The following is a 279,617-nucleotide window of genomic DNA, read 5'->3' as shown; positions in this document are numbered from 1 at the left end:
TGCTATTAGGCTCCTGAGGGTTTTTTGCCACCATAGATGAACATGGCTTTTCTCCTACAAATCTTTTGTACCCCAATCCAAAGTCAGAGAAGCAAAGCAAGGATTTCGTTAAATGTTTGTTATTGCTAACAACCTGTAATTAATATACAAATGCAGTCCTAAGCTCATGCAAAATGAATATTATAAATTGCATCATCTTGAAAATTTAAAGGTATTTTACAAAGACACCTGATTTGCAAAAATCTGAATGACCACTAGAAGTTGTCAAAGGATTTAGAGCAGGGGTGTCAAATTCATGGCATCATATTGTCATCACATGATGTATCATGACTCTCCCCGCTTTGCTAAAACGGGTTGGCCTCATGGCCAGCGTGTGATGCATGTAGCCCGCAAGCCGCAAGTTGGACACCCCGGTTTAGAGTTTTGGATATCTCTTGGTGGTAATCTAGTAATCATTTGGGGTTTTTCAGCCTATATATGGCAACTGTAAACCCCTAGTCCTATTAAGAGTTTGATGGATTTCAATCCGGTGTGGAAAAAATACAAAACCCAACAAAACATACTAAGACCTAATGGAATTTGTTTGGTTTTGGCTTAGACTTTATGGACTTTTTCAAAAATCACCTGTTAACATTTACAAAGCCAAAGAACCTATCCCACAAGTGTTTTCCTCAGAGAGTTGGCAGATTCCCCTCAAAGGTTGAGGATACTTTATAGAGTCATTTCCATTCCTGCGCACCTCAAAATGTCTTTTGAAGATCACATTCTTCTTATTACATATATCCAACTGTGTGAAATCACAGCTGCCAGTTCTTTAGCTGGGGTTGGCCTTCATGTTTCTTCCAAGAATTTAGAATATCGTGATGTATCAGCATAGTATTGTGTGGATTCAAGCAGTATGGCCTGTTGTAACTGACAGTTGGAAATGTTGTCAATGCACAGATGTTCTAAGCATCATTCATGATTTTTTGGCATGATTTTTTGATTTTTTGGCCAAGTGGTAACCATGGGGGCCGCCATGGGCAGCTTATGTCCTAAACTTTGATTTTCAGATCTTGTTACTTTGCAATCTTTTCAAATTCTTTGTTTTCTATCCTACTGTAGCCTGGTATTACCAATCAATGATCTGCACTTTCTTCTTTTCAATTATATGTTGAAATAATTTGCAAAATAATATTTATTATATTAAAATGTACACACTCTCCAACAGCCAGTGATTCTGAGGTATGAAGTTTAAAGTTCTGCTCATCCATAATCATTTGTGCTTTCTGCCTCCTGGCCTAATCACCCCCCCCAAAAAACCTAACATTTTTCAGAAAAAGAAGCGATATACACAGTCTCCCTATTCTTAAGCTTCCCAATCTGAAAAGTACAGTGCTAATTTTTGCAAAAGCCAACAACATGAAGAATGCTGATCTTCTAAATTTTGGGATAAGAGATACTAATATCTGCTTATTATTTTCTAACACCTTTGAGCTTTTGCAACCTAAAACACAGTCGCTATTCATAGAAATTAATTCTTTTCTTTTTCAAAAGGATATTTATTGCATAGATTTTAAGAGCAATTCACAAAGGAAATAAAGTTTGTTGCTGCCATTTCACAATCTGGTTTCCAAATAAGGAAGTTAATCTATACAAGTGTTGCCCTCTAGCGTCCTTTATGAAGTATAGTATTTTGGAAGTATTGAACATAGGTGGACTTGATTGACAAGAAACAAGATGCAGAATATGTTCTACTTCCTTTGATGAAATATTTATTTCTGTAATATTGAAGTAAAAAAAAGACCTCTGCGGAAATTATTTAGTATCATATGATTTCTTTGTTAAAAGTGAATGCAAATATGTTGACCAAAACTTTGCTTAAAGGCAAAAAAATATTTTTTTCAAGCATTTGAAGCACTTGAGAGAGGTATAACAAGCACTGTGTTTACATCTCTGTGTATTAGATATGCAAATTGTGAAACATCTGTAAGGATACAAACTACCTTTATTAAACTGATTTTTATAAATGTGTACAGCTAGTCCTTGATTTACAACTATTGTAAATGTGATCATCCAAAGTTACAGCGGCACTGAAAGAAGTGACTTATGACCAAATCTAACAGTTAAGACTGTTGCAGCATCCCCACAGTCATGTGATCAGAATTTGGACACTTGGCAACCTGGGTGTATTCATGATGGTTGCAGCATTCTGGAATCAGGTGATCAGCATTTGTGACCTTCACAACAGCATCCATCAAGGAAAGTCAATGGGGAAAATCAGATTCACTTAATAATTACATGGTTCACTTAATGACTGCAGCGATTCACTTAGCAACTGTGGCATAAAAAGTCATAAAATCAGGCACAACTCACTTAACAATTGCCTTCCTTAGCAATGAAAATTCTGGTCTTAATTGTGGTCATGTCAAGGATTACTTATACAACAACATTCTATCTATGCTGTATCCGTTGAAGAAAAAACTGGATTTTTCTTGATCACGTTCACAGTGCCTTCTTCAGTGCTGCACAAAAGGATTGTGTATTGATTTGCTGCTGTAATTTTTAGGAAGAAGGGCTGCCCTCAAATGGGAACTAATTTGAGAAAGAGACTTCCCTGCCACAAACATCACTAATTGTAGAAAATTCTAAGGGGCATTTAGAGTGTCAAAAAAGTCAAGATGTCAGTGTCACTCATGTGGTTGAAATCCTGCCCTTTTGTATATATGTTGAACCTATTATACGTATAATTAAGGGCAAGACTCTAATCACAAACCCGCTGCCATCTTTTTTCCTGCTGGACCTAAACAAACTCCTGTGACTTGGGAATCAGCCTTTTGAACAGATGGGGTTAGGAGGTAGAATAGATATTCATAACATTTATTCCCATTTGAGATTTGAACCTGAACAAAAGTAAAGCAGGAATTTGGGAAGATCAAGAGCCCTGATGCCATCTCTGGTTCAAATGTGTTGGAAGTTAAAACCCACCCCTCTCCTAGAAAAATGAAATATTTTAGGATATATTAAAAAGGCAGAATATTTCCCCTAAAAAAAGAAGTAGAAACTCAGAGATGCAAAAACTCAGCCTCTCTCCCCTACCTTGGTTAATGGGCCATTAAGGACAAGGCCAGTCTATTCTACATAACAAAGGTCTACCTCCTTCAGGCAGAGCCAATTTAATTGCCCTTCATTGTACTACCCACCAAGTTTCAATCAAACTTAGCACACAGACAACCTACAAAGCTAGCTATGACCTCTGACAGCAACCAATCAGAATACTCTTCCTGTGCCCCAGGAAGTTCAAAGCTCAGAGAGGGCATAAAACCCAGGCACTCTCAGCATCTTTCTCCTTTTCTGCCCAGGAACCCATCCTGTTCATCAATAAACTTTCTTTCCAAGCAACTTCCATGAATCCAGTGTCTTTTTCCCCACTTGGAACTGAACCCAGAAGGATATTTCTTCCAACAACTGTTTCAACAAAGTCTTTTGAGGGGGGACTCCCTACTAACAGTCAGTATAGAAATTCAAACAAATGGGCATGAGATTTCTAAAAACTTCCACTTTGCAATATTAATCTTGCTTGGTTTTTGAGACAATGGTTTCTCCCGTGAAGTGCTTTCAAAAACAGATGAATAAATGGTGATGCCATTCAACTGAATAGTGAAAATGAAGAAAAAGGATAAAGGTTATATATTTGTCAGCAGAGATTGTGTTTTGAAGAGGTGGCAGAACTAGTCATCCTCACAAACCTTTCCTCTCAGACACCTCATCAGTTTCCAATGGCCCTTAAGTAAAGGGAAAAATAGTATTGTGTTACCAATTACAGAAAGAAGAAGCAACAGTCATTTTGGCATTTTGGATGTCTTCAGTATGCAAAATGGTGATATCCCATTTTTAGAAGATAGATAGATAGATAGATAGATAGATAGATAGATAGATAGATAGATAGATAGATAGATAGACAGACAGATGATAGACAGACAGATAATATTCAGTGTTACCACTAATATCACAGAACAAGAAAGAGTTAGGTTTTATGTCAGTGTTTGCCACAAACCATGTTTGGAAAGGATTTAACAGAACATCTGAATTTTTTGATGAGATTCAGACTCAGTATATCAAGGTGGGTAATGGATGTCAGCGTGGCTACAGAGTTTAGTTTGTATATGAATCCTTATCCAGCCTGTAAATATCCAGATAGTCATTAACAGCTGAATTCTTTGCAGTCACCTGGCAGCCCCATTCTGATAGTCCCAGAGGAATGCAATCTGCAAATTTTAATATGGATTTTAATAACTCTCTCCTGTCAAAATATCTCAGGTCTGCCCTTTGTCAAAACCACTCCCAAACATCTGGATTTCATACTCTTGTTCAACAAAGCTGGTTATATAACTTCAAAAGGTAAATAGGCAAGAAACCAAGATTCAAAAGAGTCTCAGGAAAAACCATCAGGCTGCTAATATGCAAACTTGAGCTCCTTTGAACCCCACTACTTCTCTTAATGCCCAAGAGCATTCATTAAAATGGGCCAAGCAACCTGAAAAAGAGAGAAGTGGGAAACACTAGCAGAAAGAGAAAATAATGTTCTCTGGAATAAAACTCTGCGCTGTCACTCAAAAAATGAAGCCAGCACATCTTTCCTGCTTGAAGTGAGGCAGTGTTGAAACCGCACCTGTTCTGAAACAACATTCTTGGTACAATGATGTTCTTAATGGAAAGCTTTCATTCTCATTTGATTGGCAGAAAGCCCATCACACAGAGATACCAAACATTTATCAAATAAATAATTATTTGATTTGTTGCTCTAGGAGTCTAGGGCTTCAATTGTCCTACATTAAAATAGCCTCCTTTTCTTGCAAGATGGAGCCTTGAAAATATATATATCACTGGAGAGTATTTTTAAGTCAGAAAAAGTTACTCTTGGTGGATGAGATCTCAGGGTTGCACTTTTATATGGGACTTAGGGAATACTCATATGCACTGCAAATTCCTGTTGTACTTGTCCATTTTTTATACTTTCTGAAGTGACTAATTTTGCTTCCTTAAGAGTTGTTACTATATTTGGCACTCCATGTAGTTTTAATATCACCATCTGGCACCTTCTTAATGTAGGAAGAAAGCAGCTCCCAGAATTCTCAATAACTATGGGCAATCCTCACAGGGAATACTGGGAGTTTATTTTCCTACCCAGATAGAGGACACCAGGTTATGGAAGGTTTGTTTTTTGAAGTCTTCGGCCACTGTATCCAGAGGAACTGAACCAAAAATAATCACTATTGAAAACAAAATGTTTGCCGCTCAAAAATATAGCAAATATAGTATTTCGTTTCCTCAAAGTTCCTTCCATCAGGACTCATGCGAGATCAACAACAAACAACTTACAAAGAAAAAAAAAGGCAATTGAACAAAAGTCGTTCCAACCTACTACTTAAATTTGAAGAAGGAAGTAAAGATGTTTATTTCTGAAGTGCCAGCAATCCTTTATAGTAAAATTACCCCGGGTCAAAAGGAGGCACTAACTTGCATGAAGGATTCACTCAAATGTTTTTGAACTATAGCTTTCTACGGATGGGTATAGTTTCAGGGTACCCCCATAGACAGCACAACTTGGAAGTGTGGTAGGACTGAATGCACAGAAGCGATGAAGTTTTCATTCATCCTAGAATCCAGTGGTGGGATTCAAATTTTTTTACTACCAGTTCTGAGGGCATGGCTTGGTGGGCGTGGCAGGGCAAGGATACTGTAAAATCTCCAGTCAAAGGTGGTATTTGCTGGTTCTCCGAACTACTCAAAAATTCAGCTACCAGTTCTCCAGAACTGGTCAGAACCTGCTGAATACCACCTCTGCTTGAATCCTAAACTTCTAAGCCAAAATTGTGATATGCTATCAGAAGACCATACAGGAAAAGGAGAAATTGTGCTGGATAGGCAATAGAGAAGCATTGGTACTATGAAATAGCCCATGAGAAGCGATGATTACCTCAGGTGTTCATGAAATGAACTAGGGGGACATATGGTCTTCAAGTTGTTGCTGAACAAGTTCTCAGGATTCCCATCAAGGATAACCAATGGTAATGCAGCTAAATGTGTTTTTGAGCCACATTTAGAAAACTGTAGATACTCCATTAAGTAATCATACATGTAGAAGCATTTTGTTTCTTTGTATGTACAAGTGCAGTGGAGATAGGCAATAAGCAGAAAAAAATCCAAGCTTCAGTACAAAAATTGCTAGTAGATTGGGGTGAGGGTTACCTCTAAATGAGGAAAGCCATTAGTACATATCACGTGTATTTTAATCTATTAAAGTCAGTGTCTGTCTTTTTCTGTCAGGTGATCCAGTGCAATTTATTTAACTATTATGATTGGATTCAAACTTTAATGATACATTGCAAACAAGCAAACTACAGGTAGTCCTTAACTTACAACCATTCATTTAGTAACTGTTCAATGATACAACAGCGTTGGAAAAACTGACTTATGACTGTTTTTTAGGCCATGATCATTTGATCAAAAATTAGACACCTGGTAACTGGCATGTATTTATAATGGCTGCAGTGTCTTTTTAAGATCTTCTGACGAGCACAGTCAACGGGAAAGCCAGATTGACTTAATGACCATGTCACTAACTTAACAACAGCAATGATTCATTTAACAACGATGGCAGGAAAGATCATAAGATGGGGCAAAATTCACTTAATAACTGTCTTGCTTAACAATGGAAATTTTGGGCTCAATTGTGGTTGTAAGTGGAGGACTACCTATATGTAACAGCTTAAAGCAATGTGTGAACCAAGTCATAGGCTTCATTTTACTAATGTAATGTAAACTCATTGGAATTAAAGTTACAGTTCTAATCTATTTCTGACATTGACCAGGTTCCATCTGCATTAAGCCAAATGGTTTATTTTATTTTGGCTTAGTGTAAAAAAAGAATCCAGTCACTGAGATCACCCATGGCTTGTTTACTTTTAACTACAGGGGAAGCTTCCAGTGTCTTCCTTAGATTTGTTGAGTTCTTTAGTAGTAAGACAATGTAACCCTTCAGAACAGGAGACCGTGGAACTTCAAAACGTGTTCCTACAACATAAAGGTCAGTTCTTCATCCAGTTGTTGCTTCTACCTATCCCTGGGCCTTTTCGTAGCTCAGTCATGCCTAATCCAATGAACCCTCTCATTTATACTCTGACAAGTCAAAGACAGCCTTGATTAGAAGGTGGATGGAAGGAGTCCAATGCAGAAGATAACAATTACTAGAGGGAGGGAAGGAATGAAGGAACAAACAAAAGAAAGAAAAAAAAGAAAATATTCAGAATAGTGATGTTTCCAACTACAAAGGTTAATAAAGAATGAGTTGACGGGGGCGGGTGAACAATCACCATCCCATATTAGTCAAAATGAAATGAAATTAACTGGATACTAATAGCAGCTGATTTTGTGTGTGGGGGTTTACATGAGCAGTACGTTGGAGAGAAAGGGTTCCAATTGCCATGGTGTATTTATTAAATACTCCCCCATATACAAACGTACACATTCTTCCTCATCTGCTATATTCTGCATTTCACACATCGATAAATCAAGATTGTCAAGTGCAAAAAGAAAAGAAAAGAAAAGAAAGAAAGGAGCCTAGCTACAGCTCAGGCTTTGGTGAACGGGCTGCTCTGATGTAGTTATCGGAGGCAGTGATATCGCTGTTCATGTTTTGCTCCAGGAACTCTGAGGTCTCTTCTGCAATTTGTCCTGGGATCCGGAAATCAATGGGAGCTGGGTCCCTTTTGGGGCTGGGCTGGGTAAGAGCATTTCTGGTCTCAGCATGGCAACCTGTCCCTTGGAGGAACTGCAAAAAGTTCTCCTCAATGGAGCCTTCTCGGCTAGGTAACCTGAGATCTTCCTCCTCTGGTGGTTGCTTGAAGAAGCAGGTGAGATGCTTGCTGAGCTCTCCTCTGATCTGTCGGTTGAGGCATCCGTAGAAGAACGGGTTGGAGGTGAAGCAAAAATAACCCATCCAAGTGACCACGTTCTCCGTCTGCTGGCCAGGGAAATGGGAGCTCAGCACCGAGTAGAGATGGAAGGAGAAATAGGGCAACCAGCAGAAGAGAAATTGTCCCCCCACTGCTAGGAGGATGATGACAGCCTTCCCACCCCCAAACGTCCTCTGAGGGGTAGTTCGAGGGGCTCCTGAACTAGTCACCATTGTGGACCTACTACTAAGAGATTCTGATCTTTGCCGTGGGGTATCCATCCAAGTGGGGAGTGGACCATGGTGCATGGCAGCTACTCTGGCCACTTTAAACATATTACAGTAGACCACCAGAATAATGGAAACTGGCAGGAGGAAGTAGAAAACAGCAAAGAAAATCACAAAAAACTTGCAGTAGGCACTTCGGCTCCACTGCAAGGAGCAGGTCTGTCCATTGTAGGCTAGGGATCTATTGACATGGTCTTGGGAAAGCCATCCCAGGATGGGGATGATGGACATAACTACTGCCTTGATCCAGACACCAACCAGGACACAGACCACCAGGCTTACAGTCATTTTGACCTCATAGCGCATGGGGTGCACCACGTAGTAGTAGCGCTCTACATTAATAGCTGAGATGGAAAGGATACACATGGTAATGAAGCAAACACTCAGGAAGAGATAGGTATGACATATGGCATCCTCAAAGACTGTGCCATCAAAGAAAGTTGAGCTGGACAGCATGGCTAGAGGCATTAGGGTAATAGCAGCCAAAAGATCCACCAAGCAGAGGTGGAACACAAAGACAAACTTCCTCAGTGCTGGGGTTTTGATAATGACCGTCATGATTGCTACATTGCCCACGATGGCTGTCAGATCTATCAAAAGCATGAAGAAGAGACCCACAGACTCAGAGGCCACATCTCTGGGCTTGGTGTCTAGGCTAGAATTGAGAAGCATCGAACTTTGGGAGGTCTGAAGCAGTCTTCTGATCCTGGCAGGATTCCGTACCCACGGGGTGGGAAGAGAAGGCTCCATGGAGATTAGCACCTCCCTTTACAAGTCCATCACCCATCCTATTCTGGGTCCCCAGAAAGTAATCAGAGAGAATCAAGAGAGATGGTGGTGTGCAAGCAGCCACTAGCCATAGCATTTGCCAACATTCAAGTCCAGCAGGTCTTTGGGGTACTTATACTTTCCAATACCACACAGTTCTGTGAGCCATTATAATCAGGGGCTCTGCTTAATTCACCAAATCTGTTTCATCTTGATTGTATGTCATAGGATATAATAGCATGGCAGTGTAGAAAGTCCGTGAGACCTGGCCTGAAGAACAGTCCCTTCCTTGCTAAGGATATACAGCTTTACTGCATCTTGCAACATGCTGTTTCCGGGGCAAATGTTTGCACCTGAAAGAAATACAGATATATTTACAGATTAAACACTGCGTCAACCAAAACTGTTCCCCTGGCAGAGCTACATTTGCAGCTGACTAAAATGGGAAGTTCTACCTTTAAAGCAGGTTGTCCTTTTCAAGGGAGCCACTTGGATGGTTGCTGTGGAAGTCATACCCTTTGAACTTTCTGGAAAATAATGAATATGTTCTGTTTCAGGGGACCTGGCAATGGGCGCTCCCAAGGAAGGAGAGTGGGGTTCTCAGTTCGGCCCCCAGCCTACTGAAGGTTGACTCCTAAGTGAGAATGTACATCTAGGCGTACATTTATTCTGCATAAAACCAGGGGCTAAATTGAATTGTTTCTGAATATGCGATTTTTATTTTATTTTTATTTTATGCATTCCCATCCCATTTTCTTTCCATGTTAATAATGTGAAGAATGCTGGGGATATCTTGACAGCAGAAAGATGGGATAGAAGAGAGTAGAAATCCCAGTGTGGATGATCACTAGCAACTGAGAGAAGAAGATATTTAAAAGACAGAAGAGATACACAACAAGGCAGAACTCTATTTAGTTCCTTCCTGTTTTACTCTTTTACTCAGCTCTTTGAATGGAATTACCACATGTTATGACTGCAGATGAAAGAGCTAACCTTGTGTGCCCTACTAGAAGATGGGTAACTACTCTGAATAAAGAGCGCATACCTTTTTGAGTACAGCATCAAACATGACTGCAAGACTTGTTGAGATCCATCAAATCTTACTGACCCAAAAACTTCTTCAAAGATAATGAAAGCCTTTTCCTGGGGTTTGGTTAAGGATGCACTATGTTTACTATTAGTATGCAGCCCACACCGCTGTCTAAACAAGTGGGCTGTGGTGGACTCAACAGAAGGATTTTTAAGATGTAGGTTGGGACTGCCCTTATTCAAGAAGCTTTAAATTCCATGTGATAGCTATAGGTTTGTTTTGTCAAAGAAATAAGGCAGGGTATATCCTCGACTTTTTTCCCCCTTTTGCACATAGGGCAAATAGTTCAGATACTGCAAAGCAAGAGTTAGCAGTTGCTCACTCTCATAATGCGGCCATCATCTGGCGATGAATGTTGAGGGTCAGATCTTAATATATTATTGTCTTTCTATAGAAAAGGAATATTTACAAAGTCGGTTTGTCTCCACAGGTTTTGGAACCTCTTGAGTGATGATTCTGTCAAGGCCTTTGTTGTTCTTTATAGCAGTGAAATCAAATATTCTTAAGAGTCCTTGGAGCAAAGTTTACTGGGATACACTGGGAAATAAAATTATCTGAGAGATAGCTAGAAGGTAAATGTTAGCTTGCCATTAAGATCAGATATATATTCATTTATATAATATTGCTTTCTATTGCATCCTCAAGTAGCCATATATAAAGAGATATATATCCTGTAAAACATGTTAAAAGAGACCTCCAAAATCTGATGTGACAGAATTGCAAATGATGATAAGTGCCATTCATCTTCATGCCAATTTTAACCTGGTTTTAATATTGAGGTATAAAATTCATCATTTGGCTTAATCACATGGAACCAATTTGAATATCTGACATGGACAAAATGCTCATATGTATCCTCTTGAGCCCTACCAGTCCTGATTTTTCCAAAAAACCCAAAGAAGGATGACTAAGTGGATCCATAGAGTGGTAAACATATCTTTGTGTGATTGAGTGATAACAGCCGGTTGCCTATCTTCTCCTAAATAAGCCCTTCCCAGGTCCAAGGATGCTGATACACATGTCCAAGGCAAAGAGAGAGTGATGTCTATGCTGCTCTATGTGTTCATAGAAGAGATTGATTATACTGACTCTTAAACTGAGTTTAGGCATGGTTGGGGACAGAATCAGCCTCAATAACCTTGGCAGATGATTTCCTGCAAGAGAAAGACAGAGGGAATGTGACTGATTGATCCTGTTTTGTTTTTCAGTATGTAGTTTTGATCTCATTGATCAGCACTGTGCCTGTGAGCTGGGATTACTGTATTACAGTGGTTCATTTCCTATTTTTAATGTTGATCTCAGAAACCAGCTACTGTATGTGCTGCCACAAGGCTTTATCTTGTCCCAAATAATAGTTAACGTTAGCATATTTTGAGACATTGAACAGTCAATATGTTGTGGATAGCCAATTCTATTTAGTTTCACAAAAGTTATTCAGCTCTTTTTCTCAACTTGAGAAAAAGTTCAAGCAAAGAACTTCATTAGCTTTCATTAAAGGAACCCCACTTTTTTCAAGGTATCCATCTGAGCTTGAAAAACAGGCGGAGCTGCTGTAAGAGTAGCATTAACTTTAATGAGTAGATTCTTTAAAACAACCGTATCCTTTTATTTCAAGTTGAAAAAAGTCAGACTGCTTTAATACATAGCAAGGAAGTGATTCACTTATGCCAGAACCAAAGTACTTCTTCCAAAGTACATAGAGCCCTAATATAAACCATCTGAATAATAGACTGCATATTTTGAATTAGTATTGGGACAAAGTGATTGAAGGGTTGATAATGGCCAACAAACAAAACAGAAACCATCCAGGAAAGTTATCCCTGGAAGTGGAGAATTTTCTTATCCTAAATTGGATATTTAGAAGTAATACCCAATTTAGGACAAGAAAATTCTCCACTTCCCTAGATAGGGAAAGACAGTTTCTGTTGTTCATTTACTGGTCACCTCAAGTGGAAGTTACTGTAACTGTGTTTCATCTAAAAGTCATAGCTGATGCAAAATATAGTGGCCATAGGAAATTATGTTGTAACCTTTAGAGCAGGGGTCTCCAAATTTGGCTACTTGAAAACTTGTGGACTTCAACTCCCAGAATACCCCAGAATTCTGGGAGTTGAAGTCCACAAGTCTTAAAGTTGCCAAGTGTGGAGGCCTCTGCCTTAGAGTGAGAGGGTAAAATACAAAATGTACTTGTAATTGCTGTTAGGAAACTTGGAAGGTGCTTCTTTATAGCCTTTCCTTTTTCTGTGTCTTTCTTTTTACTTTTTAAAATTACCTTCCGTGTTACTTTCCTTTCCTTTTTTATTTCAAAATTTTGTTTCTTTTTAAAATGTCTCTAATAAAAAAAAACTACACATGCACAAAGTATGTTGTGTCCATGTTGCTGAAGGAGGCATGCAGATATTCACCTATTATACCTCTGTGGAAGCAATTGGACTGGCTGCCAATTATTTATTTATTGCAGGACCCAATCTGAGTTGGTCACCAGAACCCAAAGATTTATTCTTTCAAGCTTTCGGGCTCGTGCTGGAACCCATTCTCAGGGAACTCCTCTCTCTCCAGAATATGTGCACTGGGCCTGTCCTACATGTTGTATTTATATAGTGCCTGGTTGTGTGTAGTTCTTCATCAGGGTGTTGGGAGCTAGCGATTAAGTCACTATTTATTTATTAAATTTATTTTTATTTATATCCCACCTTTAATATTGTTAGAAATAACTCAAAGTGGCGAACATATCCAACACATCTTTCTCTTCCTATTTTAACCTCAACCTTGTGAGGTCAGTTGGGCTGAGAGTGACAGGTCCAAGGTTACTCTGCTGGCTTTCATAGCTAAGGAAGGACTTGAACTCACAGTCTCCTGCTTTCCTGCTTTTTGCTTTAACCTTAACCACTAGACCAGGGGTGTCAAACTCAAGGCCCATGGGCTGAATCTGGCCCATGGGATGCTTAGATCTGGCCCCTGGGGCCACCTTGGAAACAGTGAGGGACCAATCCTTGGTGCTTCTGGCAGAGCACTTGGGCCAGCACAGGCGCCCCCGACATGAGTGACATTGAGCAGACCACGCCCATTTTGGCCACACCCACCCCGGCCCCTTGAGGTGAAACACAACCCTGCTGCAGCCTTCAATAAAATTGAGTTTGACACCCCTGCACTAGACCAACCTGGCTCTCAATTAGCTCCCAATCCAGATTCAGTATTTTAATTCTACATATAACATCCTAAGCAATGTTTTTGCATGATAGATCGAAGTGAACCTACTTTAAAGTGATCTCTGCATAATTTCCTTGCTGAAATCCATAAGACACCAGCAGCTATATCACTGAGGAATCGGTCTTTTCGCCCAAACATTCCCTGAGTCAATATTATAGAAGAATTGGTCTGTTCCTTTCCCCCTTTTAATTAATGTGATTTATATTGTTTTAATTTATTGTGCATGATTACATTTTTCTTCGTTTGGAAACCACTTTTGAAGATAATTATGCAGACAGCTAAATACTGTAAAAATACACTAATAATAATGTGATTGAAAATATTTATATCTTGACAATCTGCTTGAGTTCAAATTTCAGTAAGTTAAGCACTATTGCATTAAAATATGCTAGCTATGGTTACACATAACATTAGGATATAAACCTTGGTGCATAAACTGCAATGGCTATATTCACACATGGCCTTAAACCAAACAAAACACCCCCATTATGTTTTAGCAATATATCTAATTCCAGCAAAGGCCCTGGAGATAGGGGTTTCTTTTAAATGACAATGCTTTCAATACCCATTTCCTTAGAATAATTTCCATAAAATTCCCTGTTTGGTTGATTGGCAGTCTCCTGCTCCACTGTGGAATTTTTAGGAAAAGCGTGGGGGGGATTTTAGGAAAAGCGTGGGGGGGAACTTGCCAAGTTCACTTTCAGATGATAGTACAGGTAGGACTTGCTTAATGACCATTCATTCAGTGGCTGTACAAAGTTACGATGGTGCTGAACAAATGGCAGTTATGACCGGTCCTCAAAATTACAGCCATTGTAATATGACCCTCCAGGATCATGTGACCAAAATTCGGTTGCTTGGCAACCCAGCCACATTTATGACCGAGGCCTCAACTCCCACTCCCCACCTATCTCCCCCACCCCTCTTGGACGTTTTGGCTACCCTGGACTCTAGTGCTCTAGTTGCCCTGTTGCCCTGCATTCGGCCACCCCTGCTACCCTTGCCTCCCTCACTCTCCTCAGACAACTTCTACCCTCATCTTCCCACCACTGCTGATGAGGTGCACCCAGACTAGGTAGCTGCTGGCCCTTCACTAGACCTTCATGAGGCCTTTATAACAGCCACCTATCTCCTCACCCACCTCTGCTAAACGCATTGCATGAGGAGATCAGGGCCTGAGTGATTGTATGAAGAAGAGCTCCCGCAATCTAGGAAAGGAAACAAGCTGGACAAAGGTCTTCCTGGTCATTGCTGTCAACTGCTCAACAAGCAGGACCTGTATGTCCAGGAAGAGCCCAAAATTGTGCATCATCCTTGAAAGGGAGATATGTTACCACATCCAAGGTCAAAGGCAAAATATGTCCAGACCTTGGTCTTGGAAGGATTGTGTCATAGACAGTTCCTTCCCATCCAAACCTGCATAGCCTCTGCACCCGATCATCTACAAATGCATCCAAAGCTGTCACAATACTGAAACCTAAATGAAATCCCAGCCTTAAACTTAAGTGAAATTAGTCTAGATAATCCACTTCCTCCAGAAACAAATGAACCACCTTCTTAACATTCCCCACAAAGAAAACTTGAAGAATGGTCAATAGTTACTGAAAACCATAGAATCCAAGGATGATCATTTGAGGAAGGGGTGTGCCACCCACTCTATCTAAGAGGACAACATGGATGCAACCATAGGTTATCTCCTTAGTCTCTTTAACAACCCAGATCCAGTAAACAGATGGCTAAGCTGATAACACAGAGAACAAGTCCACATCCGTAGGAGTCACTGGATCAAACTTATCTCAGATCACACTACCAGATCAAGCTCAAAGCACCTTGGCCTGGCCTGGCCTGGCCCACCCTGCCCAGACTAAGCCCAAGGTAAAACAAATTTGAGCAACTTTAGCCACCAAATAGCCTGAGTAATCCTCACAGAAGCCCAGTTCCAGGGGCCCTGTCCATCCAGTAGGGACTGCACTGCATGATCCAAAACAAGGCTGCTGGACAGCTATCAGCACAGTAATGATGGAGAAAATTTGTTGTCTTACTGCCCTTGTCAGTATAAAGTAGGCAGTAATATTGGCTCTTATATGTGGACAGTTAGATTCACTTCAAGTCTTCCCGCAACAGTATTCTAGGAATCTCTTCTGGCGTTTCATCCGCTGGAGTCCATTGGGAAAGCAAGGTGCACCCCATAATCACGTACCACAGAGGCGAGGAACTATGACTTGTGGGCTTCAATTCCCAGAATTCCATGGCTGGCTCAGGAATTCTGGGTATTGAAGTTCACAAATCACAACAGGGCAATTGTTTCCAATCACAGGGAGAGGCTGCCTAGGACCCACACAAACTAAGACCCCAGCCACCTGCCCAAGCAGTGATTAGGGGCTTAGCCAAGACACGCACCACATCATCAGAAAACCCCAAGCTCTCTCTGGAACCCCATTGGTCCATCAGCCCTTGGGATGAACCAATCAAATTGGCCCTGTGTTCCTGCAGAAAACACTGACACCAGTGAGTCAAAAAGCAACCACCTTGAGACAAAAATCAGTTCTAGCATAGGACCCCTGGCATACACCTGGGGATTAATAACTTGGGACAAGTCCACAGTTGCCCTGTAGGCCACAAATTTCTGAGCTGCCTCAGAATCAACGTCATCAAAGAGCAACAGCCTTGGAGATTCTATTGCCAACCAAGATATTGCTAACTCATTGTCTATTGCCAAATGATCATGTAAGAATTTAGCCTTCAGAATTTAGTAAAATCTTCCTCTTTTTAACTGCATCTATGTAAGTTGGTACGCTGCTATAAGCGGCTGCTAAAAATGCAATAGTTTTATGATGTAAGTGTTGATTTAGAAACTTAAAGTGAATTTCCTTCACCAATTTTCTCTTTCTTTCAGGCTGTTATTGAAGGATGAATTATTTTTTCTCTGTTTTAAGGATTTTCTTAATGTACCTTCGCAATTCTGAGAAGGACAAACCAGTTAAAGGATTTTGCACACAATATTTCAGTTAAATGATCCCCTCACAGATATAATGGAGCCCGGCAGAAAATTGAAAAAAAGAGGAAATCCTCTAATTCTTTGCTCATTATTGCCTTTATGTTTGTAAGAGAAATCTCACATCTTTTTAAAGGGAAAAGGTTTGATTTTGTTTGTTCCAAATTATGGAACTTAGCTATAAGAGCTATATTTTAACTTTGATACATTGTGGGATATGGCAACGGAAGATGACTAGCAGGATCCAAGAAGTATAAACACAAAATAAATTAAGAGAGATGAGAACGTGATGAGATAAAAGCTGCCTTTTCCTCCTATTGATTCAGTATTGGCTAGGAGTGATCCTGCCGGATTTCAGAAAGATTTTTCCCTGCTCTTGTGAATTGGAGGTCCCACTGATGGCTACACTACAAGGCGTGGAAGCTTTTTTGAAATTCAATATACAGAAGAAGATGTCATTCGGGACAAACTAATTATGGGGCACACATACAGCTTACTTACATTTATTGTTCGAAGCCAATTGAACGCCAGGAAATTAGAAGAAATGATTAAGTCACTATGATGAATTTATGGTCAGGCAGATATCCCCAGTGAGAATGATACCAATACATTTTTCTTTAAACATCTGCAATTAGAGGACATAGCGTGGATAGTGTAAGTTAGCTGATTAACCATAGCATAAACCTCCGACATAGACTTGTGAACTCTTATGGGCCTGAGAACTTTGCACAACCTTCTGAAGGTTGCATTCTAAAAAGTGGCTGGGCCAGGAACCTAGAACATGTTTGAGGAGGTACCTAGAGATTTAAAGTATAAAATAAGTAACTTAAATTCAAGTGAGGCTTAAGGTTCTAATTTTGCTTCTTAATTATTGCCTTCTCCAATCCTCCAATCGAAAAATGAGCCAAATTTTCTAGCCTCCTGCTCTGGCGCTCCTGCTCTGTCATGTTAGTTTGCAAGCACAGCAGTGAGACTATGCAACTTAGCATGACTAGCAGGCAAAATAACATCTTTTACAAGAATAGAGAGAGCGTGAGATCATGAGGATTTTCTCTTCTGCTTGATCCTCTCATGCACCTGGGTTTTCTATGGCCCATATCAAACCTGAAGGATCTGCAGAAGGCAATTGAAGGATCTGCAGAAGGCACTTACCCACTTGAGATGCTCAGAAGCAGGCAACTGCTGACCAGTCATCTTGCTTTCAAGAAGGTCCATGCTGCTGTCCTGGAAATATCCCTTTGCACTCCGGTTCAACAAATATGTTTGGAGCACAGCCCTGATGGGGAGTAAAACAAAACAAAACAAAAGCAAAGTATGTCTATGACTTCAGCTTGGCCCTGGATAATATTAGCTTACTCAGACTTATTTGGCTCCACCCCATTTCTTCGGGCCCAGTGACTAAAATCTGATCAGGTCTAGCAGTATCCATGAATGGAGCAGAAATCCATTCTGGCCTCTAGCTGGACTCTCTGAGACTTCCCCAAAGTCACTATTTCAGCACTTACTTAGATGTTTTCTGAATATACCTTCTTCCTTTCTCCATCTCTTTACCCCAAATTCTCAACCAAGCAGCTCTTTCCATAGACTGGGATGGAAGCAGGGACACCCTTTTTATCCCTCTGGCAAGTCTATCACCAACTTCTTCCTGAACTTGCCAGAAAAAGGTGATATCTTTCATTTAGTGTTCCTTCAAAAGAAACGAACACCCACAAAGTATTTATCTCTTCTTCTGTGAACCAGAGAGTTTTCCCTCATTCCCCATACTTCATAATTCCTCGTGAACAAATATATGCTCCTTGATTATTTATTTACTTACAAATCAAAGCTATATTCCCATCCCACTCATAACAAGGCATACAGTTAAAAACAATCCAAACCAGAAGAAGGTGTAACCAAGAATGAAAATACCACATGTATAAATACAAATTCCGCCTAGTGGCACACTTTCCCTAACCTGAGGAAAAAAACCCAAGTCTTCGAAGCCAGTTAAAGAAGGGCAGGATTGAGGCAACTCAATTGTCCAGGTGATGCTATTCCAGAGGACAGATGCCATGACAGAGAAGACATGCCACCCATCTCTTTTAAAGATGGGATCCAGCGCATCCCACTGTTAGACTTTATCGAATGGGTCAGATACTATAGCTTTCCAAATGTTTCCCAACTGCTGAAATTCTTACTGGCAACTCTCGTCTATCTCTATCAACACTAGTACATGTAAGGTAAATACGGTCTTCAAGAAGCCCCCACTCACACATACAAGCTCAAATCCTGCTCACATGGATTTCTTCCACTGTCCTGCCTCTAGCCTTGTGAGACAAAGATTCCCCACCCCAAAAAAGCTGGAGTTTCCATTCTTTCTCCTGTTCCTTTCTATCTGAAATGAATGGACACCTCCCACCCTGGCCGAAATGCCATTATTCCTGTCCTTTGTTCCTGTTCAAGAAACCTTACCCAAGGCTTTTCCTACTGCCGGTGTAGTACTTGGAGACCAGCAGTAAAGAAGCAGGCCTCAGCTTATGCCAGAATGGAGACGAATCAGGATCCTGAATGGAGAAAGGAATAGAAGAGGTTGGTCTTGCTCATCTCTTTGCTCTTCTGCTGGAGAAATCTGCTCCCAGCATCACATGCAGAAAGAATCCTCCCCAAATAGCTTATGCTCTCATTGCTCTCTCTATGGTCCTGTAGTTATCTCTGTCTCAGCATCTTTGGGAGAATGGACTGTCTACTAACCTATACACAATCACCTGGATGATGGGAAAGCAACAGCAATATACTACCCTAAGATGCCTGCAAGTTGCTGCCTGGCCACAACTGACCCTCCTCTCTGCTCCCAGTTCCAGCTCATACCTTCCCTGTGTAGACTTCCAGCATACTGGATATCTCCTGCTTCTCTTCCACTGTAACTGATGCACAGATCCACTGCAGTAAAGGGTGAGAGGCAGCCAAGAGCTTGGGGAGAGTCTCAGCTGCTGGGTCCTAAATGCCTCCTGATTTCCATTTCAGTCCTCTAAACTTCTCCTGTGCGCAGCCTGGTACGCTACAAGTGGTAGGGCAAGAAAAATGTCAGCCCTTAAAATAAAGATGTGTTCAGGATGGCTAAACCAGACTGCTCCAGCCCTAAAACATCAGAAGTGAAATGAAGAGAATATAGACTGAAATAGTTTTGTGAAGTTTACTTCCATTTTACCTTCTTCCAGATTTCAGAATCAAGCTTTGCCTTCTTCTTTGGAAAAAAACAGCATAACAAAAAAGAATAAAAACAAATAGTAGAAACCTGAAAATAGTGTGCTCTATAAACCCCAAGGTTTTCCAGATGTGGGAACTAACTGGAGCTTTTTTTTTTTTTAAAAAAAGAAAGGCTCTGGGTTTTGTTTTTTACTGCTGCCTACCATATTGAGCAGGACTGGTTCTGACTTCCCTTTCTGCTCCACAGAGAGGCTCCAGCCTCCCATATCTCTGTGTGAAAGAAGATTGGTAGTGCCTTCTAGGTTACAGCTGCTATTTCCTGGCAGCAGTTCACACAAGTACAGCTCTGCATCGAGCCAAACCAGGTCAATAGTTAACTGCCTTTAAGTGGCCACATTTCTTCCAGTCACGACTGGGTCATGTTGGCTGAACAAAGCAAGCTTCTGAAAAGCTTTAGAAATCTCTCTCTTCCTCCCTCCCTCTCTCTCTCATTTTGCCTTTGTGTATTTCTATCACAGTGAGATATGGCAACATCTTCAATCATGTACAGGACTCCATGATTTGATCCAGTTCAGCTGGCTTACATAATTCTGTCACTTCTCATGCCTTTTGGAAAAGCTACCCCTTTGCATGGCCTCTCCTATACCACATAACGTCAAGCCATCTTTATAAACCTAAAGTTCTCCCCATGTCTTGGGTTAGGATATTTGGATGGGCCCACCAGGTTGGGGGATTCTGCAGAAAGATGGCTGTTGTTTCTATATAATGCTTTATAACTTTGGGAGGCTGTTCAGAGTTGTTTCGGATAATCTAGAAGGCCAATAAATAAATAAATCATAGAAATTGAAATCCTAGCAATCTGGAGGGCCAATTTGAAGAAATTGGCTTCTTTTCAGGACTGGCCTCAGGCACAGTTGCATCTAAAACTAAAGTTAAATAAAAATGAAATGACAGTTGACTGATTTTATTTCAGATGAAAGCAGAGAAATTGCTCAGATATGATACTAGAAATTACAAGGAATTTTAGGTCATGTTACAGTATCATCAGACTAATTCAATCCAAATATGAATCATTAACTTATTTAAAGAGTAATGTTATTCTAACAATGACTGTTTTTTATCCAGTGCAGGTTAATAACATTGATTGCAGTAATTTGTAATCGTTTGCACTGAGCAGTTGGTTGTCCAGATATACAATTAATCACATATTTTTAGGACAGGTTTGTTTCCTGACTCATACTAAAATCAATGCTCATGAAACTTTCAGTTTTGAAAAGATAAAGCAATGTGGCCTCCTTCCATGACCTGAGCATAGCACAAGACACCAACCACCTCGTAGTACAGAGTCTACTATATCAACTAAGAGGCAAGATAGTGATGGGTCATGAAACAAGTGTAGGGTACAACACATATTATTATACACAAAAAACAACAGTGTACACAGCAAATGAGATAACTATGCTGGGTTTCGTATCACAAATTACTAGTCGAACACTTCCCAAGCGTTTAGGACTGCGTGATGTATCGGCAGATTATGCGAGCAGATCCCAGTAAGGTGGCCTTCTGCAGCTGACCAATGGTGATTTTGTCAGTGCCAATTGTTTTTAAGTGCTTGCCTAGGTCTTTAGGCACGGCACCCAATGTGCCTAGTACCACTGTAACCACCTGCACTGGTTTATGCCAGAGTCTCTGCAATTCGATTCTCAAGTCCTGATATCTGGTGATTTTTTCAAGTTGTTTCTCATTGATCCTGCTGTCACCAGGTATGGCAATGTCAATGATCCACACTTTTTTCTTCTCCACAATCGTGATATCCGGGGTATTGTGTTCCAAAACTTTGTCAGTCTGTATTCAGAAGTCCCACAGTAGTTTTGCATGCTCATTTTTGACCACTTTTTCAGGCTTATGATCCTACCATTTCTTTGCTACAGGCAGATGGTAGTTGTGACACAAGTTCCAGTGGACCATCTGAGCGACTGTGCTGTGACATTGTTTGTAGTCAGTCTGAGCGATTGTCTTACAACAGCTCAGTATGTGATCGATGGTTTCATTCGCTTCGTTGCAGTCTGCATTTGGGGTCATCAGCAGATTTTTTTATTCTGGCTTTGATTACATTCGTTCTGATGGCTTGTTCTTGGGCTGCAAGAATCAGGCCTTCTGTCTCTTTCTTCAGTGTTCCGTTGGTCAGCGATAACCAGGTCTTTTCATTATCAACTTTTCCTTGGATCTTTTCAAGGAACTGTCCATGCAGTGCTTTGTTACACCAGCTGTCAGCCTGAGTTTGCATTGTTGTTTTCCTATATTGATCCTTGGTTTGCTGCACTTTGAGCAGCTTCCATCAAAGCTGGTTCAACACTGTCTTTCACATAATCTGCCAGAGCATGCTTCTCTTCTTCGACTGTCTGCTTCACTGCAAAAGTCCTCTGCTGCCTGCTTTTCTGGGCAAATATAGCCTGTCAATGTCACTACTTGGGTGCAGCGCATAGTGTATGGTCATCAGTTTTCTTGTTTTCCTATCCAGGCTGTCCAGCTCTGCCTATGTCCAGTTTACGATCCCAGCAGTATATCTGATGATGGGTATGGCCCAGGTATTTATAGCCTTGATGGTGTTACTGCCATTCAGTTTGCTTTTTAGAAGTTTTCTGACCCTTTGTGTGTATTCTTGCTGACCACATTTTTCACTTGCCTGTGCTTGATATTGTCCAGCTGCAGTATGACCAGGTATTTGTAGGCTTCAGGTTGGTGGCACTTGATGGTTTGTCCATTGGGCATTTCAATTCCATCACTTTCTACAATCTTCCCTTTCTTCAGTGCCACTGTGGCGCATTTGTCCAGGCGAACTCCATGCTGATGTCAGTGCTGAAAATTCGAACTGTATTGGTCAGTGACTGGATCTCGATTTCTGATTTTCCATATAACTTCAGATCATCCATGTACAGCAGGTGAGAGATTTTCTGTGAATTTTTAGTAGTTGGATAACCCAAGTTAGTTTTCTGTAAAATTGTTGACAGGGGGAACATGGCGATGATGAACAGCAGAGGTGACAAAGAATCACCCTGGAAAATCCCTCTTTTGATGTTGACCAATCCATAGCTTTCACTTCCAATAAACAGTTCTGTTTTCCAATGCTTCGTCACATTTGCAGTGAAAATACCATGTGCATATTCTGATGACATCCAGGCACTTGATGATCCAGCTGTGCGGTAGTGAATCAAATGCTTTCTTGTAGTCAATCCAAGTTGTATGCAGATTTGTTTTTCGGCTTTTGCAGTTCTCTAGAATCATTTTGTCGATCAGTAGCTGATCTTTTGTGCCTCTGCTTCCTCATTTGTTTCCTTTCTGCTCTACTGGCAAGATGTTATTTGCTTCTTGGTAGTCCTGCATCCTGTCAGCTATGATGCTGGTCAGCAGCTTGAACATGGTTGGCAGGTATGTTATTAGCCTGTAATTTGCAGGAGTTGCCCCTTTTGCTGGATCCTTCTGTATCAAGTAGGTTTTCCCAGCTGTTAACCATTCACTGATGTGATGTAGTATTCTTATTCTTAACAGATTAACAGATAATCAGAGTTGGAAGGGTCCTTGTAGGTTATCTAGTCCAACCCCCACCCAAGCGGGAGACCCTACACCATTCCTGACAAATGGCAGTCCAATCTCTTCTTGAAAGTCTCAAGTGATGGCGCTCCCACAACTTCCAAGGGCAAGCCGTTCCATTGGTTGATTGTTCTCACTGTCAGAAAGTTTCTCCTTATTTCCAGGTTAAATCTCTCCTTGTTCAGTTTCCATCCATTATTCCTTGTCTGGCCTTCAGGTCCTTTAGAAAATAGCTTGACCCCTTCCTCCCTGTGGCAGCCCCTCAAATATTGGAAGTCTGCTATCACGTCTCCCCTGGTCCTTCTCTTCACTAGACTAGCCAAGCCCAGTTCCTGCAACCGTTCATTGTATGTTTTAGCCTCCAGTCCCCTAGTCATCCTGGCTGCTCTTCTCTGTACTTTTTCTAGTGTCTCAACATCTTTTTTGTAATGTTATGCTTATTCTTATTATTGGCCTGTCGGGGAGGGCAAATGATCTAATCTGCATTAGTGCCTCACATGACTGACACAAATCACATCCTTCTCATCGTTGCCCACACTTTGACACTCTTTCACAAAGCCCTGAAGCCCTGGTTTTGCCAATGGGATGGAGAACCTACAATGGGATGGAGCCCATCAGGTGGCTTATTTAACTGACTAATTGTTGTTGCCCAGGGGTTGGGGTGATTGCTTTTTATTGTTTTTATGTTGCATTTTTATCTCTGTAAGCCAACCAGAATCATTCAGAGTCAGTTGGGTAACCGTATGAATTTTATTAAAGAAATTAATTGTAATTATGTCTTGTCCTAACAAAAACTCACCCTGCATATGTCGAGAAGGATGTGATGTATAGCTACTAGAGCAGGGGTCTCCAACCTTGGCAACTTTAAGCCTGGCAAACTTCAACTCCCAGAATCCCCCAGCCAGCTTTGCTGAGAGTTGAAGTCTGCCAGGCTTAAAGTTGCCAAGGTTGGAGACCCCTGTACTAGAGGACCTCTGGGTTAGCAGACTTTCACAGAGACACTTAGAAGCAGAAGGCAGAAGGAATAGAACAATCTTTCGGGTCATCAAGACTTAGTTTTTCTACTGCAAGACCTGTACCTTAAAATAACAATGTAAGATGAGAGTAGCTCTGAATGCTTGGAACATAATTGCACTTTTGTATCTTAAAAGCATCACTTGACCCAACATTCAAAGCAAGTGGTGCAATATATAGATAGGTTTCAACCTCAGAAACACTAATTTTAGAATGAAATGTACAGCAGTATGATCTTAGCCTGTTTACCTACAGGTAAGGGCTTAATGGGATAAATGTTTAATAAGCATGTATAGGATTACAATGTAAAGCTTTTAGAGCAGGGCGATGTTTGTCTTTTGTCAGAAACACTTTACTTAGGATCAGCAGACTTTCCCAGACAATACTCACAACACTGTGTGATAAATATAGGTTTGTTTCTGACACAAACCTCACGACTTCTTTGGAGGCTACAATTTGGTTCTTCATATACATAGCAGAGGTACAGCTTGTTGGATTTCCTCAGAAGTGCTTATTCATATGATTAGTATTCCAGATATTGAGGCCTTGATTCTCAAGGCTCTGCAGAAACTCACAGTGAGTCTAGTCTAAAACATGGGAATTGAGTTTAAGTATGGAACACCAGTCTCTTTTTTCCTAAAGGCTTTCTCTCAACATGTCATGCAAGTACAGACACTGTATTGCCTACGAATGGCAACATCAACAAGTCACATCTACAAAATAGGACAGAACTGATCAAACAAAACCCATTCTTCTGCCACACTATCAAGAGATCCATCCTGGGCTGAACTTCCTCTCCATTACAGTGTATTGTTTTCTTATTTCCCAGATCCTGGTTTGCTGGTGGAAAAATAGGTCCCATCTGTTTTGATGTTAACCATTCTGAAGACTGGGAGAAAGACAACGATAGTGGAATATTTCTCGCCTTTTCCTGGTGCTGAGTTGAATTGCTCTCAAGTTGGCAGAAAATGATAGTTTTATTTTTCCCCTGTCCCTATTGTCATTCTCTCCCTCGCACCTTACAGCCACTATTCCCAGTCACTGCAATCAATTTCCTTCTATTAATGCGGGCTACCCTATCTCAGATTGTATCCATCTTCTGGCTGCCTATGCCAGAATACTGGGAGAAACACTGCACTGTCATCAGTAGAGCTAAGAATATCTCAAGCTGGGGATGATGGGCATTACAGAAATGTAGTCAAGGAATCTTTGTGCCATGATTAGCTGTATATGGAGAGAGCAATTGATGCCTGAACTGATATAGATTGACCCCTTCTCCTCCTGACCTCTTGATTCCTTACAACTAAGAAAGAAAGCGAGTGGGGCCAAGGCTTATTACCATTGTTGTCGATGGCCTGCAAGTGTAGCAAATCTCACTTTTTAAGACCCTATAGTTGTTGCAAGTGCGCAGCTTGCTGATCCATCAGCCATGGTTAACAAACTTCCGTAAATGTGTTGACTAATGTCAGAAGAATAATTTGGGGTTCCAACTCAAACTGGGGTTGCATAAGAATAAATAAAAAATGAAATCCAGAGAGTTATGAGGAAAGGAGAAATATGTATTCCCCAAGGCAAGGGGTTTTTTTTTATTTAGGGGCAGCTGCAGAGAAACGGGATACAATGAGGTTGCTTTATAAAGGAGCTTGTCCTAAATGTGGCAGTGCATACATGCTGATTCTAAAGTGACACTTGAGGGGCATCCGTGTGTATGTGTGTAAGGTATACGTCATCTATGATGTTTATTCTTGTGAACATTCAGTTCCACTGGAAGACCAATTTCATTAACTCTATTTGTGTTTACAAATAGAGTTTATCCTCTGGAATATGGATTAGGTCTGGGTAACTTATTTGGGGGGTTGAGAGGAAGTTTGCATAAAACATTTTTACTTGATTAACTTAGTTTCAGCATGACTGTCAATTATCTAGTAGAGATAATGATTCTCAGTCCACTGTGGATTCTGTTAATGTCTTAAGGGAAGATGGAAACCGTATACATAATAAAATATATTTTGATGTAAAATTTCCCATATTAGGATACCATCTCACTTTGTCCCTTAACCTAATGATTTGATTCACCCAATGTATTAAGACATAGTTTTACTTTTAGCTTAGCCATTAGGATAACCCTTTTTAAAAATTTTTGCAGAGATAGAATTGCATCTATTTTGGCCACTCTGTGTCTAATGAATGATGTAGCAGCCATCAATGGAAAATTGCATCTTAAACTACGTTTCTCTTAATTAATTTATAACAAAGCTGTTTCTACTCCACAGAGAAATGTGTTGTGGATTATTTCAGTTAGACAGTTAGAGTTATATAAATAAATAAAAATCTGATGGCCAATTCCTCTATTTATGACAACAGGTGAATCACCTTGTTTTCCTCACTCTATCCTTTTTAAGAGTTTAGAAGACAGAAAACTCAACATAGTCAAATTCTAAAGACTGCTGTTGTTATTGTAGCTGACTTTCAGGCTTAGATGCACAAACCACCTGCACAGAGTAAGGGTTAGCTTTGATCACCTATAGACTTAGATTTCTTCCTCTGCTAGACATAGGAAAACTTTGAACTTCAGGCAATGGTCAGGAGGATTTTTTTTCTTTAGAAGCTTCTTTTGATATGTTATAATGAAATCAAACTTTTCATAGCTTTTGAAAGAGTGCTTCATTTGTAGAGGACCAAGACTTTGTAATATAATCAGAGAAGTTGATTTTTCTATTAAGCAATTTGCAAGTAGTAATGTACTGTGATCTGAACAGTTCTCCTCTTTTGATATGTTATAATGAAATCAAACTTTTCATAGCTTTTGAAAGAGTGCTTCATTTGTAGAGGACCAAGACTTTGTAATATAATCAGAGAAGTTGATTTTTCTATTAAGCAATTTGCAAGTAGTAATGTACTGTGATCTGAACAGTTCTCCAATTTATCTCCTCAAGCACGGAACGTTAATATTTTTAAAGTCTTTTAAAATAAAACTTGATGTTATTTGTCTTTTATATGATTGGTATAACCCTCTAATCATATGCTTCTAGCTATAGGAAGTACCTCAGCAGTATAGAAATTACTAAACAATTTATGACCTGTTGGGTCATCCTTTGAGGGAAAGGAGGTTTGGAGGCTCCCCCCTGCAATTTTCACAAAGAATACTCAGGATAATGATATATTTTTACCCCAGTGCTGGAAGGTGCTCAAATCTCCTAAGAAAAATGTCTATAACATATAGCTGCAGGGATATACAACACCCAGGACTTTGTGTATAAAACTGCTCTGAACATGGTGGATGTTTTTATGTATCTTTTAAATTAGCCAATCTGAGGTACCTTGATTCAAAAATGGTTGTAGTATAATGCAGGGGTGTGTGGGGGTGAATTCTGACTTCCTACCAGCTTCCCCATTGACTTTGTTTGTAGGAAGCTGCCAAAGAGTATTGGAAATCACAATCAAATGACCAACAGGCCCTGCATGAATTTTGTGGAAATTTCAATTCCACAGGATTAATGGGTCCTGAATTTTTTATACTTTCTTTACATTAGTAGTTTTTAGGTACCTTGAATCAAACATTGTACTGGTATAATACACTAATTAATGGGCTAAATAAAAGGTACAAATAGACAGGAAAGTTTTAGTAAATATATTTCGACTTTTTATTCTTTTAGTGAGAGCCAATTTGGGGTTGTGATTTAGGACTAATCTAGAAACCGGGAGACTGTGAATTCTAGTCTTTCTAATGATCACTTGATTTTTTTGCAGCCCTGTTCGGGTTGCATTATTTATCACACTTGTTTTATTTAAAATTTAAAATTATAGTTTGTAATTTATATTTCAAATTAAACTCCCACAAAAAAAAATATTGGATGCATCCCTATCCAACTGAGGCTCATCTTATGGCATCACTCCAACATCTTTAACAATGCTTGGTCATAAATATGTATTTCCCTGGAATGTTAGCTATCTCTGCTGTAACAGGTTAACTAAACAGAAATTATAAACCGTTTTTTAAAAAATTGCATGGGGGCAGTGTTTTTATGTTTTATGAGCATATTTTATCTTTTTTTTTCCTAAAACAGCTCTTTAAGGCAGCTTTCAATCCAAAAATTAAACCAATCTTCCACTTTCAGCAAAAGGCATAAACAGCCAACTTGGTGTAGCAGTTAAAGTACCAGCCTAAAAAACCTGAGGTTCAGTCTTGCCTTAGGCACAAGGTTAGTTGTGTGACCTTGGGCCAGTTACTCTCTCTCAGCCCTAGGAAGCAGGCAATGGCCAACCACTTCTGAAACCTTGCTAAGAAAATTACAAGGGCTTGTCCAAGCAGTCACCAGGAGTCAACACTGACCTCAAGGCACCACAAATAAATAAATAAATGTTTCTGATTTTAAGGGTTAATGCATTAAAAAGAGTGGTGAACGTATTATGGAAATTAAGGGGTAGCTAATGAAGCTGAAATTGTGTCTGACAAAATATGATTCCAATGTATCATATTAATAATGACTGGTCACTCCATACCATATTCATGAAAGTTTCTAATGCTTCAAAGGAAAATTCATGTTAAGCACCTTCCAATTATCCTTTATGGCCAATGTGGTATCTTGCAGTGTGATATTTTCATATTATATTCCCTGTCTCTGGAGATTCGGGATGTATCATCCAGAAGCTGCTGTCTATTCTCCATTTGTACTGCTTTAGGAAATCAGCCCTGTGGCATCCTTTAAAAGGCAATGGAAAGTGACTTGATAGCAGACACTTGGCTTCAACCACCTGTCTAGCAGCAACTGAGATTTAGGTCACCTGTCTAGTAGCTCTGAGCTCCAGATGGCTGTGCAGGCTGCAGCTATTAGCCCATCGTCTGCTGCATTGGCAAGACTAATTATTTCAAAGTACATTGCTCAAAAAAATAAAGGGAACACAAAAATAAGACATCCTAGATCTGAATGAATGAAATATTCTTATTAAATACTTCGTTCATTACATAGTTGAATGTGCTGACAACAAACTCACACAAAAATGATCAATGGAAATCAAACTTAGCAACCCATGGAGGTCTGGATTTGGAGTTACACTCAAAATGAAAGTGGTAAAAAAACACTACAGGCTGATCCAACTTTGATGTAATGTCCTTAAAACAAGTCAAAATGAGGCTCAATAGTGTGTGTGGCCTCCACGTGCCTGTATGACCTCCCTACAATGCCTGGGCATGCTCCTGATGAGGTGGCGGATGGTTTCCTGAGGGATCTCCTCCCACACCTGGACTAAAGCATCCCCCAACTCCTGGACAGTCTGTGCTGCAATGTGGCATTGGTGGATGGAGTGAGACATGATGTCCAAGATGTGCCCAACTGAATTCAGGTCTGAGGAATGGGCAGGCCAGTTGATAGCATCAATGCCTTCATCTTGCAGGAACTGCTGATACACTCCAGCCACATGAGGTCTAGCATTGTCTTGCATTAGGAGGAACCCAGGGCCAACCGCACCAGCATATGGTCTCACAAAGGGTCTGAGGATCTCATCTTGGTACCTAATGGCAGTCAGGCTACCTCTGGTGAGCACATGGAGGGCTGTACGGCCCCCTAAAGAAATGCCACCACACACCATTACTGACCCACTGCCAAACCAGTCATGCTGGGGGATGTTTCAGGCAGCAGAACATTCTCCATGGCGTCTCCAGACCCTGCCATGTCTGTCACATGTGCTCAGTGTGAACCTGCTTTCATCTGTGAAGAGCACAGGGCACCAGTGGTGAATTTGCCAATCTTGGTGTTCTCTGGAAAATGCCAAACGTCCTGCACGGTGTTGAGCTATAAGCCCAAACCTCACCTGTGGACGTCGGGCCCTCATACCACCCTCATGGAGTCTGTTTCTGACAGTTTGAGCAGCCACATGCACATTTGCGGCCCACTGGAGGTCATTTTGCAGGGCTCTGGCAGTGCTCCTCCTGTCCCTCCTTGCACAAAGGCGGAGGTAGCAGTCCTGATGCTGGGTTGTTGCTCTCCTACGGCCTCCTCCACGTCTCCTGATGTCTCCTGGTAGTGCCTCTGTGCTCTGGACACTATGTTGACACACAGCAAACCTTCTTGCCACAGCTCGCATTGATGTGCCATCCTGGATGAACTGCACTACCCTGAGCCACTTGTGTGGGTTGTAGACTCCGTCTCATGCTACGACTAGAGTGAAAGCACCGCCAGCATTCAAAAGTGACCAAACCATCATCCAGAAAGCATAGGAACTGAGAAGTGGTCTGTGGTCACCACCTGCAGAACCACTCCTTTATTGGGGATGTCTTGCTAACTGCCTCTGCTTTCCACCTGTTGTCTATTCCATTTGCACAACAGCATGTGAAATTGATTGTCAATCAGTGTTGCTACCTAAGTGGACAGTTTGATTTCACAGAAGTGTGATTGACTTGGAGTTACATTGTGTTGTTTAAATGTTCCCTTTATTTTTTTGAGCAGTGTATTTCACTCTGGTCTACGTAAGGCTACTGTATTCGTGCTGTTAAAAAAACAATGCTTTTAGTTAGTTTCCTATATTTCTTTGCTACTTTGTTGCCTGGACTTTTACAGATAGCCCTAGACTAATGTCAGGTTTAATATATAGGGACAACTTGCTGGCCAGGTTACCAGCGCATAGTTCCTAAAGAGATTAGACCTTAGCAAGCTAATTCATCAATGTTCATAGAGCACAATTTTCATCAGAAGGAAATATGAAACTAAGAAAGCAAACCAAATAAAACAATCTAATGCAAGAATCGAATTACTGATTGGAACTCTTCATTAAAAATCTCCTCCTGCTTCTATGTTGAACCTTCTTACTTCATCACCCTCTTATATAAGTAGTTTCCCACTCCCACCAGCCGAAACCATCACTCAGTTCCTGCAGAGAAAGGCAAAAAACAAAAATAATTTCATTAAGGCTGTATAACGGTCAGTTCTTTCCACTTCCTTAAAAATACAACCTCTGTTAACCAAAGTATGTAATATAAACTCCACACATAGGCAGCCATAATAAAGTTTCTTAAGCTTTGGTATGTTTCCAGAGGTGGTATTCAGCAGATTCTGACCAGTTCTGGAGAACCGGTAGCGGATATTTTGAGTAGTTCAGAGAACCAGCAAATCCCACCTCTGACTGGAGATTTTACAGTATCCTTCCCCTGCCATGCCCACCAAGCCACGCCCACAGAACCGGTAGTAAAAAAAATTGAATCCCACCACTGTATGTTTCCCAAAGACAGCCATCTATAATTCAACAACTCATGGCTTAATACAGATTATGTAAATCCACAAAATATACTGGAAGCTCCTGAATGTAGTGGTGGAGATTTCTAATACCTTGGTAGACTGAAAATGAGGAGCAAAATATCTGTTAAATGTGAAAGACACCTCCAGGCTGAGGGAGCAAAAATTTAAAAGTGGGAACATTTCTTTCTACTATAGATAGCAATAGCACTTAAACTTATATACTACTTTACAGTGCTTTGTAGCCCTCTTTAAGAAGTTTACTGAGTCAGCATATTGCTCCCAGCAATCAATTTTACTGACCTCAGGAGGATGGAAAGCTAAGTCAACCTTGAGCAGGTCAGAATCAAACTGCTGGCAGTCGGCAGAGTTAGCCCGCAATACTACACTTTAACCACTGCGCCACCACAGATTCACTGGTTTCATCTCTCCCCAGGCTATGAAACAGCTGATACCTCATTTGTTTTCCCTCAACTTATTTTGCAACCGTCCTCAGCATTAGAGAATATCTTTCTCATTGCTTCTAGTATAGGGAAATCTGGTGAACCACAGGATTTAATTGTTTAGATGCCGCAATGGATTCAAGTGGATCAAGATATAGAAGGTTAGGGATAGTTCAACTCAAGAATTAGGTAACAGTCATCTAATTCTCTGGGAATCCACAATGTTGCCAGTAACATTAGTCTTTTATTTCAAATAATATGGCTTCATGGAGCTTCAGGGTGGTTCACTTTATTATTTGCAAAAGCTCCTGCCTTAGCTTTCCTCACCATTTTTTAAAATAAATTTTATTAAACGATTTAAAACAATAAAAATTACAACAAATTAGAACAGCAAAGTAAAAAAGAAAATAACAGAAAAGAATAAAACTGCAGCCAGAAAAGAAAACAATAAAATAGAAAAAGAAAACTATAAAGAAAGATATAGAGACAATAAAGAAGTGGATTCCAATATTCTTTGCAGTGGTTATAAGTACAATTATATTTTGACCTCTTTCTTTCTCTAAAGTTACATCATGACCATCTTCTCTCTAATATCCTAACATGCATAATCATCAAAACCCTAAATCATGTTCATTTTTTTTTATTTTTACACAAAAAATCCATAAAGGGTTTCCAGTCACAATCAAAGTAGATACTGCCTTTTCTTTAATCAAAGAAGTCAGTTTATCTATCTCAGAAAGATCTGTTAGTCTCACCAACTTTTTCCTCCTTTCTGCTGGGATGTGCCAAATCCTCCCAATTTGTGCATATCATAATCTTGTCATAGTAATCATATTCTGAAATAATATTCCATGGCTCTTTTCCAACTGTCAATCCTAAAAGGAAAAGATCTGGCTTCAATATAATATTTTTTTAAAAAAATCCTATGCAAATTTGAATCCACCTTTTTAAAAGGTTTTTTTATATGTTCATCAAACATGATGGAATGTTGTACACATTTCCAACATATATTTGAAGTGCCTTTGCACATTATGGATAATTTCTTTGGCATCCTGTTCCAACAATACATTGTTTTATAAAAATGATCCTTAAAATCATAATGTAATGCATATTTTAATTCTTTTAAGCAAATATTTTCCCATTGATTCATCTGTGTGTTATAACCAAAATTCTTACCCCACTTTATCATAAAGTCTTTGACCTGTTCTACCTCTATTTCAAAATACCTTTCATCAGATTTTTAATAGTCACTATATTTAGACTTGGGGGAGAAAGCTTAGGCGCTTTCGTTTTTCTCTAGTAGGTAGTACTGTGAGCTAAGATATGACGATGATTATCTTCTTATAATTTTGTTGTTATTAGTTGTGAAGTTGTGTCTGATCCATCACAACCCCATGGACAATGTTCCTCTAGGCCAGGGGTGTCCAACCTTGGCAACTTTAAGACTTGTGGACTTCAACTCCCAGAATTCCTCAGCCAGCAAGTCTTAAAGTTGCCAAGGTTGGACACCCCTGCTCTAGGCCTTCCTGACCTCTGCCATCCCCCGAAGTCCACGCCAACTGCTTCAGTGACTTCCTCCAGACACCTCATTCTCTGTTGCCCCCTTCCTCTTTTGCCCTCAGTCGTTCCCAGCGTTAGGTTTTTCTCCACTGAGTCCTTCCTTTTCATCTTATAAATACGTACCATTAAGTAAGGAAATGAATAAGAGGAGGGCAAACACGGTGTGCTTCCATTTGTTTGAAGTGGGGGTAGCTTTGGGAGGTTAATTAAATTATGTTCATTCATCTATCACCATTTGTATGAAAACTGATCTTGAATAAAAATCAAACCCATTAATTTTTCTCGTGTTACCTGTGTCATGGGCAATTCCCATTAATAAGACCGAAAAAAAGATTTAAAAATGTACTTGCATTCTGACAGTTAAATCTTTGATTTTGCATTACTAGCCAATGTACACATGAATAAAGAGTCATGTGTAAAATTTTCTTATTTATGTTGCTTTCAGATGAGAAGCCCCAAAGCTTCTTAAATTACATAAAAATACAAGAATGAAAGTTTATGATGGGACTTTTGCTCCTATCCCCTAGCAATCCTGTCTCAATCACTGCCATGTTCTAAACTATTCTCATGCATTGCCTATATTCTTACAAAACTAGTTTTTACAGCCACACAAAGGCTAATGACTTGGTTTTTTGTTTGAGTTTTAGTGGAAATCCTGTTTCTCTGGAGGATAAATTCTGTGCCCAGAATTTATGATTTTTCTGGTATTTGTTTTAGGCATTTTGGCTGAAATATGCTTTCCCCTCCAAAGTGCTGGCACGAAATGAATCTTTCTCATGCAAAATATGCTTCTGCCACGAAGCTATTAGCCCCCCTCCCTTTAGGCATATATGCTGCTATTTAGGGAAGTGAGCAGCTGTTTATTTTTATCTGTCCCTTCTTTTCTCCTGCATCATCTACTTTCATTGCGGGGCTGACAAAAATAGTAGCAGGAAAGAGATGCTGCCAGTTTCCCACCGCAATAGCCAGTCCCTGAAAGCTGCGTTTTCAGCCTCTCATCCGCCATACCTTTGCACATTGTTAGGCATTTAGCAGCTGCTGGCTCTGTTGAAGTCAGGCTGAGTGCCTTCCAATCTTTTATAGCTCTCAAGAGAGCCTTGGTTAACTGAGGATCTCAGCCTGGAGAAGACAATGCATATTCATGGCGCAGCCACTACTGGTCACGTGTACCTATTGCTAGGTTACAAGGACCCAAAAATAAATCCTTCACTTTAGATTAGACCTCAGATGAACTGTTTCCCACCGCTGTGGAAAAGACCAGAAAGCTAGTTATAGCATGGTTATTAATGAGGAAAAGACAAGACAAGACAGAGCAATAGCAAAGAAAACCTCTGATGGGTAAAGAGAAGGTTCTCCCTGATTCCGGAATCCTCCTTTGGGGCCACATGATATTTCCCTGTGCAGACATTATTCACACGGTTGCTCCCGATTTGCTCTCGTCATCACTGCAGAGGGCAGCAGAGCTCAGCACTGTCACACCATCTTGAAACTAGGACAGATTTGCACCATAAGGTTGACGTACTTGTGTTTAGTACCTTGTTAATTGCCCAGTTGGATAGCATCCTCTGAATCAGACTATTTCTACCATCGAGGACTTTGACATTAGATCCGATCCAAAAAGCATTTGGCAGGTGTTGTAATGCCCGAGAAGTGTTCCAACAAAGGGAACACAGCAGTTAATGCAGGAAACAGGTTGTGCATCTCATGTGGATCCTATGTTAATCTCTGTCTCTGTATCTTCATGTGTAGTCCATAAGAAAAAATTTGTGAAACTAGGTGCTTCCACAAACTATTTCTTTTGTTCAAAATTAGAGGGCATAGTTGTGTGGGAAGCCGCCCACTTCCCAGAAGAATGAAATATTTTAGGAAATATTTAAAAAGCAGAAGATTATATTTCCCTGGATGGTAAAAGAAGAAGCATGTTTTAAGATAGAAAGTGGCTCCCTGGGCCAGTCTATCTACAAGGTATCTTCAGATCCAGGGTGATGGGATTAAGACATGACCCTCCAGGGGATTAACCCCATCTAGCAGCAGAGCTCACCACATAGCATAATCACCTGGGGACATTGCATCATCCAGCAAAATTCAACCAAACTTGGGACTCAGACAACCTACAACTAGTTATGACCCCTACAACAGCCAACAGAATACATGTTCTTGAACAGGAAGTTCAAGTGCAAAGGTCAACTGAAGGTACCCCTCTGTCTCAACTCCATGTGGTCAGCTGCCCAGAACCACCCATGTGCTTCTGCTTCACCATTAAGCCATCTTTCCAATCAGCCTCCATGTTTCCAATGTCTTTTTCCTGGCTTGGAATTGAACCAGATAGATATTTCTTCCAATAGTTGGGCTAGGCCATATTAATGGGCTATTCTCCACAATGCTCATTCTTTTCAAATCACGGTCAAAAATATTTAACCTTTGAAAGGAAAGCCCTGCTAAACCTTACTTGATCATTGATGAAAACAAGATAGCCATTCTTGCTTTCAAAGAAGTTGAGGCCATCTCTCCAAATGTTTGTTCAAGAATTCCAGGGGTGTTTGTAACAACCACAAGATGCCTTTAGGCTGGAAGAATCAGGATATTCACATTCTTCTTCAACTGACTTTCTTCAATACATTGGTTTAAAAAAAAATGGTTAAAAAAATAGCTAGGGATTTGTGAGCCAACCAGTGTCCCATTTTGCTATCTTCTGGAATTGGTATAGATCAATTTAATTCTAGAAGGCAGCCGTGCTTTTTAATTAAGTTCTACCACCACCAACTTTCAAAAAAAACTTCTAGAAAGTGTACCAAAATGATTATTTGGAATATTTCTTTGTTGATAAAGTTAGTTAAAGCCAGGCAATAAATTGAACCCTTAAGATTATTTGAATGGATCAAAAGCTACACACATACACAATTTTTTCCTCTTAAATAAGAAGTATTAAGAGCCAAAAGGTAACCTAATTACAGATTTCCAGATTTTGCCCATTATGGAATCATAGAATCACATACATTTGCAGATTGCTATATCCAAAAGCAGCTTTGTAAATTACCAAGATCCCAAATTAAAAGCTACTGCAAAAGCAATGTATTTCTCAAAACACACAACTCTGAAATGCGTGGTCACAACAGAACATTATTTGATGCCGGAAAGAAGCAATATTACTGTACTGTTGTCTGTGAACAGATGAAATACTTGATCCAGCAGTATAGGAAATATTTATCCAGAATGTTTGTGTTTGCTAAACATATTGATCATTTTCTGGCCTTCTACAGGCTGGTTTTAGAATTGATTCAAAAATAATGTTTTATTTTAAATTTTGTCTATGGATCTAATTCATCTCAACTAGTGGTTCCATTGTAAAAGCTGAGTTATATAGAAATACTGGTACCGTAGTCCTTGACTTAACGACCACAATTGAGCCCAAATTTCTTTTGTTAACTGAGACATTTGTCAAATATGTTTTGCCCTATTTTACAACATTTCTTGTCACAGTTGTTTAGTGAATCACAGCAACTGTTAAATGAATTACTGCAATGGTTAAGTTTGTGAAGTTAACAATACTGTGAATCTGGTTTCCCCATTGATTTTGCTTGTCAGAAGTTCGTAAAAGGTGATCACATGACTCCAACAACAGTCATAAATATGAATCAGTTACCAAGCATTTGAATTTTGATCACATGACCATGGGGATGCTGGAAAGGACATAACTGTGAAAAATGGTCATGTCACTTTTTTCAGTGCCATTATAACTTTGAACGGTCACTAAATGAATTGTTGTAATTCGAGGACTATCTGTACACATGTAGAAAAGTATGTACAGTCACCACACCACACACCCTCCAGAATACTCTGGTTGAGGATGTCTTTGAGACAAAGGTAGCCAATCTAATGGATGACATTCCTTCTACTTCAACCTTTGCACTTGTTTATATGTATTGACAATACATGTTGTTCACTAAGTTTATCCAGGTATCTACTTGAAATGATATGAAAAACTGAATAAAACTGAATCATTCATTGCTATTACTGATGACCAGGTTTTTGAGAGAAACTCAAAATGGAGACAGCTACTTCTGTATAGTTTTATTGTCAAATGTGTATTGCTTTTTTTTTTTTTGCCTGGTAGCCACTTCGTGCAGAGTTGAACTTAGCTATTGAAAATGTGTTTCTACTGCAAACAGAGTCAAACAAAATCTGACAGTTTTTTCATGCAACTAGGAACCAAGCTCAGGAAAGGCTGATACTGGGGAACTAACAAGGAGATAGAAAGTTAGTTTCAAGGGAAGAATGGAGAATCTTTACATCCATTGAAAGAATCTTTCAATGATACTTTCAAAACCTTTTAATAAAACCCATTACCAGGCAGTTTCATTTCAGAGAATGAACACAGGGCTACAAACCTGTAGAAATATTTTTCAGTTTGGCACATAAGCTGAGCTTGAACACAGAGGAATTACCTGGGAGAGCAGGGGACCTCACATGGGCCATGTTTTAAATACACAAAAACAAAGTTATGTGATTTGCATTATGCGTGATCTTGAGACTGGCTGCATGTGGTCATGCTACTAGCAAATGTAATGGTGGAGATAGCAGAGTCACAGCCTCAAGGGACCTGCTGCTTGGTGAATCCAGGACAACTCAGGTGCTCCTAGTCCCTATGGCAACTATGGACCTGTCCCAGGTAATATAGAGCTCAGTGCATATTGGGCACTAGGTCTGTGTTTTGTCTTGGGGCAGTTTCAGTGAAATCTACTATGTGAGGTTATTAGTATCACTTCATTACTATGGAGAGATCATTCTTTGGATGCTCTCTGATTTGCTAATACCTCACCCAAGCAAGAAGATCCATCCTGTTGAATTAGCCTATCCCAGTCAACTTAAGTTTTCCATGAGGATCTGATGATGATTCAGCTGAGGCCTTGCTAGGCGGGTGACTGAGGACCTGGACCAAATTGCTGCTCTTCAGCTCCTATCTGTGCACCAATCCCAGGGTGCACCCTGGTTTTCTGGGAAGTTTTCTCTGAAGTTTACTCTGTGAAATTGATTTTAAAAATAGTAAAAATGATGGCATTTAGGGTTGTGGTTCTGATTCACAGGTTAGAGGAACTAACACTTGTTCTCTATGCCTTAACAACAATTCCCTCACTTTCCAAAATGTTATTTGAGAAAGCTGTTCATACTTTCCATAAAGCTACATTACAGATAAATGAGTTTGAACCCATTTAAAACTGGGAGTTACTCCCAAGAAACTCCAGATACTGCACCTAGGAAGAGAATAGATGGACTCCTAACAAAAGTTCATTTTTTAAGATTGTTCAGGGAAAGCCAACAATAGTTTACTTAGAATTCTTTAAAAGCTGCGTGTAGTACAGCTTTCTCAAATTCTCTTAGAAGGACCTGCGGACAAGTTAAAGACATACACGGTTGTATACAAACTCTATTTTTAAGAAAGTAGAAAAAGAGGTTTGGCATAGCCATTCTCAAAGAAACCATCCTATAACTGAGACAGTTTGTTCCTGAGAAATGCAGCCCCTCACAATTTATCCTGGTATGGGGAAATAAGAGAGAATAATGAAGAAGAAAACCCTGTGGCTACTGTATACATTTGGTCTTTAAAATCCAGCAGCGGCCTCATTTCAGTGTTTTCGTATCATTGGAAATATTCATCATCCAAGACTTTATTGACATCATGGGTACATAAGGTCCAGTACTTTGCCCCAGTCTAAGAAAAGAAGGATCTTCTTAATGATAGAATCATTAAAATGCGAAACCTTTGCCTAGACGAGGCTTCTCCAAGGTGGTATCCTCTAGATCTGTCAAGATTTCAATTCTCCAAAAGTTTGGCTTGCAATTAAAACCACAACCCATTTGAAGGTTATTAAAAGACTATCCAAGGCTGTAGTCTGTCAAAATGCAGGTTGAAGAGAAGAAAACAGAAATTACACAAAAGTTCAGCATAGAAATTTGAACCAGCCAGAGCTATCTTTGGATCACAATGGGCTGATTGGAGGTAAGGACTAGAGCTTTCCCATTGCCAGCCTGCATGTTTAGTTCATGTCATAAGATGTTCACCTCATATCAATGGGAAGATATAAGGAAAGTAATAGAAGGGGATTAGGACATCTGACTAGGAAGATGCTCTCTCCAGGCAGGCTAGGATTTTGAGTTGCATTTATGGCATAGGAGGGATGAACCCTGATGAGTAAAATACACCTAGGACTGGGGCAGCTTGGGCTCAGGGCTACGGTCTTTGTGGGAATTCCCAAAGGTATCTCTCTCACTGGAAGAGTCATTTGCAGCATTCTGTAGCAGCAAATGAATGATGGATCTTTTTATTTGTGGAGGGTCTCCTAGCACTTAACATCTGTTGTTTCCAAGGCAACTACCGAATACATCTCATGGCAATAAGGCCAGTTCTGGCCATTAATAGCACTACTTGGCAACATGCCCCACGCCTCTTATTTGCTGCTTTGATATGCATGCTATCTTTGATCTCTGCTGGGGGAAGGGGGAGGAACAGCAGGGAAAGGGAGACTCATTTTCTAACACAGCAGACGTTTACCCCCCCAACAGAATCTGCAAGCTCAGGCCATTGGAAGCAAGGCAAAAGCAGCTGAAAAATGGGGCTGTTAACTGGCAGGTCCAGTGTAGCAGGAATGATACCACATCCTATTTCTCACTACCACATGCTCTCTTTTGTAAAAGGGAAGACCATGTACTGGGTTTGACTGGAGCATTAGGAGCCCACCATGGAAGCTGGATCTGTTTTTTTCACTGTTTTCATTCTCCCTCCTTTGTCTGTCCATCCATCCATCCATCCATCTCTATCTATCTATCATCATCATCTATCTATCTATCTATCTATCTATCTATCTATCTATCTATCTATCTATCTATCTATCTATCTATCTATCTATCTATCTATCTATCTATCTATCTATCTATCTATCTATCTATCTATCTATCTATCTATCTATCTATCTATCTATCTATCTATCTATCTATCTATCGTCTATCTAACTATCTACCTATCTAAGTCCACTGATTTCCTTCCCTTTCATCTTCTGCCGAGTATATGGCAGCAGCAATGGCAGCAGCAAACTTTTCATTATTTCTAGGCTCCTTCATAACTCCCATCTCCTAGGGGTATCAAACTCGTGGTCCATGGGCCAAAGGTGTCATGTGCTGGCCATGCCCCCCCCAGTTTAGCGAAGGGGGGAAAATTGTGATACGTCACATGATGATGTGTCATTGCGAGTTTGACACCTTTGTCCTAGATCTCATTCTGTTGTAACCTAAGTTTGATCAAGTTTAAAAAACAAAATCAGAACAATGAAAGAAAATCATAAGCAGCACTTTTATATAAAATGTTCCTTCCTTCCTTCCTTCCTTCCTTCCTTCCTTCCTTCCTTCCTTATATAGGTGATACATGCCTACTTTGAGATTCTTCTGTAAGCAGTCAGTTTTATTATCTTATTGTTATGCTCTCTTGGTTTTCACATTATTTCACTGCTACATTATTTTGCAATTACACCAGTAATCTGTAATATCATTCCATTATTTCACTCTTCTTGAAAAAACAACAGAGCAGAAATCACTCCAGAGAGGAGAGAAGTCCTTACTGAAAAACTAGTTAGTCCTGCAGGTCAGTTCAACTAAAACTCACCAGTAGATGGGCATTATAGGAAGGTGAGAGTGATTGAAACTGAAAAATACAGGGGGGAAATGGCCAGTCACCAACTTACCCATTATTTTGTAGTCAATGCAATCACAAGAAGAGAAGCAAGTGAATCTTAATAAGCATTTCAAAATACATACTTCTAAAATTAGAGAGTGAAGAATTACCCATTTTTACCTCCAAGTGTAATTGTGGGAGCTTCCTTTTCTCCCCTCTACTTTGTTAGGGACTTGGAGAGAAGTTGGCATCAGAAACAAAAGTGTCAGCAGAAAATAGAGAAAAATTAGGAAACAAAGTTCCAAGAGAGCAAATGCTGAGAGATAAATTAGTGACTGGAAGAACGTGACTCCAAAAAATACACCTCTTATCACACCTGCTATTGGTTTCATGACTAGGGCAATGAGTAATAAGGCATAGAAAGCTTTCCATACCTTGCAGGTGTCGTGGCTTGGTGTCCAAATGAAAAGGAAAGTACTACTTTGATACCAATGCAGCTAATGAAGTCTTAAAGTTGTCAGATCCATTGGAGAGTTGGGGAGAACAAGATACAGGCAATATTGTGCGGCCAAGGATGGAATGTGGTGTTTGTGGTACAATAGCTGAAGTGCAAATGAGGGCAGAACCATTATTGCCACACTCTAGTTGCACCCTAGGAGATGGAAAGAAGTGAGGTGTGATTTGAATTGAAAGTAGAAAAGATTGTAGCGGCCTGTCCCTTATGTCAGTGACTGTCCTCTCCTGAAGAAGGATGATATATTATGACCTAGGCTGCAAGGGGGGAAAACGCGGGTGGACCATGGGAGAGAAGTGGGGCATAGCTTTCCAAAGACTTGCACCAGGGTTTTTGAGATTCCTTGTCTTGCAATTGATTCACCAAGCCACATGGGGGTAGCATTGCTGTAGTTTCCAAAGCCTGCACCTACAGCCTACCAGTGGAATTTATTTATAGGAAAGCAAATGTTAAGTAAATCGCTCCCATATACTTATCTGCCATTTAGTCCTTCTGGAAAATGATAGGATAAATAAGGTCTGTAACAGTTTCCCCTTAACAACACATTGTTCCTCGTGGCATCTATATATATATCCTTGCAACTGACTGAAATCTAGTTAGATCTTGGCCACTTTAAAAAATACTATATAATTCAAGCACTACTGAGTCAGAGGCAAGTTGATATTAGTATATAACTACCAAAACTGAGCTATGAAACTCATTTGGGAAAGCCCTGGCTGATTTCAATGTAAAGCCATAAGGGGGAGGCTTTGACTTATCAGAAGCTGCCTGCCGAGGAATATAATTCGAATCACGGTAGTACCGGTAGTGAGATGATATGAACAAACATCATCTTTTGCTCCTAAACTTTGCTAATCAGGCTGAAACTGTGTATCACTTGGGATTAAAGCCCACAAAACTCAGCAGGAATTATTTCTGAGAAAGCAGGTGTAGGATGGCATTATTATTGTAGTTCCTCCTTTGAACAGACTTGTATATGTAATTATTTACCCTAGGAATAGCACAAAGTACCCATATATGCAAAGGTATCTGTCACACTTCAGGGTACACAACATTATATAGAAAAGGAATAAAGGCATGAGATAATAAAAGGAAATATAGCTAAATCTAATTTATACTAACATCATTCACTATACCTCTCCATAGCTATTTATTTTTGTAACCCATTCTTGTTTTTATTATATCAGTGCTTTTCTTTTTCGAGACTCATTAAACCACATCTTATCTTTTCTCAATGCATTCATTCTTCCTTCATATAATCCTTTCTTCATTTATTTCTCTATGTGACCAAACTATCTCAACCTACCATGTTCCTTTTATAGACATCACCACACTATCATAGGGGTCTTGTTACTTTCATTTGGGCATGTGTGTTACTGTGCTATTTTTTTTCCTTCCTAGAATTTCCCACAAATGTGCAGGATCTGCTTATTAAATCAACCAGCAGCAGGAATTGAACAACTGTGTTGCCACCTAAACCTGATATTGTGAGCTGAGAGAGTGTGTGACTGGCCCAAAGTCATCCAGCCAGCTTTCATGGCTAAAGACAAGCCTAGAATTAGCAGTCTCCTGGTTTCTGGCATGGTGCTTTAACTACTAGATCAAACCTTTGTAGTGCATTTAGAAAAGAGGTAGATTAATACAAAATTACATGAAACTATACTTCTAATGTCATCTCAAGCATGCCTACATTTCTAAAGGCACACATTAAACTACCTAGAGAGTATAACACATTATCCTGTTCCTTTTCCAGTGCTGAAACACTTGTTATTTTCACACCATTTGTTTCCATCATATAAGTAGCCCCATTTACCAATGGTAATTGGGGCCAGGGTTTCTGTCACTAACTGACGTAGTTGTGGATGCAACATCACATCACCACACCAACTCACAAGGGGACTTCCAGCAGAGAAAATGTTGCCATTGTTAGGTGAATTCCACACAATCCCAATGTCCTGCAATCATGCGGTCTCCATTTGCAATCTCCTGCTAGCTTCCCAATTGACTTTGCTCGGGGGAAGTCGGCAGGGAAAATAGCAAATGATGAACACGTGACCACAGGACACCATGATGTCACAAATGCAAGCTGGTTGCTGAGTGCCCAAATCATGATCACATGACCATAGGGATGCTGCGTCATCTGCAACTACAAGGACCTAAGTACCCCTTGTTCAGTACTGTAGTAACTTTGAACAGTTGCTGAACAAGTGGGTGTTAAAGAAGGAGTATGTGGTTCTTATGCCATTCATCACTAAACAGTCAAAGTCATTTTCATGTGCAAGTTTGACAAACCAATCATATTTACTTTTTATGTTTTCTCTAAATCAGCACAATTACAATATTTTTTTTCCATTCATAAAATTTCTCAGTGACCCACCAAAGAGCAAAAATCTACTCTCCACCCACTCAAGATTTAACTGAACAGCATGTCCCATATTTTGCTCTCAGTCATCTCTAAACCTTTTCAGTCAGAATCCCAATAAATACCTTCCCACGCAAATTTATCAAACTAATCCACTTAATCTACTTATTCATTCTGGCTACTCTTCCTTGAATATAGGGAAACAACAATAGCATTCTTCACTAGATACAGTCTTGATAATGTAGAAGAGAGTAAGGAATATGACCTTGACAGAGATATGCAAAAGACATATCTCCAAAAGACAACAAAACATTTTTAAGTCCAAAATAGCAGATAACATTCAAAAGTGGACCACACAGATGGCTCTCAATTCACTGAACTATAAAAAGGAAGAGAAAGTACTGTACAACACAAACAGATTTTCAAGATAACTGTTATTATAGCCAAGCTCAATTTTAAAAAAAAAGGTTCTGCAGTTTATTTCCTGGTTTGATCCATCTAGTGGAGTTGACATATACACACATTTAAATTGCATAGTTACTCCATAAGAAAACTACAATTTTATTTCAACATTTCACAGGTTACACCATCTGCAGCTATAGCTTTACCATTTGTCAAAATTCTCTTAGCATTTATGACTTCTTTTTCATAATTGGTTTCTGGATATCAGGATTTAGAAGCAGTTTGGTCTAGTGGTTAAGGCATCAAAAGAGAAACCGGGAGAATGTGAGTTCTAGTCCCATCTTATGCATGAAGAACCAGCTGAGTGAATGTGGGCCAGTTATTCTTTTTCAGCCTAGCCCACCTCACAGAGCTGTTGTGGGAAAAACAGAAGGAAGAAGGAATATTAAGTATATTGGTAAACTTGAGTTATTTAAAAAAGGCAATAATAAAGGTGGGATAAAAATCAAATAAATACCGTACATAAATAAATAAATTGCATAGCATTAGTTTCAATTCAACATATCATTGTTACTCCTATACAAATCTAAAAAAATGCTCCTTCTGGCATTTCCTCACTTTAATTTTATTCCCTATTTTTAGTTTTATTCATATTCTTACAGGCTTCTTGCTTAGTCTTTTTCAAACATATGCCAAATATTTTAATATTAATTTTTCTGTACGTTTGGTATCGTCTTTTTCTCATTCTTTTTTTTTACTGTATTTCTTTTCCTATATGTAGAGACTTGTTCAGTTCATCATTCCACCAAACAGTGTTTCTTTTATACTTCCTTACAAATTAGCTTCACACTTTTCTATGGCGGTCTATAATATTATTCTTGTCAAGCCAGAGAAATCAGAAAAATCCAGGCAGTTCAAATAAGTATAAAGATTTATTGCAAGCTTAAGCTCTCTACAAGAATCTGAACTATTAATGGTCAAAGTAAATTGGCGGTAGATAGGAGTCAAAGAAATTCAAGGTGAGCTGGACTTAGATCTCTGATGAGGCAAAAGGATTCCTGACTTATGATATGTTTGACCCTTCCCTCCAGCTCAACCTGGTCATCTCCTACAGTTCTTTTTATTGTGTTCCAAGCACATGCAGCACTCTGTTCTTGCATCTGTTTTCCATTCATTCTGTCAGGAGAGTAATCTATTTTCTACTACTTTTTCATAGGGGACTTGTATCTTCTTCTTTTACAATCACCCTAATTTTATTCTTGTTTCTTTAATTTCCTTTCATTTCTTCCAGCCCATTTTTCCTCAACTTCCACTACCAAAAATGGTCTGTCCCATATTCAGAATTTCTCATTGCCCTTCACTCAGGAGAGCTGATTAGAAATCAAAAACAAAAATCCTATTTATGTTATTACTTACAGTTTAAGACAATAATATGCACGTCCAAGTATGTAAGGAAATATCAAAACATGATAATAGGGAATATTTTAAATAGGTATAGAGAAATATGTAGGTAAGCTTGAAGAAAATAGAAAGCAACCATTTGGAAAACATAAACTTAACCAAGGAAACCAGGAAGATATGAGAAAGAAATTCAAGATTGCCCCATCTCTTGACTCCCTTTGGTATAAGTGGGAGGGACAGAGAAATGCTGTCAGAATTTCAGGGTTCTGTTATTATAACCTACACCGATAAATTAGAGTTTCAGCATTCCTTCTGCTGTCTGTTTTTTCATTTGATCTGCCTTGAAAATCTGCCTTAGCAACATCACAGTATTTAACTTAAACATGTTTTGCTAATATATCTTGATGTTGTTGGCAATTCTTCTGCATACCTGTATCTCACATAAAAAATATTTTTCTATTTTTTTTCAAGTCTTTTTCAGTATTCTAATAGTGAATAACTGGTTTCCCCCTCTATAAAGCTGTAAATAAAGGAGTAAAAAGGCATTGCCATGGCAGCTTCGTATATGAGCAAGGCAGTCAGATGGAATGACCTCAGATGGTTTCACAAGATTAAAAAAGTTTGTCCATGAGGGAGAGAAAAAACAAATACAAAATTAACAGTTGGGTGATAACTCTTCATTAGTTTAGCTGGTGCAGAACAGGAGGGTGGTGGACAGAAAATTCCTCCAAATTGGCTCAGAATTATGACTGAGATCACAGCTCAAGGTCATTTTCAAGGTGGAATGTGCAGACTGGATGCATTATGATAAATTATGAATTCCGACATTTTAATTAGTGACCATGACCCTTTTAACTTTGTACTGATTATACCCTCCCTGATTTCTCATTTGAATATCAGAACCTAAAGTATCCGTATGGCTTACTTATACTGATGAAACATGGATATATGAAAATGGACTAGAATTTAACCTCCTCACTGTATTTTCCATCCTGAAAAAAGATTGGATGAATAGGAGAAGACAAATCTCTCTAAAGACAAGGGCCAAATCTGTTCTTGGTTACAACTGAATTTAAAATGGGAGTAATTCTGTTTGACAGGCTACTTTCTGTAGCTCACAGATAAAATCCAGAATTTAAGCCAATATTGGTAAACTTCCTATTCTTCCAGAATCAGAAGATACATATGAGGTCTGCAGACAGGCTTGGGTTAAGAGATTATCTTTTCTTCTCTCAGGCGTCTTTTGTTTGATGAATTTACAATATCCCATTATGACACTGAGCCCTGAAGAAGCAATCTGGATTTTGCTAAGTATGTCGCCTAGCTGCAGTCTGTTACAAGGGACTGCTTGCCCTAGCAACCTCTTGTTTCTGCTGTGTCCTCTTGACACAGACTTCATCTCTTTCCGGTGGAAGAGCAATATATCCTTATGTCACACTTAGCTGGGCCAGGATTAAAAGTAGCATGCTGTATTCTCTCTTATTCAAATGCTGTCAGGGACCAGCTATAAAAATCTGCTAGGCTTTGTCATCAATTACCTTGAGAGGCAGGTAAATAATTACAGTGATTTGAAACAAAGGCAATAGAACCAGAATGGAATCAGCACACCGGAAGCTTTTACAGTTTTTATGTCAGTCAAGAATGGATCAGCACTAAGACTCAGAAGAAGAGAAAAGTACATAGAAAGAACAAGATAATATTAGTTTTGGTATAGTTTACACTTTAACACGATGTATAAACTAACCATAGTTTGTTTAAGAAACCGCAATTAAAACCCATGAGTTTAGGGTTTGTGGGGGTTTGCTTGTTTTGGTGTGGTTTTGTTGTTGTTGTATCTTGACTCCTAGCAACTAATCCCTGCTGTTTTCTTGGTAACATTTCAAAAGTGGTTTGTCTCTGTTTCTTCCTAGGGCTGAGAGAATCACCCAGCTGATTATCGCTCTAAGACAGGATTAGAACCTACAAACTCCTGGTTTCTAGCCTGGCCCCTTTAATCACTACAGAAAACTGACTCTTGGCCATGTTGTAGGGATAGTCACAGAGGTAGTCCTCAACTTATGACCACAATTGGGACCAGAAAATTCATTCTTAAGGGCTGCAGTGAAGCATCACTTGACCTGCACACAATTTTACAAAGTTTGGACACTAGTGTTAAGCAAATCACAAGAGCAGTTAAACTAGACATCACATGGCCATGATTTGTGATCTTCCCTGCTGGCTTCCTCATTGACTTTGCTTGTTGGAAGCCAGATGAGAAGGTCACAGATGGTGCTCATTTGACTCTAAAGTGCTGCAAGCAACTATTGTAAATGCTAGTTGGTTGCTGAAAACCTGGATCATGGTCACGTGATCACAGGGACACTGCAATGATTGTAAGTGCAGGGACTGGACATTAGTAACTTTTTTCAATGCCATAACTTTAATTGGTTGTTAATTCGAAGATTACCTGTATTGGCTTATCCTGTGAAGATTATAAATTCTTTTCTTTGTTACATGTTGCACATTAAATATCTTTAATGGCATTAGCGGTTATGGGTGGTCTCCTAACTGCACAACCAGTCATAAACCCCATCAGAAGCAGCTTTGTTCCTGAAATGTTTTTGCCCTGTTTTATTTTTCTCTGAAGAAGAGAGCCAGTCACTGTCTTTTCCTCTCTGTTTCTCTCTTGTCTTGATCCCCAATCATGACTGATCCTCAGCACGCCTGCCAGCATCAGCCTGTGCCGTGAGCAGCCTCACTGCATGCCAGGGCTGCAATTTGCTGGAGCAGTTGGTGTTTGATTAACACTCAGCAGAGCCGGAGCGACTGAGCTGGCAGTGCTATGGTGGAAAAGCAGCTTCCCCTCCTGAACCAGATATCTCCCTCCCTTCCTCCTGCCTATCGCTGCTTGAAGCCCTGGAGCCAGCCTATTTCTCAGCTATGGAGCTGGCTAGCAAAGGCCAAAGATTCCCCATTTTCCAGGTGCCAAGGGTATAGACAGTGCTCTATCTATGCACAGCCAAATACCACGAGACAACCAGGGAACAAACATCTATCCCTTCATTTTAATCATTGCAACAAGCAGATATGAATCACATAAAGCCAGCATTACAATTAGAATCACAAGAGGGTTTCAGTATACAGTTCTATGGTTCTAAAATCATAAATGATTTTCCCCATAATTCAAAGTATATCCAACACTTGAGCCAAAAGAAAAAGAGGGAAATAATGAGAAAATCAGAATAAAGGATGTATAATTTAGAAACAAGAATGCCCATTGGAGCCAACCTATGAAGCTCTGCATTGAAATTACTTTGTCATTTCTTTCTCTATCTTCCTCTCTCTTTTCCCCTTTCCCTCTGTCTGTGTGTGTTCGTGTGTGTGTGTGTGTGTAACATGACTTAATTTCAAAAACAAATCAAAGATAACAAAAAAAAGGAAACTCAGGAAGAAAGCAAGATAATAAAGTAAAAAAAATAGACAAAGAATGACTTTTTTTGATACAGATACAGATAAAAGAAATAAAACTCTTATTCTAAAGTTAGGAATAGTCTACATTATCATTATAATGATTTTTAAAATCTACATTAGCCCTAACTCTACTCCATCACAAATAGCCATACCAGCCAAATCTTACATCATCTCCTTCTATTTCTATTTCCAAAAGTCCCCACTCTTTCATCCATACTAAATAACAAACTGTGAAATACAATTTCAAATCTTGTAGTTCTATAATTTAGTATATTATATGAGTGCATCTAACTGTGATTTATTCAATTAATCATGGTTAAGTAAACTTTGATTTAGTATAATGTGTGAGCAAGTTATTAAGTGGATCTGAAAAATGAACTGTAGAATGCTTGTTGAAAAATTGGACTGAATACATATTTTGCTTTATTTTTGGCTGAATACACAAATTGCTTTATTTTGTTTATTTTAAGCATAACTTGTTAAATACGTCATTATGCTTTTCACATTGTGCAAAGCCAGAGTTTTTCAAACTTGCCAGCTTTAAGATGTGTGGACTTCAACTCTCAGAATTCCACTGCCAGAATGCAAGTAGATAAATATGAATAAACATGTGGAAAGGTTACATTGTTTCATGTTTTGCCATCAGCTCTGTGATGCAGAATGATGTCACGCCAGCCACATGATCACAGATATTAAAGTCAGTCACGACTGGTGGGGTACAACCTGCAGAGTACAACCTTTACCTTATCTTTATAGTCTTTCACCGAAAGCTATGCCTTAATCTGGATGGCCAATAGAGATTGCACGCTTCAGGAAAAATCAAAATTGCTCCATAAAATTCTTTGCTCTTATTTCTCCCAGGGTTCTTTCTTTAAAGACAGTGTTGGGCTACTGTCCTATCTAACAGGCTCTGTCTGCATCCTTTCTCTCATCATTTCAACATTTTGTCTGAAGAGGAAATTAAACTATTGGAGAGTATGAATTGTTCACTCTATACCTTCCAGGAAGGAATGATGAAATATGAAGTCATAGTCATCTTTCTTTTTTTATTTTTTTTAAAACAAAGTTTTTATTTTTTATAACCAACATACAAACAAACCATAAAAACATAAAACCCTCTTTCAATTATATACATACAGTGTGTCAGTTGGTTACAATCTTTTGTGCTATCCTTTTTTTTTTACCATTGCTCACAAGTTACATAAATTCTCACCTTATCAATCTAGCTTGTGCTTATGTAATATCAATTATAAAACATTCATTTGACTAAACTATTTTTCCAACTTTTTATACGAGATATTCTAATTTTCATTATGATTTAATCTTATACATTCATCCAATGGTTATATATTTTATACTGTATTCTATATCAATCTATTAACTTTTATTGTACGGCTTACTAATCTATTTCTATACCATGTCTTTTTATCTAACCATTGATAAAATAAATCCCATATCATATAAAATTGTTTATCCTCTTGTTCTCTAATTTCAAATGTCAATTTACTCATTTCAGCACAGTCCATGATTTTCTTAATAATTTCCTCCTGCATAGATATTTTTTCATTTTTCCAATTCTTAGCAAATACAATTCTAGCCACTGTTAAAACATTTACAATCAAATATTTCAATTCTTTACAATATATTTCCGGTATAATTCCCAATAAAAATATCTCAGGTTTAAAGTCTATGTGTTGTTTTGTCATTTTTTCCAACCATGTGTGGATTATAGTCCAACATCTTTTTGCATCCGAGCATGTCCGCCACATATGGTAATATGAACCAGGTATCTGATTATATTTCCAACATTTATCTGATTTATTCTTGAACATCCTCGCAATTCTCATCAGGAGTAAGTGCCACCTGTAAAACATCTTATACAAATTTTCTTTATATGCAGTTGACATTGTCATTTTATAATTTTGAGACCACAATTTTTGCCATTTATCTAAGTCAATCCCATATCCAAAATTTTTCCCCCACGCAATCATTGTTTCCTTTACTTGTTCTTCCTCTAATTTAAACTCTAGCAAATGTCCATATAGTTTTTTGATTACTTTTTCATCAGTACCTATCAAAATTTTATCTAAATCAGTCAACCTATCATAGATACCTTCTATTTTAACATCTTTATCAAATCTAGATTGTATTTGCAAATATGAAAACCAATTTTTTACACCTTGTTCTTCCAACACTTGCATAGATTTAATATTCATTCAATATCTCACCATATCTAACTGTTTGTTCCTTTTTATATATTATTGGATAGGAAAAAGCTTTAATAGTAGATAACCATAACGGAATTTTTAAATAATATTGCTTTTTTATCTTCTTCCAGTTTAGAAACAATGCTTCTTGAATATAATGTATTCTAAAATACCCCTGTGTTTTCGTTCCCTTATACCAGAGGAAGGCATGCCACCCTAACAGCAAGTCATGTCCTTCTAAATTCAAAAGTCTAGTATTCCTTAGTGTTATCCACTCCTTTACCCACATCAGACTCGTCGCTTGGTAGTATAATTCCCAACCGGGCAAAGCAAATCCTCCTCTTATTCTTGCATCTTGTAGCAATTTAAGTTTTATTCTCACTTTCTTCCCCTGCCAAATGTATTTTAGCACTATTTTGTGTCATGGCCATCTTTCTGAAGTAGCATGAAGACTATTGTTACAAACCAGAAATTATCTATCGTCTATTCTCAATAGAAGGCTGAAAGTGCCATTGCTTTGGGCAGAATCTGCATATATTTTCTGAAAATCTTCTTAAGGTAAAATCAACGACAAACACATCCTCCATTGACTAATTTTTATCTTATTCTGGATTCTAGCCAAGTCATGTATCTATGGAGATTCTCGGTCATCCAGCTCATGGAGAGGACCTCTGGTTTGAAAGAGAGGTAAAAGAGGCCATCTATGTTAAAATTGAACAGCCATCGCTTAACAGAGGGGGAGGAATACAACAACATCTATCTTCAGTCTACAACACAGTTCTTTCAACAGTTCCAAGAAGGCTCCATACCCATCTCCACTACTCAGGGGACCATGATGACACAGATAAACCTCCAGGTGGCCTCAACAACTCTCTAAAAGAATCCAAATAACCAGCTGTCTGCAAGCAGTATAAATTCTTCCATTCCGTACCATCCAGTCAGAGCTGAAGAAGCCTCTTGGGTGAGAAGCAAAAGATCTTCAGAGAAAAAACAGAAAGTCCAGTTGAAAAAGCACCTTTGGGATAGCCAAGTTATGCATCCTTCTGACCATGTAGCCACTAGAGGTCAGTAATGCATCTCAATCACAGAATCTGATTATTTTTCTGTTTACTTCAGACATGATCCTTAATTTTGAAATCAAAGTTTGAGTTTTGATGAAATGCAGCTGATGAATTAGCTAGAAATAGCTATAGTTTGAATTAAGAAGTCACCAAGGTAAACGATACTGGAAATCAACTAGACGGGACTGCAGGAACTGTCGTGGTTTATCTTCCACGTCTACTGGATTTGTTGGTTTATGAATCAGTGCCTGTATGAAACCAGCCACCCTAGTAACCTATCTCCCTATATTGGCATATTCATAAAAGTTTTAGGATATTTATGTTTCATATCTGTTACAGTTTATCTGGAGCTGGTCCAGCCTTTACTAAACTGCAAAAGAAAAATGGTAAGCAGAGCTTCCAAAAATTTGGATTTTTTAAAACATTTCATTGGATTGGGGTTTAAAGCACTCGTTTCAATTGCTAAAACTCCCGACTACTTTTGGAATGCAACCCTCAATATTCCATATAAATCTGATATTGATGAGGAAACCAGAGAAATTGCACATTCATAACATGAGCCGGTTTGCCTGTTCTTTTCTTATGAAGCATCCCCAGGGAATAACTCGCACTGCCAAAAGGGGCACCCAGAATATAGAAACATTAAGTTCTATTTTTCCTTTCTTACCATCTCTAAGTAATTCTGTTATATTCTGTTCCTTCCACAAAAAAGATACAACAATAAAACGATAAGAGAGAAGAGAGAATGCTGTTGCTATACTACTATACAGTGGAAGTCCCTATTTGCTGCCTGAGGAGTTCTCTTGCTAGAACTCTTTTTTTCCATTATGTTCTACTGGACAATGTTGCACAGCCACCGACAGAACTGATGCATAATCCGGGGCTTCTCCTGGATTCATCATACCTCCTACTGAAACAGCAGGTGGAAGCCATGGCCAGGACAGCCATTGGTTAACTTGCGAAGGTCCTCTAGTTGTGCCCTTTCCTGGATGAGGAGCCAATGAAGACAGTGACATTTGCCTTTGTTATCTCTGTTAATTACTATAATTTGCTTTGCATGGAGTTTGCCCTTGAAAATGAGTCAGAAGCTGCAGCTGGTACTGAATGTAGCTACTGCCTGTTGACCAACATTTAATGGAATAACGCATATTTTGCCAGTTCTACATTGGTTGTCAATAGGTTCGAAATCTAAATCAAGCACCATAATGCCTTATGTAGTTTAGGCTGTTGCAAAGAGACTGTTTCTTTTGAACCAAGACTACCTGCCCCACAAGTTCTAACAGAGGTTGTTTTGGGTATCCATCCTGAAAGGATCAAGAGCAGGGGTTCCCCAAACTTGGCAACTTTAAGTAAGACTTGTGGACTTCAACTCCCAGAATTCTCCAACCAGCTATTCCGGGAGTTAAAGTCCACAAGTCTTAAAATTGCCAAGTTTGGGGACCTCTGATCAAGAAGATTGGAATTCAGAATATAATCTTCTTAACCATAGTCCCCTCTCTCTGGAACAGTATGCATCAAGTCAACCCTGCTCTTTTGACATTTCAGAAACTGGAGAAGACAGGGGAGGGTTTTAATCAGATGGGGTTTTTAAAATATTTTTATCTTATGTATTTTAATATATATTTTTAACTTTTTAAAAACCACCTAGAGTTCCTCAGTCGAAAGTATAGACCTATCAACCATATATATATATAAAAAAGGGATTCATTTCTATTTAAAAGCATGTTCTCATAAGCATGCTCTCTAAGCATCGGCAGTATGGAGAGAGTGATTAAATATACTGGCAGCTCTCTATGTCACCAAGAGATCTTGAGCTCCACAGAATGAATTGTGATGCAGGCTTTCTTCTTTATCTTTTTGGGTGACTGTTTCTGCTGACTCTGGAAGCTTGCAGTTTCAGCTATTTAATCAACAATGTAGTATTTCAAACTGCTTATAAACAGTTGGCAAATTTACTCCAGATACTGAGTGACACCCACAGCAATATTGATGGGAAGAGAAGAGTGACAACAATTTGGTTCATTGATGTATTTAGCCTTTCAATAACTTTAATCTTAATATTTAAAAGACTCCAAAGAAGATGCAGAATTATGTGTGGCAGAGTGATTTTTCTGACCACATCACAAATCAAAGGGAGGAGAGGCATGTAGAGGCATTTTTGGGAGCTGATGTGTAAGAACTTGTGCAGAATTCTGTGCACATCACAAAATCTACACTGCAGTTCAGTCCATATTTTTACAGTTTATATCAGTGACACAGCACAAGAGATAATCTAAGAAAAATGCTCAGCTTGTATGTGAGCAACTTACAAAAATACATTTTATGAAGTTAGAAAATCCTTATTAGATCCTTGTATGACTTAATCCCTGCAGGCCAGGAACCATGTGGAGTGATGATACAGCATCACAGATGAAATGCACTCTGCTGTTTCTGTTCTTTCAAGCTGAAGCCACAATCTGTTATCAAAGTCTTGGTTTCAAGAACCCAAAAACTTATAAAAGTAACTACTAGCTTAGCACTGCTGATTTTTCCTCAAGATACTCTTTTCTCCAGGGATTACACTAACTGGCCTTCATACCAGCTTTGAAATTCAGATGCCTAGCAGCAAATATCGCTGTATGTGGCTGCATGGAGGATTGTGCCTGGTTGCTGATGGTGCTAATTGCTAAAGGTCATATTGGGAATACTCTCCTTTGACAGTGGACCAAGGAAATTAAGGTTAAAGGTGGGGGGATGGAATTTATATACTCTTGTTATAAAGTGGTTTCAAAGGCTTCCAGAATGGGAATGTTTCCAGTCTAAGTTCAATTAGCAGGGTAATAAGAGGAAGTGAAAGTGTTACAACCTAACAGCAAAGACCAAACTTGCAGATATTTACACTGAATACACAATCAGATCTTTCCTGGAATCTAATTTGCTTTCGCAACAAATTTCTTCATGGTTGAGATAATGGAGAGGAAAAGGGGTATAAAGATTTACGGTATGTAGAAAAATATTTTATTCCGGTTGTGGTATTCTGTAAAATATTTTAGATTTTCTATAAAGAGATAAGATAGATTTAAAGAGTCTATGAGTTATAAACTAAGCAAATAAAAAAGCTTTTGATTAGCACAAATGTTTTTATTGTATTGTTTAAATGTCTGGGGTTTTTTATTGTGTTAGTGGTGCATTGCATTTTGTGATCATTAGAGAAATGGTATACGATTGTTAAGAATAACAGAGAAGGGAAGAGGAAGAAGAAGGGAAGAGAAAAAGAAGCAAATTTAAATGCCAATATTTTTAAAGTTTTTGCTAAAGTTATAACTGATTATATGTAGTTCTAGGAGACACAGAACCTAAACTTCAATATATTTCAACTCATTGAGTATGGACTTTGCTGTTTTTTTCACAAATGAATATAAGTGGGATGAAATATATACTGCGTGTATATGGCATGTAACCCAAGTCTCATTCAAATAGGTGGGAGTGAAAATGGACCTTGTGTAAGTGGGAAACCTCAAGACATTTAGGTTCAGCCTGTCTTTTCTTTGGATGCTTCTGAAAATTAGAGTGAGCATAGAACTCACTCAGTTACTACCATAGAGAAAAACGTAGAGCCATTTGGATAGTCATAGTAGTCACCCCATAGTGTAATCCGATGGTAGCTGGATATATTTTTTCAGAATTCAGACAAATCGTTGGCAAACCAGAATATCCAGGGAGTAAACATGCAAACTACAATGGGAAAGATACACCTTTCAAGTTAAGGAAAGATGGTTGGAAGATGACTCTTCTTCCCAACTTATCAACTCTAAAATGCACGGACTTCAACTCCCAGAATTCCCCAGCCAGCCCTGAAATCCACAGACCGTGGAATTGCTAAGATTGAGAAAGACTGCTTTATGCGGTTTCTGGCTACAAGCAGGAAGAACGAAGAATAATAGGCCGGGGTATTTTTTCTTCCCCCTTGTTTTCAATTGAATGACTGCATTATATCCTTGAGAAAGCAGTCAAATATTTATGCGAGAGAAGACACTTTAAGCCTAAGGTAATGTTTCCCAACCTGGGCAATTTCAAATTTAAAATGTGTGTGGTTTTTGTTTTGTTTTTTGTTTTTTAAATTAAATTGAAATGCCAGAATGTGCCTGCTCCTTGTTTCTCCAAAACATGTATTGATGGGGTCCGGCTCAAATCTACTGAGCTTTGTACTGAATTCAGTGGAACAAAGAACACCCGCAATATGAGACACCAACAGCAGGCGAGGACAACCATGCCTGTCCACCCAGATCAACTGCTGCCAAAGCTCTGATAAATACCTCAGAGCTGCCTCTGCCTCTCGCTGCTCGTGCAAGCACACGCTGGAAATGAAAATGAACTGAACGAGCTTCCACGCGGGGAGTGGGGGGGGCGTGTTGGTGGTCCAGGGCGGTTAAACCAGCCTGGGCAGGGCGCTCCCCCTCACGCCAAATTTCACCTCCTGCCGCTCCTCCCTCGCCCCCTAGTCCGTTAGTCTCCGTCAGTCGTGAGGGAGGGAGAGAAACCGCACAGAAGAGAAAGCGGCTCTTCGCCCTTCCGCACGCGCCCCCCCCCCTCGCCGCCGCCGCTGCAGCCGCCTCCTCGGCCGCTCCGCGCAGCTGCCGGGAAATCCGTGTCAGAGGAGACGATGCTGTCCTTCCCACAGCGGGGAGGCACCCGGGGAGCTGTGAGGAAAGCTGTCAAAGAGAGCGCCGAGAAGCAGCTGTGGGGGGAGGGAAAGGGAAGCACGGCAGCCAGGCTCGGCGGAGGGGAGGACGCTCATTTTCTACAGCTGCCGAGTCTCCCAACCAGCAATTACGCCCCGTCACTCCGTTCTCAGAAATAAAATTTTTTTTAAAAAAAATGGTGCAAAGAACCAGGCTAAATGGGGCGGGGTGGGGCGTGGGGTGGGGGAACTTTTGGGGTGGGGGAGCTGTCAAGATAGCCAAAAGTGGGGGGGGGGGGGACGACGTGAGCTGAGAATTCCTGGTGTCGCCTTTCAAAGAGGCACCAGCGGGAAAGATCACAAGTACTGTGGGGAAGGACTGAGGCAAAAGCATCAGGAGAGTATCATAGAATAACAAGAGTTGGCAGGGACCTTGGAGGTCATCTAGTCCAACCGCAAAAGTGGGCGCTTCCTCCCTGGTGGGACCAAAACACCGGAACATTTTGGGGGGGGGAGATTTTAAGGACAAAATGGGTGGCGTGTCTTGTACCCACTTAAGCCAGTTATTTAAATCTCACATCCACATATTTTATTTGGCCGGTGAAAAAGCACCCCCACTCACCCCCAAAGACCTGACTGCAGGGTGATTGCAATCCATCCCCACTTCTGTCCGTCTTTTAGGGCCGTTGTTTCCACGGGCACAAGCTGGACTGAGCAGTCACTTCGTCGGATCGAACCATCCGCCTGCTGCATTCCCTTCTAAAGCAGTCTTTCTCAAACTCAACAACCTTAAGATGGAGGGACTCAACACCCAGAATTCCCCAGCCAGCGTGAGACAGTCCACCCATCTTGAATTTGCTGGGTCTGAGAAATATTGTTCTAAAGCAGCGGTCTCCAAACACGACAACCTTAAGACTTGTGGACTTCAACTCCCAGAATTCCTCAGCCAGCATAGCTGGAATTCTGGGAGTTGAAGTCCACAAGTCTTAAAGATGCCAGGTTTGGGGACCCAAGTTCTAAAGTAAGTTCAGGGGTGAGGTCTTCTTTGCTGCTCTTGGCCACTTGAGGCAATCTCTGGAACGCCCTCTGACCACTGAATTTCAGAACCATTAATTTTTTAATGGCAGGGGAGTCATGGCTCTCCTGCCATGCCCAAAACCATCCTTCCCACTTCTGTTCCCCCCAAAAGAAGAGCAGGTAGTATTGCTGGTAGCTATATATATTAGTATTCTGCTGAAATGTTGCTACAACTTTAAAAGTACAACTACAATGACGTGGGAAAATACCCGAACAAAGCTGAATGCCATACATGTAAGTACACGCGAAAACTTAAGAATATATATATATATATATATGTTTTCTGAGGTTCTCGCGGGTATTTGTATGTGGATCTTTGGTTGTTCGGGTTTTCTCCCGCGTAAGATTCGAAGTATCTAGGCAACGTTTCGATGAAGATTCATCATCTTCAGGCTTCTGTCTCCGGCTCTGTGCTTCTCAGAGTAATGTGAGATTGCAGCTGCTTCCTCCTTTTAACTGCCAGTGGGGGTGGGACTTGATTGGGTGGGGGCTTGGCTGTGTTCTGATTGGGTGGGGGTGTGTCCAAGACCCCGCATACAAACCCCTAAAGACAGACCCCACCACCTACCTAGAAAAAACTACCAAATCCAAAATAAAAGCCTCCCCCATCAGTGAAGAAATCCAGCAACGAATCATACCCAGAGAAAAATCATCCAGATGCCCCAAGCTTTATGGTCTCCCCAAAATACACAAAGAAGGAACCCCACTCAGACCAATAGTCAGCTCCATAGGCTTACCTCTACAAAACCTGGCCAAATTTCTCGCCAAACAACTACAACCTTATGCAGAATCCATCAACTCACACGTAAGAAACTCATTCCAATTCATCGAGATCATAAAGAAACAAAACTTACAACCTAGTGACCTACTAGTAAGCTTCGATGTCATATCCCTCTTCACCCAAGTGCCAATAAAAGAAGCCTTGACAGCCATCCAAAACAAATACAACCCCCCCAAGCACATCCTAGATCTAACCAACCACTGCCTATCCAATACATACTTCACCTACAATGGACAAAAATACAAACAAATAGAAGGAGCACCCATGGGATCACCCCTCTCACCTGTCATCACAAACCTCTACATGGAACACTTTGAAACACAAGCTCTAGAAAAATACGACCACAAACCCAAACTCTGGCTCAGATACGTAGATGACACCTTCATAATCTGGCCACATGGGAAAGAAAAACTGAACAACTTCCTCACACACCTCAACAGCCTACACCCCAAAATACAATTCACCATGGAAACAGAAGCCAACAACCAACTTCCCTTCCTAGATGTCTTGGTATACAAAAGATCCAATGGCTCCTAGGACACACCATCTACCAGAAGAAAACACATACTAACCGCTATCTACATGCACTCTCACACCACCACCCAGCACAGATCAATTCCATAGCCAAGACACTCATCTCCAGAACAAAATGCTTAGCCGATGAACAACACCAAAAAACCGAACTACACACTCTCACCAACGTACTTGCAGCCAATGGATTCCAAAGAAAGAAGATTACCCACCTAATCCAAAAAGAAACCCCAACCAAAATCCAAGACAGAGAACAAGAAAACGGCAAAGCCCTCCTCCCATATATAAAAGGCACTACAGACAAAATTAGCAAGATCCTCCAAAAACACAACATCAAAACAGCATTCTGCACAAACAGAAAAATATCCACCATCCTAAGAAACCCCAAAGACAAAATCGAATTAGAAAACCAAGGAGTATATGAAATCCCCTGCACTGCCTGCCCTACCACATACATTGGACAAACTAACAGAAGAATAAGTGCACGCATTGAAGAACATAAGAACTCAATCAAAAAGAAGAAACGACCTCTTCCCTGGTCCAACACCTCAAAGCCACAGGACATGAAATTGATTTTAAAAATACCAGAACTATCGCCAAAACCGAACACTTCAACAGCAGAATAATCAGAGAAGCCATAGAGATAGAAAAACGCCCACACAGCATGAACAAACGAGATGACACCTCCCGCCTTCCAGCCATTTGGAAACCCGCCCTCATGAACAGACGAGTACCTAACATGAAGAAGGACACCAGACCCACACCCATGAGAGCCACACAAGATGCCACCACCACACTTCCATGTAGAAAACAGACTCCCACCCACTCAGAAGATGAGACACGACCATGGACCAGAAGCTGCACGGCAGCTGCATCACTACCCACTTCAAACCCCTCCGAGCCATACATGAAGCAAACCGACACCCACTATGAAGATGCAGAAGGACCACGAACTCGAAGCCAAACAGCAAGATCACAACTCACCAGCTCAAATCCCCAGCAACTAAGACTAACCTGAGCACAACCAAGCCCCCACCTGAACAGAACACGCCTCCAACCAATCAGAACACGGCTAACCCCCAACCAATCAGAACACACCCCACCCAATCAGAACACAGCCAAGCCCCCACCCAATCAAGTCCCACCCCACTGGCAGTTAAAAGGAGGAAGCAGCTGCAATCTCACATTACTCTGAGAAGCACAGAGCCGGAGACAGAAGCCTGAAGATGATGAATGAGACTTCATCGAAACGTTGCCTAGATACTTCGAATCTTACGCGGGAGAAAACCCGAACAACCAAAGATCCATATATATATATATATATATTTGTTTTCTGAGGTTCTCGCGGGTATTTGTATGTGGATCTTTGGTTGTTCGGGTTTTCTCCCGCGTAAGATTCGAAGTATCTAGGCAACGTTTCGATGAAGTCTCATTCATCATCTTCAGGCTTCTGTCTCCGGCTCTGTGCTTCTCAGAGTAATGTGAGATTGCAGCTGCTTCCTCCTTTTAACTGCCAGTGGGGTGGGACTTGATTGGGTGGGGGCTTGGCTGTGTTCTGATTGGGTGGGGGTGTGTTCTCATTGGTAGGGGGTTTGGCTGTGTTCTGATTGGTTGGGGGGTTGGCCGTGTTCTGATTGGTTGGAGGCATGTTCTGTTCAGGTGGGGGCTTGGTTGTGCTCAGGTTAGTCTTAGTTGCTGGGGGATTTGAGTTGGTGAGCTGTGGTCTTGCTGTTTGGCTTCGAGTTCGTGGTCGTGCTGCATCTTCATAGTGGGTGTCGGTTTGCTTCATGTATGGCTCAGAGGGGTTTGAAGTGGGTAGTGATGCAGCTGCCGTGCAGATTCTGGTCCATGGTCGTGTCTCATCTTCTGAGTGGGTGTGAGTCTGTTTTCTACATGGAAGTGTGGTGGTTGCATCTTGTGTGGCTCTCATGGGTGTGGGTCTGGTGTCCTTCTTCATGTTAGGTACTCGTCTGTTCATGAGGGCGGGTTTCCAAATGGCTGGAAGGCGGGAGGTGTCATCTCGTTTGTTCATGCTGTGTGGGCGTTTTTCTATCTCTATGGCTTCTCTGATTATTCTGCTGTTGAAGTGTTCGGTTTTGGCGATAGTTCTGGTATTTTTAAAAACCATCAACTCACACGTAAGAAACTCATTCCAGTTCATCGAGATCATAAAGAAACAAAACTTACAACCTAGCGACCTACTAGTAAGCTTCGATGTCATATCCCTCTTCACCCAAGTGCCAATAAAAGAAGCCTTGACAGCCATCCAAAACAAATACAACCCCCCCAAGCACATCCTAGATCTAACCAACCACTGCCTATCCAATACATACTTCACCTACAATGGACAAAAATACAAACAAATAGAAGGAGCACCCATGGGATCACCCCTCTCACCTGTCATCGCAAACCTCTACATGGAACACTTTGAAACACAAGCTCTAGAAAAATACGACCACAAACCCAAACTCTGGCTCAGATACGTAGATGACACCTTCATAATCTGGCCACACGGGAAAGAAAAACTGAACAACTTCCTCACATACCTCAACAGCCTACACCCCAAAATACAATTCACCATGGAAACAGAAGCCAACAATCAACTTCCCTTCCTAGATGTCTTGGTATACAAAAGATCCAATGGCTCCCTAGGACACACCATCTACCAGAAGAAAACACATACTAACCGCTATCTACATGCACTCTCACACACCACCCAGCGCAGATCAATTCCGTAGCCAAGACACTCATCTCCAGAACAAAATGCTTAGCCGATGAACAACACCAAAAACCGAACTACACACTCTCACCAACGTACTTACAGCCAATGGATTCCAAAGAAAGAAGATTACCCACCTAATCCAAAAAGAAACCCCAACCAAAATCCAAGACAGAGAACAAGAAAACGGCAAAGCCCTCCTCCCATATATAAAAGGCACTACAGACAAAATTAGCAAGATCCTCCAAAAACACAACATCAAAACAGCATTCTGCACAAACAGAAAAATATCCACCATCCTAAGAAACCCCAAAGACAAAATCGAATTAGAAAACCAAGGAGTATATGAAATCCCCTGCACTGCCTGCCCTACCACATACATTGGACAAACTAACAGAAGAATAAGTGCACGCATTGAAGAACATAAGAACTCAATCAAAAAAGAAGAAACGACCTCTTCCCTGGTCCAACACCTCAAAGCCACAGGACATGAAATTGATTTTAAAATACCAGAACTATCGCCAAAACCGAACACTTCAACAGCAGAATAATCAGAGAAGCCATAGAGATAGAAAAACGCCCACACAGCATGAACAAACGAGATGACACCTCCCGCCTTCCAGCCATTTGGAAACCCGCCCTCATGAACAGACGAGTACCTAACATGAAGAAGGACACCAGACCCACACCCATGAGAGCCACACAAGATGCAACCACCACACTTCCATGTAGAAAACAGACTCACACCCACTCAGAAGATGAGACACGACCATGGACCAGAATCTGCACTGCAGCTGCATCACTACCCACGTCAAACCCCTCTGAGCCATACATGAAGCAAACCGACACCCACTATGAAGATGCAGCACGAACCACGAACTCGAAGCCAAACAGCAAGACCACAGCTCACCAACTCAAATCCCCAGCAACTAAGACTAACCTGAGCACAACCAAGCCCCCACCTGAACAGAACATGCCTCCAACCAATCAGAACACGGCCAACCCCCAACCAATCAGAACACAGCCAAACCCCTACCAATGAGAACACACCCCCACCCAATCAGAACACAGCCAAGCCCCCACCCAATCAAGTCCCACCCCCACTGGCAGTTAAAAGGAGGAAGCAGCTGCAATCTCACATTACTCTGAGAAGCACAGAGCCGGAGACAGAAGCCTGAAGATGATGAATGAGACTTCATCGAAACGTTGCCTAGATACTTCGAATCTTACGCGGGAGAAAACCCGAACAACCAAAGATATATATATATATATATATATATATATATATATATATATATATATATATATATATATATATATATATGTTTTCTGAGGTTCTCATGGGTATTAGTATGTGGATCTTTGGTTATTTGGGTTTTGTCTACGCGGGAGAAAACCTGAATAACCAAAGATCCATATATATATATATATATATATATATATATATATATATATATATATATATATATATATATATAGTATTCACCATATATACATACATATATATATATATATATACATACATACATATATATATGGTATTCAGCTTTGTATATTATATATATTATACATATATAATGTAAACATGCCCTATTTTTATATGTGATTTAGCAATGTAAGACAACTATTTGGGTTAGGAGGATTATACCATGTTCAATGTTTTTAATGTTTCTTTTTGTTTGTGTTTGTGTTTGTCTAATAAAAAAATTTAAAAAAACAAGCATTGTCTTTGGTAAGGGGCAGAGGGATTGCACACCACAAGGAAAATAGTTTTACAGGAAATAAGAGAAATTATGAATGATGTATAGGTTAGATAATATGCAGTGGGAGGAAGACCAATTCCAGTTTGAATGCAAAAAAAAAATCATAGGTTTGTCAAGTATTTGAAGATGGATAACAGAGTTCTGTCAGATTAGTTACAATTACAGGAGTTGAAGTTCTAGAGAGAGGACACCAGGTTTGAGAGGACTGGACCAAGATCTTGTGTCCATGCCATCATTTTTCAAACTTTGTGGGTTTTACCTTTACTGATTAATTTTAAGAAAGCTCAAAAAGACCATTCACATATACTTTTTTGTTTGCATCTGAAATGCTTGCTTTGTTTAGTCTCATTGAGAGAATCATAGCATTTAGACTAACTATGCTAGATGTTGTAGTGCCATTTAATTCTGGCTGATTCAATCTTTACAGGCATGAACTGAAGCAGCATTTGCAAACTACAGATGTATTAGAGTACAACTTCTGTTGTCCCCAGTCAGCATGATGAGTGTGGTTTTATAAGAAAAAGAAAACAATTTAAATCTGCTATCAGTGAAACAAAGTACTTCATTAACTTTTAAATGATTAATGTAACTAATTAATTAAACTTTGTAGCCCTCATTATTGTGTAGGTTCTTCCTTTCTCATAAATTGGTTCAACTTGGTATTTTTATCACTGCATGTTGAGCTACGGTGGTGCAGTGGTTAGAATGCAGTATTGCAGGCTAATTCTGGAGATTGCCAGCAGTTGGTTTCTGACTGGCTCAAGGTTGACTCTGCCTTCCATCCTTCCGAGGTTGGCAAAATGTGGGCCCAGATTGTTGGGGGTAATATGCTGACTGTAAACCACTTAGAGAGGTCTGTAAAGCACTGTGAAGTGGTATATAAGTCTAAGCACTATTGCTATTTTCTATCTAATGCAGTAACTGAATTTCTATATACAAAAAGTCATTCTTGACCTTATCTTTGTTATGGTCAGCAATAGAGAAACAACTCTCTTTATGTCTAGTTGGGGGTAAGAAAAGGGCCATTATGCCCCCTTTTTTTCCCAGTAATTTATGGCCCAGATGTTATTTCTCTGCTCCTATTTTGTAGTCTCCTTCAAGTCAAGCTTTTGAACACATCAGACAGATAGTAACAATAATGAAGTGGTTTTTTTTCTGGGATGTTCTTTGAATTCCATAATCAATTTTTCTGGGTTTTCCTAATCCATGGTGTCAGGGGATGGGGACAACCTGGATGCACAGCACAGTGACACACAAGCACTTTTTATAAATGCACGGTGATGTTGTTCAAATGCGTGGAAGGGACAGAACTTGCATTTTGATATGGCAACTCATATTTCTTTGCTCTGGTCAGAGTGTTGGATTGTATCAATGCCTCTGTTCCCATCTAAGTACTAACCAGGTCCAATTCTAATTTTTCCACATAGATCAGGTACCCTACTCTCAAGGCACCAGTAAAAAACTCCACTAAGAGCAGTAAACAGGATCTCCTCAAGCCATGCAGAAGAATATAATTGGAGAGAAACTATAAGTCACTCTGTTTATTACAATTGTTTGTTTGTCCTTGGCCTAGAGTACCACCCTGAAATATTATTATCACTTCATGTGGCAGTTGTTTTCCACTACGAAATTATCATCCAGTCAATATGTTAACAATTGTTTCTGAAAAAGTGGGGAAAATGGATTTTTTTTAGTTAATTGGCCATTGATGCTTAGGTCATTATTTTCAAATATTCTAAATATTAATTTCTTATAAATAAACTGTGAATAGAGGTTAGATAATGGAGTTGTTTCAAATGAGATACTGCATTTAAGCCACTGAAGATAGATAATCTCTGTTTAGGAAGAAAATTGATTCGTTAAAGCTGGAGAAAGCTCCTGCGTATCTCTTGGACAACAAAGGTAACTAACTAACAAGCAAGTACTGGAACACATAACACCAGTCATGTCACTGGAAGGAAAAATCACAAAACTGTGTCTCACTTATTGTATTTTGACCATATCATGTGAAGGAATTTACTGAAGAAAGCAATTATATTTGAAAGAGTTAGTGGTAAAAGGAAACAGGCCATCAAAAAACATGGTGGCTGGACACCATCACAGTTGACACCAGCCAGAGCTGAGCCAAAACTCAAAGAAGTAGTGCAAGATCAGAAAATCTGGAGCGACCTTGTCCATAGAATCATCAAGAGTCCAATATGACTGAATTCATCATAATCATTCTCTGTTCTCAGGTACATCATTATAGATCTCTAACCATGCATCCAAGATAGACACTTGGCCAACAGGATATACAACCCACCAACCCACAGCAAGATAAAAATTTTGAATAGAACAAATGAGGGCTAAAAGAATGTGAAAATATTCAAAAGATAGTATTGGGAAATATTTCAGAACTGGTTGCAAGCACAGAAGGCTGCGATGATTGGAATGTGTTGCTGAATGCAACAAAGCTAAATTCTTGACTCTCTTCCCTTTATTTTACATTGATGAAAGGTTTATATATCCCATGATGCCATGGCCTATAGCAGGGGTGGGCAACTATGGCCCTTTTATGAATTATGGACTTCAACTCCCAGAATTCCTGAGCAAGCCATGCTAGCTCAGGAATTTTGGGAGTTGAAGTCCACAAGTCATAAAGGGGCCATAGTTGCCCACCTCTGGCCTATAGTATCAGAATTGTACACTCTTGGAACGCTCACTAGTGACAAGGAGATCACAGGAAAGAAGTCAGCCTAAAACCAATTCGCTGAAGAAAAAAATAGCAACTTACTCCAGCGATCTCTCAAGAAAAACAAAGGGATGATTCACAACCAGGAAAACATCAGCATGACACTGGAAATTGAGCCCCCAAATCAGAAGACATTCCACAAATTATTTAGGAAAATCAAAAGGCAAGTATAGTCACCACTGGTACTAACAACGTGGCTAAATTAAACCTAAAAAGATACCCATCTGCTGGTGTGACCAGAATTCAGTGCTTTATACCACTGTTATATGGAATGTCAAAATCATGAAGCAAGGGAGGTTCTTGGAGCAGAAATGGGAAGATTCAGTTCTTTGGAAACAGCACACTGAAATGGATTGGAATGGGTCATTTCACATTACACATTTCTGGCAGCCATTCCTTAACATCTGGAATAATATATTTTCCCCTGTTTCTCAATATGATTGCTTTCAGTTATACCTGATTCCAATGAAACAGTCAAATTCCAAAGGTGTGGTATGTAGCTCAACATCACATTAACATATTTAATGTTTACATATTTTCCCCATAAATCTAGTTACATATTTCAGCCAACTTTTCCAAAAAGATTTCAAATGATCACACAATCATAACATAAGGGTCAGTGAATGACAAATCCTCAATTTTTTAACATCTCCAACACAGAAAATCTGATGTCCATCCTTTCAGGTCCATTCTGAGGAATCCAGTACACCCTGATTTTTTTTTTTTGATAAACCAAGTTCGATCTCAGGTCTATAGGTACCATTTTTATATTTAAGAACATGAATCCATTGATGGGCATTATTAAAAATTCCAATTCTTTAGCCCATATTTTGAATTGATCTTATTACACTTCCTGTCTATTGCATTTCTATGTTGCCTCACTTCCAACTTTGGGCAACCTACACATAAATGTATTTAAAACAGGAAAAAAGAATACAATGAGAGACAAAAATGAAAGATTAAAAGATGGCATGGATGACAAAACCCAGATATCTCAAAAGACAAAATGCACACAATCGAAAGGCAGCTTAATCATGCTCATCAAGACCTGGGTGAACAGCCCGGTCTTCAAGCCCCCTTCAAAACACAAGCAAGAAGGGGGCCCTCTGGATCTTGGAAGAGCCTCATTCCAGAGGGCAAGCATTGCCACAGAGAAGGCGTGCTTCTGGGGTCCCATGATATTGTTTGATTGAAGGAATCCAAAACATACCAACCATCCTGGGTCAAATTGGTCAGACAGATGATATGAGTGATTGCCAGGCCCTCAAGTAACCAGGCCCTATTCTGTGGTCAGTTCTATCAATAATGACCAGCACTCTGAATCACACATGGGCCTACTGAGAAGGCCCATCACTGTCTGTGCTGCTGCATTATGGAACAGTTGAAACTTCAAAGTGAGTTTCGAGGAAAGCCCCATATAGAGTGCATTATAGAGATATCCTTAGATAACCAGGGTACGGCCTCTCAATCTAGGGTCTCCCAAATTACAGTCAGGGAAGATAAATACTTGTTTTATGAGTTGTTGTTTTTTAATTATCACATCAAGCTGCCATAGCAGCAGCAAGTGAAAGAACCCAAACATCTAGTTATCAATCCTGACAGCTTTGCCCCATTATTGGAGCATAAGCATTTAGAACATTATGAAATCCGGAGATTCCCTACGTAGTAATCACTTTTGTGAAAGCAGTTTCAGGAATGCTTAGAAGCACTCAAGGCTCTTGTCTAGTATTTTCCCACTTTGTCAGCTTAGACAGCAGCAATTAATATTACTTTCTTTGAAGAGCATTTGATAGAAGGCCTCGATTGCTCTCTCACATCTTGTCTTATTAGGTTGCCCTCATTTCCTTGATCCCTATCTGACTTTCAGCATCTTCACTTCCTTGCTAAAAGAATAAAGCTGCGTAGTGAACGAACGCTCCTTGCAGAACAAAAAAAATGTGCCCTTTTTATCAACACTGTTTTTTACCCAGCAGGATTCTGGAGCAACTGACAGGCAACCAAATAAGGATGCAATACTGCCATGGCAACCGACTTCATAGAAGAGTGGTGTCACAAAATTGTTGCTTAAGATGGGATTAAAAGCCATTTATAAAAAAAAAAAAAGTGGCTGAGGCACTGACTGTTTTATTAAAGGGATAGTAAACTATTAAGTTATTTAGGTTTTAATTTATATTTATCTACAAATAACTTCAAAGAAAAGGAAGACTAGATCTATTTCAAGCTACTATATTTTGCTCTCATCGGCTAGCCATACCCTTCTGGGATTCAAACCCCAGCAAGTTACTTGCATATTAGGTACTGTAGATGTATTAACCTCTAAGCCAGGGGCTCTCCTTGCTTTGTTGGCTATACCAGGAGAGAGGTTAATATCTCCCCTGCTATAACCAACAAAGCAAAGAGACCCTGTGGAATGGATTAGAGATTAATACATCTACCTAATGTTCAAGTAGCCTGGGTTTGAATCCCAGAAGGGTATGGCTAGCTAATGGGAGCTAAATAACTTGAAATAGATCTATACTAGTCTCCCTTTATTTCTTTGTTGGTAAATATAAATTCAACACAAAAATAATTTGTCGCGAAAGCGACTACCTGCGAAGGCTCCTGGATTGGGGGTGAAAGCAGAAACAGTATGCTCCGCCCCATAATTGGATAGACCAGGTTGCCTTGATAGACCAGTTTCACCAGAAAAAAAACAAAACACCTATTAAGTGATTTGTTTAAAAAGCATTTTGCTTTATATGCTGCACAGGGAGCTTATCAAGTTCTATTTCCCCAAAACAGGCGGATGATGATGAGGTCATCCCAGCCCTGGCATAGCTACTGGATCTATTACTTGAAAACAAGGCAGATAAACACATCTCATGCAAACTGCTTTGCTGCAAGAGGTTCCAATGTTCTTCTAGTGGGATCATATGGAGGAACAACCATAAAAAACAAGCCTCTTGAGACAGAAATACTGAGGTAGGAATAAGATGGAATAGACTAATTTGAGCCTACAATAAAATGTTCTATGAAGAACTTTCTCTGATATGGCATCCTAATATACTTTAGGTGATAACAAGTTCAAGCCCATCTTTATTACAACTAAAGGGTTATCATATTAACAAATGAGATTAATACACTTCTGTTAATTAAAGTATGCAGCAATTTATTTTATAAGAAGTCAACATGTTCTAGCAGTTGTTAAGAATTTAGACAGATTGAGCCCAACACATCTGGAAAGTACAAAGTTGAAGGCAACTGCTCTTACCCATTCTAGGCAGTCAGGATTGGAGTTAAAAAGCAGTGGGGTGAGTGGCATTGTTTGCTATAATTTTCCCCTTCCATAATTTATTTTATTTATGCAAACCTTAAAAATTTGTCAAGCGTGCAGATACCTCCCTCATGTTTCTCAGTACTCTGATTTTGTCTACATAATCACAATACTCAGCAATTAAATCTAGTATTAGTATGGATTTTAAAATTAATATTGCAATTATGTCCAGCAACTGAAAACATGCACAGATATATATATATATCTTGTGGGAAAATGTGGGAAAATGTGGGAAAATTGCAGTCTAACCTGCTCAGTGGTAGGATTCAAATTTGTTTACTACCGGTTCTCTGGGTATGGCTTGGTGGACGTGGCTTGGTGGGTGTGGCAGGATACTGCAAAATCTCCATTCCCACCTCACTCCAGGGGAAGGATACTGTAAAATCCCCATTCTCTCCCCAACCCATTAACCTGCTTTCCAGCTCCTTTCTCCTGTGCAGGGCAACAAAAAATGATCCAGCCAATCAGTTGGGACTTGGGAGGCACTGAATAGATTGGGAGCAGGGCCAGTCAGAGGTGGGATTTGTCGGTTCTCCAAACTACTCAAAATTTCTGCCATCGGTTCTCCAGAACTGGCCAGAACCTGCTGAATACCACCTCTGAACCTGCTGTTTCAAGAATGGAGTGGGGATGGTGAACAGCTTATACAACTAATAGAATTAAATACAGTTCAAATGGCATGTAAGTCTTAAAAATAAATCAGTAATGCTTCAGTATGTTTTATGTTTTTGCTGTTTCCTTGACTCCGAAAGCTGCAGCCAGGGTGGCTCTGATTTTCTTAACCTCAGGACAACTGTAGGATGTGTCTACTGGGCAAGTAAGATTATAAGGAGTATATTGCTCAGCATAAGAAGGAGAAATGGAAAACAGAAGAAAGATGTGAGAGACAAAAAGAAAATCTAATCAGAGATATCAAGAAGCGGACAGACAACAAGTAACAAGAGATGAATACAGGTGGTCCTTGACTTACAATAGTTAGTTTAGTGACTGTTCAAAGTAACAATGGCACTGAAAAATGTGACTGATGACCATTTTTCAGAAATACGACCTTTGCAGATTCCCCATGATCATGTGACCAAAAGATTGCCCCAAACCAAATCAAAATCTGGGTAACTCCTCATGCTTTTGGTCGTTCTTACCCATTGCTTGCTCCAAACTATTTTAGCTCTGCCTACTGCCAGTGTCGCACACCTCCACGTGATGATCTCCAAAGGAAGTAGCCCTTCAAACAAAAACATCCACCTAATACCCAGTCAATCTAATTTAATTGATAGCCGGAAAACAACAGCTTTTTTTAAAAAAGAAAAAGTCATCAGAAGGATAAGGGATATACAGAACGTGCTCTGTGAGAGATGCTTTCAACACATCTGTAGAAACTAATAACAGAGTATGTTTGCCTTTCTTTAGGCATCTTTTTCTTTTATTTCTTGAATGTTTCATGCAGCCATATATTTCCAAAATGTGATATGTGGTTATATAATCCTTTGGCTCCACACATTCCAGACACTACATAATTAAACATCTGTAGAGCCAAAGAGGAAGCAACTTGTTAGAATGCTATGCATGTGGAAATGTTTTCTAAAGGACAGGCAAGATACACGTGGTTTCCACCTGTCTATTTACCCCACCATGCCTGTAAAAAGATGCCTCTTCTGTCTAAGGATGCAGGGTATGAAGAGACCGACTAGGAGGCAAGTATAGCAGCAGCAATCAAAACCACATCTTTACTCTTGTCCTTGAGACTTTAGCACAGCCTTCTGCAAAAACTGGTTCCTCTAGAGCAGGGGTCTCCAACCTTGGCAACTTTAAGGCTTATGGAGTTGAAGTCCACAAGCCTTAAAGTTGCCAAGGTTGGAGACCCCTGCTCTAGAGAGTTGATTTACAATTCTCATAATCTGCCTCCTGGAGTGGACTTGTTAACTGAATCTTATAGAAACTGTGGTCCAACATAGCTGGAGAGAACCAGGTTACAGAAATTGCTTTAGCATGTCAAAACGACAGTGCACCAATCTTTAGAGCACTCCACACAGTATCCGTAGCAGCTCCGTAGCAGATCTTCTTTCTCCAGCTGAGTGGTGATCAGGGAGATAATTATCTCACCCCTGTTTATTTTGTGCTCTAATCAGGAGCCTGCTGATAATATAAACAGGATGAACAACACACCCAGTTAGAATCCCAAGAGATTTCTTTGGTACCCAAACAATTTAGAAAGTAAAAAAAAGATCTAAGGAGCTGGAACTGAAGCCCAAAACTGGAGAAGATGAGGGACAACTCAGGCTTTGAAGATCATATGACATACCAGTCCCAAGCTTCCCAAATGACACCCCCATACACTGCATTCATCCTCAGAGATGAATTTAGTCAACATAGATGAATGGCTTCTTTCATCTCAGTTTGTTCTGCTTCACTGGAAGCAAATTGTCTCATTCAGGCAAGTTTAAGGAAGGGTGGGGGGGGGGTGACACACTGAATTGTAGAAAGGGTGACCTTGAGAGAAGAGGAGAGGCAGGAGAATGAGAAAGGATGGCAGATTTCAGATAAAAAGAAAAGGGAAATCGAAATAAGCACGCTCAGAAAATTAGAGAGCAGAATGAAAGGAAAAGAAATCAGACAAAATGCACTGGGGTGGAGGGGAGACAATCCAGTGGAGGAGAGACAGGGAACGATGAAGAAGAAAAGAGGAAATTCTTTGAAAAGATGAATGCAACAGTAAGGAGAAGAAATACAAAAGGAGTAGGAAACAAATCTGGGGCAAGAACCGAAGACCAAATAATAGAAAGAGGAAAGTATTTGCAGGAGAGAAAAGATGATGAGACTTCAGAGACTAGATCAAAACTTCTCCACACAGGAAGTATTTAAACAGAAGCATTTCTCAAACCCAAAAATCATTATCATCTCCCTACATTCCATGCATACCAGAGGTGGTATTCAGCAGGTTCTGACCAGTTCTGGAGAACCGGTAGTATAAATTCTGAGTAGTTCGGAGAACCGGTAAATACCACCTCTGACTGGGCCCACCCCCATCTATTCTCTGAGTCCCAGCTGATTGGCTGGTTCTTCTTTCGTTGCCCTGCACAGGAGAACAGAGCTGGAAAGCAGGTTAATGGGATGGGGAGGGAATGGGAATTTTGCAGTAACCTTCCCCCAGGAGTGGGGTGGGAATGGAGATTTTACAGTATCCTTCCCCTGCCATGCCCACCAAGCCACGTCATGCCCACAGAACCAGTAGTAAAAAATGTTGAACCCCACCACTGATGCATACCCACAAATATGACTTTGTTGGATTCACCTCTGGGGAAAAAAACATAATTTGGGGCTTATTGAGGACAATGGGAGGTTTCATGTGCCCCTTGCCTTAATAGGACATTCTGCCTAACGACTTTGACTAAATCCATTTGAAACACTGTTTACATTTTGCAAATTACATTTTGCTGAGATTCTTGTGAATTTTCTCAAACTTGAGACCTCCATAAGGACTTGCAGGTCCCAAGTCTTTGACAGGATTCCACAGAAGAAAAGAAAAAATATATTCAAATTTGGCATTCACTTTTATTTATGCTGGCTGGGAAAATCTAATCCACCCAACTTAAAGTTATCAAGGTTGAGAAATCAATTTAGAATAGCTATCCACTTGAAAAAGAGGAACTCTGAGTGGCTAATGTGACATTAAAAACAGTAGACAACACTGGCAGCAACAACCACAGTCAAGACATTTTTTTCAACCGACATCTCCTCAAGCTTCAAGGGGAACAGGGATCTTGATTTGAGATACTGGGAATTTTATCACTGTGTAACTAAACAAGACATCAACATGCACTGGAAACATTTTTTCCTGTCACGTCCTCATGATATGATCTTCAACTTACCTTCCATTCATGAGAGAAATCCCTTTTTAATACGTAAGTTTCCAGCCCCGCTCCTTATTTTAACACAATGCACGGACAACCTGAAGGCTGTAACATTTATTTGGCTTTTGCCTTCCATTATTTTGCTGGGAATTCAGGATACTGGAAAAGGCTTGCAACAGACGCAAGAGAGACAAGAAAGGGATTGACAATGGAGACAATATGTATTTCAGGCTTGGCATAGATTTCCACCAATTCAAAAATTAGTGAAGAGCCCACCAGTGTGGAAAGGAAAGAGATGTAAGACTCAGCCCATCAGCAAATATTCTTAGCTTTTCAGCTAAAGGTTTATTTCAAAATAATTCATTTCAATTTTCACCACTTCTTATTTGTCAAACATATCTGCTTTTACATGTGTTGGATTCTAACTCCCATTCTCACCAGTAGGTTGGCTGTTCTAGCTCAGAGTATCTGGAAGACATCAAGCTGGAGAAAGCTAGCCTAATATTATCCTCCTTCTAATGTCATATTTACAGCTAAAAATAGGGGAAAGAGTCAAGGATAAAAGTTACATATAAGGGAAGTAGAAAAAGAGAGAGAAGAACAAAGCGGTGAAAGAAAAACTGCTACTGGTACTTAGCAGCAAAAGCACTTAAGGAAATCAATCCATCAGCAGATTGGCAGCTAATGAAAAAATTCACATGAATCCAAATGAGCAGCTTTGCTCTTTATTCTCCTCAAATTGCTGCCTTTTCTTTTTCTCCCAGGATCTTAGTTTGCATGGGCCATTCATAATTGCATGTTAATTTCATATACTTTTGGTCAGAGAAAAAGTACCTCTGCTGGGAAAGCTCATAGCCAGCCAACATGATTTAGTTATGCCCACTGCTCACTCTCTTGGTCAATACGACATTCCTGGGACTATTATAGCATTAAAAAGTAATGTTAAACATTGTTCTTCTGATTGCAAGAAAACGTCTAAAAAATCTCATCCCCCATCACTTTATAAACAAAAAATGGCCTTGGTTTGATACCCAGTTTATGCATTCAATTAAGCAATCTGAGTTTCCCTGGTGCTGTGCATTTCAAAATGAAAATTATGTGTTTGGATATTCCCCACAGTTAAAAAAAAAAATCTGTGCACAAAGATGGCTGGTACTTCAGGGGAAAAGCTAATTAGAATCCTCTTAACATGCTATTTTAGCAGGGGCAATGTGTTTAACATGCAGGCATAAGTTTATAATTATTGTGGGAAAGTATTTGAAGTTCCTAACTATGTTTTCTTGAAATAAATACAGGTAGTCCTCAACTTATAATCACAATTGAGCCCAAAATTTCTATTATTGAGAAATTTGTTAAGTGACTTTTGCTTCATTTTACGACTTTTCTTGTCACAGTTGTTAAATCAATCACTGCAGTTGTTAAGTTAGTCACACAGTTGTTAGGTGAATCTGGCTCCCACACTCACTTTGTTTGTCAGAAGGTCGCAAAAGGTGATCACATGACCTTGTGACACAGCAACGGTCATAAATACGAACCAGTTGCCAAACCTCTGAACATTGATCACATGATCCTGGGGAAGCTGCAAAGGTCGTAACTGTAAAAAACAGCCAAAAAAATCACATTTTTCAGTGCCACTGTAACTTTGAACAGTCACTAAACAAATTGTAAGTTGAGGGCTACCTGTAGATGGCACCTGTTTTGGGAGCCAGCCCAAGCTGCCTCAGGATTTCTAAATTCATATTTCAGATTAACATAATGCTGTATACCTTACGAGTCAAAAAGAGGGCTGTGAAAATATTTACAGGCCCCTCACATCCTGGACATAAACTGTTTCAATTCCTACCCTCAAAATGATGCTATAGAGCACTGCACACTAGAACAACTAGACACAGGGAAAGTTTTTTCCCGAATGCCATCGCTCTGCTAAACAAATAATTCCCTCAACACTGTCCAACTATTTACAAAGACTGCACTACTATTACTATTACTATTCTCACCACTCCTTATCACCCATCCCCTCCCACTTGTGACTGTATGACTGTAACTTTGTCGCTTGTATCCTTACGATTTATATTGACTGTTTCCTAGTATATTTGATTGCTTATTGTACCCTGTAACTATTATTAAGTGTTGTACCTGATGATTCCTGACTCTTGATGATTCTATTCTATTCTATTCTATTCTATTCTATTCTATTCTATTCTATTCTATTCTATTCTATTCTATTCTATTCTATTCCATTCCACTCCACTCCATTCCATTCTATTCTTTGTTACTTATTCTGGGAACATCACCTTTTCTCCTCTATCACCTCTAGGCCATGCTTTTGCTAGGACTCTTCTTTGGACATTTCCCAAAGGATTATATTTATCTGTTGTTCTACAGTGCCCCATTAAGATCATGGTTCAATTTTCTGCCTGTAACATTATCTTCTTGTTATTTAATAGTACCTCATTAATTTTTAATCTGTGGCTTTCAGAGTGTCTTAGAAAAACATCAACAGCTAAAAAGAAAATGAGATAAAACTTATCATAGCAGACCTACAGCTTCATTCAATACAGGCAGAATATTGTCTTCTTGGCCAAATTAAATAATCCATCAACAGCACCTTCGTCTTATGCGGATGGAGTTTTAGTTTTTTATTCCTTGTCCATCCCAGTCTTTAGTTTAGCATGTTAGCATCTCATCTGTATTAGAAGAAAAGAATAGATCTGTCAGCAAAATGGTTAACACCTCATTGCAAATGTGCTCCATCAGTACACTAAAGATAACAATATTTTGGGAGTGACAACTACATTCAATCTTGAAATTAGGTACTTGTGAACATATTCACAAGTATATGGAAGCAGCATACAAAAAATAAATTTAAATGCATTTAAATTAACAATACATTAAATGACTCTTCAGTTAAACTGGTTTAATACAAGGAATATATTTAATCCCTTTGCATTTAATAAATTATCCTTTCTGTCACATTACATTTTATAACACATTGGTAACTTTCAACAGCGACACCATATAAACCTCCAGTTGTCTATTTCCAATGTATATGTTAAATATGTGGGCAAAAGAATGTCCTGAAGAATGCCACAGACAGTGCAAATGTAATAGGCATTTAGGGGAATCAGCACACAATTGAATATAAATAAAACAATTTCACCAATAATTTCTATTATGGATTGTTAGGCATATGCCAGAATAATTTCTCTAAATTCAAAGAAACTGTTTCTTTCTTTCATAGGATAGTATCTGATCAAGACTGTTTTGGGGAATGCTGAACATCACAGCAGAAATTCATGTCAAATGACGGTAGGATTTATTGTGCAGAATTCATTTCTTCCATTTGCTCAAATGATTAAGAATACAGAGTTTCTGAGAATCATTTTGGGCTTTCCAATTATAATTCTCAAAGGATAGCAAGCTTGCATAGGGCAGGACTTACCCGTCATTCTTAATGGGACTCAGCTTTCAACCCTCCATTGCAATGTAGCCTCTTCAACCATCCTTCCACTGAGTATTTCACTTAACATTATTTCATAGTCTCCATCAGGAGTTGAGGTCAATTTAAGGATATCTTTATGTTTCATGCACAGCAGTGTCAGTAAATAGCACTTACAAACACACACAGAGTTATCCATCCAGTAGGTTAATCTAGCACTTGCTCAGCAGAGCTTCCCCCTCTGCCCATCTGCCATGCATTTAACTGTACAGGCGATTTTGATTTTTCAGACATTTGACTGTGAACATCTGCAAGGAAAGCAGAGATTAAAGGATTTTGTAGAGAGAACAGTCTTTGCCTCCTTGCTATATAATACTTTGGAGATCACTGGGTGATTAAAATAATCACCATCTAGCATGAACCCAGAATACTAAAATAACAATTTAATATCTATATTTTCAGAACCCAAAAGACAACAGTTCTTAAGCTTGTATATTGTTCAATTTCCCCAGAGAGAACCTTAGATCAAACTGAGCTTAGACATTTTGAGAAAGGATCACAAAGAAGTCTGATTCATTCTCCTGTTTAAAAAAAAATTTCTACAGACGCTAAAGCAATACTTAATTTTACAACGCTCATTGAGGAAATTGTAAATCCTCAGCAGAATGTCCCAGGAGGAATTGTTATATTTATTATGCATTAGTCAGGATCATGACATCAAACACTGTAGTAAAAATGGCAATGAGATGAGCTTTCTAAAAGGCTTGGAAGTTAAAATCTGGAACTAGGAAAACCTAAGAAATGCTTTTACTTTTACAGTCTAGGGTTGTGATGGCGAATCTATGGCACGTGTGCCACAGGTGGCACGCAGAGCCATTTGTGCCAGCATACAAGCTGCAGGCAAACTGCCTCACAGCTGATTTTTGGCTTGTTTGAGGCCTTTTTCAGACCCCCAGAGGCTTGATTAAGGCTTCTGCAGGCTTTTCAGGTTGAAGACTAGGCCTGTTTCATCCCTTCCTGTTTTTCCAGAAATACTGGAAGTGACTAAACGGGCCTAGTTTTCGGCCTGAAAAGCCTGCAGAAGCCTTCTGGGAGGCTAAAAATCAGCTGTGAAGCAGAGTGCAGGTAAGGGGCTGGCTGGGTGGGTGGGTGAGGATTGCGCGAGCATGCCTGGGGGACTTGGGGGGGTACACATTGCCTTCTGGGTGCTGGCATGCAAGCGTGAGCATGCAAGCACACGCACAATTTTTGGCACAGGAGCCCAAAAAGGTTAGCCACCACTGGTCTATGGGATTCTCTCAGCCATGCTGATGCCTCTTCCTTATTTCTCACTGGAACTCAGCTAGAATTTTAATGGTATGCTTTAGCTGGATATTTTGTAGGAAGATGATGAAACTTCAAGCAAGCTTCATAGCAGGTAAATCTCTATCACAATTATATTTCTGACAAATAAAAAAATAGATACACAAAAGAGATCTTGACAAAAGAAAGGGCTGGTCACGGTCAGAGCAAATGATAAATTAAGTATGAGAAACACTGGGCAGAATACGAAGCTGCCTTCCATCCAATGAACCTGAGGTCCCTTCCAACTGTACTCAAGCAAAATCAAATTGCATTCTGTAGCCCTATACAATGACAGGATGCTTGCAATGTTTTTTGTAAACTGAACTGACTAAATTTCAAGTTCAACTTCAGAATGGATCATTTTCTATCGGAAGAAATTTCTCTCTCTTTCTGCTTCTCTGCTTCCTGAAAATCAAAGTGCTATTGCCCCACACCCCTATACAGTGGCCATTTTTGTTTTTGTTGCTTTTTTCCTTTGACACAAAAAAAACATAATGACGCAATATCAATGGTGCAAGAGCAAGGGGCTAGCTAGAGCACCAAATTTGATATTCTCCTGTTGGCCAGCTGGAAGGACAGCCAGTCTGTTCAGGAAAATAATTCAGCAATATAGTATGGACTCTTGCAGGATAATAGTGTAATACTGTGTATGATTTGCAGGTTTTGGAGAGATGAAAATTCGAACTGTGTGGCATTGTCTCAAGAATCAATAAAATGGAATTTATGCCCTAGGAAGTATGAAGCCCAACCTCATTAACTTTGCTTAGTGAAGTCTTGAATAAACACTTATGTTATGATTTAACCATAACAAGATGACTCTGCATATGAACTAGAACTTGGTAAAATAGGATAAGGACTTGCAACCTATCTCTATAAATGATTAGATTAGTGTCCTTTAGAATGAGCTATACCTATATCTAAATCCTTGATTCTCCACTATATACCAAAAATGGATGATAGTTTTCCATTGAATAATAAAATAAACACATTAATTAACAGGCTGAATCCAATAAATTACAAGGTAGTGAAAACATTTGAATAACTCTGGGGACTGCATCCAAGGGCAGCCTATGGCCCTGGGACTTAATTTGTGCATTTCTGGTATGGATGGCTAGTGATAGCAAGCAGGTTGTTTGCTAATAGTGTTATTCACAAGACTGGAAAGCATAAGCAAAAAAAAAAAAAATCTGCATCCTGTTCCAAGGATCTGACTGTAGGAAATATTGATACAACAAGTATGGAGTGGAGAACCTCAGGGAGCAAGTAATGGCTATGAGCCATCATAGATAAACTTTGAATGGGGTTGGAGGTAACCCTTTATCTCATCAATGTAAACTTACAAGTGATTTAAAAATGGAAGATCCAGTTTTAGCATCATTTGTGAAATACTGTTTATCCTCAATCCTTCTCTGTCTCTAATCTGCATAAAAATCTTTTTTTCCCAACATAGTGAAGCCAAAAAGCTGTTTGGCTGAGTAACCTGTACTAAAACGGTCTTTTTTATAACCCATCTCCCCTGTGTTGACTGAGAATTGTGGAAATCAAAATCCGAATATAACCAACTGTACAGTTGGTTAGATAATAAAAGCAAAGGTTAACAATGTAACTACTATGTATATATATGAGTACTTGCATTGCTGTAGCATTGTAAAGAGTTTATATATGTTACAAACTGTTGAAAAATGTTCAGTAAAAATATTGCAAAAAAAAATATGCAAATATATCTGAAGGGAACCAAGTTGATGAATATTGACCTAGAACTAGTTGATCAATAGTCTTGTTTGACAGAGTTTTATTCCTCCCTGAAAAGCAAACTGCTTTTGAACCCTGCCTCACTCCTGAAAGGCAACAGACTTGTGATTATGAGGAGAACCTTTCAGGATCTTCAGCTTGAATATGAACTGGTGAAAGTGTATATGGTCCAGCTTTCCTCAATCCCCTCCAGAAGACCTGGGATTACAATTCCCAAAATTCAGAATTATCAGCTGGGTCAAATAAGATATGTAGGAATGGAAACAGCAGAACCTCAATTACTTCAAAATAAAGTGGCTGAAAATCCGATTGGATGCGTAGGTGGAAGCATATTATCTTTATGTCACATCAGCTATATAATTTGCTTTTCAGTTGAATTACATCTCATTTTAGGATGCTAAGTTTGGCATTTGTGAGTTTAAAGCAGTATAGCATTAGAACACGGGAGTCCTATTTCCCTACTTGAACTTGCCAGAACAACTCTAAAGCAGGATTCCCACTAGTGACTTATAACATTTTCTAGTGTCGTCTAACCAGCATTGTGCTGATGGGTAAAAAGTCTCTCATTACTGTTCTACTTTCCGGGATGGCTGGGTGATGATAAAAGACACTGAGAGAAAAGATTAGTAGGGTAGCCACCTGAGCCTCTGCACAATACTTTGCTATTGGAGATACAATAGATATGAAGCATCCTCCATGAATGGATGTGCTTGCTGAGGCAGATAGCATGATTTCATCATTAGTGATTTATAACAACTATCATTAACCGTCACTGTGGCAATATAAAGCACAGTATCATTATAGTTGGTGGCACAGTGGTTAGAATGCAGTACTGCAGGCTATTTCTGCTGATTGCCGTCTGATTGCAGTTTGGCAGTTCAAGTCTCACCAGGCTCAAGGTTGCCTCAGCCTTCCATCTTTCTGAGGGCGGTAGAATCAGGACCCAGATTGTTGGGGGCAATATGCTGACTCTGTACACCGCTTAGAGAGAGCTGTAAAGCACTATGAAGCGGTATATATGTCTAAGTGCTACTGTTATTGCTATAGTATCATTATCTTGGCAGAGGTTTAACAGAAGACTTTGACTGCTTTCAGTTTGGATTATTTTGGATAGGAAAACAACAAATGATAACATCTATTTGTTATTCGCCATTTCCCCAAGACATTGGCTTTATCTCATACCCAAGCCCATGACTCAGTTTATGCCATCCTTAGTCATACCAAATTTTTTCCTCAAGTCAACAGCATCCAAGGGCAGTTGCAAGATGCATACGGTGCACTGTGCTACCCTTTACTCTTGGACCAGAGCACTGTTTCCTGGGCATTTTAGCCTGGTGTGCACAAGCCCCCTTCCTCTGGATTCTGGGCTGCTTTTCTGGCCACCATTCTGCTGTTGTCTGCCTAACATGCCAGTTGCAGTAGTGCCTTGTTGGTGAGAGAAATCCAAAGTGCAGTGAGAGACGCCAGAAGTCTGATCTTTTATCCTTTGCTTAGTTTTGAGCACAGGTTTTGATAGAATGAGTTTTTGGAAAAGGGATATGGGAAGGATCCCCCTAGAAATTATAGAGAGAAGCCAGGGGATCCATGGAGTATGGCCGTGGCGGTGCAGTTGAAGCTCTGCCTGAGTGTTTTTGTGTGGGTCATATGTCATAATTTCACACTATTGTGGCCACCTCTTGACTTTTTTGACTATGGCCCTTGGACACCCCAGTATGAGTGTATGAAGTGCTGCAACCTGGCATGTTCTTTTCCAAGACATTTTTCCCAGCTGTTGATACACAAAAGAGAACCGATTGCTTCCCTTATTGTGCTCCAAAAGTCAGCACCATCCAAGTGAGTCAAAACTGAAGCAATATTGGCAAAAAAGGAGTCAGGCAAGATCAGATTTCATGCTGGTAGAGTTTTAGGTCTTTTTAACATGAACAGAGAACACTTCAGCAATGAGGAAACATCTTAGCTACAGGCATGGGGAGAATTTAAAAAGTTTGGTTGATTCTACTGTTTTGTTTTAATAGACTACCGCTCTTTTAAAAAAATATTTAGATAGAAAGATAAGTAAATATCCACAGGATAGATACACTGTACTGTACCAGGTGAAACAACCATAATTCCCATCTTAGAAGCCGTGCAACTATTCATCATTCTAGCCATGGTCTATCCCCTGCAGGATGAAGGCCTGCCTGTTTCCAACCAATGTGGTCCTGAGCTTTCTTTTGTTCACCATATTTGCTAATGTCCTCCATCCCTCTTGTTTTAGGTCTCTTTCATGGAGGCTTTTTATCAAGTGGGATCCATTCTGATTGCCTTTGATCCACCTGCCATTGGTTCTATGTGCTATGTGACCAGCCCATTTCCATTTCAATTCTTTTACTCTCTTGATATCATATCCTTTCGTTGGTCCCCTAATCCATTTGCAGGTATTTCTATCTTGCCTTGTCATGCTGAGCATGTCTCTTTCCGTGGCTCTTTGCGCCACTTTTGTATCGATTGTGAGGTTAGTGTCCACGTTTCACTGCCGTATGTTAGAGCAGGTAGCACACCCTGATCAAAAACTTTTCTCTTCAGGAATAGGGGGGAGGTCACTCTTGAAAATTACACTTAGCTTGCTGAATGCCTGCCAACCACTTTTTAACAATTTCCTTTATTGGGTCACCTTCTGTTGGCCAAGGTATACATCGGAGTCTACTATGTCATTAAGTCTATGTATTTATGCATTAGTCCCCTTTCAACTCTCGCCTCAGGGCAAGACTTTCAACGGCTTCATACATTCTAAAGTGGAACAAAAGTTAGAATTAACGTTACTAGAGGTCAAACAAACGTCTCTGGAAACCGATCCCGAGCATCTTTGGAACGGCGCCACCTGTCCGACCTTTCAGACCCATCCTTTCGTTTTTCTCGATTCCCTCCGCCATCCCCCCACCTCCCAAGTTTCCCACTCGGAGCTTTCCCCGAGTAAGAGCGCGCTGGCGAAGACGTTACTTGAAGGAACCGCTGCGGAGCGTTCAAGGACTTTCTGTTTCCGCTCCCCAGCGACGCAGCGAGATCTGCCGGTCGCAGGGAGTCCGGGCAAGGACTAGTTAAAAGACTCGCCTGCCCTTCATTGGCTCAGGGGCGCCCATCGAACCCTACGAAACCCGAACGTTCTCGGAGGCAGCGACTGTTGACTGGTCGGGCCGCTCGCCCGTCCCGCCTTTAAGCCCCCGCCTCACCAATATCATTTGTTTTTATCAAAACAACAACAAGAGACAATTGGCGCGAACGCAGCCTGGCTTTTTTTCCCCCCACCGAAGGAGGCTCTTTCCGGCAGAGCGAGCCTGCCGAAGACCGCCCGCGGCCCCTCTCTCCTTTTGGCCCTGACCAGAACAGCCTTCAGATCGGAGGTCGGGACTTGGCGCCACTTGCCGGCTACAAGCAGGGAGGAGAAGGGAGGCTCCAACAACACAGCCAAGGCGCCAAGGTTTCGGCACCCTTTCCCACTCTCGTTCGACCGAGGAGCCTCCCTTTAGGACCGGAGTCCCTGGGCTGCAGTGCGGAGTAGCGTCCAGGTTGCCAAAGCCCCGGCGGTGCGACTACTTGCGTGAGCATGTGAGTGTGTGTTGGGGCTCCCTCTCTGAGGACTGCTTGGCCAGCCACCTCCACCTCCTCCTCCTCCTCCTCCCCTGACAGGCTGTGGGTGGGTGTGAGCGTGAGCGTGCTAAGAGCTAGTGTGTGCAAGACCATCGCACTCCCAGGACGCGCGCACATGCGCGCGCAGCCCGCCTGCCCGCCTTTCCTGCTTCCAGTCAACCAGCCTGGATTAACCTTTCCGGCTCCCGCCGTGTCTTTGCTCTGCTGACCGACCGCTCCGCAACCACCGGAAGCCTGCCCGCTCGGCACTAGCGAGCCTCTGTTCCCCACCAGCCGTCCTTCGAGAGCCCCGTCAGCCCCTCTGCTCGCGCGGGACAAGCTCCCGGTCCCAAGCCCGCCGGAGAGAAGTGGCTGCGGCTCCGGACTCCTCCTTCAGAACAGGAACCGCTGCCTTCTTCGGCTTCCTCGGCAGCCCGGCCCGCTTCTTCCTTTCTGCGAGGGCAGGAGGCCGCATGAGAAGCCAGCGCTGCGGGAACCGACCCGCCGGGATGGGCTGAGCGGCGGAGGGAGAGGAGCCTCGTTCGCCGGTGAGTGAATGAGCGGTTGGCGCTGCCGCTTGGGGGACTGACTGTTGGTGCAATGCAACACCGCGTGGCAGGCTGCAGGGCTTGGCCGACCACGGGCTGAGGAGGGGAGGAGCGGACGTCAAAGCGTGAGAGCCGGCCTTGACTTGTCCATGAGAGGCACCTTTTCCCCAGCGGGGCTGGAGGAAGCGGGCGACGAGGGCTTGGTCTTCTTCGCCGTCCTCCGGGTCGCACTTGGCAGCAGGTGGATCCTGCCGCCCCTGCTCGGGGGATGAGCACAGCGGGTCCTCTTCCCGCTCGGCCTCGTTCCCGCCCTTTGCTTTGCCTCCTGGCAAAGCCCGGACTTGGCCAGCGCCGGGTGGAGCCGGTCCCAGTGCCCTCACTGCTACCTCCATGGTTCCTGCCCCTCCATCTTCTCTTCTCCAGAAACGGGACCCTGACTCTTCCTCGCTGAGTCTTACCATGTGGTTTCAGGATGCTCTAGTGACCCGTCAGTGTCTTCTTCTGAGCTTTAAAGCATCTTGCCTGCTGGTGCTATTGAGTTTGGGCACTGGCCGGCAAGGAGGGATGGCGCTGAATTGCCCCAAGAACTGTGTCTGTGCCAGCAACATCATCAGCTGCTCCAAAGCGGACCTGAAAGTCTTCCCTCATCACCTTCCTCATTACGCCACCGTCCTGGACTTTAGCCACAACCAGCTGACTCACCTGCGCGCAGAGTGGGCTCCTTTCCAGCTCTCTCACCTCCATTCCTTGTTCCTCAGCCACAATGGCCTTCACTTCATCTCCACTGAGGCCTTCAGCAACGTCCCCCACCTGAAATACTTGGACCTCTCCTCCAACGCCATTGATTCACTGGGAGAGAACATCTTCAGCAAACTGACTGAGCTGGAGGTGCTCCTCCTGTTCAGCAACAAGATCTCCAAGATTGACCACTCAGCTTTTGATGACATGGCCAACCTCCAGAAACTGTACCTTAGCCATAATGAGATCACCCGCTTCCCCCTAGAGCTGGTAAAAAGGGGAGATGCCAAGCTTCCCGAACTGGCACTGCTGGACCTTTCTTCCAACAAGATCAAGAACCTGCATGTGAAAGAGGTCAGTGGGCTCCCAGCCTGGATGAAGAACGGCCTCTATGTTCACAGCAACCCCCTCAGCTGCCAATGTGAGCTTTTCAACCTCTTCACCCACTGGCAGAAGCGGCAACTCAGCTCAGCTGTGGACTTTAAGGAAGAGCTCCAGTGCTTTGATCAGGCCAAGAATAAAAACATCACAATTTCCAGCCTGTCTGATCCAGAGGGCATGAACTGCAGTGCCTTCAAGGAGCAAGCCCTAGAGTTCCACCGTGGGGACAAGGTAACCATCAATTGTGATACCAGGCAGCGAGGAGTGACAGTTAAGGAATGGGTGACACCCCGATATGAGCATGTTCAACAGGAGGACGATAATAACACTATTACTCTGCTGCCAAACGGAAGCCTTCTGATAAGTAATATCAGCACAGAAGATATGGGTCTGTATACCTGTTATGCAGTAAGCCAGGTGTTCAATGAGACCCTCTATGTACAAGTCACAGTCCATAACTATACCCTTCATGGAGCCCCAGACATGCTCAACACAGCCTATACCACACTAGTGGGCTGTATTCTGAGTGTCATTCTGGTGCTCATCTACCTTTATCTGACTCCATGCCGTTGCTGGTGCCGCAGCAATGAGAAGCAGGCTAACCAACAAGAGGACAGTATCAACTCTTCAGTGCTCAGCACCACTCCGAATCACAATGCTGAAGTGACTGGGGACAAGGAAGGATTAAACCGGAACACCGTGCCAAGCAGAGCCCAAGGCCAGAATGGCAAATGCAAACCCACCAATTCCCCCAAACATCCACCCAAAGGAGTCCAGAAGGTAGAGAGAAAATTGTCAGATCCAGATTCAGTCAGCTCCGTCTTCTCTGACACTCCCATTGTGGGACCCTCACCAAATGAAGGCGGGAGAGGAAGCAGTAGGGACAAAGCAGCGACTGAATTAGTTGGACTGCTGTGATCATTCAGGCTATGAAAGGAAAGGAACAGATCCACATCTTGATCATCAAGTCAGGCACTATTCTATAATCTGCCACAGTCTGTAAGAGCATTCCTGTTTGGTTCCCTTCTTGTTGTGTCCAGTGTTGAACACCTGATGTCTCAACTTGCTCCCCAGCAGTTTCTGAGCCTTCTGTTTTTTTTTGTTTTTTTTTGTTTTGGAATGTGATCTTTCGGTTCCCTTGCGCTGGAAGTTTGCAAGCATCCCACTGAGAAAACAGAGACAAAACATGAATAGTAAAGAGTACTAGCTAGGTTTTCTGCATCCTGCTATTGCATTTGTATTTCCCCCTTCTTAGGGGATTTTGCTCCCAAATATCCATGCAAGTATGAAATTCAGTTCAAGGTCTGTTCATCTATTGCAGCCAGAATATTGTGTGTCATTTTATAATAGGGCCGTAAGCCTTCAGAAGTATCTGCTCCTTCCTCAGAGGGATAAAATGAGCTTAGAAATCATATTTTAGCTATCTCTCATACAAATTAAATTAAATTATATTGTCCCCTATAGCTCCAGCTATAATGGTAGTCCCAAGTAGCCAAAAGAAATAACTTTTAAAATTCCTAAGTAGGTTTTTTTTTCTTAACTATTGCTAAAATATTTTTTTAAAGCAGCAAATGAACATTTACACTATATCAGATTTCTCAGGACACAACTCAAAATATTTTCTAGCAAGCAAAATATTTTCTGTTTCTGTTTTACGTTTTGTGCCAGTGGAAAAAGATGATAAAAATGGATATATAGCAGTGAAAGTGGATATGATGCTCTCTCTTCCTTTCTCCCATCAAGAGATTAGTGAAAAAGGAGTTAAATCCAAAGATTTTAGACATCAGAGCATCAAATTGCAAGAAAGAACCAACAGCCTTGGGAACTGGTGAGCTAGAAATCTGCACCCCTGTCTTGCTTCCTCTAAATGCAGCAACAACAAGAACACAGCATGGCTGGATGCAGATCTACTGCCTTCCCCTTTCAGCTCTGGCAGTTTAATGGTCAGATTCCACTTCCAGATTATGGTCAAATTTTAGCACATCTCCACTTTCTTTCAGGACTTCAGCAAGACAGGAGCCTATGGCAAGCTCTATAGCTCCAGAACTATTTGATGCCTCATCATCTTCAACCCAGTTCTTCTCATCTTTATTTAAGAGGCCAAGCATGTTCCAGGTGTTTGGGGGAAAGGAGGGATTTTATGAGCCATTCTGTTTTAGCAGGAGCCATGCAAGTACACAGCTTTGTAATATGTAGATAGGATCAACTTCTTATACGGACTTTGAACATCCTCCTAAAACAAACAGCATTGCGCCTGACGCTTATCTAAGTTGTTTTATTATTTTTTAAAATTTCTTCCTATGTTTAAATTGGCTTTTCCTCCCAAGGAGTGGTATATAGAAACAACAAAGAAAGAAGATTGTTTTCACAATATTGTAATGCTTCAGTCCACATTCTCTTTATGGGGTGAAATCATCCAAGTTAGGGATGAATCTTGCTCTTAATACCATTTCTCAGGTTCCCCCTCCAAAAAACCCACCCCTGAATGTTGCCTATCCTGGCCTGTTCAGAGTGCCCCCTTTACTAGAGGTGGACTTGGGAAGTATATGGGACCCTAAGAAGAAATTCATTAAAGGAACATTCCTTAACATACAGCAAAGCTTTTCATTTGCTCTGGATTCATATTCCATTGCTAGTTACAAATTATTGTTGCTTCTGGATAGAGAAGGACAGAAAAATAGAATAGGCATATATGATACAATAAGCCATAGAGTGTTTTGCACAAAGCTGTGAATGGCTCCTGTTACCACTCTTAAAAGATCAAACAGCCATAGCAAGTGTGATCATATCACTAAGGCTCTGCCATTAATTTATATGACTAATATGACTAATCTAGGGCTGTTGGAGCTCAAAGTGATCCTTGAACCACAGAAGCTAATCCCCTCACTTTATCTAGTTAGAAATATCTCTTAAGTTACACTTAGCTCCTGGTGATTTCATGGATATGTCCATTATTTTTGGCAACAGTATGAAAATAGTTCCCATTGCTTTTGCCACAGTGTTTTGTTTTAAACTTCCCATCTACCTTAAAGCTCTAGGAGTTCCTAGTAAACTCCCATCCAAGCACTGATTAGATCCAGTTGTGTTTTCAAGATATATCAATGTTCGCTAAGTGCTGACATCTGCTATAAACTTTCACCAATTAGTTCTGGGACTGTCCAATGTGTCTTTCTCAGTATATTAGGAGAAATGAAACCTCAAAATAAATAGGCCATCAGAAAAACGTTTCTACAAACTCACAAAAGGATTGAGTTAGGAAAGGATGATTTAAAAAAAAATGAAGCAAGTAAATGAAAAGAATTGCATGGGCAATAGTAAGCACTCAGAGAGTTTAGCAATAATGAACTAGAAACAACCAATTTTTGTAAATCTGTTCATGTGATATCTTGGCAATCTTTTTGTTCAGGACTTCCCCTCCTCTGGACCTTGCAGAAAGCTAATTTCCTAGAAGATTGTTGTTAGTCACAAAGTTGTGTCTGACACATTGCAACCCCATGGACAACGTTCCTCCAGGCCTTTCTGTCCTCTACTGTCCCCCGTAGTCCATTTAAGCTCATACCGACTGCTTCAATGAATCCATCCAGCCACCTTGTTCTCTGCTGTCCCCTTCTTCTTTTGCCCTCAATCATTCCCAGCATTAGGCTCTTCTCCAGTGAGTCCTTCCTTCTCATTAGGTGGTCAAAATAAATTACTTAAAAGCAAGATAAGAACAGATTCAAGACTAGTGCTTTGGAAGGAAGGAAGAAGAACCTTGCATTAGGATGATATGTGCTACTTTTTTTTCATGTTATGACTTAATTTATTGTAATACATCTCATTCAGAAGGAATTTAAGTATCTAATTGTCCTATATATGGAGAAAGTTTTATAGCCTGAGTGCCATAGATATAAGTTAAGATAACATTAAAATACATAAATATATAATACAGGAGCAGCACAGCTTAATCTCGGTGTAATAACTCTTGCACAAATATTTGCACTGGATGCATCTGTATCAATTCTATCATATTCAAAATGTGTTATCCTATTTGATGGAAGCTTGTAGCTACCTGTCTGAAATTAGGCCCATTTGGTTATTAAGTATTCTCTACTTTGCCTGCCCTCTGGGATTTTTTTTTAAATCGCAAGACAAAAAAATTCCATGCCCTGGTATCTAAGCTCCATAAACTAGAAATACCAGGGACTGAACTAGTATGAGCTTTATGTTCCTAAATAGCAGTTCAGCCTCCAATTTTGGTTGAATATTACTGAATGAAGGCAGAATGAAAGGTTGGACTAAATTGAGAATATAAAGCATGAATTTGCATGTGTGGGTGTCCACATTTTTAATCCCGGCTCTAGCTTTCAATATTTGCTAGAAAATCTTAGTACTTAGGCAGGACTGTCATTTCTAACTTTTTTAGGAAAATATACATCAACCGATAGGGTTTTCTTGCATGAAAATTTTGATTTAGGAAAATTAAAATAGCCACATACACCCTTACTATTGTTGGAATACGCCCTCTTCATGTCTTCCTGGTAAGCTCAATCCACCAAAGAGATCACAAAAACTACTTTAAGAAACAAAACTTTCCTTTACTACTTAAGATGTGCATGATGCTCCCGGGGTGAATTTTATCCTGCATAGAGAAATTCGTCAGGCTGTGAGGCAGAAAATTTTAGGCACCAACATATGTAATGTGGACATATTTAAATAAAATGACCGGTAGAACAGCATGTGATCTTAAGAAATGGAGATTGTTACTGCTCTCTCTTAGAGCCTCTTGGTTCAAGCAACACTTGTTATCGCTAGCAGTAAATAAGCAAAAGGAAGTAGGTCATTTTTCCACCTCATAACCTGCGTTATGATATCAATATACGGAAAAACAATAATTCCGCCTATCTCCCATGTGATTAATCTTGTTCTGATGTTCATTCCTATACTGTTAACTCTAACCTGGAGGTAATATTTAGTAATCCCTACCTAGTATTTGTAATCGTAATGTATCAAGGATACTGACTCCAAATAAAATTAGTTCTACATTATTTAAATTTTCTCACACTAACCAGAAAATGATTTAGAACCAAAGAGTGGAAACAACTTTCCTCTTATGTCCAGCTCCTATTTTCCCTGCTTGGTTAAGACAGTGAACATAGCTGATTCAGAAGAGAAAGCTAACCCACAGATGGATAAAGCACCACGCTGATAATTACTACGTAGCTTTTTACAGTACTCTGCCTGTATGGGTAGGAAAAGAAATCATCTACAAGATTTTCCTGTGTAAACAATTGGGCTAAAGGAAGGATCCACCCACATTTCAAGTAACGTCAGAACTTTTTGTCTCATCAACTCTCCTGCTTTGTACCTGTTGTCTGTGTGCAGTCTAAATGCAATTTGCCTCTATATTACAGTGGCAGAAAAAGAACACTCCCCTTCAGCACTTTGTTTGGTACTCAGAGTACCATGTATACTGTATTTATTGGAATTACAGATCTGTTATGGCTGAGGGCATCAGGGGTTACTTTTTAATAGCAGTAAATGTTTGGTGCTAACTGCAAAGATCCATTTCTTTCTAGGCTGAACTTTCTAGTGTGCTGAAGAAGAGAGTAGCTAGATTTGTACATCATGCTAAGCCAGTAATGTAGTTGCTCTTGTTTTGGTTTAGCATACTGTATAAATCCAGCCGCTGCTTTATAAACCATAGGTTTTGGCTCAGAAAGTCAACCACTATGGTTTATTTAGTAAGTGATGGTTAAACAAACCAAGATGTGTAGCATGTGAACTTACGTTAGCACATTATCTCCAAATCCATAATCTGTCATATGCTCCTACAAGCAAGCAAAAAATAAACAGTCTTTACCTACTTAGTTTGACCTTCTTGCTTGCTCAACAGTAGTTACTGTCTTTAAGAGTCTGCTAAACCACAGCAATGTTAAGCCATTCCGGATTTATGTTATTTATACCTGCACTTTGAAAACCTTTGTTTTATTTGCTACTTGTTCTTTCATTTGTGCCATCAGAAAACAATATTCCATAAAAATTGAAGAATGAACTTCAAAGATAAATGTCTTTCTGAGGTCAATTGTACATACAACCTGCTCTGAATTGTTGATGAGGTCAAAGCAGGGATATCAAGTCAATTGCTCTAACAGGCTGCACAGAACTACTTAATTTTCATTTTAAAAGAAAATCAGTGGATGAACTTTCCGTTTTTGGCACTCAAGTCAAGACTTGTGCATCACAAACATTGAAGAGAGTTGCAAGCATGACTTAGCAAAATGAAGCACGTGTCTGGGGCTCAGAATTTGGAAGCAGACCATTCCAAATGCAAATCTCTTAAAAAGTGCATAGCCTAAAACAAATTTAAGGCAGGGGTTCCCAACCTTGGCAAATTTAAGACACGTGGACTTCAACTTCCAGAATTTCCTAGCCAGCCACGCTCACTGGAGCATTCTGGGAGTTGAAGTCCACACACATCTTTAAAGTTGCTAATTTTGGGAAACCCTGATTTAAGAGAAAATTTGTTCCAGTGTCTGAGAAATGGGTATTGCCTCTACTGAACAATAGAATGAGATCAGTCGTGGGATTAAAAAAAAAAAATTACTACCAGTTCTGTGGCTATGGCTAGGTGGGCATGCCAGGGAAAGGAAACAAAAATCTTCAGTCAGAGTTGCTTATAGTCCAGCATGGTCCTATCCCCTATTTTGTGACTGGCAGGTCAAGCAACAGTGTTCTAAGTTTGCTCGAATGCCTACTTATGTCAGGCAACAATAAAAATCCCGTAAAGAAGCTGGATTGGATTTCTCTGTTGGGTGGTTTACCTTCTAATATAACATTAAGTGACAATAAATCTTATATTGCTAGTAGGCACACCGGGATCTTCTGCTTTTTCATGCCCAACATAATTAGTTACAAATTGATTATGTTCACTATTGTGTCAAAAGCCTAACTTTGTAAGGGATGTAATGCTTGGTCACATATTTTCAGAGACATTTCACTAGACACCAGTTCATTATGTAGCTTGAAATTGCAATGTATAATGCTTGGTGTTTTTTTTAAACATCCTATTAAAAAGATTGCAGGTTTAGTTTGGCTAATTTCCTAAGTTGATGGTAAAATTATATAAAGCAGTCAAAATTCACCATCTATTAGAACTGCAATGAAGATTACTACAGTAGATATATACTTTGATGCAATGGATTTACATCTCATGCAACAATAACAGGTGGATTACAATACTTAGTCTGCATTTAGAATGTTGTATCAATCTGCTTATGTTCCACATGTGGAGCAAACCTATATATGTGACAGGACATATATTCACTCAATGTGTATGCTAATGGTTCAGTTCACAACTTCTCTAGATAGGAATTTCTGAACTTAGAATGACTTCTGCTTCAGGTTTGTGAGAACTATTACCAGTAGACCAGAAATGTAATTGGTAAGGCAACTCTATTACATGAACACTCCCCACATAAAGAAGCATATGTACAACCAGTGCTGATTACATGATTGGTATTGTGTTGTGCCATCTCATTTTTCTGGTAAAGATTCTATCATGCGTAGCTGTAATATGACTAGCAACCACTAGATGTCAAGAGAGAGATATAGCAAAACTCTTTGCTGCCATCTTATGGTGTTCTGGAATTGTCAGGGCCAGAGATGAAATAATCTATACATCATTTAGAGTTGTTAAAACCAACAGACATGTTTTCAATAGCAGTTTACTTCTCTCATCCTCCCTCCAGTGTTCCCCTTTAGAGCATTCATTGAATTTTCTTTTTGTCTTAGGTAGCCATTCACTGTACCAATCTGTACACAAACATGGGAAGGTAATAGGCTTAAAGAAACAATGGTATGGGCTAAATAGAACATGGCAATTTGGGCTGGGATGTACATAAAATTGTAATGCAAAACAATCTGTTTCGTAGAGAACATATGATCCCGTAAGAGCAAAAATGCTCATGCAATGAACTGAACCTTCCGAGACCAAAAGCACTGTTTACCCAAGAGATAGCTTTATTCATTCATGAAAGAAGATGTTACAGAAGAATCGTTATACCCGTTTGTCCTTTGCACTGATAAGGAAGGAACAAAGGCTAAGGAAGTCTAGTTAGCCAAAGCATTCTCTTGGCCATGAAGCGAACAGCAGCAATAGATATCAGCAGACAACATCCCACCGTAGAATAATCTGCTCATGTGCTGCATTCAGATCATAGGCTAAGGAATTAGCACATGGGGAGGAGAAGGTAAAACGTGCTAGTAGAACATGCACTATTTAAAAAAAAAAAACTAGGCTAGGAATTTCCTTGAGAGTTTCCTCTGAATCTTAGTGCTTCCCAACTAACACACTCCCTTCACTAAATTGTTCCTAATGATCTGGGTAATTGCTATATTCCTTGGGGCCATTTTTACTTCTGCACCATGGAGCCATTGCTTATTGATTGCTTGGTATATCAGTGATGAAATCTGTCTTTATGACTTTGCCTGCCAGCCAGCCTTCCAATAGATCAGTGGGTATTGCTGAAGTTTTCAGGATTTTAGAACTAGCATGCACTTTGACCCAAATTTACATGTAGGAACTAATTGTTGTGTGAATACAGTCACAGTAAACATCTTCAACAAATCTAGTGTTTAACAGAAGGTTTCAGGAACTTTTTTTACTAGCTTGTGTGGAAAGGGAACTTCACGAAGACAGTAGTGTCACACAAAAAAACAGGAAAAGCCCAAGGGCAACATCAGGCCAGCCAGAAAACAAACTTACATAGGAAAAGGAATCAAATAAAAAGTATTAAAGAATCCCTATAGACAAAAGCCTAAGTAATTAAGAAAGCTAGACAAATAGAAAAAAGGAAACAAAAGATAATTCAGAAAACCATTACAAACACAGGACATACCAAATAAGCAAAACAAACAGACAAAAGACACGAAATATAAATTACAAAAGGGACAGACAGGAGATTGCCACAGAACAAATATGAAAAACTATCTTAAAGCTAAAAGAGATTACAGAAAAACAATAATACAATCTGGCCACCCACACCCCTCAGAATTTGCTCCCGGAGGGAATAAAGACAAACTCAAACAGGATTTGAAACATTAAGCACAAATACAAACATTCACACAAAATCAACTTACAAAGGGAGAAAAGGGTATAAAAAAACAGGGACTTACCATAGGAGGCTAGCTAGCCCAGGAACGCAGACTTCTCACTGTTCCCCGCCTTCCTGAAAAATAAAAAGATCCAGCTTTCAAGCAGTTGTCCGTATCCTTGCGCTCTCCCAGTGGGAAAATCGAATCCTTGAAAGAAAGGCATTTTGACACCTTTCAACACTTGTAACATTTTTTTATTTCAGCATTTGGTTTAGGAGGTGACTGATGATTATATGCCACTTCAAATCTGCTCTTAGCAACCAAGCAGGTAGATGTTTCTCCAGGATGGCCTGTTTTCTCCAACCTGGTCTTTCAGTGGTGCACCAATTGCTGCTGTACTTGAGTCCATCCTTGCTGCCGGTAATCCTTTTCTTCTCTTCCACCTTTCTCTGCATTGTGGACTTTTCAGGAGAGCAAACTCTTTGCACAATATATCCATACTATGAACTTTTGAGATTACTGATTTATAGTTCAAGAATTTTGGGTTGATTGTTCTAGAATTTACTGGTTTTCTTTGCTATCTGGTGATTCTCAGTCGTCTTCTCCAATACCACAGTTCAAAAACATTAATACCCACTATATCCTGCTTCTTCAAAGTCCAACTTTGGCTTCTGTATAGCATCACAAGGAAAACCATTGCCCAAGTGGTTCTAGTCCAGTGGCTCCCAAAGTGGGCGGTACCGCCCCCTGGGGGATGGTGGGATGCCTTAGGGGGGGCGCTAAGAGGCAAGGGGGCTGGCAGGGAGGCGCTAAGAGGTGGCAGGGGGGCGCTAAGAGGCAGCAGGGGGGCGTTCAAGGCGCTGGCCCTGCAGGTTCACCCATTGACTAGCACTGCTCCAGAGCCGGCGCCACCAATGCAGAAGCGGTGGCATGTTACGTGCCGTCACGGCTGCGTTCGATGCGCTGCCCCCCTGCCACCTCTTACCGCCCTTCTGCTGGCCCCCTTGGGGATACTAAGAGGCGGCAGGGGGGCATTTGAGGCGCCGGTCCTGCAGGTTCACCCATTGACTGTAGTAATACTCCAGAACTGGTGCCTTGAATGCGGCAGCACGTTGGGAAAAGCCGCTGCCACCGCTTTCCCAACGTGCTGCTGCTATCACATTCTGTCTGTCTGTCCGTCCATCCATCCATCCATCCATCCATCCAAAAGGTCTGTTTGCCTGCCTGCCTTCCTGCCTATCTACCTGCCTGCCTGCCTGCCTCTCTCTCTCTCTCTCTCTCTTTCTATCCATCCATCAATCCATCCGTCCATCCATGTTCGAAGCGCCAGTCCCGCAGGCACATCGGGAAAGTAGAGCAAAGCCAGTCTGAGAGGAAGGGAGGGAAGGAGGGAGGGAGGGAGGGAAGGAGGGAGGGAGAGAGAGAGAGACCTGATGCATCAGATTGGATGAGGCCTAGTTTTGACTGAGGCCCTTTTCCACATTGAAACCTCTTTGGCTTCTATAAAAGGTTTTGTGGATGAAACATGGTCAAGACGATCAGGAAGTTCTCACATTTTGTTGAGGCTTTAAAAAGGATCCATTGGACTAGATCTCCACCCTAAAAATTACTCTTCCCCAATGTATTACAGTGCCAATTCTGAAGAAGGCAAAACCAAAATGTACTGGTAAATTACAAGAACACACACAAACACACACACTCCCTTCTAACCCTGCTGGAGCAGGTGATTGGACTAGAATAGATATCTCATTATCTTTCTCCTCCCTCCCTCCCTCCTTCTTTATTTCTTTTTCTTTCTGTCCCTTTCTTCCATCCCCCCTCTTTCTTTGTCCCTTTTTCTTTCTTTCCCTTTTCTCTTTATTTTCTTCCTCTCTTTCTTTTCTCTCTCTCTTTCCCTCTCTCAGGCTCATCCCTTTGGATCAGGGGTCACCAAACTTTTGGACCTCAGGGACCATCAAACTCATAATTTTAAATCCTGGAGACCACTAATATGAATTTTGACTGATGGTGGCTTTCTGGTGTTGGTGGGAGAGAGAGAGAGAGAGCAATCTGATCCAACTTCTCTCTCTCCCTCTCTCTCACACACACAGGCAGGGGTGGGATTTAGACCCCACTCTAAAGCTGTCAAAACTCCAAAAACTGGTCAAGTAGCTCTGGGGAGGCCAGTCATAAAATAGAACACTTGCTAAACAACCGGTCATTAAGTGAGGACCACTTGTATTTGGTTTGCCAGTCACCTGGCCACGCCCACCCAGTCATATGACCAGCAAACCACACCCTCAAATTAGGCCACACCCACAGAAATTTGAATCCCACCCCTGGGTGGGGGGCACCGAGGATGAGTTTGTAGCACCAAGGGGGCAGTGGACCGAAAAAGTTTGGGAACCACTGTTCTAGCCTTTATAGGTAGAGACACATTGTGGCATCTGAATGTCCTTTCCAAAGCCTTCAGTGCTGCTCTACCAACCACTACTCTAGGGCAAATTTCTTGATTGTGGGTTTCTTTACTTCCTAGAGTAATCCCCGAATGTAGAATTGATTTTTAAAAAGCCCTGATTAAAGTATTTTTTTTTAAAGTATTGCAAGATGGCCAGTAATGTGATTCCATCAAATTCCATTAAATTCTCAACAGTTTTGAAACACTTAGTATGCAGCATCATAGTACGTACTTGCCTTATTCAGATTGATTCCCCACCCCCACCCCAAAATCCCTGGAAGACAAGAATGCCTCTATATTTGGGGGAAAGGCAGCAGCCCTTTCTGCCCTCTTATTAATCAAATGTTGAAAATTAGTAAGCTTCCAGCCAGCAAAAGCATCCAAAGGTCAGACCAACCCTCTTACTGAGTCCACTGTGGAAATCCTCTCAGCACAGATGCAGGCATTAAAAGAGCTTTAAGAACCATCTTTTAAATGAATGAAATAACACATTTCAATTAATACATAGACCTTTTACCTCAACAATAAAACAAGACCTTGCCTTTGGAGCGTACCCATCAGGATCATGTTGCTTCTAAAAACCTAGAGAAAATGGCTAACAGTAGGTTTATAATCTTGTAATTCGGAGAGATCCAGCTCAGTTGTCACAAAGCTATTACATTAGCAATAATCCTTTCCATTAGTGATAATTATTTAAATCCCATCAGTGGCTTTTGATTACTATGGACAGTCTTAACACCTCCAAGGTCAGACTAATCCCTGAAATACTAAAATGTGGGAAAAAAATATTTCTTCTGCAAAACAGAAGAGATCTGCATCTGTACATTTTTTTAGTTTTAACCTTGGTTGTTATTCCTCCAGAATACAAATATAGGTTGTCCAGAATACAAGTATATAGGTTGGGTTCACACTAGTGCTGGGTTAACAAAACATAATTCTTTGATCATATGGCATATTATGCCCAAATAAATTAACTGTATCATGGCTTAACTGCAATGTTCCCACAACTAAGAATTCTAAGCTACCCACCATATTTTAGCCCATATTGTATGAACCCAGCCTATGTGCTACATATACCCTATTTCTCCATACGGTTTCAGGGAGGGTTAGATTTCTTTGAAAGGAGCCCATTGGAGCATTATTGGCAGTTTATACTATTTGCATTTATTTAACGGATAACAGATAATCAGAGTTGGAAGGGACCTTGTATTTGCAGGTGTCTAGGCTGAATGTAGAAGGAGAAACAACTTTAATCATTGGACAGATCACCAATATCCAATGCCTCCAGAAGGACATTGGCTTTCCATACCCAAGGAATGTGTCAACCTGAGATGGTTGCAGCATATCTATGTTCCCATGGTACCATGACATTTCCTTCCATTCTGGAAAGCCAGATCAAGTATCTCTGCAAACTGAATGAAACAAATCCCAGTTGGCAGGAACTCTTGTTTCACCCTAGTTTCTGTTTCTGGGATCTCCCTGCTTCCAGGAAATCAAAGTGTGTGACATTTTAGCTTCTTCCCTCCATCCTTTCTATCCATGATAGCTTATGCAATAAAAATTAATAATATAAGTATCACAGATATCTGCTGTTTTTACTGCAAAAGACTAATATAGATAATCCATGAGAAATAAAATAATTTGTTTCATCATGATGTTGCCTGATAAGGAGTTCTGGAGAATTCAAAAGCTTACCTGTTCTTTTTGTGCATTTCTTGTGATCCTAATAAAAGAATTGCCCAAACATGATGTTGAATTTAGTTAACATCTCACTCAGAATCACAAAAACTACACATCACAAGTTGTGTCTGGTAACATTGCAGAAATAAACTGGGATGATATATACCATAATAAAATAAGGAAAATGAATTTATCTCTTCTAGTCGGGTCAAAATGGGTTAATTCACATGTGGTGGATATGTTGCTTTTAGTACAGCTTCAGAGCTTGACACTAATTCTGTCTCCCCTTGGGTGGCACTAGTGCTCCAAAATCCCCACCTTGGCAATGTGGCTGTTGATGAGTTGGCCAAAAACGCTGAACAAGAAGTTCCTATAGGGTCTGTCAACCACAACCACAACAACAACAACAAAGCCTTAACTCCACTGAATCCTTTCAAATGAAACACATCCAGATGCAGATGATTAAAAAAACAAGTTCAAATAGAACTGCTTAGCATTTTCATCACATTTGTTCCCAAAGGAGCAGTAAGAAACAGCTACTTTGAAAGATTGCAAGTGGGGAATCTAGAGAAATGCCACTTTAACAAGCAAAAGCAAGTGAAGACTTTGCAAGCATTTATCTGAAATTTGTAATTATACATTACATTCCTCTCCCTCCCTCTCCTTCCCTCCCTCCCCCTCCCTCTCTCCATCCCTCCCTCTCTCTCCCTCGCCCCCTGCCTTGAGGAAGGTTTGCTTTAAAAATATCATCATCATCATCATCATCATCATCATCATCATCATCATCTTCATGCCAGAAAACAATTTAATAATGCATAGAATCCCACTTCTATCATTTCAGTAATGCTTTTGGGGAAAAGCAACTTTTTGCCTTTAATTTTTATTGTCAAGTATCCAAGCAAAGTACTGCAGTGGACAAGACCTAATTAATCTTTTCTCCTTGAAGAACATATAGAGACACTAATGATGTACATATTATGACATATGATTCATTTCCATGCATATTCTGCCTACCCCATGCTTAAGATAGCTTGCATTAATATTGTAAATAGTAAAATATAAGACAACAGAAGCTTTTTGCTATTCCTCATAAAGTGCCTTTGAGAAGAGGCTGACTTACTTAGGAAAATACTCTCTATCAGTAGACAAAGCATTCTGACTTTTAAAAGATAACTCTGGACATTTGCTTCCAAAGACCAGAAATTTATGTTGCATACACAAGTTTATTCATTTGACATATCAAGCATAAATGTTTGGCACATGAGTGTGCATAGGTCAACATTTTACTCCTATTTTAGGTAGACTATAAACTCTAGATCTAAAATGGTGTTTTTGGGGAATTCAATAAAATGGTAACCCTCCAAACATAAATGCAGAGCAGGACAGTTACGTGCACAATCAAACTTCTGTTAATGCACGGTGTAAATTAGGGCATGCACACACTCAAAACCACCCGGCTTAGTTCCTCTCACAGTTTCAGAGAGAACCATTGTTTCCATTGTTGGAAGAATTATCCTTCTGGGTTCAGTTCCAAGTGGGGAAAAAGACACTGGAAACACGGAGGCTGTTGGAAGGTTTAATGGTGGACAGGACTACATGGCCTGGAGCTCCAGAGTGAAAAGGAAGAGATAAATAAAAGAAAGAGGCTGAGGTGCTGAGAGTGCCTGGGCTTTATACCCTCTGTTGGGATTTGAATTGAAGCTTATTTCTAATTGGTTGTCCAACTCCCATGGGGTCATACAGGGGCAACTCTGTGGCTGTCCTGAGTTCCAGGCTTAGTTGAGCCTTGCGGGATGATACACTCAAAGGGCTTTGGGCAATTGCTATAGTTTTATCTGGAGATCTTTGTTATGTAAAGTATTCTGGCCCAGGCCTTAATGGCCCACCCATTAACAAAGGTGGGGATGAGTTTCTGCTTCTGAGTTTCTACTCTTTTTAGGGGAAATATTCTGCCTTTTTGATATTTTCTAGGCTATTTCAATTTTCTAGGAGAGGGGTGGGTGCTAACTTCCTACACCATGGTGAAATACATGGCATTCAGCAGAAGCCTAGTACAATTTAAGTTCAGAAACTATGGCATTTTTTTAAATAAGACATGTTCACCTTGACTTTTAAATGCAGCTAAAATATCTCATTCATCCAAGGCATTAGAGGGGACATGATAGCAGTATTCCAGTATTTGAGGGTCTGCCACAAAGAAGAAGGGGTCGAATTATTTTCCAAGGCACCAGAAGACAAGAAACAATGGATGGAAACTAATCAAGAACAGAAGCAACCTGGAATTAAGGAGAAACTTCCTAACAGCTAGAACAATTACCCACTGGAACAGCTTGTCTTCAAAAGTTGTAGGGGCTTCATCAGTGGAGGTTTTTAAGATAAAGCTTGGCAGCCACCTATCTGAAATGGTAGAGGGTCTCCTGCTTGAGCAGGGGGCTGGACTAGAAGACCTCCAAGGTCCCTTCCAGTTCTATTCTAATTAATTGATTGCATTCCCATTTAAAACGTGCTTTATTTCCTATATTTTGTATTACTCTGTACAGGTAGCTTATTCCTACGAAGGAGCGATTGGCCTGAGGTCAAAGTAATCCTAGGCATGAGCTGGACCTGAACACACAGGTATTCCAAAAGTCTACGATTGGTTCTCTGAAATGTAATCCTGCGTTTGGTCCCTCTCAAAGGTATGAGCCAAACATTGGAAGGCAGCACCAGGGGCGGAGGGGCGGTGGGTGGGGGGAAGCCACCACTTGAAGCTTTACACAAGATAGAATAATGTAACACTGCAGACAGAAGAACGATCTGATTGGGACAGAAGGCAAGCCGAAAGGTCCCATCAGGAGACAGGGTGGCTGTTGGCTTTGCAGCTGGCTTTGAAAGAAGGGCAAAGCGACACACAGAGAGCGAGTGCTGCTTTGCTCTCTGCCCCTCCTCCCACTTCTTTCCGTCTGTGAAGGAATGAAAGCAAAACAGGACTTCTTTGCCGTGGAGAAAACAAAAAAACAAATTCATTCAAGTACAATTCAGGAGTCTCCCAGGCTGATGAAAGGCAGCCAGCTCAGACAAGCGGGAGTGAAAGATCAGAACCGGGGAGGCCTCCCGGTCTCACAGCTTTAATACAAAGCTAAACGGCTGAAAGGAAGCTAATGGGCAAGCCCCGCTCATTGATGGGAAAGGCCCCTTTTTTTACTGCCATTGTCTAGCCATCTGTCACTGCATCCACTCCGGATAACTTGCCAGCCGGCTCGGTTGAATTCCCAGCTGACATCTCGCTATGCGAGGCAGCTGCAAGGCAGTCTTGATTCCATGGATACTGAGAGAGGGGGGAAATAGCAGCTTGTTCATTGTTTGGGAAGAGGAGAGGAGGTGAGGATGCAGAGGAAGAGACCTTTCTGAATGCTTGAGAAAGACGGTTGTATAATAAACCTTGAGGCTGCAGCCTTATGCATACAAATCTAAGAATAAGAGCTACTGAATTCAACTGGATTGGCAGCCTTTGAGCATCTAGCACAGGGGTCCCCAAACTTGCCAACTTAAAAGTTGCCAAGTTTGGGGACCTCTGATCCAAAAGCTCCAACCCTTTAGTAATTGGTACCCAACTTCTAATTGTGTGAAAAACCAAAGGGCTTCTGTTATTTAGAATAAATAACTTCAGAAAGAAATATAAACAGGTCAAAGAACCGAGTCCATAGAGCATCTTCACACCAGACTATTTGGTAGCTCTGCAGTGGGTTCTCTCTATAAGGCCATTCTCGTAGAGGAATAGATTGTAGTTCCACACAATCACCAGCCTTGCCTCCTTGCTGGGCTTTCACACTACTGAATCAATATCTTCTTGCATGTTCTCTGGCCTTTCAATGGACCAGGAAGATTGTGGAAGCCATCAAACTGGCTGGTGGAGGTGCAGGAAAACTGATGCTCTAACTAACCAGTGTCCAGCTCCTGTTTCTCCTTGCAGCTTTTTCTTTTGCAATGAAGAAAACAGTGACCCAAACTGAAAGACCTTCAAAGCCATCTTCTGAAGTGGGAGGAAGAAAGTAGAGGTAGAGACATGAGATCAGCCCAGAGTTTCCACCAATGAAAAGCCACCCATTCTTTTCTGCACAGAAAACTCTTTAAAATAATGTTCTTTGGAGAGTCAGAACTTAATGGTACCATGTACCTGTTTCTCAAAGCCTATATTGAAAGGCTAGAGATGGGAAGGGACCTGGAAAAGTGATTTCCTTTGCAATAATGTCTGTCTTCCGGCAGGCCTAACAGCATCTGGAAAAAAGTGTGTTTTAATTGCACTTAAGGGACAAAGAAAGGCGAATAGGACTCACCTTCCATTAACCTTATTAACCACTAAAAAAAAAAGTCTGAAGTATGTTTTGATAATCTCTGCATTTTGTCTGTGGTTGGTAAAACTTTAGTGGATTGTTAGATAATGGATCCAGTCATTACGATGACCTAATCTTTATTAGAGAAGCATGGATTTGACTTAATGATACTAAATGGATTTTGGGATCAACACTTTATGTAGCATTTGCCCCCCCATAAGATCTCCTCTGGGTCATCTGTATCAATGCAAGATCTTTAACTAACAAACAAAATGCTATGCGGTGGATAGAATTATTATTCTCTAGGGTGGTGGGTTTTTTTTTTCTGGTGATGACTTAAAACAGTGAATGACAGGAAATTCAGAGTAACCTTTTAAATGAATACATAGTAAGAGAAAAGTGCATGGAATTTCCTTTCCAGTTTTCAACTGATTCATTTGACCTTGCTTTATGATATACTCTTAATATCCCCTTAATTACTTGTTTAGTAGCCAAATTCTGTGTTACCACAATGAAAATAAGGCATAATTAATCTCAGGAATAACCCTTGCTGTTTTAGTGACCACTTCAGATTTAATATACAAGTTCTTTAATTGTTTTACCTAATTTTAGATGATGTGCATTTTTTTCTCCACAGATTTTTTTTTTAGATAGGATAGTTTAGACTTAACCTTGCACAGTTTATTAACATATAACATTAGTAGCTTGCATACACTTTTATTATAGCGCCTCCTTGTTAACTCTCATCCACTTGATGTGACTTCCCTGTGTATACTTTGTAAATTTTGCTGGTCATTGATTGAATAAACATTTCTGGTACTTACTGATAAGTCAGCTATCAAGACTTCTTAATTGGCAAAGAGTCACTGTATCTGTTTCAAGTATGTATATGTATATTGTTCTGTATTAGCATTCTTGTAGACTCGCATTCCGATTGGTCCACCCGAACCGCAACCTGATTGGCTTACTGAACTCTTGTGATTGGAGTGCTAAGAATCTACCGCGATTGACCGAGCTGATCGCGGGAGATTCAAAGCGCTGCCATTGGCCGCCGAGCCGCCGGCCGGCTGTATAAAGCCAAGCGGCTCGCAAGCCTTTGCTGTCCTTGTTCTCAAGCTATAATAAAGAGCTGAATGTTCACTATCGCGTCTCACCTCTTTTGTGACCCGATCCACCAATCTAACATATATAACTTAAATCAGGTACAGTAATTCCTTGCCCACCAAGAAATCATATGATATCCCCTGCAAATGGCATTTGAAAAGGTCAAATGAAGTCAGAAAGTGGTGGCTATTTGGATGGATGACCCCTAAAAAAAAATCTCAGGATTGTAGGTTACCTTGGAAAAACATCCTGGAAGAATAAAAGAGCAAACCATATGCATGTTGTTTCCAAAAAACTAACAAGGATATGTCCACGTAGAGCCCAGGAATTGTGCTGTGCTCAGGAGGAATTTGTGCCTTATCACCCGAAGAAAAAAACCCCCCACCACCCTAGAGAATAATAATTCTATCCACCGCATAGTAATAAAATAATTATCTGCCAGGGTCCTTATTTCTCATATTAGCATACTTCACTACTTGCTTAGCTGCTTTGGGCAATTTTTGCAACTAGATTTTACTCTGCATAAATTATGATTTAAAATGTGTTTGATTCACTATTCACCAAATTACACTGCTATCAGAGAGTTCTGCCTAACAGCTTTGACAGCTCAAACTTTTCCTTGTGTAAGCAAAATTAAAGATACAACAATCAATTTCTGATGTCTTAATGTTTGTAGAAGCAGACAGGTTGATGGAAATTTTTAACAAGCCCTAGCATTCTGGAATCTAAATTACCTTTCATAATATTATAGGGATTGGAAATTTGGAATTTATAAACATTATCCTTTGCAGCTGGAATCTCTCTAGGAATTTTTAAGGAGCCCTACCAGAAAAGGCTTTTCTCTCTGTTATCTTTTTTGTTCTTTGGTATGTAGAGGATATATGGATTCATTATGAGCCTTCAAGTCATTTTTGATTCCAGCAACTACTTAGATTTTCTTCAGGATGATTTGTCCCAAAGCTGGCTTTTCAGGTCTTCCAATGGTACATTCGTTGCAACTCTGAGTCTATTCACTTTGTTGCTGGTTGTCCTGCTCTTCCCTTTCCTCTCACTATTTCCAGCATTAGAGCATTTCCCAGAGGTATGCATGAGTGGATGAAAATTGTATTCATGGTTTCTAGGTTTAATTGATGTATAGCTCCATTATGTTGCATGATTTAGAAAAGAGTAACGTTAAATTAATTTCCCCTTTTGGCCCCCAAGTAAACAGAAATGGAAGACAGAACCGACACAGAATGGAGTTGCTCCAACAGCAGCATCAAGTTTTTATCTTAACCCTACTGAGTATGTAGAGGTTAGGGTGAAATAATTGGAACAAGCCTTAATCTTCCCCAACTGGGTAGAGTTGCCTTGAGCCCAGTTGAGCCACTATTTAAAACATATAATCCAGGGGTATCCAACTCGCAGCCCACGGGCCAAATGCGTCACATGTGAGGGGGAAAAGGGAGAAGTGAAGCAAAAGAGGAAAAAATCCTGATACAACACGTGCCGCCGCTGTGACGACGTGAGTTTGACACCCCTGATATAATCAAAGGCTGGTAGGGGTGGTGCGTGTGTATCTGATATTTATTTGTTATTGTTAACATCAGTCATTATCCCCAGCCAATCACCTTAAACTGACTTGCTGGGATAACAAGCCTAAATGGAACCAACTGCGGTTCATCTTGTTCTCTGCTGAGGCATTCATGAGACTATTATAATGAACATGCTGATAGTGAGCACCACGGAGGCAAGTTCATTAGTCAAAATAAAACTCATTTACTTGGAATACAAACAATAACAGAGATTAGAAATGGCTGTCGTGAATTTATCATCAGCTGCTTTTTCCAAACTTCAACCCTTTTAGATGTGTTGCAACAAGTCTTCCACTCCTCTTGCAATAAGAATTGCATCCCAAGGTATCTGAAGAGTGCTAGGTCCAGGAAGTTTGTTGTAAATTATAAATTAAACAGAATACATTGTTTGTCATATCAACACATATGATATACTCAAGACAAAAGAAGATTTAAGTTAAGCAGCATCTCACTGTAACTGCATCAGGATATAGTGCAAACAGAATAGCTACTTTCTGTACCCTAAATTATTTTTACCTGGTCCTCCCCAGTAATAAAGAATATTACTGCCTTTAGAGGAAGACTTGCAAATGGCTCCCCCTTGTGGATCATTAATCCAAAGGTAAAACACTAGTTGGTACTTCTGATCTCTTGAACTGAGAAATTAAAAAAACTAAAAGACTCCATTTAGTGACATGAGTATCCCTTATGCAAACATTTGTATCACAGAATCAGTGTTGCATTTTTGGTTAACAATTTTGTGAAGTGGAGAAACTGCCATGTACTTTGGATCACTTGGGTACAGAACAGCCTGTCATTGGTGGGAGAAAATGCTGTCTCCCTCAAAGCTGCTTCTGTAAAACTGATTGTAGAACATTTCACATGCAGGCAGCTTTTACTAGCAATTTTAAAAGCATGAGCCTGCCATGCTGGGAACCAGAGCATAACTTAATACGAAGGGCAACACTCACAGAGTCTCTCAGTCAAAAAAGCAGGAGGACCAACTTGATGTTTTCTAGACAGTTTGATTTTGTTCTCCATAATTGCCAGTTAAATGTCATTATGAGAGCTGAATCCCATCACAGCTGGAAGGAAATAGATCACAGAGTGTGGATTTGGGCATTGCCAGAACTCTCACATTTTGTAAACTGGTCATTCATAATTGAAAAACTAATGATACAAGTGGTTTTTCTATTCATCTTGTTCCACAGTTATTTGTTCAACATCAAATAATCAGTATAGGTTTTAGTGATATTTGTTTCTATATTAGAATAACACATCTTAGTTTCAAAGTAAACAGTTCACAGGAGAATGTTTGTGAGACAAATGGGCATCAACTTAGTATATTTTACCCTAGCATGTCAAATAAACATCACTTAATGAGTCATGGTGGCACAGTGTTAGAGTGCAGTACTGCATGCTGCTTCTGCTGACTGCCAGCTGCCTGCAATTTGGCAGTTCAAATCTCACCAGGCTCAATGTTGACTCAGCCTTCCATCCTTCCAAGGTGGGTAAAATGAGGACCCAGATTGTTGGGGGCAATAAGCTGACCCTGTAAACTGCTTAGAGAGGGCGGTGAAGCACAATAAAATGGTATACAAGTGCTATTGCTAAGTGCTATTAAATCATTCAAACTCAAACAATAATTTTTTTGTTTATATTTAAAGTTCTGACAGGCTGCTACCGGATAGAGCTTTCGTTTTGTTTTTATATTACAGTATAACTGCTTTTCTAGTGCTTATTTCAGAATTGCAAAAATAGCATACTTTTTTTTTGTAATATGTTTTAAGAAACTAATGCATCTAGTCACATTAATGGCAGCTTTACCGACCTACTAACCTCAAACTGTCTTTACTTCCAATTCTCCTTTACTCATTTATAACATTAGCATTCTTGTGTTCTGTAACAATGAAGTAAGTGATCATTTGCAAGGAAGTAATCGATAATGCATTTCATGAGGTCAGCTCAGGCAGAACAACATGTAAAGAAACTGAATCATTGCTTTCTAGGGGAAAAGCCTTAGCTATTAAAGGTTCATAACTGCTTCATCAAGCTGATGCCTCTACTCAAAATCAGCATTGTTATATGATTTTTTAAATAGGAAAATATGCAGGTAGAGATTATATAAGTAAATAAAATCAAATGACAAAATCATAAAATTGTAAGGGACCATCTAGTACCAAATGCAAAACTTAATCCATATTAGAATTCAGATTAAGGTGCTGTCTCGTCTCTACTGGAACCATTGAATAAACAGGAAGCTACCTCTGCTCCAAGAAGTAGGTTCCATTGTCAAAGCGTTCCTTCTGCAAGGAAGCTTTCCCTATCATTCAATGGTCTTCGATTGTTTTCCTATAACTTAAACCCATTATGTCGCAGCCATCACTCTGTGGTTTTGGTCTTTTTGTCTATGGTGTCTCTTTAGGAACCTGAAGAACTTTGGCTACATCATAAAAGTGGGAAACAAACAAACAAACAAATAGGCGGGTAAAAATGCCAAATCCAATTGAAACATCTGGATGACTGTGCAACTGACCACTACAAAAGAAAGTAGGGATAGCACCAATAGTAATGGACCCCTTGGATGTAGTCCCAAAGAATCTAGAGCACCACTTGAACACAATCAGCACTGACAAAATCACCACCAGTCAACTGCAAAAAGCAGTTTCATTTGGAACAGCTTACATCCTGCGACAATACTTTTTATACCATCAAACAAACTCTTCCTAGCTCAGGTCAGAAATAGCTCAATAGATGGATATATCATGTATCATATATAACAGAGGTATCATCTGTTATGGATATGTGTACTCCCACACACCATTCATTAATAGCATTAATCAACAGTTTTGTAGCAATAATTTTATGGGAAAGGTGAACATAGGCGGGTGGGAAGTGCAGATAAACAGATCAATAGATCTGATACTGTAAATGCAAAACTGTTATAGGGGAATTGCAATTCTGATCCCGGTCTTTTGAAGTACCACCCAGTATTAATAAGAAAAAAAATGAAACTGGTGATAAAAGGGAACTTCTTCACCAAACAAAATTATGAAGTTAATGTCAGTGCATTATTAGCAATTCTAAAGATGATAATTTATGAATTTATTGCAACAACAAAAAAATTGCTGCCAGATCCTAGCTGGGTAAAGAGGGGTGCGTATTAAAAGGCTCATGTGAAAACAGCCAAAAATGGAGAAAGAATGAAAGGAAAGGAAAAGGAGGAAAGAAAGAAAGAAAGAAAGAAAGAAAGAAAGAAAGAAAGAAAGAAAGAAAGAAAGAAAGAAAGAAAGAAAGAAAGAAAGAAAGAGAGGGGGAGGGAGGGAAGGAGGGAGGGAGGGAGGGAGGGAGGAAGAAAGAAAGAATTCTATAAAATAAAATCTTTTTATGAAATGGTGATACAATTACAGGTTCAGAAAAACTTGAATTTTAGCCTTTGGTAAGATTGAACGCATCTAAAACTAGAAAACATTTTAATTTTTACATGAAGCTTTTGCTGTTGGAGTATGTTGTAGAGAAGGGATCCAGGCACTGTCTTCCTGCTGAGGTCTTATATTTTCCTAATGTTATTTTTGTCATTTTTCCAATCACTAAAAATTCATCTAGAAGGAAATTATGGAGTGTTTATTTAATCTATTTATATAGGCACCCAATCACATGCAACCCAGAAGGGTATCAGAATAACTCTAGAGTATTTGGTGATAAATAGCATTGGGGACTCTCCGCTTTCCAGACCAATGGGCTTGACATGCTCAGAAGCAAGATTTATTGTGCATGGGTTTGGCACTGTCAAATTCTAAGCCTCCTTCCTAAGAGAAAACCACTCAATTACACTTGTTCATACACATGCACTCCCACCCACATACCAGCTGTATGCCCAGCAAATAAACAGGACAACAGAGTTGGTGCTATATAGGTTTACATTGTCAGTATATGAAGACTTAGCTTCAGAGATGTTTCCTTAAGGTTAATCAGAAAATTAAACAAGTGAATATGTGAAATAAGAAAAGCGAAGATTCAGAATATTAATACACCTCAATATAGACGTATGAAATACTGTGCTCTACTCCAGGAGAATAAGCACCTAGAAAGTAAGTTCTCCCTAGTCCAGTTCATTTGTATTTTTCACTTATTTTAAAATAATCTTTGACTGGCAATCCAATTGAACCCAACATTTCTACTGCTAAGCAAGGCAGTTATTAAGTGAATTTGCCCCACTTTACATTTTTTTCTTGTCTTGGTTGTTAAGTGAATCACTGCAGTTGTTAAGTTAGTAACAAGGTTAAGTGAATCTGACTTTCTCATTGACTTCGCTCGTCAGAAGGTCAGAAAAGCGGGTAATATGACCATGGCACTATCATAAATATGAGCCAGCTGCTAATCATTTGAATTTTGATGGCCATGGGGTGCTTCAATGGTTGCAAGTGTGAAAAACAGTCATAAGTCATGTCAGGTGCCACTGTAACTTTGAATGGTCATTGAACAAACTGTTGTAAGTCAAGGACTACCTGTACTATAACCTTTCCATCTACTTTCCATTTTCCATTCCAGAGTCCTGCCAGGCCAATGGTATAGCAAATCAGAAAGGTGCTGCTGCAATTTCAGCAAGCTAACTCAGAACATCAAACCGTGTTGCCAGATACAAGGAAGGCCAATAGAATAAACTTCCTCCAATTGGTGCCTTCCAAATATTCCTATCATACTATAATTCTATAATATACTATAATTCTGAGTGCTACAGTCCCAGCATATCTGCTGTAGAAGACAAGCAGTTTGGGAAGGCTGCAGTAGAGATATATACATATGCTAAACATGCAATAAGAACAAAACATAACATTAGGTGATTTCCTCAGTCACATGGAATGTCAAAGCAAAAATATCTGAATTATATTCAACAAAATTTTACTTGCTGTCAAAATATTGCTATATTACATGAAAAATATGAGAACACAAAAACATCTGTAAGACGTTGAATTTTCTTCAGATCTTCTGTTTCTGATTCATCACTCTAGAGTAAACTGATTTTAAAAATTTGCATGACAATCACAACTGCAAGTAGTGTGTGTGTGGGGTATACAAGATGCAAGGCCACAGTTGCAAAATTTACTCCTTAAGACTTACCTATAAGCTTTGTAGGCACCTGTTTAACAGAGACATGTTCAGAGAAACATGGCACTCTATTGGGATCACACTTTACAGTCTAACAGGTGGAAAGGTGATAACTTATCTTAGCCTGATACTGTAATCATATGACAAGGAAACGAAGGTAGAGAATGGAAAACATTTGGCAATATAAAACAATGGAAAAAATACAGGAGCCATAATACTGAGGCAGCAGCTGTCCCAGGACAGTTGTGTATCTAGTTCAGGGATGCACTAATCACACTTGTGAATGACATGTGGCAGAGCTGGGGTGGGGAGCACAAGAATGGTTTTTCTTGGTCTCTTAGCAGTTTTTGATACCACAGGCCTTATAGTACTTTCTGTCAGGATTCCGGCAGTGATCCCCCCATTTAAATCATGAGTCTCGAGCCAAACTTCCAAAACTTAAAAAGGATTTATTGGGAGTTAACATGTCCAGCACTGCCTGGGTGTAGCCGACTCTGAGACACACCCTTGACTCTGGTTTCCCCCCACCCCCTGGGTGTATCATAATTCATATTCTCCAGTGAGACAGATCCATAGCCAAGAGTCCTCAATCATGCTCTCCAGTTAGAATTTTGCGTGGCAGAAACTTCAGTCACCTAGTTACTATCTTTGAAAACATTTATGGAATGCACTTTTGCTTTGCAAGATGCCACACTGCTCCCCTGTCCCTTTCTGTTGGCAACTCTATAAATACCATAGAAATATTTTATGAATTGACACTATCCTTCTGGACAATGGGGAGTAGGAGAGGGAGACATGGCATTCGGGTGCAATAATTCCCCTTTCTCTATGGTTGGTTTCAGTTGATATTGGTAAGAAGTGTAGGGAGTCATGGAGATTACCTTGGAAAAGCCTCCAGGTGCCATTAGGACAGCAAAAGAGCAGAAAATTGTTTTTATTCACTGTGAACAGGAAAGTATTAGAAACAAACTCAGACTGGATCTCTCCTGACTCTGTAGGGTATAAGAGGGAAAACCATCAGACATGCAAGATTCTGTTATTCTAATCTGTATCAATAAAGTATAATTCCACTATTCCAGTGAAATCAGTCTTGTGATCTATATACTTCACACAGCGACCAAGAAGAGACAGGTCAATGAACTGATGGTGAGGAATCACAATGCTCGATGCTCTGACCCTTCACATTTTACACCTCATGAGGCTACTGAATCAGGGTATCCATCCATTTGGAGTCAGGTATCATCATCCGTATGCTAATGATACTTACCTATCTGATCCTCAATGTTGAAGTCATGTTTCAGGGCCTAGACGCTGTGAAGATCTAGATGTGGAAGAACAAGCTCAGGTGAGCTTCTGCTACCTGTACTGCCCTGTTTGGGTCTAATACGCAAGCTAGACATCTCCTGGACTCACATTCCTGTTTGAAGAGCAAATGTTAGCTTGGCCAAGAGGCCTTTTGCATAGATTCACCTTGTATGGCAATTGCACATTTTCTTGAACTGAGAGACCTTTCTAATGGTCACTAACGCCTCAGTCACATTTTGGTTGAACAATTGCAATGCTGTCTACCCAGGGAAACCTTGAAAACCATTCAAAAGTTATAGTTTTTACAGAGGAAGCAGTGATTGGTCAGCGATCTCTTGTGTCATCCAGCTTCTAAGAGCTTCATTGACTACTAGTTGGCAATTCAATGTGCTATTTTTTATCTTTAAAACCCTACATGGCCTAGCATTTTGTTATTTAAGGAAGCATCTGTCCTTTGTTTCTGCCTGTCCTGTAAGGCAGAGGCCCCCAACCTTTTGGGCACCAGGGACCAGTTTTGTGGAGTTTCTTCTGCGGACCAGAGGGGGAGTGTGGTTTTTTGTGCTGCCTACATCCTGCAAATGGGCCTTGGGGACCCCTGCTATAAGGCTTGGGTCTCTTCCTGGTTCTGTGAATTAAGTAATGTCATCAAGCCCAGGAGATGGGCCTTTTCGGTTGTAGCACATACCTCTGAAATACTATTTCCAAGATTTACATGGAAAGGGCCATGGGTTAGGTAATGGTCTGTTTTTATCTCTAGAGATAGGAGAGAGAATTTGCTGTTCTCCAGAGGGTGCAATTTTTTGGGTTGTTTTTTTTCCTTCCTGTTTTAAATTTTAAGCCGTATAGTTGTTGGACTGAGCACCTTAGAAATGTAAAATATATGTGCTGTCCCAGCCAGTCTATGGGAATTGGATCGTTACTTAGGAATTATGAGCTGTCCCCTTAAGGGAATGCATCACGGTAAATGTAGTCTAAAGGTATCCTGGAAAATGTAGTTCATGTCACGTGGCCACATCTGTAATCCTGATTGATCACTTAATTGACCCTCGATGGGTTGGGGGACTTTTCGTCACTTTGGCCTGAACTCCCTAACTCATGGGAGCTGCTTTCTATTGCTATGAGATGGGTTAGGAGATAACCATCTTTTACTACAAGGCAGATATGCAAAGGATTAGTTATTAAAGAAAAACTTCGTCACAAATGTGTGTTATGAGGATACCTGATGAACCATAAATGTTCTTTGTTATGGACATCTTGTTATCTCTCTGCATCTGTACAGTTTATAAATCCACCTCTGTATAGGATACAGAAAAATATAAATATACCAAAAGCATTTCCAGCTTGAGGGTGAATACTGAGTAAATTGCATATTGCAGGCCTCTTTGCTTCTGAGGCAGTGCTGTGCTGGAACACCCCCCGCACGCACACACACACACACACACACACACATGAAATCATTGCCCTGCAGTTGCTTATTATTAATATTGTAATCGCCAAATGGGTCTAAAAGGCCACTTTGTGTTTGTCAGAGGAGAAAGTGGTACAAGCACACTTTTATAACTGAATAGGCAGAAGGTTGTGAGCCACTTCAGTGTCTCTTTCTCTTTTGTTTTTAAATGAACCAGATATGGTCATGCGTGTGTTTTTTTTTAAAGTATGGGTTTGTGGGGCTACATAGTTGAAAATCGGGCTAAAATGTATCTTCTCAATCTTCTAACAGAAGAAACTTGATATTTTTTGCTCAAATATTTTTTTATGTGGAAGGATATAGCCTGTAGGACTGAGAGTAATAAATACGGCTGTAAGCTCCAGTACTTCTTTACTACTGTTCAAGAAGGAAGAAAATTGGCAACTGTGGCCACCCTGTGCTTCTCAACAGAACAGCATTGTGGATTCAAGCATGAGGACCAGTTAAACATCCACGTTGACTTTGATGTTTGACAGCTGACAGCTAGAAAGCTAGACAGAAAATAGCAAAACTGACTATTTTAATTAAAGAGAAGAACCTATCTAGATTTGTTTCTGATTGGCAACTGCTTCTGGACCTTTTTGCTCAATTTTTTTTTTAAAAAAACATTGATTTTAGATTTTGATCATTAGAATGACTTTGTTATAGAAATGGTTTGAGATGTTTAGAAATGCAAACCAAAACGTTAAGGTTATTTTTTTTTTGTATTCTCCTACACTTAACAATGCCTGAATTCACTTTTTTTTTTCCTCTTTCTCTTTGCACCTTTCTTCTTTCTTCATTTTCCTTTCTAACTTTTGTTTCTTTTTGTATTTCTATCTTGCAATAAACTTTAATAAAATGTTTTAAAAAAAGAAAGTATGTTAACATTTCCAGTATAATAGGATACATGCATCGCTGTGTGTTAGGAAAATAATCCCTTGTCTGGGTGCCCTGAAAACCTGCTGAATTCTAACTCGTAATTTCCTTCTAGCATGTCTACACCCAACCAACCTATCGAACAAAAGCAGCAGGATGCATAGAATAATCAAATAGGAATGTAATAAAGATCATGATAAAAAGAGAACACATAAATAATCTTGATAGTGTTTGAAATGTTTATAGTGTTGAAATGTTGATTCCTGAGCGTGCTACCGAGATCACACCTCAAACATACTGTCTCTTCTTTGACAAACAAGTTCTAGAAATCTGGTTCATAATAATGAGGGCTGGACAGAAGATCAATCCCAGGCATAAGTACCAAGCCATGCCTTTGATTTGGGCCTGAAACCAGTCAGAACAAATGCCCAGTACTACAGTAGAAGTGGCCAGCAAGTAAACTATCAGTCCGTACACAGTGTGGCATCTCCAGAGCTGAGCCGCTAATGAAATCCTTAGCAGTTGTGGAAAGAGCAGGCCCAATCCACACAGGACTTGCCCACAGGTGGCCAATATAGTCACAAGACCCAGGATGCTGTGCCAGGAGATGAAATGTGGGAGTTCGCTCCGGTTCTTGCTGGAGATAATGAAGACCAAGCCCAAGGTGGCAGCCACGAGGGCCAACATTTGCGCAATCCAGTGCAGCTGCACTTTTGCTTTGTGGGAGCAGAAGACAAGAGAGGCCTCTGGAGAGAAGATCAGGAGGGCTTCCGTCAGGCAGAGGCAGAACTGAGAACATAGGAACCCATTAATAACAAGGCTACTCCTAAAGTAACAACTGAGGTTAAAAATATACGTTTATTTTGCCTCTTTAAGTTTTTTTTTTTTTTAATACCCTACACCCGTGATGGCAAACCTATTGCACGCATGCCAGAAGTGCTGTCTATGGTCATGCGAGCCATCGCCCCAGCTCGGCTCCACCACTTATGCACGCCAGCTGGTCTTTGGATTTCTGCCACGAATGCATGGGGGGCAGGATGCATATGGAGGGGGCGCATGCACGGGGGACATACTGCATTCATGGGGGACGTACACACATGCGCAAGGGATGCACATGCATTGCATTTTGGGGATGCGCATGTGCTTTGGGCACTCGGTGCCGTCACTGCCCTACACCTTCATTCCATTTGCAATCTTTGGGAAAGTAATAATTGTCCCCCAAGGTTCAGCTCCTAGTACATTCCTCACACACAGATAATGGGCATGGCAGGTTCAGCCCAACCTTTCCTGGTGCAGGTTTTCAATATGCAGTAAATGATAAGGTGATATATATATATATAATAGAAAAGCACTTAAAAATCAGTTGACTGATCTGAAGTGTCACGAGAGAAAAAAATACTATTCACATGAAGATAAAGAGGTGAGTTTACTTCAAGTCAGGTTCTACTCCTGGTGATTTCATAGACATGTCTATTCAGTTCTCTGGGCACTTCTATCAAATGGTTTGCTTTTTGTTTAGATTTTTTAATCTTGCTTTTATTGATTTTATAAATAATTCAGAGTGGCAAACATACTAATATTCCTCCCTCTTCTTATTTTCCTTACAACCATAACTCTGTGGGGTGAGTTAAGATGAGAGATTGTGACCGGCCCAAAGTCACCCAGAGTAGAACCGGTGTCGAGCCTGCTACTATCAGACCAAACATTTTTCCTGATTTCTTAATGAAAAATTCCTAACCTAATGTACAATGCTGGGATTTCCTGGTCATCTCCTATGCAAGCACTTAATCAGGTCTGTCCTTGCTTATTGTGAGACAAGCACTGGCCACTGACTGTTTAGTCTGGGGATGGTACTCAGCAAACTCACTTAATGAGCATCTGCAAAAGCTGGAGAGAATGGAATAAAGGCTGATCTTTAAGTATTCCTTCTGTGCTGTTCTACGCTGTCATTGCCACTTTGGCAGCCCGCCTAGCATGCAAGCAGAAAGAAGAGAAAGCAGAAATATCACCCTTCCCTTTTTCTCCCCCGCCCCAAATCACGCCCCCCTCATGATCTGCAGTTTACACCAGCAGAGGGCTTCAAATTTTTTAACAACCGGTTCTGTGGGTGTGGCTTAGTTGGTGGGTGTGGCTTGGTGGTCATGTGACTGGGTGGACATGGCTTGGTGGTCATGTTACTGGCTGGGTGTGGCCAACTCAATATCACTCACATTGAGGCATGCATCTCCTCGCCTGGCCTTTCATGACTGTGGAGATGCTGCAACAGTCATAAGTATGAAAAATGGTCATAAGTCACTTTTTTCAGTGCCATTGTAACTTAGAATGGTCACTCCACACAAGCAAAGTACCAGCAAAGGAGGGGGAAAAAACTCCAGAGAAGTTCCTGAGACAGGAGGTCTAGTCCTGCCAAGAACGTAATAAGGGTTAACAGAGAGGCAGTTTCTGTAAGCAACACCAGAATGTTTCCTTCCTGCCTTCCTTACAGGATTAGGCCAGTAATTTCTTCTAACAACCGGTTCTCTGAACTGCTTAAAATATTAACAACCGGTTCTAGAGAATAGGTGCAAACTGGTAGAATCCCATCCCTCGTTTATATCTTAATCAGACATGCATGTACAGGTAGTCCTCAACTTACAACAGTTTGTTTAGTGACCATTAGAACATACAACAGCACTGAAAAAAGTGACTTTTTTCATGTTTTTCACACTTAAGACCACTGCAGCAAAATGAGTAGATTAACATTGGCAATTGGAGAAGAAGAAGAAGAAATGGAGTATTATATGATTTGGGATTTATTTTATAAATGGTTGGAAAATGAAGTAAGAAATTAAATGATATTGTTATAACGATAGATAATGCTGAATAGGCTATAATGTGAATGTAAACTTGGTAAGAAATGTATACAAATATTAATATGTGCACAAGATATATGTTCCCAGTCGACACACTGTATAACTGAAAGTTGGTTTTATTTTTTGTTTTTGTTATAAAAATAAAACTCTTATTTAAAAAAAAAAGACCAGCATCCCCATGGTCACATGATCACAATTTGGTTGCTGGGCAACTGACTCATATTAATGATGGTTGCAGTGTCTTGGGGACATGTAATCACCTCAGTGGTGGGATTCACATTTTTTTTACTACAGGTTCTGTGGGCGTGGCTTGGTGGGCATGGCAAGGGGAGGAATACTGCAAAATCTCCAGTCAGAAGTGGTATTTGCCAGTTCTCTGAACTTATCAAAATTTCCACTACTGGTTCTTAAGAACTGGTCAGAACCTGATGAATACCACCTCTGGATCACCTTTTGAGACCCTCCACCTAGCAATGTCAATGAGGAAGCCAGATTCACTTAACAACCATGTTGCCAACTTAACAGCTGCAGTGATTCACTTTAACAAAGGTGGCCAGAAAGGTCATAAAAAGGGGCAAAACTCAGTGAACGGATGTCTCACTGAGCAACAGAAACGTTGGGCTCAATTGTGGTCGTAAGTAAAGGACTACCTGTATTTTGGGCTTCAAAGGTGACCTTTGGGCTTGAAAAATGTGCTGGGCAAAAGCCTGGCAGAGCCAGGAGCACTACTGGATTTAATTTTAACGACTTAGAATTAACACAAATATTCCCCAAATGGTTAACTGGGAAGGGGGGGGGGTGTAATCTAGGGGGAAGACATGCATAATTTAAAATGTTGAATTTTAAAGAGAAAGGATTTGAAGTGATAGAAAGAAACTGCAAGGCTTTCTTTAAAAAAAAACAATCCTTCTGCTTCAGCAGCTGAATGCACAATTTTTATAGGACCGAAAACGTTTTAAGATTCTTCAGGCAAACCACACCCATTATGACTATACTGTTCTTGTTGGATGGCTCAAGTATTATTCAACAGGTGCCTAGAATACAGTACTTGCCTGAATGAAAGCACACATATATAGAGAGGTGTACGTGTTGAACGACTACTGACATCTGCAAAAGAAGGACAAAAGGACTTTCTGCCTCTCTCTCTTTAAAAGGCAACCTGTAAATGCAGCCTTAGCATTTATGCTCATTTTGTCACAAATAAAGCCCAGGAAAAATGAACAATCCTGGGATATATCGAATAAGAAGAGAACAACTTACTGCAATTGACATGAACACCGGATGCCAGGAAAATAAACCTAGAAGAGAAAAAAAGGAAGTCCATTCAGCTTTGGCAAAGCAATCTAAAAATAAACCTGACTTCATCAGCCAATTTGACGCCAGGAGACCGTAACAGAGGAAGTCTGATCTTATGCGTTTCTATGTTGCTGTTTCTGATGGTTTTATACTTTATACTTTGTTTTTTTATGATTTATTGATGTTTCCTTATCTCAATCATGTGCCAAGTGGGAGAGATATAAAATCAAATATATAAATACATGCATTGTAAAGTTGTGACTGCAATCAAACAAGTGAGGGACATCTTTGTATCTTAATTATGGAAGGTTCTGGATATCAGCCTGTGCACATACAGCCAACAGTTGCCAGTGCTAAAATGATGCAAGGAAAATATGCTAAGGTTTAGTTACAATTCTCAGCCTGACTTCTCTGGCTTTCTCAAAACGCTCTATATGTAAACTACCCGTATAGGCTTCCTAATTTCAGGAAGGGTGGCTTGTTCCAATTGTAACATTTACAACATTGTCTTTCAGTGTTTCAAACATTTTAGCAAGGACAGAGAGGATGGTAGTCTACATTGCAGGATCTAAGACGGCTTGGGAAGAATAAAAGAATCCAAGCATAATGCAGCATTTCCACTCTCTAACAAGATAATCCATTCCCTTCTAAATAGTCCTTTTTTTAAGCCTTTTAGCAAACCCTGTCTTAAACATTTTCAAGATTTGCTCCACAAATATTTTATATATTTATTTTTAATAAAGGAAACAGAATTTGGAGCACTAGAGAGCTGAAAAATGAAACCATAATTCACATAGCATGGAGTTGTTAGCTCTCAAATCTTTATGTTTTTTCTTTCATACAAATCTCTTTACATGCAGCAGCCTTTTAATAAATACACCTCATATTCAACATCTCTACACAGAGTATTTGACACTGTTCCTCCGAAATAAGAGGGAAAAAAAGATGATTCCTTTATCTAGAAAAGAAGTGACTGTTTTTAGGTTTTAACTTTATTGCATTTCATGTTTTCCCACAATTTCTTCAAGCTCTCTAAATTTATTAAGTCTTCACCCAGACCTCTTTCCTACTGCTAGGTTAAGTCTTATTCGCCCATTCTTTAGGCAACAGAAAACCAGCAAAAAATGTTCCACCCTCATTGCCAATCCCTGTTCCTGCCTCTATTGTGTCTCCCAAATGGGCTCCCCTGATTTTGCATGCACAGTGCACAGTATGCAAAGCAATTACTTCAATCTTCCAGCTTTGCTATCCTCCCTCTTTTGCACGTCAATAGGCTGATGGCAAAAACATCTGCCAATCAAGCCACTGCATCAGTAATAGGACATATTGAGCACTAGGATTATGTATGTCAACTCTATATTGCTTCCTGACCATCCCATCCCACCCCACCCCCACTTACATCCAATTTTGTCTTAGTCGGAAGAGCTATCTAATTTAGGCAACAATCGGCTCCGATAATAATTTACAAATCCAACCCTTATTTTGTGCATGCTGTTGTAGAAGTGGCACAGCTGGTACATTTTCCAAATATACATACCTGCAAGAACTATTGGCTATCACAATTCCCAGGTCACGTATTTTGCTAAAGCAGTAAGCAGTAAGCAGCTTTAAGGTGCAGGGCCATTTTAATATGTCTACCATGTTATGTACTATTTTTGTACTTGGGGGAGAAAGTACTGGATGTACTAAGGGCCCGGACAATCCCCCTTTCCTGAATTTCCACCATTGACTCTGATTATGCAATCAGCCAATTGTTCTAAAACTTTACTTTTATTTTATTTATTTGACCAAGTGTGGTTAAGACACACAAGGAATTTGTGTCCGGTACAGAAGTACTCGGTGAACTTGCAACACAACAGAATATAATAATAGTAAAAGGTTCAACCAATAAAAGGGGGAAGTAAAAAATAATAAAAGGGATAAATAATAATTTTGCAGCCACACCCTAAGGGTTAATATACATACACATCAGACAAAAAAAACTTAGTACACTAAATACACATCAGATGTGTGAATCCAAGCAGGTGCTATCCAGTTGCCTGTCATCATCCTTTTGCTGTTGGGCCAACCAGGCCAAAAGTGTTACACATTGTTGTCTATGACTAAGAAATATGAAGGAATGTAGACAAAACACAGCATAAGAAAAGAGCATATAAGACTTTGCACCCTCTCTTCATCGTTTATAAGCCTTGTTATAACTTGAGGCATAGCAAGCAGAACTGTAGAAAGTAACCTTGTTATCCCAATCAACCTGGGGCATTCATAGCCAGGGAGGGAGGGCGAAGGGGGAGGATCAAGATAGCAACTGTGACTGTGTGATCAAGGTCCTGCTCCTCTTTTACGTGTGAGACAGCCTCCCTGTGCTTGGGTGCTATGGGAGGGGTCCACCCTTCAAGGTAGACCAGACTGAAAAAACCAAGCTATGAATCTTAATACCTCTTTTATAAAGGTTATGCTAACAGAAGCTAATGTGGCTCCCTCTCCTTCTCTTTATCTGCAAAAGAAACTAGGGAAGGTCATTTGAGATGCTTTCTCAAATTGCATTTCTGCTTCAGATTCAAGTTTGTTTTGTCTGACTGGTGTCTTGGCCGTCTCTCTCCCTCCAGGTCTTCCAGTTTACTCTTCCAAGCCCATTACATTTATGCATATTTCTACTGGTCTTCCTGAAGCCCTCTAGAAATATGGTTGCCCCGGCTTCTGAAGCTGTGTTGCATAGGTTTCATGTGCCTTCCGTGGCACACCTGCCATAGGAAGCTTCAGCCTTGAAGACTACTGAACATGTTTGATACTCTAGAGCCAAAACTCAGAGCAGGAAGCTCTTGACACCTATTCAGCAGGCTTCACCTGAAGAAGGAAAGCAGGCAGCCTCCAAATTTTCTTCCCCTTCTTTTTATTCCCATCATACACAGGCGGGCAACTGAAGCATGAGAGAATTTGGGGCAGAGTTGAATAGCACTGATTTCTTCCTATCAGTGAATGACTTTAAGAATCAGTGGTCTAGGCTGATAGGACATGTATTCCTTCATTCGGCTCTAGTGGCCAACTGTAGTAGGGTAGGCCCCAAACCTTGCTTCCAAATGATTCACTGATCCTCCAATTGGTCTGGCAAACATCAATAACCATGGCTTTTGGCAAAGAACAAGGAAAGGGGGTAGGCTGCCTTCACAATAGCCAGGGACAAGTTAATGTTAGGCATTCAATGTTCTTTAATATACGCTTAGTTATTCTTCATGCCAAGGAAAGCAGAGTATGGGAATAAGCGAATAAAAATGTGCAGACCTCCAAGTCCCTTCTCCTTGTCAAGATGGTTTCAGTCATCTTCATCCATCATTTAGGCATGTGCACACAGTCACACTCTCAAGTCAGTATAATACTGACTCTTGGCTAATGCTTGGACAAATCCCTCCAGGTTTCTTGGCAAGATTTCAAAAGGGCTTAGCCAGTGCCTGCTTCCTAGCTGGCTTTGTGCCTAGAACTCCCAGTCTCCAGGTTTCTAGCCTGCTGCCTTAATCACTACACCAAACTCGCTTTTAGTCTTTTTAAGTCAACCTACCTCTCATCATCTAGGATCCACTATCTTGGGTCAGATCACAAAAGATAGTATCTCACAGCAGCTACAAGGTTGGGGCATCTTTCTTTTAGTAGGGCTAAGTATTTCAGGGAATTTAAGAGATTTTCTGGTGTTACCTTTTCCAAAATGCCCCTTTCGTAACAACAGAATAAACGGTATTTTCAATTTGTGCAGGGAATTACCGGGGGGTGGGAAGGAACTACAGCTCTGTTCCAAATCCTCTATCAATTGAAAAAGCAGTACTTTTCAAACAAAACACAGAATTGCAGGGCAAATATAATGGCTAGGTTCAAGACTAGAGGCATTTCACTGAACACCTGTCCTGTTTTCCCAACTTCCAATGAATACATCCCAGAGATACTGGACACATTTAATTTTAATGGGCTTTCTTGAAGATTCTTCAAGTTTCATGTTTTGGGGCAACCCTTCTAAGTTGACTAAAATTTCTAGGTTATACAACAGGGCTCAGCAATTTTTGATACCAGTGTCTGGAGAAGCAGACGATTGCAAGAGGTGGAACAATTAAGTGAAGGAATCTGTCTGGTTATTTCACACATCTGGTTCGGTCCTGGATTGTCTTTCTTTTTTTGTAGTGGGGAGAGAGAAGCCTGTGTGAACCTTGAACTATACATAATGCAGTACATTTAGACTTAATAATAATAAAGTACAAATGTACAGTTCAAAACTCAGGCCACTGTGTTTCCACTCTTAAAATGGTAGGGTTGTGCCATATCCAGTTTTGGTAGATAAATTGTAGACATTAAGTTGCAACAACCATTGGAGATGGCCATGAATCTGTCAGCTGGGGTGGGGTGGGGTGAGATTTTGGACTATGTAGCATTGTCATATGGATCTCTCCATAACAACAACAACAGCAAATAATCTATAATGGTCACTTTAACAAAAATCAGATTTAGAACTGAATCAGTCTAGAAGGAAGATACAGCAATTCAGAAGCATAGGGGAGAAATCTCCATATTGAAAATACTGTATCATTTGCTCCTCAAGAAATACAATGTACTAACTCAACTGTTTACCAAATCTCCAGAGCAAGTTTTAATTCTTTTGTGTGGGTATATTGAAATACAGGGAGGAATATTCCATGAGAAACTTAGAAATTAAACTTAATAGAAATTCATAGACTCCACGATAGAGCTATGTACAGAGGCATGGAAACAACTGAGCTTTGCCACAAAATTCAGTATCTGAAGTAATCAAATGAATTGATATTTTTCATTCAACAAAATGAGAATCGCAAAATCCTATGGTAGTCTTCTGGGCTTTCCCATGCCTTTTCCTTTACTGGGCTGCTGACTTTAATGGCATTTCACAAAAAGAAACACTGCTGTACTACTTCTATATTGTCTCTTCCCGCTTCCACGGTCCCCAAATCTTAAACTGACTCTGAAATACGCTGAGCATACCAGCCCTGTTGATTTCAGCAGAAATACATTAAGGAGGTTAAAACCTAATGGAAATCTGTCCCACTTAAAAGTGCTCAGCTCTGGTTGAATCATGCCTACCGATATTATTATAAATATAAGAAAGCTTTCATACACAAGTGGTTCTACACATAAAAGAAACAGAAACAATCCAGCAACCACAGAACTGTAATGTCTGTTGTATAAAATCCACTGATGCTGTTGGATTCCAAAATGAGACATATCCGTTATATACTCGAGAGCTGTCAAGTTTTAAAATAAAACTTTTTTTTCCAGCAGTTATTTCAACAGATAAACACCATTCTAAACTGAAAGAACTTAAGAATACCTCATAAAAAGCCATTGTAATTTCTAGGGATCTGCAGATAATGAAACAGATTTAAGATGCATATTATACAAAATTATGGGCACAGCCTGTGCCTGGCACACTTGAAAACAAATATAAAAACCGTTTCTTGGTTATCTAATTTTAGACAGAAACAAAATAGAATTGATAGATACGTGCTTAAACCAAAGTCATTTATTAGGTTCCAAAATTCAATTTTATAATGGCATGAACACACTCTCAACAGAAATCAAGTGCTGCTCATTTCCTCCTGCATAAAACCTATCCTAGTTTGCTCTTGAAACTAAAAATAGCCATTAAAAAAAAAGATGCCACTATGTTGTTGTGATGGATCTGGATAACTAGTAACTTATATGCATGTCCACATTTATTTTCTTAGCATTAGTATATAGTTTATGATTGCCACCTTTACGAATTGTTGTCCCTTTACAGTCTTAACTATGGCTCTAACTTATTACCCTAGTTGTCATCTAATCCTGTTTTTCAAAATCAGGCAAAGTTGATGAAGTGGTACCACCTATAATAAGCAGAACAAGCATTATATGGCCTTATAGGTCAGTTTGCACATACCGTAGTTTCTGCATATAACATTTATTTAGGCTCTATACTTGATTTCTTATTAGCCCATGTGTGCTGGTTAGACAGTATATACTTAATTTAGGAATGAGAGCTGCCCCCTTAAGGGAATGCTTCATGGGAAATGTAGTTAATACCTCATGGGAGATGTAGTTCATGTCACATGGTCACATCTGTAATCCTGATTGGTCACTGACTTGATCTCTGGTGAGGCTGGGTGAGTTTTTTGGGTTTTCTTACCTGGACCCAGCATCGAATGGGAGATTTCATTTGCTATAATGCTATGGGATGAAATAACCATCTTTTCACACTATTGAGGCAACTATTGAGGCAAAGATTGGACATTAGATGAATCTCAACATAACTGTGAGTTATACTTTGAGGATGCCTAATAAAATCCAATAAGTTAACTTTGCATGGAAGCCTTTGTAGGGCTGAACTGCTTGTCCCAGAAACTTTGGGGACGTGAAAGTACTGCCTGGGACATGAAACCATGTATCTAGCATGCCATGAAAGACACATGGCACATCGCATGGGCAAATCAGTGTAGCTTGCACTTTCCCTAGAGCTTTTCACCTAAGAAGATATGACATTTGAAGTAGTCCAATTTGTCATTAGCTAACTTTGATATACATATTGTGATGACCCGGAGTGTAAAACAAATGTAACAAAATCCAAAATGTAAATAAATGTCCTTTAATGCCTCCAATTTGGCCCCTGTTCAACAATTCTCAGTTGGAGATAAAACTTATTCAAAAATAGTCTTGAAAAGAAAGCAATACAGTCTGAACTTAATGAGCAGATAGAGGTGAAATAAAAAAAAAAAACCAAAACAATGAAGGAAATTCCACAACTGACCAGGATAAGTAATTACCAACTTCAAGGAGATAACAAGGCACAGTCTGTTGGAAGGACGCCAACCAAGGTAATTTCAGCCCAAAATAAAATACACTTTACTTCTGGCAATGCTGTGTTGTGACGTCTTTCTTATATAGTATTCTCCCCAGCTGCAACTAATGAGGGGGATCATGGCCACTTCCTCTCTCATAAGCCAAGTTGTTTCCTTCTGTGTTCCTCCCTGTGTGTCCTAGGATAAAGAGGGGATGGGCCTGGTTCTTCCTCAGACTGTCCAGCCGGCCTCTGCCCTTCCCCTCCTCCACAACCTCCGGAGCCACACCTCCACTCCCTGTTGGCTGTTCCTCCTCTCCCTCAGGGGAATCCAACTCTACCAAGGGCATGACACATATCTATTGTCATATTACATGCTGCAAACACAGGTTTAAAAGTTCTTTAAATCACATACATAGCCAAAAATGTATGGTTCCAATCTGGAGAAAGTTAAGGTTTGGTTCAAATGAAGTAATTTTGCAATAAAACCTTTAGTTTTAAATACAATTAAATTGCCAGAAATGAGAATTGCAGTCACACAAGACACTAAATTACAAATCAGTAACTTGTATAGTATCATAAAACTATTAACATGTTTGTTCTTTACCATTCTTGCTTTGGATGAACTTTTTAAATGATTCCCAGCTCTCACTCTCTTGGAATAGTAAGTAATCTAAATGGTCAACCATCCATTAAATTCAACCTGATTCTATCTTGCCTTTCAACTCTCATAACTCCCAAACATAATCTAGCTGTCACCAAAGCACCATATGATTCCATTACTATGAGACAAGTAGGCAATCAAAATCATTTAATGTAAGACAATTGTCCTGTAATATTTATTTTCCATGTTAATACTTAACATTACCTACCACTCACAGGAATAATCTCACATCTCCATTTCCCTAGTTCAGAGTCCAAGAGCATCAGTATTAACCTATACCCCAAAAATGCTGTACGGTACCATAATTCTAGGTAGTTAACATGGGGAAAAATTAAAGTTTATTTAACCAGTATTTCCTCTAAATAATGTAGACTAAGGAACTGTACATTAATCAGATATCTTTTTTACCTCTCTGCAGATGCCCAAGATTGTTTTATTACCATTTCTCTTATCTTTATATTAAAATAGCAACATCCTACAAATGTTTAAAAAGGCTTCCTTCTCCATCTCCATATACAATGGGGCAAGAGAAGTCATATTTCATAAGCTAAGCTGTAGAGAATTCTCTCTGCTCATCAGCTATTCTGATACACTGCAGTTTAATACAGTCTACACTTTCTCACCAAAGCAAATATAGATGAACCCAAAAGGCAGCACCCGGAGAAGAAAAAGAAGAAAAAACCACGAACATGCAATGATGTTCACAAAAAAGCTTCTTGCTTCCGTGATGGTGTAGACTCAAGACAGATTTTTACAGGTTTTTTTCCATTGTTAAAAGCTTCCTGATTTATCCACCACCCTTTGTAACTCTCTCGCTTACCGTGTGCAATTCTTCCCCCACTGTTTTGGTAATGTTTTTTTATATATATCTATATTTATATAAAATTTATATATAAATTTTCCTGATTTTGGCTTGTCCCGCCAATGTGACCCTATCTGCCAGCCTGACATTTACTGCTTAACTCTTAAGCTCATATGTGAATATATAAAAGTTAAAGATAAGCCGCGATTATTAGGCGGGCTCTCCCGCTGCCCTATTGTTAAGGTTCCGAACCAATTGCCTCAGGAGCGACCCAAGTATGGAGAGGCTACCCCAGGACAACCCAGGGGCGCCAGAAAAGAAGAGCCTTTTTGTGGGGGGAAAAGGGACGACCTGCTGCTTTCAAGGAAAGAGTCCAAAGCGAGATCAGCCGGTACTGGGAGTAACCGGAAGCAGGGGTGTCACTCACTAGTGCCAGGCCTGGAAAGCAGCAGCAGAAACACGGTCATCCCCCAAGCCGCCAGGTGGGCCAGGGCCCCGCAGCCGCGCCGCAGCCAAACGCGGCAGCGGGCGGGGGCGTCCGACATGACGAAATCTTCCACTCCCCACGCCCCAGGCCTTCTCCTCCGGCGTTTATATTCGAAGGGAAGGGAAGGGAAGGGCTGGGTGTGGTTTGCACTTTGCAGCCGGCTGCTACGCACAAGCACCTGTTGGGCGGGACGTCGCCCGGGAGAAAAGGCTAGGTGGCGGCTTCCCTGGCGAGGCCAGGTGAGAGATGCTGCTGGGCAGCTTTCGTTGCATTCCGCTTCCAGTCTCTTCTTACGGGACGACCCACAAAGCGTCTTGCCGCCTTTTTAAGGATACGCGTGGTTTGTTTGGAAATGACCAGGCCCGAGTAATCTTGCGGCCCTAATGTGTGGAGAAATGATCCAGAACGAGGGAGGAAACTGGAACGCAATGCCCGCTACCGCCTCACCCAGACTAATTCTCAGGACTCACTTGCCCAGGGGTCTCCAACTTTGGCAACTTTAAGACCTGTGGACTTTGCTGGGAGTCGAAGTCCACAAAGTCTTAAAGTTGCCAAGGTTGGAGACCCTTGTAGTTGCCCCCAGTTAAGCCAACTTACTGAGATCGGTAAGTTACAAGTGTCATGTTGGGCTAAAATAGGATGAGTTGGTTTGAGTTGCACCTGGTGTTTAAAATACATTGAAGAGGGCAAGTGTCAATCAGATGACTGGTAAACTTATCAACTTCAGGTAGTTCTCGATTTACCACATTTCATTTGGTGACTGTTGGAAATTACAATAGCACTGACTTTATATGACCTTTTTCACATTTATGACTATTGCAGCATTCCTGTGTCACAGGAACTGACTCATTTGCCATGGTTGCAGTGCCCTGGGGTCATGTGATCACTTTGTGCAACCTTCTGACAAGCAAGGTCAATGGGGAAACCAGATTTACTTAACAACCAATTTGCTAATTTAACAACTGCATTGATTCACTTAACGGTGGCAAGAAAGGTTGTAAAATGGGACATTGCTCACTTAATAAATGTCTCACTTAGCCACCGAAATTTTCATTTCAATTGCAGTTGTAAGTCAAGGACCACCTGTATAGCGCAATAACATTCCATGAATCCAGCCTACCATGACTTGGAGTTAAGGTGAGCATCATTCTCTCTTTAATATCATCCATTCTAACATCTCCTCTCTTCACCTTTTAAGGAAGATGTTGCAGATTCCAAGAATTGGGATTTTTCTGGAGTTTCTTACATGATACTTCTAAATGTCAGTTTCATAATTTTCCAGGGTATGAGGTCAACCTCCAGATGTATATCTATATATTTTCTTCTCTTCCCTCAACTTCATGATATGGATAAAGGTACATGGAAAGCATCCATCTGTATTCTTCCTGCTGTTTTGAAAACACTGGGTCACTTCTCTGTGTCTGAGAAGCAGTGAAGCAGCAGGGTGTACTGAAAAGATCAGTTCTGCCATTACAAATGACCAAGTGAGGCTTATCTAACTTTTTACCCTGAAATTCAGTGAAACAAGACAGAACTCACGTTATTGGTTAAATGGCCATTTGTATATACTACTGCATAATAATTATGTATACTCAGCGTTTCTGGGTTCTATTCCTTCAAGTCACACTGCTAACACTGTCAGGTACCTTCCACAACTTCTGAAAACTGAGGTAATTTCTTGCTCCTGAAATTTAGCATCTCTATTCATCCATCTTTCTCTACGAATGCCAGTTGCCTCATCTCTTAATCAGAGATCTTTGCTGATATTTAAGCTGTCTTCAGTATCTAGAACTTTAAGCAGTAAACAAGTGCTCCTTTAACCCTGGGCTTCTCAGGCGCAAACCCCAATTAATTAATTAAAGTTTGATAAGATATTCGTTCCTCAAATTCTTAACATGTTTTCTGCAGCTCAAGAATTGGACATAGAGTGAAAAATCTCTTGTTGCTGGGTTAAGCCATTGTCACTGTAATGTTTTGATCCAGCTCTCTTGTTGCTAAGCTACAGGTATGCATAAAAAAGAAGTATTGGTTTTCCTTTAGCAAATAATGTACATTACTCTAGAGCAGTGGCCCCCAACCTTTTAGGGCATCAGGGACAGGTTCCGTTGGAAAGAGATTTTTCTGTGGACCGGAGAGAGCATGTGCTGCCTGCATCCCACAGGTGGGTCTTTGCTTATTTGTGCAGCCTGGTTTCTGTCATACCGTGGAACGGGAGTTGGAGACCCTTAGAGTCTAGACATCCAGAGCCACTGAATCCTCTATATTTTTCAAACCAGCCTCCTTCCAGATGTGCTGAACCACAACTTCTATGGTGCTGGTTAAATTTATTGCTAAGGTTCGATAAGGGGACCTAGCTGGGGAAACCTGGAGTACAAAGTGAGTTGATAGCAGAATTGCCATAGAAAAACACTAAAACAAGCATTTGGTTTTAATTTGCACAAAAACAATTCTTGTGTGTTTATGTACTTGGTGGAGAATAAACAATTTCCATGGCTATTGCCTGAAACGCGCATACTCATCCCTGTCCTCCAGCTCTGGTTTTTGTTTTTAATCTTCAAGATTTGGTCCAATAACCGTTTTTAACATTAGAGAAGGAGCAAAGGCAAACCTGCCTTCTTCTCATCTAAAATTTCCAAACCAAGAACAGAGATGAAAATGGTTCTTTCAGTCATTCTATCTATTCTTTTCTTGCACTGATACAGCAGTCATGTATATCAGGGGTGTCAAACTCGGGATGACACATTGTCATCACGTGAAGTATCACAACTTTTTCCCCTTTTGCTAAACTGGGGGTGGGGGTGGCCAGCACATGATGCATCCGGCCCACAGGCTGCAAGTTTGATACCCCTGGTGTATATGCTATACTAGAAACATGGTTTTTGTTCTGCTTTAAAAGCAAAGAGTACTTAGAAGCAAAGAGAGAGGGAAGCTGTGTCAAGGTACAATTAGAAACAGAGACAGAAAAGGATGATCAAAGTACAGCAAGAAAATGGGCATTTGCCAATGCAATTATTATTTGCCAAGTTGTATTAAGTTGTACTTGACATACGCAGGAAGATGGCCAAATATTAATATCTCCTGTAATCCTAATTATTGTATGATATCCCTGCTTCTGTACCGCTCCGGTCATTATATAGTTGGGAAGGGGATTCTGCATTTTGGTCAGTGTCCTTTGATTCAGTTTTTGTCTTTCTTTCCCTTCTCCTTTCAGTTATTTATTTATTTATTTATCTATCTAGGCAAAACCACCACAACACCAAAAAAGAACAATCACAGTCTTCAGGTATTTTAGAACATTTTTTTCTTTAAAAAAATACTATAAAGTTATAAAAAGCAAAGAGACTTCGGATTGGATCCATGGACAGAGTTCTCAGACTGCTGGCTTCTGCAGAACACAGGCACTTGCTGTTAATGTGCTTTTGACTGTCAAGAGAAGAAAGAAGAGAGCGTCAATGCAAAATATGGCAGTTCATCTCATCCCAACCACAGAAAATGTATCTGTTGTGGCTAGTGTGTAGCCAGCGCTGCTTTGAAATGACTAAAGGACATGCAGCTATACTTATTAATAACCTTTCATAAAGCTTAAATGGATTTGGTATATGTTATCATAGCACCATGTAGACAAGGATATTTAGCTGAAAAAAGTTTGATCAGGTTTCAAATAAACACGGTCCCCATTCTACTCTCCGCAGCAAGTGCATAAATTGGACTATAGTATAGTAAGGAATTGCTCCCTTGCGGTCCATAATTATAGGTTCATAGTAATTCAGAGTGACACAAAAACCTCACATTGTACTCCAGCAAGCAGTCAGTTATTTCCACATAGTTCCTCCATGTGACTGCAAAAACATTTGAAAGATTTTTCCAGTCCACTTTGCTTAAACAAGGGGACTTAAACTGAATGGGAGGAACATGTTGAACATATAAGAAATTCTGAGAGTAGAGAGATGTGGTCAACTGAAATATAGTAAGGAGTGAGCCTGCAGAGATGGGCAGATGTTCTTCTGATTTATATACACTGAACCTCCAAGTCACTAGTGGCTGGAATCCCACTCAGAGAACATCAGGAGCTATCACAGCAACGGCAGCTTAATTTTTCAGGAACAAAATTTTAAAATGAAATCTCTACTGGATTTAGTTTATATTTCCATGGCAAATGAAATAAACTAACTCAAAGCAGAAAGAAACTTCCTGAGTTGGCAACGGGGAACTGTTTTAGCACAACACACTATAACTACAGTTGGTGGCACAATATATTTAGTAAATATATAATTCAGCATTTGGGAACTTTGGCTGGCGGTACCAGATTATATGATCCTCAAATCGGCAATAAGGAATATGCAGATCATTCTTATTTTAAACTGAAAACCAGCATTTCCTCAAATCAGTTATCTGAAGGTAAGCTTAATCTAAGTACCATTTCAAAATTCCTATATCTGTTTAGCCTTTCATAAAAAGTTTTAGAAGCAGATTTTTCGTTCTTAGTGGGAGAACCAAGCATAATTTTGCTCACACTTTGCCATTAAACCACCAATATTAGCTGAACTCAGATATCTTGAATGCTCAGCTGTCTTTCTCCCAAAAGAAAACTTACAGCTCTTTGAGTTGCAGAAAACAGAGGTGTGCCTGGCACAAACAGAAACATACAAAAGGGCTACTGATCATTAGCTGGGGTTTCATTCCCCATTCCACTCAGCTCATTTTAAGATAAGTTTAACAATTTGCAAAATTGCACTAACATCTATCAGTGTGTCCAGATGCTTGATTTCAACAAGTTGTTACGAGATATGAATTATACTGGAGTCAGAAATGTAATCTTTAAATTAAAGGTTCATTTCTAATATATTGTGTGGTCTCTTTTCTTCAATTATGTTTCCAGGAAAATGTATAATTCGATATCCTTGTACAAAACCTGACTATTCCAATATATTTGACTAAATATATTTATGTCCCTTCCAAGAGCTCTTAGCTGGCATTTTGCTGGCACCCATTCCTCAGGATGACAGCAACTAAACAGAAGAATATTCTACTTGTGAATTGCTCCTTGTGCAGCTTTTATGGTCAAGCAATCCTGTTAGGAAACAGAACTGGATCTTTAGCACATGTTGAAGTCTGCATATAACTGAAGAGCAGAATAAGAAAAGTGGGAGTGCTTGTTTCACATATCACAGCCCAGGTTTATTTTAACCATGGTTATTGAACACACAATGCCAAGCCATAAACTGTTTTATAAATAACTAAGAATGAACCAGAACTAAAGCACACTAAAACTTGGTATGATTTGGGATTTCAGCCATTATATCTCTGTGTTCTGTTCTTCAAACTTGTGCAGAAGTAAAACACAGTTTCATGTGGCTTGAAAGCTAATATTCCAGGTATTTGCCACAGCAGCCTTCCTCTGTATTTACTATTTAAAATAAATAGCCCTCCTGAGAATTTGATAAGAAATAGATTTTACCCGCAATCAAATTAGTTTCCATTATCATTTGACCTTTCAGTAATTGTAAACTGACTTATTCTAACAACGTTGCTGAATTTTTTAAAATTTTTAAAAAAGCACTATTCAAAATATTTGCTATTGAGTGGTACAGAAATTTAAAAAATACTTCAACAATAACAAAAATGAAATTGCTTAAAAACCCTATTCTTACCACGAGAAAATAAAAATACACACTTATCTGCCCCGTGTCCTTATTTTTCAAAAATATTGATCATTTCATGGTTCACCTGGTTAATTTACTAAATAAAAGGTACAACACTAATAAAAAATACAGACTTGAAATGGTGAGCATTCATTGGTGTTCAGTTTTGGTGCATTATTTTTTCAAATATGTAACGAAGGAATCATTCTACCAAGAAGATAGGCGGCTCATAAATTTAATAAATAAATATATATAAACATACCTAAGAAAATACCATATTCTAATACTTTAAATAGCACTACAGCAGAAATGTAATGGTATGTGGTGCTATCCACTTCAATATTGATTTTATTTGTTTTGGAGTGTTATACCTGTTAACCTGTTTATGAAGAAGTCAGCCATTGTAATAGCAGAATACAGACTTTGCAAACAAATCTGATGAAGGCAAAAGAACGCCAGTACAGCTCTTCCAAGGTGGAAGAAAATTCAGCCGTACACTTACAATGTCCAAGACAGGAGCTTACCTTCATTGTGTTCTGCTTTTCCTCAAAGGAGACAACTGGCTTCTTCCTTCTGATTGAGCCACCCAAATCAGATGAGGAACAAGAAGGCATGGATGAGGACAAATGCTTAGTCTTCACTGGCCTACAGTAGGTGGCTGAATTCTTGCGCCTCTTGGCTTCTTCATCTGAGATGCAATTGGTCAGCAGTGTTTTTGGACCATTCAATGTGGAGCTTTGGTTCTCCAGTGATGAGGCTTTGACAGGCATGTGGCTAGGTGCCCTGCAATCCAGATGGTTGACCCTCTTGACCCTGGCCCCTGAAGAGACTGTCCCATTCAGGGAAAGGTTAGAGGAAGCCACCACAGATGGCTTGGCCTTGGCAGATGGATGGGACACCTGGCAACCAATTGCTTTGTTCTTGCCCAGATCAAGGAAACAAGTTTGTTTATAAGGTGGGCTAGCAGAGACACTGGGAGATTGTTTGCGCTTCCGAGCTAAGGCTTCTGGCTCCACGTTACCAGCCATCTCCTTGGCTTTGGAGGACTTGCTGGCCTTGTTTGAAGGCAACTTGCTGAATGATGGTGATGGGGTATTGGCTGGGAGTGGAGAGGTGATGGATTGGCTTCCACCCATGCAGTCTGACTGGCTACAGGCAGCTGCAGCATGGGGTGAACCAGCTGCATAGTTCACACTATGGTGGTTACGGCTGTCCCTGGATGCCATGGTCACTGAAGTTGCCCAGGATACAGAGGTCCTGCTTGGGGTGCTGTGGGGAAGGCTGCAAACCAGGGAGGAATTGTAATTTGGGGATGTATTGGATGTAGAGAAGCCCAAAAGCATTGGAGACGATGTAGAAACTGGATGATCAGCAGCTGGAGGAATCCTTCTGGGTGGGTCAAAGCAAGAAAACAAGAGTTAAGAAACAAAGCTTGTTTCACAGACCAGCTTTCAATTACTCTGCCTAGCTATTAATACTGAATCATAGAATCTTAGGGTTGGAACCTTGGTGGTCTTCTAGGCCAATCCCCCCGCTTAGGGAAGGGGTCTTTATTCTATCCTGAACGAACAAAACATCTTTATTATTTCTTTGTTGCCTTTTTCTTTCTATTTTTTTTTCTTTTTTTCATTATGCTTTGTTTTTTCCCATACAGTATTTCCAAATTATACAGGATCTCTGTTCTCCTTCAGATTCAAAACTTTCTCTTTCTTTCTTTTTGCCTCTATTTGCTGTCAAATTCAAAGGTCTTTACAAGGAGGATGCCTGGAAAAATGTGTATCTTCTCCATCGTCTTGCAACCTCTTCCCCTGCTTGGCTTACTCGTTGTTCAGATAAGTTTTCTCCCTGTGAAGGATATACCATCAAACTTGGTAATCCAGTGCCATCTACTGGAGAATTCCCCCCGCAAAAAAAAAACCAACCAGCAGAAACTTAACAAATATTTCTACAGGCACTGACTTAGAGGGACTGATGACGAAGCAGAGGGAAAAAAGCTAAAAAACATGTGACCACCTCCTATCAAACATGTGTATGATGTGTAAAGGTGAGCCTACCTATTGGAACACAAGAAATATTGAACTGATCCCTGTTTGTTTCCAAGGATCCAGATATCCTTTTATATTCTCAGATGCCATTTCTGTCAAAGAGATACAAAACTGTACAATACAACAATTCCAATCTTGCTTGGGATGAATATGAAAAACTCTCTTCAAACATGACAACTCTCTCAAGTTTTCACAAATTTGACAGAGTGTGAAACTGTCATTCTGCATGAATGATGAATGGCTTGTGGAACAACATTCTATATGAAAATGCACCAAGCTTCTGTTGTTGCTTGGGCTTTTTTTGATAGCACTAGGTAAAGATAATTTCTCAGCTTTTGAACAATTGTTTTGGCTGCCTTTTAATCTTTGCAGCATTTTACCATTGCTATTTTTTCTTTGTTACAGATTGTTAAGTGGTTTTGTTCTGGGTTTTTTTTAACCAGCCTGTTTCATTGTAACTGTTATATGTCTTTAAGCCATAACTAGGTAGAAAAAATAGTAATTTTAAAAAGAAAATTTCAGGAATAAGGAGGGTCTGTGCTGTTTTTACATTTTCCCCATTTTTTCTTCTTCTTCTTGGGCATTACAGTCTCTAAATATTTCTAGTGTTTGATAGATGCTGCTAAATCTTGTTTAAGAATCCAAATTTATTAATTCAATTTTATGTCAGTCCTCAGAGTCTGTTAGGTGAGATACAAACTATGTAAATAAATAAATAAATCGGGATTTATTTTAAGAAATATGCAAGATGATATCATGACTTAAGACTGACTTCTTATATATGAAAGGCATCGTAATTCTCTTCCACTGCATGCCATGCCCAAATTCATGTATATGACTGTGCAAAGGCAGAAGCACATTCCAATTATTTCTCCAATTTGTTTGGCATTGTCCTAAGGTAACTTACTTCCACATGTGCGAGCTAAGATGTCTCTCCAGCATGGAACTGAGTGCAGAGCAGAACCGATCCAACCGTCGACTGAACACATAACAACCTGGGCTCATCAATCTGCTTCCAAAAGTGCAGAACTGTTGTGGTGGGGGAGGATTAACGGAAGGATCGAAGTGTTAGAAACTCACAATCGTGCAAAGAACACCCTCTCAAATTCTACAGTGACAAATAGTAGACTCACTTTATATCAAGAAAGTTATTCATTCTATCCTCTATTTCTTCAGCTAATGAGAAAGGGAGACTAAGTCACCTCTATTGTCTTAATTCCTATGAACAATTAATTTTGTGTGGATTCAACCCACATTTCATTAGTACAGGTAGACTTACGACCACAACTGAGCTCAAAATTTCTGTTGCTAAGTGAGACATGTGTTGTGTGAATTTTACCCCATTTTACAACTCTTTCTTGCCTCTGTTGTTAAATGAATTTCTGCAATTGATAAATTAGTCACCCGGTTGTTAAGTGAATCTGGCTTCCCCATTGACTTTGCTCGTCAGAATGTCGCAAAAGGGGATCACACGACCTTGGGACACAGCCATGGTCATAAGTATGAACCAGTTGTCAAGCATTTGAACTTTGATCACATGATCATGGGGATGCTGGAAAGGTCGTAACTCTGAAAAACGGCCAAAAGTCACTTTTTTCAGTGCCGTTGTATGTTTGAACAGTCACTAAACCAACTGTTGTAAGTTGAGGACTAGTTGAGGACTATCTGTAGAGCAGAGAAGCTTTGCATTTGTTAACCCCAATATTCAAGATCTGGCTGACTGAATTAAAGGAACTGTTAATCTCAAAGCCAAGAGGACTTCCTTTTCTTTGAAGAGTTACTTCTTGCCCTTCAAAACACTAGCCTAGGTAGACTAAGGGCTTGACATATTGATTTAATTTACACATCATGCTAAGCATTATTGAACAAGCATAATGTCTGGATTTAGAGATCACCTTAAGCCCATGATGGCGAACCTATGGCACATGTTCCACAAGTGGCACGCAGAGCCATTTGTGGTGGCATGCCAGCTACAGGCAAACTTACCTCACTGCGCATGCACGCACCTCACAGCTAAATTATTTTGGATTGGTTTGAGGCCTTTTTTGGCCTCCCAGAGGCTTGGAAAAAGCCTTTGCAAGGCTTCTCAGCCTGAATTATAGGCCCGTTTTGTCACTTCCTGTAATACCGAATTTGGCCTGAAAAGCCTTGGAGAGGCTTTTTCCAAGCCTCTGGGAGGCCGAAAAAGGCCTCAAACCAGCCAAAAAATCAGCTGTGAGGCGCAGTGCAGGTAAGGGGGTGGTGGTGGTGAATTGTGCTTGCATGTGCAGGAGGCGTGGGGAGGGGGCGCGCATTGCATTCTGGGTGCTGGCACACAAGTGCATGCGCACTGGTGCATGCGCAATTTTTGGCACAGGAGCCCAAAAAGGTTAGCCACCACTGCCTTAAGCCAAAAAACAAACACATCACATTATGACTTAAGAGTGACATGTGAACCCAGGCATCGGAAGACCATCCCACAGCTTCACAAGCACTCCATTCTCCTAGGGCTCCACTTTTAACATCTGCCAAGTACTTCCCATCAAAGCCCCACAGCAACAAAGGAAAGAGCAGGACGGGTCTCGCTCGGTCCCTTACTGCCTGGGGATGGGGTCGTCGTGTTGCATAACGGCAGTCTAACTTGTGGGAATCATCTGCGGCCTCCTCCTCACTCTCCTCGCTTGTCACCCGCCCCGTGCTCTTCGATGCCGGGAAACGGTAGAGACGGTTGTCAATTTCGCTAGAAGATACAGGCACGTCATCAGGGTCACTCTCGGAGGAAACCCCAGACCTGAAAGCAGCAGAAAGAAGATAAGAGCTGTGCTTCCTGAGAACTGAATTTCCAGAAAGAATGGCGGATACCACCATATCTGCTCCCTCATCTCAACTGTGTGTTACCTGGAAAGTGCACAGTGGGAATATGGTTGCTTCGTGTGACAAGAAGAAGTAGAAACATTGGTCAGAACCAAAGAAGTCTGTGACATGGAAGAGAAGTCCTGCAACAGCCGTTCAGTAGCTATGTCTTTCCTCACCGGACTTTTATCTTTGGGACACTCGCCCTTCTTGGTGCTGGCCTTCAGTTCAGCCACTAACACATCAAAGTCCTTTGTTCGGCCTTGCACCTCTCGACGCTGATGTACAGAATGGATCTGGAACACAGGCAAGATCAGATAAGTTAGATTTATCAGCTGGCAGGTAGAAAAGCAACTTCAGAGAGAGGACATGATGACAGGCTATGGTCAAATAAGGAACACCCCACATAAAACCCCATGAATGGTACAATCTTATGAAAAGAGTGTGTGGCGTTTCTCTAATGCAGGGGTCTCCAACCTTGGCCACTTTAAGACTTGTGGACTTCAGCAAAGCTGGCTGAGGAATTCTGGGAGTTGAAGTCCACAAGTCTTAAAGTGGCCAAGGTTGGAGACCCCTGCTTCTAGTGAACATTTTAACAAGTCTCTGAGAGACTGGCACTGAAGCAGAAGTTATGGTTAGAAAAGCATTATTGATATGGGAGTAGACAGTCTTTTCTTGGGGTGAGGACCACATCTGATCTGTTACTTGGCTCCCAGCAGATCATACTCCAGGGATTGGTTGAAACTGGAATCAAAACCAAGCCGAAGCCAAATTTAATGTGATTCAATTTAAACATGAACTGCCCCGTACGTTTAATAATTTTCCATTCTGTCACATTAGACGTGACAGTTCAGTAGCATATTTTGGAAGTGTTCTTAGCTTGTTTGGAGGTTCTAGCAGGGGAGCGCAGCTATCGTATACCCTTGACCGAAGATCGGTACACTCCTTCTATCTGGGATGTGGTGGTCATGCAAGGAAACCCAGAAGTATTGGCAAAAAATTAGGCACTGGCTAGAGGAAATAACCATGGAACAAATTGAGTACAAACCAGAGTCCTTCCTTCTAGGAATTTTTGATAAACAAATATCCAAAAAGTCAAAGTATATTACAATCCACATCTTAACCGCGGCCAGACTGGCATTTGCCCAGTGCTGGAAACTACCCTCTATCCCCACTGATCTTACGGTTATTCAGAAAATCTTACAATGCGCCGAAATGGACAAACTAACACAAGCATTAAAAAATAAAGAATCTTCAACCTATTATAGCAATTGGAATCCTTTGTACATTTGGCTTAATCAAAGATAGATCACCTCTAAGAAAATTAAGGCCGAGGCCTCCGAGGCAGAGATAAAGAAAAGCACTGCCGATGATAGTCTGGAAGAAGAAAAGACCTTACAGACAGTCACAAAATATGGTTTTATTATAAATGTTTTCTCTACTTCTGTTATCCCCACTTTCCCCCACCCCCACCCTTCCCTTCCCTTTCCCTCTTTCCTCTCTCAAGCTTTCCTCTCTTTCCCTCTTGGCCCATGCCAAGACTTGTTTGTCTTTCTGTTGTATATACTTTGTAGCTGTGTTGTCGTTGATTTTTTAAAAAGTAAAACTAATAAAGTTTATTAAAAAGGAAGTGTTCTTAACCTGAATCCAAGACTTGCTGGGAATGCATGTGACTTCTGACAGATACTAAATTAAACAAGATTTGTTAAAGGTTTTGCTGGGGGAAAAAATCCTCTGGTTTATTGTTACAAAGCAGAGAAAAATTGATAACACACAGTTGCATATACTGTAATATTATTCACAAGGAGACTTCACCAAAGTTATGTTAAGGAGATATATTAATTGTACCTGTTACGTGTTTGTTTTATGTTATGTTATTTTGTGTTGTGTTTTGCTTTTCTTTGCTATGTTATGTTACGTTGTGTTGTGTTAGGAATAAGCAACAGTAAGACAAAGAAATTATGAACTAAGAAAAATATAACTAAACATATACATAACAAAATCGGATAAAAGGAGAACATTTGTAGCTTGGGGTTGACATGAGGGATCCTTGGTGCTCTCTGAGCTTGCTTGTTTTCTTGCAGACATTTCATTACCCATACTAGGTAACTTAATCAGTGCTAATAAGGAGTGCAGTTTCCTGTTAGTTTATATTCTAGTAGCTTGTCCTGTCAGTGTTAGTGGGGGTGAACTTAAGAGATTCTTTGGTAGTATTTTGCTTGGGGTATTGTTTAATTGATTGTTGGTCTGATGTTAACCTTGGAGTTAATCAATGCTGGTGGAGAGGAGCTTCGGTCTTTTTGTTCCTTTTGGTGTTGGGACTGGGTGATAGAATCTTTTACACAGTCCAGAGGAGAATCGGTAGCAGAAATTTTGAGTAGTTCAGAGAACTGGCAAATACCTCTGACTGGCCCTGCCCCAATCTATTCTCTGCCTCCTGAGTCCCAGCTGATTGGCTGGGTCTTCTTTTGTTGCGCTGCACAGGAGAATGGAGCTGGAAAGCAGGTTAGTGGGATGGGGAGGGAATGGGATTTTGCAGTTACCTTCCCCTGCCATGCCCACCAAGCCACATCCACAGAACCAGTAGTAAAAAAAATTGAATCCCACCACTGACATAGTCTATAGATGTTGTTAATGTTTATATGTCTATTGATGGAGGATTTGTCAGAGTGCCAGGAATTCCCTGGCATTTTTGGGCTTGGCTTGGTCTAGGATGGTCATGTTATCAACCAAAGAAGCTCTAAAACCACCTCCACCAACACTGACAGGACAAGCCACTGGAATATAAACTGAAGCAAACTGCACTCCTTACTAGAACTGATGCCGTTACCTAGTATGGGTAATGAAACATGTGCAAGAAAAGAAGCAAGATCAGAGAGCACCCAGAGAGCACCTCATACACATATATAGTTTATACTAATAACACATCTCCCTGTCTTTCTATCATTGCAAACATCTTTCCTTCCGCCATATCCATATACCATCTATACACAGTTTTGATCTATTAACATTCTCACTATTTTTTTTTTGAGGCTCTTTTCCAGCCAGAACTTTCTTAGTTTTCCCCCTTTGTCTGAATCTATTTGCTCTTCCTTCATGTATTATTTGCAATTCAATCTTCCTTCTATCTAAGTGAACAAGCCACCACAGTGCCTATGTTTTGGACTGGTTACTAACTTTCATATTTATTTCAAACTCAGCATGCATTCATTTTCAACTCTGTTGTGTTCTCGTTTCATCCTATGCCCTTCTTAAACACCCTTTCTTATATCTTTCTCCTGACATATCTAACACTCATTTTCATATAACCGATCAAGTAGAAGCATGTTTTTATTCCCAGCCATCTTCACTTCTTTCAACAAGCATGCATTCCTCACGCAGAATACACAGCACCCACCATATTTCTATCGTTATTTAGACATCTTAAAATTTCTCAATCCATTTCCCCATCTTTAATAAACATCCTACCAAGGTCACAAATCCATCTACCTCCTCTAGTTCCCCCCCCATTTATGTATACCTTAAAATCATTCACTCCATTTCCTTGTCAAACATAATTGCCACATTCACACTGCTCCCTGCATCATACACTCTAACATTCACTGCAAATTATTCTGTTCTCAGTTAACACAGCATCATCTGCATACAAAAACGCATGTATATTCATGCGCCCAAACTAACACTCCTCTAATGTCATTGCAAGCATTCCTTATAAATTTATCCCTAAATGCATTAAGCAACCCAGAGAAGTCCTGTATCCTTATCTTACCTCCAGTTATTGTTGAATCGTTCTCCGAGCATAATATTTATTTTGACACATGTTTTGCTTCCATCATATACCTTTCTTATCACCATCATAAACAATCTTCTACTCCATATTTTCACAAAAAATATTGAACGAATATCCACATTCATTCAAGCTGATTCACTTTATCATATATTTTCTCTAAATCAGTCATTGCAGTCCGAATACCACAACTACTGCACACAGTCAAAGCATGTCTGCATCAACACTGCATGCACATACAGAGTGGAAGGGCTTTGATCCCATGGTTGAAACCATCATTTTGATATTTTTTTTTAATTTCCCATATGAACATCCCCTGCTGGCACTCCAATGAGATTTCCCAAGGAAGACACAATAGCACCTATACAAAGACACATCTCAATGTGCAAACGAAGAAATTGTTTGCATGGAGATACAAGACCACTTGCTAAAGATCCCCAGGCCAGACTGCCATTAAAAACGAAGGAGGACGGGCTCTAGAAAAGAAATAACCTAACCTTTCAATAAGCATGAGAGTGGCAGTCATAAAGGCAATTCACTGCCCTGCACTTCTCATCTCTCCAGTCACTGCAGAAAGCAGGCTTACACTGCACAGTGTCTTACCTTGCAGGTCAGTAACCGAGTGCAAACTTTCTTGGTTTCAGGATTCACCACACCACACTGGCGGTTTAAGTCACATTCTTTCCCTGGGGTAACAAATACAGAATTAGATGCCAAAGAGTCGCATTTCTGCAGGTCCAATGACATGTCACCCCGTCCCAATGACCCAATTCCGTTTGATTTATTAAGGCAGCCCCCTTATTGAAAACGTACTACTGGTAGTCCTCAACTTACAACCACAATTGAGCCCAACATGTCTGTTGCTTAGTGAGAAAGGTGTTAACTGAGTTTTGTCCCATTTTGCCACAGTTGTTAAATGAATCCCTGCGGCTCTTAAGTTAGTAACAGGCTTCTTAAGTGAATTTGGCTTCCTCCATTGACTTTGCTTGGGGCAAAAGGTTGCAAAAGCTGATCCCACGACCCTGGAACACGCAACCGTCATGCACGTGAGTCAGTGGCCAAGGGTCTGAATTGTGATCACGTGACATGGGGATGCTGCAATAGTTGTAAGTGTGAAAAGCAGTCATCAGTCACTTTTTCAGTGCCACTGTAATTGTGAATTGTAACTAAATGAACTGTTGTAAGTCAAGGACTGCCTGTATTTTAAAAAAAACCAACCACCATTATTCACTTTTTGCTGTCAGAGCTGCATCAAATACAATTCTTTATGCAAATGAATGGCATGTCTCATTTTGGATGTGTATATTTATTTACTTGCTGATCTTAGTTTAATTTTATGGACCAGCCTACATGGAATCATATCTTTGGGGTAGACATTGAGGTGACATCCTATTTGTCTTGGCCCAGAATTGTGATCATGTGGCATTAACTGAAAAGAGAGATCCTTTGGGAGTTGGGGAACTTCTTCTAGCTGCTAAGGAGCTTAGATTGCATATCCTCCAGGTAATCCTGTAATCCCAGTGCTTAAAAATGAGATGATACATGCAGGATTTCCCTCCCTTCCCATCCACTCAGGTACCTTTGGGACAAATGCTTAACCTCATGGAATTAAACTGGACAAACTGGTTTTGCACAGTAGGTACACTGGTTTTGCAAAAATTCCAAAGTGGTTATGACACACACCTTTTCTTTTGACAAAGGATGAAGTGAGCAAGATGATAAATGTACATGGAAAGAGGCATCTAAGCTGGCATCTTAGAAGCCCGGTTCTCTTCCTTCATGATTACTAAGGAAGCAACCCTAGAACTCTCTTTCAACTTCGCCCTAGGACCTAGGTAGCAACCCCTTCTTCCTTACAGATGAAATGAGGAATGGATTTATGGGAAATGTTTTGCTTAGGAAATACAGCTACCAAACCAAGTTTCATTTTTACAATACCACTCATTAAAAAGACCCTATGATGTCATCATTCCTGAAGGTTTAACTGTTTATTACATTGCCTCTAGCCAAAAGATTGCACAATGAGAAAGGCAAGACTCACGAGATATTTTCTTCAGAGATTTTACAACACCCGATTCTTTCTCACTCAGACTAGAAGCATTCTCCAGTTTCCTGTTCAAGGTGTCAACCGTTATTACAGAGGTGCTGCCAGCTTTGGCTGATGCCAGCTCTTTCGTTGACGCCAATAAGGAAGGTTTGCCAAGAACCTCTTTTGAGTTACCCGAAGTCTGTTTGGGAATGGCAGTGTCAGAAAGCAGAGTGGGAGCCTTGATTCCATCTCCATCGGACTTTGGAAAGCTGGAGATCTTCTCTAGGTTCACTACAGGCACAAACAAGCTGGAGGACAAAAGAGCACACGTTTTGGTGTTGATGTCACATCCAATCTCCCGAATTATATTTCATCTAAATTCCCAAAGAAAGTAACCTGGAGGCCTTGTAAAAGACCCTCGTGATGGTTGGAGTTCCATATCAGCAAACTCTTGCAGCAGCTTCATTCACCAAGTAACCTTCCTCATGTATTAGCATTGTATTTATGGATTTTAAAAAGAGGCATGTAATCACTGCATGAGAAGGCATGCAGGAGAAAGTAGAAGAGATAAAGATAGGAAAATAGGCCTCCACAGATGGTAAAGCAAGAGTCTGTAAATGTTGGGAGTACCAACATTGATAACTTCACACATAATCCCAGCACCTAGCAACACAGTCTTCTAATTTACTCTCAGCCATCAAAAGACCAAGCCAAGAAAACAATTTTAGAACATTTGCCGTCATACTTCATCTTTTAGTAAATACACTGTTTTAAATACACTAAATAAACATTTGCTATCACAGCTCACCTGTTAGTAAATATGCTCCATTTCAGCAAATACACTCTGAAACCAAAATGGGGTTATCTTAACCCAAAGGAGCAATCATATTTTCTCACCGGACTTAAAAAAAATAAAATCCAAACACTGTTATCTGGCTAATGGAATTCAACCTTAATCATTAAATAAATGAACAAGCTTCCATCTATACTGCAGAAAACGGATTATTGTTTTGACCATACATTTTTAACTGCTGCATACTAGCTTTTTTCATGTTATATTTCCATTAGCATTTGTAATTAAATAAATAAAATCAATTACTTAATAGAAAGAAATCACAGAAGTATCAAAATGGCACAAAGGGAATACATAATATTCCTTTTTTGAATCATTAATATATGGGTTTATTTATTGCTCCGATTGCTTCTGGAATTGCAATCCACTATAAAAGAAGAAAGTTAAAAAGTTAAATGTAGCAAATGGGACCATAAATGTGAATCAAACTAAGAGTGTGCAAAACCTTTTTATTTGATCATTTCAATCTCAGAACATCCTAATCAGGTGTGAAACAGTTGTTTCAAGTGCAAAATAAGTTTTTTTGAGCACTTCAGAAGAGTTTCACACTCAAAGCAGTGTTCTAAGCATCAAGAGTTCACAATCACTAGAACAGAAATCTTCAAAGAAAAAAAAATCTTCTCTTATGTTTGCATGAAATATAAACCTTAGAGAACAAGAATATACATGAACCATAGAAGTGCTTGCAGATTCCCTGTGTCACCTCAGGAAATATTGTAAGTTCATTCATTCATTTTCTATAGCTGTAGGGCTCAATTTTTATAACTATCCTGAAGGAGATGGTTTCTCTCTTTCTTACCACACTTCAACCAACCAACCAACCCATAGCTAGGATTGTTTTCTCCAAAGTATGCCTGATCTGAGATTGTCTCAGAGAGAATGGTGGGATTTATCACTCACAAAGAACCCTAGACCCTCTTACCAGAGGTTGTCCTTTGGCATCTTGTCCGTCTTCTCTGGTACATGCTGGGTTTGATTAAAAAAGCTCTGGGATTTTTCCCTCCATGATTTGGTGGATCCATGATTGCCACCAACAATGGGTCGCCCATTGACTGCATGGCACTTCTGCAAATTGGATGAAGGTTGCACCCGACCACAGAGTTTGCTGAGAGGTCCATGGCGTCTCTCTATGTGGGAATAACAATGCTGTTAGCCAGAAAGCTTAGCTAACCAGTGAAGGAGCCTGCAAGGTAGCATTCAGATTGCAAATTGCAGGTCCGCCTTGGGTAAGTAGTGGGATAGGTACAACAGTAAGCCAGGGCCTTTTAAAAGCATATTTTCCATAATTAGCCCCTGTTCTTCTACTACAAATATGTTATGATTCCCAATCTCTTTCATCAGCCATTAAAAAAATATTGTTCTCCTCCTAAAGCTACTTGGGAATAAAAACAATGCAAACAGCGTAAAAAAATTATACTAGGTACTTTAGCCTGATCACTTACCTCCCAGTCTAAACTAAATCCGTGGATCCAAACAGGTCAACTAAGTCAGAGAGTTTTATGCAATTTTGTATTTCATTCCAGTCAAAAATCATTCAATAGTTTTCACTGCAAAATTCTGGATCTTTCCTTATCTCATCTACTCACCACCACACCTGCAAACTTGATTTTAAAAGTATATACAATACTGCCCGAGGAAAGACCTGTTGTTATTAAATTTGAACCTTCACCCAGAACCTTAGAACTAAAGTACATGACAGCATCTAGAACTAAGTCCCCAAATTCAGAAGCACATTTGTACAGCTCTCCAGTTTACCAAATCACATTTAAAGTCTCTTCCTTTTCCTCAGCATAACTCTTTGCTACTACTACCAGTCACTTCTAATCTTGATTTCTGATTATTACATTTTTAAATCCACACAGTTTTCCTGGCATTTTTTTTTTCCAGAAGAGAGTTACCATTGCTTCTTTCTCCAATGATAACCCCAAGGTTACCCAGCTAGCTTCATCCTAAGGCAGGAGGACTAGAATTCACGGTCTCCCGGTTTTTAGTCTGGTGCTTTTAACCACTGTACCAGGTTGGCTCTTTTTGCTGGCAACCCTCAAAGTGCATCTTTTCAAATTTGTCCCGTATAGTTTTGACAGAGCTGTGACACAGAAAAGAGGTTATTCTCTCTCTTGCCTGTTTGTTAGGGAACTGTACTCAGTAACTGTACATAGCCCACCACCAAGATACAACCATGGGTCTCAGAAGCCAAACATCATACTGTTTTCTTTGTGTGGCTGCCACTAGCAACATATACAGGATTATTCTATCCCTCTAGGCACAATTCATAAAGCCTAGGGGCATGTTGGTGAACCTACGCCACGCGTGCTGGAAGTGGCATGCAGAGCCATTTCCCCCGGCACAAGAGAGGTCACCCGGAAAAACCCCACTGTGCATGTGCCGCCCGACAGCTGATTGTCAGGTATCTGGTGTGCATGCACAGGGGGTGGAGGGGGGTGCGTGGGAGATGTGTGCGCATGCGCAGGGATGTGCTGTGCATGAGGGGGGTCGCGCATGCATGAGCAGGTGTGCGGGGGGCAGCACACATTGCCTTCTGGGCATGCGCAAGCGAGCACATGCACAATTATTGGCAGGGGGCTGAAAAAGGTTAGCCACCACTGGTCTAGGGTATAAATACATAACAGAAATAAAAATGGTATCTTTCTTCCATCATATAATTTGAAGTGATGTATGTGGTTGTGCACTGAAACACTGAGCAGACCCAACCTATCTTGCTTCAGCAAGGATTCTGCATCATGTGACTTCTGCTCACATTCTGGATACTTCTGTCATTCCATTCACCCATTTGCCTCTTATTTGCCAACAGGCTAAATTACAACTTGCCAAATGGCTTCAAATTTAGACCCTTCGCTTGGCTTGCTCCAACTCAGAACAGATTTTGGTAGTGAGCAAAGAGATTTTGATAATCCTCATGAAATAACTACTTCCTCTCATCTCCCTCCAGGCAACAGTCCAGCTCTGGATAAAGGTAGAAATTTGAGATGAAGGTAAATAATTAACAGATGTTTGCTAAATGCAATTTCTTACATTTAATTTCCTTAGCTGAATTTTGAGATCACAAAAGGAAAAACAGCTAAAAAAAATGGCCAAACATAATTTTATCTCTAAAAGTTAGAATTTGGTAGGAGGCAGCTATACCAGCTGGGAAGGAGAAGAGCTATATAATGCCACTTGCAAAGCATTGGACAGAAAAGGGTCAGCCAGATGTACAACTCAAGCAAGGCAATATTCTAGCAAATAGTGTCTTCTGCCATTAAAAGGATGGTTCTGTTAGATGCACATAATTATTCATATATCTCTCATACATATATTGCAGAAGTTATGCAGACATGCAGCTTTGGCCATTTACTAGCTGCCTCCCAATCTTGGGGTGTAAGTAGCAAAATGTCATCTTGGGAATGACCCTATCATGATCAGAACGTGTCCTTTGTTTCTTGACTACTACCTTACCAGCAGTCTCCTTGATCATTGAGAAGCAATCCTAGGGAAGAGGAGCTTCCCTAATTTGTAGAAAGGGAACAAAAAAAGAGGGCCTTTTTGGCACCACCACCATCACCTCAGCCCCCAGGTAGCACTACTCCCAAGCAATTCCTGAGAGACTATAAACATTCGATTGGCATGTTGGCTGCCTAGCTTACCGCAGTGCTTCTGAAAGGCTTGAGGTTTGACCACTTGGCCACAGTGGTTACACACCACCAGGTAGAACTCATCATGAGCCGGGCAATGACCAAAGATAGACATGTCTGAAAGGACAAGAGATGCAAGCGATGAGAGCACACTCAGGGAAAAGCACACTCATGTCACCCTGTCAATTTTGCAGCCTGAGAAACACTTGAGCAAACCTATGAGCAAAATGATAAGCCCAGCCTATCTTGAAAGCACAGATTAAGTCAGGAGAACCTGGGACTCTCTGTGTGCAGCTGAGCTACAACTATTAACACCCCACAGCACTGAGTTCACCGGGGAAGCTGTAAGAAGTGGCAATTCAGCAACACCTGGAAAACCACAGAATCTCTCTCTCTCTCTCTCTCTCTCTCTCTCTCTCTCTCTCTCTCTCTCTCTTGACTTAAAAGAATAGAGAATGAGATACACAGCTGAGAAGAAGTTGTATTTTTGTCACAATTATTTCATACACTACTAGCATTTCCTGGATTCTTTGTATGAGTGCAAGATGGAACAGCCAGTGCTTGCAAGGTACATTGTTCAGTTACAATCAGTGGTTGTTTATATCAAGTCAGGCCATTGGTCCAGCTAGCCAAATGCTCTTTACTGTAACTGGCTAATCATCTCACAACAGCAGGAGTTGGAAGAGCTGAATAGCAAGCCTATACTCTGTTATTTAGCAAAAGAAGCACCTAGTTCTTACTGGAAAGGCTACATCAGGGCTGTCAAACTTGCAGCCCGCAGGCTGGATGCGTCACGCACTGGCCATGCCCACACCCAGTTTAGCAAAGGGTAAAAAAGTCAAGATACGTCACATGATGATGTCGTGACCATGCGAGTTTGACACCCCTGGGCTACATAATCAGGAGCTTAAAGTGATATTCCCTAACTCATCACCCCTCAGTTTTGACTACAATTCTTATGATATCCTGATAATACCAGCCAATGATAATGGGACTTAAAAGCAAATGTATGTGGAGGGCATTGGGTTGAAAAAAGACAGGTCTAATGCTGGACTAAACTAGGCATTCCAGTCTGCATGCAATTATTTTGTATGTCATTCGGTTGATATTTTTGCAAGTGGCTATTCTATTTAGAAAACTGCCACTGAGTGAGGTGGCCTCCAGAGCTAGTCTGGAGATTGCCTCTCCCTGCTAATGTGGCTGCACATGTTAAAACAAAAACAAAAAAGGTGACAAAACAAATGGCTATCATCCGGCAAAGGGGGTTCTCACATGCTGTCCTAGGCTCTGTAACGTTGGCAGCAAGCAGCCCCACCTCCTAGCACAGCTGGGGTAGCAGAAATGGAAAACAAAGAGTCACAGACAGGCTAGAAAGCAGTGAAAAGACCTAGGGCAGCAGGGCAGGAAAGAGAGGAAAGCTGCCAAAGAGGGAGGGAGGGACAAGGCCCAACTAATTGCAGACTATCCAAGGGCTTGGCTGGTTCAAAGTGATTGCAAAAGTCAGACAAAAGCACAGCAGAGCTTCATCTGAACATTCTGGCTTGGGTGTCCAGTGTAATTCACATTTCCAAAGGTCTGCTAGAGAAACAGCAGGGGCTGCAGGAAGAGTTTGGGGTATGAACAATCTGATCTGGAAAAATGATTTCAGTTCCTGATGTCATTGCTTATGTCAATGTTCTTACTTCCTAGCAGGACTTCAATCTGCATCTGTAGCCTTCTCTACTCTAATAAAGAACAGGACTTCTTTAGAAACACATGTGTACACAGACACACAAAATAGAGGAAGCTGTCTGATCCCTTGGCAGAGTACAGGCAGTTGGTGACTCAGGGCATATTTTTTTTCTAACTATTGATATTAACAGAGACTGGACTTGAATGAGTTGGACTTGATTTTATCTATTCTAGCATGGGTTCTAGCATAGTTTTTATTTAATAGCATTTATTTGGAATGCTCTGGTTAAAATATTGATGGACAAGGTATGATTAGTATTTGAGGTCAGAAAAGAACAGTCTGAGAACATATTGGGTCCCTCCCTGCAGCCTTGACTCATTTGCATGAGTCATCTGGAATCTCTATAAAAGTCTATTTAACTTCGTTTTAAGAAATGCTCGAGATCATATAATATGAATATGAGGGAAACTATGGACAGATAATCTTTAGGCAAAAATGGTGGGAAGTCAGTGGCTTTTGCTTGGGGCTCATGCAACTTCATCTTATTAGAAATCATAGAGAGGAAACTATCACAAAAGAGACTTTGAAACTTAAAAAAAAAAAAAAACCCTGGCCATAGAAACTGAATAGTTTCTGTTATCTCAAATCTCTGGAAAGGTCATATTAACTGTTTGGTCAATGGAAGGTCTGCAGAGGCAAGATGGGAAGATTCAAGACAAAAATCTACAAACCGATATCAAGGAAGATGTATCTTCAATACTACAGTATATTGATTCCCTAATAAATTGTAGGAATTATTCCTCCTTTTTATCCTAAGTTATGCCATAATTAGGAAAAATCCATCATTTTTTAAATGGGCAAAACATCAACCCTCTCTGAAATACAAGAATATAATCATGGAATAGGACACTTTTACCACTGCTGCCATCCATGATGTGTCAAAGCATTTGCCCAGGATTGATTCTATGCATTCCAACTCTTCCCTTCCCCACAAATCTTGTGTCATGGAGAAATTAGAGTTGGTTGTCATAATGCAGCAAACCCTATTGTGGCTGTCACTCAAAGTTATGGACATGTTACTGCTCCATGGGCAAGCAAAACCACAGCCTTCTCTTTGAAGAATTGAGACGTCTGTATAGGCTAAGTTAAGGATCACCTGCTGTGTGAAAATGCAGTAATTACCATTCCAGACACTGGAGTATACAATACTTATAGCAATATTCATCCATTTCTTTTTACAGATGCAGAAGATTTGATTTTGACCTTTGTAGAGCAAAGGTTTCTACAAATGCATGTTTCACCAGAGAGTTTGATGTCTTCTTACCTTCTTTAATGAGGGTCATTGCATCAATCTTCTTTCTCCCATTCCTACTGTTTTCTTCCAGATCCGACACTAGACAAATTTTAAAAACAATTGTTTCCATCAGGCCAAAATTAAAGCTACTTAAGATACATTATCTATCAATGCTAAGAAAATGGCATCCAGACACATTAAAATGGATACTTTCTACCCCTTAAAGTTCAACTCAGAGCATGCTCAATTAGAATTAGTTCATACTATATAGCAAAGCTTACTAGAGTATGTATGGTTATGCAGGTAGGTTGAATAGGCTTACAACATATTTCAAGACAAATAAGTAGCAAAAGGAACTTCCATCTCATTTACACATCACACCTTCTCAAACTTGCTATGTAGCACTCTGCTACATTACATTATGTCCTAGTATTGTACTGAAGAGATCTATCTGCAAGCAGATAAACACTATGCCTCTATTACATTTGCGGTTCAATAGATTTTTTTTTAATTAATCCTCTCCCCTTCAAAAGTACATGAAATTGATTTCTTGATGAAAATTATTACATTTGTATGCCACCTTGCCTCCAATTGAGCTTGAGCAGAGGACTGTGCAAAGGTTGTCTTATTTTTTTTTAACCTTCGTTAACAACCCTATGCAAAAGGTAAGGCTGGTTTGCCCAAGGTCACCCTGAGCTTTACCAAAGAGAAGGAGTTAATTTAACAACAGCAATAATCTTAGCAGTTCTTAAAGTTGCCAAGACAATAAGGGTTCCTAAGAATCACCTCTGCTAATACAGCAGATGTTCTTCAGCTTCTGCGAGCTTATAGTAGTGGACTTGCTGAATCTCAGACTTCACTGCCTGCTGTTTCAGCAGAATTGCTCTGCCAATCTGTATAAATCAAGAGGTGTGTGGAAGACAGTGACAGCTCCATCCATGGAGGCTTTGAAACTATAACAAGGTGGTCATAGGATAAGAACATGATTTGATCAACTCCTGTGGTAAGACTTCATTTGGAAATCCTTTTCTTTTTCATTTAGCTTTCAAATAGCCATCATCCACCAGTATTCAACAAGCACCTATATAAAATAAATATGACTATGAAAGAGATATGCTTGTATCACATGAAACAATAATAGGTGTATCTGATCTATGCACTTTTTAGGATCAGGAGCGTTATTCTCCTAGCAGTCAAACCTAGCTTCAAAAAATAGATGTCTTAAGATGGGCTTCAACATGGAATCCCCAAATTTCAAGGTAAATAAATGCTGCTGGATTTTAGCTCATGGAATCAAAATTTTGCTGATGCTAAATTACAGTGGTATCATGTTGTAAATCAGAATATTATGGTTTTATTAGAGTGGAAACATTTTTCTTCCACCACTGTGCATGTAGTTGACCTAATAATGTGGTGTCATATCCAATTTCCACATGTATATGAGAAATGAAATAAACGAATTTAGAATTAATATTTCTTCTACTACTTTCCATCTGGGAACTTCTTTGCACTTATAGAGACATTCATGAAATGCCCACAGGTGTCCAGCAACGCAGGTCAAAATCAAAGGTGTGACTTCAAATTAGTAATGTGAATGTGTCACAGAGATGGTCATTAAGACCCGACTCCTGATTTTAACCAAGATCTAATACTCTGTATCTAATAGATTTTACTCCACCTGATGCATTCACAAGACAAGATGTACCTGTTAAAATGCATCAATTGCTTCAGCATCAAAACAGAAGAAAATTTTATATATATATATGTATGTATGTATGTATGTATGTATGTATGTATGTATATGTATATATATATATATATATATATATATATATATATATATATATATATATATAAATAAATAATATCATAGGATTGGGGCCAAAGATGGATGCTAAATAACTATTAGCACTTTGATGGATAGCTGTGAGCAAGGGAAATTTATAACTTGCTTCTAAATCCCTGAAAATATAGGAGCCATTATACCAACTCTCTGCTGGATCTGGAAGTAGATCAGGAATTATACGAGGGCACTAATTCTTATCAAGATAATGGAGGGGGAAGGGAGAAGGCTCAAATGTAAAAAAGCATCACCAGGGACAGCTCCACAAGATTCTCACCGCCCCTTCTGGAGTCTGCTGTCAGGTTGCACTTGAGAAAGTCAAAGAGACTCAAGGCAATGCTCCCAAATGATTCCAAGGACAAAAATCACCAGAGGCCAAGACATCCCACCCACCATGTTAATATACTTTCAACCTGCCCCTCTGACAAGGGAGGGCGAGCAGAGCAAAGGACACAACAGAATGAGGGAGGAGGAGCATAGAGACACTGAATCAGGACGTCAGGGATCTGGTTGGTGAGAGAGGAAAGGCAAAGGGAAGGAAATTGTAGTGGATGATAATTTAGTGGCCAAGTCAACAGAGCAAAAGAAGCTTGCTAGTGTAGAAGATAGAAGGAAGGTGCAAGGAATGCGAAACAGATGGATGGGCGGGGACAGTTTCAGTGGCCAAGGCAAAGATCTGAATAAAATGGAATAACTTGGGAGAGGAGGAAATCCAGAGAAGCAGCACTGCTGGAGGTAAAGCCAACACAGATTTCCGAAAACACTTTAAAAGAACTGGTTGAGAAGCGGCCGTACGGGGATTTAAAGAATAAAATCAATGCAAAATATTAGCTGGCTGAATTTAAGGAGCAAATTTGAACATTTCGTGAAACAGCAAACAGCAAGTCTAGAATGACCCAAGTGAGAATTCAAGAACAGCAAGGTATTTTGTGGCTTGTAAGCGCCACAGGAGCATATCAGAGCATGGGAGGCTATTTTGGAGAAAGTAGAAAAAGTGGTTGCAAAAGAATCAAGAAGAAAGAATTCTCAAACGAACCGGGAAAAATTAAAGCAGGGCTCAAAGATCCTAGTGGGAATTTACATAGTTTCATACATAACTGGGGACTCAAAAAACCAGTAAAGATCAAAAGTCGGGGGGAATCCTGCGAATAGAGCATAACTAACTACAGTAGCCCCATGTCAGGCGGGATCAAAGCAAAGGACAGAGCCACCTAACCTAACACTGTGGTATGTGTGGAAACTACGGGGAACAAAGATTCTGATCGGCCCCAAGATGATCACAGCATATCCTCCAATTACATCAGGCTCGACAGTGGGATCCATGCTAGGAATTCTGGAGATTTCGGGAAACCTGGTTTTGCAAAAAGAAGCATTTATCAAGCAAGAACTTCCACGGCGCTAGGACCCGGCGGCTCCTTTGTTTAGGGCGGGCGAAGGGAGGGAGGGAGGAAGAGAGAGAGGGAGGGAGGGAGGAAGCTCGGCGGCGGCGGCGGCGGCGGCAGAAGCAGAAACGGCGACTGAGAAGTGTCCCTCTGCTTCCCCCCTACGCCGCTCCTCGCTGCCTAAAGGTTAATTAGCGGGATAGGCGCGCTCACCTGTCTCGGTAGTAGGCGGCCCAACTCTCTCCACCCAAGCACTCCAGCTCTGCCCGGCGAAGTCATCGAGATTCGGCAGCCGCCGATCCACAGCAGCCATTGCTACTGCTGCTACTACCGCCGCGCGTCCACGCACCGCCATCACCGCACGAGAACGCGCAGCCCTCCCCGCCGGCGGCGACATCTTGCGCATGTGCGCCTTGCTCCTTGCACCACGGGAAATGTAGTTCCCGAGCTCATGGCGCTTTTCCTCTGCGCATGCCAAGAAAAGCGATAAAAAAACGAGAGGGACATGTTCATTTATTCTTTCCACAGTTGTCGGTCCACCTCCGCCCACCCACTACCCCCCGGCCTACAATTGAAACGATTCCCATCTTTGGGGAAGAAAAGATCCTAAGTTTATGACTTTTCTATCCGTGAAGTAGGAATCTTAAGAAATAAGCACATGACTAGACTCGATGTAAGGTCTATGACAGCTAGGATCTCGAGATAGTAACCTCATCTCCAGGGTGGAAAGAAACACGTTTCGCCCATTTGTCTGTCCCGACCGGTACAATTGCTACAAACCAGGTAGCAATATAAAGGAATGAATATAAAGAAAATATATAAAGAAATATAAAGAAAATTACTCTCCTCTTTCCCCACGTTTTGTATGGTCATTTTTTTTTCTTACCAATGCAATCTTCTTTTAAAGCAAGGTCAGAATATGATACATTATTTTCCTCCTGCAACATGACAACCTATTGGCCATTTTTATTGTTCTGTGTGACACCTTTTCTAGCACAAATAAATCCTTTTTGAGATGGAGTGACTTTCCCGCATTTCAAGATAGGATATAATAGACAGATCCTGTACCGTACTGTCAAGAATCTGTTCTCTAATCATGCCAACTATAGACGTGATCTTGTTTTGTCCTTGCATTCAGCATTCTACCACAACCCCAATATTTCATTCAGATGAAGTTACTATAATGCCAACTTTATCAATATATTACAAATATACTATTCAGAATTATTCTGAATTCTGAATCTCTTTTCCCATCTTATTACCCATTTCCCCAGACTGGAGAAAATGTTCAGAAATGTTTTAAGGTTCAGTTGGGTATGCCTTTTTTATTCTAAATTATCCACCAAGATTTTTGCTGTTCATCTCTGTTCTGGAACCTTTAGGAACAAATTAAATAATACAGGTAGTCCTCGACTTACAACAGTTCATATAGTGACTGTTTGAAGATACAACACTGAAAAAAGTGACTTCTGACTGTTTTTCACACTTATAACTGTTGCAGCATCTCCATGAGCATGTGATCAAAATTCAGACTTTGGCAACAGATTCATATTTATGACGGATGCAGTGTCCTGGGGTCATGTGATCCTCTTTTGCGATCTTCTGACAAGAAAGTCAATTGGGAAGCCAGATTCACTTAACAACCATGTTACTAGCTTACCAACTGCAGGGATTCACTTAACAACTATGGCAAGAAAGGTCATAAAATGGGGCAAAATTCTTTTAACAACATTTAACAACAGAAACTTTGGGCTCAATTTTGTTCATAAGTTGAGGACTATCTGTAGTGATCTTCTGATGAGAACCAGCTGGATGTGGTGGTTAAAACACTGGCTAGAAACTAAGAACCTGAGTTCTAGTCCTGTCCTAGGCACAAATCCAGCTGGATGGCTTTGAGCCAGTCATTCTTTCTCAGCCCTAGGAATCCGGCAATGGTAAGCTACTTCCAAAATCTTGCCAAGAAAATTGCTGAGATTTTTCCAGGCAGCCCCCAGGAATTAACCTGATTTGAAGTCATCAAAAAAAGGGGAAAAAAAGTTTGACAGAAGGGTAGATAAAATTGTTATATGTAAAAAAAGAAGAGACATTCCATAAAAACATAACATTTTATATGCTAAACTAGCTAAATTCATGTAACAAAATATATTCATAATATTTGCTATACTATACAGTAATATTAACAGTTAAATGCAGTACAGATTTCTAAACAGTCCTATAAATGAAAGTCTTGGCAGTAGAGTAGTTATTCAAATATAGAAGCACTTAAGATTTATGCAACCAATTAATATAAAACAAAATAAATACGTGAAAACCTCCTACCCAAAAGAGAGCTGCTTCAGTACATGAAGACAGCTTGAGGAATAAATTGAATTTTGAAGATAACAATAGAATCATTACTTGACCCTCTCTCCCTTTTTGATAATTACATTAAGAATGTTACATTCAATGAGATCTAGAACATATTCTTGAATATAGCTTTCCAAAGTGGTAATTCTATGCCCATACAATAAGGATAATGAATAATATAATGGGATGTTGAACAAGCAATCATAAACTAAGCTGCAAGAAAGGTTTGTTCATATAAGAAGTCTGTGTATTTCTTTATGCTTGGAGAGTGAAGGAATCTACAGGATGTATGCACTGTAATATCACAAACATGCAATGTTTCCATTGCAGCAAGTCACTCACTGCACCCGGAAAGCTAAATTAAAATAGGACAGCCAATTATGTTGTGAGAACTTGAGAGAGGAGGGGAGGACAGAAAAGCAGTGAAGATGACCTTAGATCAAGACCCTCATTATCACTTCCAACCCTAATACGTCTGCTCTGAAGTAAGTAAGAGTTGGGCATTTAAATGGAACTTATTTTAGTCTCAGTTACGTGGGATTGCAGCCTGAGCGTCTGCCAAGTAAGGCTTGCAAGTGCTAAAATCACCGTTCTTCTTCCTCCTGTGTGTGTGGAAGCGTCTGCTCTGCAGAGAAACAGCCCAACTGGTCTATTCTTGAGAGCGCTAGAGCTCAGCTGGTCTGCATCTTCTGTCATGGTGACAGAAGGCTCCCTTGGGCTTGAGAAGAATTGCAAGCTAGGAAGCCCTTGAATCCCTAGAAGCTTTTTCTGTTGCTATACAAATGCCCTCCCTCCATTTGTGGATCAATATCCTGTGTGCCAGCCAACATCCTCCTGTCCAGCCTGTACAGTAAATTCATCCATCACTTTGCTCTTTTCCTAATGAATATTTTCTCCCTTTAAGAGCTGTTGCTAAAGCCTCCAAACAGCAGTATTTCTCCTTCAGGATGTCACTCTGCTTCTGGTGAGCTTTAATAACGCTTTATTTCTACCTTTGCTCCAAAGAAATCTCCCCTTTTTTGAAACCCACCTTGCACAACCTTTAATGCAATTGTTGGAGACATATTAACACCAACACATTTCTGATACATTTCTCCTAGGCTATTTTGTACTGTTATGAAACTACAGCCTGAAATAACAACGTTGCTTTATGAAGAAAGCTTTCTGGCTTCCTTGAGAAAGGATCCATTCTGGAGCTTCACCATCTTGTCTAATTAAAAAAAAATAGTTTTATATTTTGTGTTATTCTGTTAAATTAGAATTCTATTCTGTTAACAGAATCTGTTAAAAATACTGGGATTGCTACAAACATTCATTTCATTTACCTCAGCAGTGATGACTGCACTAAAGCTTCAGGTAGTCCTGGGTATGTCATCCTGCGATCAAGCGGTCCACAATCTTTCTGGTACCAGGGACCCATTTTGGAAGAAAAATTGTCCTCCATGGATTGGGGTGTGGGAATTTTGCGTGCAACCTAGATCTCACGGACGTGCAGGTGAAGCTTTGCTGGCTCACCTATTGCTTGTGAGGCTTGGTTCCTAACAGTTCATGTTAGGATCCTAACAGGCCATGGACCAGTACCAGTACCAGTACAGAGTAAACGGTACCAGGTATAGGTCCAGAGGTTGGGAATCCCTGCCTTAAGAGATACTTTCCAAGTGTTAGTCAAATATTGGAAACAACCAACTCAGTGGTGGGATTCAAATTTTTTTACTAGCAGTTCTGTAGGCGTGGCTTGGTGGGCATGGCTTGGCTTGGTGGGTATGGCAGGGGAAGGTTACTGCAAAATCCCATTCCCTCCTCACCCACTAACCTACTTTCCATCTCTGTTCTCCTGTGCAGGGCAACAAAAGAAGACCCAGCCAATCAGGTGGGACTCAAGAGGCAGAGAATAGATGGGGCCGGGGCCAGTCAGAGGTATTTGCCGGTTCTCTGAACTACTCCAAATTTCCGCTACCAGTTCTGGTCAGAACCTGCTGAATACCACCTGTGAACCAACTGTTAAAAGCCAGATTTATAAACAAATCTACATTAGCATCTGTAAACTGGTATAGAACTTCTGTTATTAACGATGAACTGAAAATTTGGAAAGGTAAACCTTTGGAGTTTGTTAATCCGGGAAGAAAAATATCATTCAGGAATTTGATAGCAGTTTATAAAATGATAAATAAATAAAGTATGTGAGTATAAGTCATTACTCACCCCCCTTAATAGTAAAATTAAGGGTTAGTGAAATTGGGAACTCATTTTGGACTGTAGAAAGTACATTTTTCAGACAGGACATAGCAAATTTCTAAGATTTTTTTTCCTAGAAAAGGTGCAATGACTAGATTTAAAGGATGATTAAGTAAAAGAATGAAATGTATTGACTAGTATTATATTGAACAGTAACACCATCTGTTACTGGGAATGAACAGTCATTTTATGCACTGTTCATAAGGTTCACTGAAGCCTCTGGACAACCACTTTTGGAAAGGAGCAATTGGAGCAATTAGATTTCTAGCATTATCTAGCACCACCCTTTTGTTTCGATAGGATGGGATGGGATAGGGGAGGGGAAAGGAGGGAAAGGGAGGGGAGGAGACTTTATTGGGCCAAGTGTGATTATATACAGAAGGAATTTGTCTCTGGTGCAGAAGCTCTCAGTGTACAATGCAATGCAACAGAGTAATATTGTCCCAGAGGTGCAACTGGACTTTCTGGTTTGTTTGTTTTTAAAGACACTTTGTTTCTCATTGAAAAAGCTTCTTCAACTCTGAAAGTTTTGCTTCTTGGATGAGAAGCAAAATGGTTTCAAAGAAAAACCAGAAAGTCCAGTTGCCTCTTGAAAAAAACACCTTTGGGACCACCGAAAAGCACTTTTGGGACCACCTGGATGACTGAAAATTTCCATAGACAATAATAATAATAATAATAATAATAATACCAATAAGAGGGGGTAATAGAAGATGAGAAGGATAATAACATCGCTATACAAAATGAGTGAATATACTTAGAAATAAGACAATACTGTGAGAATTAGGTGTTCAGCAGAAGGGAAAGAACTGTCCCTGTGTCTAGTTGTTTTAGCATGCAGTTCCCTATAGCAGCATCCTGAGGAGAGAAGTTGAAACAGTTTATGTCATGGTGTGAGGTGCCTAGATATTTTCTGTTTTTATGTACAGGTGAAACTCGAAAAATTAGAATATCGTGCAAAAGTTCATTTATTTTATTAGTAATGCAACTTAAAAGGTGAAACTAATAGATGAAATAGACTCATTACATGCAAAGCAAGATAGTTCAAGCCGTGATTTGTCATAATTGTGATGATTATGGCTTACAGCTCATGAAAACCCCAAATCCACAATCTCAGAAAATTAGAATATTACATGCAATCAATAAAACAAGGATTATACATAGAACAATATCGGACCTCTGAAAAGTATAAGCATGCATATGTACTCAGTATTTGGTTTGGGCCCCTTTTGCAGCAATTACTGCCTCAATGCGGCGTGGCATGGAAGCGATCAGCCTGTGGCACTGCTGAGGTGTTATGGAAGACCAGGATGCTTCAATAGCGGCCTTCAGCTGTTCTGCATTGTTCGGTCTCATGTCTCTCATCTTTCTCTTGGCAATGCCCCATAGATTCTCTATGGGGTTCAGGTCAGGCGAGTTTGCTGGCCAATCAAGCACAGTAATCCCATGGTCATTGAACCAGGTTTTGGTGCTTTTGGTAGTGTGGACAGGTGCCAAGTCTTGCTGGAAAATGAAGTCAGCATCCCCATAAAGCTCATCTGCGGAAGGAAGCATGAAGTGCTCCAAAATCTCCTGGTAGACAGCTGCATTGACCCTGGACTTAATGAAGCACAGTGGACCAACACCAGCAGATGACATGGCTCCCCAAATCAACACAAACTGTGGAAACATCGCACTGGACTTTAAGCATCTTGCAGTGTGTGCCTCTCCATTCTTCCTCCAGACTCTGGGTCCTCGGTTTCCAAATGAGATGCAAAAGTTGCTCTCATCAGAAAAGAGGACTTTGGGCCACTGAGCAACAGACCAGTTCTCTTTTTCTGTAGCCCAGGTAAGATGCTTCTGATGTTGTTTGTTGTTCAGTGGCTTGACAAGAGGAATATGACATTTGAAGCCCATGTCCAGGATCTGTCTGTGTGTGGTGGCTCTTGATGCACTAACTCCAGCCTCAGTCCACTCCTTGTGAAAGTCCCCAACACTTTTGAATGGCCTTTTCCTGACAATCCTCTCCTGCCGGCAGCCATCCTTGCTGCTTGTGCACCTTTTTCTTCCACGCTTTTCTCTTCCATATAACTTTCTATTCATGTGCTTTGATACAGCACTTTGGGAACATCCAAATTTCTTTTGCAATTACCTTTTGAGGCTTTCCCTCCTTATGGAGGGTGTCAGTGATGGTTTTCTGCACAACTGTCAAGTTAGCAGTCTTTCCCATGATTGTGAATCCTACTGAACCAGACAGAGAGACCATTTAAAGGCTCAGGAACCCATTGCAGGTGTTATGGCTTAATTAGCTGATTAGAGTGGGACACTTTGAGCCTTTTCACAATATTCTAATTTTCTGAGATTGTGGATTTGGGGTTTTCATGAGCTGTAAGCCATAATCATCTCAATTAGGACACATCACGGCTTGAACTATCTTGTTTTGCATGTAATGAGTCTATCTCATATATTAGGTTCACCTTTTAAGTTGCATTACTGAAATAAATGAACTTTTGCACGATATTCTAATTTTTCGAGTTTCACCTATAATGCCTAATGACCTCAGCAGGCTCCCCAGAACTTTGGAGGGTAGCTGAGAGAGTTCCTGATTAGAATATTCACATTTACCCTCTGAAATACATTCTCTTTGGAGAACGCTTTGGAAACCTCCTAGTGCCAGACTTTAACTGGAGTTAACTGCAGTGTCACCCAGTATGACTTTGACTTTATTTCAGTAGGTGGCAGTAGTTTGCAAACATCCAGGACTCAAAAGTCAAGCAGGGTTGGACCCTATTGCTGTCTGAATGTGGAACACCAGGGATGAGAGCGCTGTAGACTAAATAGGAAAATATCCTGGAAGATTATGGCAAATTATTTTGTACTGTTCCCCCCAAAATGACACGGACAAGTTCATGTAATCACAGGAATCAGGTGTGACCTGAGGTATTTTTCTTCTTTTTAATTTCTCACTTCTTACAGATTTTACCCATTTGTTATAAGGTTAAATTCAAATCAATAGGTTTGATCTTTAAAGGCCAACTCGAATGGCCTTAGAAAAAAAAGATCAAACTTGGCTGAGTATTGTTGCTATTTGGATGATAAATCACCCAGGAAATCCTAGGGCTATGAACTATATTGGAAAGTTTTTATAAAAATCCAGGAAAAAAAGCAATGCTCAACTACTTGCACATTGTGGGTAATAAACTACATGGATAGGAGGAGTTGAGTTTAAACTGGGATCCAAGCTCTTTTACAATCAACTTTCCCACTTGCCATATACATATAAACTGACCCAGGAACTAGGATTGACTTCTTGGAGCTTTCTGATCTACTGCTGTTAAATGATGGATAGCTTTTCTGGAGTAGCATCCCTGGAAGTGTGTTTGCCTGCTTCCTTGCTGCTTTTGCAATGATTTTAGTGAACAATTCTGGATGATGTATTCAAAGATTTAACACTGCTGCTTTTGGCCTGCTTCTATATATATATATTATTATTTCATTTTGTTAGTTGTCATGACTCTACATTTCTTTAATAAATATTAGAAATAACACAACCTAATTAAAATAACATAAATCCAGTTAATTATGTTAAAAATTCAGGACAACTAGCGAGTTTTCTAGTTGGACAATAGGCATATATTTCTGGATAATTAAGACAGTAAACCGGTCATGAAGAAAAGTATAGAGTTCAAATATTTTTTTCAAAATCTCTCTTGTATCTGCCTTTGTAAAACAATAGTTTTGCACATCTATTCTACAAAAATACAGCTTTCCTACCTTTTTGCAACATTAAAGAAGTGTCATAAATTACAACCAAAACTACATTCAGAATAAATTGTTTAGGGTTAATTAGGAAAAACATGACAGTTCTAATTCCTGGTTTCTGATGGCCGAGGATCTAGCATTTAGCTGTTTTTCAGGGTAGAAGTCAGGGGAGCTCCCTGCATTGGAGGGCCCTCTTGTGTCTAGGTGCTTGAAATACACAGAACAAGGAATGTTATGGGAAATCAGTGCATTGTAATTTGCCTCTCCTCTTCCCCCTCCTGCTTACTGTGACTGAATGTGACTCAGCTAAGATACTGAATCCTTTGCTCCCCAACCCAGTACTCTCCAGATATGAAGATACACTCCCAATATTTTAAATACCATGTGAAGGTAAAGCATATGGTCTGCCAAAATGAAAAAAATTTGAGAAACCTAAATGTTCTCAGTATTTTGCGCATATCTTTGTAAAGTTCGCTTTATACTATACCTTAACAAGAAAATTCTAGCAACCTAAAACTTGGTGGAAAAAATAGCCCCATTGTACAAACTCTATAATGTGCTTTGAGTTATTATTAATATAGATTACATGGTCGTATTGTATCTGATATGTTCTGTGTATTTCTAAATTTTTCTTTTACTAAAGAGAGCACTTCTTAATTTTATCAACATAGTTATTTTTCATTAGTATGCAATGATAAAAAGCAAAAACCCAAATGCATTGGGCAATTCTTATTGATAACTGGACCAAGTTGATTTGAAAGACAAGAGTTGCTATTGTGGAGAACTTGGAATGACAGTGGATTTTTTCCCCATTAATTTGGTAGGCTTTATAGCATGCCGTTACAGCATGCATAGAGATCTTCACTTCATAATGATTAGCTGATTCAGTTAGCTGACCAGTTGTTTTTTGTGTGAGTTATTCTGAAGCAATATAGTTTACCAAACTGAATATGGACATTTGATCAGGGAGACCAAACTTAAGATCCAGTTCAATTATGAATGCAACTGAGTGGACTGTGACGTCAATGCAGTCTTAGTCTTGGCTCTTAAATGGGACTAGAACTGACTTAATACGGTAAGTATCAGAACACCTGTCTCATCACAATGCCAGCAGTGGCTTTTGTGTCCTCAGTTAATCCAACAGTTGTTTCCCCTGACATCTTGACTTCACCAAATCAGAATCAGTCTGGGTGGGGAAGTTTTTCAGGCTTCCATGAAAATAGCAGGAAGTAGATAACGCATCATATGGTAGCCAGTCTGACCATATGCATGACATGCTTTGTTACAAATAATGGAAAGTGGCATCTTCAACAGCATCTATGCATATTTCAATTTAAAATAAATAAAAGTTGTTTAAAAAAATGCAAAATAGAACTTTTCTTCACTTACCTGAATATGTTTGGGGTTATTAATCTCCAACTCTCCACATTCCTATCCCCCCTTTTCCATACTGTTTTCAACAAGGTAAAAAGGGATTTATGTCTATGTTTTAAAAAAATCAATACACTTTTTTGCTTTCCAATATTTTATGTTATTTTATTTTGTTACAAATCATTGAGGTATCTTGCAGAATGAAAGTTCAAATCCCCCAACACTCATGAAATTCCATGGATGGCCTTCTCTTTCTCTCTATTTCCTCACAAAACATTTAACATCAGAATGGAATCGCCTCCCACATATATCTCAATACTGTTCCTTTTTCAATGCCTTATATATGCTTTAGATTAGATTAATACAGTGAGTAGTGGTAAAGAAGAGAGCAAGAAAAGGCTTCATTATAAACTAGAGACAAAAGGACAGACTGCAATCAACTGCTAGCCTATTCAATCAGTGGTTTATTATTATTATACCTGCCACAGGTCAGTCAGATATTTAGACTAGATTTGTCATTTTTATCCATCTATGTTGGAATAAATAGTTCTGTTTTTCAAATAAAACAAACATCCATGTTTTAAATTCCTCAAATGTTCTGGACATGGTGAAATATGCTTAATTTGGAGAGAAAAATACAACAAAAATTTGATGGCACTCTTCTAATATTTTAAAGATTATCATTTAGAAGGCAGCAATTTTTTGACTCGGTTGCCATAAAAAGGGTATATTTTTAGTTGCACATTAGAAATACATTGTTCTATTTAAAATAGGTAAAAATGAAACAAATTATTTAGAAGATTGATGGTCAGAGACTGAGCAACCTAAAAAGTATTCTTGAATATTTTGGCATTATGCCAAAATTTCGACTATATGCTTTACAGGTATTTGTCTATTTATGGTGCATGCATGCATTCTACATAGAATAATTACTATTCAGTTAGGCATCTCAACCAATCACACTAAATGCACACAGCGAATTCAGATCACATTGGGAATCTTTTTCATCCTTTCTACTTTGTAACCACAACATAACAAAGAAAATATATAACATAAGCAATAGTCTGGCTACAAAATCACTTGCAAATTTTTGACAAAACCATTTTTTGTTGTTTGTCCATCATATATTATATGTTCAAAAGTTAGAAGACACCATGTACTGACAAGTTTGTGTATGTGAATATATGTAAAACTTGTCATACGCTACACCAAATACAAAAGTTCTAAAACAGTCAATCTCTGGAAAATAGACAGTTCAGTAACATTGTCATTAAGGCAATTATACTTAGGAACTAGATAGGACATTGATCAAAGCAAAACTATAAGTGTACATAAAGGCTATAGTCCTTCAAAGTGAACTCTCCAAATATTTTATTAGAACAATACTAACAATCACTAGGAGAGTAAAAATATGCAATATCCTGTCACTAGAAGAGTAAAATGCCTGAAAAAGTAAGCAGAATTGGTAAGAATAGATGCCCAGAATTCAGTAATGACCTATTGGTTGCTCCACTTTCAATAGAAATGTTTATTTTCCCAGGACAGAGAAGATAGACAACATGAGCATCTTAGTTACACATCATTAATCACCATTTGCTACACTGAATTTATAAGAAATGCTATGCTTCAGTTTTCAAAAACCCAAAGGCAGCAAAAGCAGTGGCCCTCCATTCTTTCTAGCATATGTCATGCCCAAGATACAGCCTCAGGACAGTGAGTCAGTCATCTAGGATGGCTTTGGATTCAGTGTTTATCTGCACCTGCTGCCTGGTCAGCTGTTATACAGCTCTCTTCTATGTTGGCTATAGAAGAAATGGCAAATGTAACACAACTGTATTTATTTCAAATACAGAAGCAAGCATATTTTAAGTCAGGAAGTGGCTTGCAGAATTTGCATGACCAATGGCATGCAACTATCGTATACTTTTTAAAGAATGTTTACTGCCAAGGGGACAGCATGCACCAGATACTTGTTTCTGTTTACAGCAACAATTTACAAAATATTATTCAATATTTGCACAAATGTCAGATCTTCAATTGGTAGCAAACAATAACACTTAGTACTGTGACATTAATTTTTATTAATTGAGGATCTTGGACAAATCTTTGCAAAGGTAGCAAGTAATCTGTAAGATTCAGAAGAATGAATCAAAGATATAAACAAGATGAAAGACACACATATCTAACTACACTTGTAGGTTCAGTGTTTCAGAAAAAAAATAGAACTCCTTGAAATGAATGATTATCTAAAAACACACTATTAGCTAAAAGCTAGGTATGGACTAATTTGTTGCACACATGATGGACTACCAGAGAAAGCTATTCTAATCTAGTCAAACAGTTTTCTTTTTGGTTTATAGTAACCTTTTTCTTCTTCTTCAAAAAAAAAAAAGGACACTGCAGGACCAGTAGGAGACTACATAGTTTCAATGCCAAAATGCCACAGGATTTCCTAAAAACTATCACTGTGGTAAAGAAGTACCAGTAATAAAAATTCAGGAAGAAAAGGAAGTTTACAAAAAATACAAAGGACACCTGCTTAATATGAAGGTCCCATACCTAACAAAGCACCAGTATTAGTAATATTAAGATTTCTTCTCCCTTTGCTGATAAAAGAAGATGTGGAAATAAGAGAAAGTCCAAGACCAAACAAGGTCTGATGTAATAGATTGAATTCAACAGAGAAAATAACCATCCTTCCATTCTCTGGCACCCCTCACCTTCCTAAAAGCTATCCACTCCCCCCATTTAAGTTTAGGTCTATTTGAAACAGAGATTTAAGGATTGAGGGGTGGAAATAGCTTGAGAATAGCTGATATTCTCAAGAGCAAGTTGTTTCTAATTAAAAAGATGGAGGAAAGGAAAAGCTAGATTTATTATACTACACTTAATTTCTGGCAGTCTTGTCCTCTACCTAAGAGACACCCAGAGTTGCTAAAAGCTTCCTTAAGAATTCCCATAGCAACCTGGGTGATTAGGGTGGCTCATGTCACCATCAAATGATGTTGCTAATTGCAGCCAAATGGGAGTTAAATTCGAGATACATGAACAAGTATACATTAGCAACTGATAATCAATTCAAAAAATGAAGAATTAACTATTTCCATTACAGAGGATTTAAAGGCCATTGCTAAGTTACTAGACACAAAGATTCTGAACAATATCGTAAGTTATATAAAACAATCCAATCTGTGCATGTTTCTCAGCCAACTTTTGGGCTGTCTTAAATTCAGGTGAATTGGTCTGCATATTCAAAGAAGTTCATATTGTGAAATATTTTAAAATAAAAATTTCAAGGAGATTTTGAAACAGATATCAAATTCTAGAATGCTAGAAGTATTCCACTAAAGCTACTTCTGGATGGTCAACATTTGTGTGCAATCTAGGGTTAGCAAAACCAGCTCACATTGGCAAGGATTACACTTTGTGGCTCAAAATGATCAATGAGGACTTTCTCTTATTTCAATTTGGTTTTTTTTTTTAAAAAAAACCTTTTCCATATTAGCCATGCAAGGCTGATAAAGACACCTGTGTGCAAACAGTATCTTAAGTTGCAATCAATTGTACTTATTTGAAGCAAAAATATGTTTAGAATATGTATACTCTGTAATACAAAATGAGAAATGTAACACCCTGCTTCCTGCCTTTAAATGTATTAAAGGTAAAAAAAACTTTTTTTTATTTTATTTTGCTGCTCAGCCAAGTGGCATGTTACTATTTCTACATCTATTATAGCTACAAAGTAGACTATTTTCTGTCTAAGGCACTTAGATGTCCCAAGTTTTGTGGTTTTAATTATTTGGTTTTCTCTAGGTTCTTATTCAACTCTACTGGCTTTATTTTTAAAAAATGATAAAAGTCATTGGTAAAGACATATTGCCATACATCCTGAGATAGGTGACTAATGTGAAAATGTACAGTAGCATATGCTTATAAAATATCCAAATAAAGAAGAGCTTTGTTGTAACTATGGACAGTCTGTGTATCTACAACCACAAGAAGACCAATGATTGCAGCTGGAGAAAGGCCTCCCATTTCAGTCACAAAGGGAAGCCAATATGACTGCTAAACCGTAGCAAAAATGGCAGAGAAGACATATTTCCTGCATGGGACGAGCAAAGGGACTGCATGTTCTTGATTTGGGGAAGGTGAGGAGAAGGCGGCTTCAGTGGGGGGGTGGGGTTTCCTTATTGCTTATCAACAGCCCCTTGTTCAGCAGAACTTTCCTTGTTGCTGGTCTGTGCATGCCAAGGGGTTTCTTTAAAAACAAACCAGCAATTTCCAGCCCAGAGTATAAAGTTGACAAAACCAAACAGCTGAGGAAGAAAATGAGAGGTGTATAGTTAATACAAAGCAGTTATTGGTGAAGGCTGAGCACTTATATAAAGTCAGTTGAGTACTTTTTAATGCCCCCTTGTTCAGATTTTCACAATAATTAAAGAACAGAAAAACAACCATCTTCCACTGTTTTACACATGTTCATGCACAGTAGAAATACTTTCTCATACTTATTTTTGTGAGATCCAAAGTCACAGACGAACATAATTTTGAAATCGGTCTGTCCGTTATGAAATTATGCTGCCTTGACTGGATATTCTATTTGTCTGTTCTTTATCCACTGAACAATCAAATCAGTAATACTGTAACCTAAGCAGAAAATAATGAAATGAGAGGAAGGGCTAATATTCCTTATATGTGAATTTCAATAATAATGATTGTATTCAGTAGAACATAAACCCCACCCAGTTTGGAGTCAGGGTATCTTTCAGTGGTGGGATTCAATTTTTTTTTACTACCAGTTCTGTGGCCGTGGCTTGGTGGGCATGGCAGTGGAAGGATACTGTAAAATCTCCAGTCAGAGGTGGTATTTGCTGGTTCTCTGAACTACTCAAAATATCCACTACAGGTTCTCCAGAACTGGTCAGAACCTGCTGAATACCACCTCTGGTATCTTTCTATGTGAATCTTACAATAAGCAGATAAAGTCCTCTCTTTTCCTCCTACTTTGGGGTGTGTGTGTGTAGTAGTGTATTTTAAATCCTTCCCAAGGAATATATATATATTCAGAAATGTACCTCTTCCAAGTAACATTTTTGCTGTTGTTTTTATTAGGCATGTTTGTATTGATGGCTAACGTTCTACAAATAATTTATATTGCCTGACTTTTATTTTAAACCCACTGCTGTTTTTCAATATTTCCTTTTAAATGTTAAACAATCATGTTTTAAACTGTAATATTTTAGATATACTTCTTGTATTTGTATACTTATGCTGTTCTTCGTTCTTCTTTAATCACCATGATTTGCCTTTCTCTTGATTACCAGCTGCTTGTTGAGCAAACTTAAACGGAAGTTTCTGTTTGCAAAAATGATGTGTTTGCTCAGCCTCTTTCATGACATAATTTCAGAGTTACTGCAGAAGACTTAAAAGACTAGCCCTGTTGGTTTTCGGAATGGCTTTGATTTAGTAAAAGAAATGGAATGGTACTATAGTACAGCTGTACTCTACATGCTCGCCCTCCCAATCATTATATTACTTCCAAGCAACTCTTACCACAGAGATGTTGGCCAAACCCATAGAAGGAGTGGCCCCAGCATTGCACACTGCATTTTTGAATTGACATACTGACATGGCTGCAATAAGGCTGGAAGGCCGTGTAGCTCCTTTCACATCTGATAGACCTTTGCCCCAAGCTGAAAATGCCACCAGCCAAAAGAAGGTAAATGAGACAGACACACAGAAGTCCTGAATGAAGGGGGAAAGAGAGAGAGAAAGAGTCACGGTTAATATACTCCATGACAGTAGCTCTATTCTGCTACATCCTTTCATCCAAAATACTCATGGCCAAATGGGGCAGACCATTTATTTTAATCAGGCATGCTTGTTATTTCACACTGTTTGTCAGCTAATAATCACTCCACTGCATAGTAAGGTATACATGCTGCACCTAGTCATATTATAGTTTGTTTGCTTCTGCCTCAACCATTACTGGTTTATAAACCAACTGTGACTTATTCAACAAATCACGGATAAGCAAATCCAAACTAACCACATCACATGAATCAGATGATAATACTGTTGCATAGATTGATTCTTCTTGTGCTAGTACTCCAAGGTCAACAAAAATGCAAAACAAAGAAGATAGGACTTCCAAATTGGATGCAAGTAGTCCTCCCTTAACAACCACAATGGGGACTGAAATCTCAAACATTTAGTGAAGTTGTTGTTTAAGCAAGTCATCCCATGATCTAAAGACCTGGTTTTTCTCTGGGGACTGAATGAACGAGTTCCACACTGGAAGGGACTGCTGGATTGATGGCAGGCTCCACATCCCCCTCCACCTTGCTCTCTGTTTTCCCATTCACCTTTCTGGTTATCAGATTAATGTTTTATTCTTGTTGTTTTCCTTTGTCATTGTTTATTTCAGGGGTCTCCAATCTTGGCAACTTTAAGCCTGTTGACTTAACTCCCAGAATTCTTGGAGTTGAAGTCACCAGGCTTAAAGTTGCCAAGGTTGGAGACCCCTGGTTTATTTCATTGTTCTATTATTTCACTTTTATTCTGTCTGCACCCATTCCTTTTCTCCCTTTTTATTATTGTAAGCCACCTTGAGTAGCCCCATGGCAAGACAGGCAGCAAATAATTTAACAAATAAATAAAACAACTGCTTCATTCAACCATTTTGGCACACTCAGTTGTGGCAATTAAGCAATCTTATGGTTGTTAAGTGGATAAAGTCCTAGTTAAGGAGCCTAGGGTACCTTGGGACTGGGAAAGACTCTAGGAGATCCATTGTAGGCTCTGCGCAAATGTATCTTCACTTGAAATTTCAGCCTCTGAGCAGAAAGATATTCATATGCAACCTGCACCAAGCCTCCTAGGCCCTTTTCCCTACCTTCCTGAGGCACCTATACCCCTTGCCTTACCGTGCTTCCTCTCCAGTCAGTAGCTGAAAATCCTGCTTGGATTTTGGCTCCCCTCTTGTCTTTGGGGTTGGGTGAAAGAGCTCCCTGCTAAAGGATTTCAGCTCCACGCAAGCAGGCATGAAGGATTTCAGCTCCATGCAAGCAGGCTCTTTCAACAAACCCCAGAAGGGAGAGGGAGTTTTAGCAGGTGGTAGCAGCTTGAAACTTTTCCTGCTATCTTCCCCATTGAAGATTGCAAATGTTGAATACATTATTGAGTAGCACTTGGCAACTGTGAACGTAAATGTCAGTGGTGGTATTCAAATTTTCTTACTACGTGTTCTGTGGGCGTGGCTTGGTGGGTGTGGCAGGGGAAGGATACTGTAAAATCTCCACTCAGAGGTGGTATTTGCTGGATCTCCAAACTACTCAAAATTTCCGCTACCGGTTCTCCAGAACCAGTGAGAACCTGCTGAATACCACCTCTGGTAAATGTGAACAGGTTGCCAATCAACCAGATTGCAATTATGTGACCATGTATATGTGTGTGTGTGTGATGTTTTGCAATGAGGCCAATGTTCATTCGAACCCTGGTTAAACAAGGACTACCTGTAAACATACATAGTGGAGCACTGTACCCTTTTTCTCAGGTTTCATATTCAGAAATGATCATTTTTTTAATGGAGCTTGCTCTAAATTAGGCTTGTCCAACCCGCGGCCCACGGGCCGCATGCGGCCCAGGTCGCCTCGTAATGCGGCCCAGTGCCCACCCCAACCTTCGTGCCAGAGCCAGCGAGGAGGAGGAGGAGAGGCAGACGCGAGGCGGGGCGAGGCGAGCAAGCAGCAAGAGAAAAGGCGGGTGTCGTCAGAGCGCCACCTCCTGCTGTTGCCGCCGCCGGCACCGCCGCCGCTTCTTCCCCCGCCACCGCTTCTTCCCCGCCACCGCTGCTGCTTCTGCCCCCGCGCCGCTTCTGCCCCGCCGCTGCTTCTGCCCCGCCACTTCTTCCCCGCCACCGCCGCCGCTTCTGCCCCGCTTCCACTTCTTCCCCCGCCACCGCTGCCGCTTCTGCCCCGCTGCGCTTCTTCCCCGCCACCGCTGCTGCTTCTGCCCCGCTGCCACTGCCCCGGGGGAAGAAGCGGCGGAGGAAGAAGCGGCGGCAGAAGCAGTGGCGGGGAAGAAGCGGCGGCGGGCAGAAGCGGCGGGGGAAGAAGCGGCGGCGGGAAGAAGCAGCGGCGGCAGTGGGGGCAGAAGCGGCGGGAGGGGCAGCGGGGGGCAGGGCGGTGGTGGGGCAGAAGCAGCAGCGGTAGCGGGGAAGGCTTCTGCCCCGCCGCGCTGCTGTCGCTGCTTCTGCCTTCCAGTCCTGCCTCATCCAGCCAGGCCATTTGCAGGAGGAGAGGTAGGCGTGAGGCGGGTGAGCTTTCTCCCCGCAAAATTTGGCCGGAATATAAACTGTGATAAAAAAAACTGTGATAAAAAAAACTGTGATAAAAAAACGTGATAAAAAATAATTTTTAATAAATAATTAATAATAAATAATAAAAACATCTCACTAACTTCATTTCCAAATAAATTTAATATGTTAACTATGTTTTCTATGGTTTTTTGGGATGATCAGGTACCGTTACTGTTATTTTATTTTATGTGTGGCCCAAACCAAATTTTCATCTTCTAATGTGGCCCAGGGAAGGTGAAAGGTTGGACACCCCTGCTCTAAATGAACTGTGTTTGTATAGAATTGGTTCTGTGATGTAGGACTTGAAATCTAAAGAACTTGAAAACCAAACTTGAGATCTTACCGCAAAAGGTAGCTTCTTATTTTCCTTATAGAGGGAGTGAAATCGTAGATATACTGCAAGAGCTGCCATAGTATATAGAAAAGTAAAAACCCCCAAGGTCACGAAGAATTCAGCTGGTGCAGAAAAGTCTCCCATGAGATGCAGCATTCTTTTAGAAGTTGATCCTTCGATACAATCTGGCATATCAAATGGGATTTTATACAACCTGGTCAAATTGAAAGCGAAAGCAAGTGAAATAGCTTAAATGTAATTTGAGTACTTAGTACAGAAGAATTAGGCTACAGGGTATCTCTAACATCTAGAAAACTGTATGGAGGAAATACCATATATATTTGCCTCATTCCCATCTTCGTTAAAATGTATTTTGCAGGTTTTAAACAGTTTTCTTCGAGACAAAAATGAAAAGTGCCAAGCAGCAATTTTTTAAAAACAGTTGTCTGAAACAAACACCTGAACAGCACAGTTTGGCTCAAGATTTTATGAGACTGCCTCGTGACCTATCCAGTCCTGTTTAGTGTACATCCATTTATGTCTTTATGATAAATCTTGATAAATTTTCTTGCCAATAACAAACACTAATAAAATACTTTGGCAGATTCTCTCAGACCCTATACCAATTTTAATAAATGTGAATTTAAAAAGTAGCTAAACCTTCTTTGGAAAAGCTTATCAGAATTAACGGGTTAAAGAGATGATACTTTAAAATTTTCAATTTATATGCGGAGAAACCCTTTTGGATTAAGCAATGTTATGAAAACATATGTGTAAAAATATTTTTATAAAGGTATGAGTTAGGAAAAAATACAGCTAAATCTAGTTTCTCAGTGCACCTTTATAACTTTCTGTACTTGCAAGCTCTCCTTGCTTACAACACAGCCATGTATCACATCACAGACCGCCTTATTCTATTTCCATATTATTTTTAGTGTGACTCATATTGAACATGCATCTTGGAAAAAATGTAAAGGAAAAGAATTTATTTGAGATTTCCCTGTTGCAAACCATAATTTATGGGTTTATTGTAATGCTAGTTTAACAATTGACAGTGCATATACAGAATTTCCTGCAATGAAAATACAACTATGAGAGAAGAGGTTTATATCCTTGGCAACCATGCCTAACATAATTCTGAATTCAAGAGACAGAAAGGCCTCGAAGGATGGGGAGGGAGGAATCTATTCCACCTAAAATGTTTTTCAACCCATATACAATTCATTAAGATACTATATTTTGTTTTGAACTGTCACTGCCAGTCCCACAACAACCCTTCCAATTTGTTCCCCTTCTTGTCAAAGGCATTTTAAAATACTTCACAGACATGCCTCTATTTATAGCTATCAGATGTTGTCAGGGAGGGAAAGATGCACACAGATATAACCATGTTAGATCTTTCATGCATTGATTTTATTCCAACTTAGATCTTGTTTCTGCTTATCCAAAAGCCTTATGGTGGCATCTCCACGTAATGGAGAAAGTTTTTGTTGTGCTGATTTGTGCTCCACAAAAATATAACCTTCTATCTGATCTGGCATACCAAAAAGAAATTTAGGATATTATGTATAATCCAATGCTGCCTCTTGTTTTTAGTAATCGCACTGATCACCAAGGCCACCAAATCTTAGATCACTAAGATTTAGATAAAGAACTGCTGATATATTTTTTTTTGTATATATTTGAGTTTTCACAAAGAGGAAAAAGAATACAAATAAAACATCTTTTTTGAAAGTAGCGTAATCCCGGGTTAGATTTCTTCGTACAGACACATATTCAGGTTCATGCTCATTTTTATGTTCTATTCCATATCTTATTACTATTTTACATTTTCTGCATAGCTTCTCCCCTCTTTTAATTTTCTCAATTTTATTTTAATTATCTCATCTCAATTCAAATCATTGTATTTATATTTTTTGTCTGTCCTATTTCAATTATCTATTACCTTTTCTCATTAAACAAAATTTCCCCTGTAGTTACTGATTGGAGTATGACGCCTTTATATCTTTTCCCTAAAGTTGTAACATTCAATATAATACATAACTTCCATTCGGATTCTGCTTGGTACATTCTTAAAATACACACTGTATTCTTAAAAAAAGAAAAAAATTATAAATGTATATAATTAAAACACTCCATTCCAATTCAATTCTATCAATATTAATATTCATTAAAGTCTTAACATCTTTAACATTAGTTTTCAATTAAATATCATACTTCTATGGGAACAATTATAAACTTTCCATAGTTAATTCCCCCCCTTTACTTATATTTTATAAAACATTAACTAATTAAAATGTTCCCGTTCCTTCCTAATTCAATTTTCTCATTTATTTTATTTCACTTATTTTATTCACAAACATTTCACTAAATTACACTATTTTATCCCTCATTTTAATCATATGTTGTTTCCAATTTTCTAAAGTTATTTCTATTACTAACATAACAATACAATCTTATGTACCTTTACAGAATCCTTTTTTCAGTTAGACTTTCACCCATTATCCCTAAATAGGTCCTGTTTCTCTATATCTTGCTCCAGTCCTTTGTAACTTCTTTTCCTTTCCTTCTTCCCTCTCTTCTTCTCTGTCCCCCTTTTACCCCCTTGTCTCTCTACCTCTGTTTCTCTCTTCTGTATTCCCCTTTTCTGTTGCTTTCCAGTATTATACTTATTTTTCGAATTATTTTTCTTTTCTTTGGTTGTTTTTTTAAGTCTTAAATTTTCCATTCTCTTTTCCCCACTTTCCTTTTTCTTCCCCACATAAAATTGCTTGTTCATTAAAGATGGCTTCTTCTTTGTCCCAGTCTTCTTGTTTTGCAGTCTTTTCTTATTGTTTCTCATAGTTCCAAATCTCCATTTCTAAGAATTGAAAAATGAAGCCAAAAGAACCCTTCCCTTCTTGTGTATCTTCTTTGTACTTTTTAAGTTCCATTTTTAATTCATCCAGAAGTGGTGCCATTGTATAAATTTTTAAACAACTGCCCGATTGATTTTAGTCATTCAAATATAATAACCAAGAATCCAATGATCACGAAATAATCCAAATACACGCAAGCTGTTTCTTTTTTGCTCTTTTTTTTTTCACTTTCTCTTCCTGGGGTTACTATTTAGTTGCAAAGTTTCAGTTAAAATGTATCTTTTAGAAGTCTTGTTGAAGTTTTACTGTAGATTCTTTTTAATTCCAGGCAGTCTCCTCCCTCTTCCAGATCCTGCCCTTATTCTTTTTTTCTCCCTTCCTGCTTATGAAAAAGAAAATTTTTAATGTCCAGAAATCTTTATTATCCCTTTGGCATTTTGTTTTATTTTCAGCTTAATTGCCAATTGATGTCAACGTGGATTTTTCCGATTTCTTATTTAAGTCTCTTAGTTGTCAGTATAGGGAAGGAGAGAGAAGAAAAAAAAAGCCAAACCTTTCCCTTTTCATTTTCCTTCACTGCTTCTGACTCTTCTTTGGGAGCGATGTTATTTTTTGTAAGTTTAAATTCCAGGGTACATTAGTTGTTGCTTTTACAATTTAACCCGGTCAGCCAAAACTTTCACTTCTTATCTTCCTCCTGCACATTCTTTTCCGGTTGAGTTCTCCTTTGTGGTGGCCATTTCTGACCATCGCTACAAATGCCTTTGAGAAAGGGAGTAATGGCCAGCTGATGAGGAGAGATGCGGCTCTCCTCAACCCTGCTGGCGGTCTCTCCCCTCTTCACCACCTCTATGGGGTGGCTTAGCCCCGAAACCAGCTGGCTCGGGGCGCTCCAGCGGTGAGCCCAGACAGAAACCGCACACGATCGCGGATTTCTGTCTGTCGCCGAAGCCCTTCAAACCAGAACCAGAACTGCTGATTTTTTTTTTACTGGTTTATATGACTCTCAATAAATGACAGCTGTATCAGATCAGCTGCTGCTTTTAAGTTTGTAGCAAAAATATTCCTTTTCCTCTCAAAGCAAAATCAGAGTTTTCAGAATGCTTTATTGTATTTCTGGCTACACAGCAGTTTCCTACACAGCAGTTTCCTACACAGCTAGTAACCTGCTATAGCAACACTCATCTGGAAGTGAGAGGAAAGAAGAAAGGGAAACAACAATTCAGCAATGTTGTACCATAATCATTATTTTAATTTAATTCAGATGATACAATTTTGCTACACTATGATCCGCCAATGTTAATTCACAGAGTACAGCCATGTGCATAAAGTGCATAAATTCAATTGACAACTGCTAAACTCCTCAATGAAAATTGCCCTCGGGAAGTGGTGCTCTCAAAGTTTTAGATGATATTATTTTTATCCAACTCTCCCCCTCATATCATTTGAAATACAATTTAATATAATTGAAACCACAGCGGGGGTGTGGCGGAAAGGAATCAAACTACTCATATCAACATGCTGAAATACAAATGCAAGGCAGCTGGGACCTCCACCTGCCAATCTTGGAGATAATGCCAATCTGGAAGCAAGGTACCCAGCTGGAAACAGAATTCTCACCTCATTTGGTTGTCTCTAACCAAGATATTTCAGACATGAGCCCTTTTTAAATAGATGCAGTGATATAAGCTGGTGGTAATGCTTGTCTTAATAGTTCTGTACTGAGAATAAACTCCTACTGGAGATTCTGATGTCTTGGGAGAAAAGAGGCTTCGTTTCCAGCTGTCAGAATGGAACAGATATATCCCCAAACAAAATAATGGATGGTATACTTCTAGATATAATGGCCCAGAAAATAATACATTTGGGTTAACCTCTTCACCTACAAAGTTTTCTGAAAATCACAGTAGCTCCTCTTCCTGCAGGTCAATGCATTTTCTAATTCACTGTTAAGTGTTATGTAACAAGAATTTTCTCACGTGGGAATATTCCAATATATGGCATGTAGCTTATTTATACTATATAAGTCATTGAATCTTTTTTTCAAATATCAAAGATCCAATAGCACTGTGTCCGCACAGTGGGTCAGAAGTGGTTTCTCTTGTGGCATGCATACACTAGTTTCTTGGATGAATTATATTTTCCTGCACGAACAGTCTTAAAATCTCTGAACAACTGGAAAAAAGAAAAGGGATTCAGAGTCTTATAAAATCTGCTCTGTGCAATCAAGGCATTGAGTAGTAATACTCTATGCTGCATGATGAATCACTTTGAAAACTAAAAGAATTCTCAAAGTGATCTGAGCAATTGGAGGCATTAAAAAAACAAACCCAAAAGGAACAAAAAAATTTTTTTAGCACATCCAAGCTAACATACTTAAGTGAGATTTCTGAATGTCATATTATGCAAAGCAGTGTCTGGATGTTGCTGTAATAATGCTACAATTCTTCCACTGCTTAATGCAATTTATTTTAAATCAGTAGTTAAGAGATTTAAAGCAACTCTAGAGGAATAGTTTGAAAAATAGCCTGTGATATTGAGCGATTCTAGTTAAAAAATTACTTGTCACTGAAAAAGATTTAAGGACATCTTCATAAGAAGAACTCTAAGAAATATAAAGTAACCATTTCCCCTTTACTAAAGGCTATTACCAACAGTGTTGAGTTTCACATTATACCTTCCATATCTGCACTCTGTCAGCTTTTCATTTACCTGAAAGGATATCCAAACTGCACAGTAATAGCAGTTGTCTCCTTGGGAGGCTTGGTGCATTTCACAGTAGCCCCTGTTTCTGCACTGAAAGAACCACAGGCTCCAAAGGCAAAAATGGCAAAGAGCTGAAGAGAAAGGGGAGAGGAGTTTAGAATTAAATCTGTAAACAAGCAATAGGAAAAAGGCAACATATTGAGCTTTACCAACCCCTGTGAACAATCCCAAGACCGTACAGATTGCATACTACCAAGGTTTATAATGGCCCAGTGTTTTTAATAAAACCACATCAATCATCAATGCACATCAACCACTGAAGAAACAATTTGCAAGCAATACACACGCCTGATCAATTTTTAAAAAACTGCATATTTTCTTGGATAGATTTAAAAAATCTTGAAAGAAAGAAAAGAAATAGCTTGTGGGAAGCCAACACTGCAGAAAAAAATAACTAGGTTTATACTCAATTTCTATAAGAAAAAAAGCATCAAATTTAAAAAAAGAACAATGTATGTCTTGCTTTTTTGCAGGATAGTAAGCAGTATTAGAATCCTTAGATATAACCAATAGCTTTTAAAAAAGCATCTGTCAGAAAAGTAACTGAAATAATTCCATCAACTTCAATAGAAAGCTAAATGGTTTGACTAAAGTCTGCCCATAAATATGGGACAAACAACAATTATGCCACATATATCAAAAATATTTTGTTTCAATATAAATTGCCTGAAGCTACATAAAATCAATCCCCGCCCAAAAAGTGAAATCCACAGTGTAAGAATGCACTTGAAGCTGATAGATTTATTCATTTTAAACACACCATTCCATTCAGAGATATGCATTACGTTTGTAATAGGCAAAACTCAGCAAAAGCTGTAGAAAGTCAAGACTAATAGGCATACTGTATAAAAGCAGATGCTAGTGTTGGAAGAGACCAAAATTAAATTTTAGTCTGCTCTTGCTACGTATAAACTTCGCTTATGATCACATCAGCACTGCCAAGCTTATCTCCCTTTGCATAGGTTAGAGAATACAAGAGGATACAGCTAATGAAAATGGTCAGTTTAGATTTGGGCCATATATAACAATGCACTAGATATCAAGAAAAGCTAAATCAAGAGGATTCTTCAAGCACTGTGGTAGGTCAGATAAAAATGAATGAGGGGGAAAAAAAGGATTTGCCAGTTGAACAAAAAACTGTTACATTTACCATTAGCCTCAACTCGCTTACACATATGCATATATAGCAATATGGGCCATGCAAGACCTGGTAAGACATCCTGGCTGGGTTCAACTTTGAACAACAAAGCAACAACAAAAGAGCCTAAATCAGACACTGGTCCCTGGTTTGAAAGACCCCCTTGGCTGAGCCTGAGACTAACATCCAGCCAAAACAGGACCAACCAAAATCCAACTATTCAGCTATTATAATGAAGGCTGCACTGTACTCCCTATGGGTTTCCATAAGCTCAGCTAGGAAAACCGATGAAAGCTAGCAGATGTGCTGCTTAAATACCACTATGACTGAAGAACTTCAGAATTAGTTGTGTCTATGTAAGTGCAGAGAAATGTGAGTGATACAAGAAAGAGGGTAAAAGAAAGGAGTAAAAGAAAGGTTTTGTCATGATGTGTAGCATTTAGATGGAACTAAAAGTAACAGTTGCAACAAAATTATAATATAAACAGCTCAGAAAAAGGCGACTGTATCTGTCAGACTCTCATTTTCCCCCCTATCCTAATAAAGCAGGTACAGGTAGTCCTTGATTTACAACCACAATTGAGCCCAAAATTTCTGTTGCTAAATGAGACATTTGTTAAGTGGGTTTTGCCCCACTTTATGACCTTTCTTGCCACAGTTGTTAAGTGAATCACTGCAGTTGTTAAGTTAGTAACCCAGTTAGTAAGTGAATCTGGCTTCCCCACTGGTTTTGCTTGGAGGAGATTGCAAAATGTGATCACATGACCCCCCCAGGACACTTTAACCATCATAAATACAAATCAATTGCCAAGTGTCTGGATGTTGACCACATGACGATGGGGATGCAGCATCAATGGTCATGAGTGTGACAAATGGTCATAAGTCACTTTTCCGTTGTAACTTTGAATGGTCACTAAATGAACTGTTGTAAGTGAAGGACCACCTGTGTCTTGATTTAATAAACTTTATCCAGACATGTTTACTGGCAGCCAATACTGACTTTCCTTTCATGAGCTCCAGTACTCCATGAAATCTGTCATTACTATTTGCAATTCCAGGTTTTGCATAACAGCTGATGACAGCACTAGGGTTCTCAACCCTACTTTTGCATCAGGGGAAGAATCAGGCTCAAACTCTGAGCAGGACTGACTTATCCCAAAGCAACTGTTTAAGTGCTGACTTCTATGAATTTAGAGCCAACTCTATATTTTCTATCTGTATAGAAAAAAAAAGAACTAGCATGGTTCTCAAGTATTTTGCTAGATGTGAAACATATAATTGAAAAAAAGCTTCTACATATATAGCAGGGTTAGTCAACCTTTTTATACCTACCGCCCACTTTTGTATCTCTGTTAGTAGTAAAGTTTTCTCTAATCGCCCACCGGTTCCACAGTAATGGTGATTTATAAAGTAGGGGACAAAACCCCTACCGCCCACCATGAAAGCTGGAATGCCCACTAGTGGGCGGTAGGGACCAGGTTGACTACCACGGATATATAGAAAATTCTGTATTCAGAAAATACTATCCGTACCACTGCAGGCTGTGTGTGTAGCCACATGTCATGAAAAATATCTCTGTGTACTCAAGGCAAGAAAACATGAAAAATCTGGTTTGGGCTCTTCAGTAGTTAACACTTCCCAAGCTAAGACATTATCATTGAATGAAATGGATAGATCTGGCAGGACAAAAGAATCCTTTCAAGATACAGTGACTATGACTTTTACTAAGGAGCTTTGTCATTAGAACTTTCTTGCTTTTTTAACCATGCTAATTTTAGCCTACATTCTAAAAGGGAAGCTTCTTGACATGATTGATATAATGTCTTATCACAATGCTAAAATTGTAAAGAGAAGTGAAAATGCTTAAGACCTTGTCAGGCAATTACACAGCATAATAAAAAAATATGAAGGGTCAATTGCAGACTGTGAAAGAACCCTATGCACATATTTAAAACAATAAAAGATGACACAAACTACTACTTATATTGCATAACCTAATGTCTTGAAGTATAATGGAAGGCTACTTGTGCCATTCGTCATAAGACTTTAGAGCAACATTATTCTCATGATCCAGTGCTTTAAGCAGTCACTCAATGCACAAAATTGCCACAACCAGAATCTTCATATAGCAATTCATATTGCTGTCCTCAAGCCATGCATCATGCAAAGACAAGTCCTTGCCATTTACCAGGGGACCCACTTGCATTATCTTTAAAGTACGTGAGATGTGTTTTCATAGAAGTTTAAACTCATCCAAATCTGCTGCACACTTAGACAGAATGCTGTTAGTTCAGGTTTTTCCCCCCTTATCACTCAGTTCCTCCCTGGTTCTTTTCAGAGTCTGAACCTGTATTGGACACCCTTTGTGTTGGAATCATTAACTACATGATTTTGACAAAATGTATTCTTCATGTTTAAGTAATACCACTATTGTCTAAAGATAGAAAAAAAATGGTGGTACAGCATGTTATTCAATAACAGTGCTATATACGGATGTTTATAACATAAAACAGAATTTTGTAAAAAAAAAAAAAAAGGAAGTGGGTTTTCTTTTTTTTTCTTTTTAAGAAACAGAAAGTCGATTTGGGTCCTTTAAGGCTTATTCTGTTTCTCTCTCTCCCATCCCCTAACTTTTGCATTAAAATGGGTAGAAATCTGAAAATGTCCCTAGGGATCAAATTGAAATTGAAATGCTCCTCTCCCTTGGAAAGAGACACACAAAAATACAGCGTTGGAGTGGAGCCTCCTGGCACTGGGTCTGTGCTGTGGACTAAATAAACCTAGAGCTTCTAATCTCCTCTTGGGAAGGCTGAGAAGAGAGAGAATTTGTGAGCTCAGGGACAAGTTAAGGCGTGGTATGTGCAGAATCAGAGCTCCAAAAAGGTTAAACCCGCCTGAGTGAAATGTGAGCGCAGCTCGCCACTGTTCCCATACATACCCCAAGTCCACAAATCCAGACTCCTTTGCACATAGATGGACTGCCCGAGGAGGCACTCCCCTCCACCTCCACCGGCTCCTGCACACAACCCAGGTCCAATTTCCCAGCCTCGTGTGGCCCCTTTCCTTGATGAAACTTCACCAAGGCAACAGTTTTAGCGCATTGTCATCCTTCCCTTCCAGGTTGGGGACCAGGTTGGGGTGGGGGGGGGGGTGGGGGGAGAAGGCAAAAGCAGAAAAGTTGCACACCGAAAAGAGCAAACTTACCCACTCCAGCACCTTAATGAATCCCAGGGGCTCCTCCAGGCGACCCCACCGTAGCCCCCCAAACAGCTGGGCCTGGCAAGGAAAGCAAAAAAAAAAAAAAAAAGAGGCAAGGGGGTGGGAGAGAAACATGGGCAGGGATTTCAGGTCAGCCAGGAGGGAAAGCCAAGGGTGGGGAGGGCGGGGAGGGGGGAGAGGGAGAATTAGGAAAGGGCGTCAGAAAGTTGAGGGACAGTCAGAGACAGAAAGAAAGGCCAAGAGGCGGGAGAAAAGGGCCAGCGAAAGGAGCCCTACCACCAGGTTGGAGGACTCCTTGTCCGCCGCCGCGCTCTGGGCTCTGGATTCCGACATGCTCCGTGGAGAGCTGGTCGCCGCCGGGTCGAGCTCGGCTTCCTTGCCTCTCTGGCGCGTGGGCGGGGGAGTTATCCGGGCGAGGGGAGCCCCGGCTGGAGTTGGCGGCGCGAGCGGCTGCTCCCTCCTCCGCGGACCTGCGGCGAAAAAAAAAGCCCCGTCGGAACTCCTGTCAAAGTCGGCAAAAGAAGAGGGAGGCGCCCCGAGGCGACGGCGGGCGGGCGGGCGGGCTCGCCTCTTGCGCGCGCTTCGGCTCCTAGGCTGAAGCCGCTGAGGGGCGGGGCTCCCCTTGCCGCCGGCTCCGCCTCCCTCCGAAGGGGCGGACGGCCCAGGCGCCCGGCGTCTTTTTTTGCTCTCCGGAGGAAGGCAGGACGCGCCTCGCTCGCTCGCTCGCTCGGCTGCGGCGGCTAAGGATGTAAGTAAGGGGTCTGCGAAGGGAACGTCGGTCCGAAGCATTTTAGTGCTGTGGGGGGAGGGAGCGCAGAGCTTGGCCAATGCAGTAAGGTGGGGGAGGGGTGGGGGTGGGGGAGGGAAGGGCCTTGTTTTCTTTCCTTTCATGCGAGTAAATGGATATTAAGTTTGAAGGGATGCGGGCACATTTACGACGCTGTTTGCAAAATCAAAGTAATCCTTGCGAGCACAGCTTGGTGGATGGGAAGATGCCTTTCTTCCCTTTCATATTAAAAAGGGCTGTTTGTGTTGCCTGACAGGGGTTGAGGGACGCGTATTTAATTTTATTATATTCTTGTGTCCCACCCCAAAAACGGGGAGATCTAATTGTAAACGATTGAGCTTGCATGAATGTCATTGTCTTGCTAAGGTCTCTAGTAGCACAAATGTACAATTCTATTTTTTTTCCACGCATAGGAAAACAATTATTTCCCATTCTTAAATTCTTCCTGTAAAACTTAGGCATGTCATTTACATAAGAATCATTGACATTGCTTCCAGTAGCTTATTACTTAATGTCTAAATACTTATTTTTTTTCCTATTTCAATCCTTTAATCAATTGGTGTATGCTCTCCACAATGAAGAGACATATTGTCCTGTGAATTATTTCCATTGGAAATTCTGCTAGTACCTGAAGGGTTTATTGTAGTCTGCTAAGTTTTATTGACTCTCTTTCCTATTTTAGTATCTTATATTGTACCTTCCTCTCAAATTTGGCATGATGAACAGTATAAAAACGTTTTAAATAAATTTGGACTGCTTTCACACTTAATAATTCATAAAAGTTTCATTCTTATAGATTTCTATCACTTCATCACATAAAGTCACTGAGAGTACAATCCAATGCTAAATACTTGAAAAGCTTCTGTTGGGTGCAACAGGCCTTATTCCCAGGTGCAGTATTTTACACTGGATTGCACTTTTCCAATTTCTATTTTAGAAAGAGAAGCATGAGCAATACAGGAAGTCCTAGTTTGGCGACTGCCTTGTTTAGTGACTGTTCACAGTTATGATGGTGATGAAAAAGTAGCTTTATGACCAATCCTCGCATTTACAACTTTTGCAGTTTAAGTTAGGTAAGATCATAAGAACATTTTCATTTAGTGACTGCTTTGCTTAATGACCAAGTTGTCAGTCACAATTGTAATAGCTAAACGAGAACTACTTGAATGCTGAAACTGTGAGACATGTTTTGGAGAGAAGATGCTTTGTGAAAAGTGCTCCCTTTGATTGCAAAGCATCTCATGGTTCCCACCAATGGAATTTCATTTTGAGAACAGTAAAGGCATGTGAGAGGCCAGAGCCTGGTGCCCCATATCCTATCTTTGTTATGATATACAGCAGGGGTTCAAACTCATGTCGTTATGGCGGCATCGTGTGATGTATCCGCACTTTTTTTCCTTTCACTAAACCGGGCGTGATTGTGGCCAGCACATGATGCTTCCAGCCCTGATATAAAGTACAGCTAAATGAATCGGGAGATGTGAACAAAGAAGAAACCATTAGACCTTTACAGGACATGATTTAGCTTGCAGTAGAGCTCTCTAACTGAGCACCTCTTCAGAACATTACAGATTCATTCTGACTGTGCAAAACAATTTATTGCAAACATCTGCAAAGGAATTACGTTTGATGTTTAGATAGAGATAGTGATGTCTTAGTATTTGATAAAACTTACTTTACATTCAGCTGAGGCAATATTATTAATGTGGAAGTTATACTTTTTTAACCCCAAAATCCTGTTGAAGTTAATAGCAATATCATGTTTTCCCCCTGCATCCAGAGCTGATGCATAGTGCTTTAGAAGAATACAGGATATAGGATCAGCATGCTTCTTCCCTTTGTTATCCCCACTCCCATCCTATCCACAGTTCCTTCACTTTGTAACCCTTTTACTGACAGTGGAATGTTTTTCTAGCATATCAGAGACATTCTGTGGGCTCCATAATAATTTATGTTTTGCCTGATAGTGGGGTTTCTACCCATTCTATATAGTTTTTCAGCTGGCTCTTGAGCATTAGACTGCACTTCAGACCTTTTGGCAATTAACTTCATAATGTCATGAAATCCAACACTTAACAAAGATTTAAAAACTGTTCCCCAAAACAAAGCAATTTCTTAAAGGTCACTAGTGGCTCCAAATTATAATCTTCTGTCAAGGAGAAGGTTTCCATTAGCTTTTGTTAAAGTTAGTCCACAGGAAATTAATATTCAAAAGATAATCCTGTCTCAATAAGCAAGATAAATTTGGAGCTCATAAAATACTGGACCTTTTTTATTTATTTTATTTTATTTTATTTGTCAATTGTTTACAAGATAATAAGTATAAGTGTATACATACCTTGTCCATTAAGGCTTTAAACATTAAAACTAGAAACGTGAATTATGTCTGGAAGCTTATTTTTAGCTCATAACATTTACTCATGTTCTATGCGAAGAGTCTCCTATGCCAATTAAAAGTCACTTGCTGTGTTTTAATCCATTTCCTAACATTTTAGATACTGTGTCATATGCAGGTCTGATATACAATGATATATTTATGTAATTATTAAGTCCGGAAAAAATATTTCCTTAAAAAAAAGTTTTAGTATTTTCTTTAATTTTGTGCTTAATGTAATGTACGAGCAAAGCTAATGTAGAGTTCTTGGTAGTCTCAGACCATGGTTGTTTGCTTGCAGGTGTTTCATTACCCAACTGCTTGCACTGATGATGTTATCTAGTTGGGTAATGAAACATCTGCAAATGAGCAACCAAGCTCAGAGCACCAAGAGCCCCACAATTCAGTCCCGAACGAAACATGTTTTCTTTTATTAAACTCAATAAAACTATTAAAGCCAATATTATTTGAGGTCTACTAAATTGTGATTGGTTATTATTTTTATTTTTCCAGATATCTTGAAACTAACTAGTAGTATACTTTTTTGGCTCTGTTTTCTTCTCATATGCTGTTTTAAATTATTTATTTTACAGTACTGATGCTACTGGTAGTATTTTAGTTTGGTCTTCAAAAGTTATTGTTAGCTATTCTGGGAATGTACTCCAAAAGTGAAATACAAATGCTCTAATCACAATACATAAAATAGCATGTGGGCCCTATGTTCTGTCTTTTAATCGCTGGCTGAATATAAAGAAAGTCAGATTAAACTCTACAAAGACTTCCATACAAAGTTTCTTTATTAGTTCACAAGGCATCCACAAATATAACTCACGGTTATGTCAAGATTCATCTAATGTCCAATTCTTTGCACAGCTGACTTCATAGTGTAAAATTATAGTGATCTTCATCCCATAACGATGGAACAAGGGGTGAGACACCAGCACGGTGCTGGGGTCCAAGCAAGAGTAAAGGAAACTCCCCCAACCCAACCAAGGGTCAATTCAATGACCAATCAGGATTACAGATGTGACCACATAACATGAACTACATTACCCATGATGCATTAACTACATTTACCATGAGGCATTCTCTTAAGGGGACAGCTCCAAATTCTAACTTAACTATCTCAATTCCCAATTACCTATATACTGTCTGGACAGCACACCCTACAAACATATGTTATGTTCACACATATTAATCACAGCTGTTAAACTACAACATAAATAGTATGAGATTAAAATATTAATATGGATAGGAATTAGCTCCACCCATTTTCACATCTGGAAGGACACACCTGCATGCTTTCTCTAGTTATCCATGTATTCAGCACAACCCATATGGTTTCAAATTCAGTTTCATAAATCACACATATGATATGGTCCTCATTTCTAGAAGTGAGCATTCAGCTGGGGGATTCAGGGACATACAAATCTATTCCTTATGTAGTTCCTTAGCCAAGAAAGGTATCAGTATTTCTAGATAGTTCTCCTTTGCTTGATTTTTTTCTTTAGCTTTTAATAGCCATACAGATGTTCCAAAGGTACTTTTTCAGGAAGCAACTGCACTTTCTTGTTTTTTCTTTTGAAGACATTTCACTTCTCATCCAAGAAACTTCTTCAGCTCTGATAGGATAGTGGAGAATGGAAGGATTTTCCTATCAGAACTGAAGAAGCTTCTTGGATGAGAAGCGAAACATCTTCAAAATTAAAAACAAGAAAGTCCAGTTGCCTCCTGAAAAAGGACATTTGGGACAACCATGTCCTGGATGATTGAGGATCTCTATAGACTTTTAGCCATACAGATTGATAAGAGATTCTGAAGTACTGCTATTTTTTATCACAGGTGATAGAACAATGGTATTAATGTGATACAATTTTCTAGGTAAAATAATTTAAATGAAAATATATTAGATAATTATATAGGTTTTCAATGTGCATTTGATCTGCTGTTTGGCTGATGCAAAGTCATTTGTCTATTAAGAACAGCATCTTTTTCCACAAGTCCCATGAGTATTAAGTTTATGTTTATTTTATCTAAAAACTAATTTTTGATAAGAAATTGATATTGACAAATATTTAAGGAGAATAAAATTGCATTTTAATACAATACAAAACTTAAATTATGTCTAGATATACAAGTCTAAATTCCAAGCAGTTAATATTTACATTCCCATAATGTCCTTACAAATTTTCTTACAGTTAGTTTTGAATCCATTCATTAAAAAAAATGTATTTAACCCTAAAACATTTGCCTAAGAAGAAAACAATGTCTAGAATGCTTTCTAAAAGTGCATATTTTAGCAATATTACAATATTCATCCTTGTAGAGCTTGGTAGATTTTGCAAACTATACCACAATACAGCAATTAAAAAAAAATACAGGCAGATAAAATTACTAGTTCTGTTTTGACATTTATTAGAATACTCACCAGGGCTGTTTCCAAAACATGTTATTTCTTCCATATTGGTAGCTCATGTCATCCTTTAAAACAGGCTTGTCCAACCCGCGGCCCACGGGCCGCATGTGGCCCAGGTTGCCTGGTAATGCGGCCCAGTGCTCACCCCAACCTTCATGCCAGAGCCAGCAAGAAGGAGGAGAGGCAGGCGTGAGGCGGGGCGAGGCGAGCGCCATGCCAAGCAGCAACAGAAAAGGCGGGCACCGTCAGAGCGCCACCTCCTGCTCTTGCCGCCGCCGCTGCTGCTTCTGCTTCTGCCCCCGCTGCTTCTGCCTTCCAGTCCTGCCGCATCCAGCCGGGCCATTTGCAGGAGGAGAGATAGGCGCGAGTTGGGCGAGCTTTCTTCCCCCCACTCTCCGCAAAATTTGGCCAGAAAATAAACCGTGATAAACGGTGATAAAAAAACCGTGATAAAAAATTAATAATTTTTAATAAATTAATAATAAATAATAAAAATAATTTGGCCGTATTTTGGCTTGAGTTTGGCCACAGAGCCAAACTGTGATCTGGCAACCCTGTGCCCCATCCATTATATTAGCTCTGCCATCTTATATTAGCTCCGCCATCTTGCGGCCTGTGCCACTTTCTGGTAGTCAGGAGACTAAGGCTGGGTTCACACAACGGATTTTGACACAGAATTGGCTGTGGAATTCTGCATCAAAATCCAATTGCATTTAATATGTTAACTATGTTTTCTATGGTTTTTTGGATGATCAGGTATCGTTACTGTTATTTTATTTTATGTGCGGCCCAAACCAACTTTTCATCTTCTAATGTGGCCCAGGGAAGGTGAAAGGTTGGACACCCCTGCTTTAAAAGAATAGAAGTTTCAAAGCAGAATTTGTTTGCCAAGTTTATCTTGATCACTTTCAGAGATTCCTTGTAGCAACAATTATGGATTGTCCTCAATGTTTTTAAGAATCCCACTTTTCAAAGTTGTGCTAATAAAAAAATAAGGTGTTCAGTCTATGATTATTTCATATTACTGTTTAGAATATATTTTATCCAAGCTTTATTCATTAATTAATAAGAATTAATAAATATTCATTTATAAAATTATAGAAAGTTGTGATATTTAAGTTAAATGATATTAGAAATAGAAAAGGCAGTTTGAACGTTTGCAAGGATGAGGCTGAATTTAGTCATTGCCATAACTTGCTTTAGCTAAGAGTGGAAACAGGAAGTTACTATTCATTTCCCAGGGAACCTTTGAACATAAGATGTGAACTACCACTAATAAACAAAGCAGGTTTCTCAGCGTATGTTGACGTACATGAAAATGTATCTTATGTAGCAACACTTTTTGTTTCTGTTAAAATTATTTTACTCTTTAAATTAGATGCTTTGAAAAATTACATAAAATAATTCTCTAAAGTAGGATTTATAGTAATCCTGATAGCAAGGTAACACCTTATAAACACCACACCACAGTGACTCAGGGGGCAGTTTTGTGACTCTCCACACGTATTCTCAGGTTTGTCTCAGTGCAGATATTAATTCTCTATAGCAATTGTTGGAAGAAATATCCATCTGGTTCAGTTCCAAACCAGGAGAAAGACACTGGAAACATGGAGGCTTGGAAAGATGATTTAATGATGAAGCAGAACCACATGGGCTCTGGGTAGCTGACCATATGGAGTTGAGAGTGAGGGTTTTTAAATACCTTCTCTTAGGCTTTGAATTTGAGCTTCCTGTTCCTGTGCAAGAACATGCATTCTGTTGACTGTTGTTAGACTCCCATGGAGCCATGTACAAATCCTAGGAGTTTGTCTGAGCTAAGTTTGGTTGAAGTTTGGGCTGATGCAATGAAGAGTCTTGTCGGGCAATTCCTATTGTGGCTGAGGGCTAACCCTACCTTTGTTCAGACCTAGATGCAGGGAGTAATGGATTACCAAATCTGCATTTCTAAAAGGTGGCCTCAGCTTAGTATCTGCTTGGGGGCACGAAGCTGGGGGTCTGAGTTCCTGTCTCCCTTAAGATTTTTATTTCTCTCTTAAGGGAAATACTTTATCCTGCCTTTTAAAAACATTTCTCAAAATATTTCAATTTTCTAGGAGAGGGATGGGTGCTAACTTTCTACACGGGCGTGTCCAGCCATATGTAGGCTCCGGACAGCTAGTAATGCAGCCTCACAAGATCATAAACATTTAATACTATGTGATTTAGATACATTAACTACATTATATATTTTATTTGTGGCTCAAGACAATTCCTCTTCACACAATGCAGCATAGACAAGCCAAAAGCTTGGACACCCACCATGCTCTATAGCTTTTCCTGAATATTCATGTGCAGATTTAACTGTACACATACTTATCCTGACTCAATGGGTCTTGTTTAGCAATAGATGGGTGTAGGTTAGTATTTCAGACATTAATAAAAAAAAATTAACAACTTTCCATTAAATATGGAGCTGGTTTTGATATACCTAGTATCAAACCACCAGCAGTTCCATGTTTATCAAAGGAGAATTATTTTGATTAGTTAATACTTAGATAAAAATAGCGACACAGTTAACATCTCCATCATTCTTTTAACAGAAGACAGAATTTTATGAGCACATTAACAATTTTTACACACTATAATACAATGAAGAATGCAAATGATTAAGTGGTAATAATCATACTTGAAATGGTAATTTGAAGCTATTCCAAGGTCACTCCTCCTGGCCATATATCCTGGTTTGACCAGGATTGTTCTGGTTTTGTGCTTTATTGCAGGCATTAAAAAATTACTTCCTGGCAAATAAGACTGCACAGCTTGTCAGTGGGCATGACAGATTTATCCCATCTGTCATAGCTTGCTTCCCCTTTGCCTGTGCAATTTAGCAGCAGGCTCAGTCAAAGGGTGAGGGAGTTTAAATACATGTGTCCCCCTTTTTAGAGAAGCATAGGATTAGTGGTCTACCCAAACAGGCCCCCTCTTTATCTGCACACAGTGAGGTAAGCTTTGAAAAAGTACTAAGATCCACACTCCCTGGCTGCTGATCATGACCTTTATCCTGGTTCGTCTGCTTGAAAATATGGTAAGCCTGTTATCAAAATCGGCCTTATTCGCTTTATTCTCAGACTTTCCTTGTGGGCATTCCTTCAAACTTACATTTACTTTACTTCAGGCATTATGAAGGCTTACCTAGCTTCTTGTGGGGACCTGCAGGTTCTCCCTCATCCAGAAGGATCATCTGTCCTCACCAAAAGGCCAAAGCCACCCTGTATCCAAGGGGTCTTCTTGAGTTAGGACCAACACTTTTGTGAAGTAGGCCCAACCCAAGCTTCGAGTCTTTCAGACACAATTCTGCACTCTACACTGAGTGCCAAATAGGACTTTCCCAAAGAAAATTCCTCCCCCTAAGGAAGTCTTCTTGCCCCATATTGTTTGGTAATACTGTTCTGATTATTTCAGCTTTGGAGGAATGCCAGATGTATTCGTTGTGATGAATATTAAACTATGGGTGTGCATAAGAGGGGAACAAGGCAGGGCAAACCAGTGATGGGATTCAAAAAAATTTACTACCAGTTCTGTGGCTTTTACTACCGGCTTGGTGGGCGTGGCAGGGGAAGGATACTGTAAAATCTCCAGTCAGAGGTGGTATTTGCCGGTTCTCCGAACTGAAAATTTCCACTACCGGTTCTCTAGAACTGGTCAGAACTTGCTGAATACCACCTCTGGGGCAAACGACATCAAACATACCCTACCAATGTCTATGGCATGACTATGGTTTCTACCAAATACCATATCTGTGAATGGGGACATCATTTTCATCAACCAGTTGGACAGAAGGGTTTTTACCACTAAATGGTAGCAAAGAAAGCCTCCACTTATTTGCTACCATCAGATTTTTATGATCTATTCTAGATCCATTTTGCACTACTTATTATCTTATTGGAAAATTCATTAACTGCTCTTGACCCTAAGCAATGGAAATAGCCAAAATAATAAGAGTTATATATTTCATTTCTTTAAAATTTTACTCTACCATATAATAAATGTACTGTACTCTGTGCAGTTAATGCTTTTAAACAGTAACTGGAAGTTGAGAACAGGCCAAGTTTGTTTATGCCAGTTTATTTCAACTGTAGAGGTTGCTGTAGAGACAAGACAAATAACTTTCAGATTGTATGTTGATTACAGCACTTACCTACTCAGCTCTCATGATTAAAATACATTCTAGCTAGCAGAATAGTGACATACTGGTAAAGTCAGAGTGCTGTGTCCTGTTTTGATGGGTAAAGAACATTGATAGGATAATAAGTAGGGTGACTCAAAGATTGTTATTATAGTCTTTGATTTCAATCTATGGAAGTTAAATAATAACTTACTTTTTTCCTTGGTCTCACATGTTTATTAGTTTATCAAAATATAAAATAAAAAGAGAAATTCAAGAAAGTAAGGAGAGGAGAAATATGGTGTAGAGAGAAAGGAAAGAAAAAGGCACCAACTTCCAACTCTCTAGCACAGTAGAAGATAACAACAACTTCTTACTTTTACACAACAGTATATACCAGCCATTTCTATAAAAACAAGCCTATCTAATTAGCAAAAATAAAATCAAAGTTTCATTTTTTTCTTTGCAAACACAAAATCCGGAAGTAATTTCCAAATAGAAACAAAATAAATATATTCTCTTCTTTAGATAAAATAATAAATTTGACTATCTCTGCTTCTCCTTGCTGTGGGGAATAATGTATGCTTCTGTTTATTCATTAATCTTTATCATAATTTATATGAAGAAGTTAAATAAGAATTTACAAACCTAGGTAAGCAGAAATGATTTCTTACCGGCTGCTTGTTTCTTCTTTTCTTGTTATGCTATGCTAATTATGTTTTCTTTTTTATATTGCACATATTAAAATATTCTGGAAATGCTGTTTTAAACAAAAAATAAAATAATCTATAGAATTGATTTTGAAAGCCATTCAAGTTCTCTCTTCTCCTTCATCTGTTGTTTATTTTCTAAACCATGTATGAAATATCATTAAATAATTCAAAAACATGAAATAAATTGAAATTTTGCTTTCTTGGTGTAGATTCTTAAATACAGCAGATTCACAGATGTTAATAAGAAAATTGTGATTTGAATATTCAAGTGTACACTATTATAACATTTATTTTTCTAATGAAAAAGAAATGTGAAACTGTTGCACAAAAGATGTTTTTATTTTAAAAGGCTTAGTTAAGAATTTATGCTTTGTCATTGTACAGTGCTCCTGTTCACATAAGCATCTGAGGCACAAGGACAATTGCTTGCCTCATTGCATTGTTCTTTATCTAGTGACTTCTATACATTTGACTAGAGCTTGCAATATCTGCCAGCTAGGATGGCTGATCTGTATGCTAGATGGAAATCATGTGAATTATAGCCCAATTTTTGTGCAGATCAACAGATAGTGATGATTAAAAGATGCTTGCTTGGATGTTGAATATGTTAAAAATCAAAGCCAAAATCCTGTCTTTTATTCCTTGCTGGTATATTTCTTTGGGGGGTTATTTGTAACCCAAGGAAAGAGCAACTTTGAAAAGCAAGGAAATATGATTTGAGATTGCATCTGCCTATGTTAAACCATTCTGGATATTTAAAGCCAAAATTTATCTATTATAATTTGTTGGACAATTATTATATATCTCAAAATAAAATGATACTGCTTAGATTTTACATATTTTCTAGGGCATTCTTATTTTATTTCGAGAAAAAAATAAGGAAGGACATATAGCATATGCCCTACTCCATTTTTTCTCTGGGACTTTCTGAAAAACATTGTTTGGCTTTTTCTTAATGCATAAAATTAAATGTTTGGTAGATGCAATCAGCAGCATAAGATTTTATTATAGATTTCTATGTGATGTAATCTGAAACTCACTTGTGAATCGCCTTCTTTTAAATCACCATTTAAGCCTTGGGCTTTACACCTCCAACATATTTCCTTATGTGTTAGAACAGAGTCCCCTAGACCTACTCTACTTATGGCTGGCTCAGCATTCCTCCTATATTTAGGGAACTAGAGCCATGAAATTAATGCCTGCATAAAAATAGTTCGTTTTACGTTTTGCAAAATGGCCTCAATGTAGTAGGAAGATAACCAGGAGTGGGCTGATACTAGTTCGCACTGGTTCACCTGAACTGGTTAATTTTATGGCCAGTTCGGCAAAACGGCAAATCCCACCCTTGGCTGGCCCCGCCCACCCCACTCCACTGCTGCCAGGAGTCACCACGTGGCCCATTTTGGATTGCAGGTAAGTGAAGGGCCTGTGTGGAGGCTCAGGAAGGGCGAAAAACAGCCTCCCGGAGGCTCAAGGAAAGCCTCTGGAGGCCGGGGAAGGCATAAATGTTTTCACTCCCAGGATGGTGCAGGAGGCTGACTAGGCCATGCCCACCATGGCCACGCCCACCCAGCAGCCGGGCAGAGAACCAGTTGTTAAATTATTTGAAGCCCACCCCTGAAGATAACCTATGGAAAACATTGATCAAATAGTTCAATGTGCATCTTGCAGGGATGATACAGATGACACAAACGTGTTTGTACTACAAGAAAGATCTGAGAGCGTTATGAACCTGAAGTGTTGTTTGGATTTCAAAATAGTAGAAATGAGACTAATAGAAAATATACTATCCTCTGCCCAGCCCAATTCTAAAATGTTCAAGAAAGAGGTCTATGATTATGGCTATGTACTTCCTTGATAATAAGTCATGCTGAATGTAAGTTTTGATAGTCAACAAATATCCATACTAGTAGGCTACAAAGCAGTTGCTTCCAAATTGTAGCTTGATGGCAGGAATTCCTTTCAGTCCAATGACAGGGGATGCTCCCATGTGAGAGTTTTACTGTACACTCACATTGCATCACACACAGAGTTGAATAAAAGAACTTGATCATGTTATTTTCCATTTATGAACTGCTTTGTTTTTCCCATCATTTCTTCTGCTTCTCCCCCTCCATTAAAGAAGGAAAGACACAACAGTTTCACATTCTTTTCAAAAGGCAATGCTAGGAATAGTTCTCTGGAAAAATCCTCAAACAGGTGCAGTTCCTATTTGTATAGTATTGGTGAGATCCTGGGAACACACCTATGCACATCAGATTTGAACAATTTGCTAAACCAAAACAGTTTTGGGGCGGCTGTTGTTTTGAGCTCCAAGCTTGGCAATTTGGTTGCAAACGTTTTGTCACCATTCGAGGAGACATTGTCAGTGCATTTTGAATTGAATTGAAACCCAATTCAAAACACACTGATGTCTCCTCGAAAGGGGATGAAACCTAACTACCAATCCTAGGTACACATTTCAGTTATTTTTTTTACTTCATAACTAACCTAAATTCTTTCATGTGTGCCTTGTCAACTAACCATTACTACCTGAATATGTGAATCTACACTCTAATCCTTGGCCTTTTATGACCAACTGGACCAATCATTCTCTTTCTGCCACCCTATCTTATATAATTGTTATAGGGAAATACAAGAATATGTCACTCTGGGCTTCTAACTGAATAGCAGTATATAAATCTAATTAATAAACATTCACAAAAATATATTCTGCAAAAAGCTGTTCCTAGACAACTGAATCAAAGTACCTACAATTTCAAATGACACCTCTCCAGTTTAAGCCTTGGACATCTTCAGCTTGTCTTTTTAAGCAAGCAGTAGAGAATATTTTACCTAGTTATTTTCTGACCCATCCAATGCACTTCTGTGAAATGTAGGGCCCTTTTAAGTGAGGCTTCAATATTATCCACAATACCCTAACATCAGGGGTCAGTAGTTTTCTGCTGCCGAGGTCTATTTTGTATTCGTATTCTTGGCAGCTAAGCACAGCTGTCAGCCAAGCCATGATGTAATACCATTACAGAAGGCACAGGGTGGAGGTTTTAGTCAATTTCCTGCCATCTGGAGAGATTTGTGGGACTGATACTTTCACTGATGTATTAAGCTTATAAAAACACCTTTTTCTCTCCCTGCTTCCTGCTGATTTTTGATACTTTTCCAACAAATTTGAGTGTTGCAAATGGTCTCCAAGGACTGCAAAAGAGAAAGAGAAAGCATGCATGGTCAACAAGCAGGGTGGCTTTTTTCTGCCTACCTATGTAAGGATTATACAATGTTCAGCCCAAAGATTTTATTTGGCTCCTACATCCTTTCTCAGCTATCACCAGTTTTTAGTAATCAAGGTAAAGTACATATCTTGGGTTTTATGAATGCGGGAAAGATTAAAAAAAAACCTTTTAAGTGAGATTTAAGAAAAATACTTTTGCTATAAAAATGTCTAATTTCAATTTTGCCCCCCCAGCTTCATCTACCCTGCCCACAAATCCTTCACAACACATCCCATAATTCCACTTCTCCCACCTCATAGCTATTAATCTAAAAAAAGAAAAAACTGCATTAAAGGTCTACACAAATGTCCAAAACCTTCAACTAGAATTTTGTTGAGACCAGGAGTGTCAAACCCGAATCCGGGCCATGGGGTGCTTAAATCTGGCCCACGGGGCTGCCCTGGAAACAGTGAAGGACTACCCCATTGTGCCTCTGCCAGTGAAAATGGAGCTCGGGAGCCTGTTTTCTCTGGCAGAGGACTCGGACCACCACAGGCGCCCCCAACACGAGTGATGTTGAGCTGGCTACGCCCACCCTGGCCACGCCCACCCCAGTCCCCTGAGGTCAAACACAAACTCATTGAAATCAAGTTTGACACCCCTGGTTTAGACAGTAGAGCATAGGAGTGATTACCGGGGACTACTTTGCTACATTCTTCAACACCAGTCTCTTCCCCTTTTCCTTTCTTTTTAAAACAGCAGAAGGTATTTTAAAGAGGAAGTTAACAATTTTATCACTTTTAAGAAAATAAGAGGACTGTTTGGTGCATTGGATTTTGGAAGGTAAGTAGTGACATTCAGGAAAGGGCTTATCTGATAGAAAACAAGAGGTTCCCCACAGCATATTCACTTTTTTGACAGACACAAGTGGCCAGGATTATGCAGTTGAAATATATGGAAATATGAAAAATTTGATCAGTGATAATTTGGGGTGACAACTGGTTATTTTACTATTGCTTTTTTCATTGGGATTTCACCTTTGAGACTTTTGGAGGTATCTTTTCCACAGGTAGTCTTTATTAGTAACTGCCTTGTTTAGCAACTGTTTGCAATCACATTGTTCTGTAAAGCAAAAAGAAAGGTGAAATAAGATCAAAAGAGCAGACATGGTTTCACTTAACAACTGCTTCATTTGGTGTCCAAGTTGCCAATCCCAACCGTGGTCATGAAGGATTACATGTAGTTCTTTGTGCTTTACGGCACCCTCGGTTCCTTCTTCGGTCAATTGCTTTGACACACCAGAACACCAACTATTGCTTGTCTCTTTATTAGCTCGATTTAAGCCATTGTTTCACTATCATTTTATAAATCACAATGGTGCCTTCACGTAACATGAACTGAAACCACACAAATTATATTTTTGTTTCGAACGGATGAAACACGGCATTGCCCTTTAACCACAATGTATAAACTGCTTCAATCCTGGGGCATTTGGCTCATCAATACTTTGAATGTATTAAATTTTTTCCCCCACCTATAAATGATGCTTCAGAGTCCTCATGAAAAGCGGATCGTTGCCTTTTGCCCCAAGATCTCACTTGAACATTGAATCTCAAAACAAGGTGAATTGGTAACAACGTGATCGCTACCGCTTATGGACAATTTTAGGTAAAGATCGCCGCACGTTTTTAGTTCAATATACGTTTGCCGCTAATGTTTAACTGTTAAATTATTTATTTACCAAAATAATGGAGTACTGTGTCATAACACAAAGAGACACGAAGATGGGAAAAGCGCTACAATCGACTCCCGTAGAAACACAACGACCACACCGCGTCCCCCTGTAACCTTTAAGTTTGTTCTCAAATCTTTGGAAGGGCGGGATCGATATGCCCCGTGGGACCATGGCAACCGTTAGCCAATCCCGGCTTAGGACGAACCTTCCCAGGGCCAATTGCGCGATGGCATTGTAAGCTCCCGCTTCGGAGCTCTATTGGGCTGCTAAGCACGCGAAGCGTACGCCGTGGAGATTCACGCATGCGCGGTGTGGAGCGGTGGCTGAAACCGGGTGCTTGTGCTGACAGGGCCATAGCCTTCTCCGGACTAAAGTCGAGGCTCGAACGCGCGCATCTCTTCCTCCCTGGTGCCGCTGCGGCTGCTGTTGCCAGCATGTTCCTCACCCGCTCCGAGTACGACAGGTAAGTGCAGCCGGGACGAGCGGAAGCGCGGCCTGCCTTGGCCGGGGCTGAGTCACTGCAGCGGCCTGGCTTTCGGGAAGGAGTTGAAACGACCTCCCTCCTCCAGCTTGCTGGCCTCTCCTCCAAGGTCTCTTTAAGAGTGGCGGGGGCTTTTTGCTTCTTTTTTCGGAAAGGAGGCGCTTCGGCCGGACCTCCGTGCTTGGGAACGGAGAGCAGTTTTCTCTTGGGGTGGGGGAGAAGGAAAGGTCTGTCTTACACTTTGGAGCATAACCGCTCCTCGCATTAGAAACCGAAGCTTCCCAGGAGACGGTGTCCCGCAAAAAGCTTTTCGCCGGCGGCAAAAGCAGCTTTACGTAAATCGAACTGCAAAATTGAAGCACTCTGGCGGTGGAAAGAGACTGGATGTGTATCTGAAACAATACTTGAAGAAAAGTTTGCATTTGTTCCAAATGCTTTATTCCACTTGGTTCGATCTTTGTGCTTTTTTTTTTTTTTAAAAAAAATAGATTTTCGATTTGCCTTAACTATGCCTGCTCATTAGTGGGTGAGAAAAAAAATAGAAGGGATTGTGACATTTTGAAGTTTATTGGTCACAAATCAGGCCATCCCGATCCCTTGGAATACCTTTGCTACTGGTAATTCATCGAAGTATTTCTTATCCGCAGCAGACTGGGCCTAATTCGTCTTCTGTAACTACTGTGTATTTGGAGTGGTGTGTACTCTACTAGGCCAGTACATTTCCTTAGTCATAATGATGAGCCTCAAACTTTTGCTTTCGGTTATGCTAATCAGTGATTGGACCAGCTCGCTGAAATCAAGTACTGTAATGCTTCTTTGCTGAATAAAAAAAGCATATCTTAGAACAATCTACTATGTGCAAATGTATTTTTAGAATGTTACTTGTACAAACCAATACATGGATAGCCAAATAAACTTTGTCAAGTATTTTTGGTAATACCCTGTGATATTTATCAAGAAGAGAAAGTTTAATTTGGTGGTGACTTTCATAAATCATTTCGTACATTTAGTTTTTGCTCACATTTTGCAATATCATAAATTCTCAACACCTACTGTCACGGGTTTGTTTCAAGGGATCTGTTGAATTAACAAACCTGTTAAAATTGAAATTTCTGAGAAGTTTGGAGTTTAAAACTAAACCGCTAAATAGAATGCTGTCTATTTGGGAAACATGAAATTTTTCCCTATATTGGCAGAAATGTTTTTGCTAGAAAATTTAAGATGTTTAAGATATGAAGACTGAATATTTGCTATTATAGATAATACTGTATCTTTTATGAATTTGTCCAGTTTCTGAAAACACCCTTGTTAGTTATTTGCAACAAGTTGAGTTCAGCTAGAAAAATACTTTGTCTTTCTGTCTTTATTTGAAATCAAACTTTATTGCATAAGTCTGATTGAAAATCTAAATTCTAGTAAATGTCCAATGTAACTCTTGATTCTTTCCTTTGCAGAGGTGTGAACACTTTTTCACCAGAAGGAAGATTATTCCAAGTGGAATATGCTATTGAAGCTATCAAGGTACATTTGAAACTATTGTGCAAAAAGTACCTTGAGCTATTTCATAGAACTGGATGGACTGGAATGGGGGAATCTCAGAACACTGAATGAAGATTGAGAGTTCAGTTTGAAAATAGTGTTTAAGCAATGCTTATCCAATTCTTCTGCACTTTCTTTGAAGTAATGCTGAGATAGCTTTTGCACAGTCACAATAATTGGTTGAGACTGGCAATGTGGTGCATGTTATATTTTTTCACTTACCCAGTTGCATCCAATGGAATTTCTGTAAAATGTTAATGTAAATAACTGGGATAACGTAATGGGTCTTGCTGAAAAATGCTCAGGAATCAGTTGTGTAACATTTGGTACACAATATTTTGAATTCAGCTTTATAAGAATAAAGTCTTTATAATAAGTCTATAATAAGTCTGAACATGGTGTGGTTGTTGAAAGAAACAGAAAATCCATTTCCCAATTCAATTATGTAGCATGATTTTAGTAAGCAATTTAGTATGCAGCAACTGGAACATCAAGTTATGTTGCATTGAGAACCACAACTGTTGTAGTGATTACAATGCGGACTAGAATTAGTGTGATACAGGTTCATGTTGCTACTAAACCATGGAGGTTCACTGTGTGGCTTTGGCCCAAACAGTTTTACCACGTTGCATTATACCAGGGGTGTCAAACTCAAGGCCCGTGGGTCAGATCTTGACTGTGGGGCCCTTAAATCCGGTCCGCGGAGCTGGCCTGGAAATATCAAGGGACCGGAGTGCGCTGCCTCTCGTGGCTAAAACGGGCCGCATGCAGGGGTTCTGTGCCTCGTTTTCGCCGTCCACGTGGCCTTTTTTCGGCTGGCAGAGTGCTACAGGAGGCCATGGAGGGTGAAAATGAGGTGCAGGGAGGCTATGTGCAGAACCCCCACACACCCCATTTTGGCCAGCAGGGTGCTGCAGGAGGCATCCATTACACCCTTCCCCGGGCCCTATTGTTGAAGTCGAGAACATTCACAACGGAATACCTGAATACCTGTGGTTATTTTTGGCATGGTGACAGCGCTATTATTTTGCATTGAATATAATTAAATTCATCTTTCCTTATTCTGAACCTTCACAGTGGCACATGAATAATTAGTAGACTTAATCTATAAGCATTCCATTAGACTTTCCCAAAAGCTTCTCCTATTTTAATAGAACAAATGTAGCAGATTGAAGAGTGAGGATGTTTTGGAACCACTTGAAAAATACTGATGGATTAGCAGGAAAGTTATCATGTCCTGATATACATTTTTGCCAGGAAGCTTGGGTTGGAATAGAACCTGGCCATGCACAATGTTTTCAGTTGGCTAGTCTGTCAACCAGAATTGTAGATCCCTATATATCTGTAAAAAGAGAGGAAAAAAGCAATTATTCTGCTGTTTATGTGCAACTCAGTATACTAAGCATTGAGTCATCAGTGTCTACAACTTTCATTAACAAAGATATGTAGGTAATTCCTTGTTAGAGCTGTATGTCTCTCTGAATAATTGATGGCAAACATGGTTGACATATAGACTATTCATAGCTAGTATGAATATCTTATTTGTCGTTTCAGAGTCATAATATCTAAACTAATGCATGCTATTTATTAATATTTTAAAATATGTTTATTTTTAAAAAGTTTGTATCTGCTGTAGGGCCTTTTTCAGAGCCAAGCCAGATCCTTTTTGTTTGAAAGATAATTGAGTAACATCAAAAAATAATAGTTGCAAATTTCTACAAGCAAATTACCCTGCTATGAGAAGAGGCATGATATATTTTGTACAACATGATCTTGGGGATTTCTTGAATGAGATGGAGCTGATCTAATCATATAAGGGCTTGACATTACTTATTGTACGTGTTAAAAAAGAATTGATATACCCGATCACAGAATGGGACAACTCAGTGCGGCCATTTCAGTGCAGCCGGCTCACCATTGCCAAGTTGTCTTTGCCAACTCTGCCACTACATTGTTGCAGGACAACTCCACACGGGCCAACTCGCCGCGAGGACAATTTGCTGCACTTGGGTGTTTGGGTGAGTGAGCAGGTGTGCAGAGTGGCAGCAGCGGCCGGGGGCATCCCATTTTCACACACCCTGCCACTGCTGGCATTGTTGCTGCCAAGCTTCAAGTTGAAGAGGCCCAAGATGTTGGCAGCAGTGGGTGGGACAGGTGGGGAAAATGGGGCATCCCATTTTCTCATCTGCCATCACTTCAGCAAGCTCCTAGAACTCGGTATGGCAGAGGTGGGGTGTGTGAAAATGGAACGCACCCAGGTGCTGCCCGCCCAGCACACCACCAAACGCCCTGAACACCACCACTGCTGAACAGGCTGAACTCTGAACAGCCCAGAGATCAGTATGGTAGAAGAGGTGGTAGTGTGCGTGAAAATGGGATGTCCCAGTTGCTGACACTGCTTTGCCCTCTCCCCACTTGCCTTTTCTCCTGGCTGACCCTCCAGTGGGAAGCCACCGCTCTACCTACCTGTCTACTCGCTCACCTGGCTCTTCCTCCAGCCACCGTGGCAAATTGTCCCTGCAGCAAGTTGGCTGTGTGAAGTTCTTCTGCAGTGACTTGGTAATAAGTTGGCAGAGATGACTTGGTGAGTTGGCCATTCTGAGTTATCCTAGACCCCCCAGATCAATTGGTGTAGTTAGTGCAGTTTGTCAAATGTTACATATTGACTTAAGATGAGAGACTAGTAACAGTGAATGAATCATAAAAAGTTCTTCTCCCTCATCCTCATTCCATGATAATCAATGATGGTCCAATTATTAGGACCCCTGCAGTTTAAGGACAAAACGTTGACTATTGATTTAAATGTTTCCTTTCCAAAACTGCCCTTCTTATTTTATATAAATATAATGTTGGGAGAAATGAGAGGGTTTTGCCATTATTTGCCACAACGTATCTTTATTGCACAATACGTCCTTATAGAAACAGACTTAAGAACTTCTTACGAACTTACGGTCAAGATTCAAAATATAGCAAGTTCACACATGACATATCTGTTTAAATGAAAATATGTTTTAAATTTTCCCTTTCATGTTTGCATTCTGGGTTTTGGTTGCACCCAGCATACATCCTATTGTTTAATACTCTTCTGAAATTCTGCATCTGACTATCATAGACTGTATGTGCTGAGTATTTCTTAGATTGTATGTATAAAGCAAATTAACAGTTCTTTAAAAAGGTTTAAAATGGTTTATTATTATTTCTGTTAGCTTGGTTCCACAGCAATTGGAATCCAGACATCAGAAGGAGTTTGTCTGGCTGTGGAGAAGAGGATTACTTCCCCACTTATGGAGCCAAGCAGTATTGAGAAAATTGTAGAAATTGATTCTCATATAGGTAAGAATAAAAGCTAATTCTTAAGAAAATTCTGCAGTGTAATTGCAATATGGATATGATTAAAATCCTTTATTTGGTGATCTTCTAATTCCTATAATATGAGCTTATATGTAGACTTCCTTTGGTGTGAAATTAACATTTATTAGTAATGATCATTGGGTTTCTGAGTTCAAAATCAGCACGATATAGAATCAGACGTAGAAATCAGAAGCAACTTGCTACTATATGACCACTCTAATAAAAGTTTGTCTCCAAATATAGAAATTGGAGAGCTGGGAATTGCAATGTGTGCTCTTGATCTCCAGCCAATTCCTCTGTTGGAAGCTCATTGATTGACCTCTAATGTTAATCTGTCCTCTGTACATGAAGCCATTTTTTAATATAATCACATACAAACCTCTGATGAGAACTGGAGCTAGAGTTCATTTATATCTACCTTTCTCTGTGTTTAATATTAATGTTAACTATTTTAATATAGCCATGAACAATGGTATTGTCTAATAAAGTTAATTAATAAATAAGTATAACTGACAAACATTGTAAGGTTATCTGTACCTATGTTACTTGACCTGCTTTCTTCCACGTGCAAGTGCATGAACTTGGTTTATGGCACACTTGAATTTCAACTTCTACAATTTTTTAAGAGTATCAATATGCATGTGGATGGATGATTAAAACACATTGTTTATTTGAATGTTCATGAGTCAATCTTTGGGTCTCACAGGAATCAGTGTTGAAGCTGGTACTTTTTAATATGTATCTCCCCTTTTTCAGGTTGTGCGATGAGTGGCTTGATAGCTGATGCAAAGACATTAATTGACAAAGCAAGAGTTGAGACACAGGTAAAACTCAAATACTGTTCTTTGTGCACCTTGCTTTTTTCCTCCCACATTTTTTAAATTAGTTATTAGTTATTCACTCAGACTTAAAACAAACATGGCAGCAGAACTGCAGAAAAGAATTACAAATTAAATTTTATGTGAAAACAATATACAAAATTCAAGATAGATGTCAGTATTCCAGCAAGCGCCCTAATTAAATCACGATTCTCGAGCCAAACTTCAAAAATCTTCAAAGGATTTATTAGAGGCGACATACTGGCACTGCCCTGTATGAAGCCAACTCTGGCATACCTAATTTACAGTCACCTGTGACCCTGTCTTCTCCCCCCCCCCCCCACCCCCCGAGTGTCTCATAAACCAATTTCTCCAATGGAGCATGATCATGTGCTGGGTGTCATCATTCATGTTCTCCAATTAAATATATTCACCGGGCAAAAGTTCTGCTATTTTAGTTACAATCTTTTAAAGATAAGAGTTGGAATGTACTTTCACTTTCAAACTGCTGTACTGCTCTTCCAGATTTCCTCCCCCACCCCTTTTTTTATTTTATTTTATGGCAACTACTAAAACAGGCATAGGAATGTTTTATGAGTTGACGTTGGATATGAAAAGGTGAAAATAAGATTCCATGACTGTACATCCCTCTTTTTTGTCACTAATTATTTACAATTACATGAATATTAGAAGAAACTCTGATGTCAGAACATGCTCTACTATCACGGCTTTAGGATGGCTTTCTGAGTTTGACAACATTTTAATAGCCTTATTTCTCTTTTAAAATTCTCTATCCAATAAAAAAAAATCATAGGGAATAGGTACATTTTAGGGCATAAGTAAAACTGTTTTCCAAATAATTAGTCTTTAACTTCATAATTGTCAGGACTCTGCTTGCTATGGATGTGTTGTTAAATTGAAAATGTGTTTCAGTGAATGATTTCCATAATCTTTGCAAGTTAATATTCTTGATTCTTGGTTCAAGGAACTCCCTCAAATCACACTTAACAGAACATAAATCATTTTTCTATGAGTGGTTTCTGCACAGATGGCAAAATATTTAAGCTACTCAACTATGGAATATTGATTTTGTGATTGTGAAATTAGCTTCCTTTCATGTAATAAATTACAGTCTGCATAGGAACTGCTCATGGTAGAATGCTTCCCATGTGGTTGGAAGCATTTAAAAGAACTTTAACTAAGCTTGAATAGAAAATATGGACAGTGTTATTCATAGCACTTATCTATTCTAAAAGGAATAACAAATTAGCATGAATCATTAAAATCTTGCCCTTTATTGTGCGTTCTTCAGACCACATTGCAGCTGGTTTGCATGGTAGGTAATCTTTTGTGCATTTCTTCTTATGGTTGTAATTTTGGCTTAAGTTTATTGGGATGCAAATTGTATATATGTTGAAGAAGGAATGTAACTTTTATGAAAAGAGATATAGATTTCTCTTTTTACCATCTCAGAATCACTGGTTTACATACAATGAAATCATGACTGTGGAAAGTGTGACACAAGCTGTGTCCAACTTAGCGTTACAGTTTGGAGAAGAAGACGCTGATCCAGGTGCAATGGTATGTATGTCAATTATTTGTTAAATGTCCATCATTGACAATTGTATTCTTCAGTTACTAGGTCATTAAATTCCTGATCCTTCTATGATTTCATTCTAGTCAAGGCCATTTGGTGTGGCATTACTCTTTGGAGGAGTCGATGAAAAAGGACCTCAACTGTAAGTTGGGTTTTGTTTCTTCACTCTCGTTGTTTATGTGTTTAAATCCAGACTATCTATCACCGCTGAATTAGAAGATAGAATACCATAGAGTTTTACATAATCAACTGACAGAACAATCAACCAATGGAACACCTTGCTTTCAGAAGTTGTAGGTGTTTCATCACTAGAAACCTTCAAGAAGAGACTGTCAGAAATGGTATAGGGCTGTGCTGGCAAACCTATGCCACGTGTGCCAGAAGTGGCATGCAGAGCCATCTCTGGGCGTGCCAGCCATCGCCTGTTGCTCTTTCAGGTTCCGGTGCGCACATGTGCACTGGCTAGCTGGTTGCGCGCCTGGGAGCACCGGAAACCGGAAGAGTAGCTCCCTAGAGTGCATGCACACGCTGGCTTGTTGGTCTTCACATGCGCATGCGCATTAGAAACTGGAAGACCAGATGGCCAGTGCACATGCAGGGATGGGAAGTTAAGCTTCCGGTTTCTGGTGCTCCCAAACGCATGCATCGGGGAGCTGCCCTTTTGGTTTCCAGCACATACGTGCGCTCCCATTTTGGCACTCGGGGCCGAAAAGATTAGCCACCTCTGGTATAGGGTCTCCTGCTTGAGCAGGAGGTTGCATTAGATGACCTACAAGGTACCTTCCAACTCTGTTATTCTATTCTAAACTAGAAATCAAGGAGAATGTCAGTAGATGGAAGACTGGATTGGGTGTATGGATTGTATGAATTAACATACAATCTTTTAGAAACTACTAAACTCTTACGCTAGTATCTATCTCCACTATTAAAGATACACTGCTCAAAAAAATAAAGGGGACACAAAAATAAGATATCCTAGGTCTGAATGAATGAAATATTCTTATTAAATACTTTGTTCATTACATAGTTGAAAGTGCTGACAACAAAATCACACAAAAATTATCAATGGAAATCAAATTTAGCAACCCCTGGAGATCTGGATTTGGAGTTATGCTCAAAATTAAAGTGAAAAAAACACTACAGGCTGATCCAACTTTGATGTAATGTCCTTAAAACAAGTCAAAATGAGGCTCAGTAGTGCGTGTGGCCTCCACGTGCCTGTATGACCTCCCTACAACACCTGGGCATGCTCCTGATGAGGTGGCAGATGGTCTCCTGAGGGATCTCCTCCCACACCTGGACTAAAGCATCCCCCAACTCGTGGACAGTCTGTGGTGCAACGTGGCATTGGTGGATGGAGCAAGACATGATGTCCCAGATGTGCTCAATTGGATTCAGGTCTGAGGAACGGGCGGGCCAGTCCATAGCATCAATGCCTTCATCTTGCAGGAACTGCTAACACACTCCAGCCACATGAGGTCTAGCATTGTCGTGTATTAGGAGGAACCCAGGGCCAACCGCACCAGCATATGGTCTCACAAGGGGTCTGAGGATCTCATCTCAGTACCTAATGGCAGTCAGGCTACCTCTGGCAAGCACATGGAGGGCTGTGCGGCCCCCTAAAGAAATGCCACACCATTACTGACCCACTGCCAAACCGGTCATGCTGGAGGATGTTTCAGGCAGCAGAACGTTCTCCATGGCTTCTCCAGACCCTGTCATGTCTGTCACATGTGCTCAGTGTGAACGTGCTTTCATCAGTGAAGAGCACAGGGCGCCAGTGGCGAATTTGCCAATCTTGGTGTTCTCTGGCAAATGCCAAACATCCTGCACGGTGTTGAGCTGTAAGCCCAAACCTCACCTGTGGACGTCGGGCCCTCATACCACCCTCATGGAGTCTGTTTCTGACCGTTTGAGCAACCACATGCACATTTGTGGCCCGCTGGAGGTCCTTTTGCAGGGCTCTGTCAGTGCTCCTCCTGTCCTTGCACAAAGATGGAGGTAGCGGTCCTGATGCTGGGTTGTTGCCCTCCTACGGCCTCCTCCACGTCTCCTGATGTACTGGCCTGCCTCCTGGTAGCACCTCCATGCTCTGGACACTACGCTGACAGACACAGCAAACCTTCTTGCCACAACTCGCATTGATGTGCCATCCTGGATGAGCTGCACTACCTGAGCCACTTGTGTGGGCTGTAGACTCCGTTTCATGCTACGACTAGAGTGAAAGCACCACCAGCATTCAAAAGTGACCAAACCATCATCCAGAAAGCATAGAAACTGAGAAGTGGTCTGTGGTCACCACCTGCAGAACCATTCCTTTATTGGGGATGTCTTGCTAACTGCCTATGCTTTCCACCTGTTGTCTATTCTATTTGCACAACAGCATGTGAAATTGATTGTCAATCAGTGTTGCTGCCTAAGTGGACAGTTTGATTTCACAGAAGTGTGATTGACTTGGAGTTACATAGTGTTGTTTAAGTGTTCCCTTTATTTTTTTGAGCAGTGTACAAAGATTCTGGCCAAAAAGCAAAGCTGTTTTGAGGTCTATACATTTTCACAGTGAAAGCTATATTAATAATTATAATCCAAAGATTTTTCAATGTTTGCAAGGACACATAGGTGTAAAAATATGATAAATTTGATTTTCACATGAGGACACAAACACCTTGTATCTATCATTAAGGTTGAAAAACAAGAAATTCAATGGTTCTTCTAGTAGATACATGCTCAAAAGCAGTTTGAATGGCACTTTATACAGAATATGACTTCGGTATGAGTATAAAATCTCTGATAATGCAAAATTCAATGAAAATAAAGAGGAGTAAGTTTCCATTATTTTTATTGGGTGTTTTCAGAAGAACTGGCAGACTCCAAGGTAATCTAATATCTGTGATCTTCTGAGGCATTCCTTAGATAGTGTTTAAGACAGTCTAGTCCTTGTAACTAGAAACACTTCAGAGTTCCAAGCACATTTTAAAGGGGAAAGTTGTCCTAAATTTTATAGTGGAAGCAGCTCAGTTATGAGTGCAAGAAAGGCTTGAAAATGAGGAAGGGAATTGCCATTTCCAAAATGAGGTAGGAAAAAATAATCCTAAATTGCAAAACAACATTAAACTTATGTCTGCAGATTTTTTTAAATAATTGTAATCATTAACCAGCAAATCTCACGTATACAAACAAAATACGTTTGATGGACAGCATACTCTAGATGGTGTACATTGCATTTTAATAAACTCAGATTTTCTTTCATCTTTAGGCTGTCTTTTTTTCCTCTCTTCAATTTCCTTTTCAGTAATTGAATACATTCATGATAAGAGGAAGTGATAGAGTTGACACGAACTATTTAACAACAAAATGTTCTTTATTAAAATAATCATATGAGAAATGGTACTTATCACCATTAAGATATATTTTAAAGAACATGAACTGTTCTAGTTTGTAGAATAGTTTATCAGTTGCTGAAATTTATTAAATGGCTGCAACAAAATAAGGTAATTTATTTCAATTCTGAACCATCTCCAAATATTTTTTTTTTTACCATCGTATTTCTATAATGAGGACTGTTATGACCGTAGAGATTTTGGTTCACACAATTATATTACTGCCTTATTCTCTTAATTTAATGTGCTTGTGGACCAATGATTGAGCTGCTAGATAAATATTCAGCAACCTGATTTTCAATAGATAACTGATAAAATCATAGTTTTTAGAATTATGGGTGTATAAGTAATTGCAAGAACTGAAATCCTAAAGAAAGATTCAAAAATCTGAAAACTGCGAAAAATAGCAAGGAGATTAAATTCATAGGACTCTTCCAGAAGAAGGAAAGGGCAGTGATACTTATTTTCACTATATGCTTGGTTAAAGGGGGTGGGGGGGGATTTGCTATATAAAAGTGTAAAACTAATTTCTGCAGCGTAATCTTAGCCATTTTAATAAATGAAAGAGCAAATCTTGACTTCAATCTTTTTTTTAAGAAAACAAGTAGAAATTGATTTGATTTGATTGAGTGTGAGAGAAAGAGGGACAGACTAGAATTTAATACAGGTGATTTTTTTGTGGCTATTAAAAGAACAAAAACCATCCTAAAGTTTATTTGAATCCAAAGTGTCCTTTTTTATTGAAGGCGTTTCTTCTCATCTGGCTGTGTATATGATGCTTTCTTGGCAGGTTCTCCTTTAAAAGAAAGCCAAGCCAGGCAAATCCTATTCACCATGCAATGTTTTCTGGCTCTAAGCCATGTAGTAAAACTGTGGCTATCCCTACTACTTCCCCAAATTTGTTGGATGTAATCATTTGATTAAATATGCACATATGTACTTACACACAATCTTTTCCCTAGTCAAATATAACTCAGAATAAAACTGCAGACTTTATAAGTGATCTGCATGGCACTTGATGGTTTGTTCATTTTCATATCTTTTTTATTTATGCATGTAGATTTCATATGGATCCTTCTGGGACTTTTGTACAGTGTGATGCAAGAGCAATTGGATCAGCTTCAGAAGGTGCACAAAGCTCACTGCAGGAGATTTATCATAAGGTGAAAGTCCATTTTATTTGGCCTTACTCTTTATTGTAGCTTTTTGACGAAAGCAGGGAGATAAAGAAAATAAGTGTGACTTTTATTGTAGCAGTATCCACAAAATCCTGTTGTTTGATTTCTTTTAAAATAGCTGTAAGTTTAATTGTTCTAGACTCACCTGGATTATCTTCTCATCAATGTATTTTGAGCAATTTAAAAAGTGTCATTACCTATGGCATTTTGAATATTTTCAACTTATTTATAGGCTCCAGCTGGTTTTGGATCTGAGAAGTTCACAGGAGTAGAACCTTTTATAGAAATACCATGAAAAGAAATGTTGAGATGTTTTAAATTAAATCTGCTTTCTTGACTAATAAGTCAAATTAATAATTTAATTTCATGCCTAAACAAGAGCTTATATTGTCCTTAAATAAATATATGTTAATTATAATATGTCAATGACTGAAACCTGCAGTTCTCAGCCCTAAGAATATTTTCACAAAGATGAACTGCATCCAATTGTAGCAACAGATTTCTATGATTACTTTTCCATTGAATAATTTAGATTTATGTACATTCAGTTTAGACTAGCATGTGGAGTAAGAACACTGTCCAGTCAGTTTTATGCATGTCATTCTATATAATGGCTTACTTTAGCATTTGTTTAATTTAAGAAAATTATCCAGTTAATGTGATAATTACAGCCACTTGGTGCCTATCTTACCAACCTTAAGTTTCATGATTTCTCTTTACAGTCAATGACACTGAAAGAGGCAATTAAGTCGTCCCTTATAATTCTAAAACAAGTTATGGAAGAAAAGCTGAATGCAACTAACATTGAGGTATATTAATCCATTTATTAAAGGTTTTCCATCAATGTCTATGTTATGTGAATTTCAGCACAGATACCTTAGATTTGCTATGGATTGTATATTACTGGTATGTCCCAATTATTTTGGGGTAAAATTATAGGAGTTAAGTTGCACATTTGGCTCTGATGTTTCAGGGTTGATATTCCCGAGATTAGAGTGTTGAGATCTTTGTAATGAAATAGTGATCCATATACTTCTTAACATCTGCATAGCAATGGGAAAGATTCTTTACTGCCATAGTAGCAAATATTAATGTAATGTGAATAGATTGAGCCCTTAAAATCTTAAAAACTAACACTAGTGGACTCAAGTTCCATCTAACTCAATGTTCTACTAACTAGACAATTAGATAGGAATGTGGACAGCTACCTAACTTAAAAACATAAAACGTTCTGTTCTCCTACAGCTGGAATTCACAGATGTATTGCTTTGATATCAGAAATGCCATATAATTGTTTTTGATGATTTAAGGTTGAGGTTATCCAAATATAGCCAGGGTGAGAAACTCAGGAGCTAGAATATATCGAAGGCTTGGAACAGAATCTAGTGACTTTATGTGATCTTTTAAAAAAGCACATCAGATCTAATTCAAACTTGGATAGTAGGTCAGTAGGAAGTGCCAGGGCTGATGGTTAAATTGGGAAGTCAATCTTCCCAAAGAATATATTGGAAAATCACTTTAATAAAGCTGCCAAGTAGTTTTATTGCAGTGCTTTTTAGGAAATTGAATGTATGTATTGTTGAATGCAGCCACTGAGGGTAGCCTTAAGACTAACAGAAATTGTTAAGTGAATTGTATAAAGGTATCAGGAACTCACTAAAGCAGAGGAAGTTAAGAACTAAAATGTTGGATTTACGTTGCATAGCATAAGGTTTACATAATGGTCTCTCTCCAAAACAGGAATGTGTGTTTTAATATAACACAACAGATGGAATATTTGGGCTATAGGGGATTCCTACTGGTGGATTCTTGCTAGGCACCCAAATCTTCTCAGTAGTATACCTTCTACCACCTCCACTCCCCCATTATCTGTATATTGGCTTGTTTCTTGCCATGACGATCTTTAAACATTAGATTACCAATGCATTCTCATCAACCTGCTGCTCAGTCCGTGGTCTGCTAGTTCTTTCTCTTCCCTCAGTCACTAATGCTGACATTGATGCATGCATTTTCAAAAGATAAATAAAACATACACACACACACTGCACTGACACCCCTCCACATACACTCCCAATCTACCCAGCATATTTTCTTTCCTCCCTCTTGCCTTTTCTCAGTCAGTACACTATTATAGCGTCAAGGCCTGTTCCATACCAAGATGGCCTCAGCAGTAAAGAACAATCTCCCAGTGCAATTTATTTCACTAGCCTGGTGCTTCCCAATCTTCCCAGTGCCTTCCCTCCCTCGTCTTATATCAGCTGATGATGATTGCATTGCCAAGGATACCCTTTAGCTCCCACTGTTACTTACCATTCAGTTCTTCCCAAAGGAACTGTATTTTGGTTACTTTCCACAACAAATGGGCCCTGTGCTTATTCCATATATATCATATGGAACCGTATATCTGAAACATGGATATTTTGGTTTATGCACAGACTGTCACAAATCAGCTTGTTTGGGGCAGCAAGAGCTTGTGCAGCGAATATACTGCTGCATAGCCCTACCTTCTGCGTTTTATGGAGCAAAACGAAACATGTATGGACCAGACTCAAGTTTTGATGGAGCAGTGTGGATAAAAATACTTGTTTAACCTAAAGGAGCTAAACTTAAGCAAAGGTGGTAGAGCTTTTGTAATTTCTTCTTTTCTCCAAAGAACTAGAGCATGCTAGAAATGACTTTGTTCTTAGAAATGTATTAGGACGGAAAGATCTACAAGCCAAAAGTGTTCAGACAGTCAAACAGTAGTATCTGTTTCATGGGCAGTAATCAATCTTCTGTATGTCAAGGGCTGCTACTTTCTAATGTGAATAAGTATTTATAGCTTGCCTTTGCTGTCCTTGCAGCTTGCAACAGTGCAACCAGGGAAGAAGTTCCACATGTACACAAAAGAAGAACTTGAAGATGTCATCAAAGATATTTGATGAGAGGAGGAACTCTCTCAGCTGCCTCATTCCCTGACCACAGCAAACTGAATTTTCAGTTGTTTTCCAGTGCCCGTAACTTTATTTCAGCAGCACGTATGCCTGCTCTTAAAGGCGCAAAGATTTTTTTACAGTTTCTGTACATAAAGATCTTCAACAAGAGGAAACTAGAATAAATCATTTTGTTATTCTTACGTCACTAATTCTTTGATAAAGTTCTGCGGTGGGAGGTGTGCTTAAAATTAGTAGTGTTAGGGTAGATGCATCTTCAAATGTTTTCTTCCTCATACACCAAATTTGGCTTTTTCAGGGATGCATACAAGAGGATGGGAATGCAGGTAGTCCTTGACTGACAACAGTTCATTTAGTGATCATTCAACTTTGAATGTAACCTGAAAAAAAAGTGACTTATGACCGTTTTTCACGGCTACAGCCTTTGTAACATCCCCATGGTCATGTGATCAAAATTCAGAAGATTGGCAATTGGTTCATACATAAAGACCATTGCTGTGTCCCAAGGTCACTTGATCCCCTTTTGCGACCTTCTGACAAAGTCAATGGGAAAGCCAGATATACTTAATAATGGGGTTACTAACTTATTAACTGCAGTGATTCACTTAACAACTGTGGCAAGAAAGGTCGTAAATGAGACAAAACTCAAATGTCTCACAAAAGAAATTTTGGGCTCAATTGTCATATGTCAAGGACTACTTGTAATTGCCTCTCTCTTCCACACACAAATATATTTTCAGCACTTTCTTATTCGGTACAGATAGTCCTCGACTTACAAGTTTATTTAGTGACCATTTGAAATTACAATGGCACAGAAAAAAAGTGACATAATGACAGTTTTTCACACTTACAACCATTGCAGCATCCCCATGGTCACGGAATCAACATTCAGACGCTTGGCCACTGACTCATATTTATGATGGTTGCAAGGTCATGTGATCGATCACCTTTTTTATCCTGACAAGCAGTCAGTGGAGAAAGCCAGATTCATTTAATAACTCTGTTACTAACTTAACAATTGCAGTGACTCACTCAACAATTGTGGCAAGAAAGGTTGTAAAATGGGGCAAAACTCGCTTAACAAAATGTCTCACTTAGCAATAGAAATTTTAGGCTCAATTGTGATAAGTCAAGGACTAACCGTATTTGATGTTTTAATAGGAGAAATCTTAAAGCCCCACCTGGTTGCAGGCTTTACTCTGTTTTTAAGTACAAAATGCACTTTGATCCTAGTCACAGGGTCCACATTGCTGGACTGAATAGAAATACAGTCATTGGGATTAAGGAGGCAGTTTGAGTTGAGCAATAAATCATTAAAAAAGAGAAAAAGGATCCCTCGGGACAATATTTCAGGCCTTTATGGTCTCCTTTTCAAACTGAAAGAATCCCTCAAAATTCAGCACAGCTTAAACCACTGTATGTACAGTTATAATTACTGTACATTACTTCCCTTAGTTATCCAACTGCTGGTATCTGGTGCCTTTCTAATATTACCAGTAGGCTAAACTTTCTTCCTTTTCTGGATGGCATGAGAGTAACCAAACTCCCAGACATGTGGCCTTCAAAAGTCATTCCTGGAGCTCCCATTTTTAGCCTTTTAAATTACCTAGCTCCCTCATGTGGAACATGAGATAAATCAGGCAGTATATTTAAGCAGATGAATCAGTTCTAATTACCTCCTTCACATGTAATGATTTGTAAATCAGTTATTTACAACAAAATAAACTCCCAAATAAAATATAGAGGAAAAATATGTTAAAAAAGAAAAAAAGATTGAATTTCTTAACAATTTTTCTCTCTGTATATATATTTAGGGGCGGATGTGTGGTATGGGGTGCGATGAGGGTTAGAAATAATGTATAGACTTTAGATGGGGTTTCGAAGTGATTGGCTTCCAGAAGTAACTTGGGGCAGCAGGGGAAGAAAGCTCCATTTGCATCTCTCCAGGCAAATGGACAGAAGGTACAATGGATTTATTGAATTTTATATTGCCACCTATTCACCCATGGCAAATTTGCACTGTTTCCAACCAAGCAGGTAGCAAGCAACAGAATCTGGCAGCATTGCAGATCAGTTGTGGTTGACTCAGCTGCTTGGCAGGGCAAGATTAAATCAAGGAGCACACCCATTACAGAAGTAGTGGATACAGAGGAACAGCTCTGTTCTCATCCTGGAATGGAGTAGAAACCAATCCACTCCGCGTAAAGAGATGGCAGTGGCTATGATAACCAGGCAGCGGGAGCCCTTGGTGTAATGAAGAACCTGGATATCCAATGGGTGACAACAATGAGAGTGGAAATAAGTTGGTATTCTTACAAGAGGATCTTACAAGAACCCTCTGGCTGCATCCTGACTGGCTACGTGTTGCGTTGGCCATTTTGATGCCCCCTCCCCCAATTTTTCCCCCTCAAACTGGATTGAAATTAGCCTTGTAGTTGGTAGACCAGAGCAGATTTCAAAAGATTTACTGGGGGTGGGGGAATTACATTGTGGATGTTGGTGCTATGAGAGGAGAGATCTGGACTGGTTAGGGGTTGGGGGAAGAGCTTGGTTTGGAGACTAGGCAAATGGTGGCTGGGTTTGTTCACCCTTAAGCCAGAGACACAGGAAGGAGAATATTGACTACTACTCTTGCCAGTATATGCTTTCTTCTTCCTGCTTGAAAATTGAGGTGGGGGAGGTGTGTGAGATTAGAGTGGATCGGAGGAGTAATCGGAGGAGTGAATGATGAGCATCAGATGTCTTGTCCAGGGTTTAGTCATTGAATGTTAAATAAAAGTGTCAGTATCTGGGCAGAGTTTATTTGCTGTATGTATTGATGGATGAGTCCCTTTGGCTTTGAATGAGGTCAAAGCGAGGGTGTGTGGGTGGAGGGAATAGAACGAGGATTGACATTTTTGAACTTCGTGTAGGAGAAGACTCTTGAGAATACAATGAACAAAAATCCCCAAATTTTCACTTGAGGAACCAATGACCAGGTTTAAAGTATTCTACTTCATACACATTGTACAAAGGTTTAGTTCTTTTGAGAAGGCTCTAACCTTGGAAAGGATGGAAGGAAAGAGAAGAAGGGGTTGACGGGGTAGATGAACTCATAGCTCACTTAAAGAGTTGACATCCATTTAATGGCACTTTATGTGCAGGAATTATTTCTCTTATTTCAGTTGTATTTACCTGGGAGGCACTTGCTATTAGTCACCCAAAGATCATATGGCTCTTATTTTGACTCCTTATGTTATACCTGCCTTTTTTTTTTTTAAATGAGCCTCCCTTAATGGTCATTTTTTATGTTCTGAGATTATTTAGAGAAGAAACATGATTACAACTATAGACTATTCACGCTCCTTCAGGGAAACTTCATTTTTCATATGTTTGGTGAACAAGATCTCTGAACTTATATCCTCACTTTGTATGCAAGGTATAAGGCCAAGAAAGGTAAGAATGGAACATAGGTGCATGCTACGAACTGCGCAAATCAAGGGGAAAGTAAGATATTGTGGGTTTCATGTATCATGTCCGTTGCTAGAACTCAGATTTGATTTTTAGGATAATGATCTAGATTCAGAAGATGAAAAGGTGATTCAGAGCATACCGAGACACATAGTATATAATGGCAACTCTTTAAAGCCCAGTAAAATTCAAGGTTAACTTAAGGAAGTGTTGACAGGTCTGGTGTATGTGCCCACATTGTACAGTACAAACCTTTTATTTTGCTGTGAAATACAAGAATGAAATAATAAACATTCTTGCCATATGTTGCCAATACAAACTGAAAAAGGTGTTTTTTAAAAAGGTGTGAACTCCTGAAGTGGAAACAGCTACTGAATGTTTACAATTGTATAGATCTGGAAACCTTATGTACCAAACAGAAGGAACAATTAATATTCTGTTCTCTGATGTGGAAAGTATCCCATGTGGAATGTGTCAAGGTTATATAACATTCTGGATGGACATGAAAGATGCTTTTATTGAAAGCCGAGTTGTCTTCACTGGCTGAGAATTACAGAGTGCTTCAAGGTGTCCAGTGAACATGCTAGTAAATGACAGCTGGTTACCCAGTTCTGTAATCTATATTTCTTCACTGAATTTAAGGTGACTGCTACTTTGGTAGTGAATGAGGATTTTAAGAGGAGATATATAATTATATATTAAGCATATTAATATTGATTTATATAAATATTTATTAATCATGTTCTGATGACATTGGACAAATTTTCTTTAGTGTTGATGAAAGGAACCAAAGGATTAGCCCATATTTGATAGTATGCACTGAATACTCAAAAAATATTTTAATTCTGCCAGATTTTCCTAAATATTTCTGTTTGACTTGGCTGTGATGGCAGGATGAGTGCTTGTGGCCAGCGGCCCTGAGAAGTTAACTTTTTGACTTGAAGGCATAGCCCAGGCAAATAACTTTTTTAAGGCAAAATATTTGAAGACTTCTGAAACTCTTCTGGCCAAATGATGGGTATAAAAGTTAACTTCGAACAAAATTATCCAATAGGGTTTTCACCTTATACTAAATACATCTTCCAGTATGAGGAGGGGAGGAAAATATATGAATCAGGTAAGCACATGAATAGCAACTCCAGTTCCCCAGATTGAGAACTTGGATTAACCAGTCCATAGTCAAATGAAAAGGGGATATTCTGTTGCTTGCAATTGCTCAGGCCTTAGTCACTTCCTGATTGGATTACAGGTAGTCCTCAACTTAACAATTATTTAGTGACTATTCAAAGTTGCAACAGCACTAGAAAAAGTGACTTATGATTGTTTTTTTTTCCACAATTATGACCATTACAGCATCCCCATGGTCATGTGATCAAAATTCAGATGCTTTACAATAGTTTTGATGATTGCATTTATGTCTTGGGATCACCTTTTGCAAACCTTCTGACGAGCAAGATCAACTGGAAAGCTAGATTCATTTAACAACGGAGTTATTAACAACTGCAGTGATTAACAATTGCAGGTAAGGTCATAAAATATGTAAGATAGCTTAACAGGATATGATGTCTCCAAATAGTTTTTGCTTTGCCCAATCACTCAGGTTACTCATATTCATTGATTTATATGACCCTGCTAGATCCTCCTAACTGGAATGTATCTGTTATTAAAATCATGAAGGAATCCTTGTGATTTTAGGGCTAAAGTCCTAAATGGATTTTCTATAGTGTGTGGAGGGGAATGGGTCAAACTTGATCTTACTGAGGGTCGCATCAGAGTTGTGTTTGACCTTGGGCGGGGGATGTGTAGCTGGGGTGGGCATGGCCAACTCGTCACTCATGTCAGGAGTGCCTGTAGTGGCTACCAAGCTCCATTTTCAGCTGCCACAGCCTTCTGCAACCCTCTGCCAGTGAAAACGGAGCTCTCCCAAAAGCATGCGGCTCTCCCGAGCTCCGTTTTCACTGGCAGAAGCATTGCAGGCCAGTCCTTCACCATTTCCATAGCAGCCCTGCGGGTCAGATCTAAGTACCTCATGGGCCAGATCCAGCCCCGGGCCTTGAGTTTGACACCCCTGGTCAGTGGTGGAATTCAATTTTTTTTTATTACTGGTTCTGTGGGCATGGCTTGGTGGGCGTGGCAGAGGAAGGATACTATAAAATCTCCAGTCAGAGGTGGTATTTGCCGATTCTCAGAACTACTCAAAATTTCCACTACTGGTTCTCCAGAACTGGTCAGAACCTGCTGAATACCACCTTTGCCCCTGATCTATAGTAACCGGTTGCAGCTGTAGCAACTGAGCTTTGCTATTTGAGAGACTGGGGTTCTGCAATCATGAGCTCTCCCACAACTCTGAAGATTTGAACTAGCTGGGCCTCTTAGCATAAGGGTAAGAAACCTGTAGTATTCAAATCCCTGTTTTGTGGTGATTAGCATCCCCCTTCATTGCTCACTCCTACGATAACAGTTAAAGACCTCTTGAAAGTGAAGTTATCAAGGTTGAGAAAAAGATTTTATAAGCCAAGGGGTAAAAAGAAGAGGGATTTGTAGTGGAGATACCTCTGTTGCAAGGGAGATGTCCATTGGACGATGTAGATAGGCTTTTTCTAAGATATATGCTGTGAATGTGTTTGGGTAGAGAATAGCTTGCGAGTTATTGATGTGAAGTGGTGTTTTTCAACCCTGACATCTTAAAGTTGCCAAGGTTGAGAAACACTGCTTTAAAATATTAAGTCTGCTTTGGATAATTTATCTGTGTTCTAGGTCAGCAAATGATTAGATTAGTATTTTCCTTCTCTGTCTGGGATGGACTACATTACCTGAACTGAGTGTTACAAGTTACAACCACAGAGCAGTTACTGATGTTTCCAAAACAAAACAAAAAATTGAAATATATTTTTTCTATTAATTGATGCATGCCACCTCCTAGATTATTGTCCCACTTTCTCCTTAAATAAGGGTCAACAGGAAAGGAAAGGAAGACGCTATTCTTTTTTATGAAGTTATCCATCAAATGGTCAATATCAAAAGTTAGTTAAGTTTCACCGGCCTACCTTTTAAACTAATTTTAATTCAATATGTTGACTTCTTAAAAATCTGACTTCTTAAAAACAGTCCAGAAAAAGTAGAAGTTGCAGCATGAAATACAAATACAAGACTTTAGGCAGGATAAGATATTCCCCAAAGACTTCAAAATCTGGTTTGTTTAATTTTTTTCCCCCCAGCCATTTTAAAGCTTAAGGGCTGCATCAATGGCTGTTTGCTACCATCTGGTGGCATGTTGGTAAAATAGTTATTATAGTTATGCTGTATGCCCTCATCTAGAAATACTCAAACCTTCTAGGTACTGTGTTTGGTGTCCATTCAATAGGTCTGGGAATTACTTAAGGCCAGCTATCCATACAGTGAACATAGATATACCTGAAGCACAGACCACACGAAGGAGATCTTATCCAAGCAAAAAAAAAAAAGATAATTAAAATACATCTGCGCAAGTTTGGTCTAGTGACTAAGGCATCAGGCTGGAACCTAGAAGACTGAGTTCTAATCCTGCGTCAGGCATGAAGTCCACTGGGTGACCTTGGGCCAGTCACTTTCAGAGCTCTAGGAAGGAGGCAATGACAAACTACTTCTATAATCTTGCCATGAAAACTGCAGTGACTAGTCTGGACATCACCAAGGCTAAAACACTGATTGCAAGGCATTGCATGATTGCATTGAAAAAATAAAAAAAGCAAAATTATCTTTTAGTCTCTTATTCCTTAATACATTTAGACCAATAATCTGGGTACAGTAATTGCAGAACCAAGGAGGTTCTGATGATCAATTGGAACATGGTTGAAACTGTTTTAGGTATACAATTATGCTTTAGTGCTCTTAAACTTTGAATAAAAGTGGGCAACTTTTTGCCAGTCAAACATTATGTTACAAGGAGGATAAGATCTAATGCCATCCAAGTGATAACAGATGGAGTTTTAGAGAGCTGGAGGGTGGGGGGATACTCTTTAATTATGCATAGAAGAAACTAGGATGCTTCTACATTCTTTTAATGTAAAATTGGTAGGCTATTGAATGCCACTACTTAATATAATGAAAAATCCATGAAGGATATATTATTACTAACCTTTGGGAGCATGTTCCAAAACCTGGTGCTCTGGGATTACTTCCAGAAGTCAGTAGTTATAATAAATAGAAAAGTTGCCTGAGCTTTCTTGGAATTCTGGGAGTTGAAGTTCATATCCACCGAAAAACATCCTATTGGAGAATATTAATATAAAGCATAAGTTAAATAAGGAACCTGGGCAAAAAGGGACCTACGCTCCATTCTACAATGGGACTGTGTGTTTGGAAAATGCAGTAAAGGATGGGACTGGTTTTTCGAGAAAACAAAAAGTTTCCTTTTTTGCAAATAGTCCGTCCCCCGCTGCCACCCCTTTCTTGTTTTGCACAAAAAGAATCCTCCAGGCACTTAAGACAAAGGCTTTTTTATATTTTGCTTTAAGCACAGTTGTTAGTACCAGCTACAGTGTGACAGTCTCATGATTTCTCTAAAGGCCTTGTTTCGTACTTTAATTTATGAAGTAACTTTTGTTGATGGAAGTCACCCAAAATGTAAGATCTTTAGTAAGTAAGGTCTTAGTCCAGGAGATAGGAGAAATTAAATAAATATCTCCGTTATCTTAGCTTTAGGACTCAATAATCTTCTTTACTTCAAATACATTTTGTGCGAGGCTATGGTACTTCTTACGTTCTTCTGCCTGTTCACCATTTCAGGAACATTGGACTTTGTGATACTTCTTGTGGATCAAATTATGTATCCCATCAAATGCTTCGTGGTTCAATGAAATTGTTCTTTCTTTTTCTAACCCAATTACTAATTACTTAGCTGTTTCATTTATTACTCAGTAATAGGTATATTACTTCCTCTATCTGCTGGATCCATATTGTGCTAATATGTTCTAATAGAACAGAGATGTTTTTAAAAAAAGGATATGGGGCTTCTTTTTCACAGTTTATTTACTGAGCTGAATATTGGTCATCAAAGTAGATGATGAAATAATAGGATTTTACATTGCACTGCATTGTTCATTGAACTTTGTTCATTGAACAATTTGCTGGCTTAGCACATAAACATAAATTATGGTTTATGAGCTTCAGATTGTAATTTAATCAATAAAAAAGGTTTATAAACTTAGCATAACATAAAACATGCTAAGGCCAAAATAAATGAATGAACCTCGGCCATTATTTGTCAACTTTTCAATATTTTATTTCCTATAGAAATTTAAAGAGTGTTTAACTATATAAAAACAAATTAATGTCTCTTATTTTATTTATTTATTTATTATTTATTATTATTTTATTTATTTATTTTATTGGACATGCACATTTCATAATTCAAAAATTTTTTTCCCCTTGATTTCTGTTTTATACAAATAATTTCAATTTCAATCTGGCAGATGATCACTGCTTTAGTCAATGTTCATCTGGAACATGGCATGGAAAAATTAGAGTTTTGTTTACAAATTAATAGACAATATTACTGCATATATCATGAAAGGCATGAGCCAGGTTTGTTATATCAAATCGTCCTGGTTAATTAATTTCATCTTAAATCAAATATACAATTTGCAGTTGCAATACAAGAATCCAAGTTAATGTGCCTAGTGCAGCATTCTGTAATTTAGTGACCACCAGATATGTTGGAGTTTCATACTGCAACTTTCAAAATGCCCCCCCAACATAGTCAAATAATAATCCCAACACTTCTACAGAATGCCAACTGGGGAAAAATGCTTAAGGTTTATCGACTGCTACAAATTTGAATATTTGTAGGCTGTTTGCAAAGTTGATTTTTTAGGTATCTGTTGGCTTGCAATTCATTTGGCTTAATGTCCCAAGTGGAGCTCTACAGTAGATGGGAGTTATGAAAGTTGAAGTCCAAACTATTTAGAGGACACTAAGTTGCAGACATTTGCAACAAAGAACTGAACTCAGAGAGCAGCAAAGACCTCACAGGTCAAACCTGAGTCACAATATTAGTATTCTATTAGTAACACTAAGTTGTGTTTTTCTTTATTATTCTTGTTTATTAAAATACTATTTTTCGTGCTGTTAACCCTGTTGCTTTCTCTTCTGCATGATTCCTACTGTATACAAGATTGCTACAACTTGTGGTTCTTGTTGCATGACATTGTCTTTTTTTTCCCATGCTTTCCTGCCAAGTTTCATGTTGCAATTTCTCTATATGCTAGCTTAGTTTCCTGTTCACCTTTTCATGTACACGCACCTTACAGCATTGTTCCAAATACAAATAATCATACTCATAAATTCACTACTTACACACTAAACTGGCTATGTAATCATGGTCCTCTGTTATCTTTAAACAAATTGGCCACTTATGATTTTTGAACTGTCCTCATTTCAATTTTTGTCTCTGTTTGATTTTCTATCTTGCTAATTCACTAGGATCCTCAAGTTTGGTGTAAAAAATACAATAACATTTGGGCTGCACCTACGTTTTGCACATGAAGTATTCATTTGGGATGTAATATTCCCTTTTCCTTAAGAATGTTAATAAAGAATGATAAGCTCAGTACTCTTCAATATCTTCATAAACTATTAAATGATAGCTTAGGGAAACTCATTTGCAGATGACATCAAGCTGGCAGGAATAGCCAATACTCCAGATCAGTGGTACCTAATCTTTCTGGCACCAGGGACCAGTTTCATGGACATCAATTTTTTTCACAGACTTTTTTTTGGGGGTGGGGAGGAAGGTTTTGCATGCAACCTAGATCCCACGCAGGCAAGATGAAGCTTCATTTGCTTGCCTGTTGCTTGCATTGTCTGTTATGCGGCCCAGGGTTCTGGGATCCCTGCTCCAGATGATAGGCTCAAGATACAGAAGGATCTTGACAGATTTGAATACTGGGCCCTATTTAATAAAATGAAATTCAATGGTGAGAAAAGTAAGGTTATACATTTAGACAAGATAAAACAAATGAATAGGTATAGCTTGAGCATAGGGGTTGGACTAGAAGACCTCCAAAGTCCCTTCCAACTCCATTATTCTGTTATTAAGTTTCTTACTTGTCTTTTGTCAGTCTGAAGATTTATAATCTCTTCTGGTTTATAGCTTTGAGAATAGATTTTTATTTTGAATGAAACCTTAAATTTACCTATAGTATGAATGAGGTGAGAGCATGCATATTATTCCTTTTGTGCACTTCACTGTTCATTTTATGCAATTCTTTGGATTTCATCTATTGCTTTTTTTAAAAGAAAATACAGATTTACACAAGCCCACAATCTGTCACCTTACTAAATTTCTTAACTAGGTTTAGATCGTAAGAACGTGTATGTCAGAATTTAGCAATCCTATTGTGCTACAGGGCAGATACTGGCTTTTGTAGATCATTATGTAAGATGCAATTTAGCATTAATCATTAGAATAGGAAAATATTACTACATTAGGATGGTATTATCACACCTTTTTTTAGTATGAATTGGATCTTTTCAAATGACTGCTTATATTTTAATACCGTTCATTTTTATATGGTGTAGCACTTAGGGTTTTCTGTATGTCCTTCTTTGGATGAAAAAATATCAGTTTTTTAGGAAAAATATAAATACCAACTTGTTACTAATATCATAATTTCTGATCTACAGGGCATGCTTTTAAGGCAATGGGGTGTGCAGATCAGCCAATTAATTAATCACTCATTGATTTAGCATACTAATGATTCTCAATATTTTTCTTGCATGAAGAAAAAATAGTATTTATCCAGATCCTCATAGAAAATCTGTTTGCTTTTGTTGGGAATATAATAGTAACACTTAAAAAGACTGAATAAAGATTATCTGTTAAATTATCAGCAGGATCATGGATGATGGCAAGCTGCTTGTTGCATCTGATAGTCCTTAAAAACACAGGAAGTAATGTTTCAGACTGTAATTTCATATTCAAAATTAATGAAGACCTTTTGAGTAATTCATGCGAGATCAAGCAAAGAAGGAAATGAGACAGGAAGAGAAGAAAGGTGGCAACATTTGAAACTACATGTAAATTGTTTGTTGAGACAAATTACAGAGGTCTTTGCATTAATCTGTGACAATTGCTGCACATTCTAGATCACCCTTACCTTCTCTCTTGGTAAAAAAAAAAAAACCCAAAATTAATCAATTTGTCGACCTGAACTGAATGGGGACGTGTAGCAATCAAACTGAATGTAAAGTACTCCAAACAGCTTTATATAAAACTGGTATATACTGTGTTGATGTAAACTAGATTTTTTTAAGTTTCTGTTTCAATTATTTTTTTATATTACTATTCATTTTTTGTTATTTCCATAACCATTCCTTATTCCCAAAGTGCATGATACTCATTACGTGTACGTAATGAGTTGGTCCAAGGTGAGTTGAATATAACTCCTGGTGAATTCATAGACATGCCCACATACAAAAGTGGTTTATCACTGCCTTCTTCAGGGGTTCCACCCAACCACCCTGATTATTTGCATAGTTAAAGCAAATGTTTCTCAACCTCAGCAATTTTAAACTGCATGGATTTCAATACTCGGAATGCTAGCTGGAGAATGGGATAGGATCTCCTCCTTTTGAGCTGGAGGTTGGACTAGGATCCAAGGTCCCTTCCAACTCCATCATTCTGTTATTCTTATCCTGAATTATGGAAGTGGAAGTCCACAAACTTAAAGTTGCTGAGGTTGAGAAACACTCATTTAGAGCTTCCTGGAGGTGTCCCATCCACTACTTATCAGTACTACCCTGATTAATTTCTGCATGCACCATAGCTACCTCTTAATACAGGCCTTACAACCACAACTGAGCCCAAAATTTTTGTTGTTAAGTGACACACTTGTTAAGAGATTTTACCACCTTCCTTGCCACAGTTGTTAAGTGAATCACTGCAGTTAAGTGTTAAGTGAATCTGGCTTCCCTATTGATTTTGTCAGAGTCACAAAAGGTGATCACACGATCCCAGTACACTGCAACAGTCATAAATATCAGTCGATTGCCAAGGTCTGAATTCTGATCACATGACCCTGGGGATGCTGCAATGGTGTTAAATGTGAAGAATGGTCATAAGTCGCCTTTTCAGTGCTGTTGTAGCTTCGAGTTACACGAACTGTTGTAAGTCGAGGATTACCTGTAATCTTGTCATATGTTACATGATTCTCTAAAAATCTGCAGAAACAGCCGAGGAGCATTGGGCTGGACTAGAAGACCTCCAAGGTCCCTTCCAGGTCTAGTCTGATTCTGATTCCTATCGTGGACAGCTTTAAATCTCTCCTCCGCCAATGAGAAGAAAATGTTTGATAGGAAGGCGAAAGGATCCCGTCCTACCATTCGACCCGACGGCACAACAGTGAATGAAAGGCGGCTGCCCTTAAAAAAGTGGGGGACAGAAACAAAACTTGTCGGCTTCGCCTCCTAGCAACAGGAGTTAAAGCCTTCTCGTGAAGCCTTAAATTGCACGGAAAACCTGAAAGAAGAAAAGCTTTGCAGGAAATCAACCAATGAGCAAAGCGCTCTTCGAAGTGGGGTGATATTGACCGGCCGGATCATTTAAAGGGAGGAGGCTGGCAATAGGAATAGCCAATGGCCGCTGGTTGGTGGAATGAAGCGTCCACTGTGTCCAGATTGGCAGTTCAGCGAGCCGCTTAAAAAACAGAGGTGGGAGAGCTGCGCGAATGGGGGAAAAAAAAAGCTTCAGGAGAGGTTGGGCGACGGTTGAAAGTCGAGCAGATTGACGTGCGTGGCAGCCAATGGCTTTCGCGTACCTGTTTTGGCTCAGCCCAATGAGGCGTTCGTGGCTCTGGCGGCAGGTGAGCCAGTTCCCCGAAGGCGGACTGGAGTTTGGTGGTTGGGACCGCGGGTAGAGATGTTGCCGTCCTTGGTGCGCGCAGGGGTGTTTCTGCTGCTGCTCCTCCTGGCGGCTCCGCTGCACGGCCGAGAGATCCGGTTCGGGGCGAAGGCTCTGCGGGTCAGGCGGGGGTTACGCCGCGGAGCTGAGCCGGAGACTGGATGCGGCCCGCAAGACGAAGGGTTCGGCAAGGAGGTGCTTGGCAACAACACTCACAAGGTGAGGGCAGGAAGTGACCTTCCTGGCCGGGCTTGGGCCACGGAGGGGTACCGCTAGCGCCGCTGCCTCCGCCAAGGCTCCTGATGCAGAGCGGTGGGGCTCTGACTTTGGAAAACCGAACTTCCCGCTGGAGCAGGCAGCGTCCGGCGCAATCTCTCTGCAACACGCGAGGGTCGCTTTGGTGCCTTTGAAGTGTGTCCTCTGAACATGGGCAGAGAGCTTTATTTTTTTTTTATTTTTTTTATTTTTTTTATTTTTTTGAGAACCAACACAACAGCTGGACAAGCTTCCTTGCTTTTCGCCCTGTTTGTCTTGGACTGGGGGAACAGATCAAGTAGCCATGACGCCTGAGCAGATCGTTTGTTTGTTTCTTTTTTTGTCATTAGACAACACGGCACCTAGTGTGTGTTTGGGTGATGCATAGGTGGTAAGACAACCACACCTTTAGATGACGAGGACCCGGAAGGTTAGTTAGAGGGAGTAATAAAGTGCTTATCTCCTTTCCCCTCCTCCTCCTGCGCTAAAGGCTAGGCTGATCTTCACAGTTGTATTGGAGAAATAGGGTTGAGAAAGACGCACCGTTTCCCTTGGTAGAATAGCAGCGCCCCCCCAACCCACGACCCATTTGGAGCTTTTGAAAAATAAGGAACGATTTAGTCGGTTATGCAAACATGGATGACATTCATAAAATGCAAAGGTTGCCTTTTAGAGGGTACTAAATTCTTAGCTACTCTGGGTGTTAAAAGTAATGCTAGCTGAGTTGAGATTAGCATTTGATGGGGCATGCTACAATAAGCAGGGCCAGAAATTACTAGCTTGATTAAAATAAAAAGTCAGTTTCTATGGAGGGAAGAGTCATCAGTTATGTGATTAGGTTATTGTATTCAGGTCCTTAATCCTAGCATACACCACTGATGCTATCTGGAAATGTGAAGGTTTAATGCATTTGGTGAGCACCCCCTCTTAAGGAAGAAAAAAAAAGTTTATCAAGATAATATGACAGTTGGACATGGGAATGGCCGTTGACAGAAAGTTAACTGTTGGAAGCCATTCAGGAACAGGATAACCAAATAGGCTTTGGTTATCCTGTTCCTGAATGCAAAAGGTATAAGATTATTCTATTTTTTAATGCATGTCAAGCAGCTCTGCTAGGCATTTGAAATGGAATGAAATAGTCATGTATCAAATACTGAACACTCAAATGTCCCAACATTGGTCTCAAGGGAAATCCGAAAACCTCAAGGGAAGTTTTCTAGTTATGTTTAAGTTGATAACTCACTCAGACCTTTTCCTCATTTTTTTTGCCCTATCCTGTTAAATATCTTCAGTTTTCATTATTTTTATTTAGTATCATTTTGTTACATGTTTCCTCTTTTTAAAAACAATTTTCTAGATGCATTCTCATTTTTTAAAAACTTACAGTAAATATTTGCTTCCTATTTTTTTCTACTTTTGTTTGGTAGGTCTATTTTTCTTCCTTTCAGACAGATTGCTAATTCAATTCATCATTTATTCCCAGTATTTTGTGACTTCGATACTTCTGATATGTATAATGTGGTCTAACTTGATTACTTTCTTGGTGTATTTTAATGTCAGATAACTTGAATCCATGCATTCACATGTCTGCGTTGCTTCTCCATTCCTGTTTCCTTGTTTGTGTTTGCTTAGGTTAAAACAGAAAATCCCAAAATACGCCTACATTTTATTTCTGATTTATGGAAGGCACTTAGTGATAATAACCTTATATTATTTTCAAGTGTACATAATGTCCAAAAATAGTTATAAAAAAAAGAAAGAAAACCGGTTTGCATGCTAAACTTTTTCTCCACCTGTCAGTATTCTGCAAAAGCTCTTTCCTGTGGTAGTAGTTTTAATTTCTGTTGTGTTATTTTTGGAATTACATGGTCGCTTGCTTTTAAAATAGAATTCTAAAATGGAAAGAATAGTGAAAATCCTCTGAATTGAGAGTTTCATAAATATATATCTACCTATCTTGAACGAATTACTGTTCCCATTCCTGATTACTGTTACATTTATTCTTTGCTGTCCATATGGTTGATGCTGGTTTTCATTATTACTGTTATATATGAAAAAAATAGAGCAGTTGTTGTTCTGCCAGCGATTACTACAAGTTCTCAGCTGGTATTTTGTTAAATTCAAGTCTTTATCAGTTTTGTGAACATGTAAGACTGAAAGCTCTGTTAAACGCAGATTGGCTCAGTTGAATCTGGTTCTAAAGGGTAATGTTCTTCTGACATATTGTATAGTGTTCTTTCTCAGCAGAGGTTGTGCTGCTTTTGTATTTTGTGAATTATTACCATTAAATATATGATACAAAGTATTGATATTGATTTATTGACTATAATTTGTCTCAATGTGCTTTATCATAACTGCTTTAGAGCCAATATAGTACTTCACCGGATTTTGAAAGGGATGTACATAAACACTTTTATAGGGAAAATAATTATTATAAGAAGCAGAAATGTGTTTTTTTCTGAAAATTTTCTTATGCAAATGAGTATGATTCTAATCAACATATTCATCGCAGTATCTATAGTTAATGGCATTATACATATTGTATAGTGTTCTTTCTCAGCAGAGATTGTGCTGCTTTTGTATTTTGTGTATTGTACTTTGGAGTTTTTTTCTGGTAAATCAGAATATTGCATGTGTGTGTCAGTCTAAAAATCCTAATAGATAACTGGATCATCTGAGCCCCTCTTAGTGAACCAGAGTGGATGGGATTTCCCACACATTGTACATGTCTGTTTCATTATTTTCTGTTCCCATTCTCTAACTGACTTAGTTCTGAATATATCTTTACGTTGAACTGTCATTTTCTCCATGATCTGCAGCTGTGTTTAATATGTATGATGATCACATCAAATGGAAAGTTTATCATAGTTTGCTATGGGAAACCTTTATATTTTCTTCTTGTTGAAGTTTGTCCATTTTCATTAAGCTAGTTTACAGCATGTATTTCTAGCTTAGTTTCTCCATTGAAATACTAAGAGGAAAAGTTGAGATCTTAAGCTCAAACTCTCTTTAGTTAGGATAAGTATCAACTGTGTTAGGTAACAGTGAGTATGCATTTGTATATGTACTTCTAATAACAGTATACATGGCTGAGTTAAACAATATATAGCAGCAGAAAGAATTCTAATGAATTAATGAAATATTCTGAAAATATTAAGAAAATGCTATATTTAGTAAACCTAAAATCTTATCTGTCTTAATCTTCTGCAATGTTTAAATTTAAAAATTTTAAATTAAATTTTGTGGTTTATGTACTGCAAAACTTTCAATTTTCGAATACTTATTTATCCATCTGCAGCTAAATACTTATCTGAAAAAAATATTTACAATTCAGAAAAATCATATAATTATGTCCATGGGATATAAAAAAAAAAGTATTTTGGGATATGTGAAAAAAGAGTACCCAGTATCAGAGAATCTGTGTCCTTATGTCTAATTCGATGACATTTTGCTTTTTCACTTTTCCTCCACCTCTTGTCCATGAATTGTATTTTTTAAATTTGTGTTTTGTAACAAATCAATGTTGTTTATATATCTATTGAGAGTATTATACTGTATATCAATTTGTATCTTTGTGTATTCGTTTTCCAGAATCATTAAGGGAAGGTTGCCTCCCTACCCCCTTCCCCCAAGGTCTGGCTTTTTCTAGTTATTTTTTAGAGAGTACGAAGTAGGAAATCAGGTGAAATATTCATTCTACACTCTTGCTGGCCAAGGCGGAGATCTGGCATTAATAGAAAGGGAAAACCTGACCAACTGGTAAGACAATGGGCCTGCAATTAGAATGTTTTCTTTAGGCTATTTGTGGCATAGGTTTTACAGGATAGGAATTATGTTACAGTCAATTTACCAACTTGTTTGAAGTTTCTTTTCCCATCTTTCCTGGTTTAGGAGAGTTTAGGGGCTTTTTTCAAAATATCTTAACAATCCATTAAGATGTGTGTCTCTGGTACTATAGATATTTTTCCTAATATGTAGATAATTTAAAGCACAGTTTGGCTGATCTTAGAAAAGCTTAGCTGGATCAGACCTGGTCAATATTAAACAAGAGTCTATTAAGAAATCTTAGAGTTACAAGCCTAATCTGAGAAGTTAAAAAACATTTTGAAAGAAAACAGCTACAAACCACATCCATATTATTGCCAGGAAAGCTTTGTTGAGTAGTCACCAGTAGTAGAGATTGCTTTGAAGTAGTCTCTATCAGATCTGCCTGTATTAGATTGCAATTCCCATTGTCTCTTACCATTACCCATACTGATGGGAAATCTGAATTTAATATTTGGAGACCTGCATCTGCCCTCTTTCATTTATTCCTGTTTTTCTGATTGCCCTAAAATTTCATTGTTATTAAAGTATCCTCTATCAGTAGAGCTTTGGAAGTTGGAAATCATGTCTTGTTATGTGATGTATCTCAGATACTTAGCTTATAGTTATGATAAGCTTCTAAAAGCCATTTATTTATATTTGCTGGGATGGAATGGAATTGAGATCTTGGTTTAATTCCATTTGCCACTGAACTGTGAAATACTTGGATACTTTGCTCGCCAGTCCTTTGCCTTCAGCTTACACAAGGACATTTTTCATCTGTTTCAATGCAAAGCTTAAATGATAAAAGAGCCTCACAAGAGCTTGATGTCTCAGCACGTGAAAGAATGTGGAATTGTTTGCTTGTAGTGTCTGTTCAGTTGCTGTCATCTGTAATAGAATAGACAGTGCCTGTTAGAGGCTAGAAAACTAACAATGGCTTTCACAATGTTCTTTTTGCACATTTAAAAAGTAATAGTTAAAATTATATCTGAACCTCATGCTGCTGTCTCACACCCATTGTATCAGCGAATTAGGACTCTTCTTCCAGATATAAACAGATATTTAAAAGTGCAGCCAAATAAAAAGATAAAGAAAAAAATAAAAAATAGAAAAATATTACAAACTGTGTAAAATTAAATAATATTTTTATTAACTATAGTACTATATTTAAAGGTGATCTTATATCAGTGTACTACTTTAAAACTATTGTTATCAATAATTAGGAAAGGCAACCAATATGATAATAATAATCACAACAAACAATAGCAATTTTGGTGGAATCTGATAGCGTCTGTAGTTATTATAACAAGTAAGCAAAACCTTTTTTAAAGTTTATGCTAAAGAAAACTCGAACTTCAGATGTAGTTTAAGTCCATGTCCAGTATAGTCAATAAATGGTTTCTATTTTCTGAGTTAAGTTTAAATTCAGTATCAGATTTATTTGATCTAGCAAATGTTTTCAAATGTTATAGTGATCTCTACCCTATTTATCTTTAATTTATCTTTATATTTTTTATTGAAAAAAAAACCTTAGGAAATGGGCATAGTGTTATAAAGTGCCAGAATCCAGTATCATTGTCATAAGAATTTTTCTGGATCTTCTCAGTCTCCAAGACAATAAATAAAAAATAAAAACAGGATAAAGAATCAAATGTCATTGTTTTATTTAAACAATAAGTAATTTATTATTTAGCTAACTTGGAAACTAGTAAGAAGTAAGTAAATGTGGTATGCAATGTGTGTTTTTTTAAATATCTTTTTAAAAATGTGTATTTTCTGATTGTTGTAGCTTCTAGAACTTTCTCAGGAGAGGCCACTCTTTGTTCCTCATTAATCATCCTCTAAAAGTTGAGGATTCTTTTTAGCGGTGCCTTCTTTACTATTTTATTATTTTAAATATTCTTTATTACTGCTATTATGTTTTATGTTTTTGTTGTGGTTTGTTGTAAAATGTCAGAGGGCAGTTAGGAATCATTTCCGCAACCAATGATCTATATCATTACGTGTGGTGATACTATTTGCAATAAATATACTATTGAGAAGAATGAATTACAATGTTAATATGGTACTGGTAGCTATATGTAGGAGTTCTTTAGATGTGTAGGCAACCCTGAAAAAACAAATCAAAGCTGTTTTGTGTATCCATCTCAATCCGTACTTTTAGGTCATCATGATATCACTTTTAGTAAGGAGGGCAGTGTATGATTTATGGCTCAGTAAACTGGTGAGACAAGTTTTTCATGGTTTGAATAAGTTTCTAAGAGTGCTAAAACTTTCCCTGCCCCTTTTCTAGGACAAGAAAGATTTGAATGGTTAGATACTGTATTTTTATTTACTTTGCTATGGACGACAGTAAGAACTACATATTTGAGAAAGTACCCATTACACTGAAAAGGGCTGAAGGGATGAAGTTCAATTTCAAAGCCTCCCCCCATTTTGATAGGGGAGGAAGTTTCAGGATTTAATACAAAATAAGCATGTAAGCCTTACAACAGTGGTGGGATTCAAAAAAATTTACTACCGGTTCTGTGGGCGTGGCTTGCTGGGCGTGGCAGGGGAAGGATACTGTAAAATCTCCAGTCAGAGATGTTATTCGCTGGTTCTCCAAACTACTCAAAATTTTTGCTACTGGTTCTCCAGAACTGGTGAGAAACTGCTGAATACTACCTCTGCCTTACAACCTTTCCTCTCTGCAAAATACACTTTGCATTGCACTACCGTATTTTGGTAGCATAGTGTCATCGGTTCTTGAGGCTTCAGAAATACTCCTATAATAAGTGATGCTGAAGAGGTTGTTTCCTTATTTTTCTCTTGGGTTATTTCTTGAGTGCCACAGTGTTGGAATTACATTAATAATTTCTCCTCTGATATGTGTTCCTTGCTGTTTCCATTCTGGCCCCAATGGGAAGCTAATTTTGGAAGAATTCTGGTAAGTCAACAATAGTGAGCCTTACTTATAGCGAAGTCAGTATTTATTGCACCGAGTTGTGTAAAGGCAGAACATATTTTTCTTGTAGTCAGAGCACCCATGATTTCTCTTGTTTTGGCAATAGACAGATTAGATACCTAGTTGGTTTTCTTAGACCAGGAGGCGACTAACTCTCACAATTATTTTCACTCTTCCTGAAGTGAGATTGCAGAAAGCATAATTAATGCTGATATGCCCAAATCTCACCTATGTGGTTAAATAGGTGATTATGACTTTGCCATAAGTGCATTCCTTTCACTTTGTGCTATCCCTCCTACATAATTGTGGATGTTAAAGAGCATCAGAACTTATAAATTACAGTTCTCCAGATGACAAATATGCTCTGGCAGTGCCATCTGAATGGTAATTGAACTGCCTTAAGTCAAGACCTGGGCAAATGCTGTGATCCTGCTATTTACTGTAGCCTTCCAGAAAGATTGTGACACTGATGTGCTAATGACACTAATTTGTGAACTTTATAGTAATTCTGGCAAAATAAAGTGCTAAGCTATGCTTTTCGCTCTCTTGGAATGCTAAATGAGTTATTAATAGTGAGGAATCTCAAGTAAACAATTTTTATTTTGAATGTCTGTTTTATTTAAGATCTAAATTTCCCCAGCTGTTCCCCAGCTAACATATCATTACTGCTGCATTTTAGCTTGGCAGCCTCTCATGTAACCCTTCATATATTATTGCTAAGGTAGCAGTGATGCAGGTGCAGTGTTTTCATAGCTATAAGGTGCAGATGTAGATGATATATGCAGTTTGGTGCTAGTATTTGTGCTGCTGTGTCCCATATTGCATTTAATTTTATTTTAATGTTAAGTCGATTATTTTAAAGAATTATTGTTTGATTAGTTTTGGGCATTTTGAAGAAATGAGAAGCAGGGGCATTAAACTATGACTTCTATATAGTAGTAGAGAATCTTTCAGAGTTGTATAAAGGATTGCTATCCTTGCAACTGTATAATGGTAACATGATTAAAAGGCAATTTAATTCCAATCAAATATGTACCCCTTAAATCAGCTTTGGCTAGATATTATTTGGCCTGCTATGCTTTGAATATGTATGCAACTACTATAACAATGCATGTATAGCCAAATAATACAAGCGCAGTACCAGATTTAGGGACACAAGAAGATCTCATGGTACATGTTGTGCTTAGGAGCAGTGAAGAAATTAGTTCAAGAAGACTTAAGCATAAAGAGTAAACATTAATGTTCCAGAGATATTTATAGAAAGAAAGAAAAATTGGCTAATACATCTGTTAACTTGAGCAGTGAACTGACAGTATAATCAAATGATTAATACTAATGATAGAATAAAACAAAATGGTGCTGGAAAATTCAGTTTGTTGAACAAGATGCAGAAAAATGTCTAGAATAATGATAGGGCATTGATTGAAGACCTAACTGTACAGCAGATGACTAGTCAGCTTCTGCTTGAATACTTCTGGAGGAGAATCTACCCACTTCCCAAACTAGTGGTTTCTGTTGTTGAACAACTCTTATCATTATGGTATTCAATTGAACTCTATTTTCTTGCAATGTAAACTGACTATCTTATGTTCTAGAGCAACGTTGTTCAAGTCTATCTTGTTTTCTGCACGAGGATCCTTTACATCAGGGGTCTCAAACACAATTTACCTGGGGGCCGCTGGAGGCAGAGGCTGGGCCGCATAATATTATACTTTATATTATACTTTATATTTATATTATACACTAATATTATACTTTCATATCACGGTGGGGGCCACAGGATATCGTCCTGTGGGCCGCAATTGGCCCGTGGGCCATGAGAATGAGACCTCTGCTTTACGTGTTTCAGAGACTTCCCCACTTATATTTTTGCCAGGCTAAACAAATCCAACACTTCCAACTGTTCCTCCTGGGTTTTTCCTTTTTTATTTTTCAAAATGCACAAAACAAAATATTGACAAAACACTTACAAATATTTAAAGAAATACTTCATTTTCATTGCATGAATATTTGTCAATGTCTTTCCTAAGCTGCAGTGCCAAGAACTTGGTGATGTATTCTAGATGTAATCTGAACAATGCAAAATAGAGAGGAGGAAAGTGGGGGTAGTTTTGTTGATCTTAACCCGTTCCTTCTGGGGAATGCAGTTTAGGATTATTATTATTTTGAGTTTTTCTGCGTAGGCATCGTATTCTTGGCTCATGCTCAGCTTGTGCTTCATCAAGCTATCTCAATAATCTTCTCATGTACTGCTACCCAGTGTGGTATCCCTCATTCTGTGGACATACTTTTAAGTTTTCCTACCCAAATTATTATGTCTGTTCTACTGAAATTAATTTGTCTAGCAGCTTATGCCTATTGTTGCTGCTTGAATCACCTGAATCATGATATTGTTCTACAAGATGTTTGCTATCCTTCCTTATCTTTGTGTTGTCAAGAAATCTGATAAACTCAACTTTAACCCTTCTCTAATTTGGAAATATATTGAATAGCACAGGCCTGAGGAGACCTCTGCAGTACATAGCTCAACACCTCTTTCAACTTTGATGAAGAGCTGTTCACATAAACTTGTTTGATATGATTATTTAGCTATTTTATAGCTGAAGCCATCTGGTTTTTATTCTTTATTTGTGTTCCTTTTAACTCTTCCTAGTCCTTGTGCATTTATAATGGAAACTGCCCTCCTTTTTTTTCTTCCAGAAAAATGGTATGTACTTCCACCATCTTAGATTTGAGAACTCATTCATCTAACTTAAAGCACTTTATGGATATTAAAAGGTGTTTTAAAAGTTATCCTGCAGCACCTTCAATAAAATACCACAAAAACCAGCAAAACTAAATCCACAAACATCATCAATTCTAGCATGGCAGAAATGTTAAAGCCTATAATCTCAGAGTGCAAGTCTGTAACATATATCTAGTTTTAATAAATGAATATAAACATAGAATACTCTTGCATTGCAAACTAACAAGGCAGGGGGATTTCCCGAATAGATTCAGTTAAAATCAGTATTTTAATTGGATTGCAAAATGCATCAGCAAACTGCAGATGTTGCAATATGGGAACCAAATATCTGAAGAAATTTGAAGAACTAGGCACTTGAGATTCAACACGATTAGGAGTTTTCCAATTTTATCTTAAAAGTATTTGTCATGTAATTCTCTCATTCTGTAATCCATAACTTTTGGTATGCAGTTACTTGCAATATATTGCATATTCTAATGTACATTTAATTAAATTAACAGTAAACGCTTAACTAGGTTAATGCACAAAACTTGCATTAAATTCTGATTTTGACCAGAAACTAAATAGATGAATTCTTACCTTCTTCCTGAGCTACAAGTTCTCATTCTGTATGCAACAGATGCTAAAATGACTTATACTGAAATGGGTATTTTGCATATTTGTAGAGTCCATTGGAGTTGGGCAACTAATAAAATTGCTTTGTAAAAATTAATGGTGAAGAGAAAACATAACTTATGTTGTATATCCTGAACACATCTAATGCTACAGACTCAAAAAAATATAATCTTTGTATCTTGTAACAGTGCCTGTGACATGTATATTGCAATTTCTTAAAATGAATTTCAGTGTAAAGTTGCAAAACCATTTCAGCACATTGAAATTATTTTACTGTACAGGTAATCCTCAACTTACAGCCATTCTTTAGTGACCATTTGAACTTAACAAAGTGACTTATAATTGTTTTTCCACACTTATGACAATTGCAGCATTCCCATGTCACGTGATCAAAATTCAGGTGTTTGGCAACTGGCATGTATTTATGACTGTTGCAGTCTCCTGAGATCAGCTTTTGGGACCTTCTGAAAGGCAGTCTCACTTAACAACTGTAGTGATTCACTTAACAACTGTGGCAAGGAATGTCATAAAATGGAGCAAAACTAACTTAGCAACTGTCTTGCTTAACAACAGAAATTGTGCCCTTAAGTTGTGGGCTACCTGAACTTGCTTCCAAGGAAGATGACCTTGATTTAAAAATTCACCCAAATAAATATATAGAAGGAAAATGAAGGTAAACAGAAATCTGTGCCATGTCCAGCTTATAATTTTTAACTCGGTCAGCTGTTCAATTGTCAGTTGAAATAAATGTATAAATGTTCAAAATAAATGTTTTGTAGCAACCATCAATTGACATAAAATTGCTGAGAATTTAAGTAGCAAACTCTCCATATATTTATGAATGTGGAGTTTATAAATGTTATTTAGTACCTTAATGTGGGATACAGTCTACTTACATATGGTAGATATAGGTAGATTGTACATAAATATACTTTATAAATATAATTTATAAGAAGGCCCTGAGAAATACAGAAATCAAGAAGATTGATGGGAGCAATATCTATAACAATATTCTCAGAAATGCTTGTGAGCAACAGAAAAAAAAATTCCTTCCTTATTAAAACCAACTAATATGTTAAGAAATGCATGCACTATTAATATGTACAAAAAGCAGTAAAAGCTATTAAAAACTAACAAAATGACTAACAAAATAACTTCAGATGCCTAGTATGTAGTTTTGTCTTGGAGTAAGAAGTTTCAAAATTAATAACATAATGCAGCAATCTCTAACAAAAGATTACAGGGCTCTGAAAATGAGGGCTAATGTGGAAGAAATTGCAAAGTATTTCAGAGCACAGCTGTTCTGAAGAAAGTAGGAGGAATCAAATTAACTGTCCTACAGGATTCCAGTGTACTACTTGGACTGCTGTATCAAGAACTGACCAGTGCTGATTAAAATTTCTGAATGCAGTTATGAAGAGAACACTGTCAAAGTGAAGTTATTATTGTGAGGTCAAAAAGGAACCTTGGTCTTATTATTAATAAAGTGAAAGGAAGCAACTTTCTGATGCTGTTGACATAAAAGAGTTGAGTGTAACCTTGGAAAAAGGAATAGGTGGTTATAGAATTAGAACGATAGTATAAAAATTGGGAGAAAACCATGTAACCAAATTATTCAGTACTTAGTTTTTCATATTCAAAGACAAAAAGGTGCTTTGGAGCATTCTTTAAAGTCAAAATGTTACACAGTTCTATGGAGATTAGAAGATGATGATGATGATGATGATAACCTCGTTGACTACCCTCACTCTGTCAAGGACCTTGGAGTACTCATATCAAATTACCTAAACGCCAGAGCTCACTGTAACAGCATTGCCAAAAAGGCATTAAGAGTTGTAAACTAATCTTAAGAAGCTTCTCCTCTAGTAATATTGAATTGCTAATGAGGGCATACAAAACTTTGTTAGACCAATACTCGAATACAGCTCATCTGTCTGGAATCCGCACTATATATTGGACATTAATACAATTGAGCAAGTCCAGAAGTATTTCACAAGAAGAGTACTACACTCTTCTGCTCGCAACAGGCCTATACCATCGGGCTTGAAATTTTGGGCTTGGACAATCTTGAACTACACCGCCTACAGTTAGATTTAAGCACAGTACACAAAATTATCTGCTACTGTGTCCTACCAGTCAATGACTACTTCAGCTTCAACCACAACTATACAAGAGCATACAACAGATACAAACTCAATGTAAACTGCTCCAAATTTGATTGCAGAAAATACGACTAGCAACAGAGTGGTCAAAGCCTGGAATGCATTACCTGACTCTGTTGTTACATCCTCTAACCCCCACTCCTTTAACCTCAGACTACCCGCTATTGACCTCACCCCATTCCTAAGAGGTCTGTAAGGAGCATGCATAAATGCACAATTGTGCCTACCTCCCCGTCCTATTGTCCCCATTTATTTGTACCTATGTCCTGTGTTCTTACTCATGTTTATACTTATACCTATTATCTTGTAAGCAATCAACAAATGAAATAAATCAAATAAATACAAATAAAATAAATAAATAATTCTTGAAGAGTTAGCTATCAAAAGGGTTCCTGTGTGGGAACCCAGATTCAGATTTATCCTCAGTCAGGGAAACTTCATTAGGTGACTGTGGATCTATCAAATTCAGCTTAGTACGGCTAGTTCTCAACTTACAGCAGTTCATTTAGTGACCGTTCAAAGTTACAGTAGCATTGAAAAAAGTGCCGCATGACCAGTTTTCAGACTTAAGACCATTTTGATCATGTGATCAAAATTTGCATGTTTGGCAACTTGTATGTATTTATGACAGTTGCAGTGTTCCCTTTTACAACTTTTTTTTTTTGCAAGCGAAGACAATGGGGAAGCCAGATTTACTTAACAACATTTTGACTAATTTAACAATTACAGTGATTCATTTAACAATGGTGGCAAGAAAGTTTGTAAAATGGGCAAACTCGCTTAACAGATGTCTCAGCAACAGAAATTTGGGGTCAATTGTGGTTGAAAGTCGAGGAATATTTATATACGGGGTGGGATTCAAATTTTTTAACAACCGGTTCTGTGGTCATGACTTGGTGGTCATGTTATTGGCTGGGCGTGGCCAATTCAATATCACTCACATCGAGGCACGCATCTCCTCACCTGGCATCCATGACTGGGGATGCTGCAACAGTCGTAAGTGTGAAAAATGGTCATAAGACACTTTTTTCAGTGTCATTGTAACTTTGAATGGTCACTCCACACAAGCAAAGTACCAGCAAAGGAGGGGGAAAAAAACTCCAGAAAAGTTCCTGAGACAGGAAGTCTAGTCCTGCCAAGAATGTAATAAGGGTTAACGGAGAGACAGTTTCTGTAAGCAACACCAGAATGTTTCCTTCCTGCCTTCCTTACAGGATTAGGGCAGTAATTTCTTCTAACAACCGGTTCTCTAAACTGCTTAGAATGTTAACAACTGGTTCTAGCGAATAGGTGCGAACTGGTAGAATCCCACCCCAGTGTATTTAAAGAGTTGAGTGATTTTTTTAAAAAAGTAAATTGCTTTGAGCTCCTGGAAAAAATGTAGGATTAACTGGTTGGGGTTCTTTTAAATATATTGTTGAGTAATATGGACTCCAGTGGGTCTCCAGTGGAGCCATGCAGCAGTTTAAGATTGTTAAAATGCTCTATTTCAAGTCACAAATAATAACTCTTGGTTTTCTCTTCATTTTTCTGTCTTACTTGCTCCTATTTTACTTGTTCTTCAACCAAATGCTTGTATCCAATTTTACTGCTGCTTCTAAATTTTAACTCTACAAGTAGGCTGATATTTAGCAACAAAGCTAAAGATATATTTGAATCAGATACCAGCTTTTAGAATAGTTCATATTTCTCCTTCTGTGCCTTTATTGAAGGAGCTGTCTGTTACACAAATAGCTCTTAGCAACCTCTTCCTCCTTCAGACCGGTTGCTAATTACAGCTATGTTTCCATAGCCAAGGGTAATTTTATACCCATAGGATCAGTTTTCTCTATTTTATATATCTGTGTAGCTATAACACAGTATTTGCTTTTTCCTTAAAATGTTATTCATATGAAACACATTGCTAGTTGCAATTATAACATGACTATGATTTTATTTGTGCAGCATTAAATATATGGTGTTCAGGAAAGTAGTATCAAAATGAGGCTGTATTTTGCAGCGTTTCTTGTGCCATCTCCTTTCCTCTGGGAACCAACATTTGCACCTGGATTCCTGAGGATGAAGTACTTTGTTTAGCTTTCTGAACAGTAATTGTTCTGCCAATGTCACATTTTTTTAGTGTGCTTTTATTTTTCTTATTTTGAAGATATATTTGGAAACTCGGGTTGTGTATTGCATATTGATTCTTACACTGGTCTGGTTGATCAGTAGTCTGTTTTCTTTCTGAAGCAGCATTAACATATATTTTTAGACAAACAATAATATGGTTGGTTTGTATGTTCGGAACATTTAGTGTGTCATGCCTTATGCAACACACAAGTTTATTGTTATGGCTGTGATCCTGTTGAGCAAGTTTTGCTACAGACTTCAGGAAATATAAATAAGAGAAATGTGGACCATTATTGTATATTATACAGAGTTCTCTAATGCTATACTCTGATTATGTATTGTAGCAGTTTTTTTAAGACCAGATGCATACTGGAACGATGGATGGTTGGCCCGTTTAAGTTATTTTTAGTTTACAGTTGCTCTGCCCAAATCATTTTTAAGCCATTTTAGGAGAGAATAGGAAATGTGAAGAGCCTTTTTTATTTTATTGTCACTTGGGCACTTGGGTTAAAAAATGTTTGAGTGATATGATTTTGTGCTTGTGTCATTGAAGCAGACTACCTTAATTCTAATACCAAAAAGAAAGAGAAGAATAAACTAGAAGGAAATATGAAAGGAAGTACTGTAGTAATATTCTATTCTAGAGCAAGAATTGCTTTTGTAATGGTGTTTTGCCACCTGTGTATAGCTAACTAAGATGCTGGCTGACAACAGAGTGATATGCTAGAACAGGGGTGTCAAACTCACATCGTCATGGTGGTAAAATGTGACGTATCGGGATTTTTCCCCCCTCTTCGCTGAACCAGGCATGGGCGTGGCCAGCACATGACAGCCCTATGCTAGAACATTATTTTAGCATTTAAATAAACATAGAAGCTTATTTAAGAGACACTGTGACATTTAACCTTATAAACTTCAAAAGTCTTTTTCCCGCTATGTATTCTAAATGGTCTATGATTAATATGTGTGTGTGTGTGTGTGTGTGTATCTGTGTGTGCATGACACGTGTGTTTGTGTGTATAGTTTTGGGAGTGGGAATCAGAATTTCATTTTTTAATGTGTGCCTGTATATTCACAGAAAAATGTGACAATAAAGGTTATCTTATCGTTATAGATAATCTTGTAGGAAAGATATATTTATTTGCTTCAATGGAGTGACATAGTTAGAAGAAGGCTTTTGAGCATCAGCTGATTCTTATCTAAGAGATCTGTGGTATTTGATTCTGGTCAGACTTCATTTGCAGGAAGAATACATTGATATTGCCTTAAGAGATGATTATACTGTTATCCAAGTCTAAGCATCTAGAGCAGGGGTCTGCAACCTTAAACAATCAAAGAGCCATTTTGACCCATTTTCCACAGAAAAGAAAACACCAGGAGTCACAAAACCTGGGGGGCATGGCCAACTCAATATCACTCACTCCCACCAGTCACATGACCCTCTCAGCCACGCCTACCCAGGTTTTGTGACTTCTCCGTCTCTCTTTCCTCTCTTTCTCTCCTCCCTCCCTCTCTCTCTTCCTCTCTATCTCTCTGCCTCCCTCTCTTTCTCCCTCTCTCATCTCTCTTTCTCTCTCTTTCCTCTCTCTCTTTCTCTCTCTTTCATCTTTCTCGCCCATCTTTCTCCCTCTCTCTTTCTCCTTCTCATCTCTCTTTCTTTCTCTCTCATCTCTTTCTCCCTCTTTCTCCCTCTCTTTAATTTCTCTCTTTCTCCCTTTTTCTCATCCCCCTCTCTCATCCCTCTCTTTCTTCCTCATCTCTCTTTCTCCCTCTCTCCTCTCTCTTGTGTGTGTGTGTGTGTGTCTGTGTGTGTGTGTCTGTGTTCCCTCTTGAACCATTTCCAAACACAAGGGTTGGGGGTGGGTGGGTTGGCTGATGTTATTGGGATTTTTGGGGGCTGATGTTCTTTCTTCTTCTTTATTATTTGATTTAAATCAAGAGACATTTCAGGTTCCCAGATAAATGAAGCTCTTTTGTCCCCCTCATGTGGCTTCCTTTTGGCTGAACCCACCACTGGCAGGCACCGCCCCTCCCCTTCCCTTTCTCTTCTTGTTTGCCCTGAGAAGCTAAGGTGATGGTGGCTGATGGAGACTCCTTCCATATTCCAGAGTGGGAGTGAAGTGCCCCTCTACTTCCTCTTCTTCTGCCCTTGTTGGTGTTGTGCGCACCTCAGTCACTTGGGGAGGCATGCAACTTTCTCTCCACTCCGAGACACTGGTCTGGTTTGGCTATGGCTGACACCACTGCTCTCGCCATCTCCATGGCCTGTTTACTACTCTTGCAGCACTTTGCACAGCACACTTAAATTTAGAGCATTTCACAATGGGGGAGATGGTGTTCCCTCCTCTTCCTGGAGCCCATTATGATGCATAGCATCATCTGCAGCTGGGCCGGGCTGGGCGTCTCCCTGAGCGACTGAGGTGCACATAGCACCAACAAAGGCCGGAAGAAGAGGCAAGTAGAGGGGTGGTTCACTCCCATCTTGGAATACGGAGCAAGTCTCCATCCGCCGCCATTGCCTTTACCTTCTCAGGTGAGAAGTGACTGCGAGGGAAGGGTGAGAGGCAGGGCCACCAGTGGTGGGATCATCTGATAGGGAGCCACAGGAGAGGGCTCAAAGAACCGTATGTGGCTCTCGAGCCGCAGGTTGCCAAGCCCCAGTCTATAGCATGCGTGACCAAGCTCTTGGCTTGCCTAGGCTGTATTGAGTGAAGAGGAATTGTCCTGGGCCACATTTAAAATATACAATATAGTTAGTGTATATAACTCACACAATAATATTAAATGATTACAATCTTGTGGGGTTACATTACTAGCTGTCCAGAGCCATATGTGACAGGGGGCTGGGCCCACATGCTATAGAGCAGGGGTGTCAAACTCTAGGCTTGGTTGCTGGATCTGGCCCGCAGGCCCGCCCTGGAAAAAAATGAAGGACTAGCCTGCAGTGCCTCTGCCAGCAAAAATGGAGCTCAGGATGGCTGTGCACGGCCGTCCAAGCTCCATTTTTGCTGGCAGAGGGCTGCAGGAGGCCATCGCAGCCGAAAACAGAACCTGGGTGGCCACATGCGCCCCTCTTGAGCTCTGTTTTTTCTGGCAGAGGGCTAGCAAAACAAACTACTAGCAAAAGTGCATTTGATCACAAGGTAAGGAGGCATGGAGAAATTCCTCCCCTGGAGACAGTGGATCCACCCAGCCCTACCTGGGCCATCATGTGGGGCTGGCCAAGCCCTCTCCAGCCATGCCCTCCCAGCTCCTGAGATCAAACACAACCCTGAGGTGGCCCTCAATGAAATTCAGTTTGATACCCCTGTTCTAGAGGATCAATTCCATAAGGGTTATATTATATACCTTATTGGGAAATTATAACTATTAAATTTAACGGGCAATAAGATTGTGAGAAATATGGTGTCCAGAAATAAGTTTCTAGGAAGAAACTTTCTTGGAAGAAAGGGAAAGAGTATTTGCTGAATAATGTCAGCTACAGGAACAGGGACTAAAATGTATTTGCAATTGTCTTTACAGCGTGTCTTCAATGACCTCAGTGGCTCAGTGTCCCTTTCCTGGATTGGAGATAGCACTGGGGTAAGTAATAACATTGGTTGAGCAGATATTTTAAGTATTCAGACGGAGCAAAAGTATAATATATGAAATAGTTCCAAGCAGTGACTGGTTTCATACTTTCAAATAAAGATGCTTTTGCCTTAACCTTCCCACATAAAAAAGAATTACAGTATTTTTGCCGGGTGGGTGATAAGAAGTTATTCTCTACAGCTGCAAGCTATTCTAGTTCTTCTTTTAAATATTGCCATCTTTCTCATGAACAAAGAACTATTGTGGGTGTTTTGTTGTGTAAGTGAAGTGACACACAGGTTTGGTAAGTAACATCTATCTACCCATTCAGGGTTGTGGTGATAATTGCTTCAGTGATGAAGCCTTGTTGATGTGGAGAAAAAACCCACATATTTCTTAATATCCTCCACAGACCTGTTGCTTGTTTATCTCACGCTGAAAGAGAATGCTGCAATTCGAGCATTTTTTATTTGTATAATTTTGACAATCCTTAGACACAATTAAGGTTATCCATTGTACAGTGTAGGGCAGGTGACAATAGTTGGAAGGATCATATAAATTGTCAGCTGACTTCATGGAGAGTTGGATTTAATCCAGCATATTGAGAGAGGAATTAGGAAGAATCACATATGTTTTTCTAGTTCTTCCTTTTAAACCAGGAACAAAAAGAGACACCGGGCAAGTATGCAGTAGCAGCTGATGTAATTTTGCCAACTTCCTTTTCTTTCTTTCAAAGATAATAGAATCTTAATGTAGTTTTTTTCTGTTTGCTTCTCATACTCCTTTATTTAAACTACTAACAGTATCAATAGCTAGGCCAACATTTATCTGCAACTAAAAAGCAGACACTTCCAATTCATAATGTGTTAAGATTGGGAATGTTTTTTTTTTTTGGGGGGGGGGGGAGAAGAAGGGACAAAATATCAAATTCTAAACATATTTATTAATGTCTTAGTCTCATCAGTATACAATCCAGGTATTTACACCGTTTCAATAATCAAAAGGCAAGTGGACATTCCAGAAAAAAACGCACATTTTAAAAAAGATTGCCAGTCAGATATTTTATACTTAGACAAGTGGATTATCATATATTAGATCTGATACATTTCAAAGCTATATCAATATTTTTTTAAACTAACAGTCTCCTGACAGTTTAAGTTCCACTTTTGATTAAAGACTTGCATTTCTAATGAATAGCTAGAAATAAGGGAGAAAATTTGTTCCTATTGTGATATTGTATACCAAATAACTTAATATACTATAGCACAATTTGGAGTCTAATGATAGCTACATTTGATACTATTCCGTAAAGTTCTATCTAGAGAATTAACTTGACACATTATTTTATTTTGTTATGAGGACTTAAATAAATTATCCTTCCTTCAGCAAATAAAAGGAGAAATAGGTGATGGTTTAGGATAGGAACTTAAGCATTAGATAACTGAAATAACAAGGAGAAGATTTTTTTTCATAAGATGATCTAATATAATAGCAAACTGTAATATATAACATCTAATTTTTGAAATGAACATGAAATTATTTCTAGGGAATTATTCAGCTGTCTGTATAAGTTCTATTTGCTTGATCTACCTTTTGAATAGTCATACTATGAGTATGCTGAAATGTGGCTGAAACCAGTTCAACCTGATAGAAACCAATTGTTAGCCAGATCCCTTTTATTATCTTTTCTATGTTGCATCTATTATAGTAATTAAACTCTATTAAAATAGTTAAATAACATTCAGACAAGGTTTCTTTCTTGGACTAATCTGAGCTAAATAACCTTTCCATTTCTGTTTCCAGGTTATTCTTGTGTTAACTACTTTCCAGCTTCCCCTAGTGATCATGAGCTTTGGGCAGTCTAAATTATACCGAAGGTAAAGATGTTATAGTTGTCTATAGTTCTATGTAAATATATATTTATTATATTTTTCTTTCTTTTTAAAAGATAGTATTTCTTCTATGCCCAATTGCTACAACAGCCTTCTCTTGTTCCATCCATAAAGTGCTGGGTAACCTGTTTTTTTCAAAAGCTGTTTTCCTGTAAATACGTATAGTTTTTCATGATTAACTTTTAAACAATGGCACTATAAACCTGTTTTCATTGAAATAGGAACATGTTGACTCAGGATAATTTTTTATCTTAATAGATTGTCAAATATAATCCATCTCCTTCCTCTGCCTGTTGGAAATCCTTCAGAAGAGCCCCCCTTTTGACTACCAGTATAGTTAATAAAACTTTGAGATAAGGTGAAGGCCTCACCTACCTATTAACATTCCATATATTTCATGCTAGGATTTCAGCCATGTATTTTTTTTTTCTCAGGTGGAAACAAGAAATGTTGGTTTAGACTTTTTCCTCCAATATTTACTTTGGTGCGGCTAACTCTTCCTGCTTTTCCATTTTTCAGTTGTTATGTAGAACAAGTTGCACCAGAGAGGTGAAGCCTGAAGAGGTAGTTCTTTTAGAAAAGAATTGCTCCTGCAAAGGGTAGGCATGTGGTACAGTGGTAGATTTGCTTCCAGCTTCAAGAATCCAACAGGCAGAAAAGAGATTTACTGGCATGTGGTCATAGGTTAATTATTATTTGCAGTGGAATTGGAAAAGAAAGAATTGAGAAAGGCCTGTTGCTCCAGAGCAGAGTTCCTCAGTGTCCGCAATTTTAAGGTATGGACTTCAGCTCCCAAAATTGCCTAGCCAGTGCTAGGAGTTGAAGTTCACATTCTTAAAATTTCCGAGACTGTGAAACACTGTTCTAGCACAATCCTAATACAGAATCTTGCATGCAATAGTTACTGTGTAGATCCTACTAGATATGTTGTGAAAACCCTTCTTTAACAGAACCATCAACGCTACTAAAATTATTTTTCAAATATCAAGCCAAATGTTCCTTAGACGTTTAGTAGAACATGCCATTTATGATTATGGTCCCTACTTTTACAATAGGTACAGATTTATGGATTCTAAATAGCATATTTTTATAGTTTAATTGAATGCTTATTTTAATTTGTAATTGTGTTAACTATTTGATGATTACCTGAAAATGAGAGGAATTTTAAAATGTGGGAGCTATTTTATATGATAAAGTGTAGTAGCTGTATCTGTGTAAAGGATAATTTTCATTGCAATGTATTTTTTTAGATATTTGTACACATATATGAACGTTCTATTATTGTGCACGTATTTCATCATTGAACTAAATCATACCATAGAAAACCTCTTAAATGATTTTTACATTGTTTAATTTTATATTTTTCCAGTTCTTTGTGATATTTATTTTATTGCATCAATAATTTTTGTCCTTACTTAGTCTTTTTTCCTTTTTATCTTAGCGAAGATTATGGGAAAACTTTCACAGACATTACAGATCTCATTAACAACACTTTCATTAGAACAGAGTTTGGAATGGCTATTGGGCCAGAGAATTCTGGGAAGGTAGGAACAATTGGTTATTACAATATAATCTAAACTGTTTGTTAGCCTTATTCTTCTTGATAAAAATTGAAGTCTTGAGACTTCAAAGGTCTAAAATGGCTGCATTTTAATAATTTAGCTTGGTATTGGAAAATAGATTTAAAGTGGTACTTGAGGTTTAACATGGCTAGAACCTAAGTGGATTTAAGTTTATTACTAGTTTTCCAGTGGTTGCTACTTGCCTAGGCATTCTAGAGAAGTAGTGCAAAAAACTGACTGGGCCCATCCTTCGCCTCTGATCATCTACTGAATAGCAATAGTACTTAGACTTATACAGAACTTCACAGTGTTTTACAGCCCTCTCTAAGTGGTTTACAGAGTCAGCATATTTTCCCAAACTGGGTCCTCATTTTACTGACCTTGGAAGGATGGAAGGCTGAGTCCACTTTGAGTAAGTCAGGATCAAAGGAATCAAACTCTTGGCAGTGAACAGAGTTAATCTGCAATACTGCATTCTAACTACTGCGCCACCGCAGCTTCATGAAGCTAACAGATAGGGCCAAAAATATTGACTTTTTCTTGGTTTTTAAAAGGTCAAGGGAAGATTTGAGCAAACTGTGTTTCTTAAGCTTATTTGGATTCCTAACTATCACTTTCCACGTTTGGATTGTGTTTCTTGATGTGCTGTTCAATATCTGGGGAGCTGTTGACCTGAAGAAAATTGGGCAGCTCTGCAATGCAACCTTACAACCTTACTAGTTAGAGCAGGCTAGTATCATCTAATTCTTCTTTCCCCTTCTTGCTGCACATTGTATTAAACTGTATAGGACTTGTCTGTCATTAATGGGGAGATAGAGTTATGGTTGTGATTTCTCTAACTTGCACTGGATTTTAAATTACTTCTCTAACTTGCACTGGATTTTAAATTACTGTCATTAGTTCGCTTCCACAATTAAATAAATGTTTTTGCTCCCAACACAGTTTCATCCTACATTATTGAGTCTGTCAATGGATATATTATGGATAAGAGGTTTCTTTCAATGACATTCCTATCAGAGGGATAAGCAGGAATAGTTTAATTTTTTAGAGCTTTCCTGAATGGGTTTCATAAAATCCTTTGGCGTAGCAAAGCAGTTCCTTTTGTCATCACAAAAGTCTTGCATTACCTTAGAATTTCTAATTCTACTTATGCTTATTTTTGTTTTTTTCAGGGACTTATTTTGTCCTTTAAAAAACCCAAAGCTATGGATTCAGACATACTAGTTTCAACACATGATAAACTGGCAGTGTGGATGAGCTCCTATGTGAATGTTTAGAAGATGATTCTCATTTTTACTTTTCCATCCGTCTAGGTGATACTGACTGGGGATAGATCTGGACATAGATCTAGTGGAAGAATCTTCCGATCGTCTGATTTTGCAAAGAATTTTGTACTAACAGACCTTCCTTTCCATCCTTTAACTCAAATAATTTATCACTCTCAGAATTCTGATTTGTTATTGACCCTCAGTACAGAGGTAAGATTTAGAGAAAGGGGATGGAGGTATCTTCATTGGTGTGGCAATTGAAATTGTGATCTTGTGATCTAAAATGAAGTATATTGGGGGGGATGATTTTGAATGACTACTTATAGTCACAATTTTTATGTAAAAAAATATATGTTCTCCGTTAGACTGCTGCAAGAGTCCAGGTTAGGTAAAACTCCGCCTCCTTTGTCTTGTGACTGAGTCTGCCAAGCTGTTTAGCCCTGTCTTCGTTGCCACAGTAACCCAGCTTTCGACTCAGTCCCTCGGCAGAACTGGTCGTGTCTGCGCGCTCTCTAGAGCAGTGGTTCTCAACCTTCCTAATACCGTGACCTTTTAATACAGTTCCTCATGTTGTGGTGACCCCCAACCATAAAATTATGGCTCAGTTCCTAAGACCATCGAAAATATGTGTTTTCCGATGGTCTTAGGCGACCCCTGTGAAAGGGTAATTTGACCCACAAAGGGTTTGCGACCCACAGGTTGAGAACCACTGCTCTAGAGCATAGCAAGCGAATCAACTTTAATTTGAACTTTGACTGTTTTAATCGGCGTTGGACTTTAAATCCTGCTCCTGGGAACCCAGTAGAGTGAGCGCGCCGCCGCAAGGGGTTGGGAAGGGCTCTTCCCTCCCCAGGAGTGATTCCCGGGCCGGAGCTTCATCTCTATATAATCATTACTGATGATTATTCAGATATTAGGACAGCACTGAATTAGGATAGCATTGGATAAATTGTGATTATGACTTGTCCTCAGAGTTCTGGCCATCTTTGCAGTCATATGATTGCGATCTGGCCATTTGCTAACTGGCTTACACTTAGGACCGGTTGCAGCACCCCATGATCACATAATCTCAATTTGCAACCTTCCCTGATGATTTATTCGGAAGGTCAGTGGGGAAACCAGCAAGGGAAGTTACAAATTGCTGAGTAAATCTGCAGGGATTGCTGTCACTAAGTGATGTGGTCATGTTTTACATCTGCATCGAAATTCAGCTATCAACTGCTGTTGTAAGTCAAGAGCTACCTGTATTTATGTTCTGCTTTTCCTTATGGAGCTCAAAGAAGGTTTTTCTTCATTTTGCCTTTATAACATCAATTCCACGAGGAAGGTGGGGTTAAGAAATAGGGATTGGTCTGGAATCAAACTTGGGAGATTTTATAATACATGGGCCACATCTGGCAAGTCTCAGTCCGGTTTGTGTTATCAGTAGTGTTGGTGGCAGGGTCTGTGGTTTCATCAGAATTGGCATCAGTATGTTGATGGGGGTGGGGGCGTGGAGCTAGTGTCAATGCAGTGTTGGGAAGTGGGAAGTTAGGTGTCTGCAGCTTAGAAATTGGGATGTTACCAATGAGGAGTGAGGCAGAAATGGCAGGGGCCTTCCACAGCGAACCCAGATTCTCATGTCACTCCTTTGGAAAATTAATTGCCCACCCCAGCCTAGACTGAACAAGTCCTTTTCTTTGGGGGTGTAAAACATTATACATTTGATTGAAGTATGATTAAGCTTTTTTGGCCAATTTAAGCTGATAGACTTATATTACATAAGCTTCAGTTGGTCCAGAATGATAGGACCACATCTGAGAAAGTCTGGTTTTCAGGAATATGCAAATTCTTTTTATTTCTAGAGTTTAACTAGTTTCTGCTCTGTTTCTGGGCACATTTCAAAGTGCTGGGTTTGGACTTTCAATGATTTAAGCAATTAGGTCCAGTATATTAAAAGAACATTTTCAAAAGATCCATCCAACTATTCTTTACGTTCAACACATTTGACCTTTATTGAGGCCATGTTCTTTGTGATGTCTGCTATGAGAGGCCCCCTTCTCCTACTGGAATTCATCTGGTGGTTCTTCTCAATCTTACATTTGGTCTAGTGAGTTAAAATGATTTTTAAATGTTTCCTTTTTTGCTTTCTATTCATCTTTGTTTACTTCATTAATTGTTTTACATCAGCAATTTTTAATAAATTGCTCAGATTAGGTTACAGTTTAATCCCTACGCTATAAACATAAAAATGTGTCACTTGAATATGATGAATCAATAATAAGCAACTCTTTCTAAATGTTCCAGGGTAGCTTGTGGATATCAAAGACATTTGGTGAGAAATGGAAAGAAATCCACAAAGATGTTTGCTTGGCCAAATGGTAAATTTCTTAATGAATGCTATCCAGGGAAAAGTGGTAGTTTAATATATATATTAAATGAGCTTAAATGTATATTGAAGGTTTAATGTATATTAAAATAATTTAAGTGTATATTAAAGGTGCTATACCTGGTAATTTGTAAAAACACGAAGAAAGCTGTTGAGAAAAATGTTTAATGTTATTTTCTCAGTTACAAAAAAGCAATTAAAGACTTTATTTAGGATTACCATTTGTAGCATCTGGTACATAGTACATAGCAAGAACTTTATAAAGAGCTAATTTGTTAAATTCAAATGCATTGCTTTTGCTAATTTTCATCTTGAGTATACCAGGGTAATTTAATGAGTAGATATAAAACAGGTGGGGAGATAACCACAGGCCAACATAGGAGAGACAGATTTGGAACTAACATTTCCAAATTAAAAGTATTACATAAATGAGAGAAAAAACTTTTGCACAAGACCTTGGGAAGTTGTTGCTTCGTAGCATAGTGACAAACCAATGGTCTAATTTATATAGAAGTGAACTCCTTATTATAGTGTGACTGTTACTTTCAGTGAGGCTTATCGATGGATTATTTCATGCAATCCTAACACTTTTTCTGCCACTTGATGCATTTTTAACTTTCAAAAATCTTAACTTGGCTTACTAACTAGATACAATTTGTGACAACTCATCTCTCTGGATATAATGTTGCCCAAACTGATGCCCTCCAGATATGTTGAACTAAATCCCTCATAATTCTCCAGCCAATTTATTGAAAATTCAGAGAACTGAAATATCCATATTTGGGGGTTACATTACAGCATTCCTGAAATTGAATTTCAAAACAACTAGAAAACTTGCTCTGTACTGAAATTTAGATGATACTTTCACACCATTCTGATCTGATGTTGATTTAGTGGTTTCTATGTCTACACAGAGTGTTATCACCTAGCCCAGTGTAGTAGCAGAATCTGGTTAATTGTAGGTTATTTAATAAATCATAGTGAAGCTATAATTTAACATGATATATGAAGTCATTCCACATAACTGAAGTCCCAATTGTTTAGTTAGCCTACATGTTTCTGCCATTACACTAATTATATTCTCTTGACCTTTGATAGGGGTTCTGGTGGAACCATCTTCTTTACTACCTACCTGAATGGCTCTTGTAGTAAGTAATCCTTAATATAATAAATAGAGCTACTTCAGTTTAGAACTTTTTTGGCAGATTTTTGTGGATCCTTTTCTTTGAGTCCACAGCCTCAAGAAGTCTTGACCATAGCTTATTCACCTGCAGTAATGTGGGAAAATCATATTCTTGCTAAATGTATATATTTGTTTATCAATGTTTGGAATTTTTTTCCTGGAATCCACCCATAGAAAATTGTAGTTATAAAAAGTCACTGTCTTGTGAAACAAGAGTTTGTCATTTAAAAAAGCCTCACTAAACATAGTGGGAAGTGTCAAAACTTTAGCTGGTTTGCTAGTATGTAGGAGTTACAGCAGTTCTGTTTTTTTCCTTCTTTTTTTATTAACCTTTTCTGCTGCTGATACATTTCCAATTTACAGAACTTTTGCCTAGTAAATAGGTATTTATTGCCTTTAAATGGCATAAAATTAACTTTTGATTGTGATATTGAAGGGAGTTTTAGAAGAGAGGGATTTGACATATGACTCTGGGTTTTCACGTTTTCCCCTTTTCAAATTACTTATGAATAATACCTAAAGTTTATAAATATGAAGATAAGAACAAGTATAAATCTGACTAGCCATATTGAAAAAAAACACTACTGTATCACTGAAACCATAATCAAGACAGCAATAATTAATTTTTCTTCCTTTCCCATGACATATTGCAATGATTATTGCATGAAATGTAACAGAGGAAATTTAAATAGCTAATTCTTTTTTAACTAAAAAAATGTAATTCCTGTTCATGAGCGATGGTGAGCAATAAAAGAATCTTATTATTACATTACAATCAGATATAAAATACAGTCTTATGTGAATGAATGGTTGGAAAATCTCTATACAACATAAGCATAAATATGAATCAGCTGCATTTTTGATATAAAGAGGTCTTCAAATATTGACCCACCTGTAGCACTGTTTTTGAAGTAGTTTGCTTTTCCATCCTGATTTTTATGTCGACGTCTGCAAAATGGAAGTCTATGTATATGAATTCTTTCTTCAGATGCTCTTGTTCAGTACACAGGCTGGGTTCCTACACAAAGGTGGGATGAGATTAGCTGTTCCTTTAGCATGTCATGGTGGGAATTATCTGTTTTCTAAATGGAATGATCTTAATGCATCTACTTCTCTTCTGAAGAAACTGATATCGGATTATTGGACTTAAAGAAAACTAAAGACTTTGGGAAGACATTCAAGACCATAGGAAACAACATCTACTCCTTTGGCCTAGGTGGTCGTTTTCTTTTTGCATCTGTGATGGTAGAAAAAGTAAGAAAACTATTCTTGGGCTTCTTTTTGTTTCTATAGACTTGTTGCCTTCATTCGCATCATGCTCTTTTTTTTCTTTCCTCTAATGCAATGTCCCCAAACTGTGAGCCGTTGAGAAGCCATTGCGAGAAGTCCACAACAAATATAATAAACAAGAAACAAAATTAAAAAAAAACAAGCCATAGTTCTTCCACTAGTGCAGATGCTGATGGGAAAATATTTCACTGGTTGATGTGAGTGGAAAGGAGACAAATACTCAACTGGCCTAGGAGAAAGATTGGAGAAATAGCACCAAACAATTTGGTCTGGTTCTTCCTCTCTCCTGGCCTGCATCGGTAGTTTTGTTCCTCCCAAAATATACAATATCATATGCATGAGTTTTCCGCTACAGCCCAAGTATCATGGTTGGCTATGAAGTCCCTAGATGTTGCCAGATGTTTTCACCTTATAATCAGTATCACTGTTCTGTGTTGTCTGTAGCCTCCTCTCCCTCACACAGCTAGCCTGTTATCTACCAGATCTTCCTACCAGGTATCCTATCCGTTGAAGGTTCTTTTACATATATTCCTCCATCTATACATTTTGGCACCTTCAGCCTCAAGGTCTAAAGTCCTACTAATGGCTGTTCCTACCATTTCAAATTTAGGAAGCAAAGACTATTCTACAGAAGTTGAGAAGATATTCTCTGTGCACACATATCATTTCCATCACCATAATTCCAGCATCCCCATTGCCAAAAGCTCCTTTGTTCATCTAGTGACCACTACCAAGCACATATGATGTTTACTTGTCTGAACGGACCAGACCTGAGGCCCAATTGAGCCCCAGAGGGCTTTAACTTCATTTTGCGTGCCCTAAGTGTTTGTTATATTTTCTCAAAGACAAGCTTGCTCTAATGTGCAAGTTCTTTGAAATTCTATAATTGCTTAATAAACAGGAAAAAATGTTTTAAAAGTTATAAAAACAATATATCATTATAAACATTTTCTAGTTGTTTTATATTATGAACAGCTTCTTCATAAATGAATATGGATGGTTTTAGAGAAAAGAAATATTTTTGCTTTATCTAGAGCAAGACAAGGAGAATCCATGTGTCATTAGATGAAGGTGAAACATGGAACATGGCTCAACTTCCTTCAGTTGGGCAAGAACAGTTTTACTCTATTTTGGCAGCGAATGATGACATGGTGTTCATGCATGTGGATGAACCTGGAGGTGAGAGGGAATACAAAGTGGGTGATGTATCATTTAGTATATCCAAATTTTGTTTGATTATGGTTACAAAATTGCATTTTAAAAGAAAAAAATGGTTCTCTAAATTGTCATTATTATATAGGCTGATTTTTCCTAAGACAAAAGTGTTTGAATTGCATATTTGGTAAATAGATTTCCAGCAGATTTACAAATTGTTGTTTTGAGAATCTGTTCCCAGTGTCAGTATAGTATATATAAACGTGTGGGCTTCCTGACAACTTTCTTTTCCCTGCCAATTTAAACCAGGGGTCTCCAAACTTGGCAACTTGAAGAGTTGTGGACTTCAACTCCAGCTATCCTGGCTGGAGAATTCTGGGAGTTGAAGTCCACAAGTCTTAAAATTGCCAAGTTTGGAGACCCCTGGTTTAAACAAATACATTGTAAGAACATGTTGTGGCGTATCAGGTAAGAACCAACGCCCTTTTTACTTAGGTAGAATTCATGTAGTTCTTCATTTAGCGTACTATTACTGCAATAGGTTTTAGGCTGATCTAAAATACAGATTGTATGCAAGAGTTTCCTAATAACTTACAGCTTGTTGGTGAATTATGATACAACTTAAAACCACCGTCTATAAAATTCTGTTTCTCACCTTTCAATTTGCTATTTCTTTCTCAGATACTGGACATGGAACAATTTATACCTCTGATGATCAAGGCATTATATACTCCAAGTCCCTGGAAAGGCATCTCTATACTACCACAGGGGGAGAGACAGATTTCACCAATATAACTTCCCTACGAGGCACCTATATTACCAGTGTGCTTTCAGAGGGTGGGTTTTCATTTTTAAATTTCTTTGTCACTAAAAGTTTATAGAATTGCTGAACTCTGTTAAGAAAATGATTAAAATATTTGGATACAATTTCATTTAGAATCAAAGAAATACTCCTATTATTTTAAGTAATATATCGAGACAGTGTTCTTGTGGACCACTTTTATAAAACTCTTAATTGTAATTAATTAGCTTTTTGGCAGTGATTGTTCCTGTGATATTGATTAGAACTATTTAATTTCTGCCTGAAGTTAAAGCTGTTTACATTACTTGTGCAAAGTAAGAAGATAAGATTAATTTGTGCCAAACTGTGATGTAAGGCAAGCAATTTCTGTAGATGGTGATCAGAAGTTTTATTCAGAGTAGAAATGTCAAGCTGCAGTGTAAAACTTTGAAATTCTATATGGCAATTACGTTTTATTCTATCCGAAAAAGTAACACTTCTGCATAGAAGTGACTCAGAAATAAACAAACAAAAACCATCAAATGTTATGGATTTTTTTTCTTTTTCTTCTTTCAATCAGATAATTCAATTCAGTCTGTGATTACCTTTGATGAAGGAGGGGAATGGGTACACTTGAGGAAACCAGAAAATGCTAAGTGTGACTCAACAGCCAAAAATAAAGAAGAGGTTTGTTTTTTAATGTGTTAGCAAAGACGAGGTATAAACTTAATAAATGTTGATAAGCAAAAGAAGTAGGCAGGCCCAGACTAACTTTTACTGCAATCAAGACATGCTGTAATGTTAAGATGTTACATGAACAAAATAGATATACACTGCTCAAAAAAAATAAAGGGAACACAAAAATAAGACATTCTGGATCTGAATGAATGAAATATTCTTATTAAATACTTTGTTCATTACATAGTTGAATGTGCTGACAACTCACACAAAAATTATCAATGGAAATAAAATTTAGCAACCCATGGAGGTCTGGATTTGGAGTTACACTCAAAATTAAAGTGGAAAAAAACACTACAGGCTGATCCAACTTTGTTACAATGTCCTTAAAACAAGTCAAAATGAGGCTCAGTAGTGCATGTGGCCTCCACGTGCCTGTATGACCTCCCTACAACGCCTGGGCATGCTCCTAATGAGGTGGTGGATGGTCTCCTGAGGGATCTCCTCCCACACCTGGACTAAAGCACTCCTGGACAGTCTGTGGTGCAATCTGGCATTGGTGGATGGAGCGAAACATGATGTCCCAGATGTGCTCAATTGGATTCAGGTCTGGGGAACGGGCAGGCCAGTCCATAGCATCAATGCCTTCATCTTGCAGGAACTGCTGACACACTCCAGCCACATGAGGTCTAGCATTGTCGTGCATTAGCAGGAACCCAGGGCCAACCGCACCAGCATATGGTCTCACAAGGGGTCTGAGGATGAGCTGCACTACCTGAGCCATTTTTGTGGGTTGTAGACTCCGTCTCATGCTACCACTAGAGTGAAAGCACTGCCAGCATTCAAAAATGACCAAACCATCAGCCAGAAAGCATAGGAACTGGGAAGTAGTCTGTGATCACCACCTGCAGAACCATTCCTTTATTGGGGATGTCTTGCTAACTGCCTATGCTTTCCACCTGTTGTCTCTTCCATTTGCACAACAGCATGTGAAATTGATTGTCAATCAGTGTTGCTACCTAAGTGGACAGTTTAATTTCATAGAAGTGTGATTGACTTGGAGTTACAATGTGTTGTTTAAGTGTTCCCCTTATTTTTTTGAGCAGCGTATTAAGCAGCCTTTGGAATTGCTCAGTTGGAAGTTGATTTGTTTAGTTGTTTTAATTCAAATGCAAGACAGGTTAATGCCTAGAATTTGAGATAAAGTTAAAAATATTATTAGGAATATATTGCAAGGAAAGTAGAATGCTGAAAAAATGTATACTGAGTTGAATTTAATTTAGCCAAAACAAGAAAATAGAGAACTGTTGATCCTATAAAATTAGAAAGTTGCTTGGACCGTATAAGTTCTGAATGAATTCTTTCACTCTTGAGATTTTGATTCTTAAATTTAGTCTGCTTTGGCTTTGCATTAGTAAATATTTTCTATTTTGGCAGATGCATTGAGACAAGTAATGATGCTAGCTTTGTGTTTAATGAAATCAAATCAATGATGCACTTGTATTTTGTCCCTCATTCTTGATTTATCTTATATTTACAGTGCAACCTTCACATTCATGCCTCCTATAGCATCTCCCAGAAGCTGAATGTACCTATGGCACCTCTGACTGAACCAAATGCTGTTGGAATTATTATTTCTCATGGTAATGAATTAATCTTATGCACATGTAATATGTAATGAAATACTGTGCAAGAGCAGAGAATTTTCTTGTGCTCCTTCAGATTGCTTTTACTCCCTGCTTGATTAGGAGAGATACACTGTAAAAGGATGTGAGAGACTGTGGGCTTGACAAAGAAATACATGTGGTAGGTCTTCGTGAGAAAATTGGTATAATTACCATTTATGGTGTTTTATGTTGCAGGAAGTGTTGGAGATGCTATCTCAATAACAAACCCAGATGTTTACATTTCGGATGATGGTGGCTACACCTGGTCACGGACACTTGAAGGTCCCCATCACTATGCAATCTTGGACTCTGGGGGCATCATTGTGGCTGTTGAACAAACTCATTTTGTCAGAGAGATTAAGTATGCGAGAGTTTTGCTAATATTCATTTAGTGGGAGGATATAAGTTCTCTGTTTGCTTCTGACCTCCACATTACTGAATGTCTATGGAGATTCTCAGTTATCCAGGTCATGGTTGTCCCAAAGGTGCTTTTGTTTTCTTCTCAAGAGGCAACTGGACTTTCTGGTCCGGAAAGTCCAATTGCCTGTTGGGGATTTAAAAAAAGGCACTTTGAGACTCCACATTACTGGCTACAGCAGTTCAAAGAAATTTTTTTCCTGGTATAATGTCAAATTGAATCGCTTTGAAATTAGAGCATATGAAATATATGAAAATGGATAAGAGTCAGCGTTAGATAAAAAAAGATTGCAAGATAATTTATACTCTTATTTCAAAACAAAACTCTCCAGACAAAGGGGCTTAATTTGAAGTTAATATACATGGAATTATATCCAAGAAAAAAACTTGGGAAAAAGGGTGCAAAGAAGAAAGGTGGTGGCAGTCATACTTGAGCATACAATTTGGGGTAATAGAGGTAATCCTTGCTTTAGTACTGTAGTTGAGTCCAGAATTACAGCTGTAAGTCATGCTGATCATTAATTGGGATCATTGACCCAATTTTATGACATTTTTTGCAGCAGTTATTAAGCAGATGTGGCAGTCGTTAAGTGAACATCACTATCACTAAGTAGTCATAAAACAAACTCATTGTTTGCAATGACCACTTTTGTTGGAAAACGAAAGTAAACATTGGTTTATGGCAAAAATCATAAATTGCAGTTATGTCACCTTGGGATGCTCCAAACTGCTGCAGATACAGGACAGTGGCCGAGTTTCTCAGTTTCTCAGTGACTGATGATTAAGACAGGACTACTTGTAATCTCTTGTGAAGACATGAGTTCTTGAGGAAAAAAGGAGCTTTGTTTCCTGAGAGGAAATCTATTTTTTTACCATATCCTTCTCCCCCCCCCCAAAAAAAAAAAAAAAAAAAAGAGGCGGGGAGGAGATTGTGTTATATATATGCTTGGATTTCTTTTTCCTGAATGATTCCACAATTGGGGGCCTAATAAGATGAATCATCTTGTTAAGAACAGTTGTTAAATTACCTGTCTAATTAGTTTAAATAGACTGGGGCCATGCTTTGAAACCAAATTTTTAATTCTCGTTTATTTTAGGTTCTCAACAGATGAAGGACAGTGCTGGCACAGCTATATTTTCAGTGAGGAACCCATCTTTTTCACTGGTTTGGCATCAGAACCTGGAGCAAAATCAATGAATGTTAGCATCTGGGGATTTCAAGAGAGTTTCTTATCTCGCCAGTGGATCTCATATACCATTGATTTCCAAGATCTCCTCAGCAGAGACTGTGAGTGATCTTACTATTTACAGAAATACCAGCAGCTACACACTATTATGGGCTTACAAATCAGAAAAGTAACTGAAGCAGAACATCTCGTATTAGCTGTGATGTTATTCAGAGAAGATTCAGTACCTTTCAAGATTAGAATACAGGGTAGTCCTTACTTACCAACTGATTGTTCAGTGAGTATTCAAAGTTGTGACATGAGTGGTACTTGCAACTGGTCCTCAAAGTTCCGGCCTTCCAGTACCCCCACAATTATGTAATCATGATTTGAGCACTTGATTTTGGAATAGAATAGAATACTTTTATTGTCATTGCATTCCACAAATACAATGAAATTTGAAAGCTACTCCAGCACAGTGCCCCAAACACCGTATCACAATCACACTACAGAGTATTTTAATATTATTATTATTATTATTATTATTATTATTATTATTATTAATAATAATAATAATAATAAGAAGAAGAAGAAGACGACAACTAAATCACAAATGCACTGTTTAATTCAAGACAATTACTGCCTTGGAAAAGAAACTGTTTCTCAATCTATTAGTCCTCATTTTAAGACACCTATAATGCCTCCCTGATTGTAACAGTTCAAAATATGGATGTCCAGGATGAGAACGGTCTGTGGAGATTTTTAGTGTTCTAGAGAGGAGTCTGGTCTTTGCAATCTCTTCCAGAGAAGAAAGAGAGCAACTGATGATTTTTTGTGCTGTGTTTATAACTCTCTGGAGCATCTTCTTCTCCACTGCAGAGCAACCAGCATACCACATCGTTACACAGTATGCCAAATGCTCTCAGTGGTAGAATGGTAAAAAGTAACCAGCAACTTCTCACCCAGACCACTCTTTTTCAGCAACCTCAGAAAGTGCAGGCGCTGTTGGGCCTTCTTTGCAGTGGCCATAGTGTGGACCAACCCAAGTAAGGTTGTCGGAAATATGAGTTCCTAGAAATTTAAAGCTATGAACTCTTTCCACTCAGTCTCCATTGATATGTAATGGGAGAGGCTCTTGCTTTGCATCTTCTGAAGTCTATAATTAATTCTTTGGTCTTTTTGATGTTCATGGTGAGGTTATGACTCTTGCACCACAAGACCAGTCTGAGAACCTCTGACCTATAGGCCCTCTCGTCTCGTCTCCTGATATGAGTCCCACCAGCGTGGTGTCATCTGCAAATTTTATTATAGAGTTAGTGGGACAAGAGGGAGTGCAGTCATAGGTGTAGAGTGAATGCGAAAGGGGGCTCAGCACACAGCCCTGTGGAGAGCCAGTGCTGGGAACAAGAGTGGAGGAAAAATAGCTGCCAATCCTGTTTGGGGTCTGTTAGTAAAAAAGTCCCTTATCCAACAGCAGATGTGAGAGGAGAGGCCCATTTCCAGCAACTTCTTAATGACAGTTGTAACGTCTCACAGTCCCATGATCACCACCTGGAATCTTCCCTGCGGGCTTCCCACATGCAAAGTCAATGAGGAAGCTGGCAAAGAAAACCACATGTTGCTCTCTCCCCACCTTCCTGTGCCAAACTCTGCTTCCCTCAGCCTCCCTGAGCTCCCACCCACACCATGCCTTCCTCCGCTCAGCCTCCATACACTCCTACCACGCTCTCCTTTCCTCGGCTTCCCTGCACTTGCACTGGGTCTCCATCCCTCAGCTTTCACACCACAATAGTCCCCTGGCCCAATTTGCATGTGACCTGCACCTCTCCCTCCCGCACCCCACCCAGCAGCATCCATGTGAGACTATATTAGCGATCTCCAGTCACTAATATTTTCAGAGCTAGGCAAAATAATTTTAAAATGTATATTTAATTTCTGGAAATCTCTGTTTTTTCAGGAATAATGGAAGAATTTGAGCAACTTTTGGGGGCCAAAGTAAGGGCACAGATAAATACTCCAGCTATTTCTAGACTGTTTATGTAATTCTACAAAACATTTCCTCCATCTTTGTTCCCTTAAATTGATTGTACAGGGGAGCAGGGATTTCTCCCTTCATTCCTTCTTGTTGATTGGTATGTGTTGCAAATGCAGGGCCTGTGAGATGTAACTTTGCAAACTCTAAACTGGAAAAACTACACAATTGCCTTAGTAATACCTGATTATAACACTGTGTGAAGAATTGAAAATTGTCAGGGAAACCACTTACTACTCGATTTACTTTCTTTTGGTAATCTTAGAAATCTGGCCATTATTTTTTTTCTTCAGGTGAAGAAAAGGACTATACAAAGTGGTTGGCTCATTCCAACAATCCCAGTAACCCCTCAGATGGGTGCATACTGGGCTACAAGGAGGAGTATCGACGCCTTCGCAAATCTTCTGTCTGTAAAAATGGCCGTGACTACATTGTGACCAAGCAGCCATCTGTCTGCATTTGCACATTAGATGACTTTCTTTGGTACGCTAAAAATCAAGAATCTGGTAACACCTTTTCCAGTTAACAAATTTTACTACAAGGCCTAAGCTTTCATGAGTTGCTTTTGGAAACTTCATTAGATGCTTAGAATGGTTTTTGCCTTTCTTGGTCTTTTTTAAATGTTATGAAATGGTCAGAGCTATTACTTTTCCTGTCTTTATTTTTCCATTAGAGCTTACGGTAATAATGGCACAGTATCTGCTCAGGATTTGCATCTTGTGGTTGAACTGTACCAGAGACACTGTTTCCTCCCTCTTCTAAGGCCAGGCCCCATTTTTCTACTTCCTCTGTTCTGCTGCACTGACAAAACTCAGTTTTCTTACTGCCATCTTCAAGTCTCTTCCATTTTCTCAGGCTGTGACAGCAAATCCAGCCCCATTATCATCAGGGAAGTTGATCTGTGTTATTGATGACCTATTAAACGTCAGACATTAGACCAGGGGTCCCCAAACTTGGCAACTTTAAATCTTGTGGACTTCAAGACTTGAAGTACGCGAATTTTAAAGTTGCCAAATTTGGAGACCTCTGCATTAGACAATGTCCTGATTCACACATAGCAGTAAAATATGCTTTGTTTTAAGCATTGGACAAATCATAGTGGCCTAGTTCTGATCTAATTGCAAAGCTATGCATGCTTTATAAGATCCAATGTCTGGATTAAAAAAACCAAAGTACTTTAGAGCCACAATAAGCACATTAATAAACACTAATTCAAATAAATTATAAAATAAATAATGAAGTGTGAACACTGCTACCTTCTGTGTGTGACATGGCATAACATGCTAGTATCCAAACTACAAAATCTATTACAATGAGTGACCACTAGTGAACAAGAGAAAGCAATGTGACTTAGTATGTCACAAAGATTAGTAGAGATTACTACAGCAAGCAGTAGGAAAGAGCTGGGCTAGAAGCTCTTTATGATTACCAGGTTTTATTAATAGGTTTGTTTGAGATGACACTCTTTTGTGCTTCTGCGTGTTCTCAGTTAGGGTTGCACTTGCGAATATTTCTTTAAAAAGGGCATTTTCCGCCCGCAGTAGGACACCTACAGTAAGGGCACCTTCACGCCCGCAGTACTGTCAACAAACAGTAATACAATTGTTCTAAAAGTCTAATGTATATCATGTCTTTAATTTTGGCACAAGACCTATTTTTCATGTATTTTTCATTCATGCAATATGTGAATGAATGTAATACATTCAATTATATACATGTGTGCCTTAAATATTTAATGTGCTACAAATTAGGTGCTTATTCTCAATGCAAAAAAGTGTCCTCTGGAAATATGGGAATCTTCACTAGCCAGCTCATCAGCTGGATGTTTGCAAAGATCACCAATGGTAGTGAGAAATCAGCAGGCTGTTAAGCGCTAACTAATTGGCTGCTTGTTTCATACAGTGTCCCATTTTTGTTTCTTAAAGATTAGTGGACCAGTAAACAGGGTAGGACCAGATTTCTAATTTACATTACTAATGAAAGTAGAAACCAGTGATCTTAGGTAAGTTTGTTGTGGGAGGTCCAAGAAAAGGCTTCCTCTCTAACAGGTTACTGTTTACCTGTTACGTGAAGAGAATCTTGAAGATCATTCAAGAACTAAGATACTATACAGTGCTACTGTTGAGTATCATACCCCCCAAAACAGCAACAGTATGTGGCCTGAATATGTGCTTTAACCTAAATTTAAATAGAATTTGTTCCAGCTTTATTCTACCACTCTGAACTTCCTGGAAAATTAGCAAACTTGCTTGACAGTATTTTTATCATTGCATTGCATGAACTATCTGTCTTACTTCTTTTTTCAAGCAGTTGACTGGAATTTCAGTAGAATCATGAGCTGTTAAAAGGGAAACATGCTTCACCCAAGGCAATCAGGAAACATTCAGAGCCATCTCTGTACATTTCGTAGTAAACCTTTCATTCCTATAAATTTTATAGGCTCATATTGTCTAAAATAGAATTAGACAACCTAATGCCCTAAGACAGCATTAAGTAAGACAGTAAGGCACTTTGAGAGTTGTAATCCAAAATATGAAAGGTAACAAATAATGTACACTGAACTAAAACTTACTATCACCTAATGATCTGTCCATGAAAAAATGGAACCCAATAATGTCTAGAACATCAGAGTATGTCCTGCTACATAACAAAATACAGGCAGTCCTTGACTTACAACTGTAATTGAGCCCAAAGTTTCACCGGTCCTGCAGCACTCATACCATCCTTATCTGCTTACTAGCCTGTTTGCAAAGCATCTGTGACTCACAATGAATAATTCTCATTTAATGACAGCATTGGAGAGTGCTGGATTGCTGTTGCTAAGCACTGTGGTCACATGACATTGCGCTTTACAGCCACATTGCTTAGCGCTAAAAATTCTGGTCCCAATTTCCAATGTTAACCAAGGACTTGCTGTAGTTCTGGTGAATTTTTTTTTTTGTTCTGGTCACTTTTGCTCAAAGAGAAACATTCAAAACTCCCTGGTTATTAAGCAGGGCACTTTGTTGGGAATGAAGTCATTATAAACTGAAGCAACTATGACTTTTTGTCCCCAGACCAGTATGGCAAAGAGAACAGGGACAATTTCACCTCATCTTTTCCACCAACCTGATCTCTGTAATACGTGTTAGGTAAGGTCAATAGTGCACAGCCAGATCCTGAATGTTACCATAATTTTCTTGTTTTCTAATCTGGCATTCAGGAGTACCATCTTCATACTGAGTTGGGAAGGTCACCATCAAGTAGAAGACTATAGCTGAGAGACTAACAGAAATCAGGAACACCTGTCATTTCTGTATCATCCTCTGCTTGCTATGCTTGCAATGCCTGCCACAGAAAAACCTTTCATTACTTATTTTGAAAGGGTATGCATGCACGTGTGTGTATATGTGCGTGTGTATGTATGCATTACATTCATGATAAAACACCTTAATAATCACCTTTCCCCTCGGCAGATATTTATATAACCACAAGTATCATGATAACAGTCAAAATCTTTACGGTCTTCTTTCCACATAAGCTAAATATCAGTAAATATTTGTGTAAACATGACTATATGTTTCAGATGAAGTCAATGGCTTTTCTTCCCTATGTATTTGTTTATTTATTTGTCCTCCAGTGATTTTGGCTATTTCCGCCCAGAAAACCAGTCTGAATGTGTGGAGCAGCCAGAGCTGAAGGGTCATGACTTGGAGTTCTGCTTGTATGGGAAGCAAGAGCTGTTAAAGACCAGCGGGTAATTTTCTTGTAGGATTCTAATGCATTAGCAGTAGCATGCAAATGGATGCCCTTAGCCAGCAAGAGAAATTGAAAGATGGCCTTAGTGTTGTGGATCCTTTTCTAAAATAAATACGTTTAAACTGTCGGGTCTTTTGGGGGCCCATAGTGCTCTGTTAAACAGCATCTCCCTCTACAAATTATAATTTGAGCCAATAAGAAAACCCCCATGGGATCAGGGAATGCCTATGGTAGGAAATGGTTTGGCCAAGTCTGGAAAGGTATGCCTTGCAGACTCTTCCTGCTTTTAAATGATCCAGCCTGTATGTGGAGATAAAGTTTGTACTCCAATGAAGGCAAATATATAGGTGTCCCAGGATAATGTTGTAGGATCCAATCTGGGTCAGTCGTGGGGAGTACAGGTTTAGCCTTCTGAGCTTTCGGACTCATTCAGGAGCCTGTCCCGAGGGAACTTTTCTCTCACCATAATGTGTCTCACTCTGGTGAGACAGAGGTTCCCTGAGAATGGGCTCCAGCCAGGGGTGAGATTCTACCGGTTCGGACCAGTTCGGGTGAACCGGATGTTAAATTTGCATCTGGTTCGCTGAAACCAGTATTTCAACTGACTGGCTGACCCTGCTCACCCCTCCCCTCCCAGGAGTCTCCATGTGGCCCATTTTTGATGCAGGTAAGTGCAGGGTCCGTGTGGAGGGTCTGGGAGGGGGGGAAAGCGGGCCTTCCGGAGGTACCAAAAGTCCAGAAACAGGCCTGTTTCCGGCTTTTGGGGGGCCTCCAGAGCCCGTGGGAGACTGTTTTCACCCTCCCAGAGGCCCGAGGGAAGCCTCTGGACTCTTGGGAAGGCAAAAAACGGCCCTCCCGGAAGTTCCAGTAGGCTACGCCCACCCAGCAACTGGGCAGTGAAATGGTTGCTGGGATTTTTGAATCCCACCCCTGGCTCCAGCACTGGTCCAGAAGCTTGGAAGACTAAACCTCTGGTCCCAGTGACCAACCCAGATTGGATCCTGCAACATTATACTGGGACACTTACATATTTGCCTTCATTTGTATACAAGCTTTACTTCCAAAATATTAAACCTCTGGTCCAGATTGGATCCTGCAAAGTTTGTATAGCTCAAACAGAGAATGTACAACCTAACACTCTGTGTGAATAATACAAGGTAGAAATGTGAGTGAGAGATAAAGGAGTTTCAGTTGCTGTTTGAAGTTCACTGAACCGAGAAAGTAAAAGGAACATTGGTTTTTAAGTACATGAGATGGAAGTTAAGCAGATGGAAGTCAGAAGGAAGCAACAGACAGCTAGGTGTGCTGTTGTTCCAACAGATGGAGAAGATACAGCTAAGACAGCTCAAAAACAGAAAGACTTAGTGGGAGTTAAGTATGTGCTAACCAAGCTAATTCAGCAACACCAGGCTTTGAAAAATCTTGCCAACAGGCTTGGGGCTGGAGATGGTCCAGGAGGCAGGTTTAGTAAGGTACCCTGGGGCTCTACAGGGTAGTAACGCAGGCCACAGAAAGTCCTGTGATAGATTGGATGACCGACTAAGAGACTCCTGAAGAAAGGCCTTCCAGAGAAACCTCAGCCACAGAGGACACAAAACAGGTCCAGCAGTGGAAAAAATGACTGCCAGTTGGAGACAGGCTGACTTCACTGGGGAGGCTTCCTGAGGCAGGGCGATAATAAATATTTTTAATCCTAGCACATTTGGAGAATATGAGGTTAGGGAAGATGCTTTTTCTGGGTGAAACTCTTCTGAGGTATATGTTATATTGACCCAAAAGTTCTATTGCCGAAATATTTTGAGAGCAGAGAGCTTGATAAGAACATTCATTGATTAGAGGCCATCATGTTAATTGTTTAAATATCATTTTGAAGGGCCAGTCCTAAAATAATGCTGACTGTAGGGAAGTTTTGTAGAGCTTGAAATAATTCAAGGTTAATCAGACAAATAAATACCATTCAACTTTCCTGTTCTGAACTGGCACTGACACAGATAAGTAATCTTTGTTGGCTTGGGATGCCGTCACTCATTAAAAGAAAACCGCCTGTTGCAGAAAATTACTTATTGAAACTGGGTTTCCTTTTCAGATATCGGAAAATCCCAGGGGACAAATGTGTAGGTGGGAAGAATCCCAAACGTAAAGAGACCGATCTGAAACAAAAGTGTACAAGTGACTACTTGAGGTCAAGTCCATTGGTATGTTACACAAAAAAAGAAAAGGGAAAAAAACCCTGCTGAAATAATTGTGATGGATAAGGGAAAACATTCTAACATAGTCTAAAAAGAGGGAGGGGGACACTGCCAGTTAATAATTAATGCCTACGTAATATTTTTCATAAAATATTCTGATACTATTAACCTCAGTTTTGTGCAGTCATTGTGATAAATGAGCTTTGGAGATCAGCTGCCAAGACCAGCTGCTTTGCAGTCTAGCTGCTGATTAGCATTTTGAGTGAGGGAAATCTAATTGCAAAGCGCTTCACCTTTTTCCAATTTCTTTTTGCTTTTCCAAATCTGCTGCATTCAAGACAGGAGTGCAGTCCCTTTTGGTAAGGAGCAATTGAGAGATGCTAGAAAGATCATTATAGAAGCACTTTGTAACTACAATGTTCTTGTGTCTAATCATGTGTTACTTAAAGCTTCAGACAGCTTTCTGCTTTCTTTCTGCAGAATACCTCTTCTAACTCTACTCCAGTCATCCTGGCTGTAATTGCCTTGATGCTCCTCACTGCTGTCGCTGGAGTAGTCATCATTAAGAAATACGTCTGTGGGGGAAGGTGAGCCTCAGAGTGGAGAATGACAATAATAGAGCTGTAGGGGTGGCGGGGGAATGGAACAGAGATATTATGCCATCTTTGTTACACAGATGTGGAAGCAAGAGAACTGGAACTGAAATACATTGGTAGCAATGTTATCCTTGTATGAGGAGAAACAAGACACGTGTTCCTATAAACTGAGCATTAGTGATGCTGCTAAACACTTTCTTTTTTCTTTTGTCTCCAAAGAAGTCATTGATTTTGTTTGTTTCCAGAATTGGGATTAGTGATTGAACGAAAGCAGTGGGGAAAAGGTAGCCCCGGGCCCTTTGAGCCGCCTGATTGTTCCAGATATCAGGCTGTGCCGCTGTGAATAATCTAGAAAAATCTGCTTTTAGATTTAGATCAACATGAAATGGGCGCGGCATTGAGCATCATGATCAGCTGGAGGGGGAAGGGGAAAGAGAAATTTCTTTTTTTCTTTTTAAAGTTGAAAGGCTTGCATAGGCAAAATCAGAGCAGTGACAACATTCACTTATGTTTGCCTGGGCAATCCCATAAGAGGTTCACCCAGAGCAAGAATAAAGCTCAGATCAGATTTGGCCATCTGTCAGAATCATTCACCAATCACTGAAACATTTGATTTGTTGTCTAGTTGTATATTGGATGGAGACAGAGGATTGCTTATCATTTAGGGAGAACTTGGTATCACAGATTTAGAGAACCACTGATACAATGAGAATCACTGATTATTTCCAGTCTTGGTAACTTCTCTGACCACTGTTCCAGTTTCTATAATTTTGAAGGTTCCTTCCACTTTTTATAGCTTAAAATAGTTTACTGAAAAAAATGAGACCAGTAATAGCAGCCGATGTACTAAGACCTTCAAAAGATCTCTACTTTAACTTCTTAAAGGAGTCTGAACTGATATCACCAAATGTACAATAGTTCATTCATTGGTGTTTTTCACATTCCTAGATTTCTGGTTCATCGGTATTCTGTCCTGCAGCAACATGCAGAAGCGAATGGCTTTGAAGGACTTGACATACCTGGGGCCACTAAATCTGGTTACCATGACGATTCTGATGAGGCAAGTGACATGCATCTTCCTAGGTAGTATTGGCTAGATGAGAACCTGACAACTGTGAATTGTCTTTTTATATTGTTTTAGCACATGTCACTTTAAAAAGATAATCTGTTTTCTCAGGTAATGGGGATTCTAAGAGACTAGCTGGCTTTATATTTACCCCAGCCAGTTTGAGAAGAACTCTTAATTCAAAATGTTAATTAATTTATAATAATTTTTTTTCTTTCTCTTTCTGCCCAGGATTTGTTGGAGTAGCGATGTTCTCACTAGGACTGCACACTTCATGGGTTTGGCTGCTGCTGTAGAAGGGCATGATTGCCAACAGTCCATTTTACTTCCGATATCGATGCCTTTCCCTTTTCTGAGAGAGTCTATATTCCTTTTGCTTCTATCAAATGTCTAAAACCAACAGAGCTGCAAGAACTGCATTAGATTTTTTTTAAAGGGTGAGGTCAAGGTTCTCTAACTCTGTGGAATGAAGAAGGAAAGCTGTTTAATTTAAATATAGTTTTATTTTAATCAGATTTTTCCAGCTCTAAAGGGAGAACTAATAGGACTGTGAAATAAGGATTTCACTAAATATTAGCATTACTAGGTACAATGTACTATGCTGCTGGAAGAAACTCCCAAATCCCCAAATGGAAAACACATACTGCGCTCCAACACTGTGATAAAATTGCATTGAAGATCTTAAGCACGACAACACTCCTAGCAAACAGAGCAATGAGATGCTGGTCAGAGATTGTGGGTATTAACCAGCATCACAATGGGCTGTGTGCCAAAATGCATTTTATTTTTGTTTCATCTAAAATGTAATCGAATGGGTAGATGTGTACTGTGTAATGTAAGGATGACTCCAAGACTTGAACTAAGTCTGCAGCCCAATATCCTATGATTCCAAGGAACTGAACTGTGAAATTAGCATGTGTACTGCCATAAATTCAAAAACAAACTCCACCATTCTGGATGGGAAAGAGATGGTTTAAAAAAATAATAATCTAAAAATAAGCGGTACAGATCTGTTAGAAGTAAGAACTATTTAAATTGTTTAGGTACTAAATTAGATAGATTAGATCAGTTTCTTGAAGGAAACCTTTGTTACATGCTACAGCACTATGAAGGTTTCCGTATTTTCCTTTTCACTGTTTTCTTGAGAGCAATAGATTGGTGCTTGCCACTTCATCACCATTTTACTATTGTGGATTTATTGTGGAGCCCCTCTGTATCAATGCAGTTAAACTGTTGTAAAACCCTTGTGAAATCATATGCTTGATTTTCCTAAAGCAATAGAAATTGAATCTTCACAATATTTAATTCAAACTGTCTTGAAGTCTACTTAGAAACTGATCTACCAGAAAACCAGTTGAGCAGTTGAAAGCACTCCAGACCCCAAAAGACAGCTTTGAATTTTATGTGGGGAGACTTTTGCTTTCCCAATAGGGCGATTCTAATGCTTCCCTCCTGCAGTTTTCATCTGTGCTCTGGGAGGTTCTTTGATCCTCAAAATATATTTGGGGTGCAGGTTGGGATGGAAGGAGAGCAATATTTTCCAATACATTCAGCTACTGAGTGAATGTTTCAGTCAGTTGCTGAAACATATTTGGGTAAATTCAACTGTAACAATGGTGAGGTTTTTCCACTCATGGTGGAGAGAAGAGCTGCAGTGTACAGACAGTAATACATGGTTATTGAAGTTGACATTTGAGGTGTCCCCCTCCCCCTAAATTTGGGGGAAACACTGGAGGAGGATTCTTCATTTAAAAAATATTTCAAGACTATTTTAGGGATTCCATTATAGATACCATGTGCTTGCTTCAAAATGTTAGAAAACTGTTTCCAGATTCAACTGTTGCATCCAGAGTGATAACTAAGCTGCAAAACACTGAGCAATGTTGCTCACCTCATTGATAAAACAAATGGAATCCTTTTATTTGCACTCCAAAGGAATGTTCATAAACATTAACCTTGGTTTTTGATGGTTTTTATTCTTCCTTTCGTTAAAGGATCACACCCATAAGAAGATACTCTTGTTTCAGATATATAAATTCAGTTTCTTTAAAAATAAAGAATTGTGACTGACTTTTCCTCATTTGAGAGTTGGGCTTGGAAGGTAGAACTTTTTTAAAAAATGGAAAAGAACCTGTTCTTTTAAGGTCAGTTCTAAATCCGGATCTCAGGGTGTTTTGCATGATGATGTTCATCCCATCTATTCCCTTCTTTCAGTCTTACCTGGAAAAGGATCCAACCAGCAAAAAATACCCATTCAAGGTTCATGCATGAGATTCCTCTTCTTCTCTACTGCCATCCTACCGATCTGGCACTTGAGATATACTTCGAAAGATTATGATACTTGAGATGCTGCTATCATAGCATTGGAAATCATAGTTGTTGGGTGGGGGAGTATGCAAAGACTCTGGGCTGACTAAAAATGGAGGAAATTGAGCTTATATTGCACTAAATTGGGCAACAAATATCACAAATTTTATATGTTACACAATCTCATCCCGATCTAACATACACATTCCTATTTGAAAATTACCACTTTCTGCATTCTTTGGTGATTGTTTAATATTTATCTCATCATTCATCTTCATTTTCATTTGGACTTAGAATAACTATTCTAATTTCACTTCATCTTGATGTAGTCCCTAAGGGTAAGCTTGATCTGTTGGAGATGCAGTTAGCTTGTTACTGGTGACTTGCATCAAATCAAGTTAGGATTTGTTAGCTGTTCAAAAGCTAGCTGGTACTTCAAGATAGAGCAGGCTACTAAAGTTATAATGCTTTCCAACTCTCCTTTGATAGCAATAAAATGAGAGTGAGAAGCCCGAAGGCAAGCGGTTGTCTTGAATTTGTCCCCCATCCCTCTCAATTCTTACTGTGGCCTTACTGTGGTTTCTGATCCTTTTTCTTCCTTTGTACCATTGCATAATATAATTGAGCCCAGAGTACTGTAGTAATCTTTCCAGATTGTTGATCCCTGATGAAAAAAATGAATGCACCAACAGGAATACTCATAAGACAAGCAAAATGGCAGGAAGAAATGTTCCTGGAAGACCTGTTCCTCATAAAAATCCCACAAGTTATTTTTTGCTTACAATATTGGATAGTACACAAGCACACCTGATATATCAGGTATGTAACTTGTACAGTGCAATGATGTTGCTTAAAGCTCATGATTACCAGTTCTTGAAATAAAAGATAATTAGTCCTTTATTACACTCTAAAACTATTTAAACATACTTGTGCAGAATCTCCCCTGTGTAGAATTAAATTGCTCCACTAAATTGGATGTGATGACTGAAATCTGGTATTGGAAATGTAGGAGAAAATCTGTCATAGATCTTCCCAAGCACAATGTATATGTAATAAGTGACTACTTCCTCTTTCTAGTATATCTCAATTTTCCCTGTATATGAAGCTGTCTCAGAGGTTTAGAAATCTTGTTATTGGTATTTATCTCTCTCAGGCCTGGGACCTCTTCCTTTGCCTCATTTCTGTTAGCCTTTTCTTCTCAAGATAGAGTACATTGACGTGAGAACATTCCAATAAACTGAAATCTGCCCAGTAAATCAGGGGCTTACGACTGCTACACATCTGTGCTGGGCAGTGGTAGTCTTCCTCCCATAGTGTTGAATATGTAGATAATGTGACATATTTCTCACTGTTTTGTAAATGTTGCCCAAGCAACATAGCAACCATGGCAGTGTTGCCATTGCATGCGCTTTGAAGCATAATTGTCTTCCTAATGTGCCTGCAAGGCAGACCGTTCTCGTTCCATACCATCTGTGGGATGGCTACGGAATGCTGTGTAGCCAAAAGCCATTGTTAATAGCACTCCTCTATACAGAAATTTCCTAAGATGTACAGTCTGAGGCAACATGCAAAAGATAACACAAAGGAGCCATGTATAGAGTTTTGTAAATATGCCTGGCTATATTATAAATTTGTACTGGTATTTTTCTGTATATTTGCAATATTTGGGTTAGAATTAATAAATGGGCTTTTATTTGGAGTTTATGTTGTCTACCTTTACTCTTTGAGTATCAAAGCTCTTATAGGATTATGTTTATAATTAAGCATTACTTAGCATGTGTTTTCAGACTTCCTGCATAATATTCTGGTTTTGTATAAATGAAAGAGGTCTAGTTTCTATCCCTGGTTTGCCTTCACAATTGACTGCTTCTTACTCTCTTAACCATTGTGCTCTTCTATATAGTAACTTGACCAGTTCTTTGATTTCCCCTGTGAATAGTCTGCAAGACCTCTCTATTAGAAAGGTTAGGTCTCTTCCTTTTGTTTCATGGAAGAAGCTCAAGGCCTTTTTTTCTGAAAAATTATGCTTCAAGTTAAACAGGTCATGAATAAGAATGAATGGAAGAGCACTGGGGCATCTGTCATGACACTCTGAGTTCCACAAAGTTTGTATTGTTATCAATCAAGAAATTGCCAATTCTTTAATACAATATTTTTCAACCTCAGCAATGTTAAGATGTATGGACTTCAGTTCCCCAGCCTGGAAAGGGACAACTTGGAAGTGGGACAACCCACCCCAGGATAATTCAACAAATACAAAAGTTAAATTCATTTCAACGGGTTGTTCTGTGGTGAGTTGGGGCAGTGAGTTGTCTCTTTCCAGGCTTCCATTCTGGGAGCGGAAAGTTGAAGTTGAGCAACAGTTTCACTTTTCTTGCTGTTCAGATCTTAATACGCATAAAGTTCATTCCAAGTTGATTAAATGCAGAATGATATTTTAAGAGCAAGCGACACGGTTTGAGACTCTTAAATAGAGATGAGAGGAGAGTGCTATTTTCAGGCTTTCAAAAAAAAAATGTTTCAGAATGTATGTATATATATAGCTTGGGCAAGTGATGGAACCATTCTTACCACACTGATTAACAGGCTAGAAGTGGATTAAGCGAGCATTAAAATCTGATGGTTTGGATGGAACAGTAACTTTTAATTTTCTTTGAATATTTTAAAGCGTAATGGTCCTGTAATTTCAATCTTTGGATTGAAATTTCTATTCTCTCCTTCCCAATAGAAAGCTGCAGTTTCATCAGAGTTTCCCTTTCACATCCTTGTTTGCTCATCTTGCTAATATGGTAGATAGGGCTTTTATTTCCAATACATTTCATATCTAGATTTATTCTTTATTTTGCCACTCCAAACTGAATTGGGGATACCACAGAAGGCTTGTAAGGGCCTTCTAGTTCAAATACATTCACATTAAAACCCTGCAAAATGGAATTACTGTTAGTTGGCGATGGATTTGGCTCTATTTCATCTCTGATCTTAGCTCTTGAGAATGTTGCATCCTTATGGAGCAAGTGTGTGATTTGGGAGTTCTCTTGGATTCATGGGTTTTGCTAGAGCAACAGGTGGATATCACAAAAATTGTGCTAATTATGGGCCACCTTGGATCAGGATGTCAGGACAACAGTGGCTCCTATTCACATATACACTGCTGTAACATCCTCTGCATAGTGTTCTTTTGAAGATGACTTGGAAACTTCAGTGGGTCCAAAATACACGTGGTTTCGGTTACTTATGGGTAACAGATTTAATAATGTTGCAAACACTGCATTGGCTTGCATCCAGATATTCACAGGTCCATTTCTGCTGCACATTCAGATGTCCTTCTGCAATCTTTAAGAAAAAAAATGCCCACCCATAGGTGATAAAGGTAGTGGCATGGCAACATAATTTTGTGACTTCCCTTGCCCTTTAAAACACCTGGCTATTCAAGGTAAAAGCACTTCTGGACTTTTTAGGAAGCCTGTAAACATTCCATCAAGATTACTCGGACTTCCTAATTTTTTCTGATTACTATGTTGTTTTTATTGATTATTTTTGTAGCAAGTCACCTAGCGTCACATATGTGAGATAGGCAGCTATATGGATGAAATAAAAATGAATCAAAACTACCTCAAATCCTTGTGAACTTTGTCATCTATACATCACTGTACAAATAAACTAGTTTAATTATACAAATAAATTATAAATGCTTGTGGACCCAAGTACAAATATTTTCAATATTTGCTTTTGGGTGGTATCTAGTCGCAGAATTTTTTAGGTTACAAAATCACTATATGATGATTCAGAACTGTTGATCCAAGTGATTAGCTGAATGGAACAAATTATACTGGAATTTTGGAACAAATGATAACATTCGATATTTCATCTATTCTTGACAGAAGCTGTCTGCCTTGGATCTGATCTAAGTGGAATAAAGGAATAGCACTTTCTCAGTGAAATTGTGCAATTATCTTTTCACCCCTCCTCAAAAAAGCTTTACAGTACTTGCCATTTCAATCAAAATAAATTCAAGGAGTTCCAGCACATTAATTCAACTCTCCTTCAAATGTGTTGTCTTTTATCATCACCACTAAATGCTGAAATTATTCTTGCTTCTCTCAGTAAAATGGTACTACCCTTTGTGAAGTGTTGTAGTGAGTTTTGGGGACCTACTGATGAAGACATGAGGATGTATTTCCACGATGCCTTTTTTGTTATTAAAATGTCAAAACTTAAAAAAAAAAATCAAGTCCACATCAGTACTTCTCATTAGTGACAACTCTAAAATGTTTGTGGAAAAATCTGAATCCTGGAGTCATTACAAACAATGGAGGAGATGGATCTTTTGAATTTAGGAATATTATTCTCCCTCAAAACACCAGCATCTTTGGCTGTTTCCTAGTCAGGATGAATGATATTGTTTATAGGATGCTAAGTTGCATGGTAAACAATTATATCAGTGGCTCAAGTCGTTTTGCCTTTCTTAAAATCTACAGCAGTCAGTAGTGCTCCCATAGTGATGTACTTCTTAAAAATCAGTGTTAATGCTCAGAGCTCAGCCTCTTATCCAGTCAGAACGCTACTGAGGTTTTGTTTTATGGGTTTTTTTCCTGAACAGCTTTAAGGCCCTAGGAAAGAACTCTAAATTTCATACCTTCATTAGCTGCTGGATGCTTGTAGTCCATCAAGATACAACTTTTCTTTGTCCCACAACTGCCTTTCTGCAGTTATTTTCCACCTGAGAGTTTTAATTGCAGCACTTAACTTGTGCCACTCCTGAATGCTGCTTCCTTTGTCCTTCCCTGCAACCCTTTTGTTCAGCAATGCATTTGTGAAAGAGATTATTCCATTTCCCCCCCTGAAATTGGTGCACGGATCTTCTATCTCTCATACACAATGGGCATCAAGCAGGAAGGCAGGCTGGATCGGGAAAGATCTGCTTAATGTGTTTAGATTTGTGCAGAACATGCATTCTGCACACACACACACACAAATACGAAGCAGTAAAGACGATATGGCAGAAAAATTGGAGATTCAGTATCATATATACACTCTTGATAACTATTGAAATGTTTAAAAAGATATGGGGGAAAATGGAATGAACTATGAAGATCAGACATTAAGGTACCCTACATTTAGCTACATTGTTATAAGTAACATGCCTGGAATTCAAAGGAAAGCAAGATAAATAGCAAGGATAGCTTCTTATTTCTAAGCCTAATTCTGCAAGATGACAAAAGGCATGGAATGTTCAAGGATAAAATGTTCTTGAGATTTAATGGTGAATATTTCAAACCAACAATGGTTGCCCATATTAAAGAAATGAAATGGCTAAGTTTTTATTTAGAGTTCAGATTATATGTCTACACCTGTATTCTCCAAATGCATCCTTTTGGTTTCCTGATATCGGCCTCTAGTTTTTAGAGAAGAAGTACATTTTCCTGATTTTAAAAATCAGTATTAGACAAAAGCAAGAATGTACAAAGCTTGATGTGAAAATAATTTATTTCACTAATGCTAAAGCAATTTTTGATACAAGCAAAATAAAGAAGCAGGTCCCAAAGTGATATCCTACATAATTAGAGTGATATCTAATAACAGTTGAAAACAGCAGATCGCTAAATGTCAGATGCAAACCCGTTGTATGATTTTTATTGCCTACACAGGACTTTTACTGTATTGATGAGATATGTGACTTTACAAGCTAAAAACTACACTCCCGCGTAAATAGCATTTTATTGGAATACACAATTGTTAAAACTTATATTAACCTTTGGGTCATTAAATAACAAATATGAGAGAGAATACATACCACGAGACTACTTACACAGAGGTGAACTAGGTACCTCATCCCTTTCTTGGACATCATTAAATAGCACCAAGTTGTCTATAGTGTCCTTGTCAAGCAAGATCCTTTGAAGTAGGACCCACGCTATTACTGGAGGCGGTAACGGCAATAGCAAACTAACACAACTCTATTGAGTTTTGAATCATCAAGGACTATCAGCTTAGAAAAAATGACTCGTTGGTTGGAAAACCAATTCCAATTTCCAGATGATGAAATGCATGGATGAATCTCTAAATGAGCTGCCTGCTTCTGCAAATGATGGTTGCTGCTGACAGGTAAGTTTTCCTTGGTAATAATTGTCAGCATTCCCATCTGGCAGTGTGCATGTGGGTGGTGCACCTTTCGTGGTTTGAAAATAATATAAATAGAGGTACTGAAATGTGAAGGCAACTCATGAAGAAACAATGCAGCTTAACATTGTCCATCCCTTGGCTTTCTTCTAGTGGTACCTAGTCCAGGCACCAGCAGTGAGGTAGGAGCTCTTGTTTGAAAAGACCAGGAAACAGAGTTACTCATTTTCAGGTTAATGCCAATAGGATGGGTGAACATAGGTTTTTTTTGCTAAGAATGTGATGCATTAGAATTAAAAAGTGGCAGAAGTTGTAGAAACAAGTTTAAAATAGTTGTCATGTTGTCCATATTGGACTACCTCATATTACAAACAATGCATTTCTCAATAGAAAAAGTATAGATGCCACACATGATGGTCTATTGTCTGCTATAAATAATGTTATACTCCACATACATTTGGTGGGCTCAGGGCTCTGAATCTAGTATGGTGGAATTGACTTCTTGTTCCCTGATGGCAGATATAAAAAATGACACAAGATGCAATTTAAGAATGATACAAGAATAACATTTAAGTACCATTAATTCTATGTTTAATTTTGTGCTTATGTTTGACTAAAATTTAACTCTTTAGGGATATAATTACACATAGGCTACTATGGAGGTTTGAAGTTTGATTTTATGAAAACCATGAACCGAGCACCCTATTTCTAGGCTTTGGAGCACATTCCCAGTTCTGTTTTCTTGCATGAGCACTTGTCAAAGCTTATTTTTATTGGAACCAAACAGGTGGGTGAAATTATAAGACCCACCCTAATAGTTTGATTGGAGGCACTGACGTGACAATCATTTTTTTCCATGTTGCATTTTACCACTTTGTTTCAGAAATTGGAGCTGGAATGGCTCTGTGTAAAGCCACAGAACTTCAAAACACCCTAGTTGTAGTTACAGAAGGAAGGAAAAACCAAGGAATGGCTGGACAGACTGGGTAGGTTTTAGCATGAAGTATCTGAAGAGTTGTCATGCAGAAAACAGAACAGAATTGCTCAATTTGTTTCAGAAAAAGAACTTGGGTTTAAATAACATAGAAGTATATTTTGCTTGGGTATTGGAAAAAGAATCCTAAAGGTAAGAGCTTTTCAACAG

At 39.3% G+C, this 279,617-nt stretch overlaps 7 protein-coding genes and 6 long non-coding RNA genes across 21 annotated transcripts; 4 read left to right on the top strand and 9 right to left on the bottom strand.

The window, feature by feature from the left end:
* Positions 1–7,518: 7,518 nt before the first annotated feature.
* GPR61 (G protein-coupled receptor 61) lies at positions 7,519–19,739 on the bottom strand. Of its 3 annotated transcripts, XM_087929698.1 has the most exons (5): positions 19,135–19,739; positions 18,739–18,830; positions 17,440–17,563; positions 16,789–16,912; positions 7,519–9,345 (listed from the first exon to the last, which is right to left on the bottom strand). In XM_087929698.1, exon 5 carries the CDS (start codon positions 8,972–8,974, stop codon positions 7,607–7,609), a length of 1,368 nt encoding a protein of 455 aa, XP_087785824.1. In that variant the 5' UTR covers positions 8,975–9,345; positions 16,789–16,912; positions 17,440–17,563; positions 18,739–18,830; positions 19,135–19,739; the 3' UTR covers positions 7,519–7,606. The 3 variants fall into 3 exon arrangements, with proteins under 3 accessions (XP_087785824.1, XP_087785825.1, XP_026563094.1); XM_087929699.1 differs by lacking the exon at positions 16,789–16,912; XM_026707309.2 differs by lacking the exons at positions 16,789–16,912; positions 17,440–17,563; positions 18,739–18,830; positions 19,135–19,739 and adding an exon at positions 9,448–11,109.
* Positions 19,740–30,820: 11,081 nt separating this feature from the next.
* Positions 30,821–34,440, bottom strand: LOC148126120 (uncharacterized). The gene is made up of 3 exons (XR_015742842.1): positions 34,319–34,440; positions 32,506–32,625; positions 30,821–30,945 (listed from the first exon to the last, which is right to left on the bottom strand). It is a non-coding gene; the product is annotated as an uncharacterized LOC148126120 (long non-coding RNA).
* A 39,452-nt stretch (positions 34,441–73,892) lies between these two features.
* On the bottom strand, positions 73,893–77,580 carry LOC148126119 (uncharacterized). The gene is made up of 2 exons (XR_015742841.1): positions 77,236–77,580; positions 73,893–76,480 (listed from the first exon to the last, which is right to left on the bottom strand). It is a non-coding gene; the product is annotated as an uncharacterized LOC148126119 (long non-coding RNA).
* A 5,893-nt stretch (positions 77,581–83,473) lies between these two features.
* Positions 83,474–92,369, top strand: AMIGO1 (adhesion molecule with Ig like domain 1). The gene has a single exon (XM_087929697.1). The coding sequence runs from the start codon at positions 84,873–84,875 to the stop codon at positions 86,517–86,519; it is 1,647 nt and encodes a 548-aa protein (XP_087785823.1). The 5' UTR covers positions 83,474–84,872; the 3' UTR covers positions 86,520–92,369.
* Positions 92,370–114,669: 22,300 nt separating this feature from the next.
* Positions 114,670–127,606, bottom strand: CYB561D1 (cytochrome b561 family member D1). The gene is made up of 3 exons (XM_026718143.2): positions 127,365–127,606; positions 118,613–118,650; positions 114,670–115,289 (listed from the first exon to the last, which is right to left on the bottom strand). Exons 1-3 carry the CDS (start codon positions 127,480–127,482, stop codon positions 114,789–114,791), a joined length of 657 nt encoding a protein of 218 aa, XP_026573928.1. The 5' UTR covers positions 127,483–127,606; the 3' UTR covers positions 114,670–114,788.
* LOC148126118 (uncharacterized) lies at positions 127,574–130,801 on the top strand. The gene is made up of 3 exons (XR_015742844.1): positions 127,574–127,663; positions 128,490–128,561; positions 130,664–130,801. It is a non-coding gene; the product is annotated as an uncharacterized LOC148126118 (long non-coding RNA).
* On the bottom strand, positions 130,711–154,832 carry ATXN7L2 (ataxin 7 like 2). 3 transcript variants are annotated; one of them, XM_026716942.2, is made up of 11 exons: positions 154,649–154,832; positions 151,241–151,309; positions 148,257–148,361; positions 145,535–145,739; positions 143,772–144,067; positions 142,334–142,416; positions 137,989–138,239; positions 137,689–137,881; positions 136,019–136,140; positions 133,591–134,455; positions 130,711–130,847 (listed from the first exon to the last, which is right to left on the bottom strand). In XM_026716942.2, the coding sequence occupies exons 1-11, from the start codon at positions 154,830–154,832 to the stop codon at positions 130,833–130,835; spliced, it is 2,388 nt and encodes a 795-aa protein (XP_026572727.2). In that variant the 3' UTR covers positions 130,711–130,832. The 3 variants fall into 3 exon arrangements, with proteins under 3 accessions (XP_026572727.2, XP_087785848.1, XP_087785849.1); XM_087929722.1 differs by having other exon boundaries at positions 133,591–134,452; positions 154,649–154,826; XM_087929723.1 differs by lacking the exon at positions 148,257–148,361 and having other exon boundaries at positions 154,649–154,826.
* A 9,432-nt stretch (positions 154,833–164,264) lies between these two features.
* Positions 164,265–183,341, bottom strand: SYPL2 (synaptophysin like 2). Of its 2 annotated transcripts, XM_026718196.2 has the most exons (6): positions 183,079–183,209; positions 182,788–182,859; positions 178,392–178,516; positions 172,831–173,035; positions 169,682–169,873; positions 164,265–168,444 (listed from the first exon to the last, which is right to left on the bottom strand). In XM_026718196.2, the coding sequence occupies exons 1-6, from the start codon at positions 183,133–183,135 to the stop codon at positions 168,316–168,318; spliced, it is 780 nt and encodes a 259-aa protein (XP_026573981.1). In that variant the 5' UTR covers positions 183,136–183,209; the 3' UTR covers positions 164,265–168,315. The 2 variants fall into 2 exon arrangements, with proteins under 2 accessions (XP_026573981.1, XP_026573982.1); XM_026718197.2 differs by lacking the exon at positions 182,788–182,859 and having other exon boundaries at positions 183,079–183,341.
* LOC148126117 (uncharacterized) lies at positions 172,457–172,731 on the bottom strand. Its single transcript, XR_015742840.1, has 3 exons — positions 172,660–172,731; positions 172,529–172,579; positions 172,457–172,483 (listed from the first exon to the last, which is right to left on the bottom strand). It is a non-coding gene; the product is annotated as an uncharacterized LOC148126117 (long non-coding RNA).
* PSMA5 (proteasome 20S subunit alpha 5) lies at positions 183,013–213,639 on the top strand. 2 transcript variants are annotated; one of them, XM_087929695.1, is made up of 9 exons: positions 183,013–183,550; positions 200,116–200,182; positions 203,407–203,533; positions 204,308–204,375; positions 205,843–205,950; positions 206,050–206,108; positions 210,407–210,509; positions 211,247–211,333; positions 213,368–213,639. In XM_087929695.1, the coding sequence occupies exons 3-9, from the start codon at positions 203,485–203,487 to the stop codon at positions 213,443–213,445; spliced, it is 552 nt and encodes a 183-aa protein (XP_087785821.1). In that variant the 5' UTR covers positions 183,013–183,550; positions 200,116–200,182; positions 203,407–203,484; the 3' UTR covers positions 213,446–213,639. The 2 variants fall into 2 exon arrangements, with proteins under 2 accessions (XP_087785821.1, XP_026572671.1); XM_026716886.2 differs by lacking the exon at positions 183,013–183,550 and adding an exon at positions 198,446–198,643.
* LOC148126116 (uncharacterized) lies at positions 195,015–198,275 on the bottom strand. Its single transcript, XR_015742564.1, has 3 exons — positions 198,187–198,275; positions 197,483–197,567; positions 195,015–196,431 (listed from the first exon to the last, which is right to left on the bottom strand). It is a non-coding gene; the product is annotated as an uncharacterized LOC148126116 (long non-coding RNA).
* Positions 202,573–226,820, bottom strand: LOC113446970 (uncharacterized). Of its 2 annotated transcripts, none has more exons than XR_015742839.1 (3): positions 226,705–226,820; positions 221,025–221,155; positions 202,573–202,808 (listed from the first exon to the last, which is right to left on the bottom strand). It is a non-coding gene; the product is annotated as an uncharacterized LOC113446970 (long non-coding RNA). The 2 variants fall into 2 exon arrangements; XR_015742838.1 differs by having other exon boundaries at positions 226,071–226,713.
* SORT1 (sortilin 1) lies at positions 226,742–274,052 on the top strand. 2 transcript variants are annotated; one of them, XM_026718147.2, is made up of 20 exons: positions 226,742–227,006; positions 244,951–245,010; positions 246,802–246,875; positions 248,332–248,434; positions 249,766–249,930; positions 252,007–252,080; positions 253,187–253,236; positions 254,395–254,525; positions 255,596–255,740; positions 256,398–256,553; positions 257,078–257,184; positions 258,716–258,818; positions 259,038–259,203; positions 260,357–260,547; positions 262,751–262,940; positions 266,077–266,193; positions 268,282–268,390; positions 268,865–268,971; positions 269,929–270,040; positions 270,278–274,052. In XM_026718147.2, the coding sequence occupies exons 1-20, from the start codon at positions 226,806–226,808 to the stop codon at positions 270,290–270,292; spliced, it is 2,376 nt and encodes a 791-aa protein (XP_026573932.1). In that variant the 5' UTR covers positions 226,742–226,805; the 3' UTR covers positions 270,293–274,052. The 2 variants fall into 2 exon arrangements, with proteins under 2 accessions (XP_026573932.1, XP_087785820.1); XM_087929694.1 differs by lacking the exons at positions 268,865–268,971; positions 269,929–270,040; positions 270,278–274,052 and adding an exon at positions 268,723–268,773.
* The last annotated feature ends 5,565 nt before the right edge of the window (positions 274,053–279,617 follow it).

Source organism: Pseudonaja textilis, chromosome 3, assembly GCF_049901715.1.
Source record: "Pseudonaja textilis isolate UNSWEBS1 chromosome 3, rPseTex1.2, whole genome shotgun sequence".
In the NCBI taxonomy this organism is placed as follows: domain Eukaryota; kingdom Metazoa; phylum Chordata; class Lepidosauria; order Squamata; family Elapidae; genus Pseudonaja; species Pseudonaja textilis.
The sequence above is the reverse complement of the archived record's forward strand: the minus strand, read 5'-3'. Positions and strand labels throughout refer to the sequence as shown.

Coding starts and splice junctions, on each gene's coding strand:
- GPR61 (XM_087929698.1), bottom strand. CDS start 8,974: ATGGAGCCTTCTCTTCCCACCCCGTGGGTACGGAATCCTGCCAGGATC.
- AMIGO1 (XM_087929697.1), top strand. CDS start 84,873: ATGGTTCCTGCCCCTCCATCTTCTCTTCTCCAGAAACGGGACCCTGAC.
- CYB561D1 (XM_026718143.2), bottom strand. CDS start 127,482: ATGTCGGACGCCCCCGCCCGCTGCCGCGTTTGGCTGCGGCGCGGCTGC. Junction 118,651..127,364: donor GCTTTCCAGGCCTGGCACTA/GTGAGTGACACC, acceptor TTTCTCTTCTAG/GTTTATTTTCCTGGCATCCG. Junction 115,290..118,612: donor CGGTGTTCATGTCAATTGCA/GTAAGTTGTTCT, acceptor CTATGTTCTCAG/TTCTGCCTCTGCCTGACGGA.
- ATXN7L2 (XM_026716942.2), bottom strand. CDS start 154,832: ATGTCGCCGCCGGCGGGGAGGGCTGCGCGTTCTCGTGCGGTGATGGCG. Junction 144,068..145,534: donor ATGCCAAAGGACAACCTCTG/GTAAGAGGGTCT, acceptor TTTGTCCTCCAG/CTTGTTTGTGCCTGTAGTGA. Junction 138,240..142,333: donor CTCGGTTACTGACCTGCAAG/GTAAGACACTGT, acceptor CCTGTGTTCCAG/ATCCATTCTGTACATCAGCG.
- SYPL2 (XM_026718196.2), bottom strand. CDS start 183,135: ATGTCGGAATCCAGAGCCCAGAGCGCGGCGGCGGACAAGGAGTCCTCC. Junction 182,860..183,078: donor AGGAGTCCTCCAACCTGGTG/GTAGGGCTCCTT, acceptor TTTCCTTGCCAG/GCCCAGCTGTTTGGGGGGCT. Junction 173,036..178,391: donor CAGTTTGGATATCCTTTCAG/GTAAATGAAAAG, acceptor CAATTTGACCAG/GTTGTATAAAATCCCATTTG.
- PSMA5 (XM_026716886.2), top strand. CDS start 198,483: ATGCGCGGTGTGGAGCGGTGGCTGAAACCGGGTGCTTGTGCTGACAGG. Junction 198,644..200,115: donor ACCCGCTCCGAGTACGACAG/GTAAGTGCAGCC, acceptor TTTCCTTTGCAG/AGGTGTGAACACTTTTTCAC. Junction 203,534..204,307: donor AGAAATTGATTCTCATATAG/GTAAGAATAAAA, acceptor CCCCTTTTTCAG/GTTGTGCGATGAGTGGCTTG.
- SORT1 (XM_026718147.2), top strand. CDS start 226,806: ATGTTGCCGTCCTTGGTGCGCGCAGGGGTGTTTCTGCTGCTGCTCCTC. Junction 257,185..258,715: donor CAGCCAAAAATAAAGAAGAG/GTTTGTTTTTTA, acceptor TTATATTTACAG/TGCAACCTTCACATTCATGC. Junction 266,194..268,281: donor GAGCTGTTAAAGACCAGCGG/GTAATTTTCTTG, acceptor TTTCCTTTTCAG/ATATCGGAAAATCCCAGGGG.